Source organism: Haliotis cracherodii, unplaced genomic scaffold (assembly GCF_022045235.1).
Source record: "Haliotis cracherodii isolate W230 unplaced genomic scaffold, xgHalCrac1.p SCAF_9, whole genome shotgun sequence".
Taxonomy (NCBI): domain Eukaryota; kingdom Metazoa; phylum Mollusca; class Gastropoda; order Lepetellida; family Haliotidae; genus Haliotis; species Haliotis cracherodii.
Window position 1 is genome coordinate 45,004,843 of NW_027266343.1, and position 288,358 is coordinate 45,293,200.

Here is a 288,358-nt window from a genome sequence, read left to right on the forward strand (position 1 = left end):
GAATTTAGATTTGTTATAACTTGTTATACATTTGAGTACTACAGGCCTAAACCATACAAATATAGACAGGTTTTTAAACTTTGGATTAAAAAAATCATGAAGATAAAGCACATATATAATAAAAATCAGCTTACATCTTTTTAAAAAACAAGAAATGAAAAGATACAAACATACATAAATCAAGGGCAAAAGCTCTTAAATTTGTTAACTGGTATTTGGGTTTAAGTACTTTCAAAACCCTTTTTAACAGCACTACAGTTGAAATGGGGTGTTCAAAAAACATTTTAGCACATTTTGGCAATAGCACAAAGAAAATTAATCAAAACGTGATTTTCCTGAGACCAACAATTAGTTTCTTAATATGACTAAAACTTCATTCATTGGTACACCTGTAGTACCATTGTTTCCAGAATAAATATTAATTCATCATATCTGACTTTCGTCTTTGATCACAAAATTAAAAAGGCAAAATTCTCACAAATATATTTGTGAAATCATTACAAGTTATGCTAAAAGTCTCAAGATAAGAATAAGCTTTGAGACAAGCATTTATTTTAAAGAAAAGACAAATTCATTCACAATCCCACCATAAATACTAAGAAGTAGTGAAAAAGTCAAACCTAATCAAGTATATATAACTGAAATGCAGATTTCAATGTGATCACTATATGAAAGCACTTTGTTAAGAAAGTAGTATTAAGAATAAAGATCGTGGGACGGATAAACTCAGTTAAGTTCATCAAATCTCATCATAGGGTTAAACGGGGACTAGAATGTATAAATAAATATGAATAGTATATCAAGGGATTATGTCAATGGTACACATGTCATTTTCATTTAAAAATTAATTTTCGCTGAAAATGTAACTCATAAATGTGAGTTTGAAAGACTGGTTAGGTAGATCCATCTTTTACCACTACCCATGACACACACCCTCCATAGATGTTTGAAAATGACTTGTATACTTTTGACATGACCCATAAGCAGGGGGAAGACAACCCATGGAAGCATCACTCAACACACATCGAAATCACATATTCAGTAAAGGCCAAAACTTTCAACCAAGCAGCTTCATAAAGAAACCATTGACCAAATATTTTGAGATATTTTTCAATACAACATTATTCACATCTATGTATAACAAAAATCTTCTGACAACAAATATCATAAAGTCCAGATTTTCACAAGCAATAAAAGGCCACATACCTTCCATAACTGTTCCATGATAGTTAATGGCACTGAATAAAACTTTTGACTGGAGGATTTCATACAAAACACAAGGGCCATAAATTGGAAAAATGGAATGTAATAATCAAAATATTAAATGTGAATTTGTGTATTTATTACCCTAACTGACGGAAAATTTAAGAATGGTGACAGTCAACACCTTTCCCCTATCATCAAAGTGCTTTGTACTGGGACATAATTCCTTTAGCCAGTGAGCATGTTGAGTCCAACTGCCCTCAATAGATGAAATATTATACATAGACAGTGGTATTTGTATGAAGCTAAATGGAAGTCCAGTTTGCACAGAGTGATCTCCCTTGGTATGTGCAAAAACTTGTCTAACATCACAGGCAAAATACAGTCAACATTATGACCATGACACATGAATACGTACAAGTGTGCGTGAGTTTTCAATACTGAATTCATGTAAACCAACATTAGTACCACAAATACAAATAAATCACCATCATAATTGCTACTGCAACAGTACAGTGCCACGTACAATGCCTAGCTTCACGTATGTTGACCCTTGCAGTCACAAATATTAGTTTACTCTACGCGACTGTATTCTGACAATATTCAGGAAAAAGCTACCTTTTGCCATTAACAAACTACATGTATGAGTATATTGGTATACACTGATATAATTATATAAATATATATACAAAATGTTATATCCACAAAGTTCTATCCACAATACTTGAATTGTGAGCTCAAACCTACTACAATAAAAAACAACTTGTTAAAAACAAGGTATAAATAGGTTATTATCAAACTTTCAACAGGTTTGGTCTCAATGAGACATGATTGATGGTAGAACCTTACAAATTGCTAATCTAGTCGTTTACAAAGAACTGCTTTGTTTGTAAGAAATAGTCCACTGATTTGACATTGAGCTTACATCCCAATTGGGAAGATATGAGTACCACCTGAAACCCCTGTCATGGAAGCTACACACCACCCTACAATGGTACCTGGTTATTCTCGATCACACAGGTCCCAGTGATGCCGTTTTGATTTTAAAATTTACAGATTAACGTATCATTTCGAAGCAAGGTCGGCCTTAGAAATTCTTTATTTAATGACAAGTGCAAATAAGAGTAAGAGGGCAGAGGACTAGTGCAAAACTTAATTAGTTAGCCCTCAGAGTATGTAGCTAGTCCTACTCGGCTGAATTGTAGTAAACTCAAGTATGGAGAACAGGTAGAGAGTCATAGTCCGAAAGTGTTACTGGTCACTGAGGATTACCATCAATGCCTGTGACTTGAGACACAAGTCTGAAGTCTGAGTCTAGTATAATTCATATAGACTTAAACTTATAGAAAATCTTAGATTAATGTGACTAATACAAAGTGCTAGAGAGTTACAATTTTAACAATAGGTGTTGACTCAAGCAGACACAGGAAAGTACTGAGGTTCTGGCCATTTCATAGTCATAGCTTTGGCTGCTATGGTGCTATATTGGGAACAACTAATTGTGCAACTGACAGTGAAGAGGACATCTGTTAAAAATCTGAAAATTTTAGTTAGTGTGATTAAAGCCAAAATACAGGATTTATGCCAAAGATGTAATAGAAGTAGAGGGTTTGCAAGAATTATAGTCATTGGTCTAGTAAGGTCAGTTAATAATAATACCTATAATAATACTAAATTCACTGAAAATTATAAGCTGAGTTTGGGCAAGTAGTCTCAAAAGTGTTATATCAATGGATTTTTTATTGTATTCAGCATGATTTAGTAGTTGGGTTAGAAGAACTTTTGGAGTCCGTTTGCAAATAAACAGTATATATATATATATAGAGTTAGGGTCCAGACTAGAAGGGTTTCAGTGTACGCTACAGATAAGCTCCTGGACGATGGGCACGGGCATGTTAACCAACTGTACCGCTAAACAAACTTAGGAAAAATCACAACCTGACAATTGAACCCATGGATCTCCATAATCTGTACAGTCCATAACAACAGCAGGGGTGGGAGGTTTCCAACGATGATTTTTGTTGGACAAATTAATGAAAAATATGTGAGTGGAGGAGAACTAATCTTTGACAATCAATTCACTAATGTTAACAGCAACAGTGTCGGGTCGACAAATACACGTACAGCATGAACTCCATGTGCACTGACTGACACACAATCACTCCCCTGTTCACAGAAAATGGATTCTTCCATTTCACTCAGACAGTCTACTATCCCAAATCGATTTTATTTAAGTTTGTTTAGCAGTAGGTGATATGTTTATTTCACAACATGGCATGGTCAGTACTGAAGAACATTTACACACATGCTAGCTACACGATCAACTAGGCACGTGGTGCATCAAGCTCGCTATCAAAGTTCATAAAGCACATTTGAGAAGGTCAAGGCCATTGGTTCATAACACTAAACAGGTGACAAACACAGCGCAAAATGTGTCCTTGATTTCATGACAAGTCATTTCCATCTTGCCCTACCTAGAGTAGACCAGCCCACTTCAAACTGAAGCAAAAGAAGCATAAAAAAGACTGGAAAAGACCATTTATTTTAGGGAGGAGGGGTCTGAGGTTGTTGTTTGAAACACATTATTTTGTCATTATGTTTTCAATACATGTAATTCAGGCGGTGGTCTAGCCTAGCGGTTTAAGCTTTAGCTCATCACACTGAAGACCTGGGTTCGATTCCCCACATGGGTACAATGTGTGAAGCCCATTTCTGATGTCCCCCGCCATGATATTGCTGGAATATTTCTAAAAGCGGCGTAAAACCATACTCACTCTCTCACTCAATGCATGTAATCATATTTTCTGACCACAACTAACAGTATTAGCAGTTATGTGGAACAAATGTGCTTTTGTATATAATGTGGAGACAAAACATCTTGACTTGCTTCAGGTAAAATCTTGGCAGAAACTGTCAGTTGAGAATGAACTTGACAAAAACATTGGACTAATTGTACATTATGTGCACAAAGGCAACTGCCAATTGCAGATTTGTTTTCATGTTAAATGCATTTTGGTGTTGCTACTCCGTGACCTATGACATTGTTGATATTTATCTGTCACTTGCATGCACGGTAACATAGGAATAGCAAACATCGGTAATATGGGGACTTAGTAACCAATGACCATAGTGACAGACATTGATATCATAATGAATAACTGCTTTGTAATACAGTATCATTGACATATAAACAGCAAAATTTATCATCCAAGTCAAACCCATAGCAATCTGTATTACGATATTCAAACCAAGTTTAACCAAGATGAGTGAGTGAGTGAGTGAGTTGGGTTTAATGCCACTTTTAACATTATTCCAGTTACATCATGGTGTATCAGCTTAATGTGGGAGGAAAGCCCGAAGTAATGTAGGTCTCCAACATTTACCACTTCGGTGAAACCCACAAGCACAGGCATGGTGCTGACAAACCTAGAAACATAATTGGGGCAAACCGGGATTCGAACCCACAATCATAGGTTTCTGGCGTGACCAAGGGATGCAACTCTGCACAGCGCCTTAGACAACTGGGCCACCTGTGCCCCCTAACCAATATTAAAGAGATAAAGAATTTCAGTCACATTCTAGTGATGCAAATGGAGGTGCTGTAAACTGTCTGTACACAGTGTCATGTATCAACAACTGGAAATTACGTACTACAGGGCTGTGATGTAGTATGGAGCAAGAAGGAGTACCTGCTACAAATTCAAGGACAGCAGAAATTGTCTCACAGAATCTTGACAACTCAACATTAAGGAACATTTGACTAGTGACAAAATGTCAAAAATATTTGCCTAGATATAGACACAACTTGATAATGCCTTTCGTATTATACCATCAAATCATTTTCCTGTGAGTCTTGCATCATTTAAAAATTAATGCACCAATTAAATGTACAAACAATAAATTATGTTTGCAAGATGTTCAGCCGAGTTGTCCAAATTGATTACTTTGTACTACATGTATACTAGGGCTGGGACGGGGAACTCAGGTACTCAGGTCAGGTGGGTACTGAGTAGGACCCAGGTCCCCACAGGACTACCCGGATCCGTGGATAGTCACGCGATATATCGTTTCATGACAAAATTTCACTATCACTACATGGTTCCACAACAATTCTAAGTCTCTACTGTTCGCATTTCTTCATGACTATGAACACGTTCCTTCTGACTTACATATTTGAACAAAGATAAAACTTCAGTGTATGCATGACCACATCGTTTTATACATTTTACCAGGGCTACTGTCAAACTATTCTCCATCGGACATTTTGTACCTATCTCTGGACACCAACAGCGGGTACATGGGTAGGGTTGGGTAATAGGGATGTGGGTACCCAGATCCTAAAATTTGGACTCGTCCCAGCTCTAATGTATATCATACTGTACATAGGGCATATTACTGGTTTTCAAAGCAACATGTATCACTGACAGTAGCATCACATTCACAACTCTCAGCAAGTTCTCATTGCACAATCAAGACATTACGAATAACATCAAAGGACATCAAATGTACATGAAGTAGTCATCACATTTAAAACTCAAGTCATGTGACATATCTGACATTCAAGTCAAGTCATGTGACATGTGTCACAAGTCATTTTAAACAGTAAGCAATGACACAAACTGTTTTTTCTGTGAATAAACTCTATGTGCAATCACTTCAATATCAAATGGCAGCTAGTTGCTACTTGAACACATTAAACAAATTTTGTTTTGACTTCATTTTGCTTTCAAATTTTCAAAATGCCAATATCATAACCAATAAATGCTTAGTAAACAAACCAGCATAGGCCTATGTAAAAATATTTGAAATTATAGCTTGTCCTAAAAAAAATAGTTCCTTGGTCTGTAAGGATACAAAGAAAATAGTTCTTGTATTCTTGCTCTTCTGTACGCTGTTGACATGTCTCTTCACCAGGACAAACATTGATAGCTAGGATCTCTGGATATATTCTGGATTGTCTTGTAGATTGTCTGCTACAAGAAATATTATCAATTCATCTACAAAATGCATGCAAAATATTTTGTACATTTGACATATTAGAATGTATACATTACATATATATGGCTGTTAATATATATATATACAAATCAAATAAAGCAAAATCAGATCAAAGTCTTGTATAATCTCATCAATGACAAGAAATCACACAATTGTTTTACAAAATATGCACCCTCCCTACAAACCTCATCCTGAACAAAAAATGCTTTTTTTATTCAGTTTTTAAATGGCCATTTTTTAGTGCATTACAAACACATACCCATGGTAACAAAACTGCATAACTGTATATATCCCCAAATACAAATAACATATACATGTATCAGTATTCATCTATAATTATATCTATCATATGTTACAACACAGACAGCTTATTCAATACACCAACCTGTGTGTGAATCATTAAACAAGCTACCACTACTACAACATTGCAACTGACCCAAGTCATTCAAAGACAACATTATATATCTGCGTAGCCATGGTTGTGTTAACAAAATGAGAATATTTTATAGATGTTGATAGCAGCACATGTACAAATGTAGCACAAAATGGCAGGTGAATAGGTAATGTGATGTACATCCTGGTGGAACAAAATGGATCCCAAGATGGTATTATCCAACACCCTATCCATCTGATGAAGGACACACTGAGGATGGACAATGCTTCAAATTATCAACCGGTTCCTGTGTTAAGAAATGGTAGATGCAAGTATCCAGCAAGTCATCAGTTTGTGTTTTTCCAACATGGCCGTCATGTCCAGAGTGAGGATGGACAAAGCTAACCACATCCTTCAAATCCTCAACTGTTCCTTGTCTTCTTCTATAGTCATCCATCCACACTAAGCGTGACATGACAAACGTTGATGACGTGACAGCTCATGCAACACCTGATCTTGCATAACACTGGTACCTCTGGACCTACCCTGTCCAGGCTCAGAGGTCACTTGTTTCCATGACATTGAAACATCGTATCAGGGCTCTCCACTCAAACCTCAAAGTACATATCTGAATCTCACATCAAATGGATTTATGATGGACAGTTTCATCACACCACTGACTCTGATAGAAAAATGAAACTAGAAAGATATGAAACCTTGAACTGCAAGGTGATGGTTGCCAATGATTTGAATAAATGCATTGAAGTTGTTCAATATACTAACATTGCTCAGCACATGATTTACTTTGTACCATTTATACTATTTGTACTTAAAATTTGAAAACACAGTCAAGTCATCACCAAATATTTGAATGAAGATCATTTGGAAAATCCAAACATGTTAATGCCTTATTAATAGAGTTCGGAGAGAACAGTGAAATATGTACCAGTCACGCTAAAGGGTGATCATTACTGCTAAGGTTTGAATTGTTTGTCAAAATGGTTAATAGTGACACTTCTAAACACTTTATGTACTTATTAATGTTGGATGACATTGTCTTTTTCACACAGGTAGCTGGACATGGTACAGAGGTTCAGCTGGTCAATCAGTCTTCAATCATGGGTCATCCTTAAAAGGTTCTGGTAAAAGATCATCTGGAACTCATACTACTTGTATCACTTCCTCAGTCCTCTTAAATCTGTATCAACCATTCCAGACACACAAAGTCATAGGCCATTGCCTCATCAAAATGGCTAAGTCTCAAGGCTTGACTCCCAGTTGGAGGCAAACAGCAAACCTTTAGATAGTTAACTTCAAACAAAACATGTGGTGTTTGTTTGCAGATTACTGCCAATGGTTGACAATATATTCTCTTAAGCTGGCAATTCGATAGGCATCTTCAGTTCACATGAATCAGGACAAAGCCAAAATGATTAACAGCTATGGTAACAGCAAATCCATGAACCTTTTCAGTCCACATGAAGCAAAGCTGGGAAAGCTTGGAAAGCTGAAAGCTTAAGATTACTTTCTTACCAAAATATGGCATAATATATATTTCAATATATATTTCTAGAGACAGTTATCCAACAGTCTTTTTCAGTCAAAATAAATCTGATGTAGTTGATAAGTTGCAAAACTAGTGTCCGAAGGATCATGACTCAAGAGTCTGAAGATGATAAGCTAGCTTCTTGAGTCAAATTATATCAGATGTAGTTGATAATCTGCAAAGACATTGTTCATTAGCTGGCTGAAATAGGACAAAGCTCATGATACAGCTTCTGAAGATTCAACAAGCCTCTTCAATCGAAATAATCTCAATGTAACTGGCCATTGTTAAATAAAGATGTCATGGGAAGCAGACGGCAAACTAACAGGCCTTCATCAATCTACATCAGGTTCAGTGGAATTAGGAGCTTCGAAAACTACCGAAGCCATAGGTCTTTACTTTTCATTATATTATTCCATGATGGTGAATGGGTGAAGCTCAGAAAGGCATATCAATGGATGTGGCTTCATCAATCCTGGCTCGACCACGCCGACTAAAGCAGAGGCAGCCGCCAGTGCAGCGAGGCCAGCGGTTGAAGTCCTGTTCCTGCTGTTGCTCGGGATACTGGGAGGAGTTGTGCATGATCTTGTCATAGTGCTCCAGCTCCTTCAGGTACCTACAACACAGACATAGGAATAAAACACATGTCCACGGCAGACACAGAAAAATGATGGACATGCACAAATGACAGACGGATATATGATTGACTTAGTGTTCCAGTTCCTACAGCATGCCCTTGAAAATATACAGCATGCATACCACATGAAAGTCTTGATTTGGATCTGGTACTCTTCAGGTGTCATCTTGGTTTTCACAACTGGTACAGATGAAATCTCTAGGTTGGATGGATACAATCTGTGTCAGAGCCTCCACTGTCAGGATATTGCAGCAACATCTGTACCAGCAATGTGCCTGACACACTGATAAGATTGTGTCATGTAGAAGACCCCAGCTGGATGATATAATCAGTGAAGTCTATCCCCTGTCAGGAAACTGCAGATATCTGTACCAACAACACACCCAACACTCACTCATCTCCAATGAAAGCACTAAGGCTGCCTTGTTCCATGTCTGTAACATCACCTAAACTAGTGTGTTGTGTGGGGCAAGACTCACCAGATCGGAGGCCACCTGTGCTTCTCAATGTGTTCCTGATTGTCCTTCTGGAGAGACCTGAGCATCTTGTGGTACTTGTGGTGCAGCTCATTGTGGTGGCACACCAGGAAGTTGAGGCACCACTTGGCCAGCTGCGACGCGTTGTGAAGCTGCAACACAGATTCATGTTCCCATGATTAACTGTACTTAATCCATAACACTGCAATGATCAGTCAATGGTGACCGAACTGTGTTGTGGAGCAAAATAACATTCCCATGATATTTTGGCTCACAAACATCCATCCGGAACATCCAGCATGTCCAGTGAAAGACTTCTTTTGGGGGATAACTGTGTGGACAAATTTGATGTTTTACAGCATTTTCTTCTTTTTTAAATCATTGTACCATTTATACCATTTGTACTTAAAATTTGACAGAAGATCATATGGAAAATCCAAACATGTTAATGCCTTAATAATAGAGTTCAGAGAGAACAGTGAAATATGTACCACTGACGCTAAAGGGTGATCATTACTGCTAAGGTTTGAATTGTTTGTCAAAATGGTTAATAGTGACACTTCTAAACACTTTATGTACTTATTAATGTTGGATGACATTATTGATTTCACACAGTGAGCTGGACATGGAACAGAGGACCAGCTGGTCAATCAGTCTTCAATCATGGGTCATCCCAAAAAGGTTCTGGTAAAAGATCATCTGGTACTCATACTACTTGTATCGCTTCCTCAGTCAGTCACGCACGCATGTACGCACACACGCAATGTACTTTGAAATGTAACTGATTGATATTTGCAATCGTCCTGATGTACAAGTCATGGGTACACTGTAATGTCCCTTTGTGTCTCAGTTCACAAAATAATCCTCCAGAAGGTGAAGTTTCCTTGTCAATCTTGAGAATACCTTATATTGAGTAATAAGTAGTACTTGAGCTATTATTATGCTTCATTAGTTACAGTAAAATGAACTTGTGAAGCCAGAAACAACCTACCTGTGCAGGGTCCAGGACAAGAAGCCTGACTTCATTACTTTAAACACACAAGGTCACACAAGCACGAGTCAGCATCGCTTAAACACACAAGGTCACATAAGCACGACTCAGCAATCACCTACCTGCGCAGGTTCCAAGATAAGCAAGACCTCCTCAAGAATATCTTCCTCATCCTTTTCTGCTTTCTGCAGTTCCTGCACGATGAAGTTCTCGGTGAGACACACAAGCCTGGGCAGACAGAGTCGGTTGGCCACCTCGATGAGGGAGATACAGTCGACCCCGGTCATGTCTGGCTGGCTCCCAGTGTACAGGTACTCGCGCAGCGCCTTGAAGGTATCCTCCGTGATGCCCGGGAACGGGATCTAGTGCAACAAGCACATCTGTCACAAAGCAGGTATCAACACACAGATAACAGAGGTATGTTTCTCACTTCATGGTTGATGAAGATTGAAAAAATAAAGAATCGTTTTTTATAGTGCGGATGGGTGGTGGGTTTGTTTTTTTTTGCTTGTTCAACATAATAAGTAACCAAATAAATAGTTGTGTACCATCAACCTGGGAAAGGGCCTCCCTACATAAAGAAGCATACAAACTCCTGTTGCTGCCATGACCATAACACAAGATGTGCAGTAAAGCAGTGCACATATAAAGGGAAGTAACTGCATGCTCTATTGGATTGCAATGTTTTTAAGTATGAAGATTTTTTAAATTTAAAAATGGAATAAAAACAAAATGTGCAGCAGACTTTATGATGATGTGGGTGGTGCCTGAAAACCAAGACTATTTTTTTTTTTAGCCTTAAAGATAGTCGAGTCATACTAAAATGCTGGAAGACAAAAGTAACATGCGGCATAATAATGTCACAATGAAATTTCTTTTCTTCACACATCCTCAGTACATTGATTAAACATATTTCCAGCCAAACAATTTGTTCCAGTACACATTGAACTCCCTTTTGATTTCTTTGACAGAGCACAAACCGTTCATGAAAATAGGGTTCGATGGCTACCCGTAAGGCTTATAAATGGTCTGTGATGTCATGACCGACTTGTGATCTCCTGATCATATTGACTCCAAAACTACCAACAGACTAAAGGGAAGGCCACATCAAATAATATTTCCATCCAAAAGTGACACATTCTTTAAATAAACTTTTAAACTACCACAGCAGAGAATATATGTTATGCAAGTTATCTTTGGATGAATGTGTTTGGTTTTAAGCAATATTTCGGTACCGTATTAACGTGATGAAGTACACCCAAACATGAAATTGACTGGATCAAAAGTAGATGTTGAACCCATAAATGACTGTCTGACTGACATAGCTTCACACAATCAGGTTAGTCACGTAAATTAATATTACCACTTTGGCTGAGGACTCGATGAAGTCACTGCTGAACATGGCGTACATCATCTCACATCGAGCCATCAACAGGGGCTTGTGGGCCGCCACTATGCCATTATCAACCTTGAAGGCAATGTCTGCAACACACATACAGGCAACAGTCATTGGCATATACATACAGTGTTTAACCAAACGCAAAACATTGCATCTTATATGCAAACAAATTGAGAATAGATGCAAATAATTTACATTGCGATCCATTCAGGATGCAAAAACAAATGGCTGTTATTATAAAAAGCCATATAATATAAGTTGTAGCAGCATCACTCAGGGTACATGGGGTTTTACATCCCACGTTTTATACCACCAGCCCGAGAAATCCACGTACAGCCTGACTTGCTTGTGGCGGGGTATAAGAGATTTATTCCCTCTCTGAGCAATTTAATCCCCTCAAAGGCAGGATACACAGTATTTTATCAAGATCACGTGGACCAATCAGATGTCATCATTCTGTCATGGAGGTACGATAATCAAACCTGTAGACTGCATGTTACACATAACTGACATTTCTATTTTGTATAGACTTAAAACATCAGTGGTTGATTTTCTTCAATCTCATATTGAAATCCCAATCTGTTATTAGCTTAATCATGTTAATGTTTCTGAGCATGTGCAATGATGTTAGATTTCTTCGAAAGCAAGTGAGGCATGCCATGTTGACCAGCCTAGACCATCCATGTTATTAGCTTGAACTCCCCAAATTATTATTGAGAATCTTATCTTCTCACTGGTTTAGTATCACTGTAATTAAGATAATGATCACAGCATTTTTATCTGTTTTTTTTGTTTTGTTTCATGCCACACTCAATTAACGCCAAAGCAATATTCTAGCTATATTACATCACCCTGTTAATAACCATGCCTCGAGGTGAGGTGAGGTGAAACGGGGTTTAACATCACGTTCAAGATCATGGCACTTCTATAGCGACTTGCATGCTTGTGTGTGGAGTAGGGACTGCATGTACTAGTCAAGACTAATGCCAATTTTACTGTGCTAGCCCAGTGAGATACCATGCCGCAGCTTAACATGAATGCCCCACCCAGACACAGTATACTGACTCCGAGCCAACCAGTCCTTGTTTTAGTCCCTCAATGCCAAGCACCAGACAGGGTAACAACAAGTACCATCTTTTAACGTCTTTAAGTACGATGCAGCCTGGGACTGAACCTCCAACCTTCCTTTCTCCAGGCGATGCTCTACCACAAGACAATTGAGGCAGATAATCAAGTCTGGACAATCCAGTGGTTGATATTATGAACAACAATGCATGCCTTTGGGGTACAATGACAACAATGCAATCAACAAAGTCACTGAGCCTGACCATCCAATCCATTAAGACGCCTTTTACGACCACCATAGGTTGCTGGGGATATTTTTTTTTAACCCGAAACCCCCTCAGGGTGGTTTTTTATTCTTGTTCGAAATCATTACCACGATAAAACCCTATTACAGGTTTCCAGGCTTTATTCAATACCAAGCCTACCATGTTTGCCAATGCCTAGTTGAATATATAGCTCGGGAGTCTGGGCAAGTATCAGCAAGTATCTTATCAAGTTACAAATGTGCTACAAATAGATAGAAATTGATTCGTCCAACAAAGTGAATTCTGGAAAAAAGAACAATAAAAAAAACTTGCAAGAGTTGTTTATAACTAAATAACATCTATTGGATTCAAGTTTTCAGTAAAAAATAAATAACAACAGATGAGTCTCCAATCTTCATCAAAATTGCTATAATCTGAAACCAACCTGTTAACACCTCTTTCTCCAATGCCAGTTCCCTCAACTTCGCACAACGAGCTTCCTGAAAACGTCTCTGAATATCAGCATTGAGAAAGCGTTCCCCTGACAACATATTGGATATAATGATAAGGAAGTCATTCAGCTTCATCAGTTCAGCAGCTCGCTTGACCTCATTGAGAACATCATAGTCCTCCCAGGCCTGTCCTGTGTACAAGTACTCCAGGATGTGTTGGAACGCCCTCGGAGTAATCTCACGGCTCATTGTAACAAAAGTCTGCACCATCGAATGACTGGGATGAAAAGGATCGTCAACTAGCTTCACTTCTGCGCATGCGATCGAGGGATGAGTGAATGACATTAACTTTTGAAAATTTCCATTGTTGGCATCTGGCGTGGTGATTGCATTTTCATAACCAACTGATCTACGAAGACAATCTCCATCCATGCTGACCGATTCTTGATCACTCTCCAGCAGCTTCTCTTCATCGTTGTGATTCTGTTCCCCTGAAAACTCACTTCTCATCAGTTGTGTCTGCTTCTGCTCGGCTGGTACTATAACAGGGGCTTCCAAGGTAAAAAGGTCCTCGAATAATGGAGAGGATACCATAAGACAGATCTTGTGAGCACGTATACAGCGGTCCTGAACCAAGAAGACGGCATCTCCTTCATTTTGATTGTACAGCAGCTGGGAGATATCGGTCAACAACGTTGGAGGAGGGACAGCTATTTTGGGCAGCAGTGGTTTCGGGACCTTCATTGGAGGTTGAATTAAGGGACGCTGGACTCGGCGGAGTTGAGCATTCCAAAATTTGAGTTTTCGTCGTTCAATCATGGCTGCTCTAACAGTGTTGATGAAGACGTCCTCGACGCCATGATGGGTTAGGACACTCGTCTCATAGTAGGGAGCACCGATGTCTTTGGCAGTATCACGACCAACCTCAGAGGTGATCAGATCTTTCTCTTCGATAGGTCTGAAAATACACTCAACCAATTAAACAAGCAAAAATATTATTTCACTATATAATTTTTTTCTAAGACTGAAATATATTTTAACATTTGATGTGTGGGTGTTGAGATCCGAGATAATAGATCTGTAACAAAAACCAGGAATATGTAAAGGAACAGTCAATCTAGTAGAGCAAATGCAGAGTGATGTAAACTAGTCCATGTTGATGTAGTGTCAGCTGTATAGTTCTATGGGAAATGTTGCTATTTGTTGTGATGCGAACTAGTTGACAGGAACATATTACTGAGTGAGGGTAGTTGTACCTGTACAGCAGGCCCTTCTCCATGTTGATGTAGTTCTCATCCTTGTACATGTAGCGGAGGTCCGCCTGTGTCCCTGCCAGAATGATGGGTGTGGTGGGACAGAAGCGTCGCACATCAGGGTACCAGTACTTCTTGATGTTCCTCAGGGAGTTGGGACGCATAACACTGAAGCAGAGGATGACCACGTCCGCCCTGCAATAGGTTAACACAGGCAGTCAGTTAGTTTGAAGAGTTCATTACTGTTGCTCAAGATGTAGGAAGCAGAGAGAGAAAGAGAGAGAGGGGAATAAAGTTGGTTTGTCTTGTGTATCTTAAAAACAAAATAAAGGTTATAGTTTTTCTGGGAACAAGCTGTCAGACTGGGATAAGGCCAGGTCAACTGTGGCAGAGGAGATGGCACACTTTTTGACTAACTGTTCTGTAGGGAAGATTGTGATATAATTGTGGTGTCTGCCTTGGTTATGCTTTAATCACATGTTTTGTCTTTTTGCTTTGGTTTGTAAGAAACTCTCATGCATGGTGCTTGAGACCCATCAGCACATGTACGGCACTGGAGACCAATGAGGAGGGCTGTGGCAGCCATACTTGCGCTGACACACCAAGGACCATAATGAAAGTCAGTCTGGGATTTGAACCCACAATTAACAGCTCATGAAAGTAAAGGGACACGGTTTACTTCAACAGTAGTAAGACCACAGGGCCCAGAACCCTTGACTAAGTTTAACCAGGTCCCTGTATCTGTATAGAAGTTGTAAACACTTACCCCCTGTAGGCAAAACCTCTGTCTTTATCATGGTAGCCGAAAGTGTCCCAGAGACGCAGCGAGACTCGGACACCATCCACCTCGCACCATGACCGCTCCAGCACCTGCAACACATACCAGGGTCATTGCTAATAATGACTACAATCAGGGTTAGAATTTTATTTTTATTTTCACAAGTCAATAAAAATTTATCTGCTGCAGCGTTACCATGGCTGAAGTGATCGTCCTCATGGAAATGTCAAAAGTCCTTCCAGACCTTTACCAGTGCCTGACAAGCAGTCTTATGTTCATTTCAATTTCTGATAATGTTCAGGCAATAATAACTGAATTACTTGTTATTGATTTAAATGTCAAAAACATCTGAAGGCAGTGGAAAAGTAAAAAGAAATGTCTTATTACAATGGGATACTGGGGAGATAGTCTGCCCAGGAGCTAGTGTCCACAGAGAAGGGATAGTGCGACTACAGTAAACTAAGTTTATAATGAACAGAGTTATAAAGAACTGACCGATATACCAAATTTATCTTTTAGTCCCGGCCATTTGTTGTTTATATGCTGTATATATGCTTATGACAACCAATGATTATCACGAACTAAAATAATTGGTCCCTTTGAGTCAGTTATAACCATAGTTATTACATGTATTTACATTTGTTTTTCTCAAGTAAAAACTATCACTGATAGATTGCCATGAGTGACAGTGTGTGAGTGAGTGGACACATGGATTTTACCAGTGTTTCAATCACAATGGTATTTAAGTCAAAAACACAGCTGAACAAATAGCTGGAAGAACATGGCAATATAGGTGCGAGTTAACATTTTTCAATTTTGGATTGTTTTTGTTGTTTTTTCAGTAATTAACCAGTATTACATTTGATTGTTTTCTAAAAAGCTTACATTCATCAATCATTTACAACAAATTTCTTTTCACTAACGTAAAAACATAATGAAAGCGTGAACAATTATATTAAATAAACAAGACCTACGAGAGGCACTTACTTACCGGGTATTACGACCGCTATTGTTCTTAATGTCTGAACATAGTTGGTCCAACTAGTAAATCATCATCTTGAGAGCTATTTGTTGTAGTTACTGTGGTCCCTCGGCTAATTGTTTTATCTTTCCCACAACAGCAGAGACATGTTGTCTGTTCCCTCTTGTGGCAATACATGTGGCTATTGATTCAGAACAAAATATCTCCTAAAAGCTCTTTTACCTTCATAATAAATTATTTACCCTTGACATTCAATCTTACTCCTAAGTGAATTAATGACTTGTTTTAAATGTAACCTGCATAAACAAACACATCCATATAAAAGAATTTTCATGTAATGAAGCACAGTCTTAATAACTACAAACACATCCGGTTTCACATCATGATAAATATAGAATGATGTAGTCAGGAAATATCTACTTGTCCGGTTTTTCCAGTTATCTGGTTTCTAGGTAACAAGATTTGCCTGTATTTCACTCAAGTATGTTGTACATGGTAGACATTTTCCTTTTTTCTGAGACTGTCAGCTATTATTTTATTCAACGGGTAGCTATTGACTACTATTTCGCAGATTTAAGCAAAGTCTGCTCACATATTTTTAAGTTTATATACCCATAAGCCAGAAGGTATTGAAGACAATTTTAATAAATAAGTCAACAAAACTAACTCCCCACATTGCTTATTCCATCAACACACAACAAACAGTGTGTACAATGATACCAAAACAGTGGCATCATTCAGTGCAATAATCCAACTCAAGAGTTGAAAGTAGTCCACTAACGGGTAACGCCTACTTTGTTTACATTTATGGAAATTTAAATATGTAAAAAAAGCTTGGTTAACCAAACAAATACCATGGAATCACCTTCAATTTATTTTTTGTTTTATCAAATATTACACATTCAGAATACTTGAACAACACTTACCCCTGAACAAATCAAATAATAAATAATACATCATAATACAGAGTTTAGTATTTCTTGGTGCAAGCTAAAGACAGCTACCATCAATAATCAAAGTATATATCGCCTACTCAGCCTACAGCAGTTTCTGCAGGGTGACTGTAGATGACGTGTAGGAATTCACACTGATTGATGATGGAGAGTCAAGGCTGTTCAGGGTTGACTGAGCAGGAGAGAGGAGCAATGTGACAAGTTGATTTTTAATCTTTGAGAGTGGCTAATTTACTTGATGAAATTGCCTGTGAGCCTGACTGAAGATACCATGCCTGTTTAAATGTACGTTGTAAAAACTGACACCATTCTGATTTCCAAAGTTGCCCCCACTCAGCAGAATCAATTAGGATTCAATATTACAAGGAGTAGTCAAATTTATGCATCACATTAGGAAGAAAATATAATGTTTCCATAGCCTAAAGTGGTATGACTTGCCTCTCAATCATGATGGTAGTGGTCCATGGCCTAAAGTGGCCTTGACTTGCCTCTTGATCATGGGAGTGGTACATAGCCTAAAGTGGCCTAGACTTGCCTCTCAATCATGATGGTAGTGGTCCATGGCCTAAAGTGGCCTTGACTTGCCTCTTGATCATGGGAGTGGTACATAGTCTAAAGTGGCCTAGACTTGCCTCTCAATCATGATGGTAGTGGTCCATAGCCTTAAGTGGCCTAGACTTGCCTCTCAATCATGATGGTAGTGGTCCATAGCCTAAAGTGGCCTAGACTTGCCTCTTCATCATGATGGCAGTGGTCTATGGCCTTAGGTGGCCTTGACTTGCCTCTTGATCATGGGAGTGGTCCATAGCCTAAAGTGGCCTAGACTTGCCTCTTGATCATGGTAGTGGTCCATAGCCTAAAGTGGCCTAAACTTGCCTCTGGATCATGATGGTAGTGGTTGATGGCCTAAAGTGGCTTTGACTGGCCTCTTGATCATGATGGCAGTGGTCTATGGCCTAAAGTGGCCTTGACTTACCTCTGGATCATGATGGTAGTGGTTGATGGCCTAAAGTAGCTTTGACTGGCCTCTTGATCATGATGGCAGTGGTCTATGGCCTAAAGTGGCCTTGACTTACCTCTTCATGTCAATAGTGGTCCATGGCCTAAAGTGGCCTAGACTTGCCTCTCAATCATGATTGCAGTGGTCCATGGCCTAAAGTGGCCTAGACTTGCCTCTTGATCATGATGGCAGTGGTCTATGGCCTTAAGTGGCCTTGACTTGCCTCTCGATCATGGTAGTGGTCCATGGCCTAAAGTGGCCTAGACTTGCCTCTCGATCATGGTAGTGGTCCATGGCCTAAAGTGGCCTTGACTCAACTCTCCATGATGGTAGTGGTCCATGGCCTTAAGTGGCTTTGACTTACCTCTTGATCATGTCGATAGTGGTCGATCGCCGAGACTATGGCCCTGACTTACCTCCATGGTCTAAAGTGGCCTTGACTGGCCTCTCCATGATGATGGTAGTGGTCCATGGCCTTAAGTGGCCTTGACTTACCTCTTGATCATGTTGATAGTGGCCGATCGCCCAGACAATGGCCCTGACTTACCTCTCGATCATGTCGGTAGTGGTCGATCGCCCAGACGGTGGCTACATGAGTCTTGACCAGCTGATGAAGGTCATATTTAGTTCCGCAGGCCCAGGCACAGATCATACACGTCTTGCCAACCCCCGAGTCACCAACGACAACGCACTTGACGACCTCATTCTGTCCTGGCTGCTGGTTGACCATGACGATATCCGTGTTTATGGCATGATGGGACTGATCTGGAATATATACAACACCTTGGTCAAGCCCCTGCTGTGTCAATGTGCTCTGCACACGTCTGCTTATCCTTGAAACATGCATTTCCTAGTTGCTATTGGGTGTTTGCTAACAACTTGGTTTATGATCCCCAGACCCAATTTCACAGAAGTGGAATAACATTAACATTTAAAGTCCTTTTTTCCTACCACCAAGTCTATAGACTATTTACAGTAATTAAGAAACCTTGAAAGGAGTTTAATATAAGAAGAGACGTTTTCCTGTCATTTCAGAAGAAACATTCCCTGTTGATTATTGTTTTAGATTACATCCAACCAACAGAAAACACTAAAAAAATACATGTTTTTGAAACTGTGTTACATTTTTTTCTTCCATCACCGACCATACTGTTATGGTCAACCACGTAATCAAAGAAAGAGGTCTTGCCAAAATATCGGATAAGATCTAACTATTTCAAATCTTCCCAAATCTACTCTTCTGACTTTTATTGTTCATTAGTGTGTTTACAAAATTTGGTCTAATATCCAATGTAGGTGATCAAATTTGTTTTTCATTTCTCAACTTCCGGATTAGTAATGCCACTAATGAATGAAACACTAACTCGTAGGTCACACCATGACAGTCATACGATTGCAAAATGATAAACATGCTAATTGATTGTATTTAAATAGAATACAGATTATTATAGATATTGTTCACCATTTCTTACTAACAGCAGTGATAAAATCTTGTTTGTTTCCTTCATTTCACCTACTTGTAACACAGAGTCAGTCAAAAAAGCACATTTAAAAAATCACCAATAATTTGTACAATTTCAATAGTTTTATTGTCGGTCTTGTAAACCAAATAGGCAAAATATAACGCTAAATGGTTCAAAATTATCAATTTTCAAAATATACTAACAGTGGACACCAAATGAATTCAGGCAAGTAACATAGTGATAGTTATGTTTCATCCTTTGCCAGCAATACGATAGTTACAACACTGTGCCCTGTAAGAAATGATGTCTTGACCAAACAAACCTATGGTTGATATTGTTAGCAATAACGTATAATACCAGTGACACCAAATAATCAACAACCAACCAAAAGCTGCTCATAGGTGGTTATTACTAGTGTCATTGCAGAAATTATTGTGAATGAACCACCAACATGGTGCTAAAACATGGAGCACTGAGGTCCTATAATGGACCAAGGAACCTCAAATTTAAGTACTTTTTCATGAGTAAATCTCTACTTTTATTTATCAGTAGGAGGAATGCCCTCTACTGCAATCCTAACTGACAGTTTCCCTTTTTCATATTCCTTCACTGGCCATGAACTCATGAATAGGTCTGAACATGTCCCAAAGACAAGCAAATAAACCCCTAACAGCGGTGTTTACATAAAACTCAGGTCTGAGTTCCATGAATATTTAGCAGTGTAAGAAATTAAGGAAAGTCCCAGGTTCCTTGAGAGTCACTGCTAGAGTATCTGAATCCCAGGACCGTGAAGATCCAGGTTAGAAATGGTCTTCATCAACCCATGCTTGTCGTAAGAGGAGACTAACGAAATCAGGCGGTCAGACTCGCTGACTTGGTTGATGCATGTCATCGTATCCCAATTGCGTAGATCAATATTCAGGATGTCAATCATTAGATTGTCTGGTCCAGACTTAATTATTTACAGTCTGATGTCATATAACTGGAATATTGCTGAGTGTCACATTAAACAACAAACAAACAATTTGAATCCAAGAACACATACCAAATCTAAAATTATGTTAATTATAAAGACCCTTGACCTCCATGCCAAATTTTGAACATTGGGATAATTGCCTCCTTCTCATCCTGGCACCAGCAGTCTAAGTCAAGCCCCCATTGAAACAGCCTTATGTATACTATAAAACACGCCTCTGAGGTTTTGGTTTAAAAATGTAAAACATTGTTTTACATTTTCAACCCAAACCCCGGAGGCGTGTTCTGTCCAATTTATGAACCCTCTAAATGCAAGAAATACCAGAAAAAATAAGAAAACATTGAGATACCTTATAGTGAAACAATACAGGGTGTCGCAGTATAAAAGCAATTCGATCAAAGCGTGTGAGATAAAAACAACTGGCAGCATGTACCAGCTGGAGTCATGACATGTAAAATTGAACAAGTTTTCATCACCTGCCTCGGTGGCTCAGTGGGAAAACATTGATTTACAAAACTTAACACGATATGTTAGGTTGCTGGTTCGATTCACACCAGAAATTGTGACTTTCAACCAATCAAAAATCAATATATTAAGAGGCCAGTTTGTGAAACGTCAATTGTAAAACCAAGGTATAACAATTGAAGTGTAAAAGCTCAAAGCAGGTTTAGAAGTGACCCATTTCGAAACCTAGGTTTGGAAAAGAACCGCTTCAAAACCTAGGTTTGGTAGATGAGCTGGTTACTCGGTTTACACAAGAACCTAATGCAATATAGGGTAACAAGATTAATTATTACACACCTCACACACCTGACAGAATGCTATACCAGGCGTGTTCCCATACACTCAGTATCATAGCTACAATAGGAGTAACACAAGCTGTTGTCAATTTGTGAGACCTCACAGGTAAACAGGTAGTGAAGATATTCTTGGGCTATAATATTTCACGTCTTCTACCACGGTGTACACCGAGCCATCGAAGTAAGTCATGTGCTGTATGATGTAGCTGAAGCTGCTGCATTTTCATAAAGTACATGTACCAATGGCAACAAGAGAAGTTTTTTGAAAGCTTGATTTATTTAATTACACTGGCTGCCCATCCAACAAAGAGTGCAATCTAAACTACTCACTGGTCTACAAGGCAATGCTTGGCTTCTGCATACTTATGGGAACTGACAGTATGTTCAAGCCAGCACATTCTCTACCATCAAAAGATCAGCATCTGCTAGTGATTCCAAAGACACGTACCAAAGCATATGGCTACAGGTGATTACAACATGCTGGCCCACATTGCTATGGAACAATCCGCCTAAAGAAATCCAAGAAGCAGAAAACTGACAAACTTTACAAAGACACTCAAGACCTGTCTTTTCAAGAGAGCCTTTCATGAAAACTATCATGGTCAAAAGGTATTTGAGCAGCTGTTACTTGGAAAATGTGCTGTACAAATTTTAATCAAATTTAATTTAAACTTGTATTTTTGACCTCTTATTAGACCAGAAAAATAAATTTTCTTTACAGATAATCCTTATCATTCACCATATATACTACTTTAACAAGTAAAAGAACACCCACAAATAGAAGGCTGTGTTGCAAAACCCACAAGCCATGATAGATTAACCACAGTTGTATGGAAAAAAGGAGTTGTTCATTAATTTCTTTTGAGTGGTAAAATAATAAAACAATAAAAACATGGTGTCAATGCTAATTTTTAACATCTCATAACTCCAGGTGGTCTATCTCATTTCCCTACTTGTATTTGGGCATAATCCCCAACCATGACAATGTTTTAAAATGTTGTAAATTGCCTCCTGCTATTCAGCATACTGACCAAGAATATCCATGAACAAATTAATGAAATAATCTAAATTGTCAGGCATTAGTATAATTTTCATTAATTCTATTCATAATTCATTAATTTTCCTTCATCTACACAATATGCATACTGTGAATATTTTCAAATGTCTGATATTATGAGCAGAATTTCTGCAAGTGAATTTGAAATTCCAAAATATCATGTATCTGTTTTGAAAACTTTCCCAACAACAAAATACTTGGAATAACATCACCGAGATTTGATTGTGAGGTGACCTACTTTAAAAGTACACATTTCCTCTAACATATCTCATCCAGATGACAAAAAAATATTATATAGGTCAATGTTGGCAGCATGTCAACACCATACCAGCTCCCATGACACATCTGCTGCTACCTTAACCTTAAACATGTGGGACAAACACGCCGTTAAAAACACATCATTTTTTGGTAAGGAAGCAACCATTTAATAATTTTTGAAAAATAAAGATTTGTTTCCGAAAATACAAAGAAAGAAAATAAAGGAAATAAATTGGCCAGACAAAAAGAAGAAGAATTGTCTAGCTCAACAGGAAACACTGAATAATGTGGGGACAGGGGCTGCCATATTTCTGAAAAATAAATGATTTGTTCCAGAAAATACAAGGGGAAATAAAAAAAATAATTTCCGGACATGATAAGTGTTGTGAAAAAAAATGAAAAATTAATCAGCTCATCCTTCAGAGAAAAGAATTGCATGTCTTAAAAAGAAGTGAGTGAAAAGATATCCTGTGTTGAACATAAATCGCTGGCCCCTCCTCAAAATAGTTAATGATTGGTCCCCAGACTCCAGCCTACCCAATCTCACCTGTAACATCAGAACATTACCATGACAAGCCTCTGACCAAAATACACACAAAAATAACAGATCTCCAATTCCCCACAAATAATCATGAGTGAGGCTGACCACTTTAACAACCATCTCCAAGTGAACATGATCGTACATCACAAAGTTGGGAGTATTACTACCTCATCCCAAGGTTTAAACAACACAATAGCAAAGTAAACAGTCATTATCCATTCCGTGGGACTTCCATGAAAAGGCACACCACTAGTTATGTAAACCGGCAAGTTACCAGCCCGATCTATTCTACATCTATTCCTGTGTCTGTTCCAGGAACAGGTTTGCCTCGGGTATCATGAACTCCCTCTGTGTCCTGGGCACAGTAACACTAATTGCCTGGTCATGCAACGCCTGCTTACATCAATGCCTAGGAAGGGTCTGATTATCATGATTATAGGGAAGAGTACTGGGCAGTTCTTTAGATTAAAGGTCTCATTTGCTTCATGTAATGAATGATAGATGATGGCCTTCCCAACTTGGACCTGTTTGGCCTTGGATGGACACTTCACACAGCAGACTGTCTTTAACTTAATCCTGGTGTCTATTGAGTGAGTGAGTGAGTGTGTTGGGTTTAATTCCCGTTTAAACAATCTTTGTGTCAGCGTAAGGTTGGAGGAAGCCTCAAGTGACACAGGTTGTAGATCTATGTTTTACAGGTGGGAGAAACCCTCAAGCATGGGTGTGGTTGTGACAACCAAAGATGACAAATGGGGTAAATGGGGTCATCCTGGCATGACAAAGGGAGCTGACAACTGAAACCAAATGTTATATATCACTCAGCTATTCATAAGCCATACCTGTGTTATGGTTTTCAGACGCATAGGAAATAATTGTAGTTTTCTCACTAATCACAAGAACAACTATAAAACATCTCAGTCACTTATAAAAGACAACAAGCCATCATCTGAGTATTTATAATGTCTGTGTGACACCACAACCCTCTTTATAGCAGAAGTACTGGTGATAAACATGGCCGTCAGAAAACATAAGATGACCGAAAACATATGATACGACAATATTAACACTTAAACCTACTCAAAGTTGATGTCAAGAGACAATTTCGGGCTGGTATCTCAGAAGTATTTGGCACAGCAGTTTTTCACCAGTACCATGCTAGATCAAAAAGTGTCAATGTCATCTCTGACAACAGAGAGCAAAAAGTTGATATATGTGTCTAAAGGTCACCCAGCTCTATAGCTCACCTTTCGGTTGCCTGAATAAATCTTTAAATAAATAAGCCGTAAAAACACCATGTGGCAAAAATCATTTATGTCACACACCTCATTTTGCTGAATGACGTGGCAGGGAAAAATGTTTCATTGCCAAAACATCTGCTACAACTGTCAAAATGAACAGTGCCCAATAATGCCATGCCATATACCATTATCGTCCAGCTCTTATCTTTGTTATCTATACAGCATACAGTGTTTACATTACAATAGAAACATGTTAACTTGGACACGCTACTGTTATTTACCAATGTGTCACATGCTGCACTTCACACTTCAAATATAAAAAACTGTTTATGCTCATTAAGGGTTCAATAGAAAATGTTCTAGCCAATATTCTATGTAAAAACAATAATCTGATATATTTATTCACAGTATAGCACTTATACAGAAATAATAGAGAAAATATCATTCTAAAAAACCTTCATTGTCAAAATACCAGAGAAATGTGATCAATGATGATATGCTACTTTAATGCAAGACAGCTTGGCAGAAATAATCAGTCAGTTGTATGATGTTAATTTTTTCTCATAATTACAATCCTGCATAAGTGACGTTAAAACCAAACTCAACTTTATCACTGACATTAAGGTCAATATGCATCGCATGGCCCAAACTGTTTTTGACACCGAGTTGCTGTGACATAAAATAAATGAAACATGCTCAAACCACATAATTCATGAATATCAAATTGCATACAAATTATGAGTAAGTGACTGAACAAATTATATTTTCAATATGGCTGCTGTGGTCAGTTCGATCAGAGCAAAGTGAGTACCTCCAGAGATGTCTGATTCAGGTGAACCAATAATTGAATACTGACCTCATCTAATCATCCAATTCATCCTCACAGAGTTTCATATGAAGCAATCTAGTTCATCCCACAAATACATTACTTCACAAATGTTTCATTCAAACAACTTGGGTCGTTTTTATGATGGGAAAAGCAAAGCATAACTGACTGTTTTAATATCTTTGATATTAATAGATCTTCCTTTCTTCTATTAACAACATAAAGTCTGACATAATCGTATAGTAGGTAAAGTCAATAAACCGCAGAATTCAATTTCAGCAGAAAAAATATATGGTAATTATAAATATTTCTATTTGTAGACGATTTGTTAAGTAAGGATCATCAAAGTATCCTAAAGTGATCATGATGAAATTAGTTTCATGGCAATTAAATTTTACAAGCATTGATATTATTCAGACAACTTTAGGATAAGTTCTCCGAGTGTTTTATTCCACTGCCATCTGGCACAATATCAACAGGTGAGAGTGTGTGAGTGAGTGTGGTTTTATGCCGCTTTTAGCAAATATTCTAGCAATATCAAGGCGGGGGACACCAGAAATGGGCTGCAAATATTATACCCATATCAGGAATTGAACCCTGGGGTTCGGCGTGATGAGCGAACACTTTAACCACTGGGCTACCCGACCGCCCCTCAGGTGAGACAAATTAAATACACATCCAACTTGTTCAACACAAACAGTCAATGTCTTGGATAAACTCTGGTCCAACAATGTAATCAACAACAGGAATCTATTTAATTGCACTACAAAAAATCACTGTGCAATATTTATTTATTTCTGTATTGCTGTAAATGTTCCATTTCCCTTCACATCGGACACACAAAATGACATCTGCAGGGAAGAGCTACAGTGATATCATATAGTCAGTGAGTTGGGTTTTATGCCGCTTTGAACAGTATTCCAGTTATATTAGGTGTGTTAGCTTAATGTGGGAGGAAAGCCTGAAGTGATGTTTACTGTTTTGGTGGAACCAACAAGCACGGGTTGCTGCTGACAAATCTAGAAACATAATCGGGGTGAACCAGGATTTGAACCCTCAATGATAGATTTCAACTCTGCACAATGAATTGTGGTGCCTTAGACGACTCAGGCAAGCATGCTCCCCCGCCAGATAATAACAGTTGTGATTTAGAAAGTTTACCTCCTTCACACTGTACATTAAGCACCCTCGTATACTCAATAGCTCTTTGTCCAGTTTCCCTTTGTAAAAGTACTTTTATCACTGGTTTCATATAAGAAGCAGGGATAATTCTTGAGTGGGGGCCTTGTGCTTTAAGGCCGTAAATTTGAAAAAGGCCCACATTTTCAAAGACAATGGGGCATTTTAACATTGTGCTGCATGGGCAAGTGTGGGTGTACTCTGAGATATTTATTAAAGGGCTCGTGTCAGAAACTTCATGGTCCTAAGGTATTATTGTTCGAAAAAAGAATGATTTCTATTGTCTAAGTGTGCCTTTCTGGCTCCAAGAACATATTGTGGTTTTGACTGCATTTTTGTAACCCTGGTAATATATTACCTTTTTGACTAAAATATCTTGTGTCACATGTGGGTCCAATGAAATCTAACCGTTTCTATCTGTGAAAATTAAAAAATGAAGTTTAATTCCCACAATAATTTTGGAATATAGTACTGCATGATAATCATGACTGAATATATTTTTAAACAGTTTACTTTAGAATGAAGGCATCCGAAATGTTTTAAAAGGCACATTTAGCCATTTTACAGCAATATATTTTTATGCTGTTTGGGGGCTATTTTAAAGCCATACAATTTGACATGTATGTTTATGCCATATTTAGCCATTTTATAGCCTTAAATATATTTCTCAACATGTGTAGGGATAATCAGTTATGTCAGATATATTTAAATATACACTTGACATATTATGAGAATCAGTTTTGTGTATCATGGAATGATAAGATAAGTATTCCTATCAAAAATAAAAGTAGTATACATAATTTGTTATGCCATAGTTTTTCAGTCAAACGACAATTTATGCCATACAAAGCCATTTCACTTGCAGCCATACATTTTTTGTTTGCCATACTTAACCATTTTTTAATTCTACATATTTACTGTACTATATGTAGCCATTTACAGCTATGAGGTTTTCTAAGCCATATATGTACCGGTAGTCATGTTACAGGCATAAAAGCAGAAGGGACGTTAAATGGTTGGAAAACTATACTCATAAATACCCACTAAACATGGGCAGAACAAATGGAGTTGGCGCTGGTACTGGCTACCATCTTAGTTGATTGGCTGGACATCTGTCTCTATAGACACCGCTCATGCTGAGGGGGAGCATTGACGCAGCTTCATAATACAGAGGGAGGACACGGGGGGTCACAATACACTGCAGCTCAGCACACTGCTGTAGATTAACATAGAAGCTTGTATCATACAGTAATATACTCATTATTGCCATGTAGTAATGAGTTTTAGTAATTTATTCAACATTCTGCTGTTTAGCTAAAGTCTGTTTCACACGCATATTGGCTATCGATAGTTGCTTTCATATGCATGTTTATTGTGTGAAAAGACATGTTAATTTTGGGGTATCCAATGGAAATAGACACCTTATTATAATCATATTTTGGCCAATCAGTATCGAGCATCCTTCACTGTCACGGCATAATTAACCATGATCAACATGAAACATTTATTAATCACATGGTCAGACATTATAAAGTAAATGTCAGTATTCTAAAAAAAGTTCAACTGGAGTTTAATTAGGTGACTAACAAGTCACATGTCCAAGTAGCATCTGGATCAACGTAATTAAAATATTACCACCTGCAGTCCAGGTCTACTGCCATTTGTCTACTAGCTGAACCCACTACCCTGTAGGTACCAGCACACAACATGCTTAAAAAAACGATAAAGCATAAAATCAGGATACATTAATTATTAGATTTTCATCTAACAAACACCTCACCTCACATCATATCATTTTCCCAAAGTACCGACAGATAAAGAAAATCACTACATGAGTTTCCTGCTTTCTCTGCTAGTGAACTATACCACACATGTTGTCCAAACAAGCATTTATGCTCCATGTGACAGTAACTGTACAAAGATGCCTTGAAATGCCACACACAAAAAATTCCAGGAAATTCAAATGATTAATTCGTTAATTGTGGGCTAATGAAAATAAAAGGTCTTCAACATTGAAGACACATTACCCCCATTCATTACAGTATTGTTTTTATTGAATCATTAGTGTAATGAATAATCAGTTTAATGAATAATCAGTTTAACATTATTCAAACTTCACAATAATGACAATTAAAATGCCATACGTTTTCGCAATATATTTTGTATCAAGTCTTTGAAAGGCATTTAGAAATGAAAGACATAAGGAAGAGATGTCAAAACATTTTCAAACATCGTGTTCCTCCTACTAAAGAAGTTGACATCCATAACTTCTCTCCCTAATATATTTTGTATTTAACAAAATATTTCCATTCTGTTTGATATACACTTGATATAATACCTGACAAGAACTATACATATGAACATTTCCATCTAGTGGCTGAACACAAACCTTACCCAAATATGACAATATCGAAATTTGCTCCACACAATGCAGACAGCTTGAGACATGTGCTGAGCTATTGGGTCAACATGTGCTCACCTGCACATCTGTCTACTCCATGTCACTGCCACATCTGTCCCTTATTGTCCTCATCCTCCACAGCCAATCACACGTCACTCACTGTATCCCCAGCCAATCAAACTGTCTGTTGCTAGGGCTTTGGCTCATTTGTTTGTAAATTATGACAGTTTCAGCCAAGCATACCCCTACTTGAGAGAGTAGCACATGTTTCCCCCTTGTTTCAATTTGTTAATTTAAAATGGATGAGATTGTCATAGCATTGAAAAGTAAATTATTTGAAATATGTGTGATGTCGAAGTATCTTAGGTCCCAGGCAATATGATTTATGTGTCTGCGTTGAAAATAGATACATGTGAGTGTTTGAAATTAAGCATGAATGTCAAGGGGTCCTTGTTAAAATCCAAACGTTAAACGTTTAAATATCTAAGGGGTCCCTAGATTCAAATACGACTGGAGAAGATCTCAAGGACCTCAAAAACTGCAGTGGCAAATTTAATATTTATTTAGATCCTTTCTCAAGATGAAATCTTAAGGGAAAATATTCACTGAATAGTTTCATTTTTATTAACAATAAGCGAGCAAGAAAATCTTTTACTGCTTCAAAGAATATTGCAGTTCTATTGATACCACAGATATTGAAATACCAAGACATCTCTTTGTTAATTTGTCACCTAGAAACAGAATCAACAAACAGAAAAGAAAACAAAAAGAAATAATTGAAGTATATTTTTTACTTGGCAATCTACTCTTTTTTTAATGGGAAAAATAAAATATGAAGATCCAACTGACAGAAACTGCCAACTTTATAACTGATCAGACATATCATGTAAACTGACCACAACAAATAGTTAATAAAGAGAACGAAACCATCTCTGACATATACTACTGAAAAGAAGTTAAGGAACACACAATTTGTTCATATGACTATACTTAATCTGCCTTCACAGCCTTCAAACAGTGTTCTTTAACTTGCTTTGAGTAGTTTACATAGAAATACATGAACTTGTTTTAGCATTATTTTTCTACCTACTAAACCAACCAACTCTCACCTAAACAAGATCTGTCAAATTAAAACAAGAATATCTATCTACACAAATTTAATTCATTTTTTACCTATCAAAGATAATTTGTAAGTTAAATATCCATAAACATTAAAATAAAACGGCAAATATCACGCCTTTATGTGAGACGTGACAACAAAGCATATCCTCAGTTCCAAATTCAAACCATGCCCTGGCGTGTCCACACTTCCAAAGTATAACAGAAGCTGATTGAATCCCACATAAAAGAGACACAATCTGATTATTGATGATCCAAGCTAACAGGTTGTCAACCTGCCAGCCCGATCAGTAGGTGTAATCTGTCAAGCCTAGCCCAGCTTGGTTGAACAGGACCACAGTAGCCAATAAATATAATCTCAGGACAAGCTCAAGGACATCATAAACATAAACTATCCTCTCACTTCTGCTGAAGACTGCAACAAGCTCTTCAACTCCAAATCAAGTATAAGCAATGTATTTTCAGTACAAAATAATAACAACATATTTTACATCATCCCTATGAATTGGGGTATATTACCACTTTAGGTCCTTGAGGATATCATAAACATACATATGTCATCTCACTAATCACTTCAGGACCAGAACAAACTCTCCAGTTCCAAATCAAAGTACAAGTATTTTTAGTATAAAACAATAACAACATATTTTACACCATCGCTAGGAATTGGGGCATATTACCAGTTTATGTCCTTGTGGATATGATAAATATGTGTTATCTCACTTCACCTGTGGGCAGTGGGGTAGCTTAGAGGTTCAAGTGTTCACTCATCATGCCGAAGACCAAGGTTTGATTCCACAAGGGTAAAATTGCTAAAAGCGGCATAAAACCATACTCGCGCACTCATTCACCAACTTCACTTGGAGACATGCTCTCCAACTCCCAATCAAATTACAAGCAATATATTTTTAGAACAAAACAATACCGGTAATAGCGAATGTTAAACTATCCTTTGGAATCAGGGGTATACTACCACCCAGTTAAAGGGAGACAAAGTTTTGTCTATTTGCCAGTCTCAGCCAGTTTGATTTAAGTTGTTTAAACCCCACAATTTTTGTAAACCAAAATTTTATGATGTAGAACAATCTATGTGTTAATGAATACCGTAATTGCAAATAATTTCTTACAGCGTCTAACCTTGGTTGGAAATGGGTACCAGAGAGCATAGTCCCTCTTTAAAGACTAAACACCAGTCAAAATATAAGCAATGTACTTCATAGGTCTGGGCTGGGACAGGTAATTCAGGTACTCGGGTTTGGTTGGTACTGAGTAGTACCCAGGTACAAAGAAGACTACCTGGACCCATGATAAGTCATGTGATACATTGTTTAATAAAAAAAATTTATCTAAAACTCTATGGTTACATTACAAGTCACTAATGTTCATATTTCTTTCTGACTATGCACCCATTCCTTCTGACTTTTACATGTTTGAATAAAGAAAAATCTGCAGACAACTTCAGTGTATGCATGACCAGATCGTTTTATACATGTATCTAAATACATTTTGCCAGGTCTAGGGTCAAAGTTTTCCCAATCGGACAGTTTTTACCCATCTCTTGAGATCTCAAGTGGGTACCAGGGTAGGGTCGGGTAATAGGGGGTGGGTACCCGGGAAGTAAATTTGGACTCATCCAAGCCCTAGTATTTCAGCCATTTTGAATATTATGAAGCATCTTTGGCAACCAGTCACTATTATTCCCTTGTGAGTAGTGACTGTGGTTACAGATATATTTGATCACCCTTCCTTGAGTGAAGGAACAAAACTAACCTGTAACCTTTCCATAAGGATAATGTTTAGGATATTTAAAACCACCACTGGCAATGATGGCTATCCATTATTATCACAGGTGCATCAGGAGCATACTATTTGGCAGCAAGCCTACAGGAAAATTTTGGTAAAAGATATTCTAGTTCAAGTTATCATGAAAAGTAACTTAAATTGTTATAGTTTTTAATGTTGACACAATTTATGGATAACAACTTCTTTAATGTACAATTATGGCAACGTTTCAGTATAGCTCCTTATACCTAGTCAAGTAAGACTGACAACAGTATAAGGATCTATACTGGAATGTCGCAATTGTAGTACATTTGAAAAGTTGTTATCCGTAAATTGTGTCCACTTTGTCATCCATCAACTTCTAAGAAATGCCTATCAAACAATTCATGTTATAGCTCTCCATACATGACTTCTTCTGACATTACTGCATTCAATGCAATATTAGAATTCCTCTAATCATCATAAGAACCTTACAGAATTCCCAATCTTGAAACCAACAAAAGCCTTTTTTCCACAATTACCCTGCTATGGTACTTGGTTGAAAATTCTTGATTAATCCCTAAATACAACCAGTGTAAATTGCAGTATATCACAATATAGTATGAACTGCCAATACTCATCTCTAATTGGAGTATGGCCTATCTCCAGCATCACCTCATGTAGCGTGAAGGCCCCTTGTCACTCAGCATTGCTGGCCACTATATATGTACCTAAGTACTCTCATGTCTGTAGGATCATTGTTAAGAACACACAGAACTCTAATAAAAGGTATTAAAGTGATTCACGCCAAGGGTTACTATGTACTTAAGGGTCCAATCAGGGCATGTCAAGAAGCCTATTACACCATAAACTGGTTGCCTACAGACTGTGAAATCTGCCTAGTTTGCAGGTTTAACATAAGTGAGCAAGTAGGTTGGGTTTAACGCCGCTTTTAACAGTTTATTTTACAGTTATATTGCGGTGTGTCAGCTTAATGTGAGAGGAAAGCCCGAAGTGATGCAGGTCTCAGATGTTTACCACTTCCGTGAAACCAATGAGCTCGGGTATGGTGCTGACAAACCTAGAAACATAATCGGGGCGAACCGGGATTTGAACCCACAATTATAGGTTTCTGGCATGCCCAAGGGACACAACTCTGCCCAGCGAATCGCGGCGCTTCAGACGACTGGGCCACCCTTCGCCCTAGATTTAACATAAATCTGAGATAAATTAACAATATGTACAAACTACTGTCAGTTTAAAACATATATTATTTTTAGGGCTGCAACGATACAGGAAGGTCACGATACGATACGCATCTCGATATTCTGGTCTCGATACGATACGTATCTCGATACGCAATGATAAATAAAACAAGACTTGAAGCATGTCAAGATTGAACCTTTCATGATTTTGGAACAGTCAAAATTATTTTATAATAACAAGACTACTGAAGTTGGAACTTTCTCTAACTGTCCTTAAAAACAATTCAAAGTTCAAACACCAGAAAATAATTAATGTACTCCACCGGTGATACAACTTCAAAGAATTTTATCAGGAATAATATATTTCAATATCGTGTTACCTTAGTTGCAGCTTTTACTATATATATAGATATATATTTCAAATTATAAGAACCACAAGTGTAGCATTTTGGTACTGGTGATTGCTGTTGCAGGATATTTTTACGTATGGAACAATTTGATCAGTCACCCTAGGGACTTCCCGTGCTACATGTATTTCGATTGCGAAAACGTTATGTTGACATATATTCGCCAAATTGCCACACACATGACTTTTAAGGAGTCAAAGTATGGCATTTTTAATATATGTATCCATTCTCTAGCAACTAAAGTTCGTTTCAATACGTCAAAAGCGGTAATCTGACCGTGGTTGCAGTATCTCTTCACACACGATTTCACATAACTTAATGAAAACAATATTAAATGAAATTTTGAATAAAATTAATAAAATATATTACAAACACAAGTCCAGATATATAATGAACACGTTTTAATAACAAGATAGTATAGTAATGGTATTTAATTGCGTACTTCAGTTCGGATTTGCTGACAGGTATTTCCGGTGTTATGTGCTTGCGGGGATCAGCTGATAATGTTTTTTGAGATGGGGAAAAACATGTCGGTGTAAAACCTGAGCTTATTAAAAATGTAAGTACGTTTTGGGGAGCAATGCGTTACCGCGCGCTATAACCAAGTTAGGGGTTTATTGAAAGGCACAATAGCGAGGAAACGCTTTACTTGAGATTTGCGTTCCGTATCGTGGCGTATCGATAAATGGGCCCACGTGTATCGTATATCGTATCGTGGGTCAAGTATCGCGATGCATCGGTATATCGGTGTATCGTTTCACCCTTAATTATTTTCAAAAGGAAAAATCCCATTTCAGTAAAAGTCAATTTTGATATCTGCACAGATAGAATTGGAAAGACCCTCTCAACATAATATTGTTGCTGTAGGCAGAATTTAGATATGATACCATATCTTTTCAGAAAGTAGAATTACTTACCATTATTTGTTTTTAAACCGTTTCACACTTCACCCTCAAGTCATTGGCTCACTTGAATTTTATAACATCTGTACCATTGTCTAGAATCTAAAACCTAACTCCAACTATTAAGTCAAAAGTCAAAGGCACAAAAACAGTGCACCTTGTTCAAAAGACTGACAAAATGCACTGTACATAAATTAATCAACATTACCTGAAGATTTATATACATTTAGCCAAACTCAAATTTTCAACACGACTGGTATGGCAGCCATGTTAAAAATATATATCGGAATTATGTAAGCACATTTTGGAGAGACACTATTGTGATCATCCAAAAAAGGTTTCACCATCATTGTTTCAGAGATGATGAAAAGGCAAGAGGGAAAATATAATAAAAAGACAAGCGGATGAATGAAGGACAAGCATACATAAAATTTACCAACTTTAATTCGAGTTAATCTCAATAAATGTATTTTAGACACACCTTCAAATCCTTTCAGACTCACATCCTAGTTTTCAATACACCAGTATGCGGCTTGTACACTTGGCCGTGCTGCATGTGCTATATGTGCTCTATGTTGCTCTTGATGGTTTACCAGCATATTGCATTTACATGATAAGGGCTGCATTTGTTTCGTCCTTATGAGAGGAAAACATCAACTCCTGTTATACCTGTCATTTTCATTAAAAAGTGTAGGTGTATCCCTGTATTGGTCTTGACACCTACACTTTAACAAAGGAAACCACAGCAATGAGACTGGAAATGGGGTATAAAACATATGAACACTAGTACGTGCCACAACACTTACAACGCTCAGGTGAGCAAAGAAGTCTTGACAATGCATACAAATGATTAATTCACAATATATGATTTGTCCTTATTAGATCTAAAATCTATATCTGCGAAAATGTCCTTAAGACTTTTTTAAAATTTGGTAATGATATAGAAATGTCCCATTAAATGTTGATAAAATCATGAAAATGTCCTAATGCCATTTGACTCAAGCAAAATCACTGTATACTAATAATAAATCTGAATTCTGTACAATGAGTATAGAGAGAACACAAATGATGCCAAATGATATTTCTCCAAACCTAATATTCTGTTGTACAAGTTTACCTGTGTAGGGAGCTCCATATAGGCCAGTGTCACACCTGTGTGTTCAGTTGGCCTTAACCTCACAGGTGTCAGCTATTTAGATCAGGAATGACAGTTTCACAAGTTCCTGGCTATTCTTGCCTACAGGGGTCAGTGTTATTAATCAGACATACATCACATCAAAGACAGAGCCAACCTAGACTTGCTGAGGTTACATTACTACTTTCATGGTTGTTAGACAAGATCTACTGTAATTTCAACTTTGTGTAGTTCATTGATATCGCATCGCTGAAAGAGGGATAGCTACTTTCTTGTTGGTTTAATTATTAATGATTCTGTTGATTATGACATAAGTATGTTCTAGAAGCAAAAAACAGGAAATTAATGACATTAACAATATGTCAAAGTTTCATGGATGGGAGTTTGTTAGGGAATATTATCAGAGTAAAGACAAGGAGTTAATGACATCAAGAATATGTCAAAGTGTCATGGAATAAAATTTGTCAAAGAATAGTGTATTTGGAAAAATAAAAATGTGCCATGGATGAGAATTCAACACTCTTTATCATCAAAATAGCTACAGCACAGGCAGGGGCATAGGTGGCCGAGTCGTTTAAGGCGCTGCAATGCAATTTGCAGGATTACTCCCTTGTGCACATCAGAAACCTTTGATTGTGAGTTTGAATCCCAGTTCTTCTTGGCTATATTTCTAGGTTTGTCAGCACCATACCTGTGCTTGCGGATTTCACCAAAGTGGTAAACGTTTTTGAGACCTCATCACTTAAGGCTTTCCTCCCACATCAAGCTGACATGCCTTGATGTAACTTGGAGACTGTTAATAGTGGTGTTAAACCAAACTCACTCACTCACTCACAGCACAGGCAGTGAGATGTAACAGGACTACATGAACAACAGTATGTAGCACTCATGTTCTCCATCATCAATACATCAGGTTAAAAAAAACATGTTCCGCCATTATCCAGGAATACACACAAACTTTAACCAATCAGGTCGTGGCCTGGTTCCAGCAAGACGGAATCCAGCCAGATCTCACACCAATGAGCACTGAGATCACATCACCAATATTTCTTGTGCAACACATGCCATAGACTTGCAGACATAGATTCTTCGCATTGTTTAAAAGAAAAAGCAATGGTGAGGAATTGCACAAAGTTTGTGCATGGAGTAGGAGTCGCCTGACTTCCGTATACACGGCTTCGCTGCTTACCGTCCTAAAAACTATTACAATGCATAGCATTTATATGTAATCTTGGATATTGGAGTAACATAGTTTCTTCAAACCCATTAAGGTTTGATGCTGCACCTTTAACTGTAAGAAATCTCTTATTGAAAGAAAAAAACTCAAGCATATATCAGAGAGATTCTAAAATGCACTGAAGCTCCTGCTGCACCTGGTGTTTGGATATCAATAAGAACTTTCTTCATTTCCATTCCCATATATTCCAAGTCAGAACTGACATTGTATCTCATTTTTCTCAAGTTGCACTATAGCGATATTGTCCGTATTGTATGCAAATAGCAGATATTTGTTGTGCTTTACTATACATAAACTAGTCACTTTCTTCATTTGATTGCAGGGTTGTACTGACTTATTGCAAATAACTGTTCTTCATTAAAGACCTGACCTACAAACTTATTTCATGATTGGCTGAAAAAGGAAACATACTATTGTTTTGGTCTGAATGTAACTCAATTTTATGTTATTTTTCAAAATCATCATCATCATATTATCCCAACTGTATTATCATATTTGGACATGATTTTCATTATCAATATTAATGGAATACAATAATGATTACTCTTATTTATTGCTATCCAAAGTTGATCATTTAATTTCTTGTCATTTATCATTTAAATAATTTTTATCCTTACCATCAGTAATATTATAACTTCTATTATCTTTCCAGTTAACCATTACTATATCATTGATATCTTCATAACAGGATAAATATAATTATCCTCATCCTTAACATATATAATTTAATTGTTAAAATAATCATTATATTTTCTCAGAAGACCATGTTGATATATTATAAACATTATGAAGGTAAGTTATAATCCACTCTATGGAATACTATAACAGGGTTTTACCTTGTCTTACAAAATAGGGAGTCCAGAGGACCCAAAATAATAAATTTAAGGGTCCCTGTAGGCAATATGAGGGTCCTGTAAAGTAATGAAATGGTGTAGTGTACTGTACATTTAGATAATTACTTTAGAGCCTGTAACGAATCAATGATTGTGTGGACAGTGGTCATGACTGATGGATGAAATGACAGACACCCATAACTGCTCTTGATGCGCTGTAGGTACAATGAATATCATTGTGCTTCTTTTTCTGCATCCATTCTCTACATTTGTGAGTCATGTAAAAGCCTGCTATACCCTTCCTATGCTACTAGAAAGTTTACATGATGACATTGAGAAGGCAGGTCATTAAATTTTGTTCAAAACAAAGTGATTGTCACCGCATCGCAGATGGCTAGATCTTACCTATCTGATGTATATATTCCTGCCTACAGGGAGTGCCACCTGTGTCTTGTCCTACCCATTAGATAACTTGTTTAATTACCGTCCCCAATCCATACCATCAGCTATTAAGTTCAATCACTGTGTTGAACTTTAAGGAACAACGTCATCTTTGTCAGATGGTACTAAAAGGAAAAACATTTAACTTAAGAAGGGAGAATTTATGGATGTCAAGTTCATTATTATGAGGAACTCAATGTTTTGGAGTATATACTTACTCCTTCATCAGGTGAATGAATGCTATGAAGCAGAGAACATATAAGAAGATAAGACAATAAAGAAGCCGACATCCATAAATCCTCTTCCTTATTTGTATCATAAGGAAGAGAATATATGGATGTCAACTTCATTATTATGAGGAACACAACATTTCGGAGTATATGCTTACTCCTTCATCAGGTGAATGAATGCCATGATATATACATATGTATGCTCTCTGCCTCATGGCATTCATTCACCTGATGAAGGAGTAAGCATATACTCCGAAACGTTGTTCCTCATGATAAAGAAGTTGACATTCATATATTCTCTTCCTTATGTGAATCACTTCTAAATGCCTTTCAAAGTCAACATTTAACCTGATCAAAATGTCAAAAGTATAACTTATATCATAAGCTTCAAACTTTTCATATATTTCTGTTAAATATCATTCTCTACTTCTGAAAAAAGCATAAATTTCAATAAAATGAAATGATGTAAAGTTATCATTTTAGGTTTATAAGTCCAGTTTGAATACATGTATGACAACTAATTTTCCCAGAAGATTAAGTGCTGTCATAAAAATTACATATTATTGAAATCTATTCTTTTATTTCTCAGTGACTTTTAGGAACATAGACACAAGCAAAAATTTGTGTAAATTGATTTAAAAACATTCATAACAACACTAATTTGTGGGGAAAAAATCTCTGTTGCATTTTTTATGTCTACTGCATATATATTTCAATTAATCATAGCTTTTGCATTCTTTTCACAAACAAACTACCCTTCTCTGGTCATATTCCTTCAGGCATTTTGCTCATAAATTACAGGAATGTTTTTATGATAATAAGGCCAAGGACATGACATTGTGTCCTAAATACACACTTGGCTTGTGACTAAAAATACTTTATGACAACTTGTTTACGGATAAGGAAGAGAATATATGAATGACAACGTCTTTATTATGAGGAACACAACATTTTGGAGTATATGCTTACTCCTTCATCATATCACCTGAAATGATGAAGGAGTAAGCATATACTCCGAAACATTGTGTTCCTCATAATAAAGAAGTTGACATCCATATATTCTCTTCCTCATGTGTATCACTTCTAAATGCCTTTCAAAGACTAGTTTTACAGAGATTTATCAAGGATTCTAAACTAAGAGCCCAAAGCAGGCAAGCTGGGAAAAGAATTGTTCTTATATTCTCAATTTCTGAGGTATTTTAACATTGTAGCTTGAGATGTATTCAATGCAATAATTAAACCATTTCCTATTTATTGGTCCCACACAGTTTAGAAAAACAAAGATTTGGAAATTTTCAAAGACATATGATGCAGACTTGGGGCCAAATATCAGCCTCTGGGCAGATCTAGAATAAATCCCTGTTTAACGGACCGTAAATGATAAATTTGTAAATATACTCTTGTGACTAGAATACCAAATTCACACATTTCTGGGCCCTGTTCTAGAAAGCGATCGTAGCCCTATGACTATTGTAACTCCTATCCTTAAACACAGTCACAGCACTATGACCGTGGTAAAATGGGGCCCTGGTCAGAAAAAGGCAACCCATGAAGATCCAGGTTAGAATATGTATTCAGCCACCCATGCTAGCCGAAAAGGCAACTATGCTTGTCATAAGAGGCGACTAACAGGATCTGGTGGTCAGGCTCGCTGACTTTGATGCATGTCATCATATCCCAGTTGCATGGAACGATGCTCATGATGTCAGTCACTGGATTGTCTGGTCCATACTCCATTATATAGACTGCCGTCATATACCGGTAGCTGGAATATTGCGGAGTGCAGGGTTAAACAAACAAACAAACAACAACAAAAAGAACAAGGCATCACATTGACTGAGGTGGCCCTCATTAAGCCAAGGTTGTGAAGACTGGCATGCAACCTGGACTTTCATGCTTCTGAAGTTTGGTTGTCCACGTCAAACACTATTTGATTTGAGCAAACTTGAAACAAACTGCAATCTTTATTGTGAATGTTTTGAACTGTAATATATCTACAGAAATGAGAAAAAAAAGGTTGGATCCTCATACCCAATAAAATGTGATTAATTAATTATATCAAATATTTCATTCAATTTGGAAAAATGTTTTTTAAGAGGCATTTTGAAGTTAGTGTCAATGAACTCAGAGTTGACATGGATTTCATCTTCTTCTTTCAAGCACTTGTTTCATGAAGGTTTTGTTTGTTTGTTTGTTTCTAAAGCTAAATGATAGTCTATAAATAATTAAGTCTGGACCAGACAATCCAGTGATACACATCATCTATGCCATTAGGATATGATGACATGCATTAATCAAGTCAGCAAGCCTGACCACCCGATCCCGTTAGTCATCTCTTACGAAAAGTATGGGTTGTTGAAGACCAATTCTAATACGGATCTTCATGGGTGCATGGAGTTACATGCACCTGTACGAATGTTGCATTGAAAGAATAAAATATTTGTCAACTTTGTATTCAATTTGGAGAAACAGTGATGATCTTAAAGTGTTGTTTCACAGATAGCAAACCCAGGGTTAGAAATAGACACTAGTCCTGTAGTCAATGCCAAACTGCCCAATAGTTAAGGTATCATAAGGACTAGTAGAAATTTGCTATTTTTAAGGGTTTTGCAATATGTTATCATTATAAAGACTAGTGGACTAAAACTGTTAGTTTCTATAGCTGATAAAGAGTATGAAGTGAATAATTTGACTATAAAGCCTTCAGTGAATTATGTCTTATTACTATACATAATCATTGCATCACTGTGATCTAACAAGCAACTGCTTTGTAAAGGCACTTTATCATCCAATTATTGGCCTTATCCCAACCTTTAAACATTCAATAGATGTGATAAATCAATCAACTTCTATACTTGAATTAACAATAGGTGGCCAATTAAGGAAAAGATTATATAATAGAACAGGATGAAAATATGAACAGCAGTGTTGGGTAAAAGTCCGTGACAGTGGGGGGCTTGAGAGCTGTGGGGGTGTAATGTTGCCAAGCCGGGGTGATGGTGATATTTAGGGTGCTGTGGTGGCAACAGAGGGGGGGGTGATGGTGACAATCAGGGTCCAGTGGTGGCAGCAGAGAGGGTGGGGTGATGGTGACAATCAGGGTCCAGTGGTAGCAGCAGAGAGGGTGGGGTGATGGTGATATTAAGGGTGCTGTGGTGGCAGCAGTGAGGGTGGGGTGATGGTGACAATCAGGGTTCAGTGGTGGCAGCAGAGAGGGTGGGGTGATGGTGATATTAAGGGTGCTGTGGTGGCAGCAGAGAGGGTGGGGTGATGGTGACAATCAGGGTCCAGTGGTAGCAGCAGAGAGGGTGGGGTGATGGTGATATTAAGGGTGCTGTGGTGGCAGCAGAGAGGGTGGGGTGATGGTGACAATCAGGGTCCAGTGGTGGCAGCAGAGAGGGTGGGGTGATGGTGACAATCAGGGTCCAGTGGTGGCAGCAGAGAGGGTGGGGTGATGGTGACAATCAGGGTCCAGTGGTGGCAGCAGAGAGGGTTGGGTGATGGGTGTCATGAGGTAAGGGATTGAGGGTGAGGTAAAGTCAGCAGAAAGGTGGGGTGAGGGTGGTAGTGAGGGTGGGGTGGTGTTAGCTGAGAAGGTGTGGTAGTCACGGTGAGGTTAAAGCACCAGAGAGGTGGACTGATTGGTGTCATGGGGTGGATGACAACTTTCTTATTATGAGGAACAACATTTTGGAGTATGTACTCATCAGGATGAAGGAGAAAGTATATACGTCTCATTATTAGTAAGTATTATGTTCCTCATAATAAAGAAGTTGACATCCTATTATGTGTATCACTTCTTAATGTCATTCAAAGACTTTTTACCTATTCTGCTGAAATAACCCACCTGGCACTTCCTGCTACCATTGTGGGTGAGGGGGAAATCAAAGCACATCAGTATATCTTTACAGCCCAAACCCTAAACCTAGTGCAGCTGGAAACAGGTTGTAACTTCACCATGATGACAATAGATAATTAATGTTCTTATTATTAAAAACACCACATACATATTCTGTTTGCGTTCAAGATATCATTTGATTCTTAGGACAATAACCTTCTATATACACCACCGACCCCTTTAGAGCAGACAAAGAATCATGATGACCCCACGATTTGGGAGGCATTAGAAAACCCTCTGTAGCAACCCATTATATAGGTGATATATGTAATACAATATGATAATGACATTATATATATGCAGTAATAAAAGATAATGTTACAGTGTATATGAAATATGAAAAACTGTGTGTATGTATATGGGAAATCATTGTACTTACTATGTTGTCATGTTCGATTTAATTACTGCTTTTATTTCCTGCTTTACTATAAACTTATTTTACTTTAACACGGTTTACTTGTTATTGTTTGTGGTGATGGGTGTCGTATTTGGAGGATATTATATGAGTGTTCATGTCATACTATGTTTATGACACAAGTGTCTGAATTCTGTAATTTCCCAAGCGAAAGCAAGGTAAATATTAGAATTTAGGCATCATAAACATATTATGACATGAACACGAATATAATGTTTTATTTTCTACTGAAGACGAATAAAAAGAGCTATATACAGAGACGAATTTTAGTGTTTACCTACAAGGACAGCAAGTTGCAACAGCAACGGAACCATAATTTGTCAAATGACCTCAACAATTTTCAGCTATGACGTTGTTTCTATTGTGACGTCATTCCAACCTCATGTCACAATATGATTCAAATGACGTCAACAATGCCGTCTGGATGACGGAAACAATACACTGTTGTCTCGTGACGTGATATGACCCTAGGGCACATGATTTTTATGAACCCTTGTAGGTAATAAATACTTCTATTGGGCCCCTGAGCAGCCTATGCATGTACTAAGGGGCGACTTAAGTGATCAGCTGGTCAGGTTTAATGACTTGTTGATAGTGTATCAACACACCTTGACTGCAAGCTTATAATATAAATACCCGATTTGTCTGGTCAACACTCAATTATTTACAGGTCGCCATCATATAGCTGGAATAAGCTGAGTGTGGCAATGAACTTCAAATGAACACATCATATACTTGTTATGTCACCAGCAAATCTTCTTGATGATCCCTACAAATGAATTTTACAAACAAAACAAATGCGGAATCAGCAAATAGTAACAACAAAAGCATTTTAAAAAACGCACTTAAAGAAAACCCATAATATGGCAACTATTCCATTATAGTAATGGTAGGTATAACACAGGGAAATAGTCAAACTTTACAGGCATTTAAGCCCACCAAATGTACACTATATCTATTGGCCTTAAAACAAAACATAACAATCTTAATATTCTTGTAACAGTTTTTTACACCAAAAGAATAGATTGCTCACATATACGTATTTCATAAAATGATATTACCACATTGACATTCATCCTACAACACCGTAAAACATCACACTATAATTCTGATGTACTAGGAGTAATGTAGGAGCTTATTAGCTTACATTTATGGAATCACACCAAATAAAAATGTTGTCAAAAAATCCCAAACTTATAGAATCATAGATACTTTTAACCCTAGGCAACATACCTATGGCCTTGATTATATATCCACACAACACAAACGACCCCGAATCCTCAAAGCCATCAGCTATACTAAAACCAGATTTCACCTGGGCAAGTATCTCAATTCGAACAATCTTTGAATCTTTCAACAATGTCTACATGTTTGCTGAGTCGACAAACTTAGCCCCCTTGTTTGACAGCCCCTTGGAAAACAAATACCAAGCAATCTACCCTCATACACATCTGTAGTAATGGTAAGTAACGTATTTGTTCTACAACCCCAGGATAAACTTGTCTCCAGGCTACAGATGTTGTGATCTTGACATCAGCTTTTCATTCACAATACTTTCCTTACACCTTGTCAGTGGGATTGTCTAAAAGTTGGTTTGGCCAGACATTGGTGTGGGATGGTCATTGAAGTTGTATTGACATAAGGGCCATGGTGTCACCATGATGGGATTGCAGTTAACATCTAGGATGGGAGATCAAAGTGTTCAGACTGTAAACGGGAAGTTTTGATAACCAATCATATGAGAAATGTTGAGTAATTCATGTTTGACATCATTGTGTTGTGGGAGCTGACAGGAAGACCCGTGTCATAAGGGGTGTGGTAGAGATTAGGAACACACCTACAGTGGGTCAGAAATCAGGATGGCTAGGGGAGGTTGTATTTGTTTGGGGACACACAGGGGGGTGGGAAACGGGGTGGACTTGGATGGGGAGAAGAGAGTATGGATAAGGACAAGGGAAGTTGGGATAGGGAAGGGAGAGTTTTGGATAGGGTAGGACTGAGGTGAGTTTTAGATAGGGTAGGGCAGAGGTGAGTTTTAGATAGGGTAGGGCAGAGGTGATTTTAAGAAAGGGTAGGGCAGAGGTGAGTTTTAGATAGGGTAGGGCAGAGGTGAGTTTTAGATAGGGAAGGGCATAGGTGAGTTTTAGATAGGGTAGGGCTGAGGTGAGTTTTAGATAGGGTAGGGAAACGGGGTGAGTTTTAGATAGGGTAGGGCAGAGGTGAGTTTTAGATAGGGAAGGGCAGAGGTGAGTTTTAGATAGGGTAGGGCAGAGGTGAGTTTTAGATAGGGTGGGCAGAGGTGAGTTTTAGATAGGGTGGGCAGAGGTGAGTTTTAGATAGGGTAGGGCAGAGGTGAGTTTTAGATAGGGTAGGGAAACGGGGTGAGTTTTAGATAGGGTAGAGCAGAGGTGAGTTTTAGATAGGGAAGGGCAGAGGTGAGTTTTAGATAGGGTAGGGCAGAGGTGAGTTTTAGATAGGGTAGGGCAGAGGTGAGTTTTAGATAGGGTGGGCAGAGGTGAGTTTTAGATAGGATAGGGCAGATTTTTAGATAGGGTAGGGCAGAGGTGAGTTTTAGATAGGGTGGGCAGAGGTGAGTTTTAGATAGGATAGGGCAGAGGTGAGTTTTAGATAGGGTAGGGCAGAGGTGAGTTTTAGATTGGGTAGGACAGTGATGAGTTTTAGATAGGGTAGGGCAGAGGTGAGTTTTAGATAGGGTAGGGCAGAGGTGAGTTTTAGATAGGGTAGGGCAGGGGTGAGTTTTAGATAGGGTAGGGAAACAGGGTGAGTTTTAGATAGGGTGGGCAGAGGTGAGTTTTAGATAGGGTAGGACAGAGGTGAGTTTTAGATAGGGTAGGGAAATGGGGTGAGTTTTAGATAGGGTAGAGCAGAGGTGAGTTTTAGATAGGGAAGGGCAGAGGTGAGTTTTAGATAGGATAGGGCAGATTTTTAGATAGGGTAGGGCAGGGGTGAGTTTTAGATAGGGTGGGCAGAGGTGAGTTTTAGATAGGGTAGGGCAGAGGTGAGTTTTAGATAGGGTAGGGCAGGGGTGAGTTTTAGATAGGGTAGGGAAACAGGGTGAGTTTTAGATAGGGTGGGCAGAGGTGAGTTTTAGATAGGGTAGGGCACAGGTGAGTTTTAGATAGGGTAGGGCAGGGGTGAGTTTTAGATAGGGTAGGGAAACGGGGTGAGTGTTAGATAGGGTAGAGCAGAGGTGAGTTTTAGATAGGATAGGGCAGAGGAGAGTTTTAGATAGGGTAGGGCAGAGATGAGTTTTAGATAGGGTAGGGCACAGGTGAGTTTTAGATAGGGTAGGGCACAGGTGAGTTTTAGATAGGGTAGGTCAGGGGTGATTTTTAGATAGGGTAGGGAAATGGGGTGAGTTTTAGATAGGGTAGGGCAGAGGTGAGTTTTAGATAGGATAGGGCAGAGGAGAGTTTTAGATAGGGTAGGGCAGAGATGAGTTTTAGATAGGGTAGGGCAGAGGTGAGTTTTAGATAGGGTAGGTCAGGGGTGAGTTTTAGATAGGGTAGGTCAGGGGTGATTTTTAGATAGGGTAGGGAAACGGGGTGAGTTTTAGATAGGGTAGGGCAGAGGTGAGTTTTAGATAGGATAGGGCAGAGGAGAGTTTTAGATAGGGTAGGGCAGAGATGAGTTTTAGATAGGGTAGGGCAGAGGTGAGTTTTAGATAGGGTAGGGCAGGGGTGAGTTTTAGATAGGGTAGGGCAGAGGAGAGTTTTAGATAAGGTAGTGCAGAGGAGAGTTTTGGATAGGGGAGAGAACCGCTTGGATTAGGCAGACTGTTTTAGATAGGGTAGGGCAGAGGTGAGTTTTAGATAGGATAGGGCAGAGGTGAGTTTTAGATAGGGTAGGGCAGAGGAGAGTTTTAGATAAGGTAGTGCAGAGGAGAGTTTTAGATAGGGTAGGGCACAGGTGAGTTTTAGATAGGGTAGGTCAGGGGTGATTTTTAGATAGGGTAGGGAAATGGGGTGAGTTTTAGATAGGGTAGGGCAGAGGTGAGTTTTAGATAGGATAGGGCAGAGGAGAGTTTTAGATAGGGTAGGGCAGAGATGAGTTTTAGATAGGGTAGGGCAGAGGTGAGTTTTAGATAGGGTAGGTCAGGGGTGAGTTTTAGATAGGGTAGGTCAGGGGTGATTTTTAGATAGGGTAGGGAAACGGGGTGAGTTTTAGATAGGGTAGGGCAGAGGTGAGTTTTAGATAGGATAGGGCAGAGGAGAGTTTTAGATAGGGTAGGGCAGAGATGAGTTTTAGATAGGGTAGGGCAGAGGTGAGTTTTAGATAGGGTAGGGCAGGGGTGAGTTTTAGATAGGGTAGGGCAGAGGAGAGTTTTAGATAAGGTAGTGCAGAGGAGAGTTTTGGATAGGGGAGAGAACCGCTTGGATTAGGCAGACTGTTTTAGATAGGGTAGGGCAGAGGTGAGTTTTAGATAGGATAGGGCAGAGGTGAGTTTTAGATAGGGTAGGGCAGAGGAGAGTTTTAGATAAGGTAGTGCAGAGGAGAGTTTTGGATAGGGGAGAGAACCGCTTGGATTAGGCAGACTGGAGAGTTGGATTTGGCATGGGAGATTTTCGGATAGGTACAAGCATAGCTTGGAGTAGGGACTAACAGATAACAAACAAACCTAAATTGAAATGATCCATGAAGAAAGACTATGTCCTACTTCCATATTGATGTAAATGTAACCTGTTGCTTACACCTCGTATTCATGAAGACTTGTTTCATAATAGGAGTGTCCAGGACATACAACCAATCACTACCTTTGAAAAAATATAGAATAACATTGATGATAGAAATACCTAGAGATCATAATATCATTTTTAGACAAAGGAAAACATAATTATAATAATGGGTCTTCAACACTAGTTAATGATCTGTTACGCTTATTCCCCAGTTTAAAAATAGTACCGTTATAGAAAACATTTGTGTGCAAACAATCATGAGAAACAATGATCTCAGTTTAAATAATCTCCAACTTCAGGTGGAGCCTTGTAGTGTTGGCAACAAAGAGTCAAGGTTTTTGTAATCCTGTAAACATTTATTCCTGATTTAAATACCAAAGCTGAAACATTTTAAATGTCAGATATATTAATCACTAAATAATTCATTTTGACCAACCTTAGTAAAATAGGGTATTAGTACACTTGTTGATAAAAACTTTCGGAAAAAAACAATCTCTGAAAAATGTTACCCGGTACTCCTCAATTTGGAAAATATAAGTAAATTGCCAGATGAAACTGATTCTTAAAATAGTATAGACAAAACAAAAGTGACTTGTCATGTTTGGTCAGTTGAAAAATAACATTGACAATATGATTTTATTATTTATCTAGACCAAAAAACCCAATCCCCATCCCAAACAAAAATATGATTAAATCCAAAGGTAGGATATGATTGGCTAACCAGTAGGCAGTTCCAACAGCCTGGCTGTCCTAGTGTGTGATCGTACCCCACCTAAATGGTTGATGCAAACTCTAAGAGCATGATAGGTCCTGTCTCTGTCGGTCTCAAGAGACTGCAGTGGTCATGGTGATGAAGCTGAGGTACAGCCGGCTACAATGAAGACACTCGCTTGTAATTAAGAGTTAGTGTGTAGACAACATTAGGACACAAACCTGTGTAGATGTTACCTGTCACTGATGAAACATAAATGAAGACACTTCCTCGTTACTGCATCTAATCAATACAACAATCACTAATTTAAACTGGTTTCGTTTTTAGTCAGATAAATAGTAACCCCATCACAAGCGATGAAATAAATCATTTATCCATGATTCCGACTTCATACTTCAAATTCAAGTCGACAAAACTCCATCGCCGCCCGTCATACACATTTTCATAATTCTCCCTACAATTCCCAATAGCTCCTTCCGAACAATGGATGGGTCATACCATTACTGACAACACAGGTAGCAGATTCGTTATTGACATGTAGTAATATGACAACTAACACGGCGTGGCCTGAAATAGATGTTCTTTGTCACCGTCAAGTTCTTCCCTTCACTGGGACAAAGAGGGCCTAAGATCTCTTCACCTCTCTGTCTAACTAGTTGGATTGAAATATGTCCGGCATTGATTAGATGGTTTAATGACCCGAGGATACGAAAAATCAATCGAACCAATCAATTACAAGCAATTATTTCAGTATTAGTATCAAGAACATTCTGAAACTGTTCCCATTTTGAAGGCACATTAGGGTGTACAGCCTCAGTGTAGCTTAAGAAGTGTTAAAAGGCCGACACTTTAACCAACTTAAAAGCGTTTTGCTTTGAGCTTCGATATGGAGATGTCGCCAGATGATGTCCAGCTGGGCCAGAGGATTAGGTGTTAATTATTCCCAAGAAGTTCTAGCTAAGAAGAACATTAGGGTTTATTTATTGTAAAATTAGGTTAACTCTCATAGGGTTCAGATTGGTATATGTTTCCGACTTGTCCGGCTCAGTAGCTGTTTTTATGTAGAACTCCAGTCATTCATGACCTGTCTGCAAAGGTGGTATTTTCATTCATGTTTTGATATAGTCAGTTGTGGGTAATATACAAAATATTAAAAAATTACATCTGATAAAGGATAAACAGGCAGGGATTGACTGCCCACTGGACCACTAGAAACTGAGTGAGTTGTGATTAACACCGCTTTTAACAGTATTCCTATTATATCAGGTTGTGTCAGCTTACTGTGGGAGGAAAGCCCAAAGTGATGCAGGTCTCAGACGTTTACCACTTTGGTGAAATCCACGAGCAGGGGTATGGTGCGGCCAAACTAAGAAACATAATCGGGCGAACTGGGATTCGAACTCACAATCAAAGGTTTCTGGACCTGTTACTTGCCCTTTCAAATTTGATAAAGTTCTATGTTCTCAGTTTTTATTACCATTTTCTTCAATTAAACTTTATGAAAAATAAAAAATCACAAGTTCTAAGATATTAACCATTTTTTCAACTGCAGATTATAAAAACTCTCAAATTTTGAAAATGTTCTCCTTCTAAAGCTACATAGTGGGCAGTTGTGAAAGGTTTCTAATTAATCTCACTGTATTTTCGTCAACTTTTTTCATTGATTTTGCATATTGTGCTGACTGAGGTTTATTCAAACTCATTCATGCTGAAATTTTTATGTTTCCTTTCTGAAATTATTTTTAAACCCAATCAGACTTTGTGCAGACTTTGGATCTGCTATTTGAGGATATTGACAGCAGACAGTCATCTATCTTCATCTCCGTCCATTCGAAGTCGCTCAACAACGCATCTCCCACAGTTCGTTTTCCTTTTGTCAACCCCACCATCCCTGATCAAAAACTTCAGCATGTCAGCCATTTCCCTCACAAAATCATTCACCAGCTGTTTACAATCACTTTGACATTTGAGTGTCACGAGGCACTTACAACAAAAAAAATAAACATAATTATCTCCATTTAAAAACTAGTTTCGATACCTGCTGCGCAAACACACTTTCTGTTTTTATCTGTAACAGAGAGTCGCCAGGTATGTCATCTATTTATGATATGAGCGACATCACAGGCCTGTATAACAGACCCACATAACAGAGAGTCGCCAGGTTTGTAATCTATTTATGATATGAGCGACATCACGGGCCTGTATAACAGACCTACATAACAGAGAGTCACCAGGCCTGTATAACAGACCTACATAACAGAGAGTCGCCAGGCCTGTATTACAGACCTACATAACAGAGAGTCGCCAGGTATGTAATCTATTTATGATATGAGCGACATCACGGACCTAAATAACAGACCTACATAACAGAGAGTCGCCAGGTATGTAATTTATTTATGATATGAGCGACATCATGGGTCTGTATAACAGACCTACATAACAGAGAGTCGCCAGGTATGTAATCTATTTATGATATGAGCGACATCAAGGGCCTGTATAACAGACCTACATAACAGAGACTGCCAGGTATATCATCTATTTATGATATGAGCGACATCACAGACCTAAATAACAGACTTACATAACAGAGAGTCGCCAGGTATGTAATCTATTTATGATATGAGCGACATCACGGGCCTATATAACAGACCTACATAACAGAGAGTCGCCAGGCCTGTATAACAGACCTACATAACAGAGACTGCCAGGTATGTCATCTATTTATGATATGAGCGACATCACGGGCCTATATAACAGACCTACATAACAGAGAGTCGCCAGGTATGTAATCTATTTATGATATGAGCGACATCACGGTCATCAGGTATGTAATCTATTAATGATATGAGCGACATCACAGGCCTACATAACAGAGAGTCGCCAGATATGTCGTCTATTTATGATATGAGCGACATCACAGGCCTGTATAACAGACCTACATAACAGAGAGTCGCCAGGTATGTAATCTATTTATGATATGAGCGACATCAAGGGCCTGTATAACAGACCTACATAACAGAGAGTCGCCAGGTATGTAATCTATTTATGATATGAGCGACATCAAGGGCCTGTATAACAGACCTACATAACAGAGACTGCCAGGTATGTCATCTATTTATGATATGAGCGACATCACAGACCTAAATAACAGACTTACATAACAGAGAGTCGCCAGGCCTGTATAACAGACCTACATAACAGAGAGTCACCAGGTATGTAATCTATTTATGATATGAGCGACATCACGGACCTAAATAACAGACCTACATAACAGAGAGTCGCCAGGCCTGTATAACAGACCTACATAACAGAGACTGCCAGGTATGTCATCTATTTATGATATGAGCGATATCACAGGCCTATATAACAGACCTACATAACAGAGACTGCCAGGTATGTCATCTATTTATGACATGAGCGACATCACTGGCCTATATAACAGACCTACATAACAGAGACTGCCAGGTATTTCATCTATTTATGATATGAACGACATCATGGGTCTGTATAACAGACCTACATAACAGAGACTGACAGGTATATCATCTATTTATGATGTGAGCGACATCATGGGTCTGTATAACAGACCTACATAACAGAGACTGACAGGTATGTCATCTATTTATGATGTGAGCAACATCATGGGCCTATATAACAGACCTACATAACAGAGACTGACAGGTATATCATCTATTTATGATATGAGCAACATCATGGGCCTATATAACAGACCCACATAACAGAGACTGCCAGGTATGTCATCTATTTATGATGTGAGCAACATCATGGGCCTATATAACAGACCCACATAACCTATATAGGTCCGTGGTGCCATGTATTTCGTTGTTATTGCTTAGAAAGTGCGAAAGATACAAATATATTTTAGGTGCGAAATCATCCTGCATATTTTATTGAAAACCATTTGAGACTATCTGAATACTACAGAAATATGTACCCGCTTAAGACGAGTACATGTATTTGATCAATTCTACTCACCCTGGACATACTGCTACTTGTCAGTACGAGCAGACAAGAGGATTTTTCAAAGAAAATGCTTAATTTTTTTTTAGTAAAACCAGTGTTAAACCCAACTCACTCACTTCAGGACCTCTAGTGACCATGACCTTCAACAGAGGTTAATAAGGTTCATACAAACAAGACCCTGCCTTACAGCTCATGTACACTAAGTTTCATCAAATTCCATTCATAAATACTCAAGTTATCGTGTACACAAACATTTTCAATGCCAAGATCATACCCAGCAGAACTTCTATGTGACCTTGACCTTTAATGCCATTCAATCATCTGTCAGCCAACTTTCACCAGGTATACATAGGAGGAATATCAGGTATCCAAATCTCCAACATCGTCATCAGACTGTGTGGTTGAAAACTGAAATTGTGGTAGGGAGAGCAGATCTCAAATTCAAGCACACACACTTCATGAAGACTGCTAAAGCAAGAGTTAAATATACTTGTTTATTTGTTAGTTACATAATAACTCAATGGCTTGAGACCTCTTTTACATATAAGCAAAAAGACTACTTTATAGTTTCTGTTCATACCATTCTACAGGTCACCCTTATATATACATGGGGTAGCCTAGTGGTCAAATCGTTCGCTCATCATGCCAAAGACCCAGGTTCGATTCCCCACATGGGTACAAAGTGTGAAGCCCATATCTGGTGTCCCCCAAATTGACATTGCTGAAATTTTGCTAAAAGCAGCATGAAACCATGCTCACTCATTCACTTATATACAAATGTATCATTTCGTATTCAGACATGACCTCACGTACTTTTCATGTCACAGAGTACAGAATGTTCAACGCACCATTGCACTCCTAATGACCACCCATACTGGTACAGCAAATCTTGTTAGTCATGGAACACCTGTACTACTCCAACACAACAAGGGGAGGAAAAAGATACTGAATCCAATTTTCCCTTCTTAAGATTTTAGGAGATGGAATTACCTTTGGATGACCAGGCTCTGAAGGAAACCTACCCAACTTCCTGTTTTGATAGTAGTCAGTTTACTGTAACCTTTCCCATGGAACTTAGGGCTGTTGTTAGTGTCTGTTACCACACATATATAGTGTCTATCTAATGGCTGAAAGGTAGACAATGAGTTTTTCATCATATTCTTGTATAAAATCTATATAAGAAACAGGCATAAAAATATATTTATATCATGTCATATTAGGTTAACATAACATTTATTCTCTGGAATAAAAATGTTTTAAGATATTGTTCGTTCATTTTTCTTTTTATATATATAATAGAAAGGAATCCAAAGAAGTTCTTCATTTTCAGCCTGCAATCTAGACTAGCAAAAGTGTCATAGACTTGCCTTGATGTTTTTTCAGATACTTTTGTTTCAGGGCCTCACAGTAGGCCTGTGAAGGTTTAAAAGCAAGGTAGACAGCAAGGCCTACTCCATGTTGGAAACTGTACCAAGGTATGTACCATGATGGGAACCGTACCAATGTCTCTACCATGATGGGAACTGTACCAAGGTATGCACCATGATGGGAACTGTACCAAGGTCTCTACCATGATGGGAGCTGTACTAATGTCTCTACCATGATGGGAACTGTACCAAGGTCTCTACCATGATGGGAACTGTATCAAGGTATGTACCATGATGGGAACTGTACCAAGGTCTCTACCATGATGGGAACTGTACCAATGTCTCTACCATGATGGGAACTGTACCAAGATCTCTACCATGATGGGAACTGTACCAAGGTCTCTACCATGATGGGAACTGTATCAAGGTCTCTGCCATGATGGGAACTGTACCAATGTCTCTACCGTGATGGGAACTGTATCAAGGTCTCTACCATGATGGGAACTGTATCAAGGTCTCTTCCATGATGGGAACTGTATCAAGGTCTCTGCCATGATGGGAACTGTACCAATGTCTCTACCATGATGGGAACTGTACCAAGATCTCTACCATGATGGGAACTGTACCAAGGTCTCTACCATGATGGGAACTGTATCAAGGTCTCTGCCATGATGGGAACTGTACCAATGTCTCTACCATGATGGGAACTGTATCAAGGTCTCTTCCATGATGGGAACTGTATCAAGGTCTCTGCCATGATGGGAACTGTACCGATGTCTCTGCCATGATGGGAACTGTACCAATGTCTCTACCATGATGGGAACTGTATCAAGGTCTGTACCATGATGGGAACTGTATCAAGGTCTCTGCCATGATGGGAACTGTACCAATGTCTCTGCCATGATGGGAACTGTACCAAGGTCTCTACCATGATGGGAACTGTATCAAGGTCTGTACCATGATGGGAACTGTATCAAGGTCTCTGCCATGATGGGAACTGTACCAATGTCTCCACCATGATGGGAATTATACTAGTCCGAAGATACTATATGTCTCAGGCAATCATTAAAATGACACATCATTAGTCACTGCTAAAAAGAAACAACACAGCAATGGCAAAATACTCACAACACACCCACGTCTAAATCTATCCAAAGTAATATGCTGAATAACTTACCTCAAACTGTCCTAGACAAGTTCTATGACTACACACACAGTATGAAACTCCATACATCTAACACCATAAACATCAAGTGACGTATGACAGTCACGCACCATCTAATTACTGTGTATACAGCAACACCATATATATCAGCTCGGCCAACATGTTGCTCATGACACCACACGACAAGACCATACATTTCCTGCTGCTAACAAAGGAAGACACACACTTGAAAACAAAGTAAGTTGGATTTCTTGAAGCTCACCACACTCCTACGTGTGTATGGAGCTTGGATCAGCTGTCATACAGCCTCAGGGCACCTGTTCAGAGAGACCGGCCATGCCCTCCCTGTGAACTTTATTATATAAACTATTTCGAACTTACAATAAAACCTGCTTAGCCTTTGGAAAATTGGGTTTGGACGTAAAAGAAAAGGAATAGGAGGGAAAGTTGTACCTTATTGACCCCACATTCCAACAATGTAAAGGAGGTGTAAAGTTAATGGCAGTTTCAAACAGCTTTGACATGGACCTTCACGTGAAACAGTTTCATCACTACCTGTCAGAAGGTGAAACGCTTCACAGCTTCTCATCTCAAAGTTATTTAATTTTTTGAATAATTTCATATTTGATTTAACAAGTGCAAGGCTTATGTTAATTTAGCTTGCAAAAGTATCAAAGAGTAGATTGGAAGTTGGTTTTAGTTTTCATGAAAAAAATGAGACATTATATATTATGCTTAGCACCAGTCTGCACAAAAATATGTAAATAAATTACCCTAATTATTTAACATATTTAAAGAATAGTTTCATGCAGTTCTGAAATGGAGTCAAATGTGTCCCACATTCCATAACGGGAATATTGCTGAGTGTGTTTGATAATGAGTGAGTGAGGCAGAGAATGAGTGAATGGGTGAGGGAGGGAGGGAGGAAGAGAGTGAGGCAGTAAGGCAGTGAGTGAGTGAGGCAGAGAATGAGTGAGTGAGGGAGGGAGGGAGGGAGTAAAAGAGTGAGGCAGTGAGTGAGTGAGTTGTCACAACGTTAGAAACTAACATAATGATAAAATATAGCAAAATTCCTAAAAGGGTCCTTAAGATACCTTAACTATTGGGCAGTATATCAAGGACTACAGGACTAGCACCAATTTCTAACACAGCTGTCATATGCCCCAACAGCATGGGACATTACTCATAATATCAATCACTGGTTTGTCTGAGCCAAACTTGGATATTTATAGGCTTCTGTCATATAGCTCTAATATTTATGTGTGGCGTCAGGTGACGTTAAGGATCAGGTGACTCTTAACCCTAATTTAATAAGTAACATGAAGGAATTGGGTGGTCCTTAACCCTGACAGATTAACTGTAGTAATATGAAAGAATCAGGTGGTCCTTAACCCTGACAGATTAACTGTAGTAACATGAAGGAATCAGGTGGTCCTTAACCCTGACAGATTAACTGTAGTAACATGAAGGAATCAGGTGGTCCTTAACCCTGACAGATTAACTGTAGTAACATGAAGGAATCAGGTGGTCCTTAACCCTGACAGATAAACTGTAGTAACATGAAGGAATCAGGTGGTCCTTAACCCTGACAGATTAACTGTAGTAATACGAAAGAATCAAGTGGTCCTTAACCCTGACATATTAACTGTGGTAATATGAAAGAATCAGGTGGTCCTTAACCCTGACAGATTAACTGTAGTAATATGAAAGAATCAAGTGGTCCTTACCCTGACAGATTAACTGTAGTAATATGAAAGAATCAGGTGGTCCTTAACCCTGACAGATTAACTGTAGTAATATGAAAGAATCAAGTGGTCCTTAACCCTGACAGATTAACTGTAGTAATACGAAAGAATCAGGTGGTCCTTAACCCTGACAGATTAACTGTAGTAATACGAAAGAATCAGGTGGTCCTTAACCCTGGCAGATTAACTGTAGTAATATGAAAGAATCAGGTGGTCTTTAACCCTGACAGATTAACTGTAGTAATACGAAAGAATCAGGTGGTCTTTAACCCTGACAGATTAACTGTAGTAATACGAAAGAATCAGGTGGTCTTTAACCCTGGCAGATTAACTGTAGTAATACGAAAGAATCAGGTGGTCCTTAACCCTGACAGATTAACTGTAGTAATATGAAAGAATCAGGTGATACTTAACTGTCTTTCAGTAAGTATATAAGCTGCTATAACTGACATGGTGTTCAAGGTAGAATTAAACCCAACTCACTCCTAACAATGCAAACCCTACAATATATAGAAGCAAAACATACATTGACCTGCTTGTTACAGCAATTTCCATTTTTCAAACTGACATTTTCAGCAGAGAAGACGACCTAATTGGTTATTCAAAACACATCTTGTTCCTAAAATAGCTTCAAGACTAAAATATATCTCAATACACTGTCAACACACAGAAACTGAACAAGAATTCCACTAAAAACTAAACTAAATTGTGAAGTTATTGTACTTTGATGTATACTTGATGATGACATAAAATCAATGTAACAGTTTCTTGGTTTCAATTTATTGGTAATTACCGAGCAAGACAAGGTATTTTAAGCCCCTGCTACTCCTGGGATTGGCAGAAATATGCTACTGTCAATAAATGTTATAAATGAACTCATTTCTCATTGTTTACACATGCCGAACACAAATTGATGCTCTTGTCATGAAATTGACCATCTTCTGAATTGACAGAATGAATTTGAGAGAGTGTTACAATATCTTTAACAAATCATACACTATTAAAACAACACTGGGCTTATAAAAAATATATGAATCTCTAACTTAGAAATCTCAGTTAGGAGTTCACAAGTTTAAATTCCTTTCTCCCCTTGCCATCTGATAATGCTTACAGTCACAATGCCCCATTATCTATCTTAAATTCGCCTCTTTGCTATCTCACATCAAAACGCCTGAGTATAATTATTTCAAATACTCATAATTTCTATCCTCGAGACTTTTGTCTCCAAAACTTGGCTCCTGCTCCTTGAAATAACATGCTTTGTTGTTTTGACTAGTAATAGGTTATTTCACTTGAATATATGTCCCCTTCTAAAATGTATTGGCTCCACGAATATTGCTTTTGGCTACAGGAAAATGACATTGGCAGTAAGGTCACTAGCAATAATCTAAGGCAATGAAAAAAATTATTAGAATTTCATCATTGGAGCAGGGCACTTGATATGGTAAATAAGGTAACAATCATCTTTCATCTGTACACTTAATAGGGTGAATAAGGTAACAATCAACTTCCATCGGTACACTTAATAGGGTGAATAAGGTAACAATCAACTTCCATCTGTACACTTAATAGGGTGAATAAGGTAACAATCATCTTTCATCTGTACACTAAATAGGGTGAATAAGGTAACAATCATCTTCTATCTGTACACTTAATAGGGTGAATAAGGTAACAATCATCTTCTATCTGTTTACTTAATAGGGTGAATAAGGTAACAATCACCTTCCATCTGTACAATTAATAGGGTGAATAAGGTAACAATCTTCTTCCCTCTGTACATTTAATAGGGTGAATAAGGTAACAATCTTCTTCCATCTGTACACTTAATAGGGTGAATAAGGTAGAAATCTTCTTCCATCTGTACACTTAATAGGGAGAATAAGGTAACAATCATCTTCCATCTGTTTACTTAATAGGGTGAATAAGGTAACAATCATCTTCCATCTGTACACTTAATAGGATGAATAAGGTAACAATCACCTTCCATCTGTACACTTAATAGGGTGAAGAAGGAAACAATCTTCTTCCATCTGTACACTTAATAGGGTGAATAAGGTAGAAATCTTCTTCCATCTGTACACGTAATAGGGAGAATAAGGTAACAATCATCTTCTATCTGTTTACTTAATAGGGTGAATAAGGTAACAATCATCTTCTATCTATTTTACTTAATAGGGTGAATAAGGTAACAATCATCTTCTATCTGTACACTTAATAGGGTGAATAAGGTAACATTCACCTTCTATCTATTTGACTTAATAGGGTGAATAAGGTAACAATCACCTTCCATCTGTACACTTAATAGGATGAATAAGGTAGAAATCTTCTTCCATCTGTACACTTAATAGGGAGAATAAGGTAACAATCATCTTTTATCTGTTTACTTAATAGGGTGAATAAGGTAACAATCATCTTCTATCTATTTTACTTAATAGGGTGAATAAGGTAACAATCATCTTCCATCTGTACACTTAATAGGATGAATAAAGTAACAATCATCTTCCATCTGTACACTTAATAGGGTGAATAAGGTAACAATCATCTTCCATCTGTACACTTAATAGGATGAATAAGGTAACAATCATCTTCCATCTGTACACTTAATAGGATGAATAAGGTAACAATCTTCTTCCATCTGTACTTTTAATAGGGTAAATAAGGTAACAATCACCTTCCATCTGTACACTTAATAGGATGAATAAAGTAACAAACTTCTTCCATCTGTACACTTAATAGGGTGAATAAGGTAACAATCTTCTTCCATCTGTACTTTTAATAGGGTAAATAAGGTAACAATCACCTTCCATCTGTACACTTAATAGGATGAATAAAGTAACAATCTTCTTCCATCTGTACACTTAATAGGGTGAATAAGGTAACAATCATCTTCCATCTGTACACTTAATAGGATGAATAAGGTAACAATCTTCTTCTATCTGTTTACTTAATAGGATGAATAAAGTAACAATCATCTTCTATCTGTTTACTTAATAGGGTGAATAAAGTAACAATCATCTTCTATCTGTTTACTTAATAGGGTGAATAAGGTAACAATCATCTTCTATCTATTTTACTTAATAGGGAAAATAAGGTAACAATCATCTTCCATCTGTACACTTAATAGGGTGAATAAGGTAACAATCTTCTTTTATCTGTTTACTTAATAGGATGAATAAAGTAACAATCTTCTTCAAACTGTACACTTAATAGGGTGAATAAGGTAACAATCATCTTCCATCTGTACATTTAATAGGGTGAATAAGGTAACAATCTTCTTCTATCTGTTTACTTAATAGGATGAATAAAGTAACAATCATCTTCTATCTGTTTACTTAATAGGGTGAATAAGGTAACAATCATCTTCTATCTGTTTACTTAATAGGATGAATAAGGTAACAATCATCTTCCATCTGTACACTTAATAGGGTGAATAAGGTAACAATCATCTTCTATCTGTTTACTTAATAGGATGAATAAGGTAACAATCATCTTCCATCTGTTTACTTAATAGGGTGAATAAGGTAACAATCTTCTTCCATCTGTACACTTAATAGGGTGAATAAGGTAACAATCATCTTCCATCGGTACACTTAATAGGGTGAATAAGGTAACAATCATCTTCCATCTGTACACTTAATAGGGTGAATAAGGTAACAATCATCTTCCATCTGTACACTTAATAGGGTGAATAAGGTAACAATCATCTTCCATCTGTACACTTGATAGGATGAATAAAGTAACAATCTTTTTCCATCTGTTTACTTAATAGGGTGAATAAGGTAACAATCTTATTCCATCTGTTAATATGGTGAATGAGGAAACAATCTTCTTCCAGACTGTAGGTCCTTGGATTGAATAAAGCAATGTGAGGTGGGTAACCTGAGCTGTTTGGGAGCGAAAGGATTAAAGGGACAAATCTAAAAATTACAATAGATTACAAAGGTAAGTCAAGATATATAATTAACTGTTTCCATAACCAGACAGTGTAATTACATGATTAGTTGGTGTACTTCATAACGAATTTGTTGACATGGTATTTCCGGTGTTACATGCTCACAGTAATGGCTTTGTGTTGGGGGGATAAAACATCACAACTTTTTCACCCTGTGTATAAGACGACCCCCCTTGAAAGCCCTCTAATTCGAGGTTCGAAAAACCCAACTTACATACAGTGATATACGGTATTTCATCATGGCCTTACTTTGAGGCTGTATATTGTTTTCACAACATCTTCACTGAGGCGTATTAACACCTGAGTGACTAGACCTAGAAGCACCCTCTCAGCAACTCTCAGACGTTCTGGCATCTTAAAGCAGCGTATATCCAATTCACTGACCTTTCCGCTTAGTGTCAGGATGACCCTGCTTTGCTATTATCTATATTCACTTTACTGAGCTGTTTGTTCTGTGTCCAAAGAATTAATACTTTCAACATTGCTTCAACTATGTCACATTTCAATCAAACTGGACACTCTGAGAAAACTGTTACCCAGGAATTTTCATCTAAGACTATGACTGACAGTGGGGAAACATGCAGCCCTGATCCACCCTAAATCTTTGAACAAGTGTTGGTTGTTAATTTCTTTCAGAAGGACCTTGGATCCAGTGTTTATTTGAGGCATACCCTGATGGTTTGGTGACTTGGTGATTGAAATACTTGCTTCATCTTTAACACCTTTGTCACTGATTAACCCTTTCCAAGATGGTATTTCTGGAAGAAACCAAGACAACACTTTGCAATTAATTCCATGACATGTTGAATATCAAGCCTTATTATTGGTCATAAACAAATAAGAAAGGGAGAAATTTACCACTGTTTTACAACCCACTGGGCTAGATCACTGGTCTTTAATGAGTGTTTTTGTCAAAGACATTTTTCTATAAAAGGCTGTGCTAGGTGCAAAAGTTTCATTAGTTATTCACAGTCTTTAAAATAAATTGGCAAATGTGTTTTTCTTTCTGGGGAAATCCCATAATGAAATAAACATTACCATGTCCATAAACATTGAATAGGCCTTGTGTTATTTAATAATAAACGACTTGTGGACGCTGTTTATTTTACAATAAGTGACAGCAGGGAGAATAGATCATGAGGGGCATGAGACGTTTATTCCTTATATGCAATATCAACATTATGAACAAGCTTTAAAAATGTTTACCTAAATCTAAATATACTAAATGACTCCCAGAATACAATCAGACCGTGGCAATGTCATCATCACCAACAACTTTCATCATCATCATCATCATCATCAAAGCAAGCTAAAGTTGAAAATCCACCTCCTAGGTCTAAAATAAGGACATATCTAAACTGTAAATAAATAATAATGATGACTCCCTGAATACAATCAGACCAGACAAGTCCATTTATATGAACAGGGGGATTTAGTTTCGTATCATCATCATCATCATCATCATCATCATCATCAAAGCAAGCTAAAGTTGAAAATCCACCTCCTAGGTCTAAAATAAGGACATATCTAAACTGTAAATAAATAATAATGATGACTCCCTGAATACAATCAGACCAGACAAGTCCATTTATATGAACAGGGGGATTTAGTTTCGTATCATCATCATCATCATCATCATCATCATCATCATCATCAAAGCAAGCTAAAGTTGAAAATCCACCTCCTAGGTCTAAAATAAGGACATATCAAAATTGTAAACAAAAAATAATGATGACTCCCTCAATACAATCAGACCAGACAAGTCCATTTATATGAACAGGGGGATTTAGTTTCGTATTTCAAATAAATTCTCACCATGTTCATGTTGAGGGTCAGAGAGCAGTTCAATTTTTGTTTTAGTTTTCTGCTCCACTACAGGTCGGCTGGTATAAAAAAATAAAAATGATTTAATGTGGTAGGTTAGAGTTGGAGGATCCACAGTAAAGCAAGAAAAAACAAAGTATGGACTTACTGCAAAGGTAAAATCCATGACCACAAGTAGGGTCCTGTGACACCTCGGACCATAATCAGAAGAAAATCTTGGACTCAAACTCATAATCAGCAGATACTAGCACAGCCAGGGAATGTAACTCTGCACTGCTCATTGTAGTGCCTTAGTTTACTGGGACACACGTCCCCCAAGTAAAGGATACACGTCCCCCCAGTGACGAACATGCTCAGTATGTACCATCACTATTGAGTAAAGCGGAAATAAAATAACTCTATATTCAATCAGGAGAGTTCAACATGTGAATATTTTTTAGCCTTGAGGCTATGTTTAGCTGGTAAACATGTCAAGGCATGAAAGTACATGGTTATATTTGGAAATATGATAGTTCCAACAGTATTGATTTTTTAAGTTGACAGGTAAGGAAGTGAGAAAATGCTTACTTGAAGTTATTATTGATGCTGCTTGAGACACATATGGTAAGATGAACCTGAACCGAGACTTGAAAACAAGACCACTAATCTATCAGCATCACAGAATTCCACCGATAAAGAAATAATCTAGGCTGTATATGCATGTGGTTTCCTTTATGAAGTTCCCAGGGTAATGGCTGCCATACAATGTGAAGACAAAAATGTAGAAACAAATTCCAGTAGTTGAATGAGTGAGTGAGTAAGTTGGATTTAACGCCACTTTGAACAGTATTCCAGTTATATCACAGCATGTCAGCTCAACGTGGTAGGAAAGCCAGAAGTGATGCAGGTCTCAGACATTTACCACCTTGGTGAAACCCATGAGCACAGGTATGGTGCTGACAAACCTAGAAACATAACTGGGGCGAACCGGGATTCGAACCCACAATCCAAGGTTTCTGGTGTGCCTAAGTTACGAAACTCTGCACAGCGATCTCCAGCGCCTTAGACGACTGGTGCCCTTCTCAATATTTAAGGAATTGTTAACTTTTCACTTTATCTACCTTTATGACATATAGTAATCTAATTTACATTTTGAGTATCATTATTTACATTTGCATTCTAAAACAAGAAAATCTACATGTGAGAAAAACATAATTTATTAAAATATATATATGTGGAATGATTACCACGAATCTATGCAATTGTTTATTATTTGCTCTTATGATTCTTCTTAATATGAAATTTCAAAACAGCATGTAAACAGTAATAAATAATTAATCTTATTAATATGATTGGAAAATTGTTAAATTTTCTCATTGTCTACCAAATAACATGTTAACATAAAACTTTTAAATTGTAACAAACCATTTATTAACCCCTGCATTTTGCTTCAAAGCCAGATAATGATGAAGTCCAAATCTACGTTCTTTCACCAACACTTGTTACAGTGCCTGGCTGCAAACTAGCTTTGTTTTAACTAACATACTCCTTAAGATGGAAATGAATCAAATATACAAACATGTTATGCTTTCAAAATCTATTTCCTCTGTTAGCCATGCTAGTTGCTATTGACATCAGAGGTACCAGGACAATGTCAACATTCCCACACTCAAGGCTCTTGAGACCAGACGAGTGTCAAGTGTACCTAATCTACAGATTTGTCAGTGAAATCCTCCACATGTGATGACATCTTGTGAGGAATGTTAAGCGATATGGATAAGGTCCACTAAAATGCAATATTCACACTCTCCAAACCTTGAATACAGATATCCTCTGAAGACATGCTGCTCTTATATTAGATCCCAGATGACAGAACCTCAATAGCCAGTCGAACCTCAACAGCTGGTTCTGGCCGTCCTTGGTGTGTATTGGTATAAGTCATCGGACTCAATCTACACATGTGCTGTGTATGTGTGTGATTCAACAGGAATGCAAGTGAATTTAAATATGAACAAAATATTTGCCTAAGAAGAGGGGGCCTTTAAGGATCTATGACAAATGAACATGTACAGACACACAATTAGAAGTACACTTCTACAGATATATAAGGATTGTTTTCACCTCTACATTATCATGGAGTAAAACCTGCTGCAGTTTCAATGCAATCAACATCCATACTTATCAAAAGAAACTTGGATGTTTATCACATGACAGTATCCTATTTGACAATACGATAGTACCAGTGTTAAGGTGCTGAAATTTGGAAATAGAAAGAATAGAAAGAAAAGAGACTTTATTCTGCAAAAGATCTCTAAAGACTCAATAGTGAGTATGATTTATGCCGCTTTTAGCAATATTCCAGCAATATCACGGTAGGGGACACCAGAAATGGGCTTCACACATTGTACCCATGTTGGGAATTGAACCCATGTCTTTGGTGTGTCAACAGAACTTTAACCACTAGGGTACCTGACTGCCCCTAAAGACTTAATAAGAATACTCCTAATAGCATGGTTCTTAGAGAGTGTGGCAGACTCCCTCTACATGTTATCAGCATGGACAAGAGCAATACAACTGGACTAAATTACTTAACCTCAACAATAATAGACTTTAATATCAGGCATACAGGCTTTAGTGTTTAAATCTCTTGATGATGGTAGAAGATACACGGGAGCTTTTTGAGAATACATGTACGTTAATATATATCACTCAGGATCCAGTACAGTCTCAGCACAGCAGAATATGGGAGATGCTGAACATTTTTTATGTGAATTTTATCAAAGGCTCTCTGACAAATTATGTCAAGATGGTCATTCATCCTTGGAAAGTTCCTTAAAGTACAACTACTTTCAACATCATAAATCACTTCTCCATACTGAATCATGTCTAACAACAAATATCCTTCAGTATATTAAGTGGCAATTATCAAAATTTAGGTCTACTAAGTTTAGATGATATGTTGAGAATGGAAGATAATAACATTCCTTATCATTAGAGATACTGTGAATTTATATGAAGAAAAACAAGAAGTTTGCAGAAGAAGAATAACATGTGATGATATGTGAACACAACACACAGCTAAGAAAGCAATATACACGTTATTCACCAACTGAACAATTTATCAACTGAGATCAACTGATATAATAATAATAATACTATATAAAATACTGGACTAGATATAGCAAAATAATTTGCAATGAGAAATAAGTCAAAACACTGGTTTAACATAAACAGCCTTGTATGCAGGATATTAACTTTGAAATACTATTGTAGAGTGGGCCGATTGCCTTTATTACGGAATAAATTTGAGTCTGTCTGATACGTACTAGTAGCATGTGCTATCACTGCTAATGCCAGAAATATATATTGCAACAAAAGGCAACATAACATTTGGCTATTAAGATGAGACAGACATGTTATTCAATGCATGAATAGGCGGTCAGCAGAAACAGCTTGCATAATAAGTGCATTCCTCATGTTAATCATATTAAATACCAGCCATGTCCTGTGTATTACACAGACAGAGAATACAGACACACACTGCAGTATTATTAGTCAGACTGCCATCCACATGTGAGTGAGTGAGCTGGGATTAACAACGCTGTTAACAGTATTCCAGTTATATCACCGCGTGTCAGCTTAATGTGTGAGGAAAGCCCAAAGTGATGCAGGTCTCAGACGTTTACCACTTCGGTGAAACCTGTGCACGGGTATGGTGCTGACAAACCTAGAAACATAATCGGGGGAAAATGGGATTCAAACCCACAATCATAGGGTCTGGCGTACCCAAGGGACGCAACTCTGCATAGCGAATTGCAACGCCTTAGACGACTGGGCCAACCGTGCCCCCACTATCCATATGTCTGGTTGGGGGATCATAATATATCACAAACACCAAGCTGAATACTTACCCGTGTTCAAAAGAAAGGGGTTGGGGGTGACCTGGGGTTCTTGAGCTTTGCCTCTATATTTGAATCAGGGACCTGTAATTCTTTAACTTTTAACATTAGGGCTATGACAAGGACCTGTTGACTTTCACGTTTTATTTCGAACACTGCAAACACATGGCCGTTAGTCATATACAGTGACACATTGTTATGACAAACCCTGTTGATCCAGAAGCTCTGCTTTTGAAGCCAATTATTGTTGGGGAGCTCTATTTACATCAAAAGATTAACTACTGTGTACCCATGATTTGTTAATTTTGTTAATCCATAATTTCACAATGATCAGTACTATCCAGATTAGAAGGATTTCACTGTATGTGGAACTGTACTCATTTGGTTAGCATTTCCTTCATTGCAGCAAGGATTGTGTATTACAAGTCAAAATTGTACCCACAATCATTTGCACAACCGGTAAAAATATACTTAAATTATCATAACCCGACAACAGAACCCATGGATCATCCACGCGGTCAAAAACAAAGTAGAGGTGGAACGTTTGCTCGTGGGCTACAGTGCCTTTGTCAAGCAGACATGGTACATTGATGAGTGAGTGAGTGAGTGAGTTGGGTTTAACGCCGCTTATAACAGTATTCCAGTTATATCGCGGCGTGTCAGCTTAATGTGGGAGGAAAGCCCGAAGTGATGGGTACATTGATGAAAACACGTAGAGCATGGAAAGGGATTTTTTCCATTGTGTGAGGAAATCCTTCTGTTGAAACAGTGTTCAAGGTGAAGTTTGTTTAGCAGTTGCTGTATTGAGATTGGTATGACAGCATCAGGAATCATGATGATGACATAGTGATAGGGATGTCGGAAGAAAATATATATCATCATTACTAGGGCTGAGACGGGTAACTCGGGTACTCGGGTCGGGTGGGTCCTGAGAAGGACCCGGGTACCCACAGGACTACCCGGACCCATGGTTAGTCATGTGATAATCCTGGGTTAGAAATTGTCACTAGTCCTATAGTCCTTACCAAACTGCCCAATAGTAAAGGTATCCTAAGGACTAGTAGAAATTTGCCATTTTTAAAGGTTTTGCTATATGTTATCATTGTAAGGACTAGTGGACTGAAACTGTTAGTTTCTACCACTGCTGATACATTGTTTGATGACAAAAACTCACTATAGCTCAGTGGTTAATGTTTGCATTTCTTTCTTTCTCAACTTCAGTGTACTGATCGTTTGATACATGTATCTAAATAGTTTTGGACAGGGCTGCGATAAAACAATTCCCAATCAGACATTTTGTTCCCAGCTCTTGAGACCTACAGTGGGTACCCGGGTAGGGCCGGGTAATAGGGGATCGGGTACCCAGGAAGTAAATTCGGACTCGTCCCAGCCCTAATCATCACAGTTACACATGTGTAAGGACAGCAGTAGCTAGTGGCCATGGCTGGCTAGAGAAATGTTCTTTCTTCTATATCATTACATATTTTGAAAAGAATCTTCAAGACATTTCCAACCAAAATCAATTTCCCAGAATTTGAACAGGTGCACTGATAAATATATATCCTAATAAGTGAAACATCAAAAGTAAGTTAGTGTCTTCTCACAATACAGACTATATGCTGTATCTGAACTTCTTGCGCAATTTCACCAACATTTCAGACCTCAAAGTCAGATGGTGTTGAAAGCGAGACATAACTCACAGCTGATTGTTAAGAAATCCATACCAAGTATTGTCAATAAAAATCATACGAAGTTCCACCTTGTAATATCTAACAGTATCAATAAGTACAAAAAACACATTTGTTCATCTCAAACAGGCCTGTAGTATTGATCACTTCCATAACATAATTATATCAATGATTTGGCAAAAGCACAACTAGGCACGTTCTGACCAAACAAGTTCTTTTTAACAATTAATGAACTTCAAGCACCTGTTAACATTGTCCATGTGTCTTTCATATATTTTACTCCACACCGAATCCTCCCCGTGGCAGGTGTGTATTATTGATTTAGGGACCAGTTCAAAATTAGGATGTCAGATAAAAGTCTTATTTTTTTAGGTATGGGTTAGTGTTGGGGTGGCTAAAATGGTCTGCAGATTTTCCCATCAAGCAAAATCAATGTTTCAGGATTTCTTAAGCTAAAGTCAATAAATAACAGGTCTATTCATCGCATTTCTACTCTGCAAATGAACGGCATCTCCATCACAGTAATACAAACAGCTTGAGTGTCGGGCAAACAGCTTTATTACATTGTTATCAATCTCTATGACAATGTTAACATTTTCCGCAATGGGTAGGTAATTGGAAGTGGTGTTGCTTGTTGGGGGTTTGGTGGGGGTGAGAAGGATGTCTCAAAACTCAAGGATTTATGTTTTTATTCTATACTGAACTCTTGAACTGTTACCTAAGTGGAGAAGTCTTGTACTGTGGCATGCTCTCACTTTAGGTGAAATATGGTAACAACATCGATGCCTAACGTTGACACCTGCAATATATTAGAATAAGCCGTAGCAATCCAGGTGTGGCCGGCTTGGTGCTAAGCCCTCATTTCCAGACAACCAGTTCACATCTTTGTGATGTTAGCTCTCATACTAAATTCACTCCTATACCATGTATACAAACAACAAAACAATACATACAAAAAGTGGTCTCTCATAAGAGATCAGTATCTAATATCAAACAGGTGGCTCTGCTGAAAAAATTGCATTTCCATAATTTTCATAAATACTACGCACATTTCTTGTCAAGTTCAGACCAACTTGCATAGTTAGATTCACTTCATTCAAAACCCACTTTGTTTGATAAGTCATGTGTTATCATGTATAACAAGGGTCTTAAAACTACATCAGGAAATACCGTATTCGCAGTATTAAATGCCCTGTTCCTATAAGCGCCACCTGAACAACTTCTAGGCCAATCTGTAAGTAATATTTATAAATGCTACCATATAAGACTTAACATTAACATAACAGTCTGTATCTTCTTGTGTATATTACAGTTTTCTTAAAAAGCAGTGTAGAAAGAATACCGTATTCGACATAAAAAGCGCCCCGCTAATAAGCGCCCACGGCAATATTTGCTAATATATTGGCAAGTGAACAATCCCAATTAGCGCCCCTTCCTATTGATCAATATACACAAGACTTATTTATTCGTGTATGAAACGCACTCCTGTGTTATATGCACCCTTAATTATGGGCAATTAAATTCTTGAAATATATATCTGTCGTATATAAACAGTCAGGCTTAGTCAGCATAAACCACGAAATTCATCTTTCAACTCTGTTTTTTCAAACCAAAATAATATTCTAATAAGAGCCCCCTATTTCTAATTTTGGGAGCGCCCTGGGCGCTTATTACGTCGAATACGGTAAATAATTGCCTTGTATCTATTATCAAAACAGTTTTAGCTTCATCATCCTTTGAACTAAGTTTGTTCAACTCCGCTCAATGTCAGACCACAATTTTAAGCTTTTGTTTACAGTTATAATAAGTGTCCCCATTTGTCCATTTTCCAAATGTGTTGGGCTCTTATTACGATGGCCATGGTCGGGAATAGGCCGAGGAGTATTCTACCACAATAAGGAAACTTCTCCGCTGAGACTTGTCTGGTGAGTTAAACAGGACTTGGAAATTGACCATTTGCCCGGGGAATTGCTAGATGTTACCTCACATAATTGTTTGGCAAAGCTGTTCAGTCATGAAGTTGACCATGAAATACAATATGTGACATTTATATCCACCCTCACCCGATGATAGAGCCATTACTATTAACTGTCTTTGTTGAGAAGTGAACAAGGCTACAGGTAAAATGCATTCAAATATATTAACAGTTTTTTTAAATTACAGTTCATAAAAACAATCAAATGAACAGGTAAAACTGTCATAAAATGTTGTCTGGGATTTTTTATTCTATCATTGACCAACTCAAACTGCGACAGACTTTGGCTGTCAGTCTGCAGTGGAAGTGAAAACACTGGAAATCTGTCTATATCTCTCCACTTGACTAATTCTCATTTGCGATTCATCATTGTGGACGATACTAAGAACTATCATCATGATCACAGTCCATTCTTTCATATTTATGCAGCCTGTGGCAAAATACTTTGTGCCTACTATTCCAAAATCGCCATTTTTTATCATTTCTGTAGATGTAATGTGATAATGTATGAACTATGATCTGCTGATCTTGCTAGACAGAAAGAAATGTCACTAGACAGGTTCCAACACAGCAGTAATAGGTAAGAAAACATACAACTTTATGGATAATAACTTCTGGCTTATTGCAATTAGCGACGCTTCGATGTAGATTCTTACACCGTAATCACGCTGGATTGACAACAACCAAGTGATGAGAGGTAGATATGCTTGACATGTTATGATAAGCAGCAGATTAACATTGGCACCTACGGGTAACAGATAACAAGTAGCATACAGATAATTGGATTAAGGCAAATGTACAGTAAGAATAACAAATATCACATAGTTAATGAAGCACACGGGTAATGAAGCCAGATGTACAGTCGAGCTGATTGGATCCTAATTAAAATAGTAAATTGCTTGCTTGATTCAGCAGTAACTTAGCTATATTGAGTGATACTTGTTCCGTGATACTCAACACCATTCTACGACAATTGCATACTATTGACAAGAAATGCATCCATATTTATAACCAGTATCTCAACAATGCTCTAGTCTGTATGTAAGTTTTGTCATGCATATTTTTCATATAATGACTTCACTCTATGATGTATTATAACATTTTTTTCAGTATTGATCAATTGTATCACAACCATGAAAAACAATAACATTTTGCAACTGTGATATTCATCAAAATGATTCAGTATATTGTTTTGGATGATACACATTAGAAAATACACTATTCCAAAATGCAGCAACTGAATTTTTTTCTCTTGAATGTAATTATGATATATATATCTATACATATATACTCGTGGATATCATGGATATCAAATAATGTGTTAAAATTCAAGTGCATTTCAAAGTCTTAGGAAAACAACATAACTATAAGGTATATCATACAAAAACATTAACGTTAAACGCAACAACAAAAAATTCATGCTTTACAAATTTACAATGTACGGTCTGCGCTTCTTTTCTTTTTCTTTTGTGCTCTATATAAGCATAGAAATCATCGCATCCCAAACATCAATTGATATTACTGCGTATATTAACATTTCGAATGGGGAAAAAACAGATGGTAAAATGTCAAATAGGCCTACATGCAGACATATGCACTACAACCAAAAAATTCTGAATTCTGATATTATTTTTAATTTTTTCTACAGATGCAAAGAACGGTAATGAACATATGAGACATTCCTACATGATTGTCTGATAAATTCTGTCACCAGTGACCAGTTCGAGGTATGCAAATAATTCATTAATTATGCATCAATAAATTCTATCGCAAAAAATAAAGCACTTACCACGAAAATTAACTATTGTCAGTCAGCTGATCGCGAAATATGACAGAATGAAATCAGCTCATTCTGTATGCGCCAAATGAATGAAATCGCACATAAACATTGGGGTAAATAATATTCCCCGTACAACTGCCATTCTTGTGAAACACAATGCCCATAGTCATCAACTGAACCTAAACAAAGGCTTTGTCGGTTGTTTTTATATTAACCATAGCATATTAAAATGTATCCCTCAAAATAACAGTTTGTTATTTCTACTACTATAGTAGTATCACTTCGACGTCAAACCTTTACGTCTCTTTTATTTCAATGTGTACAGTCCAAAATATGTGGTTGGGAGTGATATAGACGCCTTGTGATTTGGGGGTGGGTAAGTAGCTGGTGGGGAGGGGGGCTATCGGTTCAATCCACACACACATAAAAGAAAAGTGTTCTGCTCTAACGAAATGGTATTGACCCTGATGACCATTTGTTTACATCGCAAGAATCAAATGATTTTTTGTCTGAATGATTGTATTTGTGAGTAAACAGCCCCTCCACCCTTAATCATATTATCTTACTTGATTAAATGTCTCGTTAACAAACAGTTAATCCAGACTGTTAAGATTACGCAAACACTCAAACAGGTGCTAAAATCCGTTCCGCCCAATTAATTTATCAACACGCAATGTTTTATGGACAGTAATTACCCTAAGTAAATTTAGGCAACGTGGCGCGGTATAACGAGGAAAGGAGGGAGGAATACGGAAGTGGGAATCGCTAGTTCTACATTTTCAAAGTTGTATCGTTCCTGTAATATGTAATTAAGAAAAGAATGTAAAGAAACTAAATCTTGTCTTTCCGACATCTCTGATTTTCCTTGAAATGAAAGCGTCACATGGAAATAAAGCGTTAGACAGATTGGATATATTCAAATGTATATGGGTAACCATCCACCCACTCCCACTCCCAACCCAACCCAACCCAACCCCACCCCTCCCACTCCCACTCCCCCCCTTCCCCTCCCACTCCCGCTCCCCCCCCCTCCCGGTATCTCCCCCCCCCCTCCCCCTCCCACTCCCAATCCCGCTCCCAATCCCACTCCCAATCCCCCCTCCCACTCCCACTCCCACTCCCCCTCCCACTCCCAATCTCCCCTCCCACTCCCACTCCCACTCCCACTCCCACTCCCGCTCCCACTCCCACTCCCACTCCCGCTCCCCCTCCCACTCCCAATCCCCCCTCCCGCTCCCACTCCCACTCCCACTCCCAATACCCACTCCCACTCCCACTCCCACTCCCACTCCCACTCCCACTCCCACTCCCACTCCCACTCCCCCCTCCCACTCCCACTCCCACTCCCACTCCCACCCCCATGTGACATTTCAGTATCTTATTTGTGTAACACATCCTATTTATTGTTATTTCTCCCATTTCTCAATGAAATGATTTGTGTATGAATCTAGTTGTATATTAAAGTTATACTCAAATGGTAATGATAACAATACACAATTATGTTGCCATATTTTAGTAAACGGAACAATTAGTTGCCTTCAATGGAAATGAACATGTACTAAGAATGACATGTTTGCACTTCGCATGGAAAAAAACCATTTTGAAAAAGACCGAGCTTATATTTTTTAAGCCAACATTGTTTGGTATCTTAATTTGCAATTATCAATGTTTTGGGTATACTTCTTTGAAATTCTTCAACATTTATCTGTTTCACAATTGCGTTGGTGGTTAGGTGGGCATGTCTACTTAAATATACGACAATGCAATATATTTTTTATATACATAGTTTATTATCAAAATAATTAATGCCTTTTCGATATATCTAGGCGTAAAGAAATCTCATATTCGTGAATAATGGAGACAAAGTGATATATTTTATTCTGTGTTCTTCATATAATTGAATGAAAAATGTCAAACCACTTCCACAACGTGCGGGAAAAAAGCGTCATTTGATTAACAAAACAATAGTGTGATACTGTTTCCTTTCTTGGATCAATTAGGTTAGAAATATGTTTGTGATATATAGATAGATATCTGTATGTATAATCTGACGGTCACAATCTGGGGTTGTATCGCTGTCAATATCTTTTTACCAACGAAATGTTTTTAAAAATTTCGTTACGATACGAGAAGTCTGTAGTGTAATTTCTTAATATAATGCTAGTTCTTAGGAACGTACTATTTGATTTATGTCACTTCTGTGTACACAAAGATTGATGACGTAGAGCGCAGGCGGTAGTCATTCAGGATGGCGATCGACTTGAAGAAGAACAAGGATTCCTTGCAAAAAGCCTACAACGATGTTGTTAATGATAAATCAGACACAGCATGGTAAGATTTCTCTCAGATATTTTGGTATGATTCCAATTTGATACGAATCTAGTTATTTCCAGGGATCCGACAAATGGCCTACACCGGCCAGCTAACTCACGAGTCCTGCCCCTTCCGCTTCCACACGGTCCAACAAGGAAGTGGGAATATGTCCACCGTGACGTTTACAATACCTTGGATGATAATTTGGCCTCCTAGTACCTTCTAACCGTTAAATCAGATGAATGAGAAATTATTATTGGGAGTGAGTTAAAAAATATACCCATCTTCAATCTGTATGCTTTAAATAGTTTCAAGTTGTTCTTTCCCGAATCAAAATTTAAATGACAGATATCCCTTCCTTATATTGAAATATATTGACGTTTGAACAAATAAAATACAAATGACATTTCTGATGTATATATGTGAGCATAAATATGTTCCCCCTAAACATTTTTTCTGGTGGAATCGATATAGGATGGTAAGCTATATTATCGCAGTAGTTGATTTATAATGGATCGTAATGGTGCATGCTTACAGGCCTATTAAATATGTCATACACAAAAGGTTTCTTGTTCTTTGTTCAACTTTTATGACACATCAATTAGGATTGATCAAAGCTAATTTTCTTTACCCTGGTCAGTAAACAAAGTACCCGTCATTAGCGACTGAAGGGCGATATTATCGCGGTATGGCTCTCTTCTGGTGTGATACCTGTGGATTATGTTGTTTACATTGCTTCCTGTTTTGGATTATGCATGATCAGTATGCACCTAGGCTGGGTCATTGCACCTAGGACCTAGGTTGGGTCATTGGACTTCGTCTAAACAAATGGGTTATTTTGTTATCAATTTCGAATGAAGGTAGGGGTAATTCCACTTGAACACATTCCAGAAACTATCATAAAAATGTTAGCATGTATACTTAAGAGTAGCCGTGACATACAGCAATGAGTCCTATATTCGATCAAGTGATGACATGTTGTGCTTAGATTTGCATAAGTTAACTGTCGACAGGGGGTGTGGATTACGAGATTTACCGATACCACAATAATAAAGTCATACTATACCAAAAGGTAGACACAATTTTATGGATAACAATTTCTTTAATACTGTAAAAAGCGACTCCACCTACTACATGTACAATAAATATGCTGTAATTTGTCCCTCATTCAGCATGTTCAGTCCTGCTTGACAACGGTATAAGGATCTATACCGAAAACATCGCTTTTTACACTATTAAAGAAGTTGTTATCCATAAAATTGTGTCTACCTTGTCACCCGTCAACATCTAAGTAATGCCTATCAAACAAGTCATACTATACCATGAGTTTTGTTCATGTGAAATTGTTTTCCTGTGTATATTGTTCCACAGCAACAAATTTCCTGGCATATTGCTTCCTCCAGAACAAATGTTCAAGGGGAACATATTTATGCTCACATATATGCCCATGACAATTTGGATTCATTGGCAAGACTGCAGTTTACTGGGCGCAGCTTAAGGTGCTTATTAGTTCAAACTGACGATTGTTGCTCTTGCTTGTTGAAGGTAGGTTACGCCCCAATACTATCCAAAGACCTTGGATCCCCTTTATGATCATAGGGTGTAGTATCCCTATCCGATCAAACACCCCTTTATGATCCTTAGGGTTCGGAATCCCTTGCAAATGAAACAGCTATTTAATATTCTTAGGTTTATTGGCACCCCTGTATGATCCTGGGGGTAAGTTGTGATTTAGGGTGTGGTGAGCTGCTTTAAGTAATTAATCCAATGTAATTTGAGGAAAATCCAAAATGTTCTTATGAAGCTTCAATATTCTTGTAGAAAAATGGTTTCTGAGCATGAGTATCAAGGTAAACAATCAGGTACTGATCACTTGGTAAACGAGCACTAGTTATTTGTAATAGCTCTCGTGGTAAAGTGTTTGCTAATTAGCTTAACTCATCAGCCTAGCTTAGCCTCCAGCTGGTCAACGTGAGTTCGATCCTGTATGCTGTGTTACTTGAAATCTGAAAAAGTGCACTTGTTAAGAACAGTACTCCCACCAATTCACTTTTTTAGGAGCAATGTATTTAATGCTTGCAAACACAGTAACAAAACAATATGGAATCTTGAAAATGTAAAAATATTGGCATTGAAGTTGTTCAAGTTATGTACACTCTTACCATGCTTATCATACTTATCAAGCCATCTGATATGAGAACTGACTTCAACTGGACTTAAGATTAGATATGTACATGATGTATGCATCTGTCCTGTTGGACTATCAAGTTTCGTGTATGATACAGAGGAGCTGTGATAGAAAACAAATGGAGAGCCTTTTGAATTCAGCACCACAACGTCGTGAGGATGACCTCTGTCGTAGGGCACAGACACTAAGAGAAATTTTTAAATAGATATTGAAAAAAATTTGAAAAATATCATGTGGAAACCCTTTTGTATACAGTGACACCCCTTACATCTAGACCCTATTACATATGCCACATAAAGTAGAATTCCCCACTTTTCAGATGAACCCATGAAGATCCGGGGTAGAATAGGTCTTCAGCAACCCATGCTTGTTTTAAAAGGCGACTATGCTTGTCATAAGAGGTGACTAACAGGATAGTAGATCTATGCTCATGGCGTCAATCACTGGATTTTCTGGTCCAGACTCGATTATTTACAGATATAGCTGGAATATTACTGAGTGTGGCGTTAAACAACAAACAAATAAACAAACAAACATACTTTTCAGATGGTACTGTAGGGGGCTCTTATTAGAATATTATTTTGAGTTGAAAGATCGTAAATTTTGTGGTTTATGATGACAGCCTGAAATGTTTATATACGACAGATATGTTTTTCCAGGTTTTAATTGCCCACAATTAAGGGTGCATATAACAAATGAGTGCGTTGTATACACAAATAAATAAGTCTTGTGTACATTAATCAATTGGAATGGGTGCTAATTGAGATTGTTCACTAGCCAATATATTAACAAATATCGCCGTGGGCGCTTATTAGAGCAGGGCGCTTATTACGTCGAATATGGTAACTACTTTTTCAAGATGTGATCTACGATCACGTTACACTGCTTACATCAACATTGTTCAACAATTAACTTGACATGTGGTCATTGTTCTTATAGTTCAACCTGCTATAAGTATTTCGTATGTAAATAATGGTAAACATAATGGTAAATATTTCATTATTTTTGTCATGACGTCTTTATTTTATGACAGGGCTGTTTTTGGATATGAGGGCAATTCTCCTGTGCTGAAGGTCTATGAAACTGGTGGTATGTACTTCATGGACTTGCAGTATTAAACCCTTTGAAGAACAGGGTTAGAACTGGTCTTCAGCAACCCATGTTTGTCGTAAGAGGCGACCAACAGTTGATACATGTTATTGTATCCCAATTGGTAGATTGATGCTCACGATGTCAGTCACTGGATTGTCAGGTCCAGACTTGATTATTTGCAGACTGCTGTCATATAGCTGGAATATTGCTGAGTAAAAGCTCACTTACCCATCCACCCATCCACCCACCCACTCACTCACCCACTGTATGCAGTCCTTGTCCACCGTCCCTTTCTGTCTTTTCCTTTGACCTGATTCTGGCTCTATAAAAGTGATTTTATGCACAGATAATTACAGTCTTCCTGAAGTTTTATTACTGCTATTTGTATGGCTTGTGTTTTATTGTGTTCAGTGATCACACTTGTGTTTTGTGTAGAGGGAGGTGTTGAAGAAATGACAGAGGAACTCAACAGTGGGAAGATCATGTACGGCTACTGTCGTGTGACTGACCCCAACACCGATCTCCCCAAATATGTGCTCGTCAACTGGGTAGGTTCATCACTAGGATAACAAACCCAAGAAGATCCGGGGTAGAATAGGTCTTCAGCAACCCATGCTTGCCGTAAAAGGCGACTATGCTTGTCGTAAGGGCGACTAACAGGATCGAGTGGTCAGGCTCGCTGACTTGGTTGATGCATGTCATCGTATCCCAATTGCGTGGATCGATGCTCATGATGTCAATCACTGGATTGCCAAGTCCAGACATGATTTTTTACAGACTGCTGTCATATAGCTGGAATATTGCTGAGTGTGGCGTTAAACAACAAACAAACAAACAAACAAACACTAGGATAATGAGTAGTTGTCAAGTATTGATCTAATGTACTGTGGGGGATGGGGGATGGCGGACAATGGCTGCTTGTCATATGTCACACCAAAAAGTGGATTTCATTTCCTGATGTGTATTGCTGGGATATGACTAAATGTGTCTCTCCCTGTTACCCTCTGTACAAAGTCAGTGTAAAAAGTTAATGTCAAATTGCTATGAACCAGATAGTTAAAAGAACCATATCTGATCTACTGAAGTTGTATTTTGAGTCCAATATTATAATAATAGGGTGTACAGGGTACTAACGAGTAATAGAGGGCTGGGACGAGTCCAAATTTGGGTACCCAACCCTCTATTACCTGACCCTACCCGGGTACCAACTGTAGATTTCAGGAGATGGGTACAAAATGTCTGATTGGGAATAGTTTGAACGCAGCCTGGGCAAAATGTATTTAGATACACGCATAAAACGATCTGGTCATGCATTCACTGAACTTGCTTTATCTTTTTTCAAACGTCATGAAAGTCAGAAGGAAGGGTTACATAGTCAGAAAGAAATGCGAACAGGAGTGACTTATAGCGTAACCATGGAGTTCAAGATAATTTTTGTCATTAAACAGTGTATCACGTGACTAACCAAAGGTCCAGGTAGTCCTGTGGGTACCTGGGTCCTACTCGAGACCCACCCGACCTGAGTACTTGAGTTACCTGTCCCAGCCCTAGAGTAATAATAAGTATGTTTACAAGCTCCAGTGTATGACAGGGTGAATACGTGGCTTTTGCTCTAGGCATCATAAGGCATCATATTTTAGGGATTAACTTGAACAAAATGTTTTGCCAGAAACGTAGTAATGATATTGTGTTTTATTTCCAGCAAGGAGAGGGTGCACCTGATGCCCTCAAGTTAAAGTGCACCCAACATTTACGGGATATGACAAATTTCCTGAAGGTAGGCAGTCATAGTTTGTAAACTAATGAACCCATTTGATTCTCTTACCTGGCATCCTACTCTATGTTCATACAGTGTCTTTCGCGTCTATTCAAACATTTGATTGAAGTAATTGCAAGTTGTGTTGGCAATATCTTCAGACCATCCATGTGACTGTGAACGCTCGTACTGAGGCTGATGTCGATGAAGATGACGTCATCAAGAAGGTGTCAAAGTCTTCCGGTGCAAACTACAGCTTCCACAAGGAGAAGGCAAAACCCATTGAAGCCCCCACACCTGTGGTAAGTAATGGTTCAGACTGTCAGACCGTGAGGCCCCTGTACCTGTATCAAGATGTCTAGGTTCTGACTGTAACAGATATTGAAGCCCCACACCAGTATAAACGCTAAATTTTTAAACCCATCCAATCACACACTATTCATTTCTTCCTTTTTCTCTCGACCCTTATGTGGAAACGTGCTGGAACAAAGTTTCCAGCTTCTAAAAACAAATCACCTAAACATTCCATGACGTTTACCGTTATGCGCCACCCTTGGAACAGTCCATGGATCGCTGTCGAGACTCATCACCAGTGTTGGACACTCGCGCGAATTGCCGTCCTCCTATTAGATCTATGTCTTTATTTTTCTTCGGTTCCTGCACAACCTTTCTCGGCTGTGTCAGCTCCTACTATGGAGCTCCCCCCTCCATCTACCCTGCCTCTGCCTACTTCCTGGGACCATCAGGACCAGGCTAGTAGTTTTGTCTCCGGACTTAGAATCGCCCCTTGCAGGCTGTGACAATTGCCCTCCAGCACTTTTCCTGTCAGCGGATAGTGACTCCCATGTCGACTCCCGCACCGGCTGTTCCTCCAGGATCCGCTGCTCCTGTTCAACTTGTTGGTTCTACTGTGTTGCCCAATGTCGTTTTGGTGCATCACCCTCATCTACGGGAAGGTTCGACAACGCTGATCCTGCGCCCGTCCTTCCTTGGGTTGTGGATCGGCTTCAGCTACAGTGCACTACTTCCCTAGACAACCAACTATCGTGTTTCGTCATACCCAACGCTGGTTCCTCTGTCATTGCGCTGCCGCCGATGCCCATCCTGTCTGGTGCCCTGAGTAACCTGGATACGACCTTTGCAGTTACATGATCGACTGCAAGCTCCTCGGTTCAACTTTGATGATACTGGCACTCATGGGTTATCTTTGGCTGCTGTGGCACCGGAATTAGATGGTGATATTGCTCCTCTCTGCCCCAAGTATGCAGCTACTACCTCTCTTGTTGAGTATCGCAATCTCGCCCACTTGGATACTACCATCCGACGTACGCACCCGCTTATGTCTACAATCCTGTCGGCAACGGAAGCCATTGCTATGTCGTTGGCTCAAGCCAAGTCCTCCTCAGTAGGGGTTCTGTTATGCTCATTCAGGAGAAGTGTTTGCTTATCATGCAGGGATGCGGACTTTTCCGGTTGTGACTGCTAAATGTCCAATTTGAAAAAGTCCAAACCAGACATTTAATAATTTGCCATCAGGATATTTTGAGAAAGTACTTGCCGGACATAACAACCTGAAACTAAATATGATAACAAAGGTTATAAAATAAAGAGGTGCAGCCAGACTGACGAGTGTTTTTGTTGTTGATTAGTGTATACATGACTTGCTAGGGTTACCGAGCACTATCGGTCAACATCATATTGTGTCGAGGTAAAATTACATTGTTTCGCTTCAGGAATTCAGTTGATAACAATCTTAAATTGGTCAATAAGAATGTGAAATTTGAGATAAAATATCAGTTGACATGATGATTAACCATTTAAGTTATATTTCATGTTCTTCCCACAGACATGGAAAATGTTATCTTGACATTATGATAGTCAACTTCAGCAAATTTGACTTTAAGGAGTTAACGTGTGACATTTATAATATACATATCCATTTCATAGCCCCTTTCTGGTGTTCCCTGCTGTGATATTGCTGGAATATTGCTAAAAGCGGCGTAAAACTCACTCACTCACTGTATCACTGTTTAACACCAGCTTCTTCGTGTGTGTCTCACTGTTCTAGTCTATACAGGCTAGGATATCTGTGTCAGGTGATCAGGTCGTGCAAAGTCACAACACACAGGATTACAGTGTGCGACCCATTGGCTTGTGACCATGGGATGTTTTCGGGTGATTTTTTTTTTTTTAGAAGCTGGAAACTTTTTGAGCACATTTCCACATAAACATCGAAGGAGATGCAGGAAGAAATGCATAGTGTGAGATAGGATAAGTATACAAATATACTATTTAATGTACATTTTACTATATTTTTGTTCTCACCATGGTAACAGACATTGATGTGGTTGAAGCCTAAGGTAACATTGTAACGGTGATCAAATAGAAATAGACTGAATGATTATTTTTTCAGGGCTCAGTTTATAAGAAGACGACGGCAGCCAAAGACATCAAGACTTCCTCTCGAGATAAATTCTGGGCCAAAACAGAGGTGAAGCAACATAAAATCTGACAGAATATTCCTAGAATTACAACTTTGGATTCCTGTGCAAAGAGTTTCTTGTATAAATGGTCTATGGATATGTTCTTAAATAACTATAAACTTGAAATCAAAATTAAGAGAGATTACACAAGTTGCTATGGTATGAAATAAAGTGATTGTATTGACAAAGACATTAAGCCTGACATTGGTACCGGTAGAATAATACTCCAAGGTCTCGGCGAAGTAATCCTGGGACTCCTTCCCTTAGTAGAGAACATTTGAGAGGGACACCAGAAGTGTCTACAGGTCCTCCACAACATTCAACAAACAGGCTTTTAGTTCCAGTTACCTTGGAGGATCAAAATTTGTATTTAAAAACTGCAAATGATTTCCCGGATTGAAATTGGTAGGATTGACAACCCATTTTTTTACTAAACACACCGTTTAGTCGAGCAGGCAAGGCTTTACATTATGCATTGTAATGTTGCAGTTATGTAGAATACTTTCCCCTAGATAATAATATAGTATTGATTTGTTGTGTATCTAATTTAGATGTTTCTCCTTGCTATTACAAATTAGGAAGTCCTGTGTAGACAGAGACATGTAGAGATAACAATGTAATTGTGTTGAGCTCCAGTACTTCCTGGTATGACATCACTAGTACATGTTTTACTTGCTCCTTCCTGCTAGAACCATATCAACAAATCAGTGATACTAGTGCCCTGTACATGCTGTAACCATATGATAATGTATTGTACTGCTTTACTGGGCCATGTAGAGGGAGTTAGAGAATACTGCAAGCTCAGCAGTTTTACAACCTGAACAGAAGTGATGACGATGAAGATGATTGAGCATGAATATTACTGTTCACATGTACCAGTATTAACAACATAAAGTACTGTTTAGTAGGAATAGTAATTGGAATTGTTCAATATGAATAGCATGTCATACTCATCAATATGAATTGTAGGTTGAATTGTTCAATATGAATAGTAGGTTGAATTGTTCAATATGAATAATAGGTTGAATTGTTCAATATGAATAGTAGGTTGAATTGTTCAATATGAATAGTAGGTTGAATTGTTCAATATGAATAGCAGGTTGAATTGTTCTATATGAATAGTAGGTTGAATTGTTCAATATTAATAGCAGGTCGTACTGTTCAATATAAATAGTAAGTAGAATTGTTCAATATGAATAGCAGGTAGCACTGTTCAGTATGAATAGCAGATCATACTGTTTAATATAAATAGTGAGTAGAATTGTTCAATACAAATAGCAGGTTGTACTGTTCAATATGAATAGTAGGTGGAATTATTCAATATGGATAACAGATAGTACTGTACAATATAAATAGTGAGTAGAATTGTTCAATATGAATAGTTAGTAGAACTGTTCAATATGGATAGCAGGTCATACTGTTCAATATAAATAGTGAGTAGAATTGTCCAGTGGATAGTAAGTGTATTAAGTGCCCCTCTCAGTCAAATTGGGAAAATTCTATATTTTGTCCAAAATTAGGAATTTAAAATTGTTCTTGGTTTTTTTTTAAATTCAGAGGTATTTTAACATTTTATTTGTGTCAGGAAAGTGGAAATGTTTGCAAATATCATTGTCTTCTTTATTGTTTTGTTAACAATTTGTGTTCTCTTTGTCCCACCAGGTTGAGGTAAAGTGTTGTTCTATATTATGTGATGTTTACAAAATTCAAAGATATTGTTTGTATATTTGAGTTTGTAAAAATCTACATAATTTATCAACCCATTAAACACACATCAGAAACACCTGACCTGAGTAAAGATGTGGACCAAGTTCACCACACATCCAACACATCCAACCCCCCGAACCTAAACATTGCCAATATTACATGGCTCCACTAACATCGCCTCACAAGCCCAGCAGTAGCTACCTCCCTTGATCCTGATGCATCCATGGTTATGTCATGTGGTACTGGTAGCGGGGGGAATGTTATGCTAGGGCATGTAGAGGGAGGTGAGGTTATCATGGTTATAAGGGTTAATCATATAGTAAAAGTAGGGGTGGGGGTGGTGGTCATTATGACATAGTTGAGTATTGGAGCTGACAATTTTCATTCTCGTGGAACAGATAATGTGTATTTATTCCTTGACATTTAGTTGTTCTCCTATTATGCCATTTAGGGCATCCAACTCTGTCAGACCAAGTAGGAGCTACAACAAGAATATTGGCCATTATGCTTCTTCTCTTATTAAATGAATGTTATATATATGTTATCGATAGACAGTGTAGGAACTGACAGTTACCGTATTCGACGTAATAAACGCCTAGGGCGCTCTCAAAATTAGAAATAGGGGGCTCTTATTAGAATATTATTTTGGTGAAAAAAAACAGTTGAAAGATAAATTTCGTGGTTTATGCTGACAGCCTGAAATGTTTATGTATGACAGATATATTTTTCTAGAATTTAATTGCCCATAATAAAGGGTGCATATAACACACGAGTGCGTATTGTACGCGAATAAATAAGTCTTGTGAAAATTGATCAATCGAAATGGGTGCTAATTGGGATTGTTCACTAGCCAATATATTAGCAAATATTGCCGTGGGCGCTTATTAGAACAGGGCGCTTATTACGTCGAATACGGTTTTATGTTATCGATAGACAGTGAAGGAACTGAAAGTTATATATGTTTTCGATAGAGTATGAAGGAACAATGTTTTCTAGTCCGTGAAAAATTAAAATGGAGTTTCTCATCATCATAAAACATAAAACATGCCATGTGAATAAGTTAGTTCATAATGATCAATAATGTTTGGTGTTGCGTGGTAAAAACCTGGTGTTATGTTTGTTCTGTGATGCACAAGGACAGGTTCTTAGGAACAAAGTCTATATTACATTAGAGGCATAGATTCTAACATCTTTATCAAGCAAGTGATAGAATCTAAAGGTGTTGGAATCTACACTGAAACATTGCCTCACTTGTAATAACCCATGATAAAGAATTTATCCTTGTTCTTCACACCAGCTTCAAGATTCCACACAAGGAAGTTAGTTCTGTGTGGATTGAGATTGTAAGGATGCTAGTGGGAGAGTTGCCTTCCCTTGCCTACATGATCTATTCCGCCATGTATGCTGAAGAGCTTAAGTGTCCCTTTCCTATTTGAAAGTGGGTTTTGGAGGTCACAGAGTTTGTTGTAATCAGAGTTGACTGTAGGTTGGTGTTAGTTGATTCCCAGGGATATAGGGAATGGAGTTTGTCTGTCTGTCTATTGCTGCTTCTCAAAGAAGACAAATTTTCTCAAAAACTGTTTTAGTCAGAGAAATGAAATTTTACACACTTATGTTACTGGTCATGATCTCAATATGGACATCATGGACACTTTGCAGATAAGCTGGGTTTTGAGGACCAGGAAAAAGATTCTGTGGAAAGGGGTCAGCCAATGTAAAGATAACACTTTCATGAAACTATTTTTCTGAGTATTTTGTGTGTTGCGTACAGTAGAAACCACAACTGATCATTTATGTTGAGGGTGTACAACATTGTCTCCTCCCTGAAGTATTGTTTCCCAAGTCCCTGACAGTCCGTGTGAACCTTACCTGACCTGTAGTACAGACCCACCCACAACACCCCGGCACATTGCTTTATCCCCATTTCATGTACTGTACACACAGCACCAGATAGAGGTGATGTGTCAGTGTGATTCCATTTGTACAGAGTTGTCTCCCTTCTTACAACTTATTCTTTTTATCATTATTTTGATTTGATATTCTAGATATGATAGTACTTGAATTTCTTTTCATCATTATTTTGATTTGATATTCTAGATATGGTAGTACAGTTACCAGTACATGAATGTCTCCCTTATTATTTCATATTCTTTTATCATTTATTTTGAGTCCATATAAATTGTAAACCATTAACTATTGGAAATATTAATACAGGCTGTGCTTTACTTTTGGACCCCATATGATTACTTAATCACAGCACTTTTCAGTCTGGTGTTGAAGTGTAAGTGGTGTAACATGTTTAACTGACAGATGATTTGACTTATGGATGGGTGTAACCATGGTATTGGACAGATGGGTAAATGTTGTTTGGTGGAACTGACGGATGTGTGTAGACATGGTACTTGACGCAAATAGTTTGCTTGATGGAATGTGTAACTGACGTATGGTATAACTGACATATGGTAGAACTGACTGACAGATGGTATAACCAACAGATGTGCAACTGACATATGGTCCTACTGACTGATGGTAGAACTGACTGACAGATGGTATAACTGACATATTGCATAACTGACAGATGGTATAAGTGACATATGGTGCTATTGACAGATGGTATAACCGACAGATGTGCAACTCGCATAAGGTATAATTGACAGATGGTTCAACTGACAGATGGTTCAACTGACAGGTGGTTAACTGGCATGGTGCTACTAACAGATGTGCAACTGGCATATGGTATATCTGGCAGATGGTATAACTGACATATGGTGCTACTGACAGATGGTATAACTGACAGATGGCTACTGACAGATGGTATAACTGACAGATGGTATAACTGACAGATGTGCAGCAGGCATTTAGAATAACTGAGAGATGGTATAACTCACATATGGTAATACTGACAGATGGTGCTACAATCAGATGGTATAACTGACATGGTTTTACTGACAGATGGTATAACTGACATGGTTTTACTGACAGATGGTATAACTGACATGGTTTTACTGACAGATGGTATAACTGACAAATGTGCAACTGACAGATGGTTCAACTGACAGGTGGTTAAGTGGCATGATGCTACTGACAGATGTACATCCGGCATATGGTATAACTGACAAATGTGCAACTGGCATATGGTAGATGGTTTAACTGATGAATGGTGTAGCTGACATGTGGTGCTTCTGACAGATGGTTTAACTAATGGTGTAGGTTTGAAACTTAAAGGTTGACCAAGTGATGTAACTGTCAGTTTGTGCCACTGATTCACAGGTAGAGGAGAAGCAGCGACAGGAGGAAGAAAAGAACAAGAAGTTGGCAGAGCAACAAGAGTTGGACAAAGCGAGGAAGGAAAGAGAGGTACTGACATACCTAGTTCATTCAGTCTAGCACTGCCATCAGCCACAAGTGAAGTGTAGGGTCATCTGATGGATCAGATTGTACTGTTTTTCAATAGATCAGCATCTTGTCAGGAAGTTTGGTAGCTCCAGACCTCACCTTGGTGATGTAATCATAGATCAGTACTGAACACTTGTATATCTCCCTCCAGTTTAGGATAGAAGCTCAGTACTGGACACGTGTAACTCTCCCTCCAGTTTATGATAGAAGCTCAGTACTGGACACGTGTAACTCTCCCTCCAGTTCATGATAGGAGCTCAGTACTGGACACTTGTAACTCTCCCTCCAGTTTAGGATAGAAGCTCAGTACTGGACACGTGTAACTCTCCCTCCAGTTTATGATAGAAGCTCAGTACTGGACATGTGTAACTCTCCCTCCAGTTCATGATAGGAGCTCAGTACTGGACACTTGTAACTCTCCCTCCAGTTTATGATAGGAGCTCAGTGTTGGACACTTGTAACTCTCCCTCCAGTTTATGATAGGAGCTCAGTACTGGACACTTGTAACTCTCCCTCCAGTTTATGATAGGAGCTCAGTACTGGACATGTGTAACTCTCCCTCCAGTTCATGTCAGAAGCTCTGTATTGAATTCTTGTTACTGCAGCTGAAAGAGGCGAAGGAGAGAGACCAGCGGATGCAGGAGAAGATGAAAGGGGTACACGAGCAGAAGCGAGCTGAGAAGGAGGCTGCCCAGGTCGACCGTGAGAATGAGAAGAACAAATGGGTGAGACTCATTGGTGACCTGAGGCTCAGTCGATTACTGGGGGTTTTTGTACAGTTTTTCATATGGCTCCAAAATGTTTCATTTTTCTTTGTTTTTATGTATGTCAGGGCTATCGATAGTCTTGTGTTGTATCGATGTCAACTATCAATATTTTAATTTGTCATCAATCTTAGGCCATCAGCCCATGTTAAAGACAGACCAATAGTCTTGAGATACCATTAGCGTGATATTATTCTCCTAGGCATGACAGTAAGTCCATGTATAATGTGCCAAATTACATTCACTATGGGAATGCTTATGGTGCTTCATTATAAATAGGGGCGGTCGGGTAGCCTAGTGGTTAAAGCATTCGCTCGTCACGCCGAAGACCCGGGTTCGATTCCCGACATGGGTACAATGTGTGAAGCCCATTTCTGGTGTCCCCCGCCGTGATATTGCTGGAATATTGCTAAAAGCAGCGTAAAACCATACTCACTCACTCATTATTAATATCCCTGTCAGTGGATCGGTGTGCACTCGATTTTCATTCTCAGTCTCATTACAGTCAGAAGGTAACACCACATGTGTTTCACCAACTTTCCATGACCAACATTGCTTAATTTCATTTTGATTATATAACTGTGATCATATGAAATGATTGACAATGTACACATCAATGATGTTGGTATGGATGATATGACTCGGCTTCATCAATCTGCCCACCATGCTTACTGTGCACATAACACATCGCAAGCTTGTCAGCGTAGTCTCGGGCTGGCTTAATGCCTTTTTGACTTTGGACAGAAAGGGGAATGATATATGCTGATCTTTGACCAGAACTATGGAAAAAATAAAACTTTCTAGAAATAATTTGAAACTTGAATTGAATTGGGTTTTTGACATGTTTGAAAAACTCAAACAATCAACATCTGTAGACAGCCTATGGTTGCATCTTCAACCCATTAAACAGTTCATTCTAAATCTTTGAACAAAAAGAGAACAGTTTTGAGTTACATGCATATGATGTGCTTGTCATGCACTTGGGATGTGCTTGTAACGATCTTGGGATGGACTTGTCACAAGCTTGGGATGGAGTTGTCACACACTTGGGATGTGCTTGTCTCGCTTGGTATGTGCTTGTAACGAGCTTGGGATGGGCTTGTCACGCAGTTGGCATGTGCTTGTCATGAGCTTGTGATGAGATTAGGAAGTGCTTGTGATGTGCTTGTGACGAGCTTGGGAAGTGCTTGTGATGCGATTGGGAAGTGCTTGTGACACGCTTGTGACGAGCTTGGGATGTGCTTGTCACATGCGTGTGATGTGCTGTGTTGATAAATGTTCCAGGAGAAGGAGCAGCAAGAGTTGTACAAGGATGACGAGCGGAAGAGGAAGCGAAGTGAGTCCCTGCGGAAGGAAAGAGCACAGGTAGGATTTCCTGTCATTGCTCGAAAGGTCATAAAGTCGTCTTTTATAATTGAGTGAGATGTTCGAAAACCCATTGCACAGGGATACTTTCTCTCAGTGTGTATGGAAAGTATGTATGATGACCTACACAACACTCAGACTTACAGGTTATATGTCCTTTGTGAATGAAAGCCCTCGGCAATGACTTAGGACGACATTCATTCACCCATGATCTTTGACCTTATCATGCCAAAATTCTTTCCTTGGTGTATGTGGGTTACGGGTAGCCAAGCTGTCTAAGGCTCTGCAATTCACTGTGCAGAGTTGCGTCCCTTGGGCATGCCAGAAACCTACGATTGTGGGGGATCGAGTCCTGGTTCACCCCAATTATGTTTCTAGGGTTGTCAGCACCATACCCGTGCTCGTGGGTTTCACAAAAAGTGGTAAACATCTGAGACATGCATCACTTCTGGCTTTCCTCCCACATCAAGCTGGCACGCCATGATATAACTGGAATGCTGTTAAAAGCGGCGTCAAGCCCAACTCACTCACTCACTCACTCACTTACTCACTCACTCCTTGGTGTATGTGGAAGGATATGTTCTGATGACAAAATATTCTTTCATGGGATTCATTAGGATATTTGTATGTTGTCAATATATGATATTGACTTAAGGCATCCATGTTAAATTGCAAAAATTATGATACATACGAATACTGACTATATTTCAGGAGGCTGCTGCTCTGTCATCGTCTTCTGGTAGTGCGAGAGACTTCTTCAAGCAGAAGAGTGTGGAGAGGCCAGACGATGGCCCTCGAAGGGGACCACCACCTCCCAGGTACCAACACCTTCTTGGTTTACTCATTGACCTATTGGAACCAAATCCCACGAGCAGAAAATAATTCAGTATAGTTTTTATTTGCCTGACTGCACACCAAAATCAACACCTAATGACCCAAACAAGTTTATGCAAAAAGAAAGATTTTAACCTGTTTTGAGCTACACACAAAAAAAAAATAATATTTATTTCTCTGAAATAATCTGTAAACCAAATAATATGACAAGTGTGGAGCTAGCATACTCTTCAAAATTTCAAGGTCATGTAGTTGCCTTTTTTCTTTACATTGATCTCTGTCCAACAGCATTCATATGGACACTTGTTAAAATGTATGTGATGAAACTGTATCATGACCATGTCCTTTTAACTTCATTTATGGTTAATTTAAAGTATCATATCTTCCACCTGCAGGAAAATCCGACAAGGTTTCTTGTCTGGAGGAGACCAGGAAGATGAAGAGCCACAAAGAAAGCAGCCAATCAAACTGCCCACTGGGGAGCCATCTTCCCCACCCCAAAGCTCACCACCGAGCAAACCAGTTCGAAAGTCTGACCCAGAACCAGAACCAGCCTATCAGCCTGACCCAGAACCAGAACCTGTTTATCAGCCTGACCCAGAACCAGAACCAGAACCAGAACAGAAACAGGAACCAGAGCCAGAACCGGAACCAGAGCCTGCACCTCAGCTACCTCAAACTAGGAACTTGTTACAACAACATCTGCCACCAAGACAAGACTCAGACGAGGAACAGGAAGAACAAAATTGGGATGGTAAGGAGGATCTTTGGGTGGACATCTGTGCAAAGCCAACAAAATATATATGTTTCTTTCCATTTCTGTCTTTGTTTGTTTGTTGTATAACACCACACTCAGGTCCTTTTCTGTGACAGAACTGGGGCGATAGAGGGGAGGTTTGGAGGACATCTGTGTAACTGTGGGGCAGATTGACTTATGGATGTGACAGAACTGGGGCGATAGAGGGGAGGTTTGGAGGACATTTGTGTATCTGGGGGGCAGATTGACTTATGGATGTGACAGAACTGGGACGATAGAGGGGAGGTTTGGAGGACATCTGTGTAACTGTGGGGCAGATTGACTTACGGATGTGACAGAACTGTGGCGATAGAGGGGAGGTTTGGAGGACATTTGTGTATCTGGGGGGCAGATTGATTTATGGATGTGACAGAACTGGGGCGATAGAGGGGAGGTTTGGAGGACATTTGTGTATCTGGGGGGCAGATTGACTTATGGATGTGACAGAACTGTGGCGATAGAGGGGAGGTTTGGAGGACATTTGTGTAACTGGGGGGAAGTTAGACATCTGGTCAGGACAGAATTGAGAAGAATCTTTTACAGCAGCCATCTGCATGTATACGGTTTAACCAAAATAAGGAGCAGGGCATATCTCAATATACGGACATGTGGGGCATCTGAATGCATCATCTCCACCCGTCTCTAGTTGTTGATGAATGTAACAATAATAACAGACTGTCTGCAGATACATGCTAAACTTAATGGTACTTCAGAGCCATCAGGGGAAGATTTCTCAGCTTCCTCGGGTCAGGTGATTTCCCAGCAGGCTGTGGGCATCGGGTCACATGTCATGGAAGAGGACGATGTGGAGTACGACACCGCTGGGAACATCCAGGCTGGTGGCGACCAGGGGCTCACTGCTATTGCATTGTACGACTACCAAGCAGGTGGGTGCATGACTGTGTTATATACCTATCAAGCAGGTGTGTTCATGAAGGGGTTTTCTTCAAAAGAAATGTTTAAAAACATTGTTATTCCCTAACTCACACCTTGTATTACAAGAATTCTAATCAGAACAGTTGGGAACTATTGGGATTTTTTACCTTCACTGATGTTGAACTGAAAGAATCGAGGGACAAAATCTTTCTGCAGATATGCAAGCTTCTTACTGGCTTCATTTTCAAGTAAAGCTTGAAACCATTTAGTCACCTGACAGTTGGTGGTAACAAAGCTGTACAAGTCAAGGGTTCATAGAAAACACAAACTGTAAAAGAGGCACAAATAACCTTTAGTCAAGATATCAGCTGGAACTAGTGCAAAATAGGAATGGATGACGACGTCCATTCATCTTTCTGCCAGTAATGTTTGTTTCCAGAGCTTAACTTTAAAGACCGTTCACTATTTCTAGATGTTGCACATACATATATCAGCCAGCCATGGACTGGTGCCTTTCGCTATTTTAAAAATTTTGAATTATGTTTTTGGTTTCCATGACAACACATTGGACTTAGGTTCAAATGAGGGTAGAGTTTGTTTCCGGAGCTTTACTCAAAGACTGTTCACTATTTCTTGATCAACGATGCAGACATCAGTCCAGCCATTAACTCGTGCTCTTTGCTATTTTATGCCTATTAATCAGGTCTTTTTTATTCATTATCACTGACTTTTAGAACTAGACCCGGTGGCTTTTGTAGTCTGGGCTTGAGTCTTGCACTAAATAGAACACACAGTTGGCAGGGGATATGAGTCTTTAATGCATGTTTTACAAGCTGTGCTTTTCTTATTTAACCCAAATGCTATGTCTTTCCACAGCTGATGATTCTGAGATAACATTTGATCCTGACGACATCATCACAAACATTGAGCAGATTGACGATGGCTGGTGGACTGGAACAGCCCCGGATGGCTCGAACGGCATGTTTCCCGCTAATTACGTAGAAATTCAGAAGACAAATTAAAACACAAGTTGTTTTACCACAAGTTAAAGGAATCATCTCGCAGTATTTAAGTAGTGTATTCCCATCATTGTCTCAGTAGTTGCGACAGTAATTTCTCAACTACAAGTCATCCGCTGAAAGTAACCTTGGGTTACATGTAACATCATGCAGACTGGCACATGTTTTGAGGTGTTTTCACAGGTTTGAATTTGGAATAATTATGATACAAATATATGCTTTATTGAGAGATTTGATAATGGTACAATTTTGAGTCTGCAGTTTATATTTTGTCGCAAGGTAATAACCGAGTTATGAAAGTTGTTCAATATTTTGGCTTCCATTTTTGACCATCTGCATTTATATGATATGCAGATATGTATGTGTATTTAATGGATTGGCCATTCTTAAATATTTGTCTGATAATTTATATGAAAGTGCTAAAATAGTTTTATTTCATGCCTAGCTTTAGCAGGTTATGTAGGAGTATTTTTGTTTGCAGGGTAATAGTTATACCTTGTATGTCAACTATCAAGGACATATTTTGGAAGGATAAAAAATTTCTGTTCTTAGTAGGGCTAGGACGATAAACCAAACATGCGATCCGATACGTATCACGATACCTTGCTCACGATCCGATACGTATCACAGTACTTGCATGTGCTTTTATCTGTGGTGCGTAAGCCATCTTTGTCCTAGACAGGATGGCTGAATACCTGGCCACTAACGATTTTATGTTGGCAGTGTCAATACGGTGCCATGGATGAAAATATTTTCACTTCTCATTTTCACTAGTAATTAGTGTTTGGTGTATCCTTTTATTAATGAATACATTTATGGTAAGAATTGATACGTTTTACTGAGTGTGCAATTGTGATCGATACTTGTATCTTGAAGTAAAAAAATCGTGATCCATGGATGAGTGTATTGTCCCGCCACTAGTTTTTGCCAGATAACTTGATCTCCAATTCTGCTGCTGCTATAGAATTAGTTTAACGTACCAAGACCACAAAAGCTGCCATAAATTCTGTCTTGTGTATGTTGAAAACCTTGGTAATAATATACAATACGTTGGGGTATCAGCCGTTTTACCTTTGTGATTGATATATTTCAAGTACACTTTATGTTGCAAGTACAATTAGCTTAGCTGTTTTCAGTGAACACTATTTGTGTTATTTATTTGCTTTGTCACTATAGTAGCTTTTCATTGTGTCTGCACAGTACAAATCAGACATAAATCTTCTGTTCATCACCACTTAGGACAACCAAAGACAAACATAACTGGATGGTCATGTTAGTCACTGGATTGTCTGGTCCAGACTGGATTATTTACAGACCGCTGTCATATAGCTGGAATATTGCGAAATGTGGCGTTAAACAACAAACAAACCAAGTTACTTGGAATATCTTGATTGCATGGGCATTAGACCTCAATGGTACATGGTTGACAGGTTGTCATCTATTAAAATAATCTATTGAGGAAAATAGTCAAATATACCAAGGATTCATGACTATTATCAATACCATATGCTTTAATATCTAATAGTGAGATTTGCAAGGTCAGCAAATTCGGTGCTATATTGCCAAACTGTCAATCCTGTTATGAAGGAATAATCGAAACAATGTTGTCTCAGGTAAATTAGAAACATTTTTGAAAGTCAATACTATCAGTGGGCTTATTATTTCCCATATGAAAAAGTGTGCTACCTATGAATCAGAATAGCTCTGATATTTTTTTTTATTAATTAAACAATCTTGTTGTTAAGAAACAAGTATAATTTTATCTTTGGAAGATATGTAATGAAAATGTTTCATTGATGTGTACATTTTGATCACTTTGTGTCCATAGTTTAGTTGCACTCAGACGTTCGTGGATTAGGAGGGGTGGTGTGTTTGTGCAGACCCCATTCTTCCAACTTCTATCAGTCCCTGTATCGTGTGTTTGTTCGTTCATGACATGGGTAGTGTGCACCCCCTTTCAAAAGAAGTCCTGGATATGCCTCTGTAACTTGTCTTTGTTTCAAACACAGGCTGGACTTGCCAAATGTCAGACCTAGGTATGTGAAACTTGATAGTGTTACATCTGATATCAAAATGTACAGTAGTGCAGAAAACCTACAAGTAAATGACACGCCTTTGAACAATGTCATTCTTGATAATTAAGCATCACATCAAAACTACTTAATAGGGCTGGGACAAGTCCAAATTTACTACACAGGTACTCGACACCCTATTACCCGGCCCTACCTGGGTACCCACTGCAGTTTTCAGTAGTTAGGTACAAAATATCGGAATGGGAATTGTTTTACCGCAGTCCTGGTAAAACTATTTAGATATGTGTATCAAACAATCTGATCATGCATTCACTGAAGTTGATATACGCTTTATCCTTATATTAACATATGAAAGTGTGAATGCTTGCACAGTCAGAAAGAATGTGAATGTGAAGTGGTGTAACCATAGAGTTTATTGTTAATGTCATTTAACAGTATATCACGTGACTTACCATGGGTCCGGGTAGCTGCGTGAGTACCCGGGTCCTAATCAGAACCAACCAACCGGAGAACCCAAGTACCCGAGTTACTTACAGATGTATTTAACTCGGATCTGTAATACAAATATGCATGGGCAAGGGGAATACACTTCTATCATCTTATTAATTGAATATAATGAGTTAACTTTTGTTTGCTTTAGCATGCACTATATTGAACAAACATGCCAGTATATTATTTGTTATTTATTTCAATTATAAAGTAAAACAAGTTTCACTTCCTGGTTTGCATCTTGCCAGATGACTGAATTGAAGTCTTCTGTGTATGTTCTTGTTGTTGTTAGTTTCCTGCATGAGATGGTTTGAAAATGACTTAACTCATTTCTGTCCAGATGGTTTAAAACCAGCAGATTACAGCACATTTCCATCAAATGTCCACAACTGTCACATTATATGAGCATTGTTTACATATATTTCTACTGCAATACATACCGAATTTGTATCATATATTTTTATTAAAATTTGTACAGCATAAGAATGAGTCATGTTTATTTGATAACTAAACACAATAAATGTTGATGCAGGCTTTAAATGAAGCATTGCCTCCATGGTGTAAAGTGATTATGTGAGGAAAAATGGTTGTACCATTTTCCCAGCTTCATGAGCAAGTGAGACCGCCTCCGTAGTCTAGTGTCCAACCGGAGAGCAGAAGGTCCAAGGTTGGATCCCCAGCCACGTCATACGTCATATAAAGACATTAAGTGAAAGTTGTTACCCTCTCTGGTGCTCAGCATTAAGGGAGTAATACAAGGACTGGTCGGCTTGGAGTCAGTATGACGAGTGGGGTTTTCATGTTAAACTGCCGCTAGCACTGTAAATTTGGCATCAGTCCTGACTAGTACAAGCAGCCACACACAAACACGTGTGCACGTCACTATATAAGTGCAATAATCTTGGACGTGACGTTAATCCCCCTTGTTGTTCTTTAATGCTGTAATCAACACTATTTCAGCCATATCACATTGGCCTGAAAGTATTTGAATCTGGGCCAGGCAACCCAGTGGTGTATCGGGGAACGATAGACACACAATCAGCCAGGTCACACACTGTAACCACCTGATGTTTATTAGCTGGATTTGTAGTACAATAATGTCCCAATAATGTACACCTACAAATACACAACAGTGTTGCTCAAAACCGCCTCTGTGGTCTAGCATCCACTCGGGGAAAGGAAGGTGTGTTGGAGTGGGGTATTCATGTTAAATTGTGGCATGGTATCTCAGTGAGCTAGCACTATAAATTGTCATCAGTCTGGACTAGTAGTACAAGCAGCCAGACACACACATGTGCATGCACATTGCTATATAAGTGCAATAATCTTGGATGTGACTTTAAACCCAATTTCAACTCGCCTCACCTCACCAGTGTCGCTCAAGCTTCATGTTCCTCAGGATTTAGAGACAGTTGGGCCTTTAGTGGGTTGGTTCGAGTTGGTTGACAGAATACAGACAAAAACCACTGGATAGATGATGCCATTATTCATGTATATACTGAATCCAGTCCTGGAAGTTAACTTGTATAGTAACATAGGGCAGAAATGTCCTTGGTATTTCATACTTTTTGACAGCTGATCTGGTAGCACTGTGTGACCAAGCTGATAGTATAGTATCATGACAAAAGGCATGAATCATTGATCAACCTATTAGCCACAGTTGCGTGATCCACACAAAATTGGTTTCGGGCCACAGTAATAATGACGGTAATATTGTGTGGTCTAGAAGAACTTTCACTCTATTGTGTGAACTAGCAAACCACAGAGTTTCTTCTTTCACCAGGATGGTAGGGTAGCCAAGTAGTTAAAGCGTTCACTCGTCATGCCAAAGACCTGGGTTCAATTCCCCACATGGGTACAACATGTGGAGCCCATTTGTGGTGTCCCACACTGTGATATTGTTGAATATTGCTAAAAGCAGTGAAAAACCATACTCCATCACCAATTTGGAGGTGCCTTCAAAACACAGACACTGCATTGACAGTTTATTAATCGTCATGATTTTCTGTTTTACAAGATTTGTAAAACCACAGATATGCATATCATTAACAGGTATAGTATGTAAATATATAATCAGATAAAACTGTATGTTACATCATGCATGTAAACAATATGTCATTAACAAACAAAATTGAGCACCGACATATACATGTTCTGTTCCCATATTAGAAAGCAATAGATACCGAAGCTCGCTTATCCTTGAGTAACTGTTTTGTAAGCTGGCATCCTAAGTTATATGGTTTAACTTTATTCATAACATTGCTTTCCCATGAGTAACTGTTTTGTAAACTGGCATATATATTTATATATATCATGATATATAGCCCAGTCTTTCATCAGAAAGCAATATATTATTCTTTACAAAAATGCACACAACATAAATTAAAAAAACAAATTCTCGCGGATAAATAACAAAAACATAGTATAAAACTATGGCCAACTTGCTGTAGCCTCATTATGAATTATTTCCATTGCATAAATATCACAACAACCTCATAAGCTTAAAGGAAAGAAAATAATTCTTCAGTAACTTCACAAATATCTATGAATAGTGAACGGTTTCTAATCAGTATCATTCTTGTCTGAGAGCAGGTCTGGAGCAGACAAACCACTGGCAGAGATGGAAAACCAAATTATGCAATTATACCGACTTACGGGTTGGAGATTGAGGATGACGGTCACCCATCCCGCTTTACTACATATTCATCAGCCGTTGTCTCTACCTGATCCAAATTCTATTTGCCTCTCAGAACAAGCCATGACATGTCTGCTCCAGTCTGCTCTCAGAATCTCCAAGTAGGTGGGAGTAGGAAGGAGAAGGAATGTGTGTTCCAGAGTCAAATGTTGTCACTGGCACCCTTTCCCATAAGAGGTCCAAGTAGTCTTCACAAGATACCAAAGGGTTTCATGGTCTGAGGTTGTCAACGGGATCCATTCCTGAAAGAGGTCTCGTCAGAGGCTAACATTGGTGGGTGTTTCTTAGAACAATGGGGGTGGTCGGGTAGCCTAGTGGTTAAAGCGTTCACTCATCACGCCGAAGATCCGGGTTCGATTTCCGACATGGGTACAATGTGTGAAGCCCATTTCAGGTGTCCCCCGTTGTGATATTTATGGAATATTGCTAAAAGCGGCGTAAAACCATACTCACTCACTCTTAGAACCAAGGGGAAGGTGTCACCACTTCCTTATCCTGCCAAAGGTCAAGGTCATCATCACAAGCAACTAATGGGTGTTCCATGGTTCATTGATCCAGTATCCATTCTTTCAAGAGCTCCAGATCTTTATCACAAGAACTGATATGTGTTCCCCGGTCTGATGCTGTCAACAGTTCACATTCCTACAAGTGGTCCTGATAGCCGTCATCACAAGAACTGGGGCGGTCGGGTAGCCTAGTGGTTAAAACGTTCACTCATCACGCTGAAGACCTGGGTTCGATTCCAGACATGGGTACAATGTGTGAAGCCCATTTCTGGCGTCCCCCGCCGTGATATTGCTGGAATATTGCTAAAAGCGGCGTAAAACCATACTCACTCACTCATCACAAGAACTGACGTGTGTTCCCTGGTCCGATGATGACACCAGCACACATTCCTACAAATGGTCTAGATTGCTGTCATCTCAAGAACTGATGAGTGTTCCCTGGTCCGATGCTGTCACCAGTATGCATTCCTACCGGTGGTATAGATGTCCGCCCACACAAGAACAGACGGATGTTCCCGGTCCGATGCTGTCACCAGTATGCATTCCTAAAAGCGCTCTAGATGTCTGTCCTCACAAGAGACTGATGGAAGTGTACGGCTCCCCAGACATCTCCCAGAGCTTCCGGGCCAGTTGGCGACAGTGTGATGCGATATACTGCGGATGGACCAGGCTGACGTGCATCAAGTACAGCTCATAGCAGTGGACACTACCCTGCACAGAGTTCGGGAAGCACTTCTGTATCAGCTGTCTGCAGGCAAAAACACAACTTTCAGTTAGTGAATGTGTTCAACTGGACTTCTCATATGAAGTTCAATGATTTGTTTGTTTGTTTGTTGTTTAACACCGCACTCAGCAATATTCCAGCTTTATGATGGCGGTCAGTAAATAATCAAGTCTGGAGCAGACAATCCAATGATTTACATCATGAGCATCAATCCACGGGATTGGGATACAATGACATGCATCAGCCAAGTCAGTGAGCCTCACCACCTGATCCCATTAGTTGCCTCTAACAACAAGCATAGTCGCCTTTTACGGCAAGCATGGGAAGACCTATTCTAATCCGGATCGTCAAGGGTCTGAAGTTGAATGAAGGAAGAAAGCTTCAATGAACAGACGGGGTCATACAACTATAGACAGGTACATTCTAATGCTGAACTATGTTAAGTTGTCATCGACTTAAGCTTCAAAGAGATGTTTTGTGACAAGGATAAGAGGGAAAGTGTTTTAAATCAAGACTATTCAATGTTTCTTCTGATTATTTATCAATGCAAAATAAGAGAAATGTCTTAAGTGAGACATAGCACATTTTCATTCATTATCCACTGCCAAGAAATAGAGGTACATGTGTACGCAAATTTTAAAGTCTACATTGGTTATTTACGCAGAGTGTTGTTATACTACCAGGATTTGAAATTTGTCATGCACATTTGTATGCAAGCAACTCAAAATTAATTGGTTGTGGTGATATATATGGCCTAATTATGCAAATACAGCAAAACAGCTTATCTGGAACTCTGCCAAAGTCTTTACCTGAAGAACGCTGATGTACTATTTACCTGAAGAATGCTGATGTACTATTTACCTGAATAACACTGATGTACTATTTACCTGAAGAATGCTGATGTACTATTTACATGAAGAATACTGATGTACTATTTAACTGAAGAATGCTGATGTACTATTTACCTGATTAAAACTAACGTACTATTTACCCTAAGAATTCTGATGTACTATTTACCCCCAAAACATTGATGTACTATTTACCTGAGTAGCACTGATGTACTATTTACCTGAAGAATGCTGGTGTACTACTTACCTGAAGAATACTGATGATCTATTTACCTGAAGATTGCTGATGTACTTTACATGAATAACACTGATTTACTATTTACCTGAAGAATGCTGGTGTACTACTTACCTGAAGAATACTGATGTACTACCTACCTGAAGAATGCAGATGTACTATTTACCTGAAGAATACTGATGTACTATTTACCTGAAGAATGCTGATATATCACTTACCTGAAGAATGCTGATGTTCTATTTACCTGAAGAATGCTGATATATCACTTACCTGAAGAATGCTGATGTACTTCTAACTTGCAGAATGCTGATGTACTATTTACCCGAAGAATGCTGATGTTCTACTCACTTGCAGAATGCTGATGTACTATTTACCCGAAGAATGCTGGTGTACTACCTACCTGAAGAATGCAGCTGTACTATTTACCTGAAGAATACTGATGTACAGTTTATCTGAAGAATGCTGATGTACTATTTACCTGAAGAATGCTGATATATTACTTACCCGAAGAATGCTGATGTACTACTAACTTGCAGAATGCTGATGTACTATTTACCCGAAGAATGCTGATGTTCTACTCACTTGCAGAATGCTGATGTACTATTTACCCGAAAAATGCTGGTGTACTACCTACCTGAAGAATGCAGCTGTACTATTTACCTGAAGAATACTGATGTACAGTTTATCTGAAGAATGCTGATGTACTATTTACCTGAAGAATGTCCCAGTGAGTATTCCAGGAGGAGGCATGTCATGGCTAGGTTTAAAGGGCAGCTGCACTGGAAGAGGGTTACCCTGAAGCACAAATATCAGCATAGCAATAACAAACCCTTGCTTCATATATTATATTCCACATTTCTTACAATGAACAGCAATAACATGACATTACACTTCAGACACCAAATATCAGTCAATATCTAGTTGCAAAATATACAAATTCACAATTCCTATTTGGGAATGAAACAAGAAAGAGAAACGGTTGATTCAATGGCACTTGAAAAAAAATTACCTGATTGCAAGCACTAAATGAAGTATGGAGCATTTGTGTAACTAAGGCAATGAGACGTAAAAACATCCTTCAAATCATATCCACCCTAGTTATAAAACAGCAAGCCATATATAAATGTGACAGCCAGCACATAGTGAAGCATGGGGTGGCTGTACCAACTCACCGTGTTATCTTCAAACCAGAGGAAGTAGGAGTAGTAGAAGTCCCCGTCTCGGAACATGATTGACGTGTACCCCTCCGTCAACTTGACCATCATCTGCTCCACCATCACCCACACCTACATCAACACACCAGCACTGTACTGCATCTAGGCACTACACAGTCATATGATAACAAAATCAAACACACAAAAGCATGTCAATATATTTGTCATATTGACCATGTTATACTGTTTTCCAAGCAAATGGAAAGATAGAAGAATGACTTTGACTTTATTACAAATACACTGAAACCAAAATGTAAGAGTAATCTTTGGTTATATATACTCACCACCATAAGAAACACGAAACATAGAAACATATAGAGAAGTATGTACATTAAGGAGAGATGTTTCTAATGTGTACCACTTAATGACAAAACTAACAATCAGTCATGTGTAACCACAGTGGGTCTTTATTCTTATCATGATATGCTGCACATGATTTCTAAACTTTATGCGATAATCCTGCAGGAGACAAATGGTGCATCTCGAGTCATGGATCTATGACGTCACATGTGATGCGTTCATGAGTGTCTGTTCACACAACAGAACAGTATGTTCGTTAGCGAGTGAAACTGATCTAATATATCTTGAAAATGAGTAATTCTTCATATATTAACCAACATATATGATATTTGTTTCTTTTGTTGGTGAGTATATAATTATACTAGTATATCTCTCCATGTGTTGACAAAGTAGCAGCCTATACCCCATCATCTGGTCAAACAATTTATCAGTTCATCAGATGATGATAGAAATTATCTTTAGCACATACTCTGTTTTGAAATAAATGTAACTTTTAGTGAGTGTGAAATATGAACTATTTGCATGTAGCAATGAACACATACTTGTATGCCTATATGGAGATATATAACACATATTGTGAGCCTTGTCAGACATGTAATTATGTGCAAATTTTTAACGTGCCTAATCCACACCCTAAAGCATGCTCAAAGCGCTACATTATTACCCCAGCCAATGGGCCAGCATCTGCACTTGATGTCTGAATAATGTTTGCACTTTGTTGTGGATATCTTAAACTCTGATGTTAAAGATGTGTCTTTCAATCAAGCAATTTCAAGGAATAACTCTCACTTTCCATCAATGACACAAAATGTTTCTTTCGAAATTTTCATTTAACATATGCCTGAGAACACCTGTCCATGCCTGCCAGTGTGACGGTGAAGCCAAATTGAAAGCTGACATCTGATTGGCTTGAAAAAACCAACATGCATCCAGCACTATGATTAGGCAGTTCAAGTCTGCTTTGGATTCACATTAAGCAGCCTCCAATGCATGGTTGGTTGATCCCCCCCCCTCCCCCCAACTAATCTGGGTAAAAGATATATTCCTCCTGTACACAGGTTTATCTCTCTCCCCACACCCACACACACCTTATTTTTAAGCAGGCTTGTAGCATCCTTCTTGCCCGTCTCCTCCAGGGTGATGTTGAGGGACGGAGCAGTCAGCTGGTTGGACTGACGGTCAATGTAGATGAAGTGGACCATACCGGGGAACTCATCCAGGTATCTTACACCAGTTAAGAACCATGCAGTTAAACATGGTAAATGAACAGGTGAAATATTGTGTGTGTGTGTGTTTGTGAGTGTGTGAGAGAGAGAGAGAGAGAGAGAGAGAGAGAGAGAGAGACAAGGTACAGCTGTAAGTAGTAGTATGTTAAATATTAAGATTTTTTACAAGAAAATGCAAATTTGGTCTATGTTTTTTAAGTTATTTGCATCTGTGCAGGCGATGATGCTCTTTTGTAATGTATGAAACACTATGCTTGAGTGAGTGAGTGAGTGAGTGAGTGAGTGAGTGGGTGAGGGAGGGAGCAATCCATATCACATTGTATTCATGTGGGCAATCAAATCCGAGTTTTCTGTGAGAACATTTTTACCACAAGTCACCCCCACTATGCTCAAAAAACATCATCCTTATTTGCCGTGGATGCCACACTGGACCTGACACCTGTACCATCTGTCACCACTGCAAAATAGTCAGTTCCCTAGTGATGTGAGTTGATGAAGAAAGGATACGATGTCATTGGGATGTTCCTCTGAGCCTTGACTGAGAGGTAGTGTTTATAGTCAGACAGCTCACTCTTGATCTTGTCTCTCAGAATCTGAGTCGCCTCCCGGAATCTGGTGTTGACAGTCTGTGGGGACAGGAACAGGTAGGAGAACAGGTCCTTCAGCTTCTTCATCAGCTCCGACAGGGACGTCTCCAGCCTGAAACACAGCGCTGTATTGTATTGTATTGTTTCATATTGTGTTGTCTCATATTGTACTATGACAAAAGCTAGTCCTATTATGTAACTATGGTGATAAACTTTGTACTGTTCAACAGCTCTGATTGTGACATTGGCTGCAACATAGAGCAAAGTACCTTGATACTCTCAAGGGATGCAGAGGCACTGCAGCTCAACTTATAAATAGAGTGAGGTAGTATGAACTAATGACACTTTGGCAATATTCATATCATGAAGGGGGACACCAAGAATGGGGTGCCAAGACAGGTAATCAACAGAAATTCTATGGTGCTTGGATGCTGTATCATCAACTTTTCGAAAATGAGGAGCAGCTTTTAATTTAATTTTAGTTTTGTACTTAAGATTTTAATGTTTGAGACCATGTACTTTCCTAAACTGCAATATGATATATAAATTAGAGTGAATGTGTGAGTGAGAAGTATGTTATTTTCTGTAAAAAAACAACAAAGTAAGATGTACTGATAAGATGTGCTTTATGTCATGGGCATTCTGCTACCCGGGGCGGAAGCCCATTTATGTAACAGGTGTGTCTTTCTAAAAACAATAAATGAAGAAAAAAAAAGAAAAAAAGAATGGGGTGCACACATTGTACTCATGTGGAGTCTCATACCTGTATTATTTGCTAGATGAGCAAATGTCTTAACCACTGGGCTACTCAAACACCCCATATTAATTAACAATACAGCATTACAAAAACACATGGCCACCAAACACATAACAGGATACATCATAAAGGGCATGCATATTCAACTACAAACACTGCATTGTTCTTCTTTCAAACCATATGTACAGACTTTCTATAACCGGGGTATGCATATCATGTAGTCCTTTATTTCCTTTGGGTGGCTAATGACCATGACATTATTAACTTGACATTTTGTCTGAGAGACATTAATTGCAGTAAACTTTGTATTACACACTTACATAAAACTTGAAAGGAACTCGAGTCAGCTGGATACTCACCCAGTGGAGACTTCCACCCCTGGTTCCTCCTCAAGATAAGCTAGGAGGCTGTTCTTCAGACCATCGTTGTCCCACTTCCGTCTCACATCATTCATGACACGTTGCACATCTCCCTGCAACAAGAACAGCTATATTCCTGCAACTCAGATGATACAGTTATTACTGCTTAATCTAACAGCATGTGACTGTTAGTTATTTGTCTAATGCCACACTCAGCAATATTCAAGCTTTATGATTGCAGCCTGTACCAGACAATCCAGAAATCGATTGAGCTCTGATCCATGAGCATTGGTCCCTGACTTCAGTTACTGGTATGGTGCCACATTATCAAACAAGTCACTGAGCCTAACCACCTGATCCATTAAGTCACATCTTATGACAGCCATAGGACCTGGGGATGAGTTCTAATTCAGCAACAACATGGGGTGATCAGCATGTCTATCATCCACTAGGCTTCCCAACAATGAAATCTGGGAATCATGTTTGTTTGTTTGTTGTTTAAAGCCGCACTCAGAAATATTCGAGCTATATGACGGCTGTCTGTCGATAATCAATCTGGACCAGACAATCCAGTGATCGACAGCATGAGCAACAATCCATCCAGTAATATGCACATAACAAGCAAGGTCAGCAGAGACCACCACATAATTTGAGTTGGTTCCTACAACAGGCACAGCGTATGGGGCCATATTCTGTCTTCATATTCATGTGAAACACAACTCAATAATAATTTCACAAAGACTCAGGCCATACATCTTTGGGACATCATTCGATGATACTGATACAGCAGCCAGCTGACATGACTGACCTTGGCCTTCTTGAGTGTCCCCTGTATTCTAGCAAGGAGTGAGTTCATGACATCGTACAGCATCTCCCCCCTTGCTCTGCTCAGCTTGTCCTTCTCCCCAGTCAGAAGATCCTTAATGAACTGAAACATCTGGCACAGGTGGGGAGCTATTTGTCCATGTCGACCCTGCAACACACAATCCAAACTTCTACATCCAACAGTCTCTGCAAGCAAGCATATCTATGTCAAATATTGAGTCATAAAGACATCTACACATCATGTACTGAAACACCCAACACAAGTGTATGGACATATTCATATACTATTTCAATAACGATTTCTAGCACAATGCATGGCAACCCCTGGGTACAGTGAAGCTGGTGAGAGAGGAGTAGCATGAGCTGAAATCAGCTCACCTCAAGGACAATACCACAGGACCTGGGTACAGTGAAGCTGCTGTGCGAGGGTAATACCAGGCAAGGATAACATTAGGAGCTGGGTACAGTAAGGCTGGTGTGGGAGGGGTAACATTAGCTGACATCAGCTCATCTTAAGGTGGGTGACGTGAGGTGAAATAGGGTTTAATGTTGCAACCTAGATTATTGCGTGCACGCACTAGTCCGGACTGATGCCCACTGAGATACCATGCTGCAGTTTTAACATGAATACCCCACTCAGACACAGTATACTGACTCCAAGCCAACCAGTCCTTGTTTTAGCCCCTTAATGCTGAGCGCCAGACAGGGTAAGAACAAGTACCATCTTGTAACGTCTTTTTGTATAACGCGGCCGTGGGTTGAAACTTCGGACCTTCCGCTCTCTCCGGGTGGACACTCTACCACTAGACCACGGAGGTGGTCCTCACCTCGAGGTCACTGATCAGGACAATACCACACAGCACCTGGGTACAGTGGATGTATGGGGGGTAACATGCATTTACATCAGCTCACCTCAATGACAATGATCAGGACAATACCAGGCAAGACCTGGGTACAATGAAGTTGGTGGGGGAAGAAGGTACATGATGGCGTTCTCAGGAACACCATCTGCCTCCAGTAGTCTCTATTGATGGGGGATCTGTCTGGCTGGGTGTTCCTGGTAGACGGCTCCTCAGACATAGCAGTCCCAGAACGGGATCTGCCCCTACCCTCACTAGAGGAAGCGGACGACTGGAACAGATTTAAACACTTGTCAATAAATGTTACTTCACTATCATACGGTGTACCACAGCAAACCAAATAGTCATCTTTATCCCCCACCCATTGTCCAATCTTAAAGACAATGGTATGTGCAATCAAATGTGACATTCTAATTTATCCGTTTGTCTACCTTCTTGTGGAAGAGGTTGAATACAAGAGCTACTGTATAACATCTCCAAAATACTTTGTACAAATATGTTTTAGTAAGACTGTAATGATAAACAAAGGTTAAAATCATCTTTCAGTATGTGATGACTACAAACATTTTGTATCTTTGAGCACTGCACAATTCACTCATTTAGATATCATGAATTGTATTGTAGAGCATTGTTATACAGGCAGGTATTGTTGCAGCCCTACCCTTTACAGGTAGTCACCAGAGTACACAGTACAGATAAGGTACGAAAGTTGTGAGCATGCTGACTCCACAAAACCAGGTGAATTTCTAATACATCTACTATGAATCCTTTTACAGCTTTGTTTGTTGCAGTGTCTACTTTTGTGCCATATAACTGAAACGAGAAAATGAACCAAACTCTTAAAATATTTACTGAACAATGTCTCCTTAACAGCCTTAGGCTGATATTGTACAAAGTTTTATGGAGAAGTACATTACAGAACTGAGATAAAATAATTAAGATTGCTTCCATTCCATTCAAGTCTAAATTTATATAAAAACAAAATAATTTAGGGAATCATAACTAGCAAAAGGCACATCTACACAAAAGGGTTAAAGTGTTAATCAAGTTTCTTAAAGATATTGCAAAATAATTGTCCAGTTCTGCTCCTGAAATGAAACCCACTACTTTCATTCAGTTCAGGGAGGTCCAAATTCATAAAATTCATATAAAATAAAATAAAAATTAGGAGGAATCATAAATAGCAAAAGGCACATCTACACTACCAGTACATGGTAAATGTCTGTACCACGTTTCATAAAGATATCTCCAACAGTTTTCAAGTTCTGCTCCAGAAATGAAACTCAATGTTTCCATTCAGTTCAGAGTATAAGTCCACATTTTAAAAAATTCTAAAAAATATTTAAAAATTGTAGGAGAAACCAAAATAGTAAAAGACACATCTACACCATAACGTGAATGTGTGTACCAAGCTTTGTTAAGGTTATCTTTCATGGTTCTGATCTGGAAACGAAACGTGATGGAAAGTCAGAGCCCGTTTCTATATCCCCTGCCATCTTCATGGAGCCGGGGAGGATAAAAAGTGTTTTTGTTGTATGGGAGAGGTGGGGACGAACTGGTTTAGATTGGAACACTTCTCAATACATAAAGTTTGTTTGATTGTTGTTTTATGCTGACGTCAGCAAATTCCTGCTGTATCATGGCCTGTAAATAATCAATTGTGGACCAGGCAAGTCGATGAGCCAAGTCACAGAGCTTGATCACCCAACCACCATCTTAAGTGGTTCTTGATACAAGCATGAGGTACTAGGGTGAATAAATGATGTTCAGAAGGACATTGCTAAGATAAACTACTGATCATCATGACACATGACTTTGTGTTATATACAAGGAACATGAATCTTTGTACAGGGCCCCATTCAAAAAACCAATTGTAGGACGAAACATAGACTTACAACAGTCGTAGCGCTACAATCGCTTTGTGGGATGGGGCCCAGAGAAGTAATAGAGTCAGAAGGAGAGGGTTATTGCTATATGTGATCACAAACTTACAAGCACGTTGGCGCTAAGTCTAGACTGGAACTCTATCCTGGATCTGAAGAAGTTGCCTCCCTCTGTGGGAGACAGGATCGGGTACTCCGTGTTCATTGAGGTGGGAGTTGCTGAAATAGGAGTAAAATGCAAAAACTGAAACATTAGGGTTTATGTTATTGAAACATCTTCATGAAATCCCACATCGGATGCAAACATAAATGAAGTACTTCTCTGGATGTTCACCTGATGTACTGGGCACATCATCTGTGTCAGTCAAGGTCTGCTCACTGCCGGTCTTCAATTCTGATGTACTGCGAGATTCCACCTGGCTGTCAACTGTTGGCAAAACCTCTGCTGTTTGGACACAATCTGATTGACTGTCTTCTAGCCCAGTGTCTGCCTGTGCCTCCGATGTATTGACAGTGTCTGACTGACTGTCCTTGGATGATGTCAGACCATGGTTTGCCCTCACTTCTGTTGATTTTACAGACTGACCATCTTCAGCTGGTGTTGGCTTACTGTCTGCTTCCAAGTCTGACTGTCTGTCTCCTGATCGCATCTGGTCACCCTTCACCTCTGTTGAGCTGACAGACTGATTGTCTACTTCTTGTGTCTGCTCTTGTGCCTGCTTCACCTCTGTGCTACTGGTTGTCCCAGCCTCAGCTGTCCTGATGGCGTCTGTCTGGTCTGTGTCTGCAGGGGTGTGTGACCTCTCACTGTTTGGTGTTGTTGGAGCACTGTGGAACTGAAAGAGCACAATGGTAGATAAGACCTTTTGAGATGGCCAAAACTCCTACTTCTTGCTTTCTCAGTATCAACTGTTTGGTGAGGGCTATTCAAGAAAGACCAACATGATGTTCAGTGTATTGGAAGTCATTTTAGTATCATTAAAGCATATCTTGAAAGCCCTCACGTTTGAAATATACATACAAAACAATATGACAACTACATGAACTAGAGTTAACAGGAACATTCAACACAGTTTTTGAACGCCCTTGGCTCATTTTCATCCGAAGACAAATCACTGATAATATTGGGCTGAACATGTTTTTGTGTCATTGTGGTCATGTGTGTGACCTGAATCATCCTTATCCACGTGCTGAGTTATCAATAAAGTTATCAATAAATTTTTGAACAGTCTTTGTTGTTTTTTGTTTAAAAAGGTTCCTAGCATGAAACTCAAACCACTGCCAATAACGTAATTCAGGTAAGTTCGAGAAAAGTTCCAAATTTTTTGTGTTCGCTTTGGTCTTAACCTTGGTATGATTGAAAACATCTGGATATTTTTATATAGTAATGTGTAGTTTTCTATCAGGATTAAATGTACAAAATATTTCTTCAATTGGCAGTTGTTTAATGAAGCACCGACTGTTTGAAATCGTCCACCCTCTTTACAGCGCCTTATGCCAAAACAATTCAGCAGGCTGAAGGTTAACTGCACACTCCAGCTACTATTCCAGCTACATGATGGTGGCCTGTAAATAATCTGCACCAGACACACCAGCCATTCATACTATGAGCAACATTCCATGTCTAGGTAGGACAACAAGCAGTCAACCAAGTCACAGAGTCTGACCACCTGATCAATTAAGCTGCACCTATTCTAGCCAGGATTCAAACAATCTCAATTCTACACCGTTAATGTAAATATTTGAGTAGTCTCTCACCTCCTGATCACTTGATTCATCTTTGTGATCTGACACTTGTCTAGCTGTTGAAGGAATGAATGAACGTGTTTTCTTCCTGTTGATGGTGGGAATAGAGAGAGAGTGGGAGAACAGATCTTCCAGTGTCTCATTGGATGGGAAGATGTCTTGGATCAGGAGAATGATGCTTAAGATGTCAGCTGCTTGAAGCTCAGAGGCTGTACGACTTGAAAATACAATTAAGTCGGACATTAAGAAAAACATTATATAAAAACAAATGTATTCATTACAAAAGGCTTAAAATCAAAATTTGCTTCCCCTTTTCCTCATGTGATGCCTGGGAACGATGGTCCCAGTAGTCTAAGTTGTGTCTCTTGGGAATGCCAGACACCTATCATCATGGGTTTTGAATCCCAGACCGCCCTGATTAGCTTTTAGGTGTGTCAGCCCATGCTCATGGGTTTCACCAAAGTGGTAACGTCTGAGACCAGCATCACTTCGGACACGCTGTGATATAACTGGAATACTGTTCAAGTATAGTTATAACACAAGGGCAAAAGGGCTTGCTGTTACCATAAAAACATACCAATGTGGGTGATCATGTGATAATGTAAGCACAACCTGTTGTGTATTAAATGAGTGGCGGTGCCTTTGATCTTGCTTCCAACCATGACCTAACTGAATATCATTACACAGAGCAAACTCACTGGTATGAAAAATCTAAACGTCATTCCCTAGCATCCAACAACAGCACACAAACTGGACAGGCAAGAAGGAACAATCAAATTATCTTTCATATTTGTATTCAACACAGTATAACTTCAATAATAGTACACCTTCATCTGACATACCGTATTCAACATTTTAAATATCCTGCTCTAACAAGCATACCCTGACAAATTCTTATATGAGCCCGTTACAAGGCTGTATATGTGCATGACAGTACATATTTTCAGCAGCGCAGGAATGGGTATATCAATGCCTAGTAACTATTATCAACAAAGTTTGAGTTTCATCGACGTTTGAACTAAGATTTTATCACTAAGCACCCAGTGCCCAGTACACTTATCACTGTGAATACAGTACAGGTGTACGTACTCTGAGTACAGGGCCATCAACTTGGTGTTGACCAGCAGCAGGGAATGTTGGGCCGGTCTGGACAGCAGGTCCTCGGTCACCCTCATCACCTTCTCCAACAGCTCGATACACTTCTCATTCACAAGCTGGTTCACATGAAGTCGTTCAACAGCCTGCAAGAACATTTGTTATTTGGGTTAAATGATACTTTGCATGTTGTAAATTTTTTGTTATGCATCAAGAACATACTGATAAGTGTTATATGTGCATGGTGTTTGATTCAATGGTAAATGACAATTGAAAATTGCATAATACTTATCCTATCTCACATTTTTTCTTCTTCTTCAATCCCATGTGGAAATGTGCTTGGACAGAGTTTCCAGCCTCTTAAAACAATTCACTCAAACAGATCCCAGCATCACCATGGTCACCACCCAAACAGATGGGTCATGCACTGTTATCCTGTGCATTGCGACCTCCACGACCTGATCACGTGATTGGGTGAGTGAGTGAGTGAGTTGTATTTAAAGTCACATCGGCAATATTGCAGCCATATCGTGACTATCAAGGTTTTATGTTTATAAATACAATTATACATATAAATACCTGCCAACGAAGGACAGTAAAAAGTACTAGACTTATCACAGAAAAAGATGTTAAAACTAGTATGGGATCATAAAAAAGAAGAACACTTATACTTAATAATAACATGATAAAAACGGGCTATAGATCGCCAGCCCCTGAAGGGAGATCACCATACTGAGGACCATGGGGACTTACGGTACCTTAGCTACCTGCATGGGACCCAGCAGGATTTACATCATCCCTTCAAGAGGTGGCGATTATTGGCAGAGTTAGCCTAACATCTTAAAATGACACATATTCTACGATTAAAAACACGGTAGTTCTAAATTTACCTTGAAAGAAGCGGAACTTATGTACCCTCTCAGGAGGACAATAATTTTACAGTACTTTAACCCCCCTCGAGGATACAGCCACTAACATTCTCAGTTGCTAATTTATTCTACCGATCATAAAATATTTATATTTCACAAAACACAATCAAAATTTTGCACACAACTCTATTTCTTTTAAAAAAACAATGATTAAATGAGAATCGATACTGCTAAAAAGATCCTTAAGAGATGACGAATTGAAATATTTATCCCTTGTGATGGAAAAATCAATGCAGTCAAGCAGGACATGCTTGACCATGATTCTTTCATCACAAGGGATACAAAACGGAGGATCTTCACCTTTTAGTAAATATTCATGAGTATATCTGCTGTGGCCAATACCCCTGCCACATCATTCTCTTTCGTCAGAGCTAACAGGCTAGAGGGGTTGTGAGGCGGCGATGGCCGGAGGGCATTTAACGTGTGAGATAGGGTAAGTAGACCTTGCAGCAGTGAGGTTAAATTTACCTTAAACATATGCATCATTATTAGCAGGTGACAATGATTTCCTTGACTCACTTGGGTCATTACGTAAACTGGTGGCAAACACCTGATCTAAAACCTACGTATCTATGGATGCATAATTTCAATGACCAGAAAAAATACCACACTACCTCAACAAGATAACATTGGTCTTCTTTTGATAATTTAGAGTAAGTGTCCAGTAGTCTCTTCAGAAAGTTCCATCTTGCCTTCTTGTCCTCAAACCTAGAGTGACCAATTCTACAACAAATTGAGTGAATGTTATTTCATGTTGGTTAGCAATATTCTGGCAATACTTTGGCAGCCTGTAATTCATTTAAATCTGAGCGAATTTGATGGCACAAGAAACAATCCTCCATGTCTTGGCATTGTGATGTACATACACTATAACCCCCGATTATGGTTAAATAAAATAGGTACTGAAAAGATGAACAAAATTTATCTAGGATTCCAAAACAAATGCCCTTAGCAGGGAAATTGGGAAAAATCATAAATGGGACTTTTTTTAAATAAATCTTATTTTACTGACATTTGTTGCAAAGATGGTCCAAATATCGGCCTCTGTTCACAGCTAGAAATATCCCTGGATAGACATACATAATGTACTTACTCATCTGTGATGGGACCAAACATAAACCCAACAAGTTTCAGGAATATGAGTATTTTTCTATTCAAGGCATATTCTGTCTCCCTGTCATCTCCATTCATACAAATAAACAGCAGGTCATCAACCTGCAATAAAGAGGACACACTATGCTATAAGTACCATTATACATGTATCACACCACAACCTCTTTAGGGCCTCTTTCAATGAAGGAGTCTCGGTACTCCTCTGTCATAACTCCCACATCTCAAAAAAGATTTATAGAAGTTATACCACCTTAACCACTTTGAGGAATGTGGCCCAGAACAGAGTTTTAGAAATATGAAAATGATAAATTCACACTCAGGCTATAATGACTGGCCAAAACATTGGTGCATCCTGATAACTGGCACCATGATGCAAGCATATACCTTCTTCAAGTATACAGTCATAAGGCATTGTTTTCATAACTTGGATTACAGATTGTTTTCAAAACCATAGGGTTGGTAAAAACAGAACTTAAAGACATGTTTTCAAACTGATCTTTTATAAGTACTGGTATTGCAGGTCAAGAGGAAGAAAAATAGTCAAAGATTACTTCCTTTCCCATACTTTGAGAAAGTGAGTATGGTTTTACGCCACTTTTAGCAATATTTCAGCAATATCATGGCGGGGACACCATTAATGGGCTTCACACATTGTACCCATGTGGGAAACAACCCGGGTCTTCGGCATGACGAGCGGACGCTTTAACCAATACACCGTCCCCTCCCATACTGTGATTCTTTGAAGCTTGTTCTTTACTGAAATTAGTTACCAGGCTAAGCAATGCTCAGCAGGACAAAATTGTGGTTATATTCTACATATGTTAAAAAGTTTGGTTCAAGTGATCCATATAACTAAAAAAGTGACAAAAGTCACGTATTAACACAAAAGATCTGTACATTAATAATGAGGGTGTGTTAAATGATATGAAAATTATTTAGAAAGTAGTATTTTCTTGCGGCTGCAACATGTAGAAGTCTACATATAAAAAGTCAGACGCCACTCATATTTTATTTGTAAACTTTGCCTTAGTAAAGTTGCATACCATAATGTCTGATGATGGAAAATGACTCCTTTACATAACGTGTCCAGCTTTCATTTGTCATTTTGTAATCCTACTGCTGAGATGTATTTTTTTTACACCTTAAATTGTCGAATTCATACCTGTTTAAACACAAAGATGTATCCATTTTCTAAGGTCACCGATGTACATGGGTTCTTAGATTCTTCAATTAGAGCCCAGTTGGACAGCACCAGGGGTGAGAACAGCTGCATAAACACATTGGAGTCCACATTGTACAAATCTTTTTCTGCTTCCTCAGGCTGAAATAAACATCAAGTTTTGGATAAAACTAATAATCACACACAAATGACATAACCACTACTGATAATATGCAACATCTGTCCACAGGTGTTAAATATTTACTATGTCAATGACCTTTGGTTTCACTGAAAATGCCATTTACTATTTACTCTGGCCTTACAATTAGAATTTTCTATAGGACTCCTAATGTTTATTTCATAGTATAAACCAACACATTATTTTCAAAGACAACATTATTTTAAAAGGAGGCTGCATTTGAAATCATTTGAGTACAAAATTGGTTTTGACAAAGCCACTAGATGACCACATGATAAGCAATTGGTGTCACACAATTATTTTGTCATACTGGCAACCAGAATGGTCCCCAATAGGAGACTGTGTCAATGTATATATAGGTAACTAACAGGATTAAACAGCATTTGGTTGAGGATGTAAACACATGGTCCAAAGGAATTATTTGGTCTTTGCTTGGGGTCTCAGGATTGATTGAATGTTTTGATGCATCACAAATTTACATACAATATGGTCACAACAAATGCTCAATAGACACAACAATATATACAGGAATCTAGTTGCAAATGATTTAGCTTTTTTGATCACAGGAAACAGTTGTTCATTTAAAGATTTCATACAGCACACTACAGTTATAACAAACTCAAAGGGACCATGAATTGTATTTAATTTTAACCGTAGTGCGCTATATGTACAGCATATACAGCAAATGTCCGGGACCAAAAAATAAGTTTGTTATATCCATCAGTGCATTATAGGCATGTTCCTTATAAACATAGTTTACTGTAATTTCAATTAGACTTGTCCTTTGTTGCCACTTACGTAAACTTTGCCAACAAAATGAAGACATGCATGACTTTGAAAAATGCAATATACCAGTCATTTCCAAACATATTGTTTTACATATTCATTAGAATTTCATATTGTGGTATACAATATACCATTAAAACCCTGCACATCTATGTACCCATGTATCGATTTAGATCTTATTTCTGTAGAAATCTTCCAAAAGTGATATTCTTAAAGTTTTGCAATATCCTGGCCTGATAACTACATTGGCTAGCATTACTTACTGCTTATCATTAAACAAAATGCTGACTGCATGACATTATTAGAACAAGCCAGAATCTAAGATAATTTAACACAAACTGAAATGATTAAAACAGCTTTGTTTCAGCCACCCCACAACAAGGTAAATTAAGTATCATGATATGTATTGTATCAAGATTCATGTATTGTGAGGTGCTTCAATACATGAGTAAGGCTTTTAAGTACTTTTCATTGGAATTCAAGCACTTTTCAAGTTTGTATCAACCCTCTACTCTGGAATTGGGAACCAGCCTGTGGAGCATGCATAGTCAATGCATGAATATTCCTGGTATAACTCAGCAATAAGAACTTCATTATAAAAGGTTTGTGGTAACTGCTTACAGACATACAATAATTTCACAGAAAGGAGACAAACCATATTTTTGGGAATGACAACACATTTTATTTTATGCCATACAGTGAATAATTTTAATTCCTTTTTAGAAACTGAGGCACTATTATTTTTTTCCAGTAATTTCTACTGAAGGGGTCATTGTCGGTAGGGCTATCACAGATATGTATGGAATCCTGGTATGTTTTAGTATACAGAAATGTACCCTAGCCAGAATCACAATACAGATTAGTATCTGGCACTCTAAACAGCTGACCAGTCCATATTCCTCAAACGAAAACGGAAACCAGATCATGCTGCAGTTTGCCTGACAAGTACATGCTAGATAACACTGTGCAACGCAAAATATAAAGTAGCTATACTCTGTTTTTATATAGCATGCTGGAATGCATCTAATACAACAGAATGACAGTTCATACCCAGAAACTTTAGAACATCTTCCATGTTCAGAGTCAAGGACTTGGTTAAGCACACTGCTGAAAGAGCTCATCCTAGGGTACGGTTCTGTATTCTCATTTTGGCTTGGGTACATTTCTGTATACAAAAACATACCTGGGATTCATACCTGTAGTATACTTGGACCCCGTAGTACCGCGGCACCGTGGCATTCATGGTATCGCAGCATTTGTGATTTCCGGTAGTTTAAGCAGGACACGCCTCTTAGCAGCTGTCTATTAATGCAAATCAGTAACCAGGAAGTGCTCACTTCGTAAACAATTTGAATTTCCTCAGAATGTTCTGTCTGCCGTAAGTAAGGAGTTGTTAATGCGTTGATACTTACTTCTGGCATTTTTTTTAATACTGCCTTATCCCCATCCATCAATGGACAACAATATAACCCTCAGTTTCCCAAGTAAACTTTCTCTATCAACCTGAACTGAATCATCTGCATATTCATGGCGACTAATAAGGTAACTGAAGTTATTTAGTCCGCACATTTTTTCACGCTCTGTGGCTGGAATCTATTAGGAGATCATAAGGGCCATAATGCCATACTTACAAATACATTCTTCACTAGTAGCCAAATGATAAATACATACTTTTGGCCTACTAGGAGTGCTTTTTTCAATATATTTATTGATAACTTTTAACATTTTTAAAAAAACAACTTTAATATCATTTCTGATATTTTGTTGTTGATTTTAACAAATATTTTTTTCTTACTTTTTGGTAAATATGCATTGGATACCTATTACTGATAACATTCAGAATTTTACTTATGCTGTCTTTGCACTTGTCTGGACAAACCACAGAAGTCTGGCATTATCATACTTGGTGGTTGGTAGAATTATGTCATGTTTTGGTCCACTTAGGACCTCCACACAAGACTTTTCCCTGTACCGCAATAGTTCTCTCCCTTGTCAAACTGAGCGCGATGCCTTGCTTTTACTCGGCGCGACGCATGTAAATAATGAATTTTTATCAGTAAAATATGCATATTTAGATAAAATAAATGACACCTTATTTAGAGAACATGAATAATCATAAAGGTTAGTGAGTGCATTTTGTTCCGTTTAGTGTACATGACAGTACCGCGATACCCCGAGGTTGCCGGCTAATATCTGCGCCAACGATGACCCCTTTACTTTTACATAATTCCTGGAACAATTATCAAAAAATCCAAGTTCCAATTTCCAACACTGGGGACATCTAACGTCAGCCCCTCACTACAGACACCATAGCTATTCGGCAAAACTTTTCCTATTTCTAAAATCATCAGTACAGATTTTCTCTTAAAATATGGGAGGTGTCTGATCTTATGATGAAGACATATCAAACCTCTGTCAAGCCTTGTTTGGCTGCTTCACGGTTGATATATGCAGCGAAATCATCATCAAAGTCTACAAAAAGCACATCATTTATTCTATTTACAACAAGAAGACACTTCATTATGCTACTTTATGTTTCTCTTCAGCATATTTCTCTGCAAGATAATTGCTTCCTGTCTTGTCGTCTGCACGTGCTTTTGTTTATTTACTTAGTTTTCCAGCCACCGATACGAATATCCTTATTTATAAAACCGAAAAGTTCTTGGTCACTGAGTTAACATTATATACAATTATTAAAGTCTATAATTGTTTTTACAGTTGACATATAAATATTTAGATATCCCACAGCTCGTATTTCACACGAAAATCTTTTACGATTGTTTGGCTGTAAATTTTAGCTTTACTTTCATTTTCTACACTTCCGGTTTGACATTACTTCCGGGCGTAATGCATGAGGAACGCAATTAAACGTACTTTACGTTGATTTGTTAGTGTTACATTTGACATTCATTACTCTAATGATGGATGAAGTAAGTAAACATTCCAATCGCGCTCCATGGCATATGTCTTTTAGATTTGTAAAGTGAATATGAGAATTGAACTAATATTCTTAGTCACCATGGTCACTTTCACCAGAAACACCATCATCACAAATTATGAGACACTAAAACCAGCTGTATCTATTAGATGCACTCAAGCATGGGCTATTTGACAACCCAAATTATATATTGGTATGTTGGAGAGAAGTAAAGAGTTAAGTGTTTAAGACCTTTCCCACTGCATCTTCCTTGTAAGTCAGGGGCGGTCGGGTAGCCTAGTGGTTAAAGCGTTCGCTCGTCACGCCAAAAAAACCGGGTTCGATTCCCGACATGGGTACAATGTGTGAAGCCCATTTCAGGTGTCCCCCGCCGTGATATTGCTGGAATATTGCTAAAAGCGGCGTAAAACCATACTCACACACACACCTTGTAATTCAGGTTTAGTTTTGAGCATGGTAAGTACTGGCACCAGTGAGTAGTCAGTTATAGTAAATAATGGATGCCAGTTAATAAACACTTCAACCAGTATGTTAACCAGGATTGCCAGACGTTTACAAACATTAAATGACAATGTGAATATTCCAAAAATCATAATTAAGATCAGACACAGACACTCTATCATGTTTATTATAACATTAACATTGCAACATATTCAACTTCAAGCTCATAATGATCATAGACATCAAGATGGGCAGTATTTCCAGACTACCAGAGACTTGCTGTTATCAGAATAACAACAATGTTGGACCACATCCCTATTTTGTCCACAAACACCAGCATTTTGAAAATACATTCTCTGTATTTTGAACATGATAAATGGCCAATGTACTTGATCATGATGATGTAGTTGTATGACTTGTCCTCACAAACATGATACTGAGCAAGAAGAAGGGCATTCCAGGTGGAACCAGTTCTCCAAAACAATTATAACTATGGCAGCACTTTAGAAGACTAAGTCACCCAAGCCCCTCTTGCTTTCAGCTAGTTATGATCTTGAAATGAAAACATCATAACTCAATTAAATTCTTGTTTCAGTCAATGATGCACATTCGAATCCGTGATGTGAATCCCAACATTGTGTGTTCCCTCTGTGCTGGCTACTTTATTGACGCCACAACTATCACAGAATGTCTCCATACATGTAAGTTGAATGCTAGAGGTAAGGTGTAATTACCTGCAACATGTGGGAGTGAGCTGCATTACTTTGGACCATAACATGAGTAGTGTAAAATATGATCCTGAGGTCATATGAACTGAAATATTTAAGTTTGATTGTTTATTCTTGTGTTTCAGTTTGCAAGAGTTGCATTGTAAAGTACCTTCAGACCAGTAAGTGTTGTCCCCAGTGCAATGTCAAAGTTCATGAGACGCAGCCATTGTTTCATCTGCGAGCTGATCGCACACTTCAAGACATTGTGTACAAACTGGTTCCAGGGCTGTTTGAAAGTAAGAAATATTGCTTTTTGTTTTCTGAATTAATTCAGAACAAAATAATCATGGCGTTCTCACTATGAGTATGACCATGCTAACCACAGGTATGCCATGATATAATTTGAACAGTTTGTAGATAATAAGAAAAAGCATATTAATTAAGCAGATAAATTATTTAACATGTTTAAGGCTGAAAATCAATGTAACCTTGGTGGAAAAACAAAGTTTCAGCAGTTATATTATTACTTTTTAAGGGGAAAACTGACACAGCTGAATTTATTATCCCAAAATTGAACTTTTGATCTCTTGAACTCCTCTTTTTCTTTCATGATTAAAGTTGATTATGTTTTAGGTTGCATTTGAACAGCTGGTTTTTTTCTTTAAACCAAAACTAGATGCCATCAAACTGGGTCATTTTACCAGTGCAGCAAAGACTATTTTTGAGTCAATTAGAGTGAATTGTTTGTGTGTCTTCAGGTGAAGAAAAAAGAAGAGAAGAATTCAACAAGGCCAGGGGAACCATCACGGTGAAAAAGGATGGCAAGGAAAAGAAGATAGAAGGTGTGTGAAAATGATTTAAAGCAAATATCAAATCAAGTTTCATTCACAAAAATGACATGTTACGTTAAACAATAGATGACATGGTTAAAGGTAACCGCCTGTGTTTCTGTTGCCAGAGAACCAGTTGGCTCCTCGTCTGTCCAGCATCCTCAACAACCCCCAGAGTTACATGTACAGATATGATGAACAGATCTGTCTCTGCCTAGAGAGGTTTGGGTAAGGTTCTCTCTTCATTACTCACTAAATCAAGCTACCTGATTGGCCAATAAAATCTGTGGTCATACAAACTGATAATAATATTTTACCCGCATGTTTTCTACATGCAGCTATCCCTCACTGTCATTACAAAAGTGTCCATGTGTTGTTGCAGACATCAGACTGTGTCACATCATGGGAAGAATGTGCAGCTGCAGCCGTTAGAGAAGAAGTTTGTTCGGTGCTCCATTCGTGTCCTCATCTCCCATCTCAAGTCCATGCTGTACAAGAAACTGGGCATCCCATCTGCACTGAAGGTGAGTCAGATTGAGTCAGTCTCGCCAACTTGGTTGATGCCTTTCATCGTATCCAAATTACGTGGATCGGTGCTCAATCTTTTACAGACAGCTGTCATATTGCTGGAATATCAAACAAATCAATCTATATTGGCATCCCTGGAATCATCTATCCCTCAACATGCTCAGTACATATTGGCATCCCTGGACCCATCTATCCCTCAACATGCCCTGTCAATATTTGCATCCCTGGACCCATCTATCCCTCAACATGCTCAGTCCATTTTGGCATCCCTGGATCCATCTATCCCTCAACATGCCCTGTCCTGGACCCATCTATCCCTCAACATGCTCAGTCCATATTGGCATCCCTGGACCCATCTATCCCTCAACATGCTCAGTCCATATTGGCATCCCTGGACCCGTCTATCCCTCAACATGCTCAGTCCATATTGGCATCCCTGGACCCATCTATCCCTCAACATGCTCAGTTCATATTGGCATCCCTGGACCCATCTATCCCTCAACATGCCCTGTCCATATTGGCACCCATGGGCCCGTCTATCCGTCAACATGCCCAAACCTTTTCGGCATCCCTGGATCCATCTATCCCTCAAGATGCCCAATCCTTATTGGCATCCTGGACCCATATACATGTATGTGAAATTCCACAGAAATGAGGAAAATCATGTTTTCTAAAACAGTAGTCCTTGGAAAAAATCATCTTCCGCGTAACAATATAATCAAAGTTTTTGAAAAAAAAAACACTCTGAGAAATGTTATCGAAAAACGGATAACCGTCGCGATTGTCATGTTTTCAATCAGAGCTTTCACCATCATAGGTTTTTGGACATCATACGTTTTCTATCATGAATACTTGCACTATAAAGTGGGATGTGGCGTCACACAGAAATTGTAAATACTCGGATGATGGCTTGTTTTTAAGATAAAGTTGTCATTTACTAGTTTTAGCCTGTAAGTGAATGAGATGTTTTACAGTTGTTGTGATTTGGGAAAAAACTATGAATGTTTCTTCAGCGTCCGAAAACCCATAACACAGGGATATATGTTGTATTAATGTCATGTTTGCAATGAAGTTTGTTTTGTTTTTTAACAAAAGGTAAGTACAAGATAAAAAAATTTCAGTATGCTTTAACATGGGGAAAGGGTCAGACATTGCATGCTTCTGAAAGTTGTCCTTGTGTCTGGGGGATAAAATTTATGGTAGTATTGCCCCCAGACCTGGCAGGTAGCCGGGTGCGCGGGAGCCATGCCTGATTTTTTAAAAGTACTGATTAAACTTCAAAATTTTACTGCAGCCGCCATCTTTGATTATTTGACTTACTGACTTTTGCCATTGACTTTTTACATTTCTTGATGTGAATGTTGTCCAAACTGCACAAAATTGCTTAAAATGTAATCAAATGTTTAACAAATTTCAGGGGGGTGGGAGGGTGTTCATGCCGACTGCCCCCTACAACTCCACCTCGGCTTAAACACTCATCATTTTTTGGCCCCTCAAGGTAGCATTGTAGTGAGGGATCCTGTATATTAAGGGCCTTATGAAGGATCAATCAAGTTACAGAGAGCTCTGCTGTAACAAGGACCCGTGAAGATCCGTGTAGAATAATAGGTCTTCAGCAGCTCATGCTTGCCGTAAAAGGTGACTATATGCTTGTCCTAAGAGGAGACTAACAGGATTGGGCCATCTGACTCGGTGACTTTGTTTTATGCTCATTATGTTAATCACTGGATTATCTGGGCCAAACTTGATTATTTACCGACAGCATCATATAGCCGGAATATTGCTCAGTGTGGCGTTAAACAACAAAACAAGCAAACAAACAAATCAATCCTTATTGGCATCCCTGGACCCATCTACCCCTCATCATGCTCAATCAATACTGCCATCCCTGGACCCATCTATCCCTCAACATGGCCAATCAATATTGGCATCCCTCTCACCTAAAACAGTCTGATGTTAAAGGTATTAAAGGGCAAGTTCACACGGAAATGAACCTTTTTTTCTTGTACTTTTTCCACATTAAAAGTGTTAACATAGAAGTGTCATAGACAAAAATATAAAAACATCATATTTAATTAACATATTTTTTGCACTAAAACTATTTATATTTTTCACATTTACCAAGTGTTCTATTTCCATAACAAAAACACCATGGCTTATGTCCCTTGCAATATGACGTCATTGGTGCCAATTGATAAACATTATGACGTCATCATGCTTTGTTAGAGCCGCTTCACGTGGTGTAGGTACAGTTTTGTGATTCTAGCATCTCAGATGCCAGCCAGAATTGTGTTATGCTAAGTCACCACTGCGCCGGAGTGTGTCGTAGACCATGTTGTTTTACCGCAAACTGGTCCTTGATATCTTTTGCGTTGAGAATAGACAGGGACCCAGTTGAATTGGCACCAATTACGTCATAATCTAAGGGGGATAACTCAGGCCTATTTCGCTCATAAAACGAAGGCCTCATAACGGCATATCACTTTCACACTATTGTGAGCTTCCTACTTTCACTGTGAAAAAAATGAGTGTATATTTTCAAACACAGATACTAACTAATTCTAAAATTGCGTTTTGTTTAGAAAAAGAAAGAAAGTGATTTTTGCGTGTACACTTCCCCTTTAAGATGGCTTTTGGGAGGTGTTGTTATGTGTAAGCAGTATTGGGGCATGGCAATGTTTCAGTTTATGTTGCATACCTGCCTTACCGATGTGGATCCCCCGCACCATATTGGTGTTTTATGGCCCCTATTGCGTCCACTGCGTGTCAATTGAGTACACAAAAGGTTTGAATTTGTTGCAGTTGGAGGTGTTGTGTGGGGAGGAGGAGATGGCAGATGAAATGTCCATGAAGCAGATCTATCTCATGTACTGGTGTCGGGTAAGTCAGGAGTGTTAACCAGAGGGTTGAAAGGTCAGGACCTTGTTCAACAAAGTAATCTTAGAGCTACGATTGTTGTAAGTCTATAGCTTGTAGCTTGTTGGTTTTTCTGGAATTATTTTGTAATTTCAGTTATAAAATTGAAAATGATTTGAATCTCTTAACAATTGACTTCAATATTTTATGCAGGTATGTAAATCTGGTTTGTACACACCAGCTTGTCATAAAGAGGTATTGGTATTGAAATACTAATGAATAAATTAAGACACTTGCACTACTTATGTGTAGATCTGGGGTAGAATAGGTTTTCAGCAACCCATGCTTGCCGTAAAAGGCGACTATGTTTGTCAAAAGAGGCAACTAACGGGATTGGATGGTCAGACTTGCTGACTTGGTTGAGGCATGTCATCGTATCCCAACTGTGTAGATCGGTGCTCATGATGTCAATCACTGGATTGTCTGGCCCAGACTAAATTATTTACAGTCTGCCATCATATAGCTGGGATATTGCTGAGTGCTGCATTAAACAACAAACAAAGTATTATCAGCCATGTGGGTGTGGCCTAAATATATTTCAGTTTATGGAAAGATTAACCAAAAAGAATTCCTTGGTTAGCCGATCAAATGCCACATTATCACTTGCAGTTTATTTATTTGTAATTCATTGTATTTCCACTTACCTACCAGCTTCTCAATAACATTCAGTTGTAATCATGTCTGATAATTTCCTATTTTGTCTAACAGGAAGTGCCAATGACATTGTTCTACCGAATCCAAGAACCATGGATGATAACGTGAGAGTAGCCCAATCATCGTTTCAAATCTGTCCAAGACACCCGGTGATATCACATCACTCCCATCTGATCACTGTCAGGACAACAATAGAGTTGTTGCCATGGCAACTGAGCAATGGCAGCGTCGTGACAATTTGTGTTGTTTCCTGCGCTTCCTAATCGTGCATGACTGATCTGCTGAAGATTGTTACGTTTGTGATCTTGTACAGTACAGCTTCTCATGGCAGCATTATCGTGTAGACTATTTCACGGTCAGCCATCAAAGACATGTCATCTCATCTATGTTGTCCATTACATAAGGATCAGCTTTGCTTGTCAAATGTGGTGTAAAAAGATATGCAAGCAAACGCTGGATGGGGAAGAAAGACTTGTTAGCCAACTGTGTGATCATGTTCATGTACAAGAGAATGACAAGAGTGAAAAGTCATTTATCACGTTTCCACATTCAGTATGGCTCAGATTCCAATGCTGGGGTCTTCATCTAAAAGCCAGTTCACTGAACCCCATTAATTCAGAAAACTCGTCTGGATTTCCTGGTTACCAAATCAGGGGTACAGAATGATGCCCTACATACAATAGAAGTTAAACTACAGCTGATTTTTCTCATACTTTTTTGAGAAGTGTATACCGGGTAGTTGGATGTTTCTCACACTAAACAGACTAACAGGGTCCAATTTTATGACCATGAGATCTTTCACTCCAGTCCAATATCTTCGTATGCTTGCCGTAAAAGGCGACTATGCTTGTCGTAAAAGGCGACTTAACGGGATCAGGTGGTCAGGCTCGCTGACTTGGTTGATGCATGTCATCATATCCCAATTGTGTGGATCTATGTTCATGATGTCAATCACTGGATTGTCTGGCCCAGACTAAATTATTTACAGACTGCCGTCATATAGCTGGAATATTGCCGAGTGCAGCGTAAAACAACAAACCAAACCAAAACTTTGCATGTGAAGATTTGAGGACACCTCAGTAGGATAGGGAACTTTCTAACAGCCAATCAGCGTTGAGGCTTCTAAATTCTCAGTATGAGTGTGTTAAGCATTCAGACAACAAATTTAACGAAGGAATTCCGAATTCCAAAACTTAAATAACAGCACTACTATATTTTGGGGGATATGTTACACATCCTGGTGTTTCAGTGCATCATGGGATCTACACCCAAAAGGTTATACTGTCAAGTGGATTTTGTGTTCTGTCTTGGTTTTCTTTTGCGAACATGGATTTTTTCAAAATGGAGGTTCTGAAGAAATGAAACCAATGCATTAAAGAAATCTGACATTTGATTGGCTCACACATCCTTCATTTTGATTGGGTGATCAAAGTTTAGAGTTTATCTGATACAACCTTCTATGGAGGTGTCCACAGATCTTTATGCAGAGAAAAAGATGTAAGAGTGAAAAGTTCTGATTATTATAAGATGGAAGAGTCGCAAGTAACAGTGCTTTAAAGGGAGATAAATGTCAGTAGAGGATGCCATCAACCCAGTCGTTACGGTTAAAGGAACACATCACTTATTCTTGGTTGCAAGGATGGAAGATTTTTCTTCTAAAATGTATTAGGCTGTTGACAGTTTACTTATTTCTCATGCATCATGCCAGTCCTGTGATTGTGAAGCATGCTGTGTGAAGGGTCAGTTGTGGTTATGTCCTGTACAAACATCTGATTTAATATTTGTTTTGTGAATGTCAAAACTGGAGTTTGATTTGAACTTTTCATTTCTTGCCTTAACCATGACACGATGGTTTCTCATGTGTGTTGAGTTAGTGTATTGAGACCAAAAGCCTGTTGACTTCCAATGAGAATTTCTTGTTTTTATGGCCTTACTCGCACTAAATCTATTTCAAATTTGGAATCCTCCCCATGATGATGAAATGATAAAAAAGTTCATTATCATGATAATCACTCAACTATTGCAGTAGTAATCCAGAGGAGTGAGTGAGTGAGTATGATTTTGCGCCGCTTTTATCAATATTTAAGGAATATCACGGCAGGGGACGCCAGAAATGGGCTTCACACATTGTACCCATGTCGGGAATCGAACCCGTGTCCTCAGCGTGATGAGCTAACGCTTTAACCACTAGGCTACCCGACCGAACCTAATCAAGAGGAAAAACTCAACCGAATATTGTGGAATGTTGTTTTTACAACACATTCTTCAAATGTTATGGGTTTTTTTTTTTGTGTGTGAACTTTCTATTTACTTCAAGGTGAAGAGGTCTCTGTTTGGCCCACATACTAAAATATCAGAAAATATGAGCAATTATTTTTTAGACTTCAGTAATGTAAATCATGAAATTTGGCATGAGAGTGTTGTTAGTTAATAAGATCTATGGAATGTGTCACAAAATGTATGTGATTAAGGCTTACATTTTTACTACAAAAACTAATCAGCAGACTTGGGTCAGCAGTGTTGTGCTGGTAATCATGAGAATATTTGACAACAAAGATGCCGCCATACACGGTTGGCGACTGTCATCACTGCTAGGACATCTTGTGACAAACTGACCACACTTGACCTGCAACTTGGTGAGAAGCACTGTCTAAGTCTAGTTATCTATCCCTCTGTTTATTGTGAGCTTTGTTATGTGTCATTGTTTCTGCCCGTGTACATTGCACCTGACATGACATTACAGTATGCTGTAAAAATTGTCTGTACTCAACACAAGAAAATATTGACTGTCATGTAGGGGGCACTTATAATATTGCTTCCTGATTGGTCAGGTTGGTGCTTATTGGAGCAGAGTGCTTAATATGGCAAATGTATGCTCAAATTCTCAGCGCCCTGGGGAGTATACATAAAAAAAGTGGAGCTTGAACCACCTTGAATCACACTTGCTTGGACTGTCTCCCGAGGATTGCCTCTTTAATGGAGATGTCCATCACTGTGGACTGCTTGAGAATGATTAGAACATCAAGTTTGACACAGATGTACTGGTGATGCACCAGACTGTTCAGATAATGTAAATAGACCCGTGAAGATCGGGGGTAGAATAGGTCTTCAGCATACAATACTTGCCGTAAAAGGCGACTATGCTTGTCGGGAGAGGCATCATCAGGATCGGGTGGTCGGGCTCGATGACTTGATAGAATCATGTCATCATATCCCAATTGTGTGGATCGGTGCTCATGATGTCAATCACTGGATTGTCTGGTTCAGACTTGATTATTTTCAGACTGCAGCGTTAAACAACAAACAAACAAAGATAATGTAAATAGAATGTGATGTCTGCAAAATTGTTGACTAATCTCATTTGCCTGAAAATGTGATGTTACATGTGATGTGTTTGAAGGATCCTAACTGCATAGATGGATGCTCCTGATGTCAGTCTCTGGATTGTCTGGTCCTGACTCAATTATTTACAGACGCCTTAGCTTGTGAAAAATGGTTGTGCAAGTCCCTATGACTAGACAGAAAGAAATGAACCCAAAACATTTACTAGTTTGAATAGGGATAAGATGTATAGATACTAGGGCTGGGACACGTCCAAATGTAATACCCGAGTACCTGATCTCCCTATTACCTGACCCTACCCGGGTACCTGTTGTAGGTGTCAAGGTTGGGTACAAAATGTCCGATTGGGAATTGTTTAACTAGTGCCCTGTCAAAAACTATTTAGATACTCGTATAAAACGATCTGATAATGCATACACTGAACTTGACTGAAGTTTTATCTTTTCATAAACATATAAAAGTAAAAAAGAATGAATGCATAGTCAGAAAACTAAAAGTGCAAACATAAGCGATTATTATTGTTAATGCAATTGAACAATATATGACATGACTAACCTCGGGTCTGGGTAGTCCTGCAGGTACCCGGGTCCTACTCAGGACCCACCCAACCCGAGTACCAGAGTTACCCATCCCAGCCCTAATGGATACCCAATAAAAGGCTGAATGGGGGCGGTCGGGTAGCCTGGAGGTTAAAGTGTTCACCGCTGTGATATTGCTGGAATATTGCTAAAAGCGGCGTAAAACCATACTCACTCACTATCAAGCTGAGTTCTACTTGCCCTTGGGATACGTCTGACCCACTGACGCCGGTTTGTGTACATTTCTATCCCTGCTAGAAAAACAGCCAGAAACAGGGTTACAATAAATTCAAAGGTCAGTACAACATACCCGCCCTCAACCAGTGATAGATGCAATGTTAGCACATTATTATTATCATGGGAAAATATGGTTTCGAAAGACAATGCTGTTGTACCCATCAGTTTTTTATGTGATGTTTAAATGTAAAAATTGTATGTGTTTTCATTTAATCAACATTATAAAGAACATTGCTTCTGTCTTAAGATGTTTTGGGTCAATATGCTAAGATGAAGGCCAAACAAATATAATGGAAAAATGGTTGGTTGATTTGTTGTTAAAGTTATTTAGCGAAAACTTTAGAAAGATATCAACAACACAAAAACACAATCAACAAAACATTTCATTTTGGGGTAGACACAGGAAATAAGAAATACATTTCCTACTGGTTTGTCTGGTGATAGTTTTTGATAGTATATCATGAAAAAGGTCAAGGTCAACAAGAAATGTTAATTGAATTTTTATTGTCAATTTTCTCAAGCCATTTTATTCTGTAGTTTGTACTGCGATCTGTTTCATGAAAGTAGATAATGTCCCTGTTGTGAGCAGTTCTGTAAATGAGTAGGGACATTCACCCTTATGTTATAATATTACCGGTATGTAAAACCTAATATTGTTATTTTAGTTCCTTTAAAAACTAAAAAAACTTCCCTAGCAGATATATTGTGAATATTCAGGGCATTTTAAGTCTTGCAACATCATTGTGATAGTTAATATTATTTAAGAATTATTGTGATACTCCATAATTTAGTTTTTCAAATATTTGAACGAGGGCAAATCTTTTACCCAAGATGTTTTCTTAAGAGATGTAGACAAAAAGTACAAACATATCCTAGCAAAATTCATCTTAGGTCACAGACATGCTCATAGATTATCTCTTTAAGTTTGACAAATCGGATATTTTCACCGATTTTATCAATATTTGTGTTATTGGGGATGTCAGAAGCCCAAAACTTGCATGTGTACAGAAACAAAAAGGATGCTTGTTCCCCATTATAACCTGAAAAATGAGTTTACTAATATTTCAATGTTTTTCGTAACTGAAAATTGACTTTTCCGGTAGGTATGTCCTTTGTTTTCAGAGATCGAGCACTAGTGATCAAACATAGTTAAACATCGATGAAACCGAGCCCCTACTGGGCTTCTGATTTCTGTAAAAAAAATCTGTAATGTACACAAAAAATACGGACTGTCATGTAGATTTCCAAACTTGTTCGGATTACTGATAAAGATTACCTACAGAATGGTCCAGTAGTTGATCAAGCTTATTGGAGCAGGGCACATAATATGGCGAATACAGTAATATGACCTGCCCGAAGTAACTCAGATTGTAAAACTGGACAGGTAGTTTATTAAAATTTGCAGAATTTTATGAAATGGAACAGGCACTAAGGAACTGATTATAGAATTGTTAAAGGCATTTCATGTTTATGTTCATCTGTATCAGTGATGCTTCTTCAAATTAATTAGCAGTATGTACCAGTATGTATTATAAGAATTACTCATTGGATGAAAGATCTGGTCAGCTTTGGGAAGCAGTAATGAAATGTCAATGGAGGGTTATTGCTTGTTGTATGTTATAGGTAATTTTCTACCAAGTATATGGAGTGTGAAAGCTGGTCTGTTCATATGTTGTTTTGATTTGTTAATAAAGAAATTGTTTATTTTTAGACCATTTGTTGGTATTGTTCATATTAATAGCTTCCTGCATTATACAGTGGGAGAAGGGGGGCACACCCCTCCTCTGGACCCAAAGAGGTGAGGTTTAAAGTCGCGTCCAAGATTATTGCACTTATATAGCGACGTGTGTGTGTGTGTGTGTGTGTGTGTGTGTGTGTGTGTGTGTGGCTGCTTGTACTAGTCCGGACTGATGCCGATTTATAGTGCTAGCTCACTGAGATACCATGCCGCAGTTTAACATGAATACCCGACTCAGACACAGTATACTGACTCCGAGCCGACCAGTCCTTGTTTTAGCCCCTTAATGCCGAGCGCCAGACAGGGTAACAACATGTACGATCTTTTAACGTCTTTTGGTAAGACGCGGGCGGGGATTGAACCCCGAACCTTCTGCTCTCCGAGCGGATGCTCTACCACTAGACCATGGAGGCGGTCTTGGAGCCAAAGAGGGAAGGATGGGTAGCCTAGTGGTTAAAGCATTCGCTCATCATGCCGAAGACCCGGTTTCAATTCCCAACATGGGTACAATGTGTAAAGTCCATTTCTGGTATCCCCCGCCATATGTTTGTACCATTATTGGGTCAAAATGGTTGGTGGTGCAATAAGTATAGGGGCTACTTATATCCCATGCCAATTCATGTAGATATTTTTGCTTTTGCATGTAGTCATGTAATTTGTATCTATATAATCTATACGACTGGCTAATATTGATGGTCAAGGCCATGTAACATCCCTTTGAAGGAGGCATCGAGGCATTATAGTAATCCATCATAGTACTGCAATAGACATGTGTATTCATAAAATGGAAGTGATGTTATGAGACCACAATTGTTATCAAAAGTAGCATACAGGATTTTGGGTGAGTTGGGTTTAACAAAGCTTTTAACAGTATTCCAGTTCTATCGTTGTGTATCAGCTTAATGTGGGAGGAAAGTCTGAAGTGATGCAGGTCTCAGATGTTTACCACTTCGGTGAAATCCAAGAGCACGGGAATGGTGCTGACAAACCTAGAAACATAATCAGGGCAAACCGGGATTAGAACCCACAATCATAGGTTTCTGGCGTGCTCAAGTGACGCAACTCTGCATAGCGAATTGCGGTGCCTTAGACAACTGGGCCACACGTTCCCCCCAGCGTATGGGACCATCATGCACCTTTCTAATTAAGCTTGCCAAGGTGAATCCATTTTTAATAGAGCGGAGTCTGATCCATCATTATTAAAAGGGAGGAGTCCAAAATATCGAAATCCTCTTTCAACTTTACTGTGCACCAACAAACCACATTTTCTTTTCAAAAAGGGTGGTCTGGACCCCCGGGCCCCCAAAGCTGGATCTGCCTTTGCTAGCAATTGTCGCATGGGACCTTCAGGTTTAAAGTTTTATATACCGTACTGCTCAACATTTGGCAAGGACCAAAATAATCATCTTCAAAGGTGTGGTCCTTAGCAAATGTTGAGTAGTATATTTTCTCAGACTACCAGTATTGTCAGTAGAGTTTCCTCATTCCGCTCACACAAGGTACTGTGAATTTGGTGTAAGATATTGAAGTAGACGTGTATTTCCTCAAACCAGAGGTAATGACACCAGAAATGCATGGTTGCATGTAATTATCTCCAAGTTGAAGCGTAATAATGTTTTTCTTGTTCATTCCGTTGATGACTAAGAGTGTCCATGAGATGGTTGGACATCAACCTTTTGATGGACATTTCCATCTTGAGATGTTTCTACTCCAGGGCCCACTTGCACAAAGCGATCTTTGCGCTACGACTATTGTAAGCCTGTTAAAGTATGGGAGCTATGATCATCTTAGCGCTAATTTCGCTTTGTGCAAGTGGCCCCAGAAGGCTTCGAGAGGGTCTTGGTCCCAACACATTAATTATTACATTCTCATCGATATTTTCCTGAAATTCAAGGTAGGATGCAATGTGTGTGCATGTACACATCAGTCTCACCCTCCCACATAGTCTATGGATGTGATTCACTTGAAGCGCGGGTGAGTGAGTTCGGTTTATCGCTGCTCTCAACGATATTCCAGATATGTCACGGTGTATATGAATTATTTAAACACTGGAGGCAACACATTTTATCTTGGAAAGAATAAAACGATGTGAAGCAGGGTGCTTTGTAATGATGAAAATGTAGTAATACAGTGTTCCCTCGCTATTGTGCCCTTCAATATAGTACTAACTGGGTTATAGCACTGAATATTTTCACTGTGAATCATAAACAACTACTATTTTCTGTTTGGTAGGCAGAGCAAGCATGTACTGTTGGGTTGGTCAACTACCGTCTAAGACTCCACCTTGGCTTAAACGCTCATCATTTTTTTCACTCCCAAGGTAGCATTGTAGCGAGGAATCCTGTATATTATGGCCTTATGAAGGATCAATCCAACTACAGAAAGCTCTGCTGTAACAAGGACCCATGAAGATCCGGGTAGAATGATAGGTCTTCAGCAGCTCATGCTTGCCATAAAAGGCAACTATGCTTGTCCTAAGAGGCGACTAACAGGATTGGGCGGTCCGACTCGCTGACTAGGTTGATGCATATCATTGTATCCCAATTGCGTGGATCGCTGCTCATGATGTCAACCACTGGATTGTCTGGTCTAGACCTGATTATTTACAGACTGCTGTCATATAGCTGGAACATTGCTGAGTGCGGCGTAAAACAAACCGATGTAACAAACAAATAACACAACTCATCCATTGTAAACAAATATATTTGCATGAAAACAAATTCAATGTCATATATTGGTCACATCATACCAATAGAGAAAATCTACACACAATATCATGCCAAACCTTGGATGTAAATGTGTCCATTGTGTACATAAGGTGATAGAGGAACCTGCTTCCACCCAGGGTTCACCTTGAAAGGGTGGGGACACTACTCCCTCCAGAAGAAAACCATCTTCATTTATCCAGGGTATTTTTCATTCCAGTACCATAAATACCCTGGACCCATTTGACACAGTAACTTCATCTTGAGCTAATTTAAATGACTAAATTACTCCGTTGAGCAAAAGAAATTCAATGCGTAGTCAGTGGCAAACAAGAGTGAGATGGTGATGTGATGTACCGAAGCTAAGGTGGTGTATATGCTAGACAACGGTACGAGTGAGTGAGTGAGTGAGTGAGTGAGTGAGTGAGTTGGGTTAAACGCCGCTTTTAACATTATTCCAGTTATATCGCGGCGTGTCAGCTTAATGTGGGAGGAAAGCCCGAAGTGATGCAGGTCTTGGACGTTTACCACTTCAGTGAACCCCATGAGCACGGGCATGGTGCTGACAAACCTAGAAACATAATCAGGGTGAACCGGGATTCGAACCCACATTCATAGGTTTCTGGCGTGCCCAAGGGACGCAACTCTGCACAGCAAATTGCAGCGCCTTAGACAACTGGGCCACCTGTGCCCCTGACAATGATACGGAAAACGAGATGGTGATGTCACTTCATGAACAAAACTATGGTGTCAAATGGGTCCAGGGTATTTATAACAGAATTGAAATACCTGGGCCCACTTGCACAAAGCGATCTTAGCCCTATGATGATCGTAACTCCCATACTTTAACATAGGCTTACAATAGCCGTAGCGCTAAGATCGCTTTGTGCAAGTGGGCCCTGGATAATTGACGATGGACTACAACCAGATCATGTTATATTCTACATACAAAGTAATCATTGTGATCCCATGTTGAATATGATCTGCTCATTTGGATGATATGATGGACCTAAGGTAGTTAAAATCATGGTTGATAAAAACATTGGTCAAAGACGCTGGGCCCTGATAAATATAGGTGTCAATTCATCAACAGTATCATGAGGAGAGAACCAACAACTCATTCAAGAGCGGCTAGTGAAAAGTCATAAGAGGTGCGGTTTGGATTCAGATAGGTGTCAAAATCTTCAATGAATATTTTCTCGGCAAATAGCATTATTCTGAAATTTGACTTGCAGTAAGCCATTAGCTGTAAGATTGGTTTTCTCGACTTGCTTGCTCTCAACTGACGTCAATATCAGAGCACTGCTGACATCAAATTGCAAAGAGTAATCATATTTGTTCCTGTGAATGCTTGCTTCTATCTGGATGCACCCAGAGGGCCACCCATGACAGGTGTAGCTACATACAGGGGAAGGTCATGTACAGGGGTATATATAGTGGTTTTGATAGCTGATAATTTGTTAAAGTTTCATCGTCTATTTTGGTGTCCAAGAGAGACCTGTGTGTTTATAGACTCATAAAATTAAATGCCATACATATTGGGACGTTTGTGTTTTTTTAAGTATAACCCCCGAAATGAAAGATCGGTCGCTCATTGACCAACACATATTTCTTTGGTGATTCTAAGCAAGATATCCAGAGACTTTTTTTGGAAAGTTTGGAATAACTATTACCTTTTATAACATTAAGTACGTGAAAAATCACTCTCGACACATACAACATGTACATACATGAAATATTAAAAACATATCTACATGCCTGTATTGTACAAACTGTTGAAAGGCGACCTATGTTTCTCAAAGCAGTAGTTAGTAGGTACAGTTTAATGCCATTTCACACAGGGGACACAATGGGCTTCACATTGTAGCCATGTCTGGAATTGAGCCCTGGCTACTGGCGCGACCCGTGAACTCTTTAACCATTAGGCTACCCCACTGTCCCTTATCAAAGAATGAGTGAGAATGGTTTTCCACCGCCTTTAGGAATTTTCCACCAATATCACGGCTGGGGACACCAGAAATGGGCTTCACATATTGTACCCATGTCGGAAATCTAACCCGGGTCTTTGGCATGACGAGCGAGCGCTTCAACCACTAGGCTCCCCGACCGCCCCGCATCAAACAGACCTAACAGAATCAATGTGGGGTGCGTGAGTGAGTGTGTTTTTACGCCGCTTTTAGCAAAATTCCAGCAATATCATGGCGGGAGACACCAGAAATGGGCTTCACACATTGTACCAATGTCGGGAATCGAACTTGGGTCTAGTCCTGTAGTCCTTGCCAAACTGTCCATTAAGGTATCATAAGGACTAGTAAACATTTGCCATTTTTATGGGTTTTGCTATAGGTTATCATCATAAGGACAAGTGGACTAAAAATATTAGTTTCCACCGCTGTACTACCAACTTAACAGGTTAAATTGATACAAGACACCAACTGAAGTCAATCTTACTTTTCTGAACAGCACAAAATTCTTTGGTCATTGAATAACAGACTATCTGGCCAGGAAAAGACACACATGTTAAGCATAACCATAGATTGATGGAACACAATACGGAGCTCATAGTTCATCAATTTTGTATTCTCAAATATTTGATAAGAAAGCCAAACAACTATCTGAGGGTCAAAGATGAGGTGCTGCCTACTCTTGTCAGCCAATCAAATGAGAGAAGACAAACAAGACACTATCATTGGTCGAGATGGTTCATACTCCTCTATGAAAGTTGGTGCTTCTGGTGAAAACATTCAAAGAAGGATCTACTCAAACAGATCATCCTATAAAAAGAAGATGTCTGATTGCACAACAGAGGGTTTCTGCCATCCATCTCATTGGTTGATTGTGTTCCATCCAGTCATTGGTTGACTGTGTTCCATCCAGTCATTGGTTGACTGTGTTCCATCCAGTCATTGGTTGACTGTGTTCCATCCAGTCATTGGTTGACTGTGTTCCATCCAGTCATTGGTTCTTCTCTAGATTCAAGAACACATAAATAATCAAATATTGACTGCAAAAAAATAAAAGTTTTGACAAGCTGGTGGTGAAAACAAAGATCTGATTGGCTTCACTTATAACATAGTATATTTTCTCCAAGCAATGTAGAAAGAAATTTCAAGTATTGAAGAACATTCTGCAAGTGCAAATAATTCTCCTGTAGCAAGTTAGAAAATGGAAGAGGGTCTTATAAGTAGATTAAAACCTTTGTCTCAGAAGATACATGTTTCTTCCTTTCTCACAACAGGAGAACAGAACCAGCAAAATACATATGAACAATATATACTTCAAGCATATCATATAGAGCACTGTTTCAAATCATAATGTACATCTTATGCATTTCTTTGTACAAAATATACAAACTAATATTAGAAAAGAATATAATACAATCACTCACGCAAGGGTCATGGCACGAGACCACAACCTATTAAAAGGTTGTCAGTATCGTTCGTTGGAACATGTCCTATGTAAATGGTACCTGGCTGTATTTGCAGCACTTCCGCAGTATCAAAATCATCTGCTTGATCTCTTGGACATAATCAATCTCAGAGGAAATAGTGTAACACTTTCCTAACAACTGTTCATGGTGAAGTTTGAAACTGTTTAAAAAACCCAACTTTGATGAAATTTGTTTTGTGTTTCAAGTAAAGCTGATCTGAGACAAGTTCAGAAAATATGTTTAATAAGCATTTAAATAATTTATTTTATTACTAGATGGTAATTAATGATCTTTGGAATTCACTTAAAGTTCATAAATTTGTTTCGATATATTTCAAATCTATTTTCCACACTATGTCCTTTCAATGACAACAAAAGTGACAAATATTGTCAAAAAGTAATCCATTCAGCAACAATCACATCCAAGTTTCAAACTTTGGTTAACACTTATTTTACTTCAACAATTCCCTCTATCAAAACCTTCGAACAAATATTTTGAGGTAATCATTGTATTAATTTGTTCAAATGCCATTTTTCATATAAATACCACACGCGGAAAGAATCATATACACAGGTTCTTGAACAAAACATGATCAGCATGGACAGAGTCCTTAGTGTAGGAAATAGGGTAGCCTTCAATTAAATGTAATACATTCAAAACATACATAAATCTATGGTAAAGTATGGGAGTTCTGATCACCTTAATGCTAAGAGCCCACTTTTAGGAACAGGGTAGAGGTCTGTGGTAGACATTTTGAAGTTGGTGCTTCATAGAGGCATATGGAATTCAGCTTCTGTAATCCTTACACAATATTTTAGAGCTATTTCTTAACAATTTGTGCCAAAACCTTTTGTCCACAAACATGGCCCTTGACATCATTTTCAGTTCATTTTAGAGATTTTCATATGGCATTAGCTTATCTTATCAGACCGAGCAGAATTTTACTACACCTGGGCTTTGGACTAGTTGCTAACGTCACAGACTGCTAACCTTCATCAGAGCATTAAAGGCAGAGATCCATACTGCGTTTGTCATATCTTGTGTCTCAATGTATCAGGTCGGCTTAAACAAATAAAAGATTTGGTTCTCAGGCTATAACTTTTGAAAATATAGTGCACATGGGCAGTGTTTTTCTGGTTTTTTGGGGGTTATTCAAACTAATATGTAATCAAATAAACAGTTGTGTACCATCAACCTGGGAAACAGCTTCCCTACATAAACCAGCATACAAACTCTTATTTGCCACCATTACCCTAACTCGAGATGTGCATTAAAGCAGTGTGCATGTAAAGGGAAGTATTGCTTTTAAGTATTAGGATTTTAAATTACTTTTTTTTAAATGGAAATAAATCAAAACGTGCCTCCGACTCTCTGATGATGCGGGCAGTGCCTAAGAACCAAGACTTCCGTATTTTTATTTTTTTAATCTTAAGCAGGTTTCCATGTCACATATTATCCTGAACTTAGGTACAGTCCTGTTGTCTCAAACTTGGAGGTGTTGAAATCAAAGTCCGGTCCTCGCTAACTCTTATTATATTTATAACTTTTAGAACTGGGTGGGTCATGTAACCTGGTTGTGGAAGTTTGAAACACACAACTTAGCACAAGTTAGGGTTTGTAACCAGCATAATGGCCTAAACACAATATGGCCTCTGCAACTGATTCAGAGAATCATCTTCAATCAGGGAGGTAGTGGCTGATGGCCAGGTCATGGCAATAATAAGTATGATGAGTTTGAGATGGTTTGACCGTGAGGAGTATTGGAAATACCTTGCACAGCGACCCTTGTGTGGAATTGAACCTGTGTATGAAGAGCCAACACTTAAACCACAAGGCTATTGATCATATTGACAGAGAAAGCTTAAAACAAGAAAAAAAATGGTCTGGGCAAAAATTGTACATTTTTCCACTTACAATTTATTTTTTCAAGTCATTGTCCAAGATTGTATTGTTTGTCTTGCAACAAAGATTTATCATACAGTCCAGAGCTATTGTGGCATGGTGCTTTTGTGAATGACCACTGATAAGACTTGACATGGAAGATTGAGATTGTTGCCTGTGAGAATAATGAGGATGTATTTCTATATATACAGCAGCTTTGTGATGGTATAAATATACAAACTGACACATAACATGGTATTGGGTACTACATGCTATATGAAGGGATGAACTGTGATTCAAGTGTACAATGAACAATGCCACACACAACAGGTTTGAGAAGATTCAGACCAGTTAGCATCTGCCAACAAAAAGAAAACAACAATGGTAAGCATTCAATCTCATTAAAATCAGAACCTTTACTTCAAACCTATACCTCATTCTAACTAGTTCTGAAGACCCTTTATCAGACATGAGAACAGCCAACTTTGTTTTTGGAGGAACATCCTGAATCTCCCCCCCACCCCCTACCCGCCTTCAAGAAAATATTAAAAACAAGAATTAAAATAAGTGCATTTTACATCATTCTGAGGGGAAAAATCCTGGATTACCGTATAAAAATCTAGGAAAATTCTCATGCCTACTTAATAGGAGGTACTGCAAGGTGCAGCCTGGGCCTAGTCGAACATTCAATCAAAATGAAATAAGCATGGGGTTTTCAGCTGACTAGAAAGTTCCCCGACTTGACTTTCTACTGTAGATTTGACATACCTTTACACAGAGACATATCACATCTAATTTCTATGAGACTGTGTAAGTATTCAAGGTAAAATAACTACAATCATAACGTAGCTGCTGCCGTTAACAATCATCACAAATTTGGAATATTGGCAACTGAAATAGTCTACACTTTTGGCAATCGCTAGTCCTTCTATTTTTAAACACAAAGTAATTGTAAGGAAATTAACCTAGTCTAAGTAGTCTGTTCTGATCCATCCAGATACAAATATAGACATAAAGGCCCATTATGTTTGAAAATAAAATAAAACCCATGTTATGTGGGGCATAATACCTAGCTACGACAGGTTGGAGTGTTATAAGTTATGAACACAAATATCATAGCAACTGCAATAAATTATCATCAGGCCAAATAAACATATGTGTTTCCTATTTCAGCGTAACCAAAAATAGGGTAGGAGGTCAGGTTTACATTTTACTTTTTCTTCGAAAATAAGTAATTTGCACTATGTCAGATAAAGCCTGTTTTGAAATTAAGAAAACGACTATCTTATCTTTAGTGAAATGCCAAAAATTACTCTAGCTGCATTAACTCAAGACAATATAGGGATGTTGATAAAAGCTATGGCGCCACTCGAGAAAAGAGGAAAAAGGTGATCCTCATCCAGATGACAGTTGACCTGGAAACGGGAAATACACATATTTTTGTTATGGGACCGACCAACCACATCATCAGTTCAATGCTGTTCTAGATTGATACTACTGGGAAAGCACTTTCAGATTTCCTCTGATTATATGCATATAAATAAATAAAATACGGAGTAAAGACAGTCAGCTGGAGAAACGAAATAATGCTAAACCAAATTGCACTTGCATAACAAATGTCAATCAGTAGTGGACTTTAAATGTAAATGCAAATAAGAACAGTCAAATTCATAATCATGTTGGTTGAATTGATATGATGCCTTTAACAGTGTCAGCTAGCAGTTAGGGGTGAAACGATACAGCAAGGTCACGATACAATACGTATCACGATACGCATATTCCCGTCAACACTGCATGGAAACTTCTTGACTACAATATTTCAGAGCAGGTTAAAAAAGAACAGCTAGCTGTAGACACAGTGAAGTTGAGTGAGTGAGTGTGTATGGTTTAACGCTGCTTTTGGCAATATTCCAGCAATATCACGGCGGGGGACACCAGAAATGAGCTTCACACATTGTACCCATGTCGGGAATCGAACCTGGGTCTTCGGCATGACAAGCGAACGCTTTAACCACTAGGCTACCCGACCACCCCACAGTGAAGTTGAAATGCTAACTAATTACACAACATTTTGCAATATTTGACCGCCGAAAACACAGGGGGGGTCATTACTAGAGTAGTACATGACATATTTTAGCATGTGTATCGTCATGTATCAATACAGAAAAATACATATTATGTATCGTATCGTCGCATGAAACCTAACAATGTACCGGGTCATAGACGTATCGTTTCACCCATACTAGCAATATTTTCTAAGACGATGGAGAAAAACAAGCTATGTTATTTGCAGAAAACCTGACAAACTAGATTAACTTGCCAACAATTACAATTAGATATATCACTGCCAATCAGCTTAATGTGAGAGGAAACCCTGAAGTGATGTAGGTCTCAGATGTTTATCATTTTGGTGAAACCCACGAGCACAGGTATGGTGCTGACAGACCTAGAAACATAATCAGGGCAAACTGGGATTCAAACCCACAACAATAGGTTACAGGTATACCCAGGGGACGCAACTCTGGACAGCGACAGACAACTGAGCCACCTGTGCCCTCTATTCCTGGTGTAAAAAGAAGATATTGCCTGACACTACTATAAACTAGACACTGTTATCTAGCCCATAAATAAGTAAATAAGTGCAACAATAATTAATGCCACAGACAATTCATCAGTGTCGTCACACAGTACATACAACTACATGAACAATCTTACCTATCTGTTTGCATTGTTTAGAGGCTGCCAATAATGGTTGAATTAGGGTTGCTATGATCGAATGATGTTTTCAGGATAACAACCAAGACCTAGTTGTATCAAACTTCAATGACATGTCAACTTGTCATCAAACCTCTACTAACTAATGTGCCATTAAACCTGGTTGTATCAAACTCTTAATGATCCCATCCGTACATTAACATGCCTAATATGTGTCAATACACTGATAAAATGCAGGCGTCCGATACAAAACTTTGCGTTTTGCATTGAAACCTCAAGACACTGTTCATAATATGACATTTTGTGCAGAATTTATACATTTTGGAGTTACATAAAAACAGAAAGTGTTCGATTTACTTTTACTTAAAATTCTATATTATTAGATGCAAATTCCAAAATACAATCCTTTTTTTCATGTTTATAAAAAGGAAGCTTTTTCACAATACAACATTGAAAAAGATATTGCTTTCAAGACAGGTAATCAGCAAAAATTCTATGGTGCTTGGATACTGTATCATAAACTTTTCGAAAATGAGTAGCTTTCATTTTAATTTTAGTTTTGTACTTAAGACTTTAATGTTTGAGACCATGTACTTTCCTGCACTGCAATATATCATATATAAACTTTAATAGTTTATGCATACTTGAAATATGCAGTATGTTTGTATTACTAGAGTGACAGTTACTTCTTTTAAAAAAAACAATAAATGAAAAAATAAGAAGAAAGAAACCTCAAGACACAAAGTACATCACAAAATGAACACCAGAAGAGATGCATTTGGCAATTACGTCTTACCAAACTTTCGCAGATAGGATTGATCGTTTCTTGTTTAATACCGCACTCAGCAATATTCCAGCTATATGATGGCGGTCTGTAAATAATCAAGTCTGAACCAGACAATCCAGTGATTGATATCATGAGCATCGATCCATGCAAATGGGATATGATGACATGCATCAACCAAGTCAGCGAGTCCGACCACCCGATCCCATTAGTCACCTCTTACGAAAAGTGTAGTTGCCTTTTACGGCCTTTTGCTGAAGACCTATTCTCGCAGATAGAAAGGAGAGAGTTTTTAGTTGCTAAAAAGGAATCGTCGTCACATCAGGAAGGAATACAATAATTAATTTATACTTTAATGAAATCTTCATACTTAGTTTATGATTAGTTTAATGTCGCCCTTGTCCAACCCATTTTAATGCCAACATTAACTCATGAAACAATAAAAAACATTAGGGTTTAATAAGCCCATCAGTGAACGAAGGTTTGATACAACCAGGTCCTGGCTATTGGCTATGGCCAGTTTAACATGGAGAAGTAATGAACAAAATGTAAACTGTACATAAATACATGACATAGACAAGTCCTGAAAACAGCATCTACTGGCTGACTTGATGAATAGATATGCCACATATACAATGATATATGACTAATGAGTGTTTCTTGATTGAGGACTATGTGTTCGACTGTCTTGGCAATGGTTGAGCGTAGATATGGGATATCACTTGGATTGTTTTACAACACTGGTTTCCTTTAAGGACCTACAAGTCTCGTTTCTCCACTTGATCACCCAGCTGGTTGGAGGTCATGCTGACCTATGTTTGTAAACATGCTGTGAAGTGGCACAGCGTTCAGGACCACCTCCTGGTCCATATATGAACACCACCACACAAGCTGCTAACACCACAGAGGTAACAGTACTTCCATAGCCTTTTGTAATGTGCCAACTCTGTTACCAAGAACATGATGACACTGGTTAATTCTTTTATGTGCCATCAGCTGTGTAAACCCAAACCACCTGGAAAAGAACCTTGATAATCTGCATGGATAGGCTGTTTTGTAAAGATCCACCTTAAAGAATGGGACTTATGATCATCTTAACGCTATGATTGTCATAAGTCTATGATAAAGAATGGGAGTTATGATCATCTTAACGCTATGATTGTCATAAGTCTATGATAAAGAATGGGAGTTATGATCATCTTAGCACTATGATTGTCATAAGTCTATGATAAAGAATGGGAGTTATGATCATCTTAGTGCTATGATGGTCATAGGTCTGCGATAAAGAATGGGAGTTGTGATCATCTTAGGCCTATGATGGTCATAAGTCTATGTTAATAAATTGGGAGTTACGATCATCTTAGCACTATGATTGTTCTGTGAAAACAGCACTAGTTTCTTAAAACCAGTCTGTTATACAAATTTGGGCACTTATATAAAATACCAACCAATCTGTTTCAAACAAAATTACTTCTAAGGCATTGAGTTAATGATAAGTGCCTGTGGGTTAATTTTCTGTTTAGCATGCAGAAACGTTTGTATGTGGAAAATTTTGATTTAAGATGAAGAACGTAGAATTCTCTTTAGCTCGTTGATCATCATGTGGTGTCCAGTATAGCAGGATATGTTTAAACAAGGTTCTTTCTTACACAGTGTGGTCCTTCCCTGGCCGTGAACAGACAGTCACTCTCACAGAAATACCAAGTCTGAGCTAACAATGTCAATACATCTATCTACACTGGCACAATATTCACTGATTCGTTTTGGTTCTGTTTGCTCCTCATTATTTGGCCACCATATCACGAGATCACAATCAATCAACATGTTGTCACCATGTAGGCCACACGATCCAGTGATCAGCATCCAGCAACCACTGATATCCGTATCTGCCAGGTACATGTCTTTATGGAATAGTCAACAGTGATACTGTCATGGTTAAATGAAACAGCCACAAAGTCCAATATGATCCCCTGAACTCTTCCATGTTCATTGTGTTCACTTACGATCATGTTCACTTATGATCCTTCTGTGCCCAGAAAGCAGGAGAAATATAAAACATTTTCTGGGATATTTGATGATAGAAGGGTTAACAATAACTGCTGAACCCAGATGAACAACCAGTATGACTGCTGATTCTTGTGGATGCACTCACTGATCAGAATCGTCAGGTTTTATAGATCAAGGGGAGAGCACTCCACTTCAATTCTGATCTAAATCAAGGGAGATATCTTTGACAATACACTTCTGGAATAGTCAAGAGTGTGGATGCCATAGTACACTAAAACTTATTTTTTTAATGCCAATAGTCATAAATCCTTCCTTGATCAGAGATACGGTGGGAAGAGATAATTTTACCCAGCTCAGCAGTTTTTCATCAATAAGACAGTCGGGAATAAAAAATTGGCTTCACAAATCACATCCTTCCAAGCATTCTGGGTCACCTGAATGCTGAGCAAGCACACTGTCTATCCCTCACAATCCAGAGAAGTTAATCCAATGTTATTTTCCATGAATCTCCTTGTCAGTTGTGAGTCGATGGTTGAATCAGGGGAACATGAGGACCAGTGAGGCTGCGCTTCTCCTCCGAGCCACCTGGCTTTGGTTAGTGAGTCAGGAGGTGATGTGATAAAGCTATAGTCTTTGCAACGCTGGAAGAAACACCCCAGTTTTTGGATCAGCCGCCGAGTTCGCTGCAGGTCAAACGTGAGGCCGTTCCTCCCAGTCACATAGTCATAACTCTGTCATTCTCTGTCGGTAGTGTAGAGTGAGGGGGGCATCCTGCAACAAACACGTCACAACCTGACACTTTGTGAATACATGACCTTTGGTTGTTTAAACGCCACACTCAGCAATCCTTCAGCTAAATGGTGGCAGCCTGTAAATGATCTAGCTTGGACCAGACGAATCAGTGATGATATCATCATCACAATGAGCAACAATCCACTTCATTGAGGTACACTGACCCACTTTCAAAGTAATAACATCCTGACACTTTGTGAATAAATGAGGTTTGTCGTTCAACGCCACTCAGCCATATTTCAGCCTTATGACAGCAAATAAACAAGCCTGGACTCAACAACCAAGTGCTGATATCATGCGCAACAATACACTTTATCAAGGTATGTTGACATGCTTCAATGAAGGCACACCTACGAGCCACAACTCTGAATAGCAAATTTAGATTGGTTGGTTGGTTCGTTGTTTAACGCCGCACTCAGCAATATTCCAACCATATGACGGTGGTCTGTAAATAATCGAGTTTGGACCAGAAAATACAGTGATTGATATCATAAGCATCGATCAACACATAGGGATCGATGACATGCTTCAACCAAGTCAGGGAGCCTGACCACCTGATCCCGTTAGTTGCCTCTTACGACAAGCATAGTCGCCTTTTACGGCAAGCATGGGTTGCTGAAGACCTATTCTAGGTACTCACTTCCTGGTGTGGATAAAGACACACACATGTAGTTGTCTAAAGGACCAGTACAAGAGTGAGTGAGTGAGTGAGTGATTATGGTTTTATGCCGCTTTTAGCAATATTCCAGCAATATCACGGCAGGGGACACAAGAAATGATATTCACACATTGTACCCATGTCGGGAATCGAACCCGGGTCTTTGGCATGATGAGCGAACGCTTAAACCACTAGGCCACCAAACCGCTCCCCCAGTACAAGAAGTCTACAGTGTGTAATAAATGGCGTCTACTTACTTTTGATCTCCATCTCGTGACCGATACAAATTTTAACGTGTGATCTTTTCCGAGTAATTCTTCATTGCACAATATATCAACCTGCAATCAATGGAACAATCATCAGTGTCAAACTATTCTCCATGTAACTCAAAATAGGGGAATCAAACCTAAGCTTTGGTGTGACAAGCGAATGCTTTAACCAACGCCCCTTTTAAGGACAAGTAAAGTCAACATAGCAACTTTGCAGACCTTAATACTTTATGGCATACTTAATTACAAATGCTTGACCAAAGTTACATTCGAAAATCGGAAACAATGTTAAAAACAAACAACATGCGAAAAAACATTATCCTTCAGTAAGGGGAGGGTTGTGTCCGGAGTGCCTGTTGGTTCAAGGGGGATCTTCCAACTTGACCTGCACCTAAAGTTATAAGTACAAATTCACCCGAGCACAGATAGTTAAGACAATAGGGGATTAAGGAGGGGCCTCTCATATAAGACAAGTAATGGTGAATATCTCACAAAAACATACTGACACAACTAATTTGTGAACTCAATTCACATACACTGAACTGTGTGAAAACGTTTAAAAGGCTAAAAAATAATAATAATGGCCTTGGTACTCAGGCACTGCCAACATCATCATAAAGTTCATTGCATGTTTCGTTTTTGTTTGCATTTTGTGTTCAAGTATTAGGATTTTTATATTGTTTTCAAAATGGAAATAAAAACAAAACTTTATGATGATGCAGGTGGTGCCTGAGACTATTATTTTCCTTCGCCAAATATATCAATGAGTGAGTGAACATATTAACCATTCAGTACAATTTGGGCTATTCAGGGAATTACAGACAAGAAACTATTCCACTGTGACAAATACGCAGGTTTACACTTTATTCCCAATTCTAAGAGGGATCCACACTTGTTTTTTGCCGGATACAAGTTCATGACTTTGTGTCATGAAGCACAATTATATGTCTCTGAGCAGTGAGCAACGCCACATCTCAAGGGGTGGCATCAAAATATGTACAAATTCATTGACATGCTGCAGGTTGTGCAGCATCCACTGGGATCAGATTCCAGGTAGTTTGATGCAACCCAAGAAGAAGTATTGAAACCTAGACTACGCCCATGAGAGGAGAAGAGACAACATCTTGCCAACCAGAAACCAGTGAACTATTATCACAATGCTGTTTCACATCTGGACTGTGAATTATGAAAATGGAATTGTTCAATGTGACATTGAACAAATAAGACAATATTTAATACAGTGCTCATTCTTTTTATCAATTGTTTATATTTTAAAGTGAATAAATGCTGAATGTATGCTTAAACAAACGCCATGGGGATTATCCTTTGGACAGCTGCTGGACAAGTACAAACTCACCATTGTTAGTGATAAAAAGCTTGTTACAGATATAAACAGAGCTCCAGATATCTGCGTAAAATACGCATCAGAAATGCAGAAATATGCAGTAAAATAAAATCCAAGCGTATCAAATACCCAACGAACATTACAGATACGCTACAAAAATAAAACTTGTGTGTATCATCAAAATATTGTAAAGTAACCCTGCATATTCGTTTCGCAAATCAGCAACTTATTTTGAAATTATAAACGAGCATTCCGTCAACCTTGCCAAACTCCACGATGACAGTTACATCATGATCATTTGCCATCACACTTTCTTGTGGAAGTATCGTGGTATTTTTTAGTCCTACAAAGCTCTCGAACCCACATGACACCAGTTTGCAGGGACTAGATGAATAGAGTTTTGAAATATTTAACTAAAATACCCACATGTGTAAAAACTAGTGGGTAACAGAAATTTGAATACTCAGATAGAATTACTGATACCCAATGATTTTAAAATGCATGGGTAAAATACCCACAACACCAAAAGCTTAACTGGAGCTCTGTATAAAGTTATTTCAATTAATCACAATGTCAAGATCAAAGGTTGTTTTACACTCAACAACACAAGCAATGTTATTTTTGTAGGATTAACAGAAAGAACAACACTTTGACATTGACGGCTTTGTATCTGCTTGGCCATATATCAGCCAATGAAAACATTAGTCATGCATCGCTGCACTGGTAGCTTTGGCAACTCCCCCAAATAGTCTATTTTTGGAATCCAATAAAGGAGCGTGTGATTTCATCACTTTTACTTGGACATTAAATACTTTCTACAAATATTATCCTTTTTTACTTTATATATCTGGGACAATTGGTTTTCGCAACAAAATTGCAATAAAAAATTTCACTTGGGATTGCCCTCTAACCATCAGACAGGGTGAACAGGGGGATGAAAATATCAACTCACATCCTTGTATCTCTCCCGTGCATGGTAGACTTTGAGCGCGATGAACTTCTTGAGATGAGTGATGGTAGCCTGGGATGAGATGCGGATGTACTTCCTCTTGAGGTTCTTCATGTGGTTGCCCTTACACTCCAGGCAGATGTTGACCTGCTCGTCGCTACGGTGACAGTCCTGGTCCTCGTCCGGTGGAGGCAGGGTCTGACTCTTCTCAGGTTCTTGGTTTTCTTCACAATTTCCTACTGGAAGTTTTGAAATCAAGATGAGTGAGTGAGTGAGTGAGTGAGTGAGTGAGTGAGTGAGTGAGTGAGTGAGTGAGTGAGTGAGTGAGTGAGTGAGTGAGTGAGTGAGTGAGTGGCCTAGTTGACAAGTTGGCTGGAACTTTTGAAAACCAGATGTGAGTGGGTGGTTGAATGAGTGGTTGAATGGTTGAATGAGTGGTTGAATGGTTGAGTGAATTGAGTGAGTGGTTGAATGAGTGGTTGAGTGGTTGAATGAGTGAGTGGTTGAGTGGTTGAGTGAGTGAGTGGCCTAGTTGACTCATACGAAAAGCATGGGATAATGGGGACCTATTGCCATCAAGAATCCCCAAAGGATTTCATTATTTGGAAGTATTGTACCCACAGAACATCCACAGAATTATGCATTAGTCTTTTATGTTTTCCTGAAGTTAAGGAAGCAGGATCTTATTTCCGATAAACCCCTGATTGTTTGTTTGTTGTTTAACGCCGCACTCAGCAATATTTCAGCTATATGACAGCGGTCTGTAAATAATCAAGTCTTGTCCAGACAATCCTGTGGTTGACATCATCAGTATTGATTCACGCAATTTGTATCCGATGACATGCATCAACCAAGCCAACAAGCCTGACCACCTGATCCCGTCAGTCGCATCTTACAACAAGCATGGGTTGCTGAAGACCAATTCTAACCCCGATCTTCTCAGGTACCCTGATTGTATCTATAGAACATCAATTCAGAGGGGGAAAATTCTTTTTCTCTTTTGCTTCAGTTCTGAAAGTGGGATTACCTGGTGTAGAGTTGGGAGGAGCCTTTCCCATCTTCTTGTAGAAGTCGTTCTGTCTTTTCATTTCCTCTGAAAAGCAACAAAACCAATCAATATTCCTCAACTCCCTGAGACACATACAATGCTGAAAATATAAAACAAATGACTCCAATGCAATTACTTTCAAAATTTGTGTCGATGCCTCCCTTTTGTCTATTTGATTATTATCATGATTAAGTGTGGCAAGTATTTGCATGCAACAAGCACGATGATGAAAACATGTCATTTCTATGTCAAAGATATCTCAATATGAAAGTGTCTATTAACAGTACTCTCTAAAACTAAACTTCATGTATTTATCATATAACTATAAAAATAGATCGGAACAGATAAAGCAAATATATTCCAATGCTTTGTTATCACAAACAAACCATTGTTGCATTAATAAGAGTGAGTGAGTGAGTTGGGTTTATGCCGCTTTAAACAGTATTCCAGTTATATCACGGTTAGTCAGCTTAATGTGGGAGGAAAGCCCAAAGTGATGCAGGTCTCAGACGTTTTCCACTTCAGTAAAACCCACAAGCACGGGCATGGTGCTGACACACCTAGAAACATAATCGGGGTGAACCGGGATTCAAACCCACAATCATAGGTTTCTGGCATATCAAAGGGATGCAACTCAGCGAATCGTGGCAGCTTAGACGACTGGGCCACACGTGCCCCTTGCATTTATAAGACATAATGTATGACACAGAGGCAGTTTCTTGACATTCTTACAATAGGCCATATTCCGGTCTGGAGACCTTCCATGATTGTAACTGTTGCTGATCATGTGACATGACACACTATCCTTACAAAATGGTCTCCATCACCCTGCTTGTCGCCCATTCTCTGTCAGTAACCAGCTGGTAATCAGGATGTAGACGTCATATACACCATGATACACTTATCGATGATGTTCTTTAGCGTGTCCTTTGTCACATGATCACCAAATGGAGCACAATGTCCAGCATTAACAATGTAAATATGTCACAAAAAATACACAGGTGTTAAAATTCAAATCATGTGAACTCACTCTCTTGAAGGTTTGGGACCAGCTTGTACACAATGTCCTGCATTGTTCTGTCGAAGCTGAAATTCAAACACATTCTTTGTTTGATGAAATCTAAGGAGGATATGGGGTCCAGAGATTGTACTTAGTCAGCAGTGTAAATAGGATTGTCAAACCATGTCAGGTCGAGCATTAAATGATCTCCAGTAGAACTGTGACAGCTGTGTGTAATATGTGTAACGTAGTTGTACAAGTACCAGACAAGCCAGTGGTTGATAGTGTGAGTCATAACAACAGTGTCTAATATGTGTAACAGTGTTCCCAATATTGACCGGTAAAATATGCCTGGAACTGGTACATTTGAGGGTTGATGTTACCTGTGTCTGAGTAGAAATTTTCATTGAAAAATGCACATCATATTGTGTGAATCGCTGTAAACATTAAACCACTGTTTCAAAAGTTGGCGTGTCAATTTTCTGTAGTGATCTTTATGACCAACTTCATATTCACTGTCCTAAAGAAGTGAGATTTTCCGAATGCATACTTGACATATATGATACAATGGTTGGTCAAATGAGGCTATCTGCGATTAGTTGACAAGATAATCACATCACAGAGATAACCACCGTGACCGGGCTAAGGGTGATTTTGGTAGTTTCAAAACTACTGTCGCTGGGCATATTATTACTACAAGTTTAGAGCAAACCCAGACTTCGCTGTTTTAGCAGCCATAGCCTTAACTGTTCCAGTCAGCAGTGTACCAGCTGAGTGTGAGTTTGGCCAACAGAATCGTATTCATGTTGCTAGTTGAAACCCCCTCAATCATATATGTCTGAAAAATGATATTAAACATCCAGGCCAATGAACCAACTCTAATACCCTTGCTGTTGCATGCATGAGCAGACTGTTTTGGCGCATAGTTCTTGACACGATTCTTGCAGGTTGAAACTCAAACTGTAATGAAACTTTGAAACCTATTCACAAAATCTGAATGTTTGTCAATTTATAGTGTACACTATTTTACTCTTCCTTTTCATCATGACAGGGGCAGCAAAATTCTGAAAGTATGACAGACAGTTCTGACAAGTGTACAGTACTTCACATGAGCCCAATGTTAACAGGTGCACTGTTACATCAGCATGATGACATCACACCTCTCACAACAAATCACTATCAATATGGCTGTTCTATAACAGGTGTCTCATAATCAGACACCTGCATACTAGAGGTGTAACGATACATGGGGGACGCGACCTGATACATATCCAGATACTATGGGTGAGATATGATTCGTATCCTAAGTCCTGCAGTACGTAAACCACAACCCGGAATCATCTGTTTATAAATTTCAGAGATCGAAGATGGGATATTGTATGGCAGAAACATATAGGCTAGAGAGCACTGTGAATGTTATGCTATGTATAGCCAACCTGGAAATACTAAAGAATATGTCTTTGTTTCAATTAGCATGTTAAGTCTGTTATTATTCATGTTTAACACCAAAATAACTTGTAATGTAATGAGATTGTGATACAGGGGTTGTAAATTGCTGTGTTTTATCGTTGGCCTCGTATCGGGAGAACATACCGTGAGGTGGTATCATTACACACCTACTGCATACGAGAATACGAGACATAAATGCCCATATGTACCTGATGTAGTTGAGTGGATAGCTCTGGTGGATGACAAGCCTGCAGTCTGGGCAGGTGTTGTTCTCCTCCAGGTACCGCACCAGGCAGCTCTTGCAAACTGAAACAATCAAATTTACGTTATGATAGGCAGGGAGACAAATCTTTCACTGTGGTCATTGACATTGAACTTTCAAAGAAGTCAAAATACTAAGTTTACGTGTGAGTGAGTGACTTGTGTCAGCAGTATTACTGTCCATACAAGGTAAACCAGTCACTGATTGGTTGGTTGTTTAACGCTGCACTCAGCAATATTCCTGCAATATGACAGCGGTCTGTAAACACATTCTGGACCAGACAATCCAGTGATTGATATCATTTGCATCAATTCAACCGTAACTGGGATACGATGACACGCATCAACCAAGTCAGCGAGCCTGACCACCCGATCCCGTTAGACGCCTCTTACGACATAATGGGATCTTACACTTAATTACTTGAAAATATAAGATAGCTATAAGATAAATCGCAAACATGCGCTCACAACTTGATGATGTCGTATGTTTGACGTTGTTATTTTTGAGAGGGGAGTGTTTAGTGAGTTGTTCCTCATCGATGTAGCAGGGCAATGCAGATAAATGTGATGGCCAAATGATCGCATCCAAAAGCAGGAGAGATATGACAATCAGTATTGAAAAGGTACAGGTAATCGACATGAGGATTGTGAAAATATGTGGGAAATACCCACCTGTTCATGAAATGGACTTGTCCTACGCTGCCGGGGTCGGATTCTATTGAGGGAGTCATCATTATTTAAGTAGGGGTTAATACTTTTAAAGATTGTACAATTTATCATCATCCCTAAAGAGGCTGTACATAATGTTGATATCTCATATCAGAAATAAACGACTCATGGTCGTTGTTCATCCTACAATACAACACTGCAGGGAGAATAAACCACTCATCGTTTATTTCTTCAACAAAACGCAAGTGACTTGACGACATACTTACATGTGTGAAGACATTCTGTGATTGTCGTAGCATCAATCAGATACCCCCTGCACAAACTACATGTGATGTGTTCATTGACTGTCTTCAGTCGGATTTTTTTTTCCATCATTTCGACAACTTCTCTGCAATGAAAATAAAGGATAAAAAATCATATCTCAAAGTGGTATTTAGAAGCTTTAGTATCAATAGTATCATGATAATGCATAGAGTAAATCCCTTCAAAAATGATACCATTACTATTGGGCAGTTTGGCAAGGACTATAGGACTAGTGCCAATTTCTAAAGCTGATCACTGAACATATACTGCAATGAAAGTAAAGGATAAACTATAATATCTCAAAGTTGTAGTATCATTGAATATGGGGTTGACTTATGAATGTCCTATTTATTCCATGCAACTTTTCAGTATCTTGCTTGAAAAATGTCTAAGCTTTAAAACAAAAGAAGTCTAAAACTAATCCATCTTCAATCAGATTTGTTTCCATCATTTCGACAACTTTCCTGTAATGAAAGTAAAGGATAAACGATAATATCTTAAAGCGGCATTTAGGAGCTGTAGTACCAACAGCGATAGAATCTAACAGTTTTAGTCCACTAGTCCTCATAATGATAACATATAGTAAATCCTTTAAAAATGGCAAATTTCTACTAGTCCTTATAATACCTTAACTATTGGACAGTTTGACAAGGACTGTAGGACTAGTGCCAATTTCCCATGCTGATCAATGAAAATAGGGAGGATTTATGGAGGTCTATATTTATTCAATGCGACATTTCAGTATCTTTCTTGAAAAAGGTCTTAGCACCTATACCAAAAAGCTGTATTACAAGAAAAAATAAATTTAAAACTAATCAATCAACCCTGTCTTCATGGAAACATGATACAGGCAGAAAAAAAATATACTGCATCCTGAAGGATGCACAATAATATTCATTGAACCTACAGTGCATCAAGAGCAGTGATGTATCTGTTATTTCATCCAACAATAATGCCCACTGTCCACAGCTCATTGATTCATTCCAGGCTTTAAAGTAATAATCAAGATGTACCTACACAACACCATATCATTACTTTACAGGACCATCATATTGCTTGCAAGGACCCTTAAAAGTAATTATTGGAGGTCCATTAAGGTGTGCCAGTTAATGAGGGTAGAAAACCCAAATGCAAACCTAAGAGTAAGATGTTTACCCCACTGCCAAAAGCCTAGAGTACAGAGGTATGGTGCAAATAGACAAAGAATCATAGTAAGCTTGTCAAGCAGCATTGGAATCCATAGGACAATATTTAAAATGGGACAAATACAGTAGGAAGCAGTAACAACAGCTCTTTAACAATTAAACATATGACAAATTGGGACATCAAACAAAAACAAATGCATTTTAACACCAATTGCATTCCTACACAATGTACATTTTCTCTCTTCTTTTAATAACATTTAACAACATGTCAGTTTCAACAGATAACCTGTGATTAAAAGTTCTTAAGCTCTTAAGACAAATATGTAGGTAATAAAAGTAAATATGGCTCCAAGGGAGGTATCTCTTTATACATAATATAATAATGGTCTTGAGATGAACTTGCTTTGGAATCTCTCCAATTTTTTAAATAATTTTCAAACAGAAGTGTTTTAACAATGACAAACTGGAGAACCTTTGATAAAACCCAATGTAATTTAAACCTGTAAAGGTAATGTAGTTAGGAATAATAAACTTCTCTCCTGTGGTAATTGAAGCAGAACCAATATAATACACACTCAATACCCTCAGGCCCAGTAAAGGGTGGGGGGTTGACAGGTTTAATCACCTTTCACTGTATACACAGTTCACAGCAATTACATTCCCATAGAGTATTTAAATAATTACTCAGGACTCATATGATACAGTGACAGAATACTGATAGTGATTAATACACAAGCAGACATGTTTCACCATAAATCAGTACTGTTTGCTTTATCTATGAGAAGAGTCATATTTCACAAAATAATCACATGAATAAACAGGCTCAATTATTTGACTTTACAGTAATGCGGTAGGATGTAAAAGTTGAGTTATTTCTGTCGTCATATTGAATTATCGATACCTTAACTTCAGGGTAATTTCGCTTTTGGTCATGAAGGACTACATTATTGAAAGTGTTTACTGTTTAATGCCTTATTATTATTACACTGAAAAACTGTACCAGACTAAATTAACCAGTGTTAGTACACACAATTTCTTGTAGTCAACATTTTCGATTCATAACCTACCAAAAAAATCTCAAAACTATGTCAGTAGATTTATTAAAAGAGCTTAAATTAATCATTAAGATTGTCGTACTTGGAAACAAGACTGATTTGAGACTGCAAAATCATGAGCATTCTTGTAAGAATTCAGTAGAAAAGTATTTCGAAACAGGTCATAATATTCATTACACAAAATAATAATTTATCATGTTCGTGCACAGTACTTATCAGATACATAAGGAAACATCAAATTATTGAAAATCGTTAATAAGAGGAGAAGCAAAGGATATGCCATGTACTGTCACGAAATTAGGAGACATAGTCCACTTTGACGAGCTGCATAAATTGCAAGGGAAACAATGGGTTGTAAGACTTTCGGCCCTGATCAAAACGTCTTCTCGCACCTTGACTGTAATTTTTCATTCGAAATAAACTGCTCCAATGTCAACCTACCTGCTGATATCTTTCTGCGGTGCCTTCAGTGACCAGACATATTGCGATAATCACAAATGTCAGTCAAAAATCTGCCTCGATCGTCCATGTTTAGAGCTGTAGCAGGCAAAGCCATGAGAGGTGCGTGTTGATTGGCTAAATGAACATTAGACGAGCCAATCAGATGTCTCCTAATATTTACCCAACTTGTTGGCCCCTGCAGGTGCTTGTTTCCTTTGATTTGCAGATGGATTAGATGGGAGAGATTGCTCCCTTAAGTTTCTTTTCTGCTCTCTTTCCGTTTTTGTCGAACAAATGTTTTAAACGCAGATGGTCTTTAGAAATATTATACCTTCTCTTTAATATTACAGCGTTTCGCACAGTACTAGCTGTGTGTTATCATTTTGACGAACCCTTCAAACTTTGTAAAGGGCCATGCGATTATTCATCTAACCTCTTATACATTTTACGAAAACCGTCAAAATGGACCTAATTTCAATGACAACGACTTCCTAACGTTGCACTTACAACTATGATCCATTTTGCCCGATACTGGTCATAGATTTAAAGGGAACATAGATAAACAATACTCAATTTCCTGACTTTCATTCCTGATAGGATAAAATTAGGGGCTATTACCAAAATACACGACATTCTTAAGGGTAGGTTTAATGATAACAAAACGTAAAAGAGAGTAACCCAACATTCATAAACGAATTTTATACAATGACCAACACTTCTCACAATTGTTTTGTTAATATTTCATTAACGGGTGAATAAAGGCTACGAGAAGGATTATCACACCTATTTGCGGGGAGAGTTCCTATAGAAATCACATAATTCCAAATTGGGAATGCTGATTTACACACACAATACACTATTGTCATGGGCACGTTAGATCTTACAGTGGTATATATACTACTCAAAAGACGGCTGGGGAGATTAACTACACGAAAGGATCGGGTGATTTTTAACTTTTTAAATAGTATATCTGTGTGTGAAGATTCGGTAGGTGTTATATGACAGGATTTGTCAATCACAAGTCGATATTATACATCTCTATCTCTCTCTCTCTCTCTCTCTCTCTCTCTCGCTGTTTTCATCCTTACAATACACGGTCAACACGTTGTTGATTGTCACGTTACACCTAATCCTTCCTTTTTCTTTTCCATCCATAACCATCACTCGATACCGCTCTATATTTATCCACCCGGCAAATCATACATTTGTAGGTCTAGTTTTGTATGATGACCTATGTCTTTCGTCGGAGATTGTTTGGCCTAAAAAGGTTCCACTTTAAATTAAGTTTTGTGATGTAGGGCTCCCCATCTGCTTTGCTAACAGGATCGATGGAGATGAATGGGCGGAGTAGTGAAAGGGAGGGGTCCAGTAACAAAATCCTCTCTCAGTCAGAAGGTTGTCTACATTTGGTTTTCAAAGAGGCGGGGTCCGGCCCCCCTGGCCCCTCAACACACACACACACACGCACGCACGCACGCACGCACGCACGCACGCACGCACGCACACACATCGGGTAGAATGGTAGATAGGTGCGAACCGTAATTGTGTGACACGATACACCGTACAGGCGGTTTGTTGCTCAGCTCGTGTGTCTGGTCTAGGCTGGTCAAGACTCAATTATTTCAGTTCATAAATGTCACATTCATGGAATAATGGTGCCTGCGACGTAAAACAACATTCACTCACCTCATTAAACATTTTACCCATGGTCAGAAGTGAGTGCATATTACCCCATTTGAGGAACACTACTACGGTGAAAACTACCAACTTACGCGAACAATAATAAACACAGATAATAAATCAATTTGTCGAATTCGTCAACAGTTAATGTACACAGATGCATTGAACAGATGCATCAATATAAAACATACAATGTGTCTCGACCTACTTTTTTTTAAATATATGGATTAACCTGTTTCAGTAATTGAACAAATCCGAAATATATTTCCGCTCAGACTTGGTGTGTTAATTCCGCATTGAATTGTCCTCAGTAAGTCTGTACATTGAGGCCGCCATTGTCTGCCTCACATCACACAGCTTTGATATATAGGAGATCATGTCAGTTTTGAGATTAGACTGACAGTTAAAAATTCACTACAAAAGCACCACCCCACGTCACCTGCGTACTTCGCTAATGGAAAAAGAAAATATAATATCTTACACACAAAACTGAGATACATGTGCAGTCAGTTGAATTATGATTTATATAGAATTGGTATAACAGATCACCCGAACTGTACATGTTCGAATACATGTGAAAATGCATACCATTATCTCATGGAATGTCCATTGTTTAGTCATCAGCGTGAAATTATGTTAAACAGCCTTAAACATATTGTTCATAACCATACCTATTGATGTACACTTACTGTTACACGGCAATGCAGATCACGTTATTACAGAAAATGAAGCTATATTTAAGGCAGTACAACATTATATATGTACAACTAAAAGATTTGTGTAAAGAACTGTTCATTCAACAATGTCTCTCTCTCTCTCTCTCTCTCTCTCTCTCTCTCTCATCTATAGTGTTTTATGTTTTATGCATATATATTGAATTTGAAATTGTGAATATTTTGTAAATACCAGGGAGATGGCATTCTAAGTTGGAAGAACTTGTCCCCCAATCCCGTTCACTCCTTGTGAATAAATATGTTTAAATCAAATCACTGACAGTCAGAAACATGTGACACCACATACATTAATTTCGCTCTCTTGACAACAAAATGTGGAGGAATGTTCAATCTCAAGCATACTTTACTGTCGCTTGTCAAAAACTGTGATGTTCAACGTTAAATTTCAAAAGCATGTCAATAGTAAATCTATCTGACGCGTACGTTTGTTCGTTGGTTCCTTTGCATCACTGATTGAAAGAAATTTGGTTGTAAAAATACTGTTTACACTGGCAAAGTCTTTGACTTTATTTGATTAAACTGGCGGCTGGTTCTGTCTGTTCAGAGCAGATGGACGACAGCGTGTTTACCGCCGAAGGGGAGAACGAACGGAGGCATGTTGCGTTCAGGAGGTCGTACCGTTTGGTGTGTTATGTTGTGGGGAGGAATTTATGGGCAGGTCACTGGACATCGTTACATGGATGGCATTCTTCGTCCGATTGTCCTACTATTTCTAAAACAGCTGTCACGCGGTGTCCTTTATCAGCATGACAACACCAGACCTCAGCTATGGTAACATTTCGTTGGGCATATTTGCTTGTCGCCAAAATAAATTGAAAATGTATTAAATGAAACATACTTCAATTGATATGTAAATTTTGTAATCAGATTGTAGTGTTTCAAGTACTAACAATATGAAACTAAATATTTCGTAAAACAATTAGTTAATGTAAAAGGTTGCAAAGTTATGGTAAACATGGAAACATTCGTATATTATACCAAACTTGAATAAGGGCAGCGTTAGAAACTAATAGTTTCCGTCCATTTGTCCTTATAATGATAACATACAGCAACATCCTTAAAAAGGGCAAATTTCTACTTGTCCTTATGATACCTTAACTATGGGGCAGTTTGGCAAGGACTATAGGACTAGTGCCAGTTTCTAACGCTGAAGGGACACTTTACTAATTATTGCTGTTTGTTGCAAAACATTAGGATACCGAAACGTTCATTTTTAACGTAACTGAAAGACGGTGGTAGTCCCAAGTCCCAAGCACGAGAATCTGATGGCACACAAGTTCAGTAGCGTGTATGGCCACCATGTGCATTGACAACTGCCACACAACGCCTCCGCATGGACCTTGTGATGCTTGTGAACACATGATTGGGAAGACGACGTCATTGTTGCTGCAAAATGGTGCCAAGATCTTGCAAATTCTGTGGTTGGCTCTTGAGAGTGCGCAGACTTCTGCCAAGAGCATCCTAGACGTGTTCGATGGGATTGAGGTCGGGAGACCTTGACGGCCAGTCCATGACGTTGATTCCCGCATTCTGAGGATCAAACCGGGTCCATGTGCTGCCATAAAAGGCAGAAGTTCTGGTGCCAGTACTGGTCGCGGTAAGCAGAAGCGTTGAGGTTGCCACGGATGACAAGAAGCCTGGAACGTGCATTGCTACAGAAAGCACCCCACACCATGACACTTCCGCCTCGAAATCTGTCAACTTCCTGTACACAACACTGGGCGTAACGTTCATGACGGCGCCTCCACTCTGGTCCTACCATCTGCAAATCGAAGATTAAATCAGGATTCATCACTGAAGACGACTTGATTCCAGTGAGTGAGTAGTGTTTTACGACGCTTTTAGCAATATTCCAGCAATATCACGACGGGGGACACAAGAAATGGGCTTCACACATTGTACCCATGTCGGGAATCGAACCCCGGGTCTTCGGCGTGACGATCGAACGCTTTAACCACTAGGCTACCCGACCGCCCCGACTTGATTCCAATTCCTCTGAGTCCATCGTAAGTGTCGCTGTGCCCACAATTGACGTTGACGTCTGTGTTATTGAGTCAGAATCGGCCCGCAGTATGGCCGTCGTGCTTGAAGGTGAGCAGTTCTCAGACGGTTTCGAACAGTTTGCGCACTCAGTCTACCCCTAAACAGTTTCTGGTTGATGTAGCCGTCAGAAATCGGTTACGGAGGTGACGTAAGACAATCTGACGATCCTCTGCATGTGACGTCACACGTGGTCGACCTGGCCGAGGGCGATCAGCGGTGGTACCCGTTTGCTGTAGACGCGTCTGTAAATCATAAACAGTCCGGACTACAACCCATCGTCCTTGCGACTTCAGCTACGGACGTTCACGTCTGCAACATGCCGATGGCACGTTCACGTTGCACATTTGAAAGGCGTGGCATGACAAATGGCCTTAAAGAATTTTGTTTTCTTGTGTTTTTCTTTTTTTGTTAATGACTGCTAACATGTATGTCTGAAAACACGTGCGGTATTATGGCCACGTGACCAGTTGCACGTGAAAAAACACTTTTGCCACTCTAGTGCTGTGCACATGATTTTGATCGATTCACCTGCAAAAAAACGGCTGTTATCTGAAGACAATACGTGGCCATTACAATAAGGGCCCACAATGACAACTGGTCAAAATGTTAAAATTTTAGGATTGTGAGGTTTTTAATTTGGTTCAGTATACTTACACAACTACCTATAGAACCCATAAAACGGTTCTGTCTTATGTTTTCATGTGATCAGGCATTTTGTTTCCTGCCGTGGCACAAAAAAAGTCTTTTGATGTTCATCGTTCAATATCGCGTATGATAACCACACATTCCCTGGGCGTTAGTAAGGTGAAATGGGTTTAACGTCGCGTCCAAGACTATTCACTTATTTAGCTACGTGCATGCACGTGGACCCGTGACGATCCGGGTTAGAATAGGTCTTCATCAACCCATGGTTGCCGTTAAAGGTGACTATGCTTATCGTAAGCGGCGACTAACGGGATCTGGTGGTCAGGCTCGCTGACTTGGTTGATGTATATCATCGTGTCCCAATTGCGTAGATTGATACTCATGACTTCCATGATTCCATCACTGGATTGTCTGGTCCAGACTCGATTAAGTACAGACCGCTGTCATATAGCTGGAGTATTGCTGAGTGCGGCGTTAAACAACGTAACAAAGAAACAAACAAACGAACAAAGCATGCACGTATATATGTGTTTGGCTGGTTGTACAAGTCCGGACTGATGCCGATTTATAGTGCTAGCACACTGAGATACCATGCCGCAGTTAAACATGAATACCCCACTCAGACAAAGTATACTGACTTCGAGCTGACCAGTCTTTGTTTTGACCCTTCGAGCTGACCAGTCTTTGTTTTGACCCCTTAATGCCAAGCGCCAGACAGGGTAACAACATGTACCATCTTTTAACGTCTTTTGGAATGACGGGCCGGGGATCGAACCCCGTACCTTCTGCCCTCCGAGCGGACGCTCTACCACTAGACCACGGAGGCGGTCCTGGGTGTTGGTACAGGTAAATAATAACATTTCACTCACTCACAAATAAACAAACAAACAAACATAAGATTTCAAATTTAATTTCCTGAGCCCGACAAGTGAAGATGGATGATATATGGGTGTATTTCGGTCGCAATATTTATTATAATCGGTACTAAATTAATTATCTACGGTATCAAAATCAACATCATTTATAAGCTATATTCTCTGTATGATAAATCACGCTCCTGAATTTCACCACATATCATAAGGTTGATGTAATGTAAATGATGTGATTTTACTTAATTTTGTCGCAAGCACCATCATCCCGAGCCAGTAATTTTGGTCCCATCATATTATCAAAGATGAGCTATATTTAATCATGGACTCAGCGCAAATCATAAATCAATAAAACCCATTAAACTTTATTTGTGAAAAGTATTTGTACTATGTTTATCACCTCATCACAAAAAAGGTAATTATTGGTAATTGTCCTGTAGGTTGTGGGTAATTCCTTTCACTAGTGGATGTTTGTGTATATTATCTGTATTACCTCCCTTTGGAGAAATTCGTCTGCTAGCCATTGTGACGCTGAAGGAAAATGACTGGAGTTTTCCAGTTCTTTATTGTCAAAGTTTTAACTTAATGTATGACCGTGCACGTTTGTGTGTGTTTTTGAACAGCATTTGTGCTTTACAGTTCTTGATAAGGTGTATATGACAACATTTAGCAAGTTACACCTACCCCCAACTGAACATAACGGAACATGTCGCAAACGCTTCACAAGGATACTTTTTCTTAAACTTCTTAACAAAGTAGATGTTGGGCGGTTCGCTGAGAATAATAACTACCATTTCGTGTATATTTCTTGAAGGTGAATGAACATATTGGCAAAATTCAACATGTAATACTGCAAAGAACTCGACAGTTGATAGTTCTGGCGTTTCTTTTGCAGAGATCTGACAAACCATGGACGCAAATAATCCTTTGACGGACACATTTCGACGCATGAGCGTCACGCTGGATCAGAACAGCCAAGTTCTTTTGTCAAGTTTACAGACAATGAGGGACATATCAGCAGATCCAACTGCAGGTTTTCATGATATCGTAAAAGCAGAAAAGGTATTCAGATATCAAAGAATTGTTTTCTTTGCATTGGCATTTGTCTCTGATACCTTTACAAACAGATGCAGCATAACTGTACACAACTAAATTATGTGATATGATGTCAACTTTCCTTTGCTCTGTTTAATACCAGTCTCCTATTCCTGTTTAATAGCTGTCATCATTGTTCTTCTGTCTACTTCAGGTAACAGTGGAGGTGAAATGTGCATTCCTGAAGATAGTTGATATTGACACAATTAGCCAAGAATTTCAAGCAGAGATATTTCTTCAGGCAAAATGGGAAGAACCAGCTTTTTCAAAACCTCAAGGCAAAGCAAATGTATGTAGTCAACATAATATAAAATGATAGTTGTAAAATTCTGATCATATATGCCAAACTTACAATAAAATTTAGTTGAATTTCTTGTATTGAGCTGAAGTCATGATGATAGCGATGATTACAATCAATGAACACAATTACAAAATGTCCTAACAAGCTTATTTCTGCTAAATGTTTAATATTGTTTTAATCTATTTGAATTACCAATTAAAGCTCTCCATGGAATCAAGTCGATGTAAAAGACAACATTGATTCATACATAGAACCTCGTTTCAATGTTATTTTCAGAAACTTCCCAAGTTCGACACAAAGATTCACTGGGATCCCAAGTTGATAATCCTAAACTGTGAAGATATGTCTCTTGATCGCAAGTCATTCTCTGTCAGGCATGATAAAGACCACAGACATCCAATCGTGCTACAGCTGTGGAGATTTAAAGGAACATTTCGAGAGAATATGGAATTACAACACTTTCCTTTTGATGTGCAGGTAGTTAGTTCATGTACAGGAATCAGTTCTGATATCTAGAATCATCTTAAGCAAAGTATATCAACTTAGAAAATATTTGGTTATTTGGCAATATGAAAACTTTATCATTAATATAAGCAAAGTATTAAGGCCCCTCTTTTTACTTTGTTTCAAAACTGTAGGATTGAGGTATACACATGAACAGATATAAAGCAATATTAGTACTAAGCATTTCTTAAAAGTATGATTAATTACATTTGCATTTTCTTAGCTTATACTCTTTGCATACAATTTTTTAGTGCATCAGATGTAAAAATTGAGTGAAATGTACACATTGCAGAGCAGAAATGGGCATGCTCATTATTAGAGACTTCCGTTATAAAATAAAAAGGAAAGGGTAAATGTTAGTTTACCAAATGTTGTTTATTAATGGTTCTTACACTCTACTTTGTATCAACATGCAATATTTTGTTTTTCTAATTTAAGAGTTGCAAAGAGATATTCTATTTTGTAATTTTGTTCCAATAGTTTTCATAAACTATTTATAGGATTTGACAATTCAAGTTGGCAGTGAACGACCTGTCGCCAAAATCGAACTAATAGAGGACCAACATATGCTGAGTACTGTCAACACACAAACATTCCTTGATGCTCAAGAGTGGAATATTTACCACCATGTAGAATCATTCCGTGACAAGACCACCATGGAATATGCGAGTCTGTCTTCCCATCCCATCCTTCATGTCCAGTCCAGGGTCAAGCGTAAGGTTGGCTACTACATTTGGAACATAATCGTCATCATGGTAAGATTTTTTACATTGGATTGTGTTAAAGTAACATAACCATTATTGCTTTAAGACTTTGGGACATAGCTTATCTATGTAGGGGTGGAATGATACATGTATTAGGAATACAGGTCAGTGATAAGAAGGTTGTCACATTTTATTTTAAAATGTGGAAAATGATGAAATGTGAAAAAGTTGATAGAATTTTGTGTATTTTAGAATGAATAAGTTATTGACAAAAAAAAAATTGAAATAATTTCTACAAAGCTAGGGGAAGCATGAAACACATCTGATAAGCTTAAGGGTGGCTTGTTAATGCGTTTGCCCAAATTTCATCACCACCATCACCATTCTATTACTCAAGCATGAACTAATAACAGATGTTAGAGACTACATACTTGATGTAGCAACTAATGAAAAAAGTACTTGTGATACATCATCTTCAGTATTTATGTTTGGAATTTGACTTACACATTTTTATTTAGGGTGGTTCAAAGAACAAAAGGAATAGATAAATATATACACATGTGGCAGTAACTGATTCATTTCAAACAATAGATTTTGTGATCACACTTCTCTTAAGGAAATTAGAGTGTACGTACTGGTTAAGATATGACCACTTATGTTCATATTGGTCATTTTTACCATTATTTCATTTCTGAACATCATTCAGTCAGGGAAGACACTCAAGGAAGGTCTGCACAAAAACTGTCAGATATTTTATGATCATTCATTGCTGTTGTGATAATTCATATGTTGTCATATAGGAAAAGAAACAAAAATTTCAGAATATTGTCTGTGTGAAGTATGTAAAGGCATGGTGAGAATGTGCATTTAGTCAGGGAGACTCCCTGGTTGAATGAAGTAAGTGTTGTTTATTTTTGAAATATTCCTGTTTATGTAAAAAAATGCAAAGTGAGTGGTAAGATATTATTTGCATTCTCTGTATTAATTTCTGTTATAATTTATGAGTTGCTCTTTTCGCCTTTTTCGAAAAGATAGTTATATGTATGGATTGTTTTATTTTGAAGTCAGAATGCATTGTACAAATGTTGGACATATGTTTTGCCAATCCAGAAGTTAGTATGTGTTATTCAAATAGAACTGCGTTTAACTTCGTTATTTACATAACAATTGATTAAAATTTATTAAAATTGAATGTTGATGTATGTGGATGAGGTCAGTTTGTGCTATTTACAAGAAGTTGTTGGTGGGATTTTTTCTATTTTTCGGGTATCATTACAATTATGACTTATATAAAAAGCATTAAAAGATGTTAACATTGTCATGAACAGGTGTGCATTATTTCAGAAAACTGACCATACACAGCTTTGACATATTCTATAACAATGCTATATGTAAGGAGACTTCACTATATCCTTCCAGATTCTGATTGTCTCATTGACTTTCACTGTGGTCTCCATCGAACCCAACAATGGTGATCGTATCAGCATTTGCATCACTCTGTTCCTGACAGCTGTGGCCTTCAAGCTAGTGGTCAAACAAAGCTTACCAACAATATCCTATTTGACCTACTTGGTAAGTATTCAATAAATCTTGACTCAGCTTGAAATTAAAGGGGTTACGGTTTTCAGCTGTAGTATTTAAATCGAGCCCTCTAAATCTTTAATTTGAAAATCAAACAATACTTATCATTGTTAATAATTCTAAGAATACTACCTCCATTACATATCTGCCATAAATCCTGTATTTTGGCTTCAATCACACTAAAATTTTTTTCCAGATTTTCAACAGACGTCCTCTTCACTGTCAATTACACACAATTAAGTTGCCGCCATGTAGTCTCGTAACGACCCACTCTGTGATGTCACAATGGCAACCATATCACTTTTTTCCCTCATCTCCTACTAGAGGTAGATGAATTGGGGAGGTGGGAGGGAGTATTTCGTATGTAATAGAGGTAGTATTCGTAGAATTATTAACAATGATAACTATTGTTTGATAATTCTTACAAAACTTCTAGCTCTATTACATATCTGCCAGAATATACCATAGGGACCTGGTGGGATCTGCCTCTAGTAACTTCCTGTGTAATTGACAGATATCCTCTTTTGTAATCCTACTGAAATAATTTCCTCTGAAATTCCCCTTGAGGACTTGAAAATGAGAAACTATGTCTATAATCGGTCAAATATGTGATATTTTAACTAGATTTACAGTTATATTTGCTGATTTTGACCATAATAAACCTGGATTAGTGACCTATAATACCAGCAATTACGTCACTTCCGGTTCTGACGTCACTTCTGGTTCTGACGTCACTTCTGGTTCTGACGTCACTTCCTCTTTTTGGTAATGACGTCTCTTTAGACCTGTGAAGATTCCGGGGTAGAATAGGTCTTCAGCAACCCATGCTTGAAGTTAAAGGTGACTATGCTTGTTGTAAAAGGCGACTAACAGGATTGGGTGGTCAGGCTCACTGATTTAGTTGATGCATATAATCGATCCCAATCGCGTGGATCGATGCTCATGATATCAATCACTAGATTGTCTGGTCCCGACTCGATCATTTACCGAACACCGTCACATAGCTGGAATATGGCCGAGTGCGGCGTTAAACAACAAACAAACCAACCAACCAACCAAAGAGATCATTTCTAGGTTAGAAAGGCTTTGTTCAGCTATTTCCGGTGCTGACGTCACTTCCGGTTAATGGTGATAGATGACATTTAAGGTGCTTCTAATCCATCCCACACGTCCTACTAAGCAGAGTAATCACGGGTGTACTTACCATCTGATGCTGCTGGTGTCATATCCTCCCCCCCCCCCCCCCCCCCCCCTCCTGCCGAACTTGAGAGCTCTGATGGGACATAAGAGTCTGTCTGGTTGATCACTGTTAGTCCTAATGCCGGGATTGTATAGTCTATGACCCAACGGTCCCATTGTGGTAGATTGGTTCTTGGCTATGAATTCTGGGAGTGATCTTATTGTTATAGAAGTCCAATGTTGATCATAGAATAATCTAAGGCATGTAACTACAAAACTCTTGCTGCTGTAGCCATGGCCATCAGAAACAATGTTTTCCTGGCTTTTTTAAGTCAGGTAACCTTTGCCATTGGTTAGTAAGGTTCCGTTAACAGTGCCGATATTACAACAGATAGATTACACTTGGGCAAGAGATGAGGGGTCCTAATATCTTCTTGTAGAAAAGATTTCATTAATCTGTTGAGGATGGGATTGTTTCCGATAGATAATCCATCATGTTAAAGTACAGAATAGAGGACTGATCTGTTACCTTCTATCGTCCTGTGTCTGAATTTATTGTCTTGACGTAGATGAAGAAGAAAGTTCGCTTTCATAGGGATTGTTTCAGCATTATCAATAATATCTAGTCGTCTTCTCCACTGGACAAACTTGTCCCATCTAATGTCATATAAAAGGGAGGATGATGGTCGCCACGATCTTGCCACAAAAGATTTTCATGGAATATGCTGGACCTGGGCTGTCGTAGCAGATCCCGATGAAGTGGTAACTGTATGGGTTCTTCCAGTAGTAGCTTAGTCTGGGGAACCATGCCCTGCTGGGCCATACTGGGGCCTATCAGTATTATTACGCAATTAGTCTCGTCCACCTTGTGGATGACCTTGTCTAGGAGAGACCATAGTGGGAATGCGCAGCCGAATAGATTCGTCCAATCAATCGAAAGAGCGTCAATCTGGTGAGCTCCTGGGTCAGGAACTGGACTGACATAAACTGGGAGTTGGTTGTTCTGGCAGGTGGCGATTAGATCTAGGTGTGCCATGTCCCATATCTTGGTTATCCAGCTGAAGATCTGTGGTTGTAAAGTCCATTTGACACTATTCTCCCCCTACGTGAGTAGCTGTCGGCCAGTATGTTCAGTTTCCCTGGTATATGTCTTGCTTCCATCTGGCAGTTGAAGGAGTCTGCTAAGGCAAACAATCATGTAGTCTCCGTCATCATGGAGTTGGATCTGGTTCCTCCCTGCTTCTGAGTATATGCCACTATTGTGGTGCTGTCTGTGGCTATGACAACTGATGATAGATGTTCTGGCATTGGATAAGATAGAGGGATGCCACTCATCACATGTTCTCTGTGATTCCACCAATGGAGGTCTTGTAGCAAAGTGGGAGATCACTGAGACTGGAACTCTAGGCCCTTTGATTGTATAGAGTTTACCCATGTCTGTGGAGGATGTAGTCTCAGCCTTCCTCTGAAGGTCATATCCTGCAGAGTTGCCTGGAAGAGACATCCACCACCTCAGCGAATTGCTGGGTTGACTTGTGATTGATTGGATCATCTTTATAGTCTTGTCGCATCAATCCTCTGGTGGACACAGCTATCCCCTGTCTAGCTTGAATCTTGCTTTGATGTATATAATGTCTTGGACTGGAGATATAGCGGTAGAAACTAACAGTTTTCGTCCACTAGTCCTTATAATGATAACATATAGCAAAACCCTTTAAAAGGGCAATTTTCTACTAGTTCTAGTGATACCTTTACAATTGGGCAGTTTGGCAAGGACTATAGGACTAGTGCCAATTTCTAACCCTGGAGATATCTCTGACTTGGCTTGGTTGACTAGGAAACCACGGTTAGTCATATGTTGAACCAAGAATATCATGTTCTGCTGTTGCTGATTTTTCCCTTGCTCTGCCGCTAAGAAGTTGTCCAGATAACCATGGATTCAAACTAGCTGGAGATGGGCAAACTTGATGACTCGCGCTGTAATTCTGGTGAATAGCTAAGGTGCAATTGCTATTCCTAATGGTAGGACTTGGAATTCGTAGCGTGGGCCAATTGATTGCGAAGCGTAGATATTTCCGAGATGTAGGGTGTTCTTCTTCGGGACTGAAAAGCTTGGGGAGTAAAATCATTTGGTGCTGTTGGACTCCTTTAGTTCCGAAATGGCTTGCTTTTTTAGTAGTTTCCTGATGGCCAATTCTGCAGCTGCTAACTTGGCACCAGTCAGGTGAAACCTTTGACCCACGCTGAGTATGTTCAGGCTTGGATGTTTCCTGAAGTGTAGCTTGTAACCGTGAGCCATGACGTCTATTATCCAGTGGTTGGGCGTAACTTGCTTCCAATTTATGGCGTATGACAGAAGGCACCCTCCCACTGGGCCCCGAAGTCGGCGTTATGTTGTTAGACAGTAGGCATAAATCGCAATCCATAGATGTAAGCAGGTCGAAAGGGTCTATAATGTCAGAGGGGTTTGTAAGGAAGTTAGAATTTTCTTTCCCCTCTGCTGCTTGATCTTCAACAGCGATTATATCCCCTTGGCTGGCAAAAAAGAGGCCTGTGAAGATTGTGGTTTGTGGTACCTCCGTCTCAGTTGGAATGAATCCTTGCTGGAAGGGAAAAACATTTTCTTAGAGGGCTGTTTGATGAATATGCTGCGATGGAGCATGCGCATGACATCCCCCGTATTCTGGCATTTGGTGTGGTGAATCCTCTGTCACGAAGTGTAGGCATAAGGTGGTAAAGCTCTTCAATAAGTTCCACAAAAGTGTTGCCTTCACTGAAATATCGTTGGGGTGAGTTGTCAAGCTCTTCCAAACCCTCTGATTCCAGCTCTGAGTAGCCTTGGGAATCTCCCGTGGGGGGTGGATAATCGTATCCCTCAGCTTCTGCCCCGTAGAGCTCGCCATCGTCCGGTGACCATGATTCTGGTATAATATGTCTCTGTGAGGCTTGTAGCCCATTGGAAATGGTAGCCATGCCATGGCTGGCCTGTTGGTTGGACGGCTGGCTGGGTAATCCCGTGGAGTCCGTGCGACTGGCGTTGGTCCCGTCGGTCAAACGGTAAGCCGTGGTTGGTAGGCTGGCCCATGGAGTTTGTGCAGCGTTCAGCCCCATGGTGTGGCCGTGTGTCTCAGCTTGTAGACTGGCCCAGGCTGTGGACAGGGATCTGGTAGTCTTAGCCAGAGCTACCGTCGCGATCTTTGCGTTCATATCAGACAGCTTAGCTTCAAGCATGTCCTTCATCATCTCCAGCTGTTCTCCCTGGTGAGAGCAGGAGATGATGGGGTCGCTGGAGAGGGAGGCGCTGGGGTAGACACTGATTTCTCAGTGGTAATCTTGTCAACTTTCTTCTTCGCCACCTCTCTCCTCTTTGCTTTAGTCGCTGCCTCTGACATCTTGGAGAAGATCTCTTTGGAAGTGTGGCTGCATAATTCACATCTCTTCTCCATGGTGCAGGTCTTTCCTCTGCACTTTGTGCAGTTGATATGAGGATCTCCCGTGATCATAAATCGACCACACTTCTTACACCTGTGGGTGGTGGGAGACTGCATGGCAACCTCACAAACCCAACACCAGCTATACTCTTATGCTTGTTGAACCCAGCAGCACTATGACCTTAAATATATATTTATAAATATGTCTGTTATTATAGCAATCTTAATAGAATAATCTACTGTCACTACTACTATAGTAGGTGTTGACTCTAGAACACACAGGAAAAAAGTGACATGACCGCCATTGTGATGTCACTGCATGGGCGGTTACGAGACTACTTGGCAGCAACTAATTGTGTGTAATTGACAGTGAAGAGGACGTGTGTTGAAAATCTGAAAATTTTAGTTAGTTCGATTGAAGCAAAAATACAGCATTTATGGCAGATATGTAATAGAGGTAGAAGTTTCGTAAGAATTAGGACTGCAGGGTTAGAAACTTACAGTTTTCGTCCACTAGTCCTTATAATGATAACATATAGCAAAACCCTTAAAATGGGCCAATTTCTACTAGTCCTTAGGATACCTTTACTATTGGGCAGTTTGGTAAGGACTACAGGACTAGTGTCAATTTCTAATGCTGGGACTGCTTGACTTTCATGTCTAATTTCAAATTCTGACTATGGACTATGACTATATATAGATTATGGAAATCTGTATATCTGGACATTTTGGATTATAAACAGTACTATAAATTGATGAAGATATTCATGGGTAAAGCGACAGATTACCTGTGTAGTGATGGGCCAGGTATCGGCAACATGGTAGTGCCAGGTTACCAATACCATTATTGCTCCAGAATCAAAGAACCAAACTGACCCCCATGAAATCTTTATATATGGAAATCATCCCCAAATAAGTTACTTGAGGCATTTGGAATTCTTATCTAGTCATCCTCTTGTTGATGACTTTCTAGTTATGTGAAACTTTTCCATATTTCAGGACATCTATATTCTGTCACTGTTGATATTCCTGTCCCTGCAATCTACTGAGTGTGCCTGCATGTGTGCTCTAGGAAGGATGATACCTATCAAGGAACTGCGCAGATGGGATCGATGGAGCGAGTCTTCTCTTGCCATACTTCTCTTCCTCTTCCATGTCTTTTTGGGGATTTACATCCAACACACTGTAGGTTGTTTTAATATTATTAGCATCTCAAAAACACTGGTATTTCGACATTACATATTCAGTCATTAGGTAGGTTATTCCAAAATCACACAATGTACAATTTGTATGTCTATTGTAATGATACTTATGTAGTAATTGTCTGCAAAATCTAAAATGCTCCAAATTGACTCCCTCCAGCATGCTCAAATCGAAACATTACTACAACAAAGCAGTGAGTGAGTGACTATGGTTTTACTCTGCTTTTAGCAATATTTCAGAAATATCATGACAGGGGACATCAGAAAATGGGCTTTAAACATTGTACCCGCGTGGGGAATCGAACATGGATCCAACAGGACCAGTAGATTTTTCTATGTGCTGGTCCTTTGGACCACTGACAAACTTTGGTCAGTGTCAAACACTGTTAATGCAGTAAGGCAAGTTCTTAAGGATGTTCTTGGTATGTTTTTTATCAGTTATGACATACTTTAAAATAAAGTGTTCCAGTAAAAAAATAATAAGCCTAATTCACAAATTGTCAGATTGTCAAAGAGCTGTATAACATCATGAATGGAATGTCACTACATTTAGCAATTCAGGGAAAGATGTAAATACATAAGAGTTTTTATCAATTACTTAAAAACAATTAGTACATGACATATAGATATTATGATGTGTTCATACAGATGAAAGAGATGTGATTGAAATATTTTATACAAGTTAAATACTCTGTCAAACTTTAATCCAGCACTGTTAACATGGTGAGTGATTTTCTAGTGCCACTATAGCAAAATTTGAATTAGACATGACAGTAATAAGTGCACTGTGTGCAAGGATGTACAGTCCCCACTTCTTTTTAATTTGTGCAGTTTTATGAAATCATTGAGATAGAAAAAATATTTGTCTCAGAAAAAGTGAAATATTCATAATGCAGACCAGCAAATATTCTCAATTTTTAATAAAAAAAAATCAGGTTTCTGTAAAAATCAGTGTAAACTATGGATTTACTGGAGTGTTTTGTGATATATGCTTGGTGTGATATGGAGATGCTAAATGTAACATCTTCTTCCCTGCAGGCTCTGAAAAGACGAAGAATCATGAAAGAGAAAGACAGACTGTATAATGTACGTATTTCATATTACTTCTACCAGGAACATTACTTGTAAGTTTTCAAAATTTCAAAACACACTGAGTCGGATGTACGGCATAAAATTTCAAAATGATTTGTCAAATAGCATCTGTTGACTTTGTTCCAGAAAAAGAAACAATACATTGAGAAATATGGCAAATTGATGACAAATGCTGGATTCTCACCGAGAGAGCGAGTGACAAGACAACCTTGAAGCCAGTGGACACTCACGCATTCTTACTGCAGCAAGTGAAACTAAATCTGTAGCAAATAAATAAATCCCGGTATACAAATGTACCTAGACTGCACTTTGGCATAACTGTTATGAAATCATAACGAAAAGTGACAAGTTCCTATGCTTTACTTGAAGCTTAGAAAATACACATCTTAGCAAAGTTGTGGAAATGCTATTGTAATACAGACCTGATAATTATTATCATTTACATATACTTAGGGATAGATTTATTAATTTGCATTAAAGGAACTAAAAAACTTAAGTTTCTAAAGAGTGTCAAATGTACATGTATGTGATACTTGGTTTCTGATATCAGTGGCACACATATTAAAGGGCCATATGGCACAAGAACAAATTAGATTAAGTCCCAGATGTAACACTGAAGTATGGCCAGGAAGTACCATTCCAGTTGCAGGATCCTGAAAATATTATGATGTCTTTTGATTATCACCCGGGTTTGAAAAACGGGTGGATATTGCAATGATTTGGCAATATTCATGTTTTTTTCTTCTTCTTTTTTTTCATGACTTTGCATGATGAAAACAAGTTGTTTTCCGCTTTCGAAGCAGAACTAAAAAAACTGTTAAATATTTCATGTTGAAGCTTGCTATATAGATCAGTCTAACTATGAACTGGTGCCTTTTGATGATTTTGGATTTTAATTGCTTTCATTTTTATGTTTTCATGGCAAGTTGGACTTACACTGAAAATGAGGGTAGTGCTCGTTTCCAGAGCAAAACTACGAAACTGTTACATATTTTATGTTGAGATGTGCTCTACTGGTGCCTTTTGATGATTTGGGATTTTAATTTTTTGTCATTTTTATTTTTCATGATGACAAATTGGACTTAAGTAGTGTAGTGCTCGTTTCCAGAGCAGAACTCCCAAACCGGTAAATATTTGAAGATTAAATTTGCTATGCAGATCAGTCTAGTGAAGAACTAGTGCCTTTTGATGATTTAGGACTTTGAAAAGTGAACAGCATTATTCTCATCTTCACTGAATTATAAGTATCCAATGGCAATGAACTAAAGTGGAGTATTAGTAGCCAAACTCCATTTCTGAATTTCACCAGCCTGGGAGAATGTGTCATCTCCTGATGACTCTTGTATAAAATATCTGGGCCAAACAATCTACAGATCTCCCTGCAGCCTAGATGTATATATCAAAACTCTGTTCTTCTTCGAAACAATTTGTTTGTAGTGGCATTACGTTGTGCATACACGAGTCACTAATATGCCCTTATTATAGCAACTATGTGTTTTCATTCTCCAAATATTCAGCGTTTGCATTGTTGTTTTTGTGTTGTATAGTTCATTTGGATACATGATTGCAAGTTGAATTTCATTCCATAAAGTTTCTTCAGCTTCTTCAAATTATCTATTTTTTGTAAATATGTATACAGAGCTCCAGATAAGCTTTTGGTTTTGTGGGTATTTTACCCATGCATTTTAAAATCATTGGGTATCGGTAATTCTATCTGGGTATTCAAATTTCTGTTACCCATTAGTTTATACACATGTGGGTATTCAAGTTAAATATTTAAAAACACTATTCATCTAGTCCCTGCAAACTGGTGTCGTGTGGGTTCGAGAGTTTTATAGGACTCAAAAATACCACAATACTTCCACAAGAAAGTGTGATGGCAAATGATCATGATGTAACTGTCATCGTGAGGTTTGGCAAGGTTGACAGAATACGCAGGGTTACTTCACAATATTTTGATGATACGCACAAGTATTATTTTTGTAGCTTATCTGTATTGTTCGTTGTGTATTTGATACGCTTGGATTTTGTTTTACTGCATATTTCTGCATTTCTGATGCGTATTTTACGCAGACACGCGGCTTATCTGGAGCTCTGTGTATATAATATATCTGATGGTGGTAATTTCCAACTTTAAATCGTCCGAATAGTAAGAGTGAATTTTTCACAAGAAGAAATGTATCCATGAACTTACACTTCATGCCTGTTACAAGTGTATTTGGAAAATGATAAATTTTGTAGTCATATGTTGTGAATTTGTTTTGATCCATGTAAAACATGTACTTTCTACTATAAATTGAATCAAACACATCATTATTTATTTATTTATACTTACTTTCAATAATGAAAATATCCATGGTAGAGTTTAGTCCATTGAGATATTACTACCGGTATAGCATTGACAATTCTTAAACATACAAATGGAGAATTACACGGTGACATTTTTTCGAAGATTTACTTCTTAATACTGGCCACTGGGAAAGCATAGATATATCCCTGTAAATTCTACATAAACATTCCCATGTGGCATTTTGCATTATCCATAAGAGTGTGTTTGCTCAGAAGTGATGCAGGTCTTCAACTTTGCATAGGTTTGTTATTTTATCATGAGTAAGTTGGGTTTAATATTGCATTGAAAAGTATTCCAGTTATATCACAGAGTGGCAGCTTGATGTGAGAGGAAAGACAGCAGTGATGTAGGTTTACCACTCAGTGAAACCAACAAGCTCGGGTCTAGCCCTGACAAATCTAGAAACATAATTAGGGCAAATCTGTGATTTGAACCCAGGGTTCAGGCAAGCCTAAGTGATGCAACTCAGTACAACAACCTTAGATAACTGGGTTACCCATGCCCCTCAAACAATAGAGATAAGAGAAATTGTTTTAAGTAAAAAAAAGTATTGTAGCCTTTTTACCAACATGCAACTCAGAATTACATATTGTCTGTCTGTCATAAATATTGTTGAAAGTCACTCGAGACTGGGTATCCATAATTCATCATAGCTCGTAGCTCAAAAGTTTTTATCAATTTTAGTCTTAGATATTTTTGGAGTGTTCAAAGTAGTATATAAAACAACTAAGATTTCAGTATGAAAATATATTTATTCAAATTACAAAGAACATTACGCTTCATTCAAAATGATGGCCCCTGTTATTCAGTGTCACAAAACCAACTAACACAAACTGTTATGGTACTAGAAGTTCATGTGTTGATAAATCGTATCACTCTAATAAATAAATTTTAAAAAGAAAAGAAATCACATCACTTTTGCAAGTACCATCACTAATGCTATTTAGTAGCCTTTCTCATTGTGAAATAAGATTTTCAATTTTCCTTGAAACAATATTGAGCTACTATGCATTTTTCAATATAAAATATATAAGTGTAATTATTGCACAGTGTCCAGCTTATAATATGCTATTGAACATTTACAACAATAAATAACATACATGCATCTGACAAAAGAATGTATAAAACTCTCAAGTCATTGCACAACATTTGATGTTATCCACACACATTTGTAATGTGGTGCAAAGCCACAGCTTAAATTTATGAAAATAAAATAAAGACAAATAAAATCTAAATATTACACAATCGATTGATCCGGTCAAATGTACAAATTCATTATACAACCTAAAGCATATAAATATTCCTGCTTGGAATCCAAATAGACAAAAATGTTATGTACAAGTTAAAGCACATCTGGCTAATGCAACTAAATACTTGAACATAAAACTTAATGACTTTTGTTATGAAAACTGAAAAAAGGATGATGGATATTTTGAAAAATTAATTGTGTTTTGGTGCTTTGATCATTAGAAGCTAAGCAGTAGGATGTATGAAAAAGCGTCAAGACATGTACATAATACAGTCACACAAAAAGTCTCTAAGATCATATTACCATGTTATGAACCAGAACATAAGTATTTCCATAGGCTGTGAAAACTTATATTGCTTTGTGTTATTTCTGTATATCATATTTCTTTTATGTTAATAAGCTAGTGTGCTTTGTCACTATTCCATCATTTGATGGGGCAATACATCAGCTTTCCATACTTAATTTCAAATTGTCGATGTGATGTCTGTTTTGGGATATTTTGTAGGAGAAATATGGCTTACCATGCCATGTGGCAATACTGTAGAGTCCGTATTGTATTTCTTGCCAGTTTCGTGAGAAGATGAGCAATTGAGAAATGGAAACATGCTGAAAATTAACAATGATACAAATAACAAACATATATAGCCCTGACAAAGAATCTGGGAGACATATTGGAAATCAAATCAGAAACTTTTCAACAATCATACTAAGTTTGAGCTTCTTTGGCCCTGTTGTTCAGAGGAGAAAATGTTTACCGATGATGCCAATATCAGACACTGACAAGCAGTCCATTACACTAGTCCACTTGATCCTTGGTCCAGATGAGCTTACTGGTAATTAAAAAATGGCCTTTTCAGTATGGCTTGGTCACGTTTAAAATTGGACCAGAATTCTGGGCATGATATGTACTCAAAATGGCATACTGAAAAAATAACAAAAAAACAACAACATTTGCTCCTCATGGGTTTCTATACATGAAGGAATACACATGCACACAGTGTTGTGACCTCAAGTCCAATGTGACACATCAACAAATGAGGGTATGTCACTAACAGCAAAGAGACTTTGTTGTTGTTAACATTATGAAAAAAAAATTAGTGAGTATACAAGATATTTCTTTAGGCAACCAGAGGTAATTAATTCTGTTCCCCGAGTCTTGTCAAATTTGATAATTTTTCAAAATTAGCCACCAAACATATCGTATCATGTTAATCCCATTTCAAACAATAACAAAGATGTTAGGATTTTATGTTCTTCAAACAATTATTTACCCCTTGATAAGCTGATTAGTTTGAAACAACTTCATTACATGTTTCTCAACATCAGTCTGCATATAAACGAAAAAATATATCAGGGAACAATATATCAGGGAACCTCTGTCATTTCAGATACGAGAATGCAAAGACTAGCTTTATTGCACGAGACAGTTACTAAACACAGATAGCAAACTCGCTCAAACTTTCCACATTGCTTGTGCCATGTGCCAATAAATGTGCCACAACCACATCGGCGGTAGTGGCCTCAGATATCGCACTGGAGAAACTCACTGCATGCCATTCACAGATAGCAATGGGGGATAAGGTGGGACAGAATGTCACAGTTGTGATAGACATGGAATATCAAAAGCACACAATTTCTACCACCAACAGACCCTATATTGTCTGGCAAAGAATGGGAAGAGAACGAGATTTTAGATATTTCAAGATAATAGAAATAGATACATAGAGTTCGAGAGATTACCAGGCTAGCAGAGAGTTTGCCAGATTCAGTAGTTCCAATAGGTCAACAGATGAATATCTTTGTGAAGTTGACAACTAAATTGAATGACTACTTCCTGCCAAGAAAGATTAAACATCAAGCAAGATTTGTATTTCTGAAGATGAAACCAAATAGTGATGAACCTATAGTGGCTTATGCTGCAAGATGCAGAGAGAAGGCAAATGAATGTGAATTTGGTGATGGTTGTAATTAGAGAATCTTAGAACACCTCATTTAAACAATTGAAGATCAGGTCATAAAACTATAAAGAAAAAGTGGGACTTGACACTGTCTCATGAACAGCCATGAAGACAGATCATGGAAAAGTGGGGAAATTAGAAGACAGTTCTCCAGACTTGCAGAAAGAAACAAGAAAAAAAGAGAGCATAAGAAATTGGAAGTAACTGTCCAGTGTGATAAATGTAAACTAGTCAATCACTTTGCTAGTGTGTGCATGACACCACAAGCTCTGCAAGAGAATTATGGAAAACTCTTCAAAATGAAACCTCACTGAAAAGGCGATCATGACAGAGTCGAGAAGGCAACAGAACAAGAGCTTGACTTGACTAGTTCAGATGATGAATTCTTCTGTAGAGTTAATGAACACATCAAGAAGTCTGGAAATATCTCTGAAACAGTTATTGTCAGATGTCAAGGCATAACCATATAGTGGTGCAGGAGTTGATCTCATGGATGAACATCAGTTCAAAGCCTTAGTACACAGATCGAGTGAAATGTTCACTTTCAACCCAGCAAAGTGAAAGTGAACACCATTCAGACTGAACTCAAGATTATTGTCCGATATAGAACTTGCGGAACAGAGGCAATGTTTGTAGTCCTGAAAGGCCGAATGGACTCGCCACCACTGTAAAGCAAATCAAAATTGGAAGAGCTGGGGACGATTAAAGTCTGTTAGGATGGATCACTTGCAGAACCAAATGACCTGAGGATAACAGACACAAAGGCACAAATGATTAGGACTGTTGGTAAAAACAAACAGGTGAACAGATCAGAGATAACGGACAAGTTTCAGAATGTGTTTGAAGGCATCGGACTTACTAGAAATAAAAAAAATGACAGTGACATATATATGATACAAAATTTGAAAACTGAAAAAAATAAATTCTAGAATGTCTAATAGATGGCCAAAATTGTATGGCAGTACTTCCCACAGGTTATGGAAAGTCTCTTCTGTTTGAAATGTTTATCCCATTTAAGCGAGAGATAGACAATGATTCTGAGGGAATCAGTCCTATAGTCTAAATGTCGTTCAGAATACCATGTGTTGATGGTTTCGAGATTGCATGATTAGAAAACACATTCCGACTGTCATTTTCCTGATCTGGTAAGCAACGCTCCGATTGGTCAGATGAAAGGACCCTTTGACATGACCCGTTATGGGATGTCCTCACATCTTCGTTTCGCGGTAATGAGAACTCAGATATGATTTTAAAGAGACTTTATGACTTTACTATGAAAATTTAATTCCACAATGTCATTTCTTTACATATCATTTCTGAATGAATTTGGGGGTTCCCTTAATATTGTTCCCAGTACACAATAGTAAATTCATACATGCATCCTAGAATACAATCTGAAAGATACAAATTATCACAGACATCATAATGCTCATTGGCATTACACAAGTATAGTTTACGCTTTACTCCATTCAGTTGACTATGCTTGTCGTACAAGGCGACTAACGGGATTGGGTGGTTAGGCTCGCTGACTTGGTTGATGCATGTCATCGATCCCAACTGCGTGGATCGATGCTCGTGATATCAATCACTGGATTGTCCGGTCAAGACTCGATTATTTACAGACTGCCATCATATAGCTGGAATATTGCTGAGTGCGGCATTAAACAACAAACCAACAAACTAACCATTCAGTTAATAGCATAATCATTTGAAGTAAGAGTAAAACTGTGCCTCATTAACTGGTGAAAAATAATAAACAAAATCAGGAATGTAACATCCTTTTCGATAAACAAAATACATAAATCACTGCATGCAAACTGATTAACAACAGAAGTGAAAACAATTGGATGTTTTCTTGACCTCTCACTGAGCCTTTGCATAATAATCTTCACTAAACATTCTAAGGTCATGCTAAATACTAATGTTCAAGTTCGCCAACCTCACAATTTGTCAATATTAATTGAGCCAGTAACGATATTTACTCTGATGGACAAAACACTAATATTTTCATAGCTGCATTTCAAATACTGCCATATATTTTGAAACAAAAAATGTTATATATCAAACCAAATCAGTAGCAAAGGTTTCAGGTTTTACAAACAAGACAAAGTGTCTTTGAGTAATGCTGTATGGCACCTGGTCAGTGGAGCACGTATCTAAAAGTGAGTAGTGTCATTCAACTTTTAGCAACATTGTAGCAATGACCAGAGGGATGCAACCAACAGACTTCTTGTATAGTACTGTACAGCCGATAATACTATCGGTGATGCATCATTCATCAACTATGGAGCTGAGTTTTGATCTTGTCCACCACTTTAGCTGGCAGCTGCCTCACAAATGCCTTAGCAACAGGGTCACTTTTCCTCAAACCATACAAGATAGTGAGGAGAAACACAGGTTTGATTTTCTTTTGAAAACATTTTTCCACCATATCTGCAGTTTCCCTTGACCGTGTGAGGGTTTTGAACCTTTCCGAGTTCTCCTTGATATAGCTATCAAAAGCAGGGGAAGATTTGTTCAGATAGGCACTTTCCTCCACTGCATGTGGCAAAACATGGAAAAATGTCTGCGCTGAATCTATCATTGCAATATATGGAGTATCCGAACGAAAAGACAGAGGAGTGTAAAGAGACGATAGTGATGTTCCCTCAGACACATGTCTCAGTTGCTGCAGACGAGCAAGGGTCATTGGCATGGTTCTTGTCCCACTCTCATAGGACCCCAGAAAATTGGAACCCGAGGCTATACTCTGTTTGGACACAGCCTTAAACTGGTGGTGGATCGGTACTCGTGATTCCTCACATTTGGCACCATGGTTAGGAAGTGCTTCAAAGGCTGGGCTGACTATTGAGGTTGTATGTGCTGCAGGCCTCTGAAGAGAAACTGTCTCATCACAACTTCCGGGTATATCACAGGGGGATCTTCTGTCCAGATTTGGTTCTATGTCTTTGCCTGTTTCACTCTTAGCAGGTACAGCATGGTTAGAATCCCCACTTCCATGTTGATCGTGTCCAGTCATCCCAGACACAAGACTGCCTGACTCATGACCAACAAAAGTCTTTGGCACAGCACTATCCAATTCAGAAGTGTCACCATATAATACAGACTCCTGATTTTCTTGTCTATTAACACTAAGGCAAGGTGATAATCTCTGGCCCTCGTTACTGGTACTTTTGTGAGCCACATCTTCATCATGTGGTATGGTTGGTGTGCTGCCATTGCTGACGAGGTTCCTAAGAGATGAGTGGCTATAGGTTTGGTAGGCGCCTATGGTGGGGGAGGCTGTGGGAGTCAGCTCACTGTCATAGAGGTCTGTGCATGATGTTTCTGGATGTAGGTTGGAGATGTGAGTGAACTGGGTGTGTATGCTTACATCTGGGTATCGGGTGCCATTGTCCGTAGGACTAGGTGACCGACTGTCCTCTGAAACACATGTATGGGTTTGTTATAATATAGCAATAGCGCAGCCATGTGATATAAGGTAAACTAAGCTCAACTTCAAACATTCTCCAAATGTAGTGAACTGGATATAGTCTTGCATGTGAGTGATAGGGTGAGTTAAAACTTAATGTTGCATTATTTCTGTCATACAGTGATGAGAACAAGCTGATATACATACAGCTGAGTCATGAATACAAAGTCATATTTAAAAACAAATATTATATCATTACAAAGTCTTGCATGGAACTTCAAAGTTTGTCAGCCTGACATTCTTACATGAAACAGTTTTAGTAATTCAGCTATCACAACACCCTGTTGACTTTGTATGAGGCCCTGGACTATTGTGCAGAGATTGATCAAATAATTGATGCACTGTAATTGTCCACGACAATATTTTGACTTTTATTATGTATCTGATGACAAAATATTATCGTTATTTGAAAATAATAAATAGATCCACATGCAGCCCCGTCACTGCCATTTCTTCATGGCTTAAAGTCTTATTATAACACCACAAAACCTACTTCCAGACCTTGACTTAATTAAGACAACTTCTTAAGATCCAACAATTACCCACGTTTCAGGACTGTACAAGTAAAATTGCAACAGCAACTGACAATAAATGATCTTGACCTTTGATAGAAAAAGCATCAGATGTGGTAGGATTTGTAAAGATAGACGCAAAAATATAGTTTCATACTTGTGGAAAGGTAACAATGCCTCAGAAACTGACAATGATATAACTATGTTTTACAAAAAGCTGAATACTAAGCTTGACCTTTGAATAATCTTGACCCAAACCTTTTCAAAGCAGGGCCCCATCCTAGGGAAGGTATAGACCAAGTATAATGATAGTGAATAAATACTTTTTGAGAAAGTGTAACCACAAACTATTTGTGACCTTTGACCTTTTCATGACATTCACACAAGAATTCCCAAGGGCCATTTGGAAGAAGTCTATAGAAGAATGATCTATTTTCCAAAGTATTTTCCAAATTCATGGAATTCTGGTGTCAGGTACAGACGCCACAAATCTTTCCTTTAATGTTAAGCACATGCAAGCAGTATCTAAAGTGCTTAATCTGAGTGATATGACAAGTACCTGTCTCAAGGTCAACAATGTATCGCAGATCTAGGAACTTGAGTATGATCTCAACAGCGATGTCCCTCGTGAACGGTATAAAGCGTTCAACCATCACCGGCTCTGAAACATAGAATGAAGAATTCTTACCAAAACATTCATATCTTTTAAGAGGGTGAGTAATGACACTTTCAGCAATATTCCAGCAAAATCAAAGTAGGGACACCAGTACACCTAATGCCACGTCCTACCTGCCTGCTGATAGAAGAAAAAACTTACCAACTCTATAGAAGAGTTCTCTGTTTCGGAAGATCCACTGAAAGAGCTCCTTCCCAGAGAAACACTTCCTGAATCTCTGCAGATCTCTCTGGATCTTCTGTAGTATGACAGCCGGTGCTGGCTTCTCAATCTCATGGGGGAACATGCCTCTCTCTCCCAGGGAGTACTGGTGCAAACAAAGGCTAGGATTAGCATGGCTCACAATTCCCCTACATTACATTTATAGTGAATGAGTGAGTATGGTTTTACACCACTTTTAGCAATATTCCAGCAATTTCACGGTGGGGGACACCAGAAACGGGCTTCACGCATCGTACCCATGTCGGCAATCGAACCCGGGTCTTCGGTGTGACCGCTTTCCATTTATAGGGTGACTGAGTACCGATCTATGTTGAGTAAGTGAGTGAGTTTGTTGTTTATTTTTTCATATAGCAGGGACTCTACAAATGGGATTCACATTTTGTACCCATTTGTGGAATCAAACCCAGGCGTGATGTCCCAATACATTACCCACTCAGCTACACACCAGCCTTTTCCTTGATAAGGAAGCAAAGAACTTACATCTATGAGTTTACTGTAGAGAGCCAGGAGCTGGTGTGTGGACAGTGAGTATAGCTGTAGCTTGAAGACCAGCTCATCCTGAAACAAGAAGATTAACACTGATGTAGCGAAAATCAAGTTTTTAGGACCATTTATGACTCACAAATTGTTTGGTATTTTCCAAAATGGCTGCCAGCAAACGACTTTTTATATTTCTTTATTTTAAATCTAAGATAGTTACCTGGCAGCCAAATTGAGTTTCCAATTTTGACGTCTTGAACAAACTTGAACCTCCTTATAGTAACAAATATCAACACAAACCTTATGGAAGTTTATTGAATACGATGGACAATTTGCAATGACATGAGATCACATAACCTTTCAGGCCAGGTGAGCTTAAAATGTATCTCTTGAAGAAGTGACAACAAAAAGCCCCACCAACCTACTCTCCATAATAGTAAATGGTCAGTACCTAAAGAGATTTAAAGACAATGACATCTTGTTGAGGATCTGGGAAAATTAATACAACTCGCAGATCTCACTACTGTTAGTATTTGTTATGTTTGTTCTATCAGTGAAAGAATAAAGAACAGATCTCAACACTATTAAGCATGTAACCATGGTAACACTCAAACAATAATGGTCCCTTACTCTTCAAAGTATTTCTGAACCAGCATTTAACTCAAGCAAGCTAATAACAACTTGAAACAATTTAGTTATATATTGGCTATGAGAAGAAATTCTTGGGTTATTCCCTGCTAATGTGTGGAAAATAAGGTACAAACACAAGCATTACATGATCCGACAATGTATCTACTCACAGCCTGGGACAACAGCAGATTTCTTGTGATACCTTTTCCAAAGTTGTTCATGAATTTCAGCAAGTGCTGAAAGTCAGAATAAACATTCCTCAGCTCACATCCTTGCACCTACATTGACCTATATTTCTCTTTGGTGTAGTATTTGTTTGTTTGTTGTTTTGTAGAATTTTCCTATTCGGAATATTCTATAAGTAATACGTTACCACTGTTATACCGAGGCTGTTGTCTCCCACAACTGCTGCTATAGCGAAATCTACCACAGAGATCTCAATTACCTCATGCAGCACGTGTGTAGCCACCTAGCTGCCATGTGACACCCTTCACTCTTGTCTCTTGCGAGAGCAAGTGCTCGGGGGACGGACGGGCGGGCAGCAGCCCAGTGGTAACGTATTACTTATAGAATATTCCGAATAGGAAAATTCTACAAATTACATTAAGTAATACGTTACCACAGTAGGCGGTGGGGAGCACCTACAACCCGAATCCTGACTGCTAGCGTTCCTTCCGACCAGCGGAAGTAAACACCAAGGCGGAAGCACTCGATGCGCATGCACCTAGCTAGGCGTTACCCTATAGGAATACCAAAGCACTGTCAAGCGCATACCGTAAGGCTCAATCGTCATTGCCAAAACGATTGGTGACTCCAAACGACCCCACTGGATAGGTATTTCATCGCCGCAGCGGATGAGAACACTGTATCCGCGTGAGCTTAATCTTAGATCAGGTTAAACAGTCGAAAAGAGGGAAATTAATTTCATTCAGACCGTATATCCCAGAGCAAGCCTACTTAAAGTATGCATTAGGCGCGTGACCTAATTCCAGTATTTGTAAGCATGCATCACAAGGTTGGGATACACGACAGACAATTAAATACATAATTGTCAAAATACAAATAAGGACAAAGCACACAAAAAGCCGCCCTCACCTGTGGTGTGAGTGCGCTGGTTTGCGGGACCCCAACTCCTGTACCCACGGCAGTGGGAACATTGGAGACGACCCAGATTGACCACCGTGCAAGGTCTGACGCCTGAGGAGTTCGGAATTGCGCTGGGCACACCCCTTAGGTGCCCGCTTGCGCCGTGATCCGCGGGCCAAGACGGTGCACACTCTCCACGACGGCATCAGCGACCTGTTTGAGGTAATGATTGGCAAAAACCGAGTCAGAACGACAGTAACAACCTCGTAATATTCTGCGAACAGAGATATTCGAGTGTAGGGCAAATGTTGCCGCTAGCGCCCTGATCTCGTGCGGGTTTGACCCCGCTACCGGTAACCCCCGAGACCGGTACGCCAGATTGATGACAGAACGAAGCCACAACGCAATCGAGTTGCGAGTTATGTCAACCGTGCGATTAGGGTTACACGATATGAACAGACGGTCACGCCCTTGTCTACGTTCATTCGAAGCCTTAAGATAATACTTAAGGGCCCTAACCGGACACAGCGCTCTGTCCTCAGTATCAGCAGGATGTAAGATTTCTTTGAGTGATCTTACAGTGAATTCTCTCTCCGTTTGCCCGATTCTCGGCGACGAAGCCCATGAGCAGGCCCAGGCGGACCGCTCCTTCGTCACCCCTATCGAATCGTACCTTGGCGACATCGAGTGCATGAATTTCGGATAGACGTGCCGCCGTGGCAAAGGAGAGGAGAAATGCTGTTTTCCAAGTCACATGCCGGAACGAAGCACTATGCAAGGGTTCATACGGAGCTTCCGTAAGTAATTGCAACACTAGGGAAAGATCCCAGGCCGGTGCCCGAAGGCGGCCCTTCTTAAGATCGTGCTGTTTGAAACCCTTGATAATACCCCATATCACCGGCTCTTTGGAGAGACTGGTACCCATAGCAACGTCCCGTACCGTAGCAACGGATGAGACATAGTTGGCAATGGAACCCCCGGAGAGTTTCCGGGTCTCTCGCAAGTGAGACATGAAACGAGCAATATCCTGCACAGATACCTTATCTGGCGAATGAATGTGATGTTTACAACACCACTTCGTGAAAATAACCCAACGTGCATTATACACCTTCTGGGTAGAAGCACGATGCATTCTAACGTATGCCCGAGACGCCCGGCGAGAAAAACCTTTACTCCTCAGACGCTCGGTGACAACATCCACGCGTGCAGATTGAACTGCCCTGCGTTTGGATGAAGCTGACGGGTGTGAGGGTGGATCAAGAGATCCGGTCTCACAGGCAGTGGAAGTGGCAACTGCGTGACCTGGGTCAGCAAGTTGGGGTACCACGATCTGTTCGGCCACATGGGCGCGATCAGTAACATTCGACAGCGAACTCCTCGGAGCCGGCTTAGAATGTGTGGTATCAACGCTGTCGGCGGATAAGCATAAGCGTCCAAGCCCGTCCAGTCTAACGCGAGAGCATTGTGATTGATGGCCCTCAGGTCCGGGACTGGTGATACAAACAACGGGAGTTGATTGTTGAACCGCGTTGCGAACAGGTCGACCATCGGACGACCCAAATGTTTGCACAGCCACTGAAACACTACTGGGTTCAGCATCCACTCTGTGGGGCTCGGATCCTGAGGCCTCGATAGAGCGTCGGCCAGTACGTTCCGCACACCTGGGATGTGACGGGCGCGTATCTGGCACGGGACACTGTCCACCAGAGCGTAGCGAGATCGAGTAGCGAGTGACTGTGGGTTCCCCCCAGTTTGTTCAAATAGGACATGAGCTGGGCGTCGACGAGACGATGCTTCCAGTGATTGACTGCGTTGATCACTGCCTTGAACTCGAGACAATTGATGTGAAGACCTAGTTCGTCTACGCACCACAGCCCCGAGCTCACCTCCCCTTCTAGATGGGCGCCCCAGCCCACTAGAGAGGCGTCTGTATACAGGTTCAACGTGGCCCGGTAGGGCCGCATAGAGACTCCTGATAAGACATTGTAAGGGACCGTCCACCACTCCAGATGCGGTCGGAGCCGATCCGGGAGGGCGACGGTCGCACTGTTCACCATTCGTAGTGCCTGCCTTGAAAGACAAACCTGAGATACTTGTGATGATCCGGGTGAATCGGAACATGCAGATAAGCATCCTTCAGGTCGATCGAAGCGAGCCAGTCGGCCGGCATGATCAGTGCTTTCAGGTCCGCCAAGCTCAACATTCTGAACTTGGGCGGCTTGCGCAGGTAGAACTCGTTGAACGATTTCAAGTTGTGAATCATTCTGAGTTCGGCACTGTCCTTCTTGGGAACTAGAAATATCCTGGAGTAAAACCCCGGTGTTATTCCTGGTAGAGCTAACTCCCGAACTGCCCTCTTCTCCACCAACCTGCCGATGGCATCGGCGAGGAAGGGAAGATCGGTTTCCGAATAGAAACCTGCCGACGGGGCAACTGTGAGCGGCGGATTCGCTTTGAGATCGAGCCGATAGCCGTACCGAATCGTGTTGACCACCCACGGGTCGTCGAACACTTGTTCCCAATTCTCCCAGTAAGTCTGGAGTCTGGCTCCCACTGGGGAAGGAAAGGGGGGCCTGACAGGCTGCGGCAGGCGCAACTGTCCAGGGCCAAGTGACTCGGGTTCGCCTTAGGGCCAACCGAAGTTGGCGCTGTCGGCATACGAACCCCTCCAATGAGAGTCACCTGGAGGGGCCCTTGCCGTCCTTAGACGACTTGGGCTTCCCCCAGTTCCCCGTCTTCCCGCGAAAGGGCAGCTGATTGCCCATACCGGAGCCCTCAGGGCGGGGCTACTTCCCAGAGGAAGAAGAACCCGACCCCTTAGACCTACCGGCCGCAGCAGCCTGGGGCGCGCTCCGGTTAGGAGCGGCACCCAGGCGCCTATGCAGGGACCCAACAAGAGCAAGTGTGTGCCGAGAGTCCTCGGCAATGTACTCCAGGGAAGCATTTAAACTGAGCAGGCAGTTGTAAATGCGCTGGTCACGGTCCGTGGGAGAACCTTTGACCAGACTGGCCGCTGCAGCCAAGTAAGTGTCTCCGTGAGACATGGAGTGCCGAGCGAGGGCGTCCAGCTGGTGCAAGGTAGCTTGCGTTACCGTAGCAGCCGGTGGGGCACGGACACCCAACCGCTCAACATGGGCCTCCGCGGTAGGATCAGCCTCGGGAAAGGCAAGGTCATGTACCGGGAATAAACCCTTTCTCCACGACGTCGGAGGCAACGGGAGACCCCTACCGGAGGCCGCCGCGAAGGCGTTCTCCAAGGAAGGCTTGATACCGCGCAGCAAGGTTGATGCGGGGAAAGCCATGTCGGAAAACTCATCGTATACCTCGGAGGAACCCACAGTCGTGGATTCCCCGCGGTACCGGCTGGGGCATGTCCTCAAAGAGGTCATAAACCATGGCCACGCGGTCCTTAACCGATAGCGGGAGCAACGGTTCGGGGGAAGGACCGGTGACCACGGGAGCCGCCACCGTACCGGTGGACCCCGCAGCCACCAAAGTGGCCGGGGACGGAACAGCCAGCGACCTATCCTGAGATAAGGCCGCCAGCTTGGAGTCCACAAGTTATGCAAGTAATGCAGCGACGGAATCCCCGGACAGCCAAGGGATCCGCCGCAGCCGTGATGGTGGTACCCGCAAGGGGACCCCGACCGGACGAGCCGGCCACCACAGGGGTGGAAACGGACTGCACATACAGCCGGTAGCGCTCGCTTGCGGCACACCCCGCAGCTCCTGGTTGCGGGGGTAGAGGGGGTGGAGGACGGCGAAACATCCATGTCAGACATTTTGTTTGTACTATGAACAAAGAGCAAAACATGGTTACAACACACGCACCACAAATAGTCACAAACGAGTATTTTCACAAGAAAATAAACGAGCAATGGGAATATAGAACATACACATATAACATAAAGAGGAATAAGTGATGTAAAAAACCCAAGATATACTAGAACAGGGGAACGTAAGACGCAACGTGCATACGAGACACCCCGCAAGTATATAGAAAAAAAGGATCGGGAAAAATATTTCCTTTTGGCGGGAAAAATATTTCCAAGCGTAGTTACAGCAAACGCCCCGTAAAAGCACAGTTTATTAGAGAGAATAAACAGTAATAAATATCACCGAATGGTCGGAGAAACAGGAACACTTGAGCAGTTTATTGTACGTCTTGCTAGAGCAAGCGAAGAGACAAGAGTGAAGGGTGTCACATGGCAGCTAGGTGGCTACGCACGTGCTGCATGAGGTAATTGAGATCTCTGTGGTAGATTTCGCTATAGCAGCAGTTGTGGGAGACAACAGCCTCGGTATAACAGTGGTAACGTATTACTTAACGTAATTAACGCCGCACTCAGCAATATTCCAGCTATATGATGGCAGTCTGTAACTAATCGAGCCTGGACCAGACAATCCAGTGATTGATACCATGAACATCGATCTACGTATATGGGATACAATGACATGCATCAACGAAGTCAGCCAGCTCGATCACCCAATCCCGTAAGTCTCTTACGACAAGACCAATTCAAACACGGATCTTCAAAGGTCCTTAGGTGTAGTAAGGTTAAGCAACTATCATGTTTAGGTTTCTGTCATATTCTTATGTTGTGAGAAAATGAATGTTTCACGACAGCAATATTCCAGCCATACTTAGGTTGTCTGTAAATAACCTAGTCTGGAAAACAGTGGTCGATATAATGAGCAACAATCCACACCTTTAAGGTACAATCAGTCTGCTAGGGCACACACTGTTACCACTGATGCTCATTAGTCAGCCCTAGCATGAGGAACTGGGAACGCATTCTGTCTACAGAATCTCAACCAAGAGACTTCATCCACATACCGTGAGCGCCTGTAATACTGTCTGTGCCCAGGAGGGTGACTTGTCTTCCTCCAGACGGAGTCTGTCAGCTTCCATCTCCAAATCCTACACAAGCATAAACAAGCATGGTTGTGAAATCTGTACAGACCTTCATCTTTTTGTCACGATAAACACCATGATACTTCCACAGGCCTAGCGTTGACCATGGTCTTAGTTCAGCTTATTTTTTTTCAAATTTCATGTTTAAATTTCTTGCTAAAAGAAGAAGTTTAGGTCGGTCAAAATGAAAGCAAAAATAAATCCTAAATAAAAAATTACATGTGTGTCACGCAAAACTTTTTAGTTCTATCTGGGATAAAATTGTTTGGGACAGCCTGTTTTGTGGGGAAAAAAATCAAATGCTAATTGTGTGTAAAGTGTGACATTTAGCATTGTATATGTAATTGCTTCAAAGAAGGATTCATTTTTTTCATGTAGAGGTGTTCAGTGGCCAGAGACTTCTTACAATGCCCATGTTCAAATTCAAACGTTAATAATTTCATTAAATTTGTATGATGTATGATTTGTAATCTTTTTATTCTTATCCAACTAAGACAGTGTGGTTGGTCAAAGAGCAAATTCAAACTATTTTTCTCTTTTTTTCTGTTTGAGCTTTCGCAAAATAACATAAGTGACACCAAAGTTGGAGAAGAAACTTACTTCTACAAGAAATATCCACAGACATTCTAACAGCTGATGGAAACAGTCTTTGTAAAGCCAGCCACTAAGTTTCTCCATGTACTTGTGGAGAAAGTTGGTTACGGGTTTCAAACAATCCTGTATGGAGACATTCGGAGGCTTCAACTTCATCAGCAGGGCCAGCGCATCATGGAGAAACAAGTTAAGCTGTGGAAGACACAATCATCTATCACATCCTCAACGTCAAGGGGCAACCATCTCGATTCAACAATTGCAGGAGTTTGTGAGTAATTAAAGGTTAAACACATTTCAACAATATACTGGCATGGCTTAAACTTTGAAATGGTAATTGAATAGTTACCATGGTTGCAGACAAAAACAATTTTGATCACAATTTGAAGACAAGTCTTTGATAGGCATTTTGAAGTTGGGAGAACAAGATTAAATGAGTTGCAGTTTTCTAACTTGAAGACACTTCATGAGTCTTCACCGAGCATAGAAACACAACCTACCCTGTAAGCCATGAGTCTTCACCGAGCATTGAAACACAACCTACCCTGTAAGCCATGAGTCTTCACCGAGCATAGAAACACAATCTACCCTGTAAGCCATGAGTCTTCACCGAGCATAGAAACACAACCTACCCTGTAAGCCATGAGTCTTCACCGAGCATAGAAACACAACCTACCCTGTAAGCCATGAGTCTGCACTGAGCTTTCTGTATGGCCAGCAGGTGGCTCTGATGGGGGTTGAGGAGTTTGAGCACCAGCGGTGAGTCCGGATGTTGCAGCAGCTCCTCCTGGTCCCGCCACTCGTCCTTCTCCAGCTCCTCCAGGCTGAAGTCTGACAAAATAAATGAACAACATGACCACTTCATGGATAAGGCATCTTCTTGATGTTTTTGACATAATGAATCTCAGATAAATAAATCTCCCAAATAAACTAAACCTGTACCAATGTTTTTCTCCATCAGACTCAAAATCATGATTTTCTAAATAATTATTATTGGCTATATATATATTCCCACTCCAGTCATCCCTTAGGATAAGCATACAACCTATGTCTATTTATTGCACTCGCTCCATCTCAAAACTCCCAAAAATTCTGATTACCATTCTAGTCCAAGTATGGTGCTTGGGGACCTATGCTTCTCTGGAGGCAACTTTGTTCTTAAATACTCCAATTATTAAAGTCTGATTAATAGCCTTTCAATAATCTTTCAGTTTGTTTTGTCAATGTGGAAAAGAAACTAATTATCAACACTGGGGAAACAAAGGTAAACAAATTGGGCAACGAATGCATGGCTGCCTTGTTAGGAGGGAATGTTTATTGTTTAACGCCACACTCAGCAATATTCCAGCTTTAATATAAGGGCGGTCGATAAATAATCAAGTCTGGACCAGACATTCCAGTGATTGACATCATGAACATTGATCTGCGCACTTAGGATACGATGACATGCATCTTCCAAGTCAGAGAGCCTGACCACTCGATGCCGTTGGTTGCCTCTTATGACAAGCATGGTTGCCGAAGACCTATGCTCTACCTGGACCTTCACGGGTCTGTGAGTGAATTGGTTTAATGATGATTTGAACAGAATTCCAGTTACATCATGGCATGTCAGCGTGATGTGGGAGGAAGATCAAAGTATGGTAGGTCATAAGTGTTTGATGAAACCCAGAAGAAAGGTTATGATGCTGACAGCCTAAAAATATATTCACAGCAAATTTAGGATTCGAAATAACCATAGGTTTCTGTACAGTGAATCGTGATGCCTTTGACGATTGCGCCCCTCCCACCTACGTTACAACATAAACAACAGACTGCTGACCTGCCACTGAATAGCAGCTCTCTCTGCCACTCCTAGGGTTCACGCGGCTCCTGTGTATGTCATCAGAGTTGATCCACAAATCTTTCTCTCCGAATGTGTTGGCCAGGCGACGCTCATAAACCTCCAGAAACTTCAACATGGCCGACACATTGTTGATACGCGTACACATCTGTCAAATAAATGCATAAGATTCAACAATCAATAACATAGTATAACAACTACACTTTCTTCGAAACATTTTTCTGGACTCAAGGGCAGACTACGAGCTGACAACTCTAACTTGGTTGTCTACGTTGTACTGCTATCTGGAACCTATCAAGACTGTGCAGCTACATGTATGTAGTTATCTACAGAGGTTGTTCTGAGCACATATTTACTTCAGGAGTTTGTACATCTTTAAAGTTGGGTTTAACATTTAAAATTTTTATGTTAGATCATAACTTCTACTTGTTCAACGTTGCAATATTCCAGCTAAATATGGCGTGTAAAGAGGCCAGACAAACCAGTTCCTGACTCTGAACCGGAATCCCTTTGTAGGGATAGATTGCTGATTTTGGTTCACACTGCTCATTTGGAAAATTTAATTAAGCTTGTTTGTTTCACCCTTCCACAAACTAATAATTAAGCTTTGATAATTGATTTTAATGAAGTGAAAGAAAGTGTATTATTACTGTGTGGTGTCATCTGCCATGCAGGTGGACAGACTCCTATCTGCTATTGTTAATATACTGTGATTGGTTGACATTTCTGTCACACAGGTAGGCAGATTCCTACCTTATACTGTTCATACCTGCACTGTGATTGGTTGATATTTCAGTCACACAGGTAGGCAGACTCTTATATTCTCCTGTTCACACCTGCACTGTGATTGGTTGATATTTCAGTCACACAGGTAGGCAGACTCTTATATTCTCCTGTTCATACTGTGATTGGTTGATATCACACAGGTAGGCAGACTATTTTATCTTATCAGAAATACCTGCTGGGTGATTGGCTCATATCTGTCACAGAGATAGTCCGTCTGTTTGTTGAGGTACTCAAAGCAGTTCTTCTTCCCATCCAGCTCATGCCGACATCCCCACACAAGGCCTAAATGCTGCTGATTGGTTACATGCTCTAGGAGCTACAATGAAATCGGTGACATAGATATAGCACACAAATCATTGCTTAAACTCATGTCGCCTTTACCTAATGATACCCTCCGATTTGTTTGTTCAGTGTCAAATTGCAATGTTTATCACTGGACTTTTTAATTTTCTTAAGAATTAAAAAACTATTTCTTGTGTTGTGTTGTACCCAGCTTTAGGCTCTTATTATCACATTAACTGTTTGTGTCAAAACACAGTAAAGAAGATCTAATGACCCAAAACGAGGTGATCTTGAATAAAGCAACCTATTGCCAGAGTGGAGTTTACCTTGCCCCTAACCATCAATGGGCGACCATGTCACATGTCGTTAGTCCATCATTGTGTATATCAATATTCCTAGGCACATTTAAAAAGAGTTCCATTAATTTATCGTCTACCTCTAATGTTTTCCAATTTCTCAAACGTTTGAGATCTACATACGACGGACAATTTCAACGTAAAAAAAAACATATATAAAAAACAACAACAAAATTTTGAGCAGTTGACCTGAAATAATATCCACTATGATAAAAGTCCAACAGGTAGGAAGTTAGTGACTTCTGTATAACTCTATACTTTGATTGGTCAATCCTATTGTTTGATTGACAGGTGGCAATAGGTTGATCAGGAGTATACCTTGGGTCCTATGAGCTTTTTTGCCGCAGTGTGTGGAGTTCCACACAGGTCGAGACACAGCATGTTGTCCGCGTACTGGCAGGCCGTCACACAGATGGTCTGGGGGAGATGTCAGGGCAAAGTGTCAACAAACATGCAAGTGAATGCCATTTTAGTCACAATTATATCCAAGCCTTATTAATAAAGATTAGATTGTTTGTTTGTTGTTTAACTCCACACTCAGCAATATTCCAGCTACATGATGGCAGTCTGTAAATAATTGAGTTTGGACCAGACAATCCAGTGATTGATATAGTGAGCATCGATCCACGCAATTGGGATACAATATCATGCATCAATCAAGACAGCGAGTCTGACCACCCGATCCCGTTAGTCGCCTCTTATGACAAGAATGGTCGCCTTTTGTAGCAAATATGGGTTGCATGGGTCTTAATCAAGATTAGAACAGGCAAACCAGTGACTGATAGAATGAGCATAAAGGCACCACTCTGGAAATACGATAAACTAGGCCATGATAAATTTATGATAATTTTATTTATCCTAATTTTCTAGGATGATGAGGGAGGCATTTTTTATATGTAATTTCTTTAAGAAAATTATCCAAGGCCTCTGTGTACATTACATGTTAACAGATGTGTTTCACTTGAATATTTGGTAGAACTACATATCTTGTGTATTTCATGAGGTTATTGGGATTTCCTTCATCAGTAGGTGGTTGGGACAAAACATTAAGGTGAAGCTGGATGTCTGATAGTGAGGGGAATGGGAATGAAACTGAAATAACTATGTATTTGTTCGGGTAAAAATATCATATATACATATCTTGACTCATACTTATAGCTTATCTCATTTTGGCTGAGGGGTGCCTTTGCGTGAGATCAGGATAAGTTAAAATAATTAATTTTATTATGGTCTTACTGTCAGGAAATTCTCATATATTTCTTCTTTCCCAGCAACACTCTTCTGATGAAATTCCAACTGTTCCATGCTGAGTTCTCCCCCATCCAGAGCCTCCAGGGTCTCAAGGTCATCCAAGGTCGGGAACAGGATCTGGTACAATGTCCGTGAAATCCCAACCAGACGCTGGAGCATCACCACCAGATCAATGGCAGAACCTGATATTGGCAAGCTAGCATCAGAACCAGGTGGGGGAGTGGGGAGGGAAACGTTTGTAAAATCCGAGGAGAAAGAATCCAAGAACTCGTGTCTATCAGAACTTTCAAAGCAGTGGTCAACAGAATTGTACGACTGTTCAAGTGAGTCTTGGAATCTTTTGTCTTCATATTCCGTGCCAGATTCATGTGTTGAAACCGTTCTTTTCCTAGGCAGTCTGAATGCTGATGTGAGTCGGGACACAAAGCCCTGAGGTTCTACTTCAACTTGTGCATCATCTACATGAAATGCCTTACTGCTGCCTGGTAGGCCAGACGACACTTGTTGTATGGGTGGAAACGTAAAGTCACCTTCAGTCTCCGAGTCTTCTTCATTGTCAGAATGCACATCTGCTTCAGATGCCACTGTGCTTGTCTCATCATCATCATCATCATCATCATCATCATCTACATCACTGTGAACCGTAGCCTGGAATACCAGTCCTGACCCATTGATGTCACTATTGCTGTGTTCAGTCTCTTCATTGCTGCTCATTTCATCGCTCTCGTTGAGCAGGGGCATGAAGGGGCATGAATCAGCCTCCCCTGACTGTGTCATCCACAAGCGCTCCGTAGCATCCTCATCCTTGTCCTTCATCTCCGGCATGGACGCACTGTGCTTGAGGCCTTTAGACTTCAAACAGTCAGCATGGTCTTCTACTGATATGAGTGACTTGGTCTCAAATGACCCTTGCTTGCGAATCTTAACGACCTTCACCTCCTTCTTCTCTGGTTGTGTGATTGGGTTGACATTGTTAATTGTCTGAGCTGATTTTATTGTTTCAGGGGAGGTTTCTGGGATGGTTGCAGGTTGTCGAGGATGTCTGGATGGAGAGTCTGAAATTGCAGCCTGCAAAAGATGAAATCAGCCAATAACCTTCTATGCACGTTATCTGATATTTGGTGAGGCGAAGTGAAATGGGGTTTAACATCGTGTTCAAGATTATTGCACATATATAAGAATGTGAATATTCCAGCTATATGACTGCGGTCTGTAAATAATCAAGTCTGGACCAGATAATCCAGTGATTGATATCATGAGCATCAATCCACGCATTTGAGATACAATGACATGCATCAATCAAGTCAGCAAGCCTGACCACCCGATCCGGTTAGTCGCATCTTACGACAAGCATAGTTGACTTATACGGCAAGCATGGAATGCTGACCTATTCTACCCCGGATCTTCACGGGTTGCCAACATAGTGAAGTGAATACACGTTGGTGTGTGACTGCATGTACTAGTCTAGAATAATGATGTTTTTTTAATGCAAGACCACATAGACACCATGCTGTTGGGATGGGGTAACAGAACTATGGAGTGATGCTCCGAATGATGGCCACTGAGTATAGTCCTATACTGACCTGCTTGTTTGGCGTAGATCGGAGTGAGGACACGAGGCTGCTGAAGGCGCTGTTTACGGAGGGGGTGAGAGATGTGGCTAACAAAGACTGACTGCGATGGACAGAGTAGGAGGACCCGGTCAGGGATGACAGCGGAGTCATCAGATGAACCTCCTGCGTCTGGAACTACACAAACAGGATCACGTGTCACAAATATCACACAAAGACACATTACATATATATAAGAATCAGATCATGGTAGGACTCAGATCATATTACCCATCTGTGGTAGATCTTAATATGGCATGGTCAACATTGAAAAGAATAATTAAGAAATTAGATTTATTATAAATACACATTTATATCTACACATTTACAATACATGTGAGTGAGTGAGTGAGTGAGTGAGTGAGTGAGTGAGTGAGTGAGTGAGTGAGTGAGTGAGTGAGTGAGTGAGTTTAAAGTAACTTTTTTTAACATTAATCCAGATATATCATGGCGTGTTAGCTTGATGTGGGAGGAAAGCTTGAAGTGAAGGAGGTCTTCGACGTTTACCACTTTGGTGAAACCCACAAGCAAGGGTATGGTGTTAGGAACATATCTGGAGCGAACTGGGACTTGGAACCCATGAACCTAGGTTTCTGGCATGAGTGAGGGATGAAACTCTACACAGTGAACAGTGGTGCCATAGATGACTGGGCCACCCATCCCCCCCTCCAAACATAAGCAGTTGTCCTCCTTGTCGTAATAGTATGTCATATCTCAGTATCCCTATTAGAAGTTGAGTAGTATAGCCCTCCACAGATACAGAGGAACACCAGCATGTCTCAGTACCTCATCTCCCGACACTGCCTCTGTCACCAGGTCCTGCACGTGGAACATGATCGACGTCGACCACAGCACAATTTCTCGTAGAAATCTCTTACGCCATTGCTGAGCTCTGAAACACAATTATTAAGTGGTACAGACAGACAGACAAACAGCCTTCCTTTCGTCATCTTCCCGAGGCAAGAGAGTTAATTGACTATAAAAGTCCAGTTTCCACCCTTGCCGAACTAGGCTGGTATTATGGAGTTACATTTTGGCAGGACTAACAAGTCTATGCATAGTCTAATCAAAAACGTGCAACAAAATCAGAATCCGGTTCATTAACTGTCGTGCAGATTTCGGTCAATTGCAGGATTTGTCTGAGACTATAAACCACTGAAGTACTCTTGGAAATCTGAGAAAGGTCAATTTTACTTCATTTGATAAATATGACTGAGTGCTTTCACAATAACAGACACTGAAATAATCTGCCTGATCCAGCATACTAGAGCTAAGATTGTGGTAACTCTCAAGTCGTACGTTTACAAGTAGAATTCCGATAAACTTATGCAACACTGGCTCGGTGACATGGCTGATTGCGTGTCATCGTACACTGAAAGTGTTGATAGTTTGACTGGTCCAGGCTTGATTATTTTCAAGCTGCCGTCTTATAGCTGGATTATAGCTGAGTGAGGAGTTAAGCAACAAGGACGTAAGATATTGATGCATTTCCCTACAGTACTAAATTACAGCTTTGTTTGCCGAGCAATATTCCAACTATATGATGGTGGTCTGAGAATAATCAAATCTGGGCCAGACAATCCAGTGATTGACATCTTGAGCATAGATCTACACAAATGGGTTACAATGCATCAACCAAGTCAGCAAGTGTGACACCCTAATCCTGCAAGTCCCTTTTACGACAAGTATGGGCTGCTGAAGACCACTTCTAACACGGATGTTTATGGGGGACAGAGTGACGACTACTGACAGTGTTGATGTTCACAGGGGACTACTGACAGTGAGGATGTTGACGGAGGACAGAGGGGACTACTGACAGTGAGGATGTTCACAGGGTAGAGAGTGACTACTACTGACAGTGAGGATGTTCACAGGGTACAGTGTGAGTGAGTTGGGTTTAACACCGCTTTTAACATTATTCCAGTTATATTGCAGCTCACAGGGTACAGAGTGACTACTACTGACAGTAAGGATGTTCACAGGGTACAGTGTGAGTGAGTGAGTTGGGTTTAACACCGCTTTTAACATTATTCCAGTTATATTGCAGCTCACAGTGTACAGAGTGACTACTACTGACAGTGAGGATGTTCACAGGGTACAGTGTGAGTGAGTGAGTTGGGTTTAACACCGCTTTTAACATTATTCCAGTTATATTGCAGCTCACAGGGTACAGAGTGACTACTACTGACAGTGAGGATGTTCACAGGGTACAGTGTGAGTGAGTGAGTTGGGTTTAACACCGCTTTTAACATTATTCCAGTTATATCGCGGCTCACAGGGTACAGAGTGACAACTACTGACAGTGAGGATGTTCACAGAGGACAGAGGGGACTACTGACTCTGTGGGGATGTTCACAGAGGACAGAGGGGACTACTGACAGTGAGGATGTTCACAGAGGACAGAGGGGACTACTGACAGTGAGGATGTTCACAGAGGACAGAGGGGACTACTGACAGTGAGGATGTTCACAGAGGACAGAGGGGACTACTGACAGTGAGGATGTTCACAGAGGGCAGAGGGGACTACTGACAGTGAGGATGTTCACAGAGGACAGAGGGGACTACTGACTCTGTGGGGATGTTCACAGAGGACAGAGGGGACTACTGACAGTGAGGATGTTCACAGAGGACAGAGGGGACTACTGACTCTGTGGGGATGTTCACAGAGGACAGAGGGGACTACTGACAGTGAGGATGTTCACAGAGGACAGAGGGGACTACTGACTCTGTGGGGATGTTCACAGAGGACAGAGGGGACTACTGACTCTGTGGGGATGTTCACAGAGGACAGAGGGGACTACTGACTCTGTGGGGATGTTCACAGAGGACAGAGGGGACTACTGACTCTGTGGGGATGTTCACAGAGGACAGAGGGGACTACTGACTCTGTGGGGATGTTGACGGAGGACAGAGGGGACTACTGACTCTGTGAGGATGTTCACAGAGGACAGAGGGGACTACTGACTCTGTGGGGATGTACTCGGCCCAGTCCTGGTCCAGTCGGTTAAGTCTGTAGGCCAGACCTAGCATCAGCAGGTTGATTTCATGGGCGGTCTGAAACAGAGAGTGATCCAGTTCTCCCATGACATGTTACACGTTACGTGATCACATCTCGATTATAGTCAATAGCCTAGACCAATTCCCTAGCCTTGTTTCGCATGACAAAGTAGACACAATTTATGGATAACAACTTCTTTAATTTCCTGTAAGGCTAAAAAAAATAATAGTATTGGTTCTCAGGCGCTGCCCACATCAGCATAAAGTTCATTGCACGTTTCGTTTTGGTTTCCATTTTCAATTCTTTTTGTGCATTGTGTTTAAGTATTAGGATTTTTACATTTTTTGGAAAATGGAAATAAAAACAAAACAGGTCGCAGACTTTATGATGAGGCAGGTTGTGCCTGTGAACCAAGATTATAATTTTTTAGAATAATGGCAACGTTTTGGTGTAGATCCTTATGCCGTTGTGAAACAAATTGGGTCTACTTTGTCATTCGTCAATTTCTAAGAAACACCCATCAAACAAGTAGTTTGGGATGCGACATCACAACTGCCATGTTCCTATTTCTGACTTAGCACAGAATTTTTCATGCTGGTAGGAGTACTTTCATTGGAAAGCTACTTCTTGAATCAGGTGATGTCCAGGGTACTGATGTAAATAAAATGGAGATACTATTCACCAGATAACTGAGGATGCTGAAATGTAGAATAACCTTCACCTTGTCATGTCTTGCCGTCTGCTCCTTGCAGAGTTCCTCCACATCTTCCATTAGCAGGATGTAGAAAGACTGGGCTGCAATCTCGGTGATGTTCATGTAGCGTGAAAACGATGCCTGGTAGTTGTTGCGGTAGTCGATCACTTCGTCACGGATGTCGCCCATCAGGATATTTAACTGCAGGAAAATGGCCAATGGGCTTTGTTAAAGGTCTTTTTATTCAACTGATTATTGTGTCTCTGAGCAAATCTTGAATAAACAAATATTGTTGGAGGGTACTGTGAGCTATTTTGCCAAAGAATCTCCCCAGAGAAACTCCACAAGGATGAGCAAACCAACTCACCAGAATAGGGCAGATTAACTTGTCTTTGTTTTTCTTGATTAACTCGGACTGAGCCAGGATCTTGTAACGCTCATATGTTGGACGGAATATACCCTGGAGATAGAACAGTTGTACGATGATTGATTTGACATGGTACTTTCTTGAACAATTCAATGACTTTACAACTGGAGTGAATTAGTGGTTTTACATAGTGCATGCTGCACTCACAGTAATTTGTGTGCTGTTTAATATCACACTCACAATATTCTAGATATATGATGGAAGTCTGTAAATAATCAAGTCTGGACCAGACAATCTTGTAATTTATATTGAGAGCAGAGAGGGATGGGGTGAGGAAGGTAAGGAATGAGGTTAGGTTGATAGAGAGGAGTAACTTCGGGAGACGTAACTAGTGTACCTGCACAGCACTATATGGAATGAGGGATGGAGTGAGGGAGGTTAGGTTGATAGAGAGGAGTAACTTAGGGAGATGTAACTGGTGTGCCTGCACAGCATTTTATGGAATGAGGGATGGAGTGAGGGAAGTTTGGTTGACAGAGAGGAGTAACTTCGGGAGATGTAACTGGCTGTACCTGCACAGCTCTGTAAGGAGTGAGGGATAGAATGAGGGAAGATAGGTTGATAGAGAGGTGTAACTTGTACCTGCACAGCTCTGTATAGGAACATGTCCAGGGTCTCGTGGCTCTCAAGAGTCAGGTAGGCTCGCAGGTCCAGTGTGATGGAGATCAGTCCAATCAGGATATCTGCAGGAGGAGAGAGACAACGTCACAACAGAGTCTAATTCCTGACATCCACTCACAGTCAGATCATAGTTACAAGACAATTATACAGTGGACATAGTTGCCACCCTTCACCAAATCCTTTGTTTAATGTATCTTAATGTATGTCAAGTAGTTATATTTTTTTGATAACAAGCGTGAAATACTTATAGCCCCCACCAACATGACATGTCTGGTTGTGTGAAAGGCAAGAAATATTTACAGTTTTCAAGATCTGCTGCAGAAACTAGCAATAACGCCATTTTCAGTCTACCATATATCGCTGTGTATAAGGCGAGTTTTTCATACCTAGAATTAGGGGGCCTTCAAGGTGGGGTTGTCTTATACGCAGGGTTGAAGAATTTTGTTGTTTTTTCCCCCAACACAAAGACATTACAGTGAGCACGTAGAACCGGAAATACCATGCCAACAAAGTTGTTGCTATGTAAACTCGAAAATTTTGTAAAAATCCCAAACTATCAAAAGGCACCAGTTCACCAATCGGCCTATCTATATGCCAAGTGTGTAGGGCTGGGACAGGGAACTCGGGTACCCAGGTCGGGTGGGTACTGAGTAGGACCCGGGTACCCACAGGACTACCCGGACCCGAGGTTAGTAACGTGATATATTGTTTCATGACAAAAAATCACTGTAAAACTACATGGTTACACGACAATTTTAAGTCTCTAATGTTCGCATTTCTTCATGACTATGAACACATTCCTTCTGACTTATGTGTGTTTGAACAAAGCTAAAACTTCAGTAAACTTCAGTGTATACATGATCACATCGTTTTACATTCTGTCAGGGCTACTGTTAAAATATTCCCAATCGGACATTTTGTACCTATCTCTTGACACCAACAGCGGGTACCCGGGTAGGGTCGGGTAATAGGGGTGTGGGTACCCGGGTAGTAAATTTGGACTCGTCTCAGCCCTACAAGTGTGGTTCCGATATCTCTCATGGATTTTGAGTACTGCTCTGGAAACAAAACGTAAAAGATGGACAGCCGGCCGGCCAGACAGCACCCATTCCTATATCCCCTTTCCACTTTGTGGCGGGGGATAATAAGCCCACAGGATTATTATTTGTGCAAATGGTAGCACATTCAGATACATCAGCTAGCATTCCAGTCAAAGTAAAGCACTCATATGTGTCAACAATTATAAATAGAGTGTTTGGCTTAACACTTCTATTAATAGTATTTCAGTAATACGCTTAGCTTGATGTACGATGAAAAGCCCAAAGTGATGCAGGTCTTAGGAGTTCACCACTTTGGTGAAACCCATGAGCATGGGTATGGTGCCGACAAACCAAGAAACATAATCATGGCGATTATGGCTTCAAACAGACAGTCACAAGTTTCTGGCAGGCCTAAAGGATGAAACACTGGGCATTGCAGCATCTCACATGACCAGGCCACCCAAGTTCACTGATTAGTTAGTAAATACTGAGCTTGCTCCAAGAGCTACAACATCAGCATAGTCATCTTACCTATTCCATCTGCAGGTCTGATGGCTTGGAATATGCTCTTCATCTGACAGAAGGACTTGGCTGCCTGGACGAGGATGGACTTGACGCAGCTATCCAGCAGAACAAACTGGACCAAAGATGGCCTACATTACACAGAGTTGCATTCCACATGGCCAAATCGAAGGACAATCTTTTCCCAGTATCACTGAACAATGCAGTTAAACCGTGTTAACTCTACTAATACAATTCATGGTTTATTGTGTTCGAAATTAAAGCCATTTCTAGAGTCTTGAGGTTTTCTCCTGATACTGAAGCTTGGGACTCCCTAAATCTAACTCAATACATGGTTTATTGTGTTCGAAATTAAAGGTTTGTTTGTTTGTTGTTTAACGTCGCACTCAGCAATATTCCAGCTATATGACAGCGGTCTGTAAATAATCGAGTCTGGACCTGAAAATCCAGTGATTGATGTCATGAGCATTGATCCACGCAATTGGGACAATGTCATGCATCAACCAAGTCAGCGAGTCTGACCACCCGATCCTGTTAGTCGCCTCTTCAACAAGCATAGTCACCTTTTACGGCAAGCATGGGTTGCTGAAGACCTATTCTACCCCGGATCTTCACAGGTCTCGAAATTAAAGGGATTCCTAGAGTCCTTGAGGTCTCCTCCTGATACTGAGGCTCTGGACTCCCTAAATCTTCAACTCCTAACCATTTTAACATGAAGGTAATAACATCAACCATGATTCAGCGTTCAACATTAAGAGTGTCCTGGAGTCCTTGAGGTTTTCTATGATATTTGAATCTTGGATCCCCTTGCTTTCTATATAAAGGTGAATCTTGACTCATATGATTATTTTTTAACACTGGTTATGATGGTGTATTGATAATATGGTCAAATTAACTTGTCTTGTACTATGAGTTGTATTATCTTGTGGTCAAATGATAATGATTTTGTGATTTGGTACAAGAACATATTATGAGCAAATTCCACCTTAGAATATGTAGGTTTTGCAAATCAGTGATTGAATGGTATTGCTAAGGTATGGCTAAAGTGGCCTAAATGATTTAGTTTGGTACAGGCAAACCAGTGACTGTTAGCATGAGAACACATTCAGCAAGGTCTGACCACCTGATCCTAATGTCCAGCTCCTATCATAAGACTTGGGATCTATTCTGACCAATAATCGACACAGGGGGAGCAGACGTCAATACAGTCATCCCCCGTGATAACGCGGGTCTCGGGGTCCATGATGACCCCCATGTTATCAGACACCCTCGTTATTCCAATTATGGAATGTAGGTCGGGTGATAGTTCAACTAAGGGCGTTATTGCGAGGAGCGACTGTATATTTTACTCCTATCAAGATATGTAAAGTGAGTGAGTATATTTTTTTAGCAACATGCCAGCAATATTAAGACAGGGCAAAGAAGAAATGAACTTCATGCATTCTACCAATGTGGGGAATCAAACTTCAGCCTTCGGAGTGAAGAGCAAACACATGAACCATTAGTCTATCAAAACATCCCAAACATGAAAAGAAGATTTGGTTTCATCACAATACCACTGTACACTATATAATGAGTATATTCTGCTTACCTCTTTTTTCGTCATCACGAGTTGTGACTTGTTGCTAGGAAACATGTCCCTCACACTGGCAACAACTGAGGTCATGTGTTGAAGAAACCACACAGATGGAGAGAAGATCTCGATCAAGTGACGGAGGTATAACACCCTGCGGTACTGCTCTCCCTGGGAATTGATATATATTTTAATTCACTACAATATCAAAATTCATCAAATTTTTTCGACAAGGCCTTTGGCCTAAATCGACTTGAACAGAAGTGTACAAAAAATGCACACTGTATGTCATAGCAAGAGTCATGACTTACATCACTCCCCAACCCCAAAGTCCACACCCCATGAACTGATGGCTACATTTACAAAATGTTGGTTTTAAGTTGTAATTACTAATACCAACATGACAAGAAAGTCAGAAGTACAGACGTTTTTGTGTAATTTACAGCAATGCTGAGTATAATAATGGAGGTGCCCATTTTCTGCCCACATACAGTTGGAAATCATATAAAATGTGCCAAGTATTTTTGAAAACTGAAATCTTGTGAATGGGTCTCTGAAGAACCTCAACTTACGTATCTAAATTAGTGTATCTGTTTATGTTTACAGTAATAATAAAAATTCTTTTGTTACTTTGAAATAGCACTGACGTCAGTTGGTGAAACGACAAATGTTGGCACCATAGTATACAATGTTCACATATTTTGGTGCTATTTGGGACAGGTGCTAGTACTCGTACATGTACATATTGTTTGTTTTGTTTAATGCTGCATTCAGGAACATTCCAGCTATATGATGAGGTACAAAACACTTGTCTGTAAAGTAGAAGAAAATCATCCAAGAATGGGGAGTGAAGACAAAACTATCGCCATGAATACTTACGATGCCATATCGAAGTCCGAATTCCCTGAGTAGACGCATTGAAGCAGAAGACAGCAGTGAGAAGAGCGGACTGGAGGTGTCGTCTGTTCCAACTTTAAACTGATGTTCATAGCTGCAAGGAAAGCAGATACACTGTATTACTTTGTCTGAAAGGAGCCGTGGTATTGCTAATGGATAAAGGGAAATAGCGTTAAACAGACAATATAAAATGAAAGGTGAAATCGTCCCCCAAATGAAAAAAAACCCGGCACTGCAGGGATAATGGACTAAAAGGTTGAAGTTCTGAACTGATTTCAACAAAACAAAATTCAAACTATAAATGATATATTTATATTTAGCTTGTCAACTTGAGATTGGGATTGGTTAGGAAAGTTCAAGGCCTTCCAAGGCACCTTATCCCTTTATAGAGACTTTTCAAGGCAGATTAGATATTCAAGAATTTTTAGAAACATCAGAATTCTATTGACTTTTGGCGTGAGTGGGGTGATTTACATTGAGCACACTGCATTTATAGTAGTTTGTTGAGTTGTTGTTTAACGTGCCAGTCAGCAATATTTTAGCCACATGACAGCTGTCTGCAAAAAATTGCGTCTTGACCAGACAATCTGGGGATCGATGTGAGCAATGATGCTTTTGGGGTATGATGACACCCGATCAACAAAGTCACCGATCCTGACCACCCAATCCATATGGTCGCCTCTAACGACCAGCATATATTGTTGGGGACCAATTATAACCCTGAATCCCTACTGTATGACCAGCATATGTTGCTGGGGCCCTATTCTAACCTGGAACCCTCACGGTATGACCATCATATGATGCTGGGGCCCTATTCTCATCCGGAACCCCCATGGTAAGACCAGCAAATGTTTCTGGGGCCCTATTCTAACCCAGAATCCCCACGGTACAACCAGCATACGTTGCTGGGGACCTGTTCTAACGTGAGCACTCACAGTAGTAGTTTAGAAAGCAGTATCTCGTAGTCGTCGTGGACAGTGGCAAGGTCCTTGGTGTGCAGCTGGCTGTCAACAGGGTAGGGCAGGGAGAAGTGCCAGAACTTGTTGAGCAGATCCGAGATGTGCGACATCTCCTGGTGGCACCAGATGTCATAGCCATTCCGGGACTGAGACAAGAGACGGTTGCATGTGGTTTTTAAGATGCTAGGAAACTTAACAATGTTCTAATGCTGTTTTTATTCCTTGGTTTTCACCAATTCCAACAAAAGAAAATTTTAAAGAGAAAACTCAACATGGGCTGAACAACAAAATGGAAAGGGAAGTAACTCCAAACAGTGATGTGTGTGCTTCAGGCTGTTTTGGTCAAAAAGTCATAAAACTAAGCTTTGTAAAGTATTTTTGTATTTCACCTTACTGACGATGATCACTAAAACAATTTTGGTATTACAAGTTTAATATTATTTTCATTTGACTACATCCCTGGGCTTTGAAAACGCAACAATTACTCGGACAGTTCACCACTCACCAGAAAGGCAGTAGGGCTGTAGAATGTGTTGCTGGTGTTCTCCAGGGATGTCAACTGACTCATTAACTCTTCTGCTAACAGCTGTAAACCACGGAAAAACAATGAATAGCAACATTTCACACTGGACGTTACTCAAAATACTTCAAATAAACTTCTAAAATATTGTTTAACATACTTATAAGATAAATAATAAAATTCAAAGTGTTCTAAGCAAAGTACCTGCAAAGAAAGCAGCAACAATTGTTGAAAGTGAACTGCACTAATTCTTTCTACTTTATAAATGACCATTGATCATACTTGATTAGTGGGCTGATGCTTTATACATGGTCTTAACACTATTCCAGTTATGTCAACCCTGTGAGGATTCCGGGTTAGAACAGGTTCCCAGCAACATGTGCTGGTTGAAAGAGGTAACTTGATGGATTGGGTGTCATCGTACCCTGGCTACATCATGTACATGGATCGTTGCTCATAACATCAATTACTGGTTTGTCTGGTCCATACTATTTTGTTGTTTAACACCGCACTCAGCAATATCCAGCTATATGATGGCAGTCTGTAAATAATCAAGTCTGGACCAAACAATCTAGTGACTGACATCATGAGCATCGATCTACACAATTGGGATACAATGACATGCATCAACCAAATAATCAAGCCTGACCACCCGATCCCGTTAGTCGCCTCTTACGACAAACATAGTCGCCTTTTACGGCAAGCATGGGTTGCTGAAGACCTGTTCTACCCATACTATTAACAGAATGTTGTCAAATAGCTGGAATATTGCTAAACGTGGTATTAAAACAAACAAAAACTACAAATATTACCCTTAACTAATTGTACATGTATACTTCCCCAAAATCCTAAAGAATAACAAAAGTCTACTTACCTTCGGTGGGGATTTCTTTTGATATGACTTAGCAATCATGGTTTCGTACTGGTGGAAGCGTTCAGCTGATAAACTGAACGCCCGACGCAGCAGTTCACACAGCGTCTCAGTGGGGATCATGGCTCCCTCGTCTGTTTCCTCTACGCCGCTGTCATGCAGGGACTGGGGGGTGGAGGGACGGCGGTCAGACCGGCTAGACTGCGGGTAGGTGATCTGAGTGGGAGGGGTATTGGTGGGTGTTGTTGGAGAGGGGGAGATCGGGGAGGGGGGGTCTGGAGCTCCCAGAACTGGAAATGCTGCACAGAGGTAGGCGTGTTTGAAAGCTCGGAATTCCTGGAAACGAATTATTTCCTTTGTAATTATTTATTGCATAATCCATAATGATATCTTCAAAAAATATATTCATAAAATATTCTTTGGCATAAGTTTGTTATATTATGATGAGAAATTAAGTTTGATTAAATGCCGCTTTGAACAGTATTTCAGTTACTTGCCAGTAGTGATGTAGGTCTTAGAGGGATACCACTTTTGTGGAACCCACAAGCAAGGTAGCGGTGCTGACAAACCTAGAAACATAATCAGGGTGAATCTGGGATTTGAACCCATGATCATAGGTCTCTGGTGAACCTGCCACTCAACATAGCAAACTACAATGCTTGACAAGACTAGGCCACCTGTGCCCCCAATATCAGGTATATTATCCTCATCATCATTTTCTGCACAATCATCAAAAGGCAGCGAAGCGAACTTCTAAATGCCTATCAAAGACCCCAGACTGTGAGCCTGTTTGGGAACACAATGGAGAAACCTGTCTGAGCACCCCAGGGGCGGGTCCTCAGGTCCTTGTTTTTGCATATTGACTTCATCAAGGGGAATTATTTGTATAATGTTCTATTGTCAATATTCATCACGTGACAGGTCAATACTCATCATGTGACAAGTCAATATTCGGGGTCAGTGTCAGCCACATTATTTCGGGGCATACATTGAAATGTATTGTTTCACGGGTACAGATTAACCCATAGAATTGCATGATTGTAAACAGAGGTATGACAAACTGATGTATATGTCATCAGCTTCCACCCACCTTGTGGTCCAGCTGCTGCACATCCTTGGTGTGTGACATGATCGTCCTCTTCATCGCACCTGTCACAAGCATACCAATTTCGTAACTCAGCCAATGAATGCCCAGGACCTTTCTCACATGTTGCTAATTCTGGGCTTATTAAGCTTATTAACAACATTGATTTGTTTATTTGTTTGTTAATGCCGCCTTCAGCAATATCACAACTATATGACCGCGACATGTAAATTATTGAGTTGGGATCAGACAATCCAGTGAGAGTTATTACGAGCAATGACCACACTATTGAGGAATGATGACATGCTATCAACCATGTAGCCAAGTCTGACCACCTGACCAATAAGTCACTTCTTATGACCAGTATCGGATCATGATGATCATCAAACTGACCGTGATCAGTGGTCATTCATGCCAAATGACACAGAATGTCGTTCTTGTACAGACCGAACATGAATTAAAGAAATTTGTCACCATGATCAGAGACTAATGGTATTGTACATGTATTGGTGATGCTGGAATGTGTTCGGGTGAATAGTTTTTAGAAGCTGGAAACTTTTCCACAGAAGGATTAAAAGAAGATGGATTACAAGCATAGTGGGAGTAAGATAAGTTAAAAAAGTCTTGTATTCATATACTGTAAATCTGGAAATTAGTGTGTCTCCAAATTAATGCGACTGCTGACCTCTAGCCAAAAATGCGACTCAATACCAATGTGACTCCCCCCACCCCATCCCCAGTGGAATGATACATATCCTTATCCTAATCCAATCAAAAGAAAATAACACTGCTTATTAGCACGGAGTAAAGCACTTCTGTAAATAAACAATAAACAGTGTTTTCCTAAAAACAACAAACAGTTTATATGTTTACTCGGTTGACTGACATTAAGGAAGTTCAAAGGCAATAAAATAATCAAACCAAAAACAGTTCACTGATTGGTATACGGAGAAGGTGTCAACAAGCTTGACACGAGTGAGAAGAACTCTTGACCCAAGCAGTGATAACTCACCGGATGCCCACTGTGTAATTCCTATTCTTTGAATGACATTGTTCTATACATCTTACAACTGCTGCTCAATAAACCGTGGTTTATTTCCGCTATTCAAAGTGTATTGTTAATAGTCATTTTGGAGACATAAATGCGAGCAGAAGACCACTAACATTACCGTGTGCGACATACGCTTGCAGTCGGAAAGCGCACGTTAAATCTCCAATATAAGTAAGTAAGTAAGTAAGTACTAACTTTTTTCGCATTTACGTTAATTTCAATATTTACAGTATATCTCATGTGTATCTTACAATGAGCAGACGTTAAGGAAAACATTCAAATAATTGTTGTACGTAAACTGTCTTACTTGTACCAGAGGACATAGTATTGCCCAACAATGTGAAACAGACATCAACCAATGAAGTTGTAAGTATTTCACTATTTCATGTCGGAAAAATGAAAATAAACATCTTGATGCCATCATGATGATACAATTTTACAAAAAGCCAGATGTCTAAATTTGACATTCAACGCCAAATTGAAGACATTAACAAAGTAAAGTGTACATCAGATCTAGAGATTGATTTGCCTGTATCAGTAATAATCTGTATGTTCTGACTTCTTCATACTATGTACCAAGGGGCTGTACAGTACTGGTGAAATATTCTTAATTATCTATCAGTATCAAACTAACATGCTATAACTGACTATACGAGACCATGCTATAACATGCAAAGCTACACTTTCGTAGTTAACCTCTACACCTATACAACTGACCTTCTTCCAGCCCATTGTCTTGACCATCATTCCTCACCTGGACAAAAACAAATAATTAATTAGGTGAGACTTGTTGGTGATTGGTTAACTGACTCTACCAACATGACCAATGCTAATTGAATGAAAGGTTAAAGAAGTAACTGTTAAATTACTACTAGATCACACTGATCGTATATTGTTTTGGGTAACACCTTTCAAAGAGAATAAAGCCTTTTCCCCTAGGTACTTAACGTGAAGCCCACTTCTAGTGTCCCCTACCACTACCGTGATATTTGCTAGAATACTCTTAAAAGCAGTGTAAAACACAACTCACTCATCGACAGATGTAACAACATCTATATGTTGTATATATATATTGCTGCAAAGAACTGGTCCCATTCCACAAAGTGATCTTAGCGCTGAGGTGATTGTACAGTGTTCCCTCGCTATTGCACCCATCAAAATAGCACTATAACTCGGTTATAGCGTGTGGTAACGCATGGCTCCCAAAATTTACTTACATTTTTAACAAACTCATGTTTTACACTAACACACATAACACTCAACAAATCTTCTGTTTAAATTATGAATCATAAACAACTGCTATTCTAATCTTTTTTAAAACTCTGAAACGTGCATCGGAGATCGTGTAAGGTGGGCTGGGCATGTACTGCTGTGTTGGTGATCCACCCCCTACGACTCCACCTCGGTTAAAGTGCTGATCGTCTAACGTTCATCAATTATTTGGACACCAAAGGTAGCGTTATAGCGAGGGATCACTGCAACTCCCATGCTTTAACACTGGCTTATGATTGTCGTAGCGCTAAGATCTCTTTGTGGAATGGGGCCCTGTTTTGTTATTATTATCCTCCTCTTTGGTGTGATCAACTCAAATTTGATCACTTAACTCAATCAAAATTGATGAGGGTAGTTGTCATGGTTGTGTCACACACAGCACTGACCATCAGCCAGATGCGTTTTCCTTACTTGTAACCTCATGGATGACATTACATTACATCCTGATTTGCACTAGCTGTAACAACAGCCTTACAATATTTGTGAAAGTCATTCACATTTGGACAATGAAAGCCCACATATTACACTGTTGACTGAAAGACCGTTTTCCTCACCACTCGCACATTACTGAAGGTTGACTTCCTCCCTGCCAGCAACAAGCAACACTTCCTTGACCTGTCATGTGGAAAACATTATCAGTCATCTGTCACATGATAACATCAGTCTAACATGTCAATATCAACAAGAATAACATAAAAACATCATATCTCATATGAAACTGAAGAATATCTCATATGAAACCGAATAATATCTAATAAAAAGCTGGATAATATCTCATAAAAAACTTAATATCTCATACAAATTTAATTAATCTTATATGAAACTGAATAATATTTCATAAGAAACTTAATAATCTCATATGAAACTCATAATGACACCATATATAAACACGATGCAGCATAGTTTTTTTAACATGCAATGTTTTAAAAAACAGCAAACTGCAAAAGATTTGACAATGAAATAAAAAAACGTCAATAAATCAAACTTACTCAAGATGGCTGAAATAGGATTGGATTTTCTTGACACAGGTGCCATGTCTGAAAATGACAATAAATGTCAGCATGTAAACATGCAAAATGAACTTTCATCTTGAGCTGTTATCTTAATAAACTTTTATTTTCACTTCCTCAGTAGCCCCATGCCCAGTTGTGCTGAACCACCTCCCTAGCCAAGACCCCCCACCTCAGTAGCCCCACTCCCAGTTGTGCTGAACCACCTCCCTAGCCAAGACCCCCCATCTCAGTAGCCCCCCTCCCAGTTGAGCTGAACCACCTCCCTAGCCAAGACCACCCACCTCAGTAGCCCCACTCCCAGTTGAGCTGAACCACCTCCCTAGCCAAGACCACCCACCTCAGTAGCCCCCCTCCCAGTTGAGCTGAACCACCTCCCTAGCCAAGACCACCCACCTCAGTAGCCCCACTCCCAGTTGTGCTGAACCGCCTCCCTAGCCAAGACCACCCAACTCAGTAGCCCCCCTCCCAGTTGAGCTGAACCACCTCCCTAGCCAAGACCACCCACCTCAGTAGCGCAACTCCCAGTTGTGCTGACCCATGTATGGGGGATGGGGATTCCTCCTCCTGTCCGGGGATTCCAAGCTGTGCCCACTGCCTCTCCTCTGCCTCATCCACCAGTCTTGCGATGGTCTCTGGACGCAGCTGCGTCACAGCACTCTCCATCGGGAACATGGTGTTTCTAGAAGTATAGACAAACCTTGAAAAGAAGCACTCTCCATCGGGAACATGGTGTTTCTAGAAGTATAGACATATTTTGAAACAAAGCTCTCTCCATCGAGAACATGGTGTTTCTAGAAGTGTAGACATATTTTGAAACAAAGCTCTTGCTATTGGAAACATGGTGTTTCTAGAAGCATAGACATATCTTGAAACAAAGCTCTCTCCATTGGGAACAGGACATGTCTACATGCTCTAGTACTTGTAGGAAAAAAGATATACAACAGTTCTCCCCATAGGGAGCACAGTGCAAAAGGTAAATTTTGAAACAAGTACCAGTAAATAGCATTTATCTCTCTGTGTACAGCATTGGTTCATAACCATTTCCATACCAAAACATCATGGAACACAATGGTTTCACAAACGTCTCGCCGGGATAACAATAATGTCGCTTTAGCTTCACCATATTCACCATATTTCACCTATGCTTGTCATGAGAGGCAACTAATTGGGTAATTTTTTTCTGTGGGTACAATGTGTGAAGACTTGTTGACTTACATGTCATTGTACCTAATTGCATGTGACGTTGCTCATAACAACAATCACTGTTTTTTCTGGTCCAGATTCAGTTATTAAGAGACTGCCATGGTACAGCTAGAATACTGCTGACTGAGTACTAAACAAAAAAACCAAACCAACCTCATCATCCCATTTCAACATTTCAATAATGTTACTCCATTTTCTCAACTACAGTAGGTCGGTTTTGACACGCCATGTTAATAGGACATCACACTGTGTCCCCTTCAGAACAGGGTCTGTGATAGACAATACATGAACAAGAAGTGGGTAACCTGAGTGGGAGCAGACTGTGTTCAACAGAGCTGACATGCACTGGGATTAAGACTCTGCTGTAATAAAATCTATGTTCTCAAGCGATCCACTTGAAAAACAATAGCATCATTTCAGCCTCCTCACATTCCCAACTCCTATTCCGGGTCATACAAAACTACCCAGCTTGTGACTATTTAGAGAATGACCCTCACTTTCATAAACATCCTGAGTGTCAAATATACTAGATAATAATCAAGTCAAATATACATGGACTACGGAAGTCATGTCCACAAACTAAAATTCCCTTAGAGTAATCTCTGATAGAACCAATGATAACAAACATATTAAAACTATAAGGAAATATTTGATGAAGGAAACTTTGATCAGCTTAATCAGGCGTACTCACATCAGTAATAATCTCCCATTACATACCAGCTTCCGTACTGGATCCAATCAACACTGACATTTCATCACATATTCATGATCAACTACACTGTATGTAACACATTAACCACTAAGTAACTGGTTAGAGAAGAACAAAACAACATAATGACCGTGGCAGGTTGTTACGGCATCATATCCCATACATTCATATACTACAGTAGCAGCAGCCTAAACATGGGATGCTGTCCTGCTAGCCGCTTGTGTACAGCCTGTGGTTGATGTATACAGCCTAGATATCAACCTGGTCTACATGTTAACCCCTGGCAGGGTGGCTGTTTAACCACGTGGGGTTATGTAATGCTGGTTGTCATGGGCAATATATTTCCCTGGCTGACATTTCCCTGGCTGATGCTGTTGAAGGGAGGGTAATGGAGAGTTTACTTGTTTGTTCAAGGATGTTTATGCTAGACAAACAGCCTTCATTTATTTCAACAGCATTCTGTGGGTGGAGCTTGAAATAGAATTGAAGCCGTGTGATTACACCTCATTTAGTATAAGATTGCTCTGGATTCTGTTCATTCGCAGACACAACTACCATCGGTGGTACATTAGCATAAATTACATTTCAAACACAAAACATACAACATGACTACTACATACATTATATCATAAAATATATATATTTCTTACATATTTCAGTGTGAAAGTCTGAGTTTTCTAAAGTTGAGAAAGTGATACTTTCATTGCAGTGAACATAACACTTGATATTTCACTGCAGCGAACATAACACTTGATATTTAACAGCAGTGAACATAACACTTTGACGGAATTATTGTCTTACAAGAGTTACCTCCATGCCAATTATCTCCCTTTTTCATAAATGTCTAGGCAAGGCAAAATAATGATCCATGGTCATTTATGGAGTTAATATTCTTTCTGTTTGTTTTTCTCTTGAAACTGATTCGAAATAAACTGTAAATTTTCTTATTTAACTCGTCAATTGAGACTGTTCGTTTTGCAAAGCGCCTTTTGTTACATGACCAGCGTGTATTCTTTCACTTACAACAACACAATTATGGCGCCATGGTGACAATAATATCTTAAGTTGAAGTTGATTTTGAGCTTAGTCATATCCAAATTTATGATAAAGAATGTCATTGACATCAAATATTTTTGGTTACTTTTGTTTACATTTCTAAAGATTTTGCAAACTCAGAACTACTTTTTAAGTCGCACTTACAAAGGGTGGTGAACCATCCCTGTGTGTTAGGTAGGGAGAAATTATGTTTCAAGGATTTACATTTATAATGAAATATTTCAATTTTCCGGCAGAAACTACCTCAAAAGTAAATACCCAGTAGGATATTCACTGTGTCTTGTGAAATATCATGAAACAAGAAAATTCCTTCGACACATCAAATATCCTCTATTTATCATATAACACGTCTGTTTACAAAGGTGATATCATTAAGTGCTTTGACGAAATACATTCGGAGGGTAAAGAATGTCCAAAGTCTAAAATCTTGACAGATGTTTGATTGATGATCCATTTGATGGAGTCACTGACTGGCAGAATGTCCAAATATTTGGCCATTTGTGAAAATAGATAAGTCGTGACTTGAGGGTTTTACACCAAACCAGATAACGAAATTTGTCTCTGACTGTTGCAACATTACACAGTCGGCAAAATCTAATTTCTCAACTTTTCTCCTACGCAATCTGAAAATACTTTGTTAAACATCCTCTGGATATGGGAAAATAAGAAATATTTTTTGTGTGCAATTTTGAACAAAATAAAGATATTTGTATCCAGATTGCATGCCAGGGTCTCTTAGTTTAGAGTCCCCCGAAATACTTTTATGCATGACTATGAAATGCTTCCATCATATCATGTTTCATAGACATGTTGCAGTTGAGATAGCTCAGTTTCTGTAGAATTTCTTCAGTTTGGTTCGATTTCATACTAGAAATCAAATTATAACAAATGGCATGCATTCCTTGAAGTGTGATAAGGCATGTATAAAAGGAATCCTGACATTGAGTAATATAACAAGAGAGTCATGAATGCACTTCCACATGTCATGATGACCCATGTGTCACTAGTCTATACAAGAAAAGGGCTCCATGACAGTGCATAAAATATTTGATTTTTATTCTTTATGGAAAACAATATCACTGTAGGGAGCTTGGAGAAACATCTGTGAACACAAATCTGTACATTTCTGTTACATCTGTCGGAGGCCGCAGTGATGACCTGCATGATCAGTGGTGAGGATCGGTGCAACAACTAGACACTGTGAGTGTGGTTTTACAAAGCTTTTATCAATATTCCAGCAATGTCACGCGGGGGACACCAGAATGGGCTTCACACATTTAAACCCATGTGGGGAATTGAATGCGGGCCTTCGATGTGACATGTGAGCACTATAACCACTAGGCTACCCCACTGCCCCACAAAAAATTGTAACCAAATGCGAGTCAGTTTTTTAACCTTTAAACATGCCAACATGTAACACACCAACAATAAGTTCAATAATCATCTTCAGTTGATATTAGAACCAGGACCTAGAGAGTGACCAGCAAACACTCTAACCACAGGGCCGCCCAACCTCTCCTAACCTTGTGGGACACAGAACAATAAAATAAGTTTTAGATAAGTAATAAATTTTGAGGACCAGAAAAAAGATTCTGTTGAAAAGGGTCGGCTTATCCACGGGATACACTTTCATGATAGTATTTTTCAGATTGTGATCTGTCAGAAACATCGCCTGAATGACGGTCCGATAGATTACAACTTCCCGAAAGTTTGGAAGTTGCCACGACCAGAGCCATTATTGTTATAAATTATCAATAAAGTTATTATTATACACCAATGTTGTCATTATTAAAAAAATGTTATGCATGTAACTACTTCCGATGATAAGTTTTCAATTGAATGTTAAAAGTTTATCGATCTTCATGAACTCCACAATCTTTACATGTAACAATATTTTCAATATTTTTCATCTTATATTTTTGAATATCTGCGAGTACCGGCACATGTCTTGCAGTCTGACTTTGTAGTGTTTTTTGCCTTTCACTTCCTGGTTCGGCTTATCTGCAGGTCATAGCATTTTCTTTCGTATTTCAATGGTCAAGATAACACCTCGGCTTATTTACGGGGTTGGCTTATCCGCGGTCACATACGGTAGTCACCGAGCATGACCACAGATCCATTTCTATGCCTCTTATGAGTGAGTGAGTATGGTTTAACGTCGTTTTTAGCAATATTCCAACAATATCACAGCAGGGGGACAACACAAATGGACTTCACACATTGTACCCAAGTGGGGAATCAAACCTGCGTCTTTACCATAATGAGTCTAGCCCACTTCCCCTTCTTTACTAATGACCAGAACAGGTTGCAGGGGACCTACTCTAACACGGAATCCCCCGAGGGGGGTGTATATCATAAGTATGATAAGTGCTGATGTGCTTCATATAAAGCACAAATGTTTGGTAGGAATGCATATACCGTATTTGCTATAACAAACACCTTGGTTACTTATATAAACCATAAACACTGATACATGAGTTAAATTTGTTGTCAGAGATTGAGCATGTTGTTAAAACTAAAAATGAAAAAAAAATCAATATTAATTTTCTTTAGAAAATATACAAACAAAATATGGACTGTATTAGAAGGGGTGCTTATTGCAGCAGGGTGATTAATACAGTGAATACGGTATGACAAATTTCATTGATGAAAGAAAGGGAACACAGATAGTGATGTTCTTTATATAAGTCTGTTCCAACTTTGGGACAATTAAATAATTTGACAGATAGGTGGGCAGGGATGATAATCTAATAATTACATTACAATGGCCTTATTCACGTGATCACTATTATTATAGCCACAGAACAACAGATACTGTGACATACTGACACTGCTGTGCTGTCTACACACAGACAACAGAGCGTTTTAATAACTGTGCTACACATGGGATCCAGGGTCAAAGTTCAGGGTGACAATCTCCAAATATAATTGAAATGACAGTGATTTACAACATGTATAAATAGTCTCATTTAACAGCACAGCCACATGTGAGCATCGTGCAGGACAAGATGGCAGGATGTCAACTTTCAAAGAGTTTTTAATTCTAGGTACTTTTTCATAAGCATGATAACTGGCCCTTTTTTTCAAATCATGCTTACATAAATCACTGCTATTTTAATATGAGCTAGTTTATTAACATATCACTTCCTGAATCTTTGATGAGTGAACATGAGTCAGAAAGCATGTTAAGAATATTATCAGCTGAATCACAATGGTTTGGTTGGTTTGTTGTTTAAAGCCACAATATTCCAGCTATATGACGGCGGTCTGTAATTGTCTGGACCAGACAATCCAGTGATTAATATCATGAGCATGGATCCATGCAATTGGGATCGATGACATGCATCAACGAAGTTAGCGAGCCTGACCACCCAATCCCGTTAGTCGCCTTTTACGACAAGCAGAGTCAACTTTTACGGCAAGCATGGGTTGCTGAAGACCTATTCTACCCCGGAATCTTCAATGAATTACAATGAATAAGGATACAAGGGTCCTCACTTGTTGAGGTGTACAGACCCGCCTTTAAAGCCTCAGATTTATTCTTGTGTGCCAAACCATACACATATTTTTTGTAAAAATAAAATAAAATTAATATTTACAAAACAAAATGTAACTGTTATCATAGTGTTAACTTTCTATATAATAACTGAATAACGGTCTCTGGACGTGACAAATTCATTAAAATCAGATCTTTTACCCCGATATACTTGCGTGAAGAATCTGAGTACACCTCCACAGACAGCTGCTTGGTCTCGCTTGGAGAACTTTCTAATTAGCCAATCAGTGTCAAGTGAAGTCTATCTGTATCCCGAAAACCACCAAAAGTAGAAAGTATATTGTTGTGGATATTTCATACATCCTGACATTTCTGAAAGTCCAAGGGAGTACTATCAAAGAAATATTGGTGTTCCGTGTTGGTTTTTATTTGTACTAATCAAAATTTCAGAATCAAGGTGGTAAACAGTAAAGCCAAACAGTCTTAGAGAACTGACAGCTGATTGGCTCTAGAAGCCAGAGAGCCTTCTTTTAGAGTTGGTGGTTTAAGTTCACTTTGGGTGCCCCTGATGCAATCTTCTATGGAAGGTCTTCAGGTCTTAATGCAGAGAGGTATCGTATTGGAGTAGAAGATCTGATTTCGACCATTGCGGCCACTGCAATCATCTATAAGAACAAACCTTCTCTCACAGAAGTAAATAATCTTAATTGTTACCATGGTTACTGAATAACTATTAAACATCTTGTCTACAAACTATTTAGCACTAATTTTTTTTCAATAATCCAACTAACCTAAATTACTTAACATACTTAAGAACCTTCTGAAAAATACAGAACTACACACTCACAATTTTATATTTAATTTGTTAGCAAAATATATTGTAAATAACAAACTTAGTGTGTCCTAAAATTTGTCTCATCTTAGCTCTATATTGGACGTAGTCTATTTTATCAGGTGTGTTATCAATAGGTGTAGGAGCAACATGATGTCATATATTACAGACGCCTGCATTACTACGTTACTTTAAGGCCTGGTCACTGATTAGGTCAAGGTCGACCCGGAGTGTCATTATGGATGAACATGATGAAGATAGCAGCCCGCTGTACAAAGTGCATACCAGGCCAGCCGTACATGATGTACTCGGTGTCAGGTACACACGACAGTCCTGGTGGGAAAACAGAGAAACCAGTCTGCCGAGACTGTACATCCATGGTTCAACAACACTACACGATGTCAACATAGTGTCTGGCTGGTACAAGACATACAGGTCTTAAACAATGTACAACATTATTAAACATATTCCACATTAAAGTGTAATTTATTACCAAAAAGTATATGTATCTGAAAAAAATGTCAATAAATTTGAAAGGGTGACTGAAGAAAACAAAGAATTTTTGTTTGTTTGTTGTCAATCTCCCCACTCAGCAATATTCCAGCTATATGATGGCGGTCTGTAAATAATCAAGTCTGGACCAGACAATGACGTGATTGACATAATGAGCATCGATCCACGCACTTGGGATACAATGATGACATGCATCAACCAAGACAGCGAGGCTGTCCACCTGATCCCGTTAGTCGCCTCTTATGAAAAGACCTGTTCTACCCAGATATTCACAGGTCTAAAGAGGTTTTTGAAATATGAAGCACAATAAATCTATTTATACCTAATCCTACTATTCTACTAATAGTGAGTTAGCGAGTATGGTTTTACGCCGCTTCAGCAATATTCCACCAATATCACGGCAGGGGACACCAGAAATGGGCTCCACATTGTACCCATGTGGGAATTGAACCTAGGTCTTCAGCCTGATGAGCGAATGCTTTAACCACTAGGCTACCCCAACGCCCCTACTCTACTAATAATCATGACAATGATATAAATATGTCTTTCAACAAGAATGTCAGAATAATACAAACCACTTTGAAAACAAATTGCTGATTGTACAGTGAAAAAAGCAGGAGTCCGAACTCTGTAACGTTCCCTTGATATCAACACAGCTTCATGGCCGAGACCATGGATGCAAGAGATACAACTGTTGCCTAATGCCAGGGGCACACAACTCACACTTTCTCCCCGGTACATCTACTCAGACTCAGGCATGTAGTTGTAAGGTACAGATAACACCATTGTGTTGCACTGACCTGCAGTTGTCGTGAACAACAGGATCAAGTGGACAATGGAAGAATGAGTGAATATTGTTTTATGCCACAGCCAGTACCCCCGCATTATCTGTGTGTGTGTGTGTGTGTGTGTGTGTGTGTGTGTGTGTGTGTGTGTGTGTGTGTTGTGTGTGTGTGTGTTATATGTATGTTTAAACAGCAGGACAACTGACTCTCTGAACCAGCATAAGACTCTGGTTGGCCAGTGCTCAAAGATAATCGGTAGCCCTAAACAATGTAACACTACATGTATAAATGGTATATACAATCATAAATAAAATAAGTTTGAAAAACATTTTACAGCCAGGGTTGAGAGGGTCACCCCAAACAAGAAAAGGTTTACTGACATCACTGACTGTAACTCATTCATCAAATCTACATCATCACGGACTATTCTTCAAACTTGTATAACCAGCAGATAACCTTAATGTTCTTGGATTGATTTCCGAACAATCACACCAAAAATATATGCAAAATACAAAAAAAACATGACAACCAACAAATAAACAAGACACTTGTATGTTTTCAAACAAATTGACCGGCATACACATAATGTCGATGATGTCAACTACCACACAAATGCAGTGAAAGTCACCATCGGCACTGCTCCAGCATGTCCAATGTTCAGCATGTTCAGTGGTAAATGTTTACGACCTGCATCACCTCGGGCTTTCCTCCCACTTTAACATGTTTAAGCTGACACATGTTGATATAACTGGAATACTGTTAGAAGTGGTGTTAAACCTACCTCACTCACTCAGGTTCCATGGCAGCTAATGTGTATGATAAAAAGATGAAGTTGTTTCACACTAAACAGACCTTGCCATTACTGGTCCACAGACAGCTTTCACTCAACCATGCTTCTACACCCAGACAACAGGGCAACAGTTGGTGGTCCTCTGCAACATGTACAATGGACCACCCATCACAGCTTCAGTATTGTACCCCAATGCAAAACCCTTCCTCAGCCAGCATGAACGACCTCTTGTTGACCTTCACCCGTCCCTTGTACAGTCTAGGCACAAACTTGGCTCTTAGCATCATGTTAAGTAGATTTTAATGTCAAAACATTGATCATTGTTAGCTTTGGACTAGTGGCAGAAGAAGCCGGCAGATGTCAACATGATTAAATGGGCAGAATCCCTAGTAAACTCGAAATCTGTAAACTTGACAAGCATCAACAATGTGACAACATGGACCCATAAAAGATTATAATGATATATACCACATGTATACAATCACTGTGACAAAATTACTTTTTTGACAAGTATGATGTAACTGAAATACATGTACTCCTTTTAACATATATTGTCTATGTTTTGTTAAAAAAAACATGTTTTCTACGTTTGTTCAACCATGTAACTTGTTCAATCTATGTCTTTAGCCCTAAACCATAATGATTTCATGCCTACCCTTCATCAAATAAACAACAGATTATGCCAAGGCATATTTAGTTTCTAAATGTCGAAAAGTACTTTTTTTTAGGACCTTTGTAACTTTCATTCACGATCTTTTTAAGGAAAGCCACAAAGACCGCAACATTTTCAAACCAGTACCCTGAATTCATATACAATATCATAGATTCTGCATCTAAAAGGTTGTCCAGTCTCACCCTATTACTGCTCCTGGTAAATCCTTAAACATGTTATCTCCTATATCCTCAGGATGCTCAAGGCAGATGAAGTACAGAATAACACACCCATCTTGTGCATCAATATTGATACTTACAAGCATCAGCAACAAGAAATGGATTAACTGACACCAACAATGGACAAGGGTAATACTTCATATCAAATAAAACCCCCTGTTGAGAAGTGACCAGTGACCTGTAAGTGACCTGTCAGTCAACATGGTCAAGGACATGGCTCACAGCTAATCCAACACTGTCCAAACACACAGACTGCCCTACTGATAATGGAATCTACAGCACTATTACATAATGTCTATATATGTCATGAGGCTGACCTCATCTTTCAGTTGTGAAGGCTGTAATGGTAAGTGGCATTATGATATAAACTCATAGCCTAAAGAAACGCGAACCATTGAAACATATAGAGTAGTATGTCATTAAGCAGAGATGATTCCAATGTGTACCATTTCAGTCAAGTGATTGTTCACGCAACATAACAGTATGTTCGTTAGTGCATCGAACCAATCTAATATCTCTTCAATATAAGTAATTCTTCATATATCAACCAAAATATATCCTATTCACATTTCTTTTGGCAGTGAGTATATATCTGACAGACAGAAACATCTGTCCCTGTAAGAAAAGGTGTATTGAACTCCAGATGTTTATTCGGCATGTACATTTGATATATACATACAGTAAACTACTTCATAATGAACACGCCTATAACAAACTGATGGATATAACAAACTTATTTTTTTTGGTCCTGACTATTGGCTACAGTTATGCTGTATATATGCTTATAACAAACTACAGTTACAATGAACTAAAATTAGTGTATATATATATATGAAAATGTGGATTCATATTTCTGAAAACTAGACATGGTTGGTTGGTTGGTTAAGCTGGGTTTTCTCATACTTGGGCAAAGTTACTGAAGAAGACATTAAATAGGTTACATGGCTTTGCATGCCCTGTGTACACATGGTCCAGGTGTTACTAATCTGTGAGCATTTACTGATTCCTGTCTATTCTTGTTTTTGTTTATTCAAAATGGAAAAAACACGCAGTTACCATGGATATACATGTACACAACCATGTAATCTCATTCTTTATCCAAATAACTTTACACTATCCTCTAGGTCACACATCTTTTAATTTTTCTTTTCACAGGCTGCCACGTTATCCCGAAAAGCTGTCTGTCCAAGAAATAAATTAAACATAAGAGTATTTATTTTCATTATGTCTCCTGCTAGTAAAATAGTCTCCCTTATACAATAAAAAATGTTATCCAAAAATTCCATGTCGGCATCACTACATCAACAGCAGAATGACTGCACCGAACTTGGGTGGAAAAACTGGAATAAATCTGTGATACATAGAATTAAAAAATTGGGGATGGGATTTATGCCTTGGAACACAGAAATTGGTGTAATATACCACGATTACAGCAAGCTTGAAAGTAATAAATTGAAGGGTTGAAAAATAAAAGTGATTATCCATATTGATCATGAGATGGCAATGCCCCATGGGATACAATTTTCTGTTTCTAGGAGTAATTGTTGTAAACACTGGCATTAATCGGTCCTTCTGCAGCTTATCTGCACCAGTGTGATCGTGAGATATTTACATTCAAGAAAAAACATGACAAAGTGTTTCTTGGCCATCACTTGTTTACAGATCTGATGGCTTAATGTCTGCAGTTTATTTTCTTGCTGCCGAATCTGAAAAGAAATACAAGTAACCATGGGAACGAAATGAAATCCTTAGTAGATCCATGGGAAGATAACTCTCTGACAATCTATCATGATCTATATTAATATTAGTAATGAAATTATTTTTATCTGCCAGCCAAGGTCAATTTATGTATTCTCTACAGACGAACCTAACCATTACTTTAGCCGGATATTTTTTGAATATGTTTATGAAAACAAAGCAGAAAACTTTTCACTTATTATTTTGCTTTTGCCTCCCTCATTTGAAAAATGAAATTGGTCTTCAAAAATAAACTCATAATTCTTTCCTTGCACCAACATTCCATTGATAGGTCATGCTCACTTACTTGAAGTAACCAAAAAAGACATAAATACAAGATAATTCTGTAATTAACGTAAAAATTAATCTGTCATTTTGCAAGTTGTATAACAATACTGTAGTCAAAGTAATGTGGAACAGGTCAGCTCACCTGGTCAGGACAGATGTCAGTCAGAACTATTAAATCAACATTTCAATTCAATAATTTCAATAACCTAAACACGACAGACACATGGTAAATGGTATTTCTATCTTGCAACTCCACAGAAACTGTCTAAAACTGATCTCATGTAATTTGAAATATACTTTACAATGGTTCAAAAACTTGATATATATTTTACAACATGTACAATGGTTCAATAACTTGAAATATACTTTATACTGGTTCAAGAACTTGACATATACTTTACAATGGTTCAAGATTTGATATATACTTTAGAATGGTTCAATAACTTGATATAGATATATACTTTACACTGGTTCAAGAACTTGACATATACCTAGTGCATTTATATTGACCAAGGTTTATTTTGAAATACATGTATTCCCTTTACATTTTTATAACAGCAAAATGAAAATAAATAACTGACATAAAAGGTCACGGTCACCAATTTATCCCTGTTAATGGACTTCTGTGTTTATGGACTTCCCAAAGAAACATATTTGAAAGAATCTTCCCTACAGTGGTTCTTGCTATGAAACTTTCAATGACCTTAAAAGTTATGACAAGGTCACAGTTATCCACTGGGGTCTAGAAAACACCACTAAGACACCCTCGCACCAAAACAAACAGAAATATTGTCAAACATGTCAAATGCTTCCCATGACCTTGACAATTTGGCCAATGTCCCCACTATGTGGGGTTTCCAAACACCCTAGAGACACCATGGCACCAAATTTAAACCAAATGAAAGGGAGTGGTTCTGGGAATATGCTTTCCACAACCATACAAAAAGTCAAGGTCATCATAATCAAATGGGATCTGCAAGATCTGCAAACACCTTTTACACACCCTGGCAGCAAATGTTTCCAAACTAATTTCTGGAGATATCGTAACTAGCTTTGGGATGTCAGTACAGACAAACAGATGGATGGATAGAGCTTACTACTAATATGTCGCAAAGCTGGTGGATGGGACGAAATAGGTAGAATGTATGTACACTAGATAACTGAGGTTCCAAGACTGGAAGCTTTCACTGTATCCATGGACCCGTGAAGATCCGGGGAAGAATAGGTCTTCAGCAACCCATGCTTGCCGTAAAAGGCGACTATGCTTGTCTTAAGAGGTGACTAACAGGATCCGGTGGTCAGGCTCGCTGACTTGGTTGATGCATGTCCTCGATCCCAATTGCGTGGATCGATGCTCATGATGTCAATCACTGGATTGTCTGGTCCAGACTCGATTATTTACAGACTGCTGTCATGTAGCTGGAATATTGCTGAGTGTGGCATTAAACAACAAACAAACAAACAAACGAACAAACTGTATCCATTGTATTCAAACCAACGTTTTACCCATAGATATGTCAACAGTACTGAAGGGTAGACATGACCTCGTGACACAATGTATGACATCACCACGACAACGGTTATCATGGTTATCATCCTTAGTCACCTGGCCTAAATGTGTTTCCGATGACTGCATGTGATAACACACAGGAAATATGGCTGATAACATATCATTATCTTCCCTACTACTATACTATCATAATTCATCACACACAACATATATATATATATCAAAATTCATATACACTACTCAAAAGAAGTTAAAGAACATCCACTTCTTTTATATTACTATACATTGCAGATTAACGATAATAATATGAAGAACTGGGTGTTCTTATACTTCTTTTGAGTAATATATTAACAATATTAACATCACATACACGACATAGACCAAGTCTGTATGCTTTCTACTATTATTCAATTGTAACCAGATATTATGCAAGGCAGTTGGACATGTTCATGTGACTAAACACATGCTGTTGTCTGTTCTCACTTGCAATCATTGGACTTTCAGACATATTAGAAGTATGGACTTCTCAAGAAAATGTACAATGCATGACCCTTCAATGTTTTGTTATCCTTCATATTCTGATCACAAACCATTACTTACTAGATATCTTATTACCTCCCTAGTCAAAAAAGGAAATTAATCATAAATGCAAAAAACAATTACGGATTTAATAAATTCAAATTTCTATCAATCATATTGGTACTGTTCAGGGCCCACTTGCACAAAGCGATCTTAGCACTAAGACTATCGTAAGCCTATGTTAAAGTATGGGAGTTACAATCATCTTAGCGCTAAGATTGCTTTGTGCAAGTGGGTACAGGACATGTGGGATCATCTAGACTAACTGACAGTGCTAATTCACTCCAAAGAGAACTTACCCATTCGACTGTTTCAAATCCATTAAAAACTTCCCACAGAAAGAATCCGACTCAGAATTCCCCATTGCCAAAACAAGATAAGCTATGTCCTTCCTTCTTTACTCCATTTTTACTCTAAATTGGTAAAAACAATGTGAAAACAAAATCTTAAAACTTGTACATACAAATGTATATGTACTAATATCATTTGAATATCAACTTGTTTTTCATTTTCATCACAGACATTTGGAATTTGAAATTTAATCTTGAATTCTGAGCCCGAACCAGGATGTATTATGAATCCCTGATCATCACTGACACAATCTCTCTGTTTCCAAAGCTTCATCCACATCCACAACCATGCTCACATCCCTTTTGGTTGAATCACATCACAAAAGAAAACCAATACGTTCATTCCAATATTATTAAAATCACAAGTATTTCATGATAATATTGATACGCCCTGTGGGTGTTGACATTGTATAGTTCATACAAATACTGAAGCATACAACAATATAGTCAAATAGAACCTAGGCGTGTGACAGTTCTTGACAGCATTATTTTCATTAACAGGGACAGCTATTATCCCAAATTTAATAAAATTCTGCTACTCTCGTCTGTTGCTGGTGTCAGCTGTGTCCCAAATAAATGAACAAAAGTATATCTACTGCATCCATGGTAAACTAAATGAACTGATATTGATTATGAAATGTGAATGCAATTCAGCAATATTCCAGCTATATGATGGCGGTCTGTCAATAATCGAGTCTGGACCAGATAATCCAGTGATTGATATTATGAGCATCGATCCACGCAGTTGGGATTGATGTCATGCATCAACCAAGTCAGCGAGACTGATCTTCACGGGTCTTCTGATATGAGATATCACATTATTTACAGACTCTTTAAGCAAGTTAAGGATGATAATACAATTTACAAGCTGTATTCTTTGATCCTAATTACCGATGAGGCCATGAATACAATCCAATTTCGGCAATATTGGACAAGTCCATTTTATGAAAAGAAGGACAAGTTTGGAATTTCCTGAAAATGATTAAAATTGGCATTATCCATGATTATCAGTGATATTTCTCTCAATACAGATTCTCATATCTTGTCCACTTTGGGATGCGATTGTTTGAGGGCACCGCGTTTATCTCAGTTGCCCAGCTACGGAGAACAACTCACTACCCTCCCAAAAATAACGTTGTCCAATTAGAAGCTAATTTTTGAATCTCCAGAAATGTAGAAGAGAGTTTTATTGTGAAATAAACCATGTCTCGTTCATCATTGTTCTGTGCGATTTATCACGTAGCTATTTTAAACATGGTCATAAAACTGCATTTGCTGTATGACTGATGAAATATGACTGGCTATAAAAAAACATGATGAATATGCTCAACATAGGACCATGAGGCATGTTACGGCATTAACATGACCATTGAAACACAAGATAATTCCCATATCAGGGACAAAAGTACTGAACTAAAAACAGACAAGGATCAGGAATATTTCGGGGGATGTTTGGATGAAATTGTGTATTCAATCTCAAATGCAATCGGGGGCTGTAGCCTAGTGGTTAAAGCGTTAGCCTTTCACGCGAAGACCCGGGTTCGATTCCAGACATGGGTACAATGTGTGAAGCCCATTTCTGATGTCCCCCGCCGTGATATTGCTAGAATATTGCTAAAAGCAGCGTAGAACCATACTCATTCACTCACTCACTCACTCAAATGCAATCAAAAACCCTAAAAAATATTCATGATCCCAAACTTTTTAGTTCAGTATATTTGTTCTGTTACCTTCATCAGGTCTATGGACATTGAAAAGAACACACAAACAAACTGTCAAAATCAACTTGTCCTGAGTTGAGGGTCTCTCAAGCTATGAACATTACAATGATATACCGTATTCGACGCAATAAGTGCCCCGCTCTAATAAGCGCCCACGGCGATATTTGTTAATATATTGGCTAGTGAACAATCCCAATTAGCACCCCTTCCGATCGATCAATGTATATAAGACTTATTTATTTGTGTATAATACGCAGTTGTGGGTTATATGCACCCTTAATTATGGGCAGTTAAATTCTGGAAAAATATATCTGTCGTATAAAAACATTTCAGGCTGTCAGCATAAACCGCGAAATTTATCTTTCAACTCTTTTTTTTCTCTCACCAAAATACTATTCTAATAAGAGCCCCCTATTTCTAATTTTGAGAGCGCCATGGGCGCTTATTACGTCGAATGCGGTATGTGTTAAACATTAGTTTTAGCATGTAAGAAAACATACAACTTTATGGATAACAACTTCTGGTTTATTGCAAGTAGCGATGTTTCAGTGTAGATTCTTACACCGTAATCACGCTGGAGTGACAACAACTAAGTGATGAGAGGTATATATGCTTGACATGTTGTGATAAGCAGCAGATTAACATTGGCAACAACAGGTAATAGATAAGTAGCATACACATAATTGTATGAAGCCAAATGTACAGTAAGAATAACCAGAAGTTGTTATCCATAAAGTTGTACGTTTTCTTACTTACTCACCAACTTTTAGAATGCCAATCAAACAGTAAGTTTTAGCATGTTTAGATACGCAGTAATGTTGTTTTTTCACAGTTGTGAGTGTCTGCTTGTACTAGTCCGGACTGACAATTTATAGTGCTAGCACACTGAGATACCATGCAGCAGTTTGACATGAATACCCCACTCAGACACAGTATACTGGCTCTGAGCCAACCAGTCCTTGTTTTAGCCCCTTTATGCCGAGCGCCAGACAGGGTAACAACAAGTACCATCTTATAACATCTTTGGGTATAATGCGGCCTGGGATTGAACCCCAAACCTTTGGCTTTCCGGGCAGACGCTCTACCACTAGACCATGGAGGCTATCTGATTATCAAGAGATCAAAGACATGCCTATTAACGTGATCAAGTACTAACAGTAAAATGAATAGTACATTTCTTTAACACGTTAAAAATGACAAAATGTATGACCTAAAACCTGTGAAAAATGAGACAAACAAGAAAACTAAGAGTATTAAGTTTCAATAGTGAGATAATTCAATTTAGTTTCCAGAGAATTTAACTTGTCCATGGATTATGTAAAGAGAAATTATGAGAGTCTGTTGATAAGACTTCCACCATCGCCTTTTTTGGTAGTGGAAAGGCAAATGACTGGTTACAAGAATGATGACAACAGTAGCCTTGTGGTTAATGCGCTCGCTCGTCACGCCGAAGACCCGGGTTCGATTCCTGATATGGGTACAATGTGTGAAGCCCATTTCTGGTGTCCCCTGGCATGATACTGCTGGAATATTGCTAAAAGCGGCGTAAAACCATACTCACTCACTCCCCCATTAGCATGGCTAGTCTGACAAGTGAAAATCTAAAGGGAAAGGTTATTTTTCCCTGAAATCTAGTTATTTTAGTCTCCAGCCCGAAATACGCAGTGAACTAGTTCAATATGACCAATAGTGTCTCTCGCTAATCAGATGAGTAATATTGACGTTTTTCTATGCAAAGAGCATGATGAGATTATTTCTGTTGTAAATCAAGTTGAGATCATGGCACAGACTACCGGTAACATCTAGTCACTGAAATGAAAATATTTTACAGAAACAAACATTAAATCATCTTAATAACATATAATAAAAGGGATCCTATAGACTCTTCATTTTCAGACACTGCAGTAATCTGGAAATGCCAACTGGTATAGACTTGCATCGGCTGTATTGGATATATTTGTTTCGGGGTCTGTATGAGATGAATCATAGCAATACACAATGTTTAAACATCCCCCCTCAGTCTACGAGTCTTGCTTGGAGATGTACAACTCAAAACAGAACAATATGACAATAATATATTGTTTCCACCAAAGGTGACAATGTAAGAGTGAATATTATCCTACCCTATTTTTTATCCCAGGGATGAAATTCTCTAGTGCCAGGATGATTCTCCCAAGTGAATTTGAACCCATACCAGTGTGTTTAATCCTATCGTATACTATAGAATAAAACTTCCCCTGGAATAATATTTAGGTAGGATATAATCCTTGATTACAACTGTACCCATTCCGCTGATATGCATGGTATGTTATTATCATGTATACAAACATGGCAGATAATATACCAGATTGTGGTAAACTTTGACCGTTTCATAAACAAGATAACAACAGAAAACATGAAAAAGGAAAGCGGACATTACAGCATAAACAGGACTGTCTTGAGAGCATGTGTGAACAATATATGTACTACAACTAAACGTGAACACACAATGCGGTTTAGAAAGTGGTCAAATGTAACAAATGTTATATTTGGGATAACACTTTCTTTAGTAAAGTACATATTCTCTTACTCTTTTTGGGTTGAGCCATCCGGGATTCGAACCCACACTGCTTGATACTACTAACAGGTATGCAATAGGCCTAGGATGTGTCCAGATTTACTACCCAGGTCCCACCCCCCTATCACCTGACCCAACCTGGGTGACCACTATAGGTCTCAAGAGATAGGTACGAAAGGTCCGATTGGGAATTGTTATACCGGAGCCCTGGCAGAAAGTATTTAGATACACGTATAAAATGATCTGGTCATGAATACACAATGTCTGAAGTTTATCTTTATTCAAACATAAAAAAGTCTGAAGGAATGTGTGCATAGTCACAAAGACATCCCCATAGTCACTGTAACAAAGTTTCACACCACAACAGATCTGGATAACTCAGTTATGTTATCATCTTTGACATGTATCTGATGTACAATGGATTCAGGAAATGTAGAACAAGGGTCTTAATTCACACAGAGCACATGGCATACATGCAGGCAGACATATTGGACCTCAATTCTTCTTACTCCCTAACTGAAGAGTACATTTTATAACATAAACTGTCCGGAGTTATCTCCCATAGACCATGAACACATTAAGCTATCAGGAGTTATCTCCCATAGACCACTACATTGACATGTATCTTGAAAACAACACATGAAAACGAGAGACTACATCATGTAAACTAGAAGCATGAATTGTTCCTAAATGTCACTTGAAATCACAAACATGAAAACCTTTTACTTAGTAGAATTGAGAGATAAGAAAATTTACTGGAAGTATCTAATAATTTCAGTACATCATGTCATATTGTCCTTTGACCATTGTTGACAAAACAAAACCATAGCATAGCAAACAACCTAAGCTTATCAAACTACTAATGTAGGTGCTTGATAACATGATAATATCATACAACATTATAATGATAACAAATATGTCACATCGTGTCACACTGTCTTAAACAGATCAACAAACAACCAAACAGACGATAACGTTAAGCAGGTTCAGCATTAGGGGTGAAACGATATAGTAAGGTCATGATACGACAAGTATCACAATATGATATATGGCACAATACAGACATATAAGTCTTATCGCATGGAAACTTCTTGACGATAAATATTTCTATAATCATGATAATTTTGTTCTTGTATCAATCATAATAAAGTGCCATTGATGTCCATGACATGATTACCTTAAAAAAGACTAAAAGTGTAACACTGATGGCTAAATATTTTTAATGAACATCATTTTGACATACACTGCTTGATGTGGTCAGCAATTAACACATGTCTGTTTAGGATTAGCTCAAAATGCAGGTTAATAAGGACTTCTAATAATATCGATTCTGAGTTTGTCCCATGTGTATACTGAATCAGGGTTAAATGTTCTTTTGAAACATGTTCTTGCAATGGTACTGTGATCTTAGAAGTGTTTCTGAAATGACATAAATATCCGACTTGATATGCGGGATACGTTTGGTTATAGTAAGTCAAGATAGACATGATCAGTCAGGGTGGCCTCTTGCCTACGCGGCAACTCAATTCCCATAACTCTGTGTAGAAATTTAACTGGTAACTGCAAACTTCATGTGCTGAATTTTGTAATAAAACTTATATCATTAGAATTGCAAATACTTGAGGAACACTATAACACGATTTGTTTCGATTATTTTTGCAAACTTCCATACGTAACGCGGTGGCTAAAAAATATCAAAAGCAGGAGAAATGTGTGGGAATTGGTGGGCAAGCAGTTTCTCGTGCATTCAAGGGAGGTAACCGAGTGCCAAGAAGAAGAAGCGGCAATAAAATTTACACCTCTTAGTTTTTCGTTATTATAAAGCGTAATACAATGTTGTCTTCAACCAAAAAGACATTGGAGATGGAATGAGGAATGAGGACTGTCTCAGGTATCCAAGAAATGACATTTCATCACATTTTGAGAGCTCCTTGACGGGATGAGCAGACCACTTGAGAGTTCTTTGACCGGATCAGCTGACTACATGTGCCTAATGTCAGGTCTCATCGTATTGACAATGCAAGTTACACCATGTGAATTTATTTTGGTAATTCCTGCAAATACAATCGTGACCTTTGCTGTAACACACAGGAAATGTTATGTAATGAGCATGTCGGGCAGGTGTTTTGTTTATGTGATAAACTTGTCAGTGTCACCAAGTTGTTTATACATTATACAGTGATTTATGGCACCTTGTTAATAAAATCAGAGCCGGAATTTCCTCGAACCCATGAATTTTGTATGACAATTTTTAGGTGCTTATACAGGGATTTAGGACATTTTCTTGACTCCATGAACTTTATATGGCAATTCTGATAACATGAGAATCCCAAATGCTTACGGAACACTGTAACGAGGCGGCGAAAAAAGGAGAAATGTGTTGGAATTGTGACAGCAAATTTCAATATATTCAAAATCATGATAACGCGGTTGGTTTCCGCAGATATCGCCAGACAAATATGTATGTGGGATTTTATTATATATAAATCTGCCACCACACAATTGAATTGAAAATTACAGTCCCCAAGAACGACAATTACAAGAAAATTTGAAATACTTTTTCAGAAAAGATCAAAAGCAGGAGAAATATGTTGGAAATTGGGTCATGTGGTATTTTTTAGCGATTTTAATTGTGACAGCATATATGTGTGTGTGATGGCGATGCTCACCTCAATGTTCCGTACCGCCACTTTATTATGTGGTGATGCGGTACGGAATAATTCGACAACGGGTTCATATCTGAGCATGCGAAAGACGTTCGTGTGATGTTAGTCATGTTAGTCAGCATTTGCCACCTCGAGTTATCAGCTCGGACACGATGTTTAATGCCAGAATATATTCATGAGAAATCTTTGAAACATGTGCTAACCTAGCACGGTATGTCCACGAAGTTCCATATTTAAACATCCGAGCGATTTCCAGCTGAAAAATGGTCAGAATATAACGATTCAGCAAAACAGTATCAATTGTTGTAATCTGACCAACCATGATCCGGCAAAATAGATGACGACAAAAAGCTTAATTCCAGCGCAGTGGTGACGTGGCATTACACCTAATTTGCATATCATGTGACACAACTTTTTGTAAACAAATGCTTATTCAGAAATTACAAATGCAAGCCTTTCTGTGCGCTTTACATATTGTTTGGCATAATTATTTAGACTGTATTGCTACTGGCTATAAATTATCGCCAACTCCCTATTGGCGCACGGGATATCATTTTACTTTTGCCCGTTTTCATTAGAAAAAAGAAATAATTATCAGAACATGATGAACAAAACACTTGATGATGAACATTGATTATTATTCTTTTTTATATAATGTAATAAGTAGTGATTACTTCAACATACCTGTTAGCAATTACCATTAGCAGGATCAGGTCTGCATTGCTTGATAAATAACCCTTTATGGCCCATTAAATACTTCTTACCTTGCTACTTGAACTTAGATTTTTTTGCTGTGTTTTATATATTTGCATGACATAAGTGGGTAGTCTCACAATTGTGTCAAACTGAGAAAGCCATGTTTTATTGACTGACTGTGCTGCACTATTTAACTCCTGGACATCTGATGAAACCTTCCAGACAATAAAAAGTAGGACCTGTCTATATAGCTACTGCAAAACACAGTTCACATACTTCATTTGATTGTATTTTTCAACAACATCAATGTTGTTATCACACCATTGTTATAGTCATGATAGTAGTAGGCATGTTGAAGGACTTTTGGGCATTAATTTGAAACTGTGGCAACATATCAAGCTCTGGTAAATAATAAAGACTGAATATGATACATCAGGGTTCCATTTTATGTACATATATTTTTCATGCCTGAAAATGAAAGGCACTAACAAGTTGAAAGGCTTTGGTGGAAGAAACAAGACACTGCTAAAAGTCAATTTGTTCATAAAACATAAACAAATTCAACAATACAACTGGGATGCAGTGATAGAAACAAACATTCTTGTTCCACTAGTCCTTATAATGATAACATATAGTAAAACCCTTAAAATTGGCAAATTTCTACTAGTCCTAAATTATGATATTGGCGATTTTTTGCAAGGACAAAAGGACTAGTGCCAATTTCTATCGCTGGGGATATTCCTTGTTCTCTCAGAATGAATAAGGCTTAAATATCTCTTTCATGCAAGTTTCTAGAAGTAATTAGTTCATATAAAGAAATATTCAGAATTTCTAAAAGTCTACTGTCGGCATAGCTTATAGGTAGTCCTGTTGTGTAAATGGAAATTACATTTCTCTTTTGTCCGTGTTTTTGCAAAATAATTCTTACTTACGGCAAAGGTAAAAGGCTGTATCAGGACCTCGAAACAGCCAACAGCAACATGCATCAGGGTAATTATGAAATTACGAATGACAGTTTCTTTAAAAAACGGTTATAAATAAAGACAGCACAGATCTGAAAGACTTGAACTTTCCCACTCCGCCATTTTGTATAGTCACATGATTCCTATATAGATGAACGAGCTCCTTACTCGGGTAAGGGTGCAAGGAGCTCCTAGTGCTGAACGCTATCCACACGCTGTGGCCTTGATAGCAAGAGCCGTGGATACGTGAGGTGATCACAGTAATGAATGATAAGAAGCGAAACGGTCCTCGATAGCTGCGTTTCTCAAGAGCAGTAGATAGGACAGAAATAGTGTGTGAAACGAACCAAAGAATTTAAAGAAAACGTATGAATAAAAAGAAAGAAACGTAAGATACTTGCTTCTTGAGCATATTGTATTTAAACACTGCACATATTTGTCGCCAAATATCAGAGTCCCCCCTCTCAACAAACAGTTCACAAATAAACACCCACAAACACTGGTAACAAACAAATGCAGGCCGATATCTAGATTTTAATCCATTCATGCTTGATTGTTGAAGTTCTATGTTTAAAACATGTACGTTTGATAATTAATATGTTCAATACAAATATATTAACAGCAATGAACAATATAATAAATAGATTATTAGATTTTTATCCACGTTTTTTCCCCCTAAAAGTATATTTTATTTCACAATGTTCTAAAGTTACGGGGCGTAACAGTTATTCTGTACACAACTCCAAAGATAACCAGTTGGGTGAAAGACTTGCTCCATCTTCCTGAGGCAAGGGAGTCAACTGACTTTAAAAGTTCAGAGGTAACTGGACTTTTAAAGTCAGTAAACTCCCTTGCCTTGGGAAGATGAGATTTGCTCATGTTCAAATATGAAAATGCTCAATGACACATACACCACCTCTTGTGATACAACTAAGCCTACTCCAACACGTCCAAAACGAGTGTTAATTGACAAGAGTGAGTGAGTGAGTATGGTTTTACGCCGCTTTTAGCAGTATTCCAGCAATATCACGGCGGGGGACACCTGAAATTGGGACAAGAATAAAGTCATATGGACACATCTGACATATGTCCATTTCTTCCATAATGCACTGAACCTGGTGGGCCAAAACATGTCAGCATGTCTGTGGTGCCTTTATAGATTTACTGTGTATTTTCATATAAGGGCCCATACGGGCACCCCAGGGGACGGTGTGGGTAGCCTAGTGATTAAAGCGTTCGTTTCTTGCCGAAGACCCGGGTTCGATTCCTCACATGGGTACAATGTGTGAAGCCCATTTCTGGTGTCCCTCGCCGTGATATTGCTGGAATATTTCTAAAAGCGGCGTAAAACCATATTCACTCACACACAGGCACGCCAGGACATCCCTTCTGGATCTGCGAGCGGATGGACACACGAACGATATGGCTCATCTTAAATCTTCCATGCCTTATATTTTTATACTAGTTTACGTGCGCTTCTAGTAAGTGACCCTATGCCACGCAATACACGTAACAATGCTTCCTTCAAATTTGTGTGGGTTGTAGAAGGCTGGACAGTTTAGAATAAACCTTATTTCTGGGACTGCGCATGGTTTACTGGAGAAGACTGTAGATGTAGCATTTGTTAACGCTGAAGAAAGTATTGGGTATATTACTAAAGCTGTTATTATTGCTGCATCTGATATGAAGAAAATGAATAAGAGCTGTAAATATGATCAACAATGGTTTGATAGCGACTGCCAGCTACGTAAAAAGGAACGATGAAGACGTTTAACTTTAGAAAGAATAAGGACAGAGGATCACTAACCGACTATGATAGAGTAAGAAATCAGTACGATGTTTGTAAGAAAAAAAAGACAGAATAATTTCGAACAAAAACAGCAACTGTTGGAATCAAGCATAGATAATTCTAAAACATTTTGGTCATCGCCAAAAGCCATTAAACCAAATAGATATTGCAAAAATGACATTGATATTCAAGCCTGGATTGAGCATTTCCAGGAACTGTTTTCAGTTCCATTTAGCCATGACGATAACAATTTATTTGACATGGAATTCAACGAAGATAAAGTTGACTGTATAACAGATGATATTCTTGAATGTCCAATATCTGAAGAGGAAAATATTGACAGCATATCCAACCTTAAAGATAATAAGGCATTCCTCAGATATTTTAATACCATATTTGGAACTTATTTTTAAAAACCTTTTAGAGAGATCATATTTTCCAGATAATTGGACAGTTGGCATTATTGTTCCTCTTCACAAACATGGCACAACCACCGATGTTAATAATTATAGAGGCATAACTCTCCTAAGTACATTGAGTAAAATATTTACTTCAATTATTAATAAGAGACTTGTTTTCTGGGCGGATTCTTTGGATAAGATAAGTGAGTCACAAGCAGGTTTTAGAAAAGGATACTCCGCCACTGACAATGCTTTTATCATATACTCACACGCAAAAGAAACGCAAGTGGTTTTAAGCAAATAGGTAACAAACACAGAACCATAAATTGATACGAGTTTTAGCATGTAGTGATGCCTGATGGTGTTATCAATATTTTTGGCTGCATTTTGGAAGCCCCGTGTAAAAACGCAACATAAAAAACGAATCGCCAAAACGCACCATTTCAATGAATATGTGAGTATCATGCACCCATTCTCGCGAAATCGAAAATGCACGAACTGTCACGAACTGTAGTGGATATAAAACTGTGGCCGATTCTTGGACCTACCACTCATTGGTCAACAATGCCACGCCTAACTCAAATTCAGAGAAACCAGGCTATCGGACGTTTGGAAGCTGGAGAGTCTGTCCAAGATGTTGCCCGTCATTTCAACGTTAACATAACCACAATTTCCTGCATCGATACAATGCTACACAGACCACAGATTACCTTCCCCGGAGCGGTCGTCCTAGGGTCACCACACCTCGACAAGATCGGCAGATTACCCGTCAACACCAGCGACATCCGTTCCTAACTGCAAGTGAAAGTACTCGACAGACCATAGGAACACATAATCGACACATTAGCCGGGACACTGTGATCCGACGTCTCCGTTCCAACAACCTCAGATGTCGCCGACCAGCACGTCGTCCTGTTCTCCACCCACGGCATCGACAAGCACGACTTCAGTGGGCACAGGGTCATCGCAATTGGCGTCATCGTGAGTGGAGGCGTGTCATCTTCTCTGATGAAAGTCGCTTCTGTGTCTCCCATGCAGACGGAAGAATTTGGCGGCGTTGAGGTGAACGTTTCACTTACAGAAACGTTGTGGAAAGGGATCCATGGGATGGACCTAGCGTCATGATATGGGAAAGTATTGGACTTAATGCGAGACTTGGACCCATGTTCCTTCTGAATGTTGGTCAAGATCGGGGACACGGCGTCACTGCTCAGCGGTATATCGACCAAGTGATCAGACCCCACGTTGTTCCATTTTTTTGCACAACATCAACAACACATTTCAAGCAGGACAACGCTCGTCCCCATGTTGCCAGAGCTACCATGGCCTTTCTGTAACAACACAACACCCGTGTTCTACCGTGGCCAGCCCTCAGCCCTGATCTGAACCCCATCGAACACTTGTGGGATGAGGTTCAATGGCGTCTGCACAATGTGCGCCCAGTGCCTACAACTGCCGATGAACTACGCACAGCTGCTCTGGATGTGTGCAGGAGGATCCCTAGGGCCCTCACAAATGGTCTGATACACTCATTGTACAGGAGATGTGTGGCAGTGATCAATGCTTATGGTGGTCACACCAGGTATTGACTGACATTTTGAGTATTGACCCGAAACTGTGTAAGCCCTTAACATTTGAAAAAAAACCCAATTATGTCATCTGCCTTTTAATTCATTAAACTGTCTTCAGTCAAACCTTTGTCAATCTTGCCCTATTAGTATTTCTTGTCTTTACTGTTGAAAATAAATAACACGTATACTGCATACTCGACTTGCATTTCTTTTTCCTGTGAGTATATATTCTATAATACAGAGATATCTATCAGTGAAACGAGGGAAGCTATATGCTGTATTAGATTTTGCAAAAGCTTTTGACTCTGTGAAAAGGGATAACTTGTGGTCAGTCTTTCAAAGACATGGGCTAAGTAGCAAAATTGGAAAGTTATTGTGCTCTCTCTATAAAAATGTGAAGGTGTGTGTCCGGAACAATGCCGCTATATCGGATAATTTTGTAAAACTGATGGAAAACAACTACACCCCGAAACTATTAAATTATTTCTGCTTCTTTTCGCTGACGATATAGTCATGTTCTCGAGCACAATACCTGGCTTGCAAAAGCAAATACATGTGTTAGAGAGTTATTGTGACGGGTCAAAACGTACTGTACAAATAGATAAAACCAAAGGTGTAATTTTTAAAAATGGTTGTAACATATCCAGAAAAGAAAAATAGCTTTACAGAGGGAAGCCTGTAGAAGTTGTTCCATTTTATAAATACTTAAGCGTGTGTTTTACAAGTAGATTAACTTGGTCAAGGAATACACATAACATTTCATTGCAAGCCAAGATTTTTTTTGTAGGCACATTAAAAAGTCTTAGAGTTCTGGACAATATTACATATGATGTTTATTTTAAAATATTTGATACAAACATAAGGCCGATTCTATTGTATGGATCAGACATTTGGGGCCTAGAACATTTGGATGTTATTGAGAAAATACATTTATATGCATGTATATAAAAGGTTCTTGGATGTAAAAACTAGCACAGAAAACGCAAGGGTATATGGTATATCAATAGTTATTTAAAGGTTATTAAATACTGGGTCAAGCTATTAAATATGCCATCTTCAAGATACCCTAGAAAATGTTATACATTGTAATATGATGCTTCTCTACAGCCATGGGAAACAAAATTGGGCATCAAAAGTTAAAAACATGCTATATGAATGTGGATATGGTTATATTTGGTTACAACAACATGTAGATATGCCACAACATTTCTTCTCCCGTTTGACACAGACCTTAAAAGATACGTACTTTCAAAAATGGCATGGTTCTTTGTCCAGTTCTAGAAAAGCAAATTACTACATTACATTTAAGACCACTATTATACTAGAACCTTATCTATTAAGTGTAAATTTTACATAAGTTTAGAACAGCTCTTTCTCGATTTCGTTGTGGCTCACATGATTTATTTATTGAAACAGGCAGATATGAAGGTATTGCAAGAGAACATAGACTTTGAAGGATTTGTAAAACTGATTGTATTGAAGATGAATACATGTATCACTTTTTATGTATATGTCCAGTGTATAAAGATCTAAGAGCAAATATCTAAATAACTATTTCTACCGCAACCCAAACGGTAACAAATTGTGTAAATTAATGACTTGTGATTGTACAGAAATTATTAGAAATTTATCAATGTTCATTTATCATGCTATGAAACTTAGAAAATGTATGAATTTGTAACACGTCCCAGACAATGTACTTTAGGCCTTTGGCCTCATAAGTACCATGAATAAAGATTGATTGATATATATATTATATATATATTATATATATATATATATATATATATATTATTCTTGATAAATGAGTGAGTCTTCACATAAATGTGCTACCTTTTAAACAAGAAACTGATGAGTCATTAAAAGTGAGTGAGTGAGTGAGTGAGTGAGTTGGGTTTATGCAGCTTGTCATAGTATATTAGTTATGTAATAGCTTGTCAGCTTTTCGTGGGGGAAGACCACAAGTGATACAGGTTGTAGACGTCGTTTACCACTTCGAACGGTGAAACCACGGATATGGTTGGTACTGACCAACCATTGATCATAAACAGAGTGAAAAACCAGTAAAATCTTTTACTTGTGAACAAATTTTTGACCTCGTTACCAGACACAGCCTGTAATGAACGGTAAAACATACGCATTATATAAAACAAACCACATCCAGTCATTTCGAACCGGTTCACGCGTTAACATACATACAAGTGGCTTTATATCAAATTCTCTTCAGTCCAGGCTGTAAGTTAACGTTAACAGGGGCGAAGTTTTGTGTAAAATACTTGTGAAATAATAAGACTCTAAGTTGTTCCAATTACCTTGCTCTGTTACATTTTAGTGTTGAAAACAGGTCTCAGTTTGATGCTCAATGTCTAAACAAAACATTTCGATACTTAATCACACATAACCTGTAATTATATGAAGCGTCGAAGTGAGGCGAAGGGAGACAACTCTTACAAGCTTAAAGTAAAATCCTCCGTAGCATGTCTTGACACTTTACCAGGAATAATGATAAAACATCTGTAGACTAGACCAGAAAACCCAGTGATTGACACCATGATCATCGGTCCACGCAATGAGGGTACGATGACATGTATTCAACCAAGTCACCAAGCCTGACCACCGATCTATTTAGTCGCCTTTTTACGACAAGCGTTGGGACATATTCCTACCTGGAATCCACATGCACGGGTTCATTGAAATAAGAGCCATTGGTATTGTTAATAAAATTTGTTCGATGCAAATTTCAACTTAGTATCTTGAAATTCCAAGAAAAAAAATCCAAAACAAAATGCCTCTTAAAGACTTCCGTATAAAAGGTTTCCGTACAAATACACCCCACCCCCCACGAAATTGATATTGAAAAATGGCTTTTCAAATAATAATGAAATTAACTATGAACGCGGCATCCAATTCCAAGAATTAAAAGAAAACAAAATAACAAAAAACAGTAAATAGTTCATACCGTGCGTTAACATAAAAAAAATTCTCTGCAAAATGAAACAATGGTCGCTAGGTAGGGCATCGGAATCTAACAAGAATCTTTGATTTATGCGTGGACCACGTTGCTGTACGGACATCGTTATTGTCGAACAATGATTTGCTTCTCACATTCCATCATGACAACGACTACACCGTCCCTGGCAACGTGGCTGATTCAGCAGTGAATCACACCATTCACCTGCGCTCTTATTTCCACGTCACGTACATTTTCCCACAGTATTATCAGCGGAGGTATTCTACTCATCATCGGCTTTGTTTACGTACCGTAAATCGTACTGTGGAATCCATACTATAAATAACGTCATTTGAGATGAGATACGATGCTGTTTAGATTTAGGTTTATAAAATGCGTAATGTTAAACTATAAGCTATATAGCTTGTTTTACTGTGTCAAATTTAGTCGCGTTTGGAGTTTGGAAGCCTGTCGCAGGACGTGGTGTTACTTGACGGTTTATGGTAGGTCGTAAATATTCATAGGGAAGAGTACATGTGCTACCCGATCGTTGTCATGATATTAGCTGTGAATCATTAAACGTGAATCACAGGTGCGTCTTAGTTACGTGTACAACATGCACTTTAACTAGAAACTGTTGTCTTTTCTGATATTACATCCACGATTATCAAACGAATTATATATCCTTTGTTAATTTGAACACTGGACTCAAATGCTGGTTTCGAATTGGCCGACGCTGACTAAAATAGTCGTCAAATCAAATTATTCGCATGAGCGAGAGAAAAATTGTGCTAAGTCAGAGATGGCGAACGAAGCCATCGTGGCGGATGGGTTGGCTGTCTCCCAATAATGATAAATTAAGAAATGAATCCAAATCAACCCAACAATGAATTGACAAGCCTAGATTTCCTCGTTAGATTTAGCATCTGAGCTCCATTTGGATTTTATTTTGTATTTTGTATAGGTTTATATTTTACAACTTTATTTCTGGGACAAAATGTTAGCCTGGCGGATGGGCCCATGGTTCGCATAGACTGGATAATACACATGCTAATCAAGGATGCTGATGTGATTGTTAATGAGATTGACACACTATAGACTCTGCATGGATATCGACCAATGTCGGCTTTGAACAATTCCATTAATTTAATTTTGAACAATAAGTGGTTTCGCTTATTTCGATTTTTGGTCATTATTTAACGGCTAAAGTTGGGCGGGAAAAGGGCGGGTCATGATTTATATTTGTGGTGGGGTTGAGGGTTTGTGTTGGGTGAACTGGGATCGGTGGTGAAAAGTTGTGGATGGCATGATTGCCGACACAATGTCTGATATGTTAGGGGCGGTTGGTCAGCCTAGTGGTTAAAGCGTTCGCTCGTCACGCCGAAGACCCGGGTTCGATTCCCTACATGGATACAATGTGTGAGGCCCATTTCTGTTGCCCCCCGTCGTGATATTGCTGGAATATTTCTACAAGCGGCGTAAAACCACACACTCTGATCTGTTATGCAAAGAAACAGACGTGTGTGTGTAAGAGGTGAGGTTTAACTCCGCTTCGATTCAGGATTGTGACGTCATGTCAACTCAAAGACAATGGGAAGCCCAAATTGGCGCATGTGAAATCAACGAGCACGGCCATGTGACAAACCAAGGATTGGCTTTGTGACGTAATACCTCAGCGAATCGCGTGCATGAGATACCCCTCAATCCCTCCACACAATTATACTCTGAGGTGTCCAGTTGTGATTCAAATGAACGAAAAAAGATGTTTATAATTAATTTTTATTCGTACCGGTCTAAAGTGCTAGGTCTATCATTTAATTTGAAGTTTTCCCTCGCGTTGATAGAATCTGACAGTGAGTGGGTTTACGTCTCACTGATTACTTCACATCAAATCGTTTTAGAATCAAGTGAATTGTCTGAAATAAACATTCCATGCATCTGACGAATGTGACACGACCGTCTGTGTGACGTGTCGGACTTGGCTATTTATAGAACAGTGTCATTCATCACGCGAGATTTAATAACAGGAAGAGTTTCTTCTTTAAAGGTCACATCGATGATGTAGGCGTGGCAAACTAGACTATGTAAAGTATCTATATACTAGAGAAATCTATACATGGACAGATTCAATTTCCTAATAATTACAGTTGTCCATATGAATATGCACTGGGAACCAATAAAAGGCAGCTTTTGCCATTCTCGTGTATCCTGTGTCTTAGCCTCACTATCGATAGGTGGTCAGGCTCGCTGACTTGGTGGATGCATGTCATCGTATCCCAATTGCGTGGATCGATGCTCATGATGTCAATCACTGGAATGTCCGGTCCAGACTCCATTATTTACAGACCTCCGTCATATAGCTTGAATATTGCTGAGTGCGGCGTTAAACAACAATCAATCAATCAATTACTATCGATATGATGTACTGGATAATGGAGGAGAAGTATTAACATGCAGAAAGAAACACATATCTACGTTGTACCGACATCTTGAAAGGCGTTCACACATTTATAAATTACGTATATTTTTTATTTGCGACGATATCTTATTTCCTATTATATTTTTGAGCGATCCAGTTTTTATGAACCTTTTATAGTTTCCATGTAAAGGACAACGGTGTCGGGTTTCTTTCTCCTTTAACCTTTTATTTGTTGCTGTTTTTCAAATTCCATCCCACGACGATTTTTATTTCCCCCCAGGAATGAGTTGTCATAATAAAACCCCATGCCCTGGGTACTTCCTGCGTGGCATAACACAAGTCCATGTATGGTAAGCGGGAACCGTCTTTTAAAAAACTCCATCCAAACAGGTTATTCATTCTGCGTTGTGTTGTGTAAATGACATTATTCCGAGCAATGATTAATACTTATCCTAATTAGTGATCATAATAATCAGCTTCATGTTTTAAATCATTTTCTATCGAAAAGAGTGATGCCTTTACAACAGAATCAATCAACCCGAAATATGAAGGATTCATATTTGTGATATTCTTACCTCCATGTAAGAATGTTGAGATCTGACTGGTTCACGTGATCTTGATAAAATACTACATCGTCCGAACTTGGAGAGAAATACATTTCTGAGCGGGAGAATATATCCGGGACACGCCGCCATGAAGCAAAACGTTGTTAACTAGGGTCTGACGAGACAATTCTGTATACTGACAAATAACTATAAGAGAATGATTAAAAAGGGAACAAATGTCTGTGTCATTTTTTATGAAACAGTGACATTATTGTTGACTCGATGACATTATTGTTGACTCGGTGACAGCGTTGTTGACTTAGTGACATTATTGTTGACTTAGTGACATTATAGTCGACTTAATAACATTAGTGTTGACTCGGTGACAGCATTGTTGACTTAGTGACTGTATTGTTGAAGCAGTGACATTATTGATTTAACAGTGACATTCTTCATGAAACAGTGACATTGTTTTGACTCGTTGACATTGCTGTTGAAGCAGTGACAGCATGTTAACTCGATGAAATTATTGCTGAAACAGGGACATTATTGATGAAAAGTGACATTATTGTTGACTCGATGAAATTATTGTTAAAACAGTGACTGTATTGTTGAAGCAGTGAAATTATTGATTAAACAGTGACAACATAACTGTTAAAACAGTGACATTCCTTTGAAACAGTGACATTATTTTGACTCGTTGGCATTGTTGTTGAAGCAGAGACATCATTGTTGACTTAGTGACATCATTGTTAAAGCAGGGACATTTCTGTTGACTCGGTGACATCATTGTTGACTTAGTGACATTAGTGTTGACTCGGTGACAGTATTGTTGCCTTAGTGACATTATTGTTGACTTAGTGACATTATAGTTGACTAAGTGACTGTATTGTTGACTTAGTGACATTATTGTTGACTTAGTGACACTAGTGTTGACTCGGTGACATCATTGTTGACTTAGTGACATTAGTGTTGACTCGGTGACATCATTGTTGACTTAGTGACATTATTGTTGACTTAGTGACATTATAGTTGACTTAGTGACTGTATTGTTGACTTAGTGACATCATTGTTGACTTAGTGACATTAGTGTTGACTCGGTGACATCATTGTTGACTTAGTGACATTAGTGTTGACTTAGTGACATTATAGTTGACTTAGTGACATTATAGTTGACTTAGTGACATTAGTGTTGACTCGGTGACATCATTGTTGACTTAGTGACATTATTGTTGACTTAGTGACATTATAGTTGACTTAGTGACATTAGTGTTGACTCGGTGACATCATTGTTTACTTAGTGACATTATTGTTGACTTAGTGACATTATAGTTGACTTAGTGACATTAGTGTTGACTCGGTGACAGCATTGTTGACAAAGACAGCTTTTCAGAATACAGTGGTTAACAGCTCGCAGCTATTATTCGATGTGTTCTCTATTTTATTTCAAGAGTTTTTAAACGATTCTGTAAACGTAGGAGAAGTACATCATATATTTGACGTCACAATATCATGGGGTGTTTGGTTACTTAACACGACCCACATTGGAACTCGCATAACAGGACGAATCACTCTTCAAAGTCACCTAAATTACCAATTTTAATAATCAACAAGCTGCAAAGCCCATTGGGTGATGTAAGAAAACCAAATTTGTCTCGTATTCCCCGTTTTCGGTATAAATGAAAAACTAAATCGAACATAAAAAGAAAACGGATAATACGAAATGCTCGAAAGTACTAAATCAGAGATAAATAATTGATATTAGAATACATTTCAAAGAAGTTATTTAAGATGTATATGCGCATGATTATTTTCAACTTGGATTGATTTTGAATGCAGACATGCAGCAGATTTATGAGTCAGAACACGATGACGGAGACAGGGAGGTAATATTTCCTATCGGAATTTTAGATTCGTGTGCAGAATTGGTCGCATGCATTGGTCGAAATTGGACAGTGAGTAGAACACAGTCAAAATATCGAACAGAACTCCCAATCACAATTAGCTGAACTCAAAACAGAGACTGCACGTGAGTCATAACGAGGCACAAGAGAGCTACCTTATTGACCGGAGTTATGTCACCGCCCTCGCTATAACGCGGTCGCATACGGTTCTGATTTTATAAATATTTAAAAGACTCTTGATCATTCCACATCCGCGCTGTGACGAGTTTTATAGCGTGTAAAGGAATCATATTCTTCCGTGCTGTGATTTTATTGCTGTATATGTGACTCGAACATTGTAATAATATGTTAAATTTGAAAATTGAATAGGTAGGTGATGTACTATAAATACATGTAATATTCTTTTTCTATAATTATTTTACAAGTTCATAAAATACGTTTCTTTTACAAAATAAATTACCATATTTTTAAAGTATCTTACTGATGTTCCCCGCCAGGTATTTAATTGCTGAAATATTGCTAAAAGCGGGCTAAAAACTCACTACTGATATGTTATATTATATGTATTAGAGATAATAGAATATTATAAACGAAATCCAATGCCATTTTATATAGCTGAGGCGGAGGGGTAGGCTAGTGGTTAAAGCGTTTGCTCGTCACTCCGAAGGCCCGGGTTCCATTCCCTACATGAATACGTTGTGTGGAACCCATTTTTGGTTTCGCCGTGCATAATATTGTTAAAAGCGGTGCATAACCATACTCACCCATGCACTCACATATTCACTTACATATTCCAACAATAGGGGGCACGGGCGGTCCAGTCGTCTAAGGCGCCGCGATTCACTGTGCGTCCCTTGGGCACTCCAGAAACCTATGATTGTGGGTTCACTCTACCAACAATAATAATTGCTGACATTTAATGACATTTAAATAAAACTTATTCTGCGACAACGACGTTGTTCCATACCGTTTTTGAATTATTGGTTCACATTCAGCAATGATAATCAATCTAATTAAGGGACCGACCATTTGATATTCTGGAGGTTGAATTCTTCAAAATATAAGATATTGCTTTAGACTGTTGAAATACATATGTTTCTGCCACAAAAATTATATTGTTTCAAGGCGGTTTAAAAAAAGCAAAAAACAATTAAGCTCATATTTTTATCTGGTTTTCGCAGCTGAAGTGCCCATACAAAAAAAAAACAGACCCCCACCCCCGCCCCCTGTCAAATGTGGTCGGTCCCAAAATTGCTGGTAGCTAGATTGCAATGATAATAGACAGATCATTGTTTCAAGCTTGTCTGAAAATGCAACCAATCCTGAAATGAGAAATAAGAATTTGTAGAAAACCTAACCTGTGACATTTCCTGTATTCATATTTATTCCAACAAAGGCATCTGTGAATTGTTACCCAGGAAACAGCCACGTCTATCAGGAACCGGAAGTCATACTTCTTCCCTAAGGTGATTACAGAAGAACGCAGGGTCAATAAATTTTAATATTACGCTGACACAATTCGCTTCCTGATTTTCACAAATAATTCCATATGTCTTCTAATTCATGTGACTAAGAGATACATTAAAATGATACCAGAATTCCCAAGTTTACAGCCCTGTTAGAAGTGTTTTATTGGCCATGGTGCCTGCAAGTCCTCACAGTGCACTATTGATTAATTCACAGTGAAGAAAGAAGTCGGTGATAACGTGATAACGTATACATCATGAAGTTACAATATCGGTTTCTGAGTCTTGTAGTGGTATTGAACTCGACAAATGTTGTCCAATCTGTTATATTTCGACACAACTGAATGTCATCAACTGAGATATTAAACTGCTAATTCGACTACAAACGTCAAAATCTTGGCAGGGGTGAAACGGCGAAACCCCGGTAATCCAGATTAACTAATGTCCGGGTTAACGAGTCACTGGTATGAAGGAATATGGGAGTAAACAGCTTTAGACACATATGCATGTTACCGGGTATATTTGTTCGGAAAGCCGGGTGTCTGGATAAACGGGGCTTCACTGTATCCTTTTATGTAAGCTGAATCATTACGCATGTCCCATACCCATGTGACGAGGCATCGGACAACTTCGTCTGTTTCCGGTACTACCACCTTATTGCAGCCACGTGTCAGAGTGTCGACGTTTGGTTTTCAGCTGATGAACTGATTTCAGTCATCATCTTGTTGGGCAAACTGATTCTTCTGAAACCATTTCTGTGAAGTGATGCCATAGGTGAGGTGATATGGGGTTTAACGTCGCGTCCAAGATTATTGCACTTATATAGCGACGTGCATGCACGTGTGTGTGTTTGTGTGGCTGCTTGTACTAGTCCGGACTGATGCCGATTTATAGTGCCAGCTCTGTGAGATACCATGGCACAGTTTAACATGAATTCCCCACTTGGACACAGTATATTGAATCCGAGCCGAACAGTCCTTGTTTTAGCCCCTTAATGCCGAGCGCCAGGGTATCAACAAGTACCATCTTTTAACGTCTTTTGGTATGACGCGACCGGGGATCGAACCCCGGACCTTCCGCTCACCGGGCGGACGCTCTACCACTAGACCACGGAGGCGGTCTAAGTGATGCCATAAGCGTAACCACCGAACATATAGGCTGACTGAATAAACTGCTGATAATCGGTTCGCTGTGCAGTCACAACTGAAATTATATTCGAAAATAGGATTCGCAACTGGCAAATTTGTACACTGAACAATGAGTTTGGTATATCAGTAGCGTCAAACAATGTTCGGTATGTCAGTACCGCTGAACAATGTGTTCGGTATATCGATATATCAGTACCGCTGAACAATGTGTTCGGTATATGGGTACCACTGGACAATGTGTTCGGTATATCGGTACCACAGAACGATGTGTTCGGTGTGTCAGTACCACAGAATGATGTGTTCGGTATATCAGTACCACAGAACGATGTGTTCGGTATATCAGCACCACAGAACGATGTGTTTGGTATATCAGTACCACTGAACAATGTGCTCGGTATATCAGTACCACAGAAAGATGTGCTCGGTATACCAGTACCACAGAACGTTGTGTTCGGTATGTCAGTACCACTGAACAATTGGTTTCCTGTATGCATACAAAATTATATTAAAAAAACCTGATAACACATGCTTTTCCGAGAAAAATAATATGTAAGAAAGAGAAAGTAGGGTAGAAAATCCAAACCCTTAATTTATCAGAGGTTCTTTTCCAAAGCTATTTCTCTACGTGTGAATTAGGATCAGCATCTAGTTTATACCAAAAACAGCAGAATCTCATGCAAGGCCACGTGACGTTTATGCATGGAGCACAATTAGAAACAGACACAATCCGGAGAACGGCGACACGTTATTCCAACAGGAATAATATTAGGAAGCCCATGTCCAGGCACGACATGGCGGCCCCATCCTGCAGCACAAGACTGACCCCGGATAGCTACTGGCAGATTTGATTACGACTTGATCAGTTGGCCGGTCATTGAAAGGTGATTAAAGATGTGTCAAATAGATACTAAGGTAAACCCATAGATTGCTGTAGACTGTACCTGTCAGTCTAGACACGTATCAAGTCGATACTACGGCAGGACGGACCTAGGCCCAAGGTGTTGATTTCCTCGTTATGTTTCCTGGGATGGGCCGAAAGAAAGTGGAAGTGGCCATCATCAACCTTGCTCTTGTAAATATTCTGACATATTTCGAACCTTTCAGTGTGATTTGCAGATTGTTTTGCATCATAATTAACTAATGCAACTCCGACAGTGAGAAGTAGGACAATATACCGATACACATACAAATGTCAGTCTCGCAAGCTGTCCGTCGGGCTTCGATGTCTGAGCGTGGTGAGTGCGTTGGGTTTAACGCCGCTTTTAACAGTATTCCAGTTATATCACGGCGTGTCAGCCTAGTGTGGGAGGAAGCCCGAAGTGATGCAGGTCTCAGACGTTTACCACTTCGGTGAAACCCACGAGCACGGGTATGGTGCTGACGAACCCATAAACATGATCGGGGCGAACCGGGATTCAACCCACAATCATAGGTTTCTGGCGTGCCCAAGGGACGCAACTCTGCTCAGCGAATCGCGGCGCCTTACACGACTAGGCCACCCGTGCCCTCCGTCTGAGCGTGGAGCCGTTCAACTATTCTAAACAAAGGATAAATATGCAAATGAAAATAGTGTTTATATATCTCAGGATATTTTCTCAGAAAAATCAAATATATTGAAACCTACTGTAAATTTTGAAATCTTGAATGCGCCTCCAATGAATGCGGCAGCTGGCCCATGGCCAAAAATGCGTTATCTGTAATTTGTAATTTGCTGAATGGACTGTGTAAGATGAGACGAATCTTCTCATCTCGCTGGCCTACGCACAACGCTGATAATGACCGCAAGGAACTCTGGGTGGGAGTGCATGTATATTCAATGCTTCACTGTTTGTTGATTGTTTCGAATTAAATGTGTCCATGTAAACCAAGGGGCGGTCGGGTAGCCTAGTGGTTAAAGCGTTCGTTCGTCACGCCGAAGACCCGGGTTCGAATCCCGACATGGGTACAATGTGCGAAGCCCATTTCTGGTGTCCCCCGCCGTGATATTGCTGGAATATTGCTAAAAGCGGCATAAAACCATGCTCACTCACTCACCCATGTATACCAACCCACTGTGTGTTCATTGTTTCGAATTCAGAGTCGAGTTATAAGACAAATGCTAGTATGCTAACAGCCTGTTTCGCTACGGCGCCATACCCAGGGAACCAGGCTGGTATACTAACTCGTGGACGACCTGATATGTCTTCCGATGACGGTGCACGTGACTGACCCTGGCGTAACGTTAAATCCTTCAAGGCTGGAGTTCAAAATTAAATTTAAGTCGGGATTGCTACTGAAGGTTTGATATTAAAATAAAATATTACTGAAGTGTATTTTATGGACTCGTGTTGGCGTGGCGTCAAATACATCTCAAGATAATTGAAAAATGAAATTCTCTTTGTGCTGAGCGAATATGTGACGTTTGTGTTATGCCTATTCAACAAAATTCCATCAATATCACGGCGCACTGGAAATGATCAATTGCCAACCAGACAACCAGTGGTTGATTGCATGAGCAACTACCGACGCTGTCGGGGTACAATGACTTACAAGCAGTCACAGTCGCACCTTCCGACACAGGCTAGAATAGGTCATCAACACCCCACTGCGTGTCGTAAGAGGCGGCTATGTTGGTGGTCAGGCTCAAGTAGACGGTTGCTTGCGTCATCGTACTGTCGGCTTGGATGTTTGTCATAATATCAACACTGGACTGTGTCCGATTATTCACAGACCGACACCATACTATTGCTCGAAGGTTTCCTCAAAGTGATAAACGTCTGACACGCCGTGATACAACTAAAATACTGTTAAAAAACGGCGGTAAGGCAACTCACTCACTCACTCAAACCCTGTGTGTCGTGTCTCGTGCACTGCGAACAGTGCGTAAAGCACTGTGTTGTGGCTGACACATAAAAAGAGAGAGAGAGAGAGAGAGTGAGAGAGAGAGAGAGAGAGAGAGAGAGAGAGAGAGAGAGAGAGAGAGAGAGCGAGAGAGAGAGAGAGTGAGAGAGACAGAGAGAGAGAGGGGCGCGGGATAATAATATCGACTAGTGATTGACTTGAGAGATGTAGATGGATTGGTTGATTTCAATAGCTTGGGAGGGGGCAGGGAAGAGCTGGAGTGGGGTGAAAAAGGCAAGGAGGGAGGGGTAATGCAACGACACAAACAAACATCCCACCTCACCTTAACTTCTTCTTTCAAGTGCTAACAATTCATTGGAGTCATAGCGTGGAATTATCCACTTGTGACCATCTAATCATCACACAGTCTCACACTTCTTGTTAAATGTCAGTTATTACGACTTTGTTAATTGACAAACTGACATGTGCTCCCTTCATCAGAGTTCCGCACAACTCCATCTCTCAATGCTGGTCTTGGCAGTTACATTCGCTGGCTCAGCATCTTCACGGAGCATTGCGAGAAACACCGTAATTACAACGCGACTTTGAGGGATGTTCCGTGTGCAAAATATAGATATTTAGCGCTATCCGGAACACACTTGGCAATCTTCATATATTCTGTTTGATGATTATGGTGATTAAGAGAAATTAGTGGTTATTAGATAGTAACGTTTTATGAAACATATTTAAATCGTTATTACCGAAAAGTTTTATGTTTTCGTAGGCTGATCTGCAATTTTATATAATTTTAACTATCTTAAGATTTGGTAACAGCAACCGCATATCTCGTTAATAGTTAGCGACTATCTATCACGAGTTAATGAATGGTGTACCGCAGAACACAGTTAAGAAAATCACCTAACAAATGAACTCGTTGACATCTTTTACGGAGGAGGGCACACTTTTATATTTAACAACATGATAGTTCTTTAAACAACTTTTTCCAGTGATGGGAATGAAAAGAACAAACAGCAGATATTGTTCGTGGAAACTGTACTTATATAGTGAGTTAATGCCCTTGCCTTAGGAAGATGGATATTGTTGGGTACAGGGTATTCGTTGCCATGTACCGTATTGACATTTAATAGACTATACCCGATTTATTGTTACTTTGCAATTTATCGTTCTCCTTTGGAGCCAAACAGACTGTAAAACATGCACTCCATTATTCTGTCTCACAGTCCCTGAACCATATTATTTTGCCCTCAGCCCAGCCCTTACTGTAGTGCTGTAGCTCTAAATTAAGCAAGTCTAGATTTTCCATAGGATCTGCCTTCTCACTGGGGTTCCTTTTCAATTTAAATGTTGTTGCTCGTTTCTATGAAAATAAAATATTTTCAGAGACTAAGCTTTAGTCTACCGCGTCACACTTCGCACATATTGTTCTTACTCATGGGGATTCCGTGTTACGGGTTCAAGTGACCAATCAGCATTGAGATTGGCTAATGTGCAGATGTAACAAATGCTATATTTGGGATAACACTTCTTAGTAAAGTGCAGATATTAGGAAGTTATTCAACACGATTCATTTTCCCTTATGCCTGAAGTGATGATGCTTTTGTGCCGTCCTATAATTAATTCAAATTTTCAGGGTCACAGAATTGACCTTTGAAATAGGCGGGGCATATGAGTCACGGACGCTGAACATGTAACACGTTTATGCCAAGTAAGAGCACCAGACACAATCTGGATAAACGAGGCTCGATCGTTGTACATTAATTATGCAACGCGCTACATGCAGTACGAGACAAATGGACATAAACCTATAGTCACGCACTGATTGCGACAACCATAAATCGCTTCAACATCTGCTGTATGATGTATTATTATAATAATTAATATACACTATTCAATATATGTGGAAATCCGCAATCAACTGAAAATCAAAGGTTTCTAATATATATATTTGAAAGATTTTCGTGTGACGCGGTCGGGGATCGAACCCCGGATCCCCGGACGCTCTACCACTAGACCACGGAGGCGGTCCCATATGATACAAAGAATCAGTAGACACAATTGAAAGGCACGCGAATAATTATTTCCATGGAACGGTTACAAAACATGTATATAATCGAAATCAGATTCTGTATGAAAATGGCAATTTAGAAACAAAAGAAATGTGTTTCGTTCGACAATTAGAACAAAAATACTATTTCAAAACATGCATATTTTACATGGACATAATTACTTGTATTTTACTTATTTCCAGTTATATATAAAAAGGCCTCTTGTGTGTTACATCTCTCATCTCTATCAAGCGTTTGAAGAGTCTGAAAATTTGTAGGGGCGTTAAGAAGATGAAGGGCGGTAGAGAAATAAAGACAGACACCTGCTTGTAATGGGGACAGAGGCTGTCTGTCGAGCCCCGTCACCAGATACGCTCTCAACATCTTCAAACAAACAACTAAAAACAGCTCAGCATCCTGTTCGAGAATAAAGAGCCTCGTTGAATCAAGAGAAATGACATTATTGAGCACTCAGGTAATCGTTGAATGTGCGGACCATGATACAATTATAGTGTTCTGTTCTCGAAATTCATCCTTGAAAAACAAGCTCCGATGTCTTCCCATGACATCAGTGAAGACTTTTCTTATTCAAACCCGAAAAACATTCGCTGCTAAACCCCGCGTTGTTTCCTTCGCATTTACTTAAAATTAAGACCTATTCAGATTTCAAGGAGGGGTTTCTTTCCGACTAAAACGGACATTGAACTTTTAAAATAAGATTGTACCATCCTGACATTGATTAAAAGCGTCGGAGATTGTGGACAATCAGGAAAGTGGTATTAGAAATCGATTGGCGTTTAATCATGTGATGTTGTAGAAATAAGAATCGCATGACAATTTCAAGGGCTTCCCTGACATTATCACGTCACAAGGACATGGGAGGGAAATAATCAATACAGGCAGAGGAGGAACTTGTAAATAAATTGTACTGATCGAGACACACACGGACGTCGGAAGCGCTCCAAATCGGCAGCGTGTGAATGGGGTGAATTTTGTATAAAGCCGCAGTTAGCGCTAAGTCCAGCTATATTACAACTATGAGTGAGTGCGTTGGATTTAACGCCGCTTTTAACAGGATTCCAATTATATCACGGCGTGTCAGCTTAATGTGGGAGGAAAGGCCGAGAGTGATGCAGGTCTCAGACGTTTACCACTTCGGTGAAACCCACGAGCACGGGTATGGTGCTGACAAACCTAGAAACATAATCGGGGCGTACCGGGATTCGAACCCACAATCATAGGTTTCTGGCGTGCCCAAAGGGCCGCAACTCTGCACAGCGAATCGCGGCGCCTTAGACGACTGGGCCACCCGTGCCCCCATTACAACTATGAACAGTTCGAAGAATGATGCAAGTGTTGAAGTTTAGCATCATCAGTTTTGTCGATAAACAATTTGAGTGGTGAGTAAATGTTGCTTTAAGCCGCAATCAGTACTGTTTCAGCTGCATCACGATGTTCTGATAATTATATCGCGCGACGAACCATCCACGCCGTCGGGGTACCACCATCAAGGTCGTACATTATCACCAAAAGAGCCTTACCACAGTCGGCTCTTACAAGCAGAAAGAAAGGGTTACAATTGGTCTTCAGCAACCCATGCTTGTCGTAAGAGGCGACTAACGGGATCGGGTGGGCAGGCGCTCTGACTTGGTTGATGCATCTCATCGCATCCCAATTCCGCGGATCGGTGCTTGTGATATCAGTCACTGGATAGCCTGGTCCAGACTCGATTATTTACAGACCGCTGTAAAATTGCTGAGTGCGACGTTAAACAACAAACTACTAAACAATACAAGCAGGAAGCAAAGGGCAGCAGCAAGGCTATGTTTTTAGAAGATTTCTCGATAAATCACAGTGTCTACGAGGTTCTTTAAAGAAATAAAGAAGAATTTGCTGTGATTATGTAAAATACCTTCAGAGTGAGTGAGTGAGTGAGTTTGGTTTGACGCCGCTGTTAACAGTATTCCAGTTATATCACGGCGTGGAATACTGTTAAAAGCGGCGTTAAACCCAACTCACTCACTCACTGTATTGGCACGGGACCCCATGAACGTGCTTCAAGTATTGAGCTATGAGTGAATGGAACCCTTGACGGACAGACCGCTACACTACCTAACCGTTCAGAACAACAAGACCTTATGCCATATTGGAATGTGCCCTCAGTGTCAATGAAACGACATCCTCCTGTAATTCAACTCATCTTTCGTGCATTGAGTAGCGCTAAGTGGTTTGGTACTGTAACAGGATGTTTGTGTAAAAACTTAGTCTTCATTACGTCCACACAAACATATGGCTGTGACCTGTACATACATCACTCTGACTACTACATCCGCGACACTGTTTGTTCTGCATTGTGGCCGTGACTAGGAATCGATTCAGAAACTCTTTAAGGAGATACTTTTATAGTTACAACAGCCGAGGTGCATTGTAGTTGTTGTTTTTTGTTATTTTTTTATCTAATTATATTACTCTAATTTTATCAACAACTGTGATGTCACAGAGCCGTAACACTTCTTGAGATCGAACTACAATTAATCGATTGGTGCTTCATATTTGTCTTGTTGGGGTCCCCGGGAATATTTCTATGAACAGAGTCAGGTAGCCCTGTTATAGATTGTGAACCCTTATATTCCGTTTGTTTAGTTGTTTTTTCAAAGAGTGCAGGGCGGTCGTGAGGCCTAGTGGTTAAAGCGTTCGCTCGTCACGCCGAAGACCCGGGTTCGAATCCCGACACGGGTACAATATGTGAAGCCCATTTCTGGTGTCCACCGCCGTGATATTGCTGGAATATTGCTAAAAGCGGTATAAAACCATACTCACTCACTCAAAGAGTGCAACAAGCTCATCTGTCTTACATATCAACATAATATCCGTTTTATATGAGTCACAAGATACTGATGTTCCATTTATGGAAACTGGACTTACGAGGTCCGATTATCGGGGCCCTGACAACCGGAGTCCGTGTCCAAGTCATCATCACCATACCCCAGGGTTTCACCAAAGTAGCACGCGTCTAAGACTTCAAGCCTTTTCACATCAAACTGACACGCCGTGTTATAACTAAATAATGTTCAAAGCTGCGTTAAACCAGACTCTCACTCACTCACTCACAAGTGGGATAATTACTTCGTACTTCGAACTATGCGCGTTTCCCCATTACGAATTAGAGTAATGAATGACTATTGGATTACCGTACCCACAGAAGGATCTTGAGTACCAAACTGACGAGTCTTCAAAGAAAGATTAATTCAAAGCGGCTGCTGTGTGTTTGAAGCCATCTAACATAGACATGTTAAACTGGGCCCCTTCCTCTCTCACGCCGAACTGAGGCCAACTGGGATGCTTTGAGACAGACTACTTGATTAAAACACATGATCGTTGGGAGGCGTGTAACGTGTATATGCAGTATTTCTTCAACTTTATATATATATATCGAGTTTGGTTTGAAGATGCTTTGAACACTGTTTCAGAATTACCCCGAAGTGATGCAGGATTAGATGTAGGTCTTAGATGAATGTAAGACCAAACCCACTCGTGTGTGATGCTAAATCATAATCAAGGCAAATATGGTATTCGAACCTATGATAACAGGGTTCTGGCACGCCTAAGGGGCGTAACTCTGCAACGTGAATTACAATGCCTTAGGCGATGAGGGGATTTATGCCCACGGCAGGGAGGTGAGTGAATGGGTGTTATTCTAAAGTCAGCAATATTTCATTTTTGACGAAAATCCTATCCACAACAGAACAACAGCTGCAACCTCTACTAGATACCCATTGACATACCGTCATCCCCAACGAAACCCACAGGAAACACGATAAAGTTTCATACCGGCAATAGAGATTCTCTCTCCTCACCTTCGTTATTACAACAACACGTCAAACTAGTATTGCACCTGATTACATTGCCTACCTTGATGGCCATGTCACCATAGCAACCAGGTGTGTTAACATCAATCCCCACAGTGACGCCCAGAAAGTACTATTTGATGATATTTCTACGATAGCTTGACGAAACCATAATATTCATTTCGTTTTGATTGATTTATTAGTAAAACCGCCCCTTCACGGCAGTTCTGAAATGTATAATAATAAAGTCTAGATGAGAAAAACATGTTTGTCTTCGAAGACGACAATAATTTTTATAATACATTTCGAAAATAAATGACATTTCTGGTGCGACAGTTAAAAATAAACTAAAGTTTACGTTTTAAGAAACCTTCAATAACAAACACTCAAAAATGATGCTTAAAAGTCTCAAAATCATTCCCATGTATTGATCTCTCCTTTTTAATATAAAGCTATATTAGCTATGTTCACAGGATAACATCTTCCCTATAAGTGATCCTGTGTTACGAATGTCTTGAACTTGCTTCAAGATAAACACTTCTAATACGCGAAGGTAAGTGATTGGGTGAGTTTACATTTTATGTCGCATGTGGAATATCTCATTCATTATAAGTGACATTTGTGTCTTGTGCTGTGTATCTTGACCATGCTTCAAGGATAACCTTTCCCTGGCTATGATCCTGTGTTAGGAATATACCTACAATGCTCCAAGATAACATCCTCCTGTTTCAGCGGTGTTGTGTTAAGCCAACATGTCCAACGCTACATTGAAAATCGTTTCCCCCGAAATCATAACGCAACATAAAGGTTAGATTTTAGTCCTAGAAATAAGAAATAAATATATTTGCGTTGATCGATGCTCATGATGTCAATGACTTGATTGTCTTGGCCAGACTCGATTATTCACAGACCGCCATCATATACCTGGAATATTGCTGAGTGCGGCGTTAAACAACAAACAAACAAACATCATAAATATATATCTACAAAATGAACAATAGAATACATTCGAACCCAGAACAATGCTTCATTTCAGAAACTGAGTCAATCAAGACTTGCCAAATTATTCTAGACTTGAGTTGGATTTATTATTTAATTTCTTCGCCAGGGTCTGGGAGACGTCTTATCTGAACTATCGGTACTGTAAGTTTCTGACAAAGCCAACAGAACTCGTTGATCCTGCAGTGGGAATATCTTGACAATTTGCATTATACACCAATGTTTCATTAAACCCGCCATTTTACCCCAAATCTACGGGGGAGGAGGAGGGGGGGGAGATAATAAAGAGAGGTCGGAAAGATTGGAAACTCCGGACCCTGAAAGGCTAAAGGTGGAACTTTTATGTACATGGAGCATCACGCCTGGTTGAACACTATCTGGCGGCTCGAGCCGGCAGCTGAATTAAGTTCCTTTCATGTTGTTATCCCGGCGAGCAGGGCCATCCTGCGGAAACATTTTGAAGGGCCGTGTCTATATTCAGGTAAACCACGCGTGTTTAAACACGGCTAACACAATCACAGGCCCTCCAGGACACGATGGCTGTCTGAAGGTCGTGCATGTGTGAAGTGGGAGGACTTACAAGCTGCTTCTATGCATTGTTTTCTGTGTGGATTGATAAGGGATATCTGATCAATATCTACGTAAAATGGTGGCTAATTCCAAGAAAACTTAATAAACAAGCTTAGGTGGTATCGATATGCTGCTTGATAAACAGAACGGAAGAAAGAGTGAAGTGAAATATTTATGAAGGCTAGGCTATTTTGGCACATCTTCCTGAAATAACCAGGTTATAAACAAAGTTGTAATGTTGGCGACACTGGTACGGGTCACGTTGGCTTCATTATACAACACACACCATATTTACAATGTTTATTTAAAAAAGAACTTGCACATACGTGTATGAAGTTGTATTTTCAAGATTTTTGTTGTATCTAGATCACGTGTGCACCTGGGGAAAAGTTAATCACCTCCCCTATTATACTTTCACATACCCCAAGGTTCTATATGTATTTTGGAAATATCTGCATGACATTGATTTCATTTTGGGGAGGTCGGGCAGCCTAGTGGTTAAAGCGTTCGCTCGTCACCCCGAAGACCCGGGTTCGATTCCTGACATGTGTGAAGCCCATTTCTGGTGTCCCCCGCCGTGATATTGCTGGAATATTGCTAAAAGCGGCGTAAAACCATACTCACCCACTCCCTGGTTTCATTTTGATATATACTCGCCGACAAAAGAAACGCGAATGTAATATGTGTTGGTTAATATATGAAGAATTACGCACAAGAGATATTAGATTGGTTTGATGCACAGACAAACAAACTTGTATGTTTTGTGGACCGACGCTCATGAACGCATCACATGTGACGTCATAGATCCATGACTCGAGATGCACCATTTGTCTCGTGCAGGAGTAGCCTGTAAAGTTTGGCAATCACGTGCAGCATATCGTGTTAAGAATAAAGACACTCTGTGGTTACACTTGACAGATTGTTAGTTTTGTCAATAATTGCCACACGTTGGAAACATCTCTTATTAACGAACATATTTTTCTATATGTTTGTATGGTTCGCGTTTCCTTTGGTGGTGAGTATATATCCAAGATACCATGGATACCTCCTGGACTGGTACAAGAAGCAGTATGTTCCTCCAGATGGTTACAATGGATACCTCCTGGACAGTTAGTACAAGAGGCATTATGTTCCTCCAGATGGTTGCCATGAATTCCTCCTGGACTGTAGGTACAAGAAGCAGTGTGTTCCTCCAGATGGTTACAATGGATACCTCTTGAACAGCTGGTACAAGAAGCAGCATGTTCCTCCAGATGGTTACAATGGATACCTCCCGGACAGCTGGTACAAGAAGCAGTATGTTCCTCCAGATGGTTACCATGGATACCGCCTGGACAGCTGGTACAAGAAGCAGTATGTTCCTCCAGATGGTTACCATGGATACCTCCTGGACAGCTGGTACAAGAAGCAGTATGTTCCTCCAGATGATTGCTAGTACTAGGATATGGCACATGATGCAAAGAAACAGAGGAAGCAGTGGAAAGGGTAGTGAAATACTTATTGCTGCGGAGCAGTTAAAGAAAATGTCATTAGATGTTCGACTTTGGTTGCTGATTTCAATGTGAGTTTATCACTTTGCAAACAAAAACTTATTTTTGTGTGATAAAGTAAAAACAGGATGTCATTTGAAAAAAAGACTATTTTATGTGAAAATATGTAAAAAGTAGTGCTGATTCTTATCGAGATTTATATGTATTTCCCTCCTCAGCGAGGATGTACTCGACTATTTACTTATAACAAACACCGAGAGCTGCAAAGTATCAGTTGATATGGTTATAAGGAACCTAAATAAATGACAATCGCAGTTTATCAATATCGATTTTTGTCACGTACACAGGAATATAAATATGCTTTAATACCTTGTGCCCTCGGGAGAGGCTATTTGTTCCCAGGCATCAGCTTGGCAATATAATTTATGCATGCGTGAACGTCATGCAGTCTGCAGGCAACTATTGTGTAAACACAAATGCTAACACTCGTCCTTCTTGTGTGCCAGCCACTGCACAGTGCTTTACTCACGGTTCTAGTGCACTTGAGACACAAGGCCCAAGGTTTGAGTGAGTGAGTGAGTTGGCTTACCGCCTTTTCGGACATTATCTCAGTTACATCACGGCGTGTCAGCTTGATAATGGAGGGAAGCCAATGTGACACAGACGTTTACCACTTTGGAGAAACCTACGAGCAGGGGTATAGTGCTGACAAACCAAGAAACATAATCGAAGGAATTTTGGATTCAAACCTGGTTTGCCTATACGAGACGTAATTCTGCACAGCGACCACCCATTGCATCAGCAACCTTTCAGCCTTTTGCGGCTGGAAGTATAAAGCGAGATCGGGACATTTGCCCGAGCTGTACAAAACTATTCTGGAGAAGATATGAAATCAGAGATGTAAGACATACGCTATCACATATAGTGAGATATGAGATACCACTCAGGTTCCACTGAGATGGGTTGAAGATTCAAGATCTGAGATACGAGACACAAGGCGTTATGCATGTTACTTAAAATAGATACGTCATGAGACCTGTGATACTTGGCTAAATATGAGAGAATGTATATAAGAGACGTTGGATATGAGACATGAGAAATATTAACGAGACGTGAGATATTTGACAAAATATGTGAGACGTGAGATAGGTGAAATTGAATCTTTCTCAATGTCACAAGAGGGGAAGAGAAGAAGACATTCAACTGTCACCACTAAGATGAGGTGAAATGAGGTTTAACGTCACGTCCAAGATTATTGCACTTACATAGCGACGTGCATGCTCGTGTGTGTGTGTGTGTGTGTGTGTGTGTGTGTGTGGCTGCTTGTACTAGTCCAGATAGATGCCAATTTTATAATGCTAGCCCACTGAGATACCATGCCGCAGTGTGTGTGTGTGTGTGTGTGTGTGTGTGTGTGTGTGTGTGCTTGTACAAGTCCAGACTGATGCCGATTTCATAGTGCTAGCCCACTGAGATACCATGCCGCAATTTAACGTGAATACCCCACTTGAACACAGTTTTCGCCCCTTAATGCCGAGCAACAGAGTAACAACAAGTACCATCTTTCAACTTCTTTGGTTAACACGCGGCCGGGGATCAAACCCCGGACCTTCCGCTATCCGAGCGGACGCTCTACCGCTAGACCACGGAGGCGGTCTATCACCACTAAGGAACGTGTTGATAAAATACATGATATGGTTATGAAAATTGGACGACTCACCCACGTCACACAGCCAATACAGTAGGCATGTCTCACAAGGGAGTTAAGAACATTCAGAGGAATGACAAAGGTTTCAGCACGCTGGGTTCCAAGACTTCTGGCTCATGATCAGACAAACTCTAGGTTGATCATCTCTCGTGAGAATTTACGTCTTTTTGAAGCAGACTCAGATGATTTTGTTGATTACTTTGTAACCACAGATGAGTCCTGGGTTCACCACTTCAGTCTGAGACTAAACAACAGTCAAAGCAACCTCATTAAAATCAGATCTTAGTTCTCGCTACCGCTAAACAAAGATCTGCCTTCTGATTGGTCATTCCATTGGTCGGTTAAAGTTCGTGCAAGGTCGATCTGACGTGACCCGCAATAGGATGTCCTCAGATCTTTGTTTAGCGGTAGCGAGAATTAAGATCTGATTTAAATGAAATTGCAGTCAAAGCAGTGGAAACATCTAACAGCTCCCCCGACGAAAATAGCAGACTTGTTCCATCAGCTGGCAAGATGATGGCTTCGGTTTTCTGGGATTCCAAAGGAATCCTACTGATGGACTACCTCTCAAAATGGCCAGTGATATGCTAATCTGCTAAGGCATCTGCGTAAGAATTCAAGTCAAAACGTCGTGGAACTCTACGGGTCAACATGTATTGTTCCACCAGGACAATGCACCTGCGCACGAGGCTGTCGTCACCATGGCTTGAAGGCAAACCTTTTCGCGAACACTGGTATCATCACTATTTGGTAGTGAGTCTTTAGCACATGCTCATGATATAGTCGGAATAGTACAATCGACTCTGGCATGAATTTCTTATGAATATGGAAAGGATTTTGTAGCTTATGTTTTATTAGTATTTGAACTAATTGAACATTACCCGTATTCCCCAGATTTGGCACCGATTTCCACATCCTTCCAAACAGAACGAACTGTCTGGCAAGCTTATGCAAATTACGATGACATCCCGACTGCTGTGGAGGACCTTTCACTCCAGCATCGTTGGCAGAAGTGTGTGGACCACGGAGGAGATCATGTTGAACATTAGTTAGCATGTTTGCATAGTTACCGGTTCATCTTAGTTAGGCTCAGAACTGTTCAGCCACCACTCGTAGTTCCACTTCGCCCCCGCCACACATTAGCGTGATGCCATTGATGGTAGATGGTGAAAACACTGTATCTGGACATTTCGCAGAAGAAACTACCTCTGGAGAACCTAGTAGCAGGGGCGAAGGGGTAGCCCAGACGTAAAACAGTTCGCTCGACACGACGCAGGCCGGTGTTCGACTACCCACATGGGTACAACGTGTGAATCCGATTACTGCACCCCCCCTCCCCCCCCCCCCCCCCCCCACCCCTCAACACACCCACTCACTCACCCACTCACTCACTATTTCACTCACTCACACTTTCACTCACTCACACTTTCACTCACTCACTCACTCACTCTGGGAATATTTCGTAAACCAAACTTATTCACTCACCCAGCAGGATAGTCGTTCCATAGCAAAGCATCAGCTGGCTGTACTGAGACATTCTATTCAAATTAATCAGCTGGAATGTTATGACGCACGTAATATGTGCTTAATTGGGTTTAGAATAACGTACATCAGAAACAAATGGGCACACCCATTCTCGGAAGCTGTTTGGTATTCATGCTTAATAGTATGACACTGGCATAAGTAATGATACTCAAAGAGTTTAATCAACGTCACAGTTGCCATAAATACCTGAATGCCAGGAACAGTTTCATATTGGTAAAACAGGGCATTATTGTTCGCAGTCTGTGTATAGAGATTCCAGCGTCATGGTACCATCTTTACCATTTAAAGTCCGGCGATGATACGTTTATGTGACACCGGTGTTGATGATATGACATCTATGCGGCCCCAGAGAGGTGTAACATCGTCATGCATGCATTATATTCGATACTTTAAATGTCAAATGTAGTGATGTGCGCGTCCCGCATGTTCCTTTCGTATGTGACATTTGAAAGTGCAGGTATTGGTGTAGGGTTGAGTACTCTGACGTAGGAGTCTAGAAAGGTCAGATCAACTTAGAATTATGGTTCTTTACCCTAAAATGCCACATTTCATGTTGTCATTGTAACAGTTATAGTGACTTTTCATTTTTTCTGGCGCCTTTCTCTCAGAAATTAAAGAAGAATTTTAAACATATTTTTTCAATAATAAAAAAAAAAATACAAAAGAAATTTGAATCGAATTACCATTTTGTAAGCAACGAGGAAATTTCCATTACGACAATCACGAATCTTTGCTTCAAACTGTACGCGTAATAAAGACCTTGAAGTTTTTGCAATTGTCTTTGAAGACAATTTAAATATAATTTACCGTGGTTTAATTATGTAAGCTACTTTAACCTTTGATTGAGACGAAAGTAACTGTATTGTGCACTGCGAGATTGATCTAGGCTTTCATCTTCTGTGCCATTCTCCCATCTGCTTGAGCACTGAGTCTAGCATACCCTCGACTCGGTGCAGAGTAATTCTATTATTGGAAATAAGAGCCCAGTGATCGAAGCTGTCGATAAGTTGTAACGGCCATGCGACCATCGATCTCCCCATCTTAGAGCTGCCGAAACAGTGCTGCAGAGGACGCTGATCGCGCGACTGTTTCCTCAAACAGATTAATGTCGACGGAATAGATGGAATCAAGGAATAAATGGAGTGATGGAGGAGGGAAGGAGAGATTCGTAGATTGGCTGAAAGATTTATCGTAATTTAAAAATATAGATACAGATGTAGATGGATTGGTTGATATCAGTGGACAAGGAAGAGCCGGAGTGGGGTGAGAAGGCAAGGGAGGGGGTGATGCAACAATGTGGTAGAGGGAGGACGAGAGGAAATACAGAGAGGATACCTTTAGAGAGAGAGAGAGAGAGAGAGAGAGAGAGAGAGAGAGAGAGAGAGAGAGAGAGAGAGAGTGAGAGAGACAGAGAGAGAGACAGAGAGAGACACAGGGAGAGAGAGAAACAGAGAGAGGGGACACGGAGAGAGAGAGAGAGAGAGAGAGAGAGAGAGAGAGAGAGAGAGAGAGAGAGAGAGAGAGAGAGAGAGAGAGAGAGAGAGTGGCAACAGTAGATATGCTTGAGAACGAAATGAATTGAGAAATGAGTTTTCCATCCTAAAAGGGGGGACTAAGTAAAATGACGAAGAAGCGGGTGGGTGGGAGACAGATGGGTAGGGAGACTGACTATATGAATATATACTACACCACACATCATCGTCCATGGCCGATATTATATATATGCATATGTCTGAAGAAAAAGAATAACTTTCTGTTCTGCTGCTATAATGGTATTGTGACAAGACAAAGTGCATGGCATTATTCTCATGACATTTTAGAGTGGACGCTGACGACAGAAAGTAGCTATATTGCTACCGCCTCCGTCATAACGACCTCAACCACAACATCGCAGTGACGTTATTATAAAAGACCAAAGAGGTCCAGTAAACAACCTAACTATCAATGTGAACAAATTTACACTACACGTTGTCGTTGACGTGGACCCTGCGCGGCGTTTATACAGGTAACCATGATACAAACAAGTTCTTTTGGAACCCCGATAAAGAGGCTATGTGATAAAAACGCCTAAACTGTATCACTGCTGGCTGTACAGAAATCGAGACTGGGCTTGATAAACCAGTGGTTGAAAGTATGAGCATTGAACAATGTCTTCGGGGCACGATCACGCACGGTCAGTCTAGCTATAATGACGATTTGAGAGTTTGTGGTACTTTTTAACTGCGGGGTACTACTCTCAATATTATTATTGATTAACAGCCATTGTTACCATCTGATCCACATTTTATTCCTCTGACTTGTCAGCCATTTGATTTGTTTAACCCCGGAATAAGAGTTCAGAGTACCGAAATGGGTTATTCCTTCCCTGTCAATTCATAACGTTACCTTAATCTCAATCCGATGTTATACTATTGGCTCGTTGGGTAGCCCAGTGGTTAAAGCGTTCACTCATCACGCCGTATACTTGAGTTCGACTACCTATATTGGTACCATGTAGGAAGCGAATGTCTGGTGTCGATCGCCGTGATACTGCTGGAATATTGCAAAGACGACGTTAGCACTACTCGCTTACTAGCTAGCCTGCTAATAAGTATTGAGCCTCGATGTCTACAACTACGACTACACCGATATCTCGACTCGAACAAATCACTTGTTTCGATACGCTATTCAATACATATCACTCAAGTGTCAAAATGCATCCTGGTATAATCATTACTTTTTTCTGAAAAGAGTAAGCTGAGTGACTTCATTCAATTCAATTATTTTATTCAAAATCCTTATTTGGAAACTGGGTGTCGACTTAACTGTTTATTATGTATTGAATAAAAATAATCCATTTGGTAATTTACATTTTACTTACGTTTTACTTCTATAACCTGTACGGATTTAAGATTTGGCCTCTTTTCGTGCCACACCAATACGGCATGTCTATTGTTTGATGTTGACAATGATCGCTGTGGCTACATGGGAACTCAACATGTATTTAACACACATGGAGTAGGCGTTTCTCAGAGCTTGTCAGTGTGTCATAATATGGCGTGCCAGCTTATTGTATAGGAGGATAGTCTTAATGGGTCCATGGCGAACACAGATGAGTTGCTGACGAACCTAGAATCATTATGTATGAAATTTCAATTTAAAACTTTTCAACATTCAACTTACTATCATGAAATTTCAAGAAAATAAGGAAACAACAAGTGACCCCCAAAGACTTCCGTATGATTCAGTTGATCAGGCTCATACTCAATGCAGTATTCGAAACCACTCAACTATTTCGGTTAGTGTAGTTCCTTATTCGGTGCCTATTCCTACTTTTGTGTTAACCAAGGCATTCTTTCCCTCCCTCAGCAGACAAAGGGGCTACCCCGCCTTGTGGTACACTGGGAAGAATTCAGTCATTGACCGCTGGCTGCTCCCTTCCTCGATGGTCAAAGTTGACCACATGCTGTTCATCTGACCAGGCCTCGCCAGATCAATGATACGGCTGGAATGGACACCGTGTCTGTGATCTCATGTCGAGGGTAAATAAATAGATTATTTCCTGTTTATCCTTTGACGAGGAAGGTTAGAATTGGTTTTCTGAAACACTAAAACGATTGGTGATCGCGAGATTGTAATATGCTATTGAGTTACACCTTTTAAGATATTAACAGAAACTTGCGTGGTATTTGCTATACAGTGAAGGATTTCTTGTTTTGTAATTTGTCTTGAGGGAAAAAGGTTTGCTTGCTCTTCATTATTGATATCCTTTTTAATTACCATAGGTGCTCAGGTAGAAGCACGTTTACGTGTTCAACTATTTTGATAAAATGTAATTCGTTTGCATGAAAAAATATTTTTTATAATTGATTGCACTTGTTCATAGATTGTGTGTATTTTGTCTGCTTTGCTGACTAAAATTGCTTATTAATGAAGTTACAATCAACGGAAGGAAAGATTTGACTGGTGAGAGAAACTGTCAGAGATTTATCTAAATCTTGAGCATTGTAACAATAGTCCCATGACACACACAATGTTTGTTTGATTTTTGTTAAGCCCCGCCACGAGCATAGGTTCAGCTATATGACGGCGGGCTGTAAATAATCAAGTCTGGACCAGACAAGCCAGTGATCGATATCATGAGCAACGTCGGGCTACGGTGGCATGTAGTCAACCGAATTTGACCACTTATAGTCGTCTCTAGCGACAATTGATATGTTGTGTGGGCCGATTCCACAAAGCAATCGTAACTCGCATACCTTAACATAGCTTACGCTAACATATATCGTAGCGCTACGATCGCTTTGTGGAACGGGACCAAGGAGGTCAATGTAACCCGGAATCACCACGTACATACCGTGCAAACCTACATTTCTTTTACATTTCATAGCATGTATTGGTCAATAAAATATACTCAAGAAGGAAATAGGTTATAACTCATCAAAATGATGAACTGAAAATTGGCATGACCTGTTAGCCTCCTCGATTAACAATGATTATATCTCCCTTCTTTTACTATAAATACCTTTGTTCTGGTCGACGCCATTGCTTGGTTCCGGATATGACGTCACCATCTCCATCATTCACATCACTTAGCACAGAATTGCTCTCGCATACGAAAGTTCTTGATTGGACGGTTGTTTGTAGCGTCGTGGCATTCGAATTAGAAGCTATAATGGCGAACATCTGACTAAGGGAGTTAACTGATTACAAAAGTCCAGTGTCCCTTCTATGTCCCTCCTACTGACCAGTCAGATTCCACCTCTCATATCATTTGTTTTGTCAGGACGATCTGATTGATAATGAAGATCTATTTTGTAATAAAATGGGTCTTTAGCACCTTGAAAAAAACATGAAAAGATTTGGAAAATATCTGCAGTCGACCGGAATCTGCACGTTGAAATCCATGTTGTTCACGCTCCGGAATTCCAGCGTACTTCGGCAAGGTGAAAAACTGGACTTTTATAGCCATTTAACACCCTTGCCTCGGGAAGATGGGTGGCGAATGGGTCCAGGGTATTTACAATAATAGTATTCACAGTAGATAATCGAGCATGCTGACACATTGTCACAGTTTTCATGAAATAAATAAAGTCAAATCCTAAATGATAATTGAAATAATTGGTGATAACAATGTCAAGTTGTATGTCGATTGGAGATGAAGAATAAGTTGATTCCAACTGTTTAGTTGGCAATAAATAAACAAAGACAATTAATAATAGAAATAAATCGAGCGGTGATTCCAACTCGACGACAAGTCAAGTCCAGGAAGCAGGCGTATACTACTCGCGACTGTACATACCAGACTGACGAACAGAATAGATGGAAATAAAGACAAGGCAAAGGTACAGACGGAGAGACAATGGCATTGTCCTGGACAAGGGACTTATGGGTGTGATTAACGACCCAGGGAATATTGATTAAGGTTATCAATGTAATAATAAAATAATACATATCTGTGTTGGACAATGGCGCAATTAACTGCTGTAACACGCTTAGATTACAGCATGTGAAAAGTTTAGATTTCCTTAACGATAATGTATCTCAAGCCTGTACAAAACAGACGTAGTCCAGAAGTTGTAATTCATAAACAATACACGTTGTCACAACAGACTGTTATTAAGACAACAACAGCAAAGTTAACAGAAACAACAATCTTCTAAAAAAATCAGATCTTCGTTGTCGCTACCACTTCACAGAGGTCTGAGGACATCACTTTACTGGTCAGAATGACCATGCGCGAACTTTGATCGACCAATAAAATGACAAACAGGAAGTCACCATCAGCCAATATGAAAGCAGCTTTCTCGAGGTTTACGGCACTCGTTTCAAACTGGCGATTTTTATTCCAGACTACGCCTTGAGACATATTTTGACAAAATTATCGATTTAAAATTTGGAAACAGAAAATTCTAATGGATAGCCGAAATGGTATGACAGTTCTTCCCACGGGCTGTGGAACGTCTTTTACGTTTCAGATGTGTATCCAATAGAAATAAGATATAGTCGATTATTTTGACGTAATCAGTCCATAACTGTCGTTAACCTTTTCGAGGCTGCATGATTAGAAAACACATTCGGACTTTCACTTTCGCGATCTAGCAAACGATGCTCTGATTGGTCGGATAAAAGGCTGTTCTGGAGCGAACTGTGATCATGTGTATGGGATGTCCTCAGATCTATGTGTAGCATTAGGAACACTAAGATCTAATTTTAATGAGATTGACACAGTCACCAAACACACATACACATACACACACAACGGAAAACGGATACAGTTTTCTGATAAACACGGCATAGCTGGAGAAAATCGACCACAAGAACTCGCCACTTGAACTGCAAACATCATGACTTCATACACAGGAAGCCAAATCCAATTCTTAATGTTTTTCGTGATCATGCATCGGAAATATAACCGGTGGTTGTGTCTATTACTTCAGAATACCCCCTGGAACCGCCAGCGGTGACTGATTCAGCTTGAAGAATATGACGTGATGATTGTCCTCGAGTGCGGTGTTAGAATGTTCCTCTATATGGAAGGGACGGTGGGGTAGTCTAGTGGTTGAAGCGTTCGCTCGTCACGCCGAAGACCATGGTTCGATTCGCAGATGGGCACAATGTGTGAAACCCATTTCTGGTGTCCCGCTGTTATTTTGCTGCAATGTTGCTAAAAGCGGCGTAAAACAATAATCACTCTATATCTATGGAAACTAGGTTTTCTTTGGGGTTTTTCCAGGATGCCTTGTCGACAATAATTGATTCCAAGCTTGGTAAATCGTGAATACCAAATGCACAATTCTGAAAATAGAACTTTTACAACAATTATTAACGATGAGATGAGTGGATGAGAATGCTTAATTCGTGGAGGGATAGAAATATTTGATTTTTTTTTTATTGGAAACTAAACTTGATTCATTTATATTTAAGCTTAAGAATCTTGATATCAACGTAAATTAATATTTCGCTTGCGTGTTAGACTGACATACTGCCATTGATGTTTATGAAAACACTCATAAAAAACAAGAATTTTGTTTTTAATGCTGATTTCATAGAGCAAGCTAGAGTTGCTTTTTATAATCAAGATTGATTTAGGTTTAAAAAAAATACATACATTCCCCGAATCATGGTGCAGAAATACTTGCGTTCATGCGCGTGCGTCTTTAGCCAAAAGCTATGTTACTGAAACCAGAATGTTAGCTAAGGACAATTGATGTAAAGATAACATTTGAATACATATGAACATTGCATATAAATAAGAATACATGCTCTCGTTCGAGCGATTAGAAATCTGCATGGAAATAAGCAAGCAGATGTCCTCATCTATGAGTAGCATGTTTTACTATTGAACACAATCGTATGTAGAAACAGCTTCCCGTGAATATGCTAGTTGAACCTATTTTTGTATTGCTGTATCAACAATATGTAGCAGATGCTGTCGGGGTTTTCGGATTGCAGCTTTTACTCCATCGCGTTTTCATGAAATCAATATTTCAAACATTAATTACGTCGGATGAGACACGCACTTGAAGCACTTGGGCCTGACGATTGGGAAACTGTCGATGCAGTGCAATATTGTCCATGACCCGATGGCAACATATACAAGCGAAAAAGTAGCCTAGCGGACACGGATACGGCATATACTGACGATCGAAATCTTTAAATTTCAACATTAATTTACGTCGACCTAAAATTTCAAGGGTGGGTCAGTTCTGGTTCACCATAAATCGTTAACTAGTCGTTAACCAGTCGTTAAAAGTCTGCGATCGTAACAGACGACCCAGATCAGTCGCAGACTGGTGCCCGCAATCATATCCAGATTCAAATTAAACGGTGTCTGCTGGCTGGCCTTGACCTTGAGTTTTGCCTAATGGCGGCTCGAAAGAAGAAGGAAGTGTAATGTTTACTGCATTTGGACATACAAATTCGTTGCAGACATTTACTATTGTGGATCCAATAGGTAAAAATACATTCAACCATTGAAACCATTTCAACCTTCCCAACCCGTCACAGATCGGTCCCCATCGCAGCATATCGTCACAGATCGGTCCCCGATCGCAGCACATCGTCGAAGATAGGTCTCCGATCTCAGCATATCGTCACAGGTCGGACCCCGATCGCAGCATATCATCACAGATCGGTCCCCGATCGCAGCATATCATCACAAATCGGTCCCCGATCGCAGCACATCGTCGAAGATCGGTCCCCGATCGCAGCATATCGTCACAGGTCGGACCCCGATCGCAGCATGTCGTCCCAAATCGGTCCCCGATCGCAGCATATCATCACAAATCGGTACCCGATCGCATCATATCGTCACAAATCGGTCCCAGATAGCAATATATCGTCCCCGATCACAATGGGTGGTCACAGATAATCGCAGATGTGTCCAGCTTGATTACGGGTCTGCGGTTGGTTTAGGTTTTTATAATGGATCAAGGCCTTATTGATGTGGAGAAACATACTAGTAAAAGTATCAACTATTGAAATGGTATACAATGGTGAGAATACATACGTTTGCAAGATTTCCACAGATTCTTATTAAGTGGCCAATACACAAAACGAACATTTTATGTGTATACAACTTATTGAAGGTATATTAAGAAAACGATACTATTTTCATTGAGTGAGTGAGCGGGTCAGGTTTAACGCCAGGTTTAACGCTATTTCAGTAATATCACGACAGCACTTACCACTTGAGACCATTATTCCAAAGGTCACAGGTTTAGAGTAAATTCAACGACACGCACACAACCTATCTCACCTGGTCGTGAGCGCAAGGCTGATAGACACTTACGCTGTATCATGGGCTATGAAGCATTTTCACGAGCTTTTCGAAAACCGGAAATCTGAATAATTGATTTCCAAGTCATCGCAAGGGTTAGATTGAGATGATCCTTTCAATTATAATAAAGAATGTATGTATAAGCTGGTAAACTTTGATTGGGAATAAGAACACATTCAAAATATAGTTTTGTCCCTATCAATCCTCTTGAATATCATATTAACATTTAATTAAAATAATATAGAGAGAAATTATAGAGACGTTGCTTCTCCTCCCAAATAGGAACCGACTAATTCTTACTCTAAGGTCTGCATTTGATCTGATTATCAAAATGCAGGTGTCTCAAAACTGCGTTTAGTGTTTATTATCACCTGCGGTTATCAGTTAACTTGGAAAGTATGTGGTAAATCAAAACCTACTCCACTGTTCATTGATATCCCGACCAACAAAGACATCCATTGTGGATGGATACCGACACTGGACCCAGGAGAAGGACGAGCTGCGGCCATAGAGCTCACGCGTGTGTGGGCATGTGCATGTGTGCGCGTGTCTGTGTTTTGTTTAAAGGGGCACTCAGCAACAGTCCAGCTGTTTGGCGGCGGACATTAGCCAAGGCTGCCGATAGTAAACCTCCTAGGACATTTGACGGTGCAGATTTTATAAATCTCTCAGGACAATTAAATTAAAAATGATTCCTGATATTATAATATAAACCTCCCATGACTTTTGAAGGTGCAGGCTGTGTTAAACTTTCATGACATTTGACGACATTTGACATTTGACTTTCATGACATTTGACGGTGCAACCCATTACATTCGATACCCATTGGTATTGGATTCGGGGTCAGAACAGATCCCAAGTACATCATGCTAGTAACAAATGACTAAGTGGGAATTACTAGGCCTCGATGAGCTAGTTCATCTGCTCCATGCTCAATAGTTTACAGTCGTGATATACAATCTAGCTGGAACATTACTGACCCGCCGCGAAAAGCGCAATCAAAAGACCCTTCTATCAAAAAGTGCCACGATAACTAATGACTTGCCCCCTTGATTTTCTTTGAATGTTTGTTTGTTGCTTAACGCCGCAGTCAGCAATATTCCAGTTAAATGACGGTGGTCTGTTAACAATCGAGTCTGGACCAGACAATCCAGTGAATGACACCATAAGCATCATATACGCAATTGGGATACGATGACAAGCATAAACAAGTCAGCGAGCCAGACCACCCGATCCCGTTAATCGCCACTCACGACAAGCACAGTCGCCTCTTGTGGGAAGCTGAAGACATATTCTCTACCCGGATCTTCACTGGTCAGTAATGCAACCCGCTGATATCGGGAAGAAATAATGACCACTTACAAACGATTCAAAGAGGGCAAAATAAGAACGACAGTCTGAGATGATTGTCAGACGATACGAACGCCTATCATCAATTTACTTCCGGAAGAGTTACTTCCCTTACGCTACAATCTTATCGCCTTCCGTTAGACTGGTTTGTAATGTCCGTCGTGAATAGCCGTGCGCTGTTACTTTGTTCCTAGACGGTAACACGTTACATCAGCTGGAAGTCAATCCGGCAAATATCTGACGGAAATTGCCGACTTACACCGACATCTCCCGTTGTTTTCTCGGATCGATTGACAGCAAAATGATGAATCAGTTCAACCAAGCCGTACATCTGTTTCTCGGTGAACGATATTTCACCTCAACCTCGTTATTACGCGAAAACTAGAACGCGCTTACACTGAAAGGTCAGAAAAGTGAGAAAAAATCCATTAAAGCTGTTTTCGATGGTATGGACATGAAATATAAACTGCTTTATATACAGTGCATACATGCATGTTTGTATACTTATTCATATCATGCAGATGAATGTTTGTGAAAAGTGCACGGTTGATGATACGGAATTTTTGTTCATGAAATGAGGCTGGTGTCATGCTGTGGAATATCAATAGAGTCATGCAACATTACTGATTGCTTTAAACGCCTACCCTATACATGCACAATTCACCTGTGAAGATCCGGGGTAAAATAGGTCTTCAGCAACCCATACTTGCCGTAAAAGGCGACTATGTCGTAAGGGGCGACTAACGGGATCGGGTGGTCAGGCTCGCTGACTTGGTTGAGGCAGGTCATCGTATCCCAATCGCGTAGATCGATGCTCATGATGTTAATCACGTTATTGTCTGGTTCAGACCCGATTATTTACAGACCGCCGTCATATAGCTGGAATATTACTGAGTGCGGACAATAAACAAACAACAAACAAACCGTACATGCACAATAACAACCTATACAACTCGTGCCAAGACTAAATGGAATACGCATTTAAACATAAACAATGCACTACTGCATTCACTAATAATAACCACGCGCGTAAGCTACTGGTGCACACTTCAAAGCAGTTATGGCTGAACAAAACCATAGAGTATAATTTATATAATCTTAGAAGTAGACAGTGAGAAAGAAATATTTTTTGAAGATCGTCTTCGGTAAATGTATATTACAACTTATTATGATATCGTTGTGACTCCTACTTAACTCTGACTAAAACGATGAAGAAAGACCGCTGATATCGTTCTTATGGTGTTATGATGAAAACACCTATTCCGGATTTGATATGAAATCAAAGAAAAATCAGAATTTGCAAGATTCTTCAGAAAAAGGTTGAGCAAAAACGATGCAAGTCATTTATTCGCCTCTGAACAGCAGGGTCTTAAAGGCCCTTTCCTTGGGGAGCAATGTACTAACGGGACTATCAACATCAAAGAAAGTTGGTTCCTTTGAGACCAAATGCAGAGTTTGACCAATTATAAGTTCTTAAACCGATAAGGCAATATGGCTCACTCCAAGAACACGGGACAAACGGCCCTGTTTCCGAAAAAGACGCAAAGTAAACGTGATTAAAAAACAACAACATGGAGGTCATGAATGAATAATAGTAATCGTTTTCATATTTCAGTTTCTAAACCTCTCTGACTTGGTTGATGCATGATATCGTATCCAAAGTACGATGCTCATGATATCAATTACTTGATTGCAGATTACAGATCGCCGTCATATAGCTGATGGATGGGGGGGGGGGGGGGGGGGGGGGGGGGGGGGGGGGGGGGGGGGGGGGGAGAGAGAGAGAGAGAGAGAGAGAGAGAGAGAGAGAGAGAGAGTGGCAACAGTAGATATGCTTGAGAACGAAATGAATTGAGAAATGAGTTTTCCATCCTAAAAGGTTTGGATAGATATCAGTTTTACGACAAAATTAGAAGTGATTCCTGGTTGCAATTTGAGTTCTATTATCAATAATATCTGTCTATATGGTGGACGGTGTGTCCCCCTGGGTTACAGGCTTAATGATATTGAGTGCCTGTAACGACCCACCCACGGGCAACGTCAGTTTGGTGCACAGGATACACAGACGACCGATTCAAGATGGCGGCGGAAGTCCTTGAGCACACAACTGGTATGTTCCGGTTCATTGGTCTCCCACGGCATGAGGAAGTGGATTTAGGCAACTCTGTAAATCCGATTTGTTGTCATTTCGTTTCCTGACGAGATAGGTTACAGCAATGTCGTTGCTTGTTGGAGTCTGACGAGTGTTAAATTAGAAAACAACTTTTGTGCCATACACACGAACACATCCATGTTGAGATAAAAGCATCCGACTGTCACAGATATGACCAGGGGGAGTTGCCAGACAAGTTTTGAAACAATGAGTCACGTGATGCGACAACCACTTGCTGAAGACTTTAATCGAGGACCAGGCCAGGCATAGTGTTTAAGAGGGCGCAACATGAGCATTCGGTCTCACAAAGAAAGAAGTGGCAGGACAGATCATGTAGATTGTAAGGCAATACTATTCAGGGGCATATATTAGATGTCCTGTAGTCAGAAAACTCCTTTGCAGTACTCTCAATATTAACACCGGATGTTGGTGAACAGATAACACACAGCTGCAGTATAACACCGGATGTTGGTGAACATATCGCACACAGCTGCAGTATATCACCGGATGTTGGTGAACAGACCACACACAGTTGCAGTATGTCACCGGATGTTGGTGAACAGATCGCACACAGCTGCAGTATCACCGGATGTTGGTGAACAGACAACACGCAGCTGCAGTATAACACCGGATGTTTGTGGACAGATCACACGCAGCTGCAGTATAACACCGGATGTTTGTGGACAGATCACACCATGGACACTTAATACGATCTATATTTAGGGTCCATGATCACACACAGCTGCAGTTTGACACCGGATGTAGGTGAACAGACCACACACAGCTGCAGTATGACGCCGGATGTTGGAGAACAGACAACCCACAGCTGCAGTATCACCGGATGTTGGTGAACAGACAACACGTAGCTGCAGTATAACACCGGATGTTTGTGGACAGATCACACCATGGACACTTAATACGATCTATATTTAGGGTCCATGATCACACACAGCTGCAGTTTGACACCGGATGTAGGTGAACAGACCACACACAGCTGCAGTATGACACCGGATGTTGGAGAACAGACAACCCACAGCTGCAGTATCACCGGATGTTGGTGAACAGACAACACGTAGCTGCAGTATAACACCGGATGTTTGTGGACAGATCACACCATGGACACTTAATACGATCTATATTTAGGGTCCATGATCACACACAGCTGCAGTTTGACACCGGATGTAGGTGAACAGACCACACACAGCTGCAGTATGACGCCGGATGTTGGTGAACAGACAACCCACAGCTCAGTATGACACCTGATGTTGGTGAACAGATCACACACAGCTGCAGTATGACACCGGATGTTGGTGAACAGACAACACACAGCTGCAGCATGACACCGGATGTTTGTGAAAAGATAGCACACAGCTGCAGCATGACACCGGATGTTTGTGGACAGATAACACACAGCTGCAGTATGACACCGGATGTTGGTGAACAGACCACACACAGCTGCAGTATAACACCGTATGTTTGTTAAAAGACCACACACAGCTGTAGTATAACACCGTATGTTTATTAAAAGACTACACACAGCTGCAGTTTAACACCGTATTTTTGTTAAAAGACCACACACAGCTGTAGTATGACACCGGATGTTAGTGAACAGACCACACACAGCTGCAGTATAACGCCGTATGTTTGTTAAAAGACCACACACAGCTGTAGTATGACACCGGATGTTAGTGAACAGACCACACACAGCTGTAGTATAACACCGGATGTTGGTGAACAGACAATACACAGCTGTAGTATAACACCGGATGTTGGTGAACAGATCACACACAGCTGCAGTATAACACCGGATGTTGGTGAACAGATGGCACACAGCTGCAGTATAACACCGGATGTTGGTGAACAGATCACACACAGCTGCAGTATGATGTTGATGAATTAACAGACCACTTACAGCTGTTGTACAACATCGGGTGGTGTTCTTCGCTGTTATCGCCCGTTAATCTTTAGTTTTCCGTTTTTCGCCTGACTAACAGTAGAATGAGTCACTCTAAATGATTCTTATTCGTTTTTATCAGACGGAACATAAGCACTTACGTCACCAACCATTAGGAACATCGACGCAATGGCATCAATGGCGTCTAACCAGTTTAGCGTTTCAGAAACTATCACAGAACATAAAGACCACTATTTTCTCCGTCACTGTGGAGGATTTTTTCTACTGTAAGATAATCTAACAAGGATGTTGGAATAGGGACAGAAGGCAGCGTGACTGCGTTTCTAGGAGTGTTTGAGTTGGTTGAGTATGCAGGAATCAATAGACGAGGCTGGGACCACGACTGTCACTGACAGCAGGATTCACTGGCTGAGTTGTATGGCCGCTACGTGGCGCACAGAATACGAGTTAGCTGGACTGAGCCCAGTCTCTTCCCTCGATGTATCTGCAGTCACTTACGATGGGAATGAGAGAGATAGATAGAGAGAGAGAGAGAGGGAGAGAGAGAGAGAGAGACAGAGTGTGTGTGAGTGTGTGTGAGAGAGTCTGTGTGAGTGTGTGACTGAGTGAGTGTGAGTGAGTGAGTGAGTGAGTGAGTGAATGTGTGTGTGAGAGAGAGATAGAGTCTGTGTGAGTGTGAGTTAAGAGTGAGTGAGTGAGTGAGTGCGTGAGTTAAGAGTGAGTGAGTTGGGATATTCTATTCATAGTAACGAAATAAAGTTTAAAAAAAGAGTCCCATGTACCTCTCCAAAATATGAAATTGTCGGACCCTATGTTCTTGGATACTTCCCTCGGTGGTATAGTCTGTTTCACATTCTCGGGACCATATTAGTTTCCCTTCCGTCCAGCTTCAATGTCGTGCTGGAGGGGTCACTAGAAGCCCTCAGACAACACTCAAAGAACATCAGACTTCTGTCAACAAACTAGACCTCAAATCCGCTATTTCCGAACACAACCTCAAGAACCAGGACCATAACATCAGGTGGGAAGCCAACAAAGTCCTGTCTACCAACAACAACTAGCGACAAAGAAAAATACAAGAAAGCATTGACATCAGGAGACTGCAGCCAGCCATGCACCGTGACCAGGGAACCTATCTGCCCAGTGCTTGCGACTTTTTGATTTGATTATTGTCTGTGCTAACTATCCAGCTGTCTTCCATTTGTCTGTTACCATTTCAATTACTATTACCTATAAGTACTAATTACCCCCTGCCTCCCGTTTGCCCATTGCCTTTTACGAGTCAGTGAAAATTAGCTGTTAAGTGTTGGCTTCCATTTGTCCATTGCTAATCACCCATCAGCGCCAATTAACAGTTGGCTTCCTTTGTTAAGTTTCCACCTTTGTTAACTTATCACTTTTCTCGTTATTACAGGTACATATGTATGTTCTCGGCTTCATGGCCTTCATTAACCTGATGAAGGAGTAAGTATATACTCCAAAACGTTAAGTTCCCCATAATATAGAAGTTGACATCCATAAATTCCTTATGTATTTCTATAGCTGTAAACGAGCAAGTCTACTTTTCCCATAGGTTCAGGAATCTCCCATCTCACAGAGACTCCTTTTCAATTTAAATGGAGTTGTTAATTTTTAACAAACTAAGCGTTAGTCTAGTGTACGTACATCTGACAGTGTTAATCTTCAGGGACCATTAACAAACAGGACAGTTTATTCATAGACGAACACCTGCATTTTATGACATGAAACAGTAAATGCCATGTCGAAAGTCCAAAAATGAATTAAAACGAAAGCAAAACTTTATATGTAATATCTACACTTGCTTCATTTATTGCCATAGTGTTACAGTAAATACTGGGTGGAAGGGAATATGATATGGTTCAGGGACTGTGAGTCAGACTACCAATGTGGATCAATACTTTACATGGTGTAAAGAGCATCTATCGTTATTTTCATATATTTTGTTTCATTGGCCATTTCAAGAGAGAACAGTTTACTTGAAAAACATTATGTCAACGTTGTTCTCTGTTTGACTTACTCTTGAAACGCATGCTCAACGTGTTGCCCTTGAGTACAGGTGGCGGCACACCCTATGTAATTGATCAGCGATTTTCTCCAACATGGGAGATGACGTGGCGTGGGTTTCATAAGAGTGAGTGAGTTGGTTTATCGCTCCTTTCAACAGTATTTCAGTTATGTCGCGGCGTGGGGGAGGAAAACCCGAGGTGATACAGGTCTTACCACTTTGGTAAAACCCACATTCACGGGTGTGATTGTCAAACCTTGAAACATTCATAGCGACAAACGCTCAAGGGAGGCAACTATGCATAGCGAATGGTTGCACCTGACCCGGCTTGGCCATTTAGTACTCACAGAATTAATGCAGACAACTTGCAAAACATAACCCGAGGTTATTTACACTAACCTATATTTTGTGTCTGGTAATGGTTTCCTCTTAACGGAATAGCCATGTTGGGCCCTGGGTTAGAAACAGGGCCTCAGCAATCTATATCTAATCGACTTAACATTGGATTGGATGGTCAGGCTCGGTGACTTGGTTGATTGCGTCCACTGGTTTGTTGGGCCCAAACTAGATGATTTACTGGTCATCATGATATTGCTTAAATACCACTTTAATACTACCGTGCGTAGCGGGACTTTTCTTTCGGACAGTCAATGGAGGGGGTTCGCTGTCAACCTTATATTCACACTAAAGAAGCTGATATTACAATTTTTGCTGAAAGGGAATGTCGCCATCATCCTGAAAAAATGTTTTGTGAAACGTTTCCTTTCTGTCGACAAACACATGACGTTCTTAGTTCATCATTTCTGCTGACACAGCGATTCATTTGCTGTGTATGCACAGTTAAAGGATGTGTTGATCATGCTGTTTAACATGACCAAGGCCTGCAGTGAACATGTAGACCGTGACGTGTTGTCAGGAAGGAAGGAGGAGGATGGAGGAGAAGGCACATCGGAAGTGCAGTGAGTGAGTGAGTGAGTTCTGTTTAGCGCCGCTTTTTAACAGTATTACAGTTATATAATGGCGTGTCAGCTTAATGTGGGAGGAAAGCCCGAAGTGATGCAGGTCTTAGGCGTTTACCACTTCGGTGAAAAGCCACGAGCACGGGTATGGTGCTGACAAACCTAGAAACATAATCGGGGCGAACCGGGATTCGAACCCACAATCATAGGTTTCTGGCGTGCTCAAGGGACGCAACTCTGCACAGCGAATCGCGGCGGCTTAGACGACTAGGCCACCCGTGCCCCCGGAAATGCAGTAAAGTTACCATGTATGTATATAGTTGTACATGTCACCACATGTAATACTACATGTGACAAGTTACAATGTGTAGACATAGTTGTCACCACATGTAATACAACACGTGACAAGTTACAATGTGTGGATATAGTTGGACATGTCACCTCGTGTAATACCAGATGTGACGAGTAACAATGTGTGGATATATGTAATACTACACGTGACGAGTTACAATGTGTTGATATCTTTGTCACCACATGTAATACTACACGTGACGAGTTACAATGTGTGGATATAGTTGGACATGTCACCTCATGTAATACTAGATGTGACGAGTAACCATGTATGTATATAGTTGTACATATCACCTCATGTAATACTAGATGTGACGAGTTACATTGTGCAGACATAGCTGTAATCACATGTAATACTACACGTGACGAGTAACATTGTGTGGATATATGTAATACTACACGTGACGAGTTACAATGTGTGGGTATATTTGTCACCACATGTAATACTACACGTGACGAGTTGCAATGTGTAGATAGATATATGTAACATAACATGTGACGAGTTACAATGTGTAGATATATTTGGACATGTCACCACATGTAATACTACATGTGACGAGTTACAATGTGAAGATCTATTTGTCACCACATGTAATACTACATGTGACGAGTGACAATGTGTGGATATATTTGTACATGTCACCTAATGTAATATTACATGTGGTACTACATGTGACGAGATGCAATGGGTAGATATATGTAATACTACATGTGACGAGTTACAATGTGTAGATATATTTCTCACCATATGTAGTACTACATGTGACGGGTTACAATGTGTAGATATAAGTAATACTACATGTGCCGAGTTACAATATGTAGATATATTTCTCACCATATGTAATACTACATGTGACGAGTTGCAATATATACATATATTTCTCACCATGTGTAATACTACATGTGACGAGTTACAATGTGTAGATATATTTCTCACCACATGTAATACTACATGTGACGAGTTGCAATGTGTAGATAGATATATTTAACATAACATGTGACAAGTTACATTGTGTAGGTAGATATATGTAATACTACATGTGACGAGTTACATTGTGTAGATATATTTGGACATGTCACCACGTTTATGCTACATGTGACGAGATACTATGTATAGATATATTTGGTCATGTCACCACATTTTATACTGTAGTAACAATGTAGTGACAAATGTGGTGAAGGTTACTAGGACACGTGATAGTCTGTTTGTCTGTTGTCCAAATCGCCCAATATCACACTGCAGGCTTGTACATTTGTGCTGGTGTTTTGTCTGGCAGTATATTTGCTCACGTCTGGCAGTTAAAAGAGTGTCAGACAAGTCTGAGAACATTTTCCAGTTTATATATTTATTGCCGCAATATAGGTACAAGCAAACGGTGAATACGTATGTCATCATGTGTGGCTACTTGTACTCGTCAGGAATTACCCACTGAGATACTATGCTGCAGTTTAACATGGACGCCCCTCTCAGACACGGCACACTGACTTCGAGTATTTGTTTTATCCCCTTTATTAATGCCGAGCGTTAGGCAGGGTAACAACAACAATTTTTAAAACTGTTTTTGGTGTTACGCGGCAAGGGGATCGAATCACCGACATTCCGCTCGGGCAGACAAGCCATCCACTACACCACGGAGTCTCTATAACCATGAGATGTAGCTTTGCCGTCCTGCCCTCGAATCGCACGAGTAAATATGCTTGTGAAGTCAGGTTAAAGTCTTCAGAATACAATTCCTCACAATCAACAGACTTTGTTCGTTCTTCAAATATCACAAGAAGAGGATACTTTCCATTTATAACTGTTAAAAATGAAAATAACAGAATATGTTTCCAGTTACAAAATAACATTATGTACAGCCACTTTAAGGATGATGATAAGATGTAGAAGCTTTAACAATATTTTCCCGTTTTTCAATAATGATGACTCCCTCAATAGGAATCCCGCAATGTCAGACAAGTCCATTTCATGAACAGGTGGGTAGTTCTCACAATCCTCACGTCGATTACCTTTTGTGACCGATTGTCATATATATCCCGCTTTTGGATGCAATCGTTCGGTCATCGCGTTTATCTGCGTTGCCCAGCTACATCTTTGGGGAATAACTCACTTAGAAAGTCCCCTCTAAAAATATTGTCGTCCAATAAACGTACGACATCATCAAGTTGCGAGCGCATGTTCGAATCCCCGGAAATGACGTCTTGATGGAACAATGGTTTATCGAGAAATAAGCCACGCTTCGCTTCGTTCTTGATGGTTCTTTGCGATTTATCGCGTAGCTGTCTTATATATGGATATAGTCTGTAGATGCTATTGTTACACACGGTACTTGACCGCAGATACGCCAAGGCAAGAGACTGACTTCAGTCTAGCTAACTAGTAGTCTAGTATTCTGTGCGGCACCTATCGGCCATGCAGCTCAGCCAGTGAATTCTGCTGTCAGAAGGTGCGTTCGATTATTAAAACTTAAGTGACCTGAGTCAGCCGAGGTTACCAGATTTCTGACAACCAGTGTTGACTAGATTCAACCTGAGTTAACCAGTGTCAATCAAGGATGACTTAGGTGAGCATCAGATATAAAACGCATTAACTGCAAACATAGATTTAATAATGACTGCCAGGAGACGGAGAAACCATGTATTACAACACACAGCAAGTTTTTATTCCCGTCATAAACATATCCTTATGATATACAATCGACACTGCTTTTTGCAGGGATCTCTTATGGATATGGAAAGGGCTTTGTTGCTTTTATTGACAAAGATGTCAAAGTAGTTTTTCTATTTAATTCATGTAAAATGTAAAGGAAGTTCAAAATAATGCGTAGGACATCAAAATAATGCGTAGGACATCAAAAGAACACAAACTCATCACCAAAGTTGCATAATTAACTCTAAAGTAGTTGTAGGTAAAAATCAAAAGTTAAATTTTCCTGAATGCACATTTACTGTCAATGGCTAGTATTATAATAATTAATTTCATTAAAATTCTTTTATTCATGATTGAATTAAGTAATAAAACTAATTTTCGTTCCCGATAACGCCACATGGAGGCTGCTAACCCCAGTACCGCACCCCAATGTTTCCGTAGGTATGGGCATCTTAATGTCAAACGAAGTCTGATGTACACGAGTTGACATTGGTCAATCAACGTGGGTTATACCTGGTCAACACTGGTTCACCTGTCACGTCTAGGGTTTTCAAATCGAACGCCACACGTGACAGTCGTGGTCCCAGTGCCCGTCCCTGCCACTTAGTAATATGTTTATATTTATCGTCCATCATCCAATCCATTGATTCCCCTACACCCAACCACCTCAAACAGCCCTACAGAAACGCAGTCACGCTGCCCTCTGCCTCTAATTCATCATCCTTGTTGGGGCATCTTAATATAGAAAAAAGTCGAAAATACTTCCTTCTATGTCGTAGATTCTAAACTGGTTAGACGCAAATAAGAGTAATTATGCACCGTGAGCTGTTGTCATAGTAAGCCAATTTACTCCATTGTTGTGTAGAATAGAATATTTATGTATAGTCTTCTTATGTAAGAAGAAATACGTTCTTGACATTGCTTAAAGAATGGTTCTGTGATATAAATATATCGGTGAGATGCAATGGTGTACAGTAGCACATACTTCTACATGTTTCCCGGACAGCTGAAACATGTAGAAGTGAGTGAGTGAGTGAGTGAGTATGGTTTTACGCCGCTTTTAGAAATATTCCAGCAATATCACGGTGGGGGTCACCAGAAATGGGCTTCACACACTGTACCCACGTGGGGAATCGAACCAGGTTCTTCTGCGTGACGAGCGAACGCTTTAACCACTAGACTACCCCACCTCCCCGAAACATCTTCTTTATATCAGTTTCAGACATAGTACTTCCGCTCTTCAGTGTAATCACTGAGTGGAATCGTTACACTGAAGAGCTGTCATGAGACAGCGAAAGTACTATGTCTGAAACTGATATAAAGAAGATGTTGGACTAACGTGGACTTTATTATATATATATATATATATATATATATATATATATATATATATATATATATATATATATATATATATATATATATATATATATATATATATACCTTGATATCATATGTCAAAAAGATGATCAAAGTGTACATGCAACAAAGACCAAATACAACATGCACCATTTAACTTTTGTATTGACAACAGGAACATATGTTTCACACTTAAAATAAAACTTAGACAAAAGAAATTACGAAGTTCTAAAAATAGAAAAATGAATTCTCTCTGAACAATCAACTTTAAACAAATAAATAGGTATTTGTATGACTTTCTCCTTGCCAGTGTTTCTAAAACAAAATAATATGCAAAGTCCAACTACTTAATAAGAATTAGGTTGTGTAATCTTTGCCAGTGTTCCTAACTCACCTCGTAATACTGGGATGTGTTTAACACTGCTTTGAACATTCGCAGCTATTGTCATGTTCAGGTTCGTTGGCTAGCCTTATGGGTAAGGCGTTCGCTCGTTGCGCCGCAGAACCGGGTTCGATTCCCCACAGTGGTACAATATGTGTCATCGATTCATTTTGTCCCCCACCGTGTTCTAAATAGTGAAACATGGTAGGTGCGGTTCCCTTTATTCCGAATACCCAACCTTTCATATTTACCGTCTAGATTAATAGGGTATGAGTGAATTAGGAAAACGGCGAAAAAATATACAAACTACTGAGTGCTTAAGCAAAGAAGGCACATGCTTCGAAGCAATGGTGTATATCTTTGTGTTGAAAGCTTCATGAAAGAAAAGCGGCAAAATCCATTTCCATAATCATGAGAAGATTCCGACGGTATAATATCAAGATAATATATTTATCTCATCGAGTGACCTGACAAAGTTGATGACTATATCTGACAAAATAGTCCACCTCATGTATGTTTATATCAGTCGATTATTGCTTTGGTATAAATAAAAGCAACAAAACGCTTTCCACAGCCACACGAAATCTCTTCTAAAAGCAGAATCGCTTGTACGATTCCGACTGTATCATGAGCATGTGTTTATGAATCATTAGCCCTGCACCATGACTTCGGAATATATGTATTTTTAAAAAACAAACCCCAACACTCTACCTATGTATACAAAAGCAAGTCAAACAAGCTCTAACTAACTCTATGAAATCATCATCGGGAAAATTATTTGTTTTATTTCAGGGTCGAGAAGGGTATTGTGTAATATAAGATTTCATTGACTAAATGTTAGTCTAGTGAATCATTATAAAAAAGTGATGATACCAGGTGCTTACCCTGCCCCACCGGTGTCACAAATACATGCAAAGTCAATTGTTCATCTGAAAACAAACACGGTAACATATGATACACCATCTTCCCGAGGCAAGAGAGTTAACTGACTTTAAAAGTCCAGTTTCCACCCTTACCGAACTAGGCTGGAATTCCTGGGCTCAATCGCAGCGCCACCAGTGGCTATTACGAGTTATGTCCTTTCTATGCCTCTCCTATTGACCAATCAGATTCAACCTCTCGTGTCACTTGCATTTGCTTCAAACAAAAAGGTGGCGCCCAGTCAAGACGGTCTGATCGATAATGAAGATCTATATTGTGATAAAACGAGTCATACAACGCGAAGCGCATCATATCACGTGAGCACCTTGATTAAAAACATGAAAAGAAAATATCTGTTGACAACGAGTTAGCGGTGCAAATCCTTTGCAAATCCTGCAGTCGACCGAAATCTGCATGACACTTTACGAACCGGATTTCGATTTCGGTGCGCGATTTTGATTGGACTATGCATAGACTCGTTAGTCCAGCCAAATTGTAACTCCATAATACCAGCCTAGTTCCGCAAGGGTGGAATCTGGACTTTTATAGTCAGTTAACTCACTTGCCTCGGGAAGATGATGGTACTCGTCTGAATAAGGAATTGCATCGGACATCTTTCTTTTCTCACTGATGCGTCAAATTTTGAAATGTCCTCCACATTTTTAGCATCAAACGTTTTGAAAGCTTCACTGACACCTTGAGTGAGTGAGTGAGTATGGTTTTACGCCGCTTTTAGCAATACCGGGTCTTCGGCGTGACGAGCGAACGCTTTAACCACTAGGCTACCCGACCGCCCCTACTGACACCTTGAACGTTGTAACCTTGATCATTGTATTGAGTTGTATGACGCTCTTTGAAATATTCGAAGAAATAGCAACTGTACCTCAAAAGTTGTGAAATATATATAGACACCAAAGACTAGAGCTGCTGGAATATTGCTCGAAATAAAGGGAAATTCATCCCTCTTGTAGTGTCCCGTGTATAGACTTTTGTCACTCTGAATCTGTATGCATAGATTTAAATATGAAAGTGATGAGGCGGTCTCACAGATCTTTACCTCTAGTTCTAGTTTCTAGTTATTTTCAGGTGGGTAAATCAGTGGAAGGGTATGGGATATTTGATGGTTATTGAACGATATCAGATCATCGATAAACCTGAAGATTAAGTTCAACTTCTTGGCCATATTACCTTGTTTTGACTGCCAATCCGAGGAGGATTTACGATTCATATGCATAAAGAAACAGATCAGCAAGATGTGGAGCACAAATGGTGCCCATGGTGACCGATACGTCTTACCTAAATGTCTTACCCCCAAATTTTCAAAGCTGTTCTCAATTTTTGAAGTCCGGCATTTTACATATTAATTTCTCAGTAAATTTCATTACTCACTCTTAACGTATGGTTGCGCTCGTGTCTAAAGGTCGGCCATAGTTAGCTAGTTCTCGGCGTCGGCTAAAGGGCTTCACATGTACCGATAATTCAAATACCCCGAAACGCGTGCGTCAAGGACATCCTCGCACACAATCAGAAGACGTAGAACTGTTTGCATTTTTTTAAATATCGAAGAATCCTTTCCTCGAATATTGACCAGAAGTGTGAAACGTGTTTACAATTGCCACTGCAGTGTAGAAGAAGAAGTCATTGGAGAAAGACACAGCGTGTCAATTACAT

General features: G+C 39.4%; 8 protein-coding genes across 11 annotated transcripts; 3 read left to right on the top strand and 5 right to left on the bottom strand.

Moving 5' to 3' along the window:
- Positions 1–581: 581 nt before the first annotated feature.
- Positions 582–71,536, bottom strand: LOC139452195 (rho-related BTB domain-containing protein 1-like). Of its 2 annotated transcripts, none has more exons than XM_071233568.1 (9): positions 71,450–71,536; positions 18,899–19,116; positions 15,405–15,508; positions 14,642–14,833; positions 13,379–14,343; positions 11,588–11,706; positions 10,347–10,586; positions 9,237–9,385; positions 582–8,736 (listed from the first exon to the last, which is right to left on the bottom strand). In XM_071233568.1, the coding sequence occupies exons 2-9, from the start codon at positions 19,079–19,081 to the stop codon at positions 8,559–8,561; spliced, it is 2,130 nt and encodes a 709-aa protein (XP_071089669.1). In that variant the 5' UTR covers positions 19,082–19,116; positions 71,450–71,536; the 3' UTR covers positions 582–8,558. The 2 variants fall into 2 exon arrangements, with proteins under 2 accessions (XP_071089669.1, XP_071089670.1); XM_071233569.1 differs by lacking the exon at positions 71,450–71,536 and adding an exon at positions 29,084–29,165.
- An 801-nt stretch (positions 71,537–72,337) lies between these two features.
- On the bottom strand, positions 72,338–72,802 carry LOC139451909 (uncharacterized). The gene has a single exon (XM_071233196.1). The coding sequence runs from the start codon at positions 72,800–72,802 to the stop codon at positions 72,338–72,340; it is 465 nt and encodes a 154-aa protein (XP_071089297.1).
- Positions 72,803–73,662: 860 nt separating this feature from the next.
- Positions 73,663–94,444, top strand: LOC139452058 (drebrin-like protein B). Of its 2 annotated transcripts, XM_071233360.1 has the most exons (14): positions 73,663–73,771; positions 76,975–77,030; positions 77,469–77,581; positions 78,736–78,810; positions 78,951–79,091; positions 81,203–81,280; positions 86,250–86,336; positions 86,981–87,100; positions 88,424–88,504; positions 89,216–89,322; positions 89,734–89,918; positions 89,961–90,092; positions 90,848–91,021; positions 91,887–94,444. In XM_071233360.1, the coding sequence occupies exons 1-14, from the start codon at positions 73,689–73,691 to the stop codon at positions 92,030–92,032; spliced, it is 1,578 nt and encodes a 525-aa protein (XP_071089461.1). In that variant the 5' UTR covers positions 73,663–73,688; the 3' UTR covers positions 92,033–94,444. The 2 variants fall into 2 exon arrangements, with proteins under 2 accessions (XP_071089461.1, XP_071089460.1); XM_071233359.1 differs by having other exon boundaries at positions 89,734–90,092.
- A 2,111-nt stretch (positions 94,445–96,555) lies between these two features.
- Positions 96,556–117,175, bottom strand: LOC139452217 (BLOC-3 complex member HPS1-like). The gene is made up of 16 exons (XM_071233605.1): positions 117,008–117,175; positions 113,616–113,774; positions 112,434–112,555; positions 111,955–112,063; positions 110,406–110,557; positions 109,329–109,533; positions 107,905–108,406; positions 107,680–107,789; positions 105,740–105,958; positions 104,811–104,975; positions 104,003–104,115; positions 102,807–102,998; positions 102,162–102,297; positions 100,732–100,845; positions 100,272–100,354; positions 96,556–98,500 (listed from the first exon to the last, which is right to left on the bottom strand). The coding sequence occupies exons 1-16, from the start codon at positions 117,116–117,118 to the stop codon at positions 98,323–98,325; spliced, it is 2,670 nt and encodes an 889-aa protein (XP_071089706.1). The 5' UTR covers positions 117,119–117,175; the 3' UTR covers positions 96,556–98,322.
- A 259-nt stretch (positions 117,176–117,434) lies between these two features.
- LOC139452522 (polycomb group RING finger protein 1-like) lies at positions 117,435–129,427 on the top strand. Its single transcript, XM_071234031.1, has 8 exons — positions 117,435–117,527; positions 118,572–118,677; positions 118,830–118,982; positions 119,445–119,528; positions 119,645–119,744; positions 119,899–120,040; positions 122,847–122,924; positions 123,669–129,427. Exons 1-8 carry the CDS (start codon positions 117,516–117,518, stop codon positions 123,720–123,722), a joined length of 729 nt encoding a protein of 242 aa, XP_071090132.1. The 5' UTR covers positions 117,435–117,515; the 3' UTR covers positions 123,723–129,427.
- An 8,822-nt stretch (positions 129,428–138,249) lies between these two features.
- LOC139452071 (polycomb group RING finger protein 3-like) lies at positions 138,250–154,508 on the bottom strand. 2 transcript variants are annotated; one of them, XM_071233382.1, is made up of 8 exons: positions 154,416–154,508; positions 151,738–151,859; positions 150,751–150,847; positions 149,123–149,178; positions 148,072–148,137; positions 147,048–147,283; positions 144,739–144,819; positions 138,250–143,802 (listed from the first exon to the last, which is right to left on the bottom strand). In XM_071233382.1, the coding sequence occupies exons 2-8, from the start codon at positions 151,844–151,846 to the stop codon at positions 143,755–143,757; spliced, it is 693 nt and encodes a 230-aa protein (XP_071089483.1). In that variant the 5' UTR covers positions 151,847–151,859; positions 154,416–154,508; the 3' UTR covers positions 138,250–143,754. The 2 variants fall into 2 exon arrangements, with proteins under 2 accessions (XP_071089483.1, XP_071089484.1); XM_071233383.1 differs by lacking the exons at positions 149,123–149,178; positions 154,416–154,508 and having other exon boundaries at positions 151,738–151,852.
- Positions 154,509–161,295: 6,787 nt separating this feature from the next.
- LOC139453290 (neuronal acetylcholine receptor subunit alpha-4-like) lies at positions 161,296–171,688 on the top strand. Its single transcript, XM_071234931.1, has 8 exons — positions 161,296–161,448; positions 161,636–161,770; positions 162,059–162,259; positions 162,787–163,041; positions 164,410–164,562; positions 170,181–170,366; positions 171,422–171,469; positions 171,602–171,688. The coding sequence occupies exons 1-8, from the start codon at positions 161,296–161,298 to the stop codon at positions 171,686–171,688; spliced, it is 1,218 nt and encodes a 405-aa protein (XP_071091032.1).
- A 6,613-nt stretch (positions 171,689–178,301) lies between these two features.
- LOC139452440 (uncharacterized) lies at positions 178,302–234,732 on the bottom strand. The gene is made up of 30 exons (XM_071233916.1): positions 234,595–234,732; positions 211,789–211,962; positions 211,260–211,307; positions 210,825–210,885; positions 209,716–209,752; positions 207,954–208,012; positions 206,867–207,199; positions 205,978–206,058; positions 205,449–205,618; positions 204,496–204,607; positions 203,635–203,787; positions 202,053–202,158; positions 200,443–200,543; positions 199,801–199,893; positions 199,461–199,634; positions 198,707–198,795; positions 196,528–196,633; positions 195,715–195,879; positions 194,117–195,199; positions 193,199–193,297; positions 192,415–192,558; positions 191,436–191,604; positions 190,293–190,447; positions 189,626–189,811; positions 188,948–189,031; positions 183,195–183,260; positions 182,395–182,472; positions 181,834–181,999; positions 181,576–181,677; positions 178,302–180,455 (listed from the first exon to the last, which is right to left on the bottom strand). Exons 2-30 carry the CDS (start codon positions 211,953–211,955, stop codon positions 179,311–179,313), a joined length of 5,532 nt encoding a protein of 1,843 aa, XP_071090017.1. The 5' UTR covers positions 211,956–211,962; positions 234,595–234,732; the 3' UTR covers positions 178,302–179,310.
- Between the last annotated feature and the right edge of the window lie 53,626 nt (positions 234,733–288,358).

What these genes read in the sequence shown, in the direction of transcription:
- LOC139452071 (XM_071233382.1), bottom strand. Translation starts at nt 151,846, where the DNA reads ATGATGGAAAAAAAAATCCGACTGAAGACAGTCAATGAACACATCACA. An exon ending in CACGGGAGAGATACAAGGAT is followed by an intron (nt 144,820 to 147,047) that starts GTGAGTTGATAT and finishes CATTGATTGCAG; the next exon opens with GTTGATATATTGTGCAATGA. An exon ending in TCACGAGATGGAGATCAAAA is followed by an intron (nt 143,803 to 144,738) that starts GTAAGTAGACGC and finishes TGTTTGTTGCAG; the next exon opens with GATGCCCCCCTCACTCTACA.
- LOC139452195 (XM_071233568.1), bottom strand. Translation starts at nt 19,081, where the DNA reads ATGGTCAACCAGCAGCCAGGACAGAATGAGGTCGTCAAGTGCGTTGTC. An exon ending in ACTACCGACATGATCGAGAG is followed by an intron (nt 15,509 to 18,898) that starts GTAAGTCAGGGC and finishes TATGTGTTGCAG; the next exon opens with GTGCTGGAGCGGTCATGGTG. An exon ending in CACAGGTGGCCTCCGATCTG is followed by an intron (nt 8,737 to 9,236) that starts GTGAGTCTTGCC and finishes TCTGTGTTGTAG; the next exon opens with GTACCTGAAGGAGCTGGAGC.
- LOC139452522 (XM_071234031.1), top strand. An exon ending in CTCTGCCTAGAGAGGTTTGG is followed by an intron (nt 119,745 to 119,898) that starts GTAAGGTTCTCT and finishes GTGTTGTTGCAG; the next exon opens with ACATCAGACTGTGTCACATC. An exon ending in GCATCCCATCTGCACTGAAG is followed by an intron (nt 120,041 to 122,846) that starts GTGAGTCAGATT and finishes AATTTGTTGCAG; the next exon opens with TTGGAGGTGTTGTGTGGGGA.
- LOC139452217 (XM_071233605.1), bottom strand. Translation starts at nt 117,118, where the DNA reads ATGAAGTGTCTTCTTGTTGTAAATAGAATAAATGATGTGCTTTTTGTA. An exon ending in ATGAATCAAGTGATCAGGAG is followed by an intron (nt 108,407 to 109,328) that starts GTGAGAGACTAC and finishes GTGCTCTTTCAG; the next exon opens with TTCCACAGTGCTCCAACAAC. An exon ending in GGGGTGGAAGTCTCCACTGG is followed by an intron (nt 102,999 to 104,002) that starts GTGAGTATCCAG and finishes GCTGTGTTTCAG; the next exon opens with GCTGGAGACGTCCCTGTCGG.
- LOC139452058 (XM_071233359.1), top strand. Translation starts at nt 73,689, where the DNA reads ATGGCGATCGACTTGAAGAAGAACAAGGATTCCTTGCAAAAAGCCTAC. An exon ending in GATAAATCAGACACAGCATG is followed by an intron (nt 73,772 to 76,974) that starts GTAAGATTTCTC and finishes ATTTTATGACAG; the next exon opens with GGCTGTTTTTGGATATGAGG. An exon ending in GGAAGAACAAAATTGGGATG is followed by an intron (nt 90,093 to 90,847) that starts GTAAGGAGGATC and finishes ATGGTACTTCAG; the next exon opens with AGCCATCAGGGGAAGATTTC.
- LOC139451909 (XM_071233196.1), bottom strand. Translation starts at nt 72,802, where the DNA reads ATGGGGGTGGGAGTGGGAGTGGGAGTGGGAGTGGGAGGGGGGAGTGGG.
- LOC139452440 (XM_071233916.1), bottom strand. Translation starts at nt 211,955, where the DNA reads ATGTTCCCGATGGAGAGTGCTGTGACGCAGCTGCGTCCAGAGACCATC. An exon ending in AAAAGAAATCCCCACCGAAG is followed by an intron (nt 206,059 to 206,866) that starts GTAAGTAGACTT and finishes CGTGGTTTACAG; the next exon opens with CTGTTAGCAGAAGAGTTAAT. An exon ending in CATTGTTGACCTTGAGACAG is followed by an intron (nt 180,456 to 181,575) that starts GTACTTGTCATA and finishes CATGTGTTTCAG; the next exon opens with AGGACAGTCGGTCACCTAGT.
- LOC139453290 (XM_071234931.1), top strand. Translation starts at nt 161,296, where the DNA reads ATGGACGCAAATAATCCTTTGACGGACACATTTCGACGCATGAGCGTC. An exon ending in ACTTTCCTTTTGATGTGCAG is followed by an intron (nt 162,260 to 162,786) that starts GTAGTTAGTTCA and finishes AACTATTTATAG; the next exon opens with GATTTGACAATTCAAGTTGG. An exon ending in TATCCTATTTGACCTACTTG is followed by an intron (nt 164,563 to 170,180) that starts GTAAGTATTCAA and finishes TCCATATTTCAG; the next exon opens with GACATCTATATTCTGTCACT.